This window comes from Lampetra fluviatilis, chromosome 31, assembly GCF_964198595.1.
Source record: "Lampetra fluviatilis chromosome 31, kcLamFluv1.1, whole genome shotgun sequence".
In the NCBI taxonomy this organism is placed as follows: Eukaryota; Metazoa; Chordata; class Hyperoartia; order Petromyzontiformes; family Petromyzontidae; genus Lampetra; species Lampetra fluviatilis.
In genome coordinates, this window is record NC_136305.1 from 3,724,851 (window position 1) to 3,980,962 (window position 256,112).

The 256,112-nt window shown below is 45.3% G+C and overlaps 5 protein-coding genes across 13 annotated transcripts; 3 read left to right on the plus strand and 2 right to left on the minus strand.

The window, feature by feature from the left end:
• The first annotated feature begins 1,290 nt into the window (after positions 1-1,290).
• LOC144943458 (double-stranded RNA-specific editase 1-like) lies at positions 1,291-110,726 on the plus strand. The gene is made up of 10 exons (XM_078870894.1): positions 1,291-1,386; positions 36,383-36,436; positions 42,377-43,311; positions 61,814-61,928; positions 69,160-69,328; positions 92,378-92,529; positions 95,551-95,722; positions 97,648-97,829; positions 104,033-104,211; positions 108,206-110,726. Exons 1-10 carry the CDS (start codon positions 1,335-1,337, stop codon positions 108,380-108,382), a joined length of 2,187 nt encoding a protein of 728 aa, XP_078727020.1. The 5' UTR covers positions 1,291-1,334; the 3' UTR covers positions 108,383-110,726.
• A 31-nt stretch (positions 110,727-110,757) lies between these two features.
• On the minus strand, positions 110,758-150,173 carry WDR37 (WD repeat domain 37). Of its 2 annotated transcripts, none has more exons than XM_078870896.1 (14): positions 150,120-150,173; positions 146,818-146,986; positions 138,788-138,884; positions 136,507-136,602; positions 134,499-134,563; positions 131,877-132,012; positions 130,564-130,635; positions 128,973-129,017; positions 127,643-127,719; positions 126,230-126,473; positions 124,295-124,436; positions 122,474-122,608; positions 118,527-118,641; positions 110,758-114,918 (listed from the first exon to the last, which is right to left on the minus strand). In XM_078870896.1, exons 2-14 carry the CDS (start codon positions 146,968-146,970, stop codon positions 114,778-114,780), a joined length of 1,518 nt encoding a protein of 505 aa, XP_078727022.1. In that variant the 5' UTR covers positions 146,971-146,986; positions 150,120-150,173; the 3' UTR covers positions 110,758-114,777. The 2 variants fall into 2 exon arrangements, with proteins under 2 accessions (XP_078727022.1, XP_078727021.1); XM_078870895.1 differs by having other exon boundaries at positions 149,958-150,173.
• A 5,445-nt stretch (positions 150,174-155,618) lies between these two features.
• INO80D (INO80 complex subunit D) lies at positions 155,619-173,997 on the plus strand. Of its 3 annotated transcripts, none has more exons than XM_078870899.1 (10): positions 155,619-155,809; positions 158,621-158,867; positions 159,543-160,399; positions 161,808-161,919; positions 163,982-164,272; positions 164,514-164,623; positions 165,260-165,423; positions 166,421-166,668; positions 168,004-168,137; positions 168,933-173,997. In XM_078870899.1, exons 2-10 carry the CDS (start codon positions 158,650-158,652, stop codon positions 170,465-170,467), a joined length of 3,669 nt encoding a protein of 1,222 aa, XP_078727025.1. In that variant the 5' UTR covers positions 155,619-155,809; positions 158,621-158,649; the 3' UTR covers positions 170,468-173,997. The 3 variants fall into 3 exon arrangements, with proteins under 3 accessions (XP_078727025.1, XP_078727024.1, XP_078727026.1); XM_078870898.1 differs by lacking the exon at positions 155,619-155,809 and adding an exon at positions 156,595-156,671; XM_078870900.1 differs by lacking the exon at positions 155,619-155,809 and adding an exon at positions 156,595-156,671 and having other exon boundaries at positions 165,260-165,393.
• A 333-nt stretch (positions 173,998-174,330) lies between these two features.
• Positions 174,331-189,352, minus strand: NDUFS1 (NADH:ubiquinone oxidoreductase core subunit S1). 3 transcript variants are annotated; one of them, XM_078870901.1, is made up of 19 exons: positions 189,269-189,352; positions 188,314-188,385; positions 187,376-187,464; positions 186,916-187,023; positions 186,582-186,658; positions 186,361-186,442; positions 186,006-186,136; positions 185,253-185,438; positions 184,172-184,306; positions 182,467-182,581; positions 181,396-181,541; positions 181,150-181,278; positions 180,583-180,712; positions 179,520-179,683; positions 178,564-178,718; positions 177,382-177,557; positions 175,893-176,027; positions 175,290-175,362; positions 174,331-174,818 (listed from the first exon to the last, which is right to left on the minus strand). In XM_078870901.1, the coding sequence occupies exons 2-19, from the start codon at positions 188,381-188,383 to the stop codon at positions 174,733-174,735; spliced, it is 2,187 nt and encodes a 728-aa protein (XP_078727027.1). In that variant the 5' UTR covers positions 188,384-188,385; positions 189,269-189,352; the 3' UTR covers positions 174,331-174,732. The 3 variants fall into 3 exon arrangements, with proteins under 3 accessions (XP_078727027.1, XP_078727029.1, XP_078727028.1); XM_078870903.1 differs by lacking the exon at positions 189,269-189,352 and adding an exon at positions 189,143-189,236; XM_078870902.1 differs by lacking the exon at positions 189,269-189,352 and adding an exon at positions 189,090-189,236.
• A 2,448-nt stretch (positions 189,353-191,800) lies between these two features.
• Positions 191,801-240,449, plus strand: LOC144943462 (integrin beta-1-like). Of its 4 annotated transcripts, none has more exons than XM_078870907.1 (17): positions 191,801-192,210; positions 217,382-217,457; positions 220,052-220,140; positions 222,281-222,491; positions 223,065-223,235; positions 224,277-224,371; positions 225,268-225,420; positions 226,070-226,228; positions 227,131-227,226; positions 228,270-228,359; positions 229,065-229,205; positions 229,431-229,633; positions 231,337-231,575; positions 232,125-232,347; positions 233,495-233,709; positions 236,129-236,295; positions 239,063-240,449. In XM_078870907.1, exons 2-17 carry the CDS (start codon positions 217,382-217,384, stop codon positions 239,126-239,128), a joined length of 2,394 nt encoding a protein of 797 aa, XP_078727033.1. In that variant the 5' UTR covers positions 191,801-192,210; the 3' UTR covers positions 239,129-240,449. The 4 variants fall into 4 exon arrangements, with proteins under 4 accessions (XP_078727033.1, XP_078727034.1, XP_078727031.1 ...); XM_078870908.1 differs by lacking the exon at positions 191,801-192,210 and adding an exon at positions 197,976-198,006; XM_078870905.1 differs by lacking the exon at positions 191,801-192,210 and adding an exon at positions 212,918-213,489.
• The last annotated feature ends 15,663 nt before the right edge of the window (positions 240,450-256,112 follow it).

A 256,112-nucleotide genomic window follows, 5' to 3' on the forward strand; every position in this document is an offset into this window, starting at 1 on the left:
TGATAAGCAAAGTGAGTAAGTGGATGGATAACACCACAGTAAGCGTGATTTAGAATAAGGATAGGGATGAAAATGAAATAACAAATATATAATGCAGTACGTGTACACCAAACTATGTAAAATCATGAGGAAAATAATGAGATACTGTCACTAATTCGTTACGAAAAAATATTTTAGATGTCATCGGTAATGGGAGCATAAAAGCAGTAACATTTTTAAAAATTGAGGATCGATAAATCTAAATTATCAGCCCTTATCAAGGAAAGATCGAATCATCATTGACGAGAGAAAAAAAGTATAAAACTAGGGGGAAAAAAGCACACAAAAAACAATAAACTCCAAGAATCAAGGTATTGTGCAGATGTGGATGTTCCAGATGTCATACTTGTGGAAAAATCTAGAATGATACTTGTGGAAGTTTGGACAATCGCCGGGGGGAGATTATGCGATGAGCTCTAGTGCAGGAATGACATGCAAAAGTGACATATATGGGGCATGGCCATGTCATGTGGGGAGGCCTTCACCTAGCAGTGGATTGCTCATGAGTGATGATAGCATCGCAGAATTGTAATGTGCATTTCCTGCATGCAATAACGATTTACCAAATAACATTAGATTTTTTTTTTACACTTGCATATATTTTATTCCTCAGAATAGTTTTCCTTTTGTGTGTTATACAGCCTAATGAAAGGTCCTTACTATAATGAAGTGTAAAAGCCTACACATAATAGCGTTCTCACGCTCTTCCCTGGTTTAATGATTATTGTTCAATCAAAACATTACGGCGCATGCCCCATCCCCACTCATCCCGTCAATCAAACTGGAAGCCACGCCCATCATCACGCCTCTATCCCCGCCTACCGCTCACACTCTCCCCCCCAACCCCCACCTTCATCTCCCCCACCCCGCCAACCAAAATCCAATCAGCATCTCGTCCTTCGCTGACGTCACCACCCAATCTCCGCCCCCTCATCACCCACGGCAACGCCGTCATTGTCCAATCGAAAGCGCGCGCTTCTCTTGCAACACTCCAGGGTTCCCCCTCCCTCCTTCCCGATTCCCGGGCGGGACGATGACGTAATCGCGCAGACTCCGCCTCTCTCTAGCTAAGCCCCGCCTTTGATAGGCCCCCTTTAAGAAGCCCCTCCCCCCTCAATTAAAATCTCCGCCCCCGACAGGGTTATGGCCCCGCCTCCCTGGATTATAGCCACGCCCCCCTGGATTATAGCCCCGCCCCCTGGATCATAGCTCCGCCCCCTAGATTGTAGCTCCGCCCCTTGGATTATAGCCCCACCCCCTCGCGTGAAGCACGCGCCTCGGTGTGCAGAGGCAACATGGCGGACGCGAGCTTCACGCTGTTGGACGAAGCGGCCACCACCACTGCAGGTCGGTTTCTTATCCCCATGCTGCTCCCCTCCCCTCCCACTTCCCTTTTCCTCTCTCTCGCTTCTTAAAAAAATACCTCGGCGCGATTGCTATCGTTGTTGTCAACAACAACAAGCAGGGCCGGGCACTCGTGATTATAAGTGTTGTTAACTTCGGCGCGTGGCGGTGTTTGGTGTCAGTGTATTTAATTGCCGATGGGTCCCTCAGCAGCCTCTGGTGCGCACACGTAGTAGCAGTAGTTGGTGGCGGTGGTGGTGGTGGCGGGCTTAGTGCGCCACGCCGCGCTGCGTCTGTCTGGTTGTGTGTGTGTGTGTTGCGTGTGATCTGGTTTGTGTGGGTTGCGTGCGATCTGGTTGCGTGTGTGTGTTGCGTGCGATCTGGTTGTGTGTGTGAGATCTAGTTTGTGTGGGTTGCGTGCGATCTGGTTGTGTGTTGCGTGCGACCTGGTTGCGTGTGTTGCGTGCAACCTAGTTTGTGTGGGTTGCGTGCGACCTGGTTGTGTGTGTTGCGTGCAACCTAGTTTGTGTAGGTTGCGTGCAACCTAGTTTGTGTGGGTTGCGTGCGACCTGGTTGTGTGTGTGTGTGTTGCGTGCGACCTGGTTGCGTGTGTGTGTTGCGTGCGACCTGGTTGTGTGTGTTGCGTGCAACCTAGTTTGCGTGTGTTGCGTGCGACCTGGTTGCGTGCGTGTGTTGCGTGCGACCTGGTTGCGTGCGTGTGTTGCGTGCGACCTGGTTGCGTGCGTGTGTTGCGTGCGACCTGGTTGCGTGTGTGTGGTTGCGTGCGACCTGGTTGCGTGTGTGTGTGGTTGCGCGCGTTTCGTTCAGCTCCGTCGTCTCCCCGGTCGTCTCACGCTGTCACACTGCTGCGCACATTTTGCTGGGGCTTCCCCCGTAAGTCTGTGTTACTCTTATTTTTTGCAACTCGTGTTTTTAATTGTCCGACGTAGCGCTATTTAAGCCGGCTTCCTACGGGCTCGATGATAACAACAACAACAATCAATTATTCTGTCGGCAATAACAGCGACGGATCACGTTTATGCGGTATAAGACAGCGCAAATTGTTTTCACTTCCTTAAAGCTTAATTGAAGCTTGCGCACTCGACGCAAGCTTTCGTTTTCGTGAAATTAAATTAACACAAAATTATTGTTGTCGCTACTAAATTTTTTAAATCAACACACCGCCGCCGCCTCACGCACGTACGGTACGTTTGTTGTATAATTTAATACGCAATTAGAGATGTCGTGCTTTTTGAGCCCTGTGCCGTGTTAGGTGTTTTAAATTACACCGAACTCTAGTTCGTCACATGATCCGCCGATGCACAATTCGATTGTTTAGATGGAATTAATTTGGTTATTTTTGTTTTGTACTGTTGTTGTTTTTGTTTTTTCTGTTTTGTACCGACGCTATTTATTCAGGCGCGCCAGTGTATGCGTGCATAAGAGAGTTTCTTGCATGCCTCACGTTGACCTAAATTTAATGGCTTAAAGAGAAGGTGTCTTCTTGAGTTTGGTGCGACAAGATGTAGGTTTTGACAACGTACAGCCCCTTGGCACCATCCTCGATCAAAGTATATGCACTTTGAATATTTATTGAAGACGCATTTTGCATCATCTCTGTGCACTTGATTGGGAGTCTTTTTATTTCTCAAAGCCAAAATAATCTTAACAGTCATGCCTCCGCTTTAATTGGCATTTCGGTGGAAAGGCGACACTGAAACGACACGCTTCTATGGCAGAGACAAGTCTAATAGAGAATAACACTGCTCCAGCAGCATCAATATGTGTAGCCGCACTAGGAGGTAGGTGCTCGTGTTGAAGCTTCTGAAGCTATGATGATCATCGTAATGCGTGTGAGTTGACTTGCGTGGGATTTAAACTCAAACTCTAATGAATGGGAGCCCTGCTGAGCTGTACACCAACCATGGTAAAAGCCCAAAAGCTGATGAGGGGACCGTGCCTGATTGATTATTTAGCCGTGCATTCTGACTAGGGACCAATTTTGGTCTGGTAAAGCAGTGCATGCAACGTGGGTTTGTTGACTAATTCGAATTTGCTGAAAGGACGTTCACAGGGCATATGGAGCGATGAAATCAACTGATGTGTAGGTGCAGGGCGGTGGGAGGTTATTATTCTTATAACTTGACTGGATCATGAGAGAAGACGATGGCTTTGGAACAGGCCTTCATCCGGCGGTAGATTGATCATGGTTGATTGACGTTCAAGTGTCGGTGATCATGTGTGGAAGCCATGGGGGTGTGGTGCTCCAACTCACCATTTCTGCCCTCACTTTGACAATGTCGGGGCCACGCTATCGTGCAAGTTATGATCGCAGCAATCACGGTCATCATTGGCAATACACTCGCGGTGTATAATCTGCCCAGGGCGCAGGTGGATTGCTGGCACAACGAATCCCAGTCACTCGGGAACTGACCATGGGGTTGGTTGTTCCTCCTGAGAGATGTATGCCTGTTGGCAGTGCAGACCCTACGATTCGGTGGAGCGGGCATCACAATGACACCTGAGGGCCGCTTCTCCATCGGCATGTAATTCACTCCTGCACTCTGTTAAGCATTGGACAAGGGAAGGTTGGTGGGATTGTACCCCCCCCCCTAGCCTGCCGTGACAGTTTTTAGTAATAAATCAAGTGGCACTGTAAATCACATAAGCGCCCTTCATTAAGTGCTGCGGTGTTGCAGTGTTTTACATTCGAAGCGGTTCTATTTCACTGCAGAGTAAGGTTTTGTGAAATTTCTTTCGATAGTGCTCTCCAGCAATAACATAATAATTAAGCAAAGTTAAACAAAAACCTGTTTGCATATGGGAAATTTCTCCAAAAGTATGTACGTGTGTGATTATAGTGAACATAAAACAAACGGGGCATGTGTGAAGATTCATCAGACTGCAGTTATTCATCGAATCTCCTGGGTGGGCCCCAACATCTCACGACGTTCCCCCACTCCCGTATCGGGAATTTCATCTCAGGGCTATCATCGCCATTCAATTATTCAAAACGATGCAGTGAACGCGTCCGTGACAGATGAACAATTTGTAGCTGTTGATGGTCGGGCCCTGCTGAGGGGTTTACGTGCGACCCCCCCCCCACACTCAGTTATTCGGGCGGTCTCTGCAGGAGGCGATGCTCGTCAATTCACTTGTGTTTGCACAAGCAGATGGACTTGGGTCATTAAACACTCTGGTGGCCGAGAGAACAACGAGACCAGCACTGTGTTTCAGTGGCACATCTATGCTCCCTAAATTATTTATGTAAGAGTTGGGTTTTTTCTTTCATTTTAAGTGTCGCTGCTTTTGTGCCACAATTTGAATGTCACTTTGCATGATGAAGACGGTTGCTGCTTTCCTTTGGTCAATTATCACAGCGTGTGCATTTTTGGGACTTGGGAATTTGCATATTATCTTATTTTGAGGTGGGGAGGTGGAGGGGAATCGCGCACCAATTTGCACAAGAACACTGAGACTTGGCACGAACGTGCATTGCATTTGCACCAACTTTGAAATTAAAATTCTAATAAGGCTGCATGGACATTTTTTTGTATTTTAATTTAGCAGGTAATCAGTATTAACCAATAAAGTGAATTGCATGTTGCTATGAGCGTTTAACATGTAAACTAAATAATACATTTGATTAAGGAATCAAAAGGAGAGCTTACATTGTGATGAATTGCTGAGCACCTTTTCGCAGTCTCACTTGCCCGTAGCTTATGCATTTGTTTCAGCCCAAGGTCATGACCTTACACTTCTGCTCACATGTAATGATGTGCCTTGCACATTTGCCATGTCAGGATATTTTTTCACTCTGTTATCAAGCTTGTCAACAACTCCAACAAAGGCTTTTAAATTATTCACATATTTAATGAGTGCATATGTTTTACTTTCTTTGCACATAATTGGTTTAAGAAATCGGTAAAACAAAAAAACCCAACTATAATTTAATGTTTATTACTCATATTCTCTAAATTGCACTTAACAATCTTGATTTGAAGCTCGTGACTGCAGGACTCCATACTCTTTGGTTATTTCGGTTAAGTCACGTAGGTTGAGCAATAATAGATCACGACGTTTCGATCGCAACACAAGCAATCGTCATCAGTTTTTTCTTGCTGTGGTTGTCCCACCTGATGACCATTGCTTGTGTTGCGATCGAAACGTCGTGATCTATTATTTTACACACTTAACAACTTCTAATTTTTTTTTATCGTATCAGGATGATTGTGCACCAAGTTTATTTAATTGTGCAAACTCTTCCAATATCAGCTTTTTGGACTGACTGCCCGTAGTGCAATTAATAATCTTAGCCTTTTCCATTTCATGCTGCTGTTACGTGACAGTTGATACACTTCATTGTGTATGCTTTTGTATTGCTATTTTTCTTATCATATTTGGGGATACCTCCATGGTCTAATCACACACTGAACTTGCAAACCAGAGGGTGCTGGCTTGATCTCCTAGCGCGACATTTGAAACACTGGGCAAATTTCTTAAATCCCCCCTCTGTGAACGCGTGATGTTGATTCTAAATGCGGAGGGGGGAAAAACTCTCAGGACCCAGAGAAAATTCCCACATCGACCACGGGGAGACGGAGAGACACGCAAACTCCCAAATATACAACAGCAGCGTCAGGGTCGGGATCGAACCCTGGACCTCCTGCATAGCAGGCGAGGGAGTTGACATCTCACAACCACGGGTCTATGGGTAGTGTTAGTCGATGGGCAGTATGTATGTTGAACTTCTTTTGCACCGTACGTAGCCAACCGTGCTACTCGGAAGTGGGGGGGAAAGGACAACAAACTTAAACACAAAAAGCAGATATAAAAAAACGAGTTTTAAATCTAGATATAAAAGTGCAAAGCTTCAGTTGTTTCTTAATATCGGAAGGAAGAGCGTTCCAGGTGACCGCAGAAGCGCTACCTGAGAGCGCTCGATGCAATGTCCACTGTCTTAGTTCGATGGCCAGCCAAGAGCTGCCTCTGTCTGCCCAGCAGCTATAAATTAGTACACTTGCAGTTAGTCGCATGACAGGTTGTGTGTGGTGGGGTAAAGTGTGAGTACTCCAACCTCTTCCAACACTTGTGACCAGCGTGGAAACAACTCGGCGAATATGCTCTCTTTGAGAGGCTCTCTAGAATTCCTTCTATTGGGGGGCTCTTCCACCAGCCACGACATAACCAAGATATTGCAGGGCTGCACTTTTACCTTTGAGTATAATATTTGACGGAAGCGTTGAACCAACACGGGGACTGTTGTTGATGCAGTTACATCCTCCAAAAATCGGTTGGGTTGGTTGATGAGAGGCAACGGCATTGCAATGTGGTGTTTACTAAAGACACTGCAATTAGGAAGCATTTGTATGCGTGCAATGCTCCTCTACCAAATGCCTTGCGTGCCCGTGACAAAAAATCGTGTAAAAACCTGCGTGCCTGTGTTTAGACACTGCTTTATATTTAGTGCAAGGGGTGAAGCTAAAAATGTCATGACGATAACATTCCATATGGCCCCCTGAATTTCAGGTGTTTTGGTTGATTAGCGAATTGCTCATGAGGCATAAATAATAGTGTGCTGTAGAAGTGTTACATGTTTTGCGTTGCATTTTCGTGGAAGAGTTGCGACGTGTTGATTGATGTGCCTCTTGGCTGTTTTGTATGCGTTTCATAATGAACCACTCATATGAGCCGAGTCATTCCTTTAAACTGTGTTAACGAAGCATTACCATATTTCTACTTACAGGTACAGTATGCTGTTTATAGTGCGATTGATGCTGTATGTTGTTTATAGTTACGTTTGTACGCTGAGCCTTCTTGTACATGTGCAGCCTTTTTGCAAATCCACTGCTGGATGATGCCTGTTGATGCCGTGTGGGCTGTGGGGTTTATTTGACCATACTTTAACGTGCTGGTCAGTGCAAATTGGTGAAGGTGATGAGCATTTGGAGCATAGCACAGTGCAATGAAATCTGTTGTTGCACTGCCCTCTGAAGCATTGCTCTGATGCACCCTCTAACACACGTTTTGTGCATTGTGGTTACCCATCTAACGACTATCCACACTCAACCCTGCTTAGCTTATGAGATATGAAGAGATTGGGCACATTCCAGGTGGGTTGGTCATAGGCTCAGCCTTCTTTAGATGCCCTTTATTAACCTGGCTGAAGACCCATCGGAATCAATTACTTCTTTCGTAAGGGAGATCTTATGAGAATGTAAATTGGGGGGTGTAACGATTATTCCCTCTTGAGATTCAATGAGTTATTGCAATCCAGGGCCATGGTTAAATTGAAGAATCGATTCCTTTTTTAACATTTAATTGAATGTGATAATAATAGCGACCTCTAGTGGCCCAGGGGTCACGTGTACCCCATTACGTACAACATATATGAATTAACAAAAACATTGATTCTTACACACGGGATTCGGTGCATGTATCATGATCTTGAAGAATTGGAATTAATTAATGGATATATACATTGTTATGACCGACGCAGAATGATATAACTGTTATCTGGGTGTCAACTGCCATAGAATAAACCAGGTTCTCAAGTGTTGTGAGTTGACAATCTCCGTCTGATCACCAATAACTGCACAAAAAATGTAATCATATTAAAGTTGTCTGAATTTGAATTTATTCTAAATTTGGAGTTTTCGTGACTGTAAGGATCCATAGTCTTTGGTTTTTTCGGTAAAGTCACGTAGGTAAAAAATATAAAATAAATATAAATGAAAACAAATAAATTAAATCACGACGTTTCGGAAGCAACACACACCTGATGACGGTTGCTTGTGTTGCTTCCGAAACATCGTGATTTAATTTATTTGTTTTCATTTTAATATATTTTATATTTTTTACCTACGTGACTTTACCGAAAAAAAAAATAATATGGATAAATTACATTTCTGACAATTAACAATGTTTTTTTTGCTATGCAAAGAATATTTCTCTGCACAATATTCCTTTGTTACTCACTCGGGATACGTTCCGGAGATGTTCAAGAATAGCAAATTCTGCGGATGATAATAATATTGCCTTTTTTAATGAATCACCTTAAATAAATATGTAAATGATTTGTTAAATACATAACAAATATAATAACACCTTTTTATCTCATCACTTTATTTCTCATCACGTTACCTCTCATCACTTTATCTCATCACTTTCTCGATGCAGTCGTGTAGAGTTCCAGATGCGATTTGCGGATAGGAAGTTTGTAAATAGCGAGGGAATACTCTATCAGTACATGTTGAAAAGTACATGCCCTAGTGTGCATAACAAAACACTTGGAAAATATTCAGTCGCTGTTCTATGATGATATTGCCTCTTGCAGTCCATTCTCTAACATGGAGTGATGCACTGCAGTGCAAGAGTTCCCAATGGAATCTTCGTGGTATGAGATGATGTTAATAGCACATCGATTCATCAGTTAATATATCTATATTATGTAGGCTCTCGATACATGCATTGAATTCATTCATGTTTAAGATTCGAATACGTCGAATGTAATGAGTTGGCATGACTTCTGCAGTCACTAGATGTCGTTACATTCAATGACAATTATAAAAAAAATGAGATCATTTATTGGTGGATAGAATCGATATCCCAAATCATGGGTTTCTGGGTGGACAATGTGTCTGTTTTTAGGGTAAGCATTGGGCAAGCATTTTTTCCATTTTTAGAAAACAAATTGTTGGCATTTAACATGTTGCATTGCACGTTACAACCCCCCCTTATGGACACCACAAAAAGTGTTGCCAGGGTTGGTCATTAGGTTGTTAAGAATGTGGCTCAGGGTGATGTTGAATGAATGTTGACCGTCCTTCCTTTGTTCTTTTGCGAAACGAGATGTAGGCTTTGATTGGTTTCATTGATGATCCTTTATTATAATAATTGATTTAAAGATGATGATTGTTGTTGCTGTGGTTACAAGACATCCGGCTCTTTATCGTTCTATAGAGGAATGCATGCGAGTGACAAGCATTGTATTCACGCTTTGGAGTCATTTAATGTTATTGAACGTTTGGCAACTTTAAAAAGACCTTGCGAAGGAGTTATTGAAATACTTAAATTAACATTGGCGAAACAAAGTAGCATTTTAGAAGGCTGTGCTGTAATCCATAAATGATTTCATTTCTGTTACCGCGTGTGCTTGAATAGCAATATTGAAATAAAATATAGCCAATTTGAAGTGTTTGATTCTCATCGGAAGGTGATTCCGACACATCCAACACTTTTGTCTTGCGGTGAAAAAGGATCGTAAAACAGTGGAACAGAAAACCTAATAGACTGCCTCACCTGAAGACATTCTCCACTCCACTGACAAGCAATTTGACAGCTGGATGAAGTAAATGTGTGATCATTTATACAGAATGTACCCAAGACATTGCATGTTTCTCAAGTCCAACTAAATGTTTTCCGAAGAGTCGCACTCATTAATACAAATACGGTTCATCTTTCGAAAAGGGATAAATATTTGATCAGCCACTCTAGTCAGCATAGCAATGTATTAATTGCACGTTACTTTTAATAATATTTAATCTTTAATTCCAGATTAAGAAATCATATAAAATGTTTAAGCATTTATAATTGGTGTTTAACTATAGATTTTGCCAATAATTCGCTTTGAGACTTAGAAGCTTGTGGATCTGTTTATCAAGAGAAATGTAAGCTGGTGGGCCCAGGTTGTTTAGTGTATTTGGAGTTTTTAGTATTTGGCTGCGATACATTTCCACATGATAAGCCACTTGGTTGAGGTATCATTTTTTAAAGGGCTGTATAGCTCAGTGGGCCTTACCTAGTAGCATAAGTAAGTTATTTTTAAATAGCTAAATAAAACTACATCAATGGTAATACTGTCAATGTTTATTCGTCTGGCCCCTGTAGTGAAGCTGTTATATTCATATAATAAACACCTACAGTTGAAGTTTTCGTGACTGCAATGATCCATACTCTTTGATTCTTTCGGTAAAGTCACATAGATGGAAAAAAAAGAATAATAAAAATAATAAAATGAAAATAACTAAATTAAATCACGACGTTTCGGAAGCAACACAAGCTTCCGTCATCAGGTGGAACATCCACAGGAAGATTACTGTAGTGATTTAATTTAGTTATTTTAATTTTATTATTTGTATTATTATTTTTCTTTTTCATCTACGTGACTTTACCGAAAGAACCAAAAAGTAATAAACACTTGTGCACATTGGGCGACTTTTAATTGCCCCAGTGATTGCACAGATAAAAATTGCATATTGGAATGCAGTCGGATTTTTTACTTTTTGATTAGCAATAGCTGGGTTGCTGAACATTGCAGAAATTAGTATGCCACTTGATAATGCTGGGAAGGCTTTTATAACGATTCACTTCCTTTGGCGTGATTCGGTGGCATTGTAACGATTTGGGGTTACGATTTAACTTCCAATATTCTGTATTTATTTTGTCTAGTTTTACTCTTTCCATTGTAAGTCTCTAGTTTGTACAGTCTTCGTTTGTAATGTCTTGTTTGCTGCATTAGCCGCAATCTAAAACATGCATGAACTCAACATATAATTAGCATGACATGTAAACAAATAATTCTTACACGCACAATTCAGTGCATGTATTGTGTGTATTTTCATTTCTGAATAATTGCGTGACTAAAGTCAACATTGTGGGTTTTATGCCTGGTTAGACGGATAGTATAGCCGTTTGTTAATGTACTGCTGTAGGAAAGCCTCCCCATGCAGTGTCGGTTATGGGTTTTATTTGTGTCTTACTTCCCCACACGAGTGAGTGCAAGTTGTTAAAGGGAGTGGTGGTCTGGGGGGGCACCAGGATTCGTTTGGATATCACGTGCCACTGATCTTATCTGTGGCCAGGAATCGAACTCAGCTCTCTGGCTGCATATCGCAGGATGTGAACTGTTGGGCAAAACTGCTGTACCCGTATTCCTGGTTAAATGCTTGGAACTGTTCTGACAAGTTTCTTTCAAACGGCTTTTGCTCACCCAATGGTGAAGTGGGGATGTGCGGCAATCAGGCGCATTTGCACATCGCTTGTTGTAGGCTGTCTTGTGGGTGTATAGCCCCCCCCCTACCCCCATACACTCATGGTGTGTCGATCCACCAGCACGACCAAGTAGAGAGGAATTGAAAGGAGAGATCTGATTTTTATTAGAAGGCCTGTCACTTGTATGGGGCATGTGGGACTGTGTGTGTTGGAGGATTGGTGGTGTAGCGGTTAGCACACTGCGCTACGAACCCGGCGACTCAAGTTCGATTCCCGCTTACAGCCAACACCAGTAATAGCGATTATCTGAACCGTACTCTTAGGTTTTTTCGGTGAAGTCACGTAGGTCAAAAATAAAATTAAAAGTTAATAAAAGTAATAATGGAAATAAAATAAAATAATAAATCACGACGTTTCGGAGGCAACACAAGTCTCCGTCATCAGGTGGGACCGTCACAGCTAAAATTACTGCATCAAGTGAGGAAAATTCCCCTAGGTTGACTCAGCCTTAAATTAATGTTTGGTGTGGTGTCTAAACTTCGCCACTGGGAAGACAAAGGCGGCCATGTGTGGTGCTGGCCATCCACCCGCTCGTGTGCCGTGCCAGCCTTCATAGGTGATGCTCGCTAATAGCACTTGTCTCAGCTGTCTGTTAAAGGCTATATGGGGGATTGGTTCATTATGCGATTGCATGAAGCATTTTCTTAAAAGTGTTTTAAGTTTATTATTCTATCCTATTGAATGAAAATGCATATTCAGCAGAGTACCTGATGTCTGGTGTTTATGCCTGCAACATATCCATAATTCATTAGAGTATGGTGTTGTAAAACCCACTTTTTACAACCATTCATACACAGGATGGCTGTGTTGCCATAGCATGTATAATACATTCGACCCCCGCTGTTGCAGACTAATTGAGATCAGGCCTATTTTGGATCCAAAATTTGGATGAGCAAAAAATGTTTGAAGGAAATTTGCAGTGTGGTGCCCAAGCAAAAGAGATACGCGGGCCAGCATACATGCTGTGCTATTTTACCACCACTTACGGGTTCACTAGTGTGTGCGCTGTACACACACACAAAAAAACTCAGCGGGAGCCCATTGGTTGTCGATCCCCATGCACTTGTGTGCCAGTTTTTGCGATGAGAGTGACACATCTCATGTAGAAGCCCTATGTCCAGTCGGTTAACAAGGGGGGTGAGGGGTGATTTTTGAGCACTATAAAGGGGCTGAAGATTTCATTAAGAGGTGTGAAAAAAAGGCTTATTGGGTATTTGACTTAGCAAAGGGTCCTTGTAGGATCTGCACGATAAGCACTCAATTTTAGTTTGGTTCAATACACCAATAAAGCGCCTGCAGTTGTGCAATTTGTCCACGCTGCACCATTCATCGTGAGTCTGTCTGAAAGGGACCATGGAGTCAAATTCATAGCAGAATCGCCTCGGCAGCGATACTCATTCGAAAGACATTTGAGAGGCACCGAGTTTGTTGCGTACGTAACTTGATAAGATTAGTCATTTTGCGGCAATGCAAGAGGTCTATTGCACGCACAGTTGAAGAAAATACAGAGCTGAGTTACTTTCTCTAAAACATTAGGCTTAGCATTTTCTGCATAGTTCAGAAATACAAAGGGCATTAAGCAGCATGTTGTGTAAAAAGTGGCCCTCCACTTATTACTTTAATCTTGGGAAAGAGTGCCGACAATCAATGTGCTCGCAAAGTTCCAGTGCCGCTGAGAGTTTGTGTTCAATCCAGGTGGACATCTGAAACGAACCATGTTCTCAATGTCTAGTTAGTTGGTGCTTTCAGCCAGGCCACCAACAATTGTTCAAATTGAGATTTCATTTACGAAAAAACATGAAAAGATTCAAACGGGACCCCCCCCCCCCCCCCTATGAATCAGTACAAAATTGAATGTGTAAAGCATCCGAGTTAAATTTTATCTGAAGAAACTCTGCAGCTGCCTGGGCACAGCATCAGCCTGGGGGGGATGCAAGAATGTATACAAATTGGTTACTTGTTTTGTACAAAACATAACATTTCAATGCTGTAAATATATATTTTACACTGCCACAAGTACCCTTTGGTTATTCTTATTTTTTTCACCTCCGTGACTTTACCGAAAGAACCCAAGAGTATGGATCCTTGCAGTCACGAAAACTTCAAATCTAGAACTGCCACAAGTGTCAGATTTAACACCTGTTCTCTTTACCAGTCTCCTATATGTATGAATGTCTGATTTAAAGTGGAAGAGTGTGTGTGTGTGCGTGGCAATTTACACCTTTTCTCTACGGTATCCATTTCGGGCACGTGTCTATGCAAACACAAAGGAAACACAGTTGAGTGTTAAAAATAGATATCTTCACATCACCAGGGCTTTTGTTAACATCGCTGTTTTTCCATTGTTAATAAGACCCTTACAATAAGACGAGACATTGATTAAATTTGGTTGTGAGTAAAAGTTGATGGCATTACCCAATTGAGAGTCAGAAAATATCCGTTAATTTCGATGGTACGCTAAATATATTTTGGCACTGTATAGCAGTTGTTAAGTGCAAATATGGTGACTATTTGCACTAACGACTCCAATCTTTTGTGCTTGAATTAAGACTTACAATCTGCATCATTGGTAAGCTCTCTGATTCAGAGGGCATGTTTGCACCATACAGTTCATGGGAAGTGAACCAAATGTCATACATAAGACTGATGAAATGTGATGCTCCAAACAATCACCCTCTAAATGTAATAAAGGGATGAAGATGTGCATTGGTATTAAATGAAAGGCCGGTCTTTAATTTGTATACAATTATGAGCACAAAAAATAACCGCTCTCTTCCGAGTGCCAGGTATGAAAACAGTCTTGTGCAAAATGTCTGCATGACTGGACCTGTTTAGCACTAAATGCAGCTTTGTTTCGGAATTTGCATTGCTGATATTTCATTACATTGGCACCAGTTTTTTTTCATGTTGTGTACTTTACATATATATGCGCATGGCCATATAATTGTATTGAAGCATTTGCAGACGTTTTTTCACGTTACTTCTCTGCTTGTAAAAATGGATTTCTCACTGTGCTATACAGCAGGTGCTCATTAAAAAAAAGTTGACATGCATTTCCTGCTTGTGATAGGAACACTTTTGACAGCCTGAAAGTTTTAATTATATAACATCCAGACGCCTCCACCATATGTGAAGCTTCGCCCGTGCTTAGCCACCAGAGAGAGACATTAATGGCTCAATCAAGAGAAACTCTACAAACTAAAATAATACAATTCTTTCATTTTAAACCCCCCGTCGAGGATGCCAAAGCCAACCGTGTTTTATCCCACGAGACCTCTGCGCCCCTTGACGGCCGCCCGAAATTGGCTGGCCATCGAACACAATCAGTCACTGCATAACGCGCTTTTCAGATGCCCTTCTGCAGCCGTCTGGAACGCTCTTCCTTCCGTGTAGCATCGGGCTTCCACCTACAGTAGAACTCCTCTTATCCACGATACTCTTACCCATCACTTCTATTATCCGCGGCAGCTGTAGGGTCCACAAACTCCTGTTTTCCGCAGTCCCATTTATTCCTATTATCTGCAGTTCTCTGCAATTTTACCCATGCTGCATAGCGAAACGGCTTCCAAATACTCGCGGGTTCTCTGGCAATAAGAGAAGTTGCGCGGTAATTTACTCCTTATACCACGAAACAACACAGACATGAATACCCTCACAGAGACACGTCGAACCAAAGGCAAATACGGAGACCCAGAGAGGCACAAAAACGCCATGAAGACAAACATACAAAACTACAAAAGAGGAAGGCAGATACACAAAGACACTGAGAAAGAAGACAGAGGCGTAGAGACAGGGAAGCACTCACCCTCGTCTCTAGGTGGGCTTGGGCGAACACAACACTAGCCATTAAAACCGACAGTACACGAATTGAGAAATCATGTACAGGATCACCTACACCTTTGAGTGTCTTTATCTCTTTCCACGTTAACTTGTGCATGTATCTCTCCGTGTGCATTTCTTTACCTCCGTGTCTGTTGCTTAAAAAGAGATACTAAGAGACACCTGTCTGGTTTGTGTCTCGGTCTTTGTATGTCTGTGTGTGTATTTCTTGTATTTCTCTGTGTATCTGTGTCTCCGTGTTATTGTGCGTTTGTGTGTAGCTGTGTGTCTACGTATCTGTCTGGGTTGCGTACACAGAGACAGACAATTTTGTTTCGACACACCACGTGTGTTTACACTCGTGTGCAAGCTGCGTGGCAAATTCATCCTATTACCTGCTGGGCTATCCACGAATGTTCATCCCGTGGATGAGAGGAGTTAAATTGCGGATAACCGTGAAAATATAAGGATCTGCAATATTGGTTGCCCATATCACCACAGATAAGAGGAGTTCTGTATAATTACACATACCTGGGCGAGCTGTTTCACTCCCTGCTCAAGCATTTCTATGTCCCTGTGTAGGCACTTTGTCCCAATCCTTTGTTGATCTCACAACACACTTTGTCTGCTGTGAGAACATTTGCATTGATGTCATAACCTACTTCAGCAAAGGTCATGGCAGAATGCGTGCCTACAGGAGGATCATATTGCCAGAGGGTGCCCTCTAAGCACTGAGAATTTTTCTCACTGGCTTTCCGGTCGGACAGGATTCCTTTTATCAGTCTTGAGGCAGTCGCCCAAGCCATGGTCATCGATGCAGAGATCGCCAAGGGGCCAAAGAAGGCTTTCTTCCGTGCCCCCCCTGTCCTTTTGAGGCAGGGCCCAATGGCTTTGTGGCTCCCCTATAGTGCCACGGTGGCGAGATTGTTACCTACCTCGCCTGGTATACAGGAGGTCGCGGGTTCGATCCCGACCCTTACGCCTGTATATTCGGAGTTCGCATGTTCTCCCTCGTGTTCGCGTGGATTTTTTTCCGGGTACTCCGGTTTTTCTCTCCACATTTAGAAACGTTCGTTTCAAGTGTTTGGCTGCTATACATTTCCACGTGATAAGCCGCTTTGTTGAGCTATCATTTGTGGCCAGGTTGCTTCTGAAAAAGAGCTATGTAGCTCAGTGGGCCTTATCTGGTAAATAAAAAAATAGTTTGGTGGTTTTTATCATGGCTGATGATGATATATGTGAGCACATAGCAATCTCTGTAGGAATGTATCGATTTTTAACCAACTGCAGCTTTGCTCTCGCGATTTAGTTATGCATTCGTGGAATGTATACACATGAAACGTGACCCGATTGTGACAACCCCACTGCCTGCAGCAGCTCAATTCCTGGCCGACTGCTTTCTCCTGTCCTCTAGAAATTAGCCAAACCAATCACGGGTGTTGTATTGGTAACAGAGGTGAGTATGGAAGCACACAATTGATTATTTGGTTGGGCAGGCAGAGGAAATTGAGTTTCAAGGTACGTTGAATGGGAATACATTATTGCCACTATGCTGCAGCTGGCAAGTCCTATGATTGCCAAGAAATCCCGTGGCTGTTTAGCATTGTGTGATACTACTACGTCAGCGTTTTACTGAGATGCCGTTGTACATATTCATTTATTTGATAATATATAAAGGGGGAGTGGCGGCGCAATGGTTTGCAAACTGTTCTACAAGCCCAGATAAGTTTCCCAGCCACGGCTATACGTTGCTGCCGAGTGATCATTCAACCAGTCCCCCTGAGTCTCTTCTTTCACCAACTCGTACCGACCAGCATTGCTGTTGACTTTCTGTCTGAATCTGAAGACTTTTCTTCAATTTATTTTCCCATGCCTCCGAATGTCCTTTTGAAGTTCAATTTGTGCACCTTATGAATTTAATTATGAATGAATGACTAAAATGTTGTCAAACCCCCATTGCTGACATAGTGTGGGAAGCCTTCATTCAGAAGTGGAAGAAAAGATCTGAACGTTTTTATTATTACCTTGTAATTAAAACTTATAACAGTTTCCCCATTTATTTTGCAGCAATGTTTGAAATTAAATTCCTCTTTTTTCCTTGCTGCTCACAAAGACATGTTTTTGTTACGCTAGAATGTCTTTCATTATGAGTTTAATATGTAGGCTTTCCCAACCAATATCCATAATATAGGTTTTTTGGGGTTTTATCGTGCAAAGATAAATGTGTCGTTAAACCCGCCACCACCACCCAGATTATAAATGTTGTGGATTTACTCTCCAACACACCGGTGTGCTGTACTCGTGTTGAGGATTAGTGAGTGACGTCATGTCACGCTCGCCTCCGGTACGGTGACAGGATGTCCCCCTGGGGTATTTAAGGGGGGACCCGTGACGTAAGGGGGGTCGTCGTGGGGGTCCGAGAAAGGTGAATGCTCGGTGTGGGACCCAGGATAGGGGAATCTAACAAGTGGACTAAGAGTGGCTCTGTTCCCGACTGACCAGGGTTGGATCATCCCTTGGCGAGTCTAGGAGAAGAGCCCGGATAGTTAAGGGAGTGTTAGGGATTCCCAGTACCCCTCCCTGGGGTGGGAGAATAGAATAGCCGGGAGTGTAGGTGGGAGCAATAACAAGTTAGGCGTAAGCCTCAAAATAAACCTTGGCGTCAGCCCCTCTGAAGATCCGTCTCCGCGTCATACTTTGCACCACAACACTAGTAACGAATTGGCCACGTTCTCTTTACGTGACAAAACCTCACTAATTGGCTGTGTCGGGTGGTGGCGAGGTTAACGACACATTTATATTTACACGATTTAACCCAAAAACCTATATTATGGTCTTTCATTGTGTAATAGTATTTCTAATCAATTTTTATCTTAATCTTTGTGTTGATGGCAGGTTTTTAACATAAGCTTTCACGACCAATATCCATAATAAAGGATTTTCTTTTACGTGATCTAACCGAAAAAAACTTTTATGATGAATGACAGCAGGTTGTGATGTGAGACGTTTTGACCAATTGTTTGGTATTTACTTTATTGTTTTGTGACCTTGGTCTCTCTGGGTCACAAATTTAGAGTAGTTGGCTGCTATACATCTGCACATGATAAGCCACGTCATTGATGGTCATTATTTTGTGGGGTTGTATAAAATGTCGCATCCCCGCTGCATCAATACACTCCTGCGAGTGTAATTTCTTTCGAGGGTAGGATTCCTATTCGTGATCAGAGCCAGTGTCACTGAGACTCGCGGTTCACGTCCATAGGCCACACAGGCATACACACAAATGATGTTAAGTGGTGAGTTTGTTCAGAGGTTATCCTCCCAATTACTGCTTGACTGCAGGAACGAATATTAATTTGAAAATAAAGTTTTAAAATTGTAAATCGCACACGGAGCCCAATGAGTGTAAACAGTGACCTTGGCTGGATACGATGTTTTTTTTTAAATAAATGAATTCGCTGATTCTCAGCGTGTTTGTACGTGGAATAATACCAGAGTGCCTGGAGAAAACCAACGTTGGTTTGACAAGTGCCACATTCTAGAAAGAATGTCTAAATCTGTAGTGGCTTGGGTAGGTTGGGGTCGGTAGATTGCAGCCCATTGGTAGAACAAGTCAGCTTTGGACGGAATATTTGGCTGCTATAAATTTTCACATGATAAACCACGTGGTTGAACTATCATTTGTGGCCAGGTCGCTTCTGAAAAGAGCTATATCGCTCAGTGGACATTACCTGGTAAAATAAAAACAGTTTAAAATGAACTCTCACTGTAAGGATAACTTGGAAGTGTGATTATAAGTTATCCTTACAGCTTGAAAACCATGCATACAATTCATCGGGAACATGTACATGTGTTAATGTAAAACCAGAGCCCTAAAATTAATTCCAACACACCATATGTACATTTAACACGTATTAGAAGTGCAGTTTTCCGAGTTTATCTACTTGTGAATGCACACTGCTGCTGACATCTTCAGGAGGTGAATTAGCTCAATTCCTGAAGATGGAAAGCCCTGCGTTACCCTCAATGTGACCAAAATCCTAGTCTTTACACAAGCGTGCACCCTATTACAGGCTCCAGAAATAGCACAAACCCTAGCCCTCACACACACCAGGATCCTCAAGGCCGTGCACGAAAGAAAAACCTAACGTAGTCCTTGTCCTTGGTTCTGCCGCAGTGTTATTGTGAGACATTGTCTTAGTTAATGAGTGTGCCACAGATATTAACGATTGTGCCATGAATGTTTTAAATATGTCACAGATGTTAAAGCATATGGCACCGACACCAAATGGTAAGGAATACGGCGCAAATGGGGCATTGTGCGTGCGTCCGTGCGTCGCTTTTATGGCTTCTCATTTCTCCACGTTACAGTGGAAAATTAATACACGGCCATTAGAATATTAATTAGTGGATGTGCGTGACCGACAGACTTCGCCATATATACGAAGGAAAAGTCCCAGTGCGTGGCTGCAGCTGTTGAAAATTGGAACCTTACCAAAAGCAAAGGCTGGGGTGGGTTGGCTTTGAATTTTTTTGGTCGCTGCTGTGTCATGTTGAGCGACAACAACACTGTAGAATATGCGGCTGGCTCCAAGGAAGAAAAGGGCAGGGTAATTTCTCTGATAAAGGGCACGAGGGGTCTCTTAAAAAGGGCAATGGTTAGAGGGATGGCGAGTTGAGTTGTGCAGCGTACCGGCTAATTGTGGGGGCTGCGGATTTGCATAAACAAATTAATAATTTGCGAGTTATAGTCCGGCCTCTGTGTGCACAATTCCAATGCCGTACGCATTGGGGAAAAGGCCTGCAGTTGTGTTTTTGGCTTATGCAGGTTAAGAGATGTACCACTTGACCGGCAGTACCTGTCTCAACATTGTGAACCTGAGGCTTTGGCTTTAAAAATGTCAGGCATAGAAATTACATAATGCCTTTGTGCCGATTCTGACATTTTCACGGATCTTGAGTCGGGTTAATTTTTCGTGAACAGGAACAGAATGGTTTTTTTTTACTCTTGCATATGTGACATGCTAATATTCCTGTAATTTGATCAAATCAAAAGCTAATATGCATCATTAAATAAATGCAGAGGAAATGGAAAGGAAGCATTCATAAACAAAGTGAAGACACTTTACTTGATACAGCTATCGTGCTGTGATGGTTCCACCTGAAGACGGAAGCTTGTGTTGCCTCCGAAACGTCGTGATTTTTATTTTATTTGTTATTAATTTTAATTTTTTATTTTCGTGACTTTACCGAAAAAAACTAAGAATATGAAGACACCTATTGAGAGCAGCGTAGGGCTTCATGATTCAGGAGGCCTGATGCTATGCTTGTGTTCTTGCACTGAGCCAGCTCCGCTGAGACCCCTCTCTTCATATCCCAGGCTTGCGCTTCAGATTAGGCCCGGCTTTTTCTTACAGCTGTCTTTGACACTTTCCTCTTCTTGTTGTAGAATAGTTAATTGCATTTCCATACCTGCACCCATCATCGTCGTCATGACCCAGCGATCTCGACTGGTGATGCGCACGAGCCACGCTGCTTCCTTAAAGCCCTGTCTCCAAAGAGTCGCAAGTGTGTCCTCGCCCCGCTCACCAGAGACACCTGCACCGAAGGGGGAACTTGCACTCTATGTAGGCATGTACGTTGAACTTCTTTCTCAACCGTGCTCATCGGAGGTGCAGTGTTGAGTTTATGGGCAGTGTTGAGTCTATGGGCAGTGTTGAGTCTATGAGCAGTATGTTGAACTTCTTTCGCACTGTATGTAGGCAACCGTGCTAATCAGGAGGTGTGGGGAAGGACACCAAATTAACACACAAAAAGCAGCTCCACACACACGTCAGTTTATAGGAATACGCTACACCGCTCTGCACCGAATTGCCTGTGTTTGGAGAGGCCTGTTTTGACGAAATGTCGGCTAAAATTCTTTGGTTTACATTTTCCAGGTTCATTCCCTGGTGAGACTTGACGTGAAACTGCGGTTGATCAGGCATTCTCAAAGTATACGCCCCATGTATTGACATGGGCTGCATAGCTGGGATAACAAACTGTGTGCCATTACACTTTTATTGCTCTATCATGAGCAAACCGGAATATTAATCAGCTAAATGTTTTTGTTGTGTGTGTGTAGATGCCTGATGTATGCCCAAAATGTGTTGTACTTGCAGGAGCAATAACAATAATTGCCTGTGTTTTAATTGCTAATGAAACTCTATGTTTTAATTACCTCGCCAAGGCAGCCCAATACACAAGTGCTAAAATTACATCGTATTTGGAATTACTTTGAGCCTAGGTTGGCACTGCTGGAACGCTTTTTACAGCATGTTTGTCTCGCATTCTCCCATTGGCTGAATCTCGGTTAAAATATATATAACGTAGATATGAACATTATTGTTGACTGCTACTTCTTGTGCACATTGACTGCAATATTTACCCAGACTTAGATTCACATGGGGGACACATGGAATGGCTTTTTCTCTAATAATCGATACTTCTCTTCGTAGGTGAGACCATGCCCTCTCATTGTTTTCCTTTGGCTCATTCAATAAATATAGTTATTTTATTAGCAACCAATAGAGAAACCCTTAGAGTAGAGGTGAGTATACGTGTAACGTACGAGGTGTAAACATACACGCAGCAACAACAAAACGCTATTTTCCACTGCAGTGATGGGAAACATTGCCACGGCATTTGTGCCGGGCGATGTGCACCTTTTATATACGTGCAATGTGTGCATCCATGCGCTGTACAGCATTCAGACCATTCTGGGCCTTTATATACAGTAAAACCTTGGATTGCGGGTAACTTGGTCTGCGAGTGTTTTGCAAGACGAGCAAAATTTTTAAATAAATATTAATTTGATAAACGAGCGAGGTCTTGCAATACGAGTAGTACGTGTATACGCTTTGTCTGCCGAGCGTCACGTGATCACAACTGATATACGAGTGCTTTGATTTACGAGTGCTTTGGATTACAAACACATTTCCGGAACGAATTATGCTCGCAATCCAAGGTTTTACTGTATATATTATATAAAAAATCAGCATTCACACTCCTGATGGATATGGATAATTCTGCAAAGCAAAAGTGTTTTAATATTTTATAAACTCTGCAGGTACAGTTTTTGCATATATCTTGTTTGTTGTATGTCTTATTTATTATAGTTTGCAGGGTATGTGTTCATGTGTCATATAATGCACAGTATGCTTACTTTGTAGCAGTCGGTTAGAAATATATTGCAGGTGTTTTGTTTGACTTTTGTTTTCCCACACGGTTCAGTGCTGAAGATTTGACATTTTTGTGGGCCGATAGAGAAAGTTTCAAATCAATGAATTTTGGTGTCCGTATGCAGACTTGTGCCGTGTCCTATAAACGGAGTGGTTGTGTCGTTCTCGTGTGCGATAAGTCTGAACTGTACAGCTCACAATCCTCTGCTTAATCTCCCATCTATATTCACAGTTTAATCTTTTATCCCACAAATGGGCTATATTATCAGTTCGGCTCGAAAATGTGTTAAAAAGCTTTCATTTGCTCCCCGAATTTTCTTTTCTCTTTCTCATTGTTATGCTGTAGGAGAGAGTATGGACTCTGCTATTCAAACCGTGCTGGTATTTTTTTTTGTACATTGCTACCATCAATTCCTGAGTAAGAGTTATATGTGAAAATGTCCGCTTACCCTTGAAGGTAACAGGTTACATAACTACCAAGTGAAAACAACGGAGAACGAAAGGTGCTACTTTCCTCAGCGCATTAACATTTTCTGATGCATTGAATGTCCACTGCCTTGCTCGTTTGAACCCCCTTTATATTGACACTTTAATTGTTTATAAAATCAAATTAGAATTAAAACCCTGACGTTTAAGCCCTCTTGAGCAGAGGATTGAAAGCACAATTTACCACCTGCCTACAGTGTCTAACATTTTGCACCTAATTGCTGATGTACTTAATGGATATGAATTAATAAGCAGACTGAAATCCAGAGATAGTGAAAGAAAATCACATTTTAATCCATAAATTATGGAACTTTTATCATTGTTTTGTTTTTAATTCGCACAGCTTAGTAATTGCAACTCTTAGCATTATCGTACGTGCGAAAGCAATCATAATTGAAGCTTAAAATAGACTGCACATGGCCCGCATGTAACACCTGCACTTATTTTTAGTTGCAAGTGGCAAATGCTAATTGTGGACAATTAAATGTCAATTAAAAGTAATTCATGAGTTTATAGTGGGCATTCGCTCATCCATAAAAAAGTCACCCATCTAAAGCTAGTGTCGGCTCAATTCAGTTTAATTCACAGTGTGTGTAGGTGCCACAATGGTTGGTGCACTGCACTACGACGAACCTTCTGAGCCGTGTTCCATTCCCAACCGTGGCTGACATCGGTGGTGAGTTAAGTTTGATCATGAGCCACCCATTCACTAACCCCTATTCACCAACGTGAGTGTGGCCTGCGAGTTTGGCCACAAATCCCAAACCATCCAGCACATTTTCTTGGTTCTTTCGGTAAAGTCACGTAGAAGGGAAATAATAAAATAATAAAAATTAAACATAATAAAATACAATTCCCACGACGTTTTGGCTCACAACGCAAGCAACACATTGTTGACACGCTGCTGTCTTCACTCCTATAAAGGAGGAATGGACGAGATCCACTCTGCTTCTGAACAAACAATTGAGTGGATAACAAATCTTAAATTACATCTTTAATCCGCTGTTATTGATCCATATGAAAGAAGACCAACGTGTTTGTGTACGCTTAAAAAAGATTCATCGCCACACGTTGTGGGGAGGCCTTTATCCAGAATTGCATTTCCGAAAAAACTCTTAACTTTTTACTTGGTGCAACTCACCAAGTGGCGACCCAATCAGTTGTGGATTCACGTTATTGCAGTGACAAGCACCTGAGCCAAGGATTTAACGTAATAAACCTGACTACTCGCAATAATAGAGCCCCCACACCACACTGGGGCCAGCTCCTACCTCCAAGCTTGATGTGAAACTTTCTTGATTAAGTTCAGTTAAAGATTTGATGGGAGGAAGGCCAAGGATTACATTGTTGAAGCCGGATAAGCGAGCATTGCTACTAATCTGGCAAGAGATGGGTTGGGGGAGACCCCTCGAGGAAAGTCAACAATTTGCCAGACACTGTACCGATACACCGCTGTTTCCCTGCACTGCCGGTGGCCTGCACGTTTGTGTAATAGTGAGGCTTCGCAAGCTGTTGTGCTGTGCTGCCTGCTTTGGAAACATTTCCATCGGGTTTGCTATGGTGAATATAAGTAAATAAACAAGGGACAAGCTGCTTAAGTTTTTTCCCCCGCTAATTTTGCACCTATATTAACACCTCCGCTCTCACTGTAATTGCACTGCGTGGAACGTTTGCCGCAATTCCATCATTGTTTTTTTATTATTATGAACCAGTGTGATGCGCTGAATGTACAATTGTATATTTATACTCTTTGGTTCTTTCGGTAAAGTCACTTGGGTATAAAATAAAATAAATCACGACGTTTCGGGCGCAACACAAGCGTCCGTCATCAGGTAGGAAAGCATGGCCTACTGCTGATGCAGACTATTTAAAAAAAAAATGTATACATTTAAAAAAAATAGTCTACATCAGCAGCAGGCCATGCTTTACCACCTGATGACGGACGTTTGTGTTGCGCCCGAAACGTCGTGATTTAATTTAGTTGTTTTCATTTATTTTATTTTTTACCTACGTGACTTTACCGAATAAACCAAAGAATATATTTGTCGAGTATTGGGAATGTACTGTTGTTAGCGAGCATCTATTCAGGCCCGCATGACTCATGAGCGAGCAGTGTCGTAGGATGAATCCTCGCTGCCTTTGTCTCACCGGTCCTAGTAAAGGCAAACTCCACCTTTGTGATTTGATGTACTTCAGATTTTTTTCTGGCCCGTGACATTTCCTTAATGTTCACAATCGAATTCCTTGCAGCATAAGAGTTGTTGAGATATCATATGTGTAGCAACTGAAGCAGTTGCCAAAGTGGCTAATGTCATGAATTGGCTAAACTTAAAAGCTTTTGCATGTACAAGAAAAAGAAGACAATTTTAACCATGTGCAAATTGCTTACAGGTACAACATTAAGATTTTTTTAAAGATGTAACGTGCCATGCAACAAAAGCTGTTATTGAGGCATTGTTAAATATATACATTTTTTCTTGCTTTAATTACCATAATGAAATGAGGTAATATTTCAAAAATAAATTGCCTCGATAAATGAAGCGTATGAACATGGTAATAAAAATCACATATGTAAGATTGTAATCGCAAAGTGTTTGAAATCACATTTTAACTACACACTTGTTTTGTGACCTTTGCGAATCAGCATTACTGCAAATGAAGGCCCGAGGAAATGTAAATCGGAGTGGGGTAGGCAAGATGTATGAATTGTGTTGCTTATTCAAAGAAAAGCTGCAAGCACGACAATCGATTTAGTTCGCTCGCCCCATCAGCAAGCGAAATGAGTTAATCCTGAGTTTCATCACTTACAGCAGTGATGCAAACAGACCTGTGTATACAAGCAGGACTGCAATTAGCAAATGGGCAAAAAGTAATCTGCATGACTGATGAACCTTCACGGAATGACAACTACCACTTTATGTTTTAAAAATGTGTCGCCTAAGTGCAATTTGCACGTTATTGTGCCAAAGCACATCCACATTAGTTCTAATTAGCATGTAAAAATTGTTAATTTGGCCAAAATTGAACTGCTCCAAAGCATGACTCATAACGGCTAATGTTTCAAGAAATGGCTGCCGAAAAAAATAAATGTGGTTCTTAAGATGGTTGCAAAAATGCATGAGACCAAGTTAATTAATTACACAAAATGAAATCGCTTTTGTTATTGGCTCAAGCTGTAATTTAAACCCCAGGAAGCAGCCAGGTTTAATTTTGTCATTGCTATCATCATCATCGTTTTAATGTATATGCCAAGTATTGCCTTAAAGTAATTTGGCCCACGAGAGCCTTTGGCCTTTACATGCATTCATGCAGGAACAATCTTGTAATTTACTGTTGGCTGGTATAAATTATCCAAAGTTGGCCGGGCAAGATCACACAATCGCCCGATCTCGAAAACAATGTCACGGGACAATTCACATCCAAACAAAGTGGCAGATGGTGCGTTGATTTGATGTTGCTCCCACTTCGCAATGGATTCAAACTGGGGGATCCTCAGCACAGAGGTCAGCTAGGAACACTAACTCGTTGAGCCTCTTGATCCAAGTGGCTGAAATCAGGCCATCTGTATTTTCGGGAAGACATTTCACGCATTGTTGTGTGTGATAAGTGCACTTAATTGGATGAGTGATATTGTTGTTATTTTTTAAAATACATTTGACGGCCAAGAGCAGTAGGGACCATTTTGAAGGTGGCTCTTTTGAGGTGGTCATCAAATTATTATCAGCTCAGGACATCAGAAAACACAGCTCATCGAGCTCCACTATAGAGAGAGAATTCTATATTGTTTTCACAAAGGAAGTGCGTCTCATTTAATATTCAACGATGTTATGTTTCTGTACGCAATGCATCATTATTTGCGTCCCCACGTATATTTTATTCAAAGGACAAAAAAGCTTTTTTTTTACATTGTAAAGGGTGAACGTACAGTATATATATTTAAACATTATGCTATGGTTCACAATTCCAGTGTCTCATTTTACATTAAATATTCCTTTGCTTTTGTACACAACGCATTGTGTTAATACGCCTGTGTATTTTTTTTAAAGGACAAAAAAGCAAATCTCTACGTTCGAGAATGGATATATTTTTAGTTTATAGCTATGGGTCACAATTCCAGTTTTGAGTACTTGTAGAAATCAGAGGGCATATGCTGCAGCCAGCATCAATTGCATTGCTCCAAACCGTGTGTTTAATATTCCTGAGTGCTTTGCATACACATTGCCGCTGGCCACCTCTCAGTATGGCCGTACGTGTGATACGTGTGTGTGCGCGCGCACGCGTGCACAGTGCATGCACGTACGCACACAGGCGGGCATATGCGTGCGTACGTTTGTGTGTGCACTGCATTCAGAGGCGTGCGTGCGTGTGAAAGTGCCAGGGATGATGGATGGGTGAGTAGATGGCTCCAAACTTTTCTCAATGTTGGCACATGCTCGGTTATTCATATTTAATAGGCTAAAAGCATGCACAGCCTGCTTACAACCAATAAACCTAGACTTAATTAACTAATGTGGCGGTGCCCAGCACAATATGCACCGTGTGCGTTTATCACTTATCCAAACGTTGAAATGTAGGCATCGCTTCCTCCCTCTAATTGGTGCCTGTGCAGCTCATTTTGCCTGATCAATGCATTATATTTTTAAACGAAGTGCTTTTTTAGATGTCTTTAATTTGCTGTGCCACTGCGCGTCACGCCCATGACATGACCACCGAAGTGTTTGCCTTGATGAATTCCAACGCCGAGATGAGACGCGCCTGCACTTTGCCAGTTTTATGTTTCTTGACACGTTTTGAGCCCTCGCTGAACCGTGCAGTGCTGGCCACAAGGTTTGAACCATTGCAGAGAAAGTTTGCGGGGTTACCCGTGCCACAAGTGAAGAGAGACCAGCGTTTACGGATTGAGTCGAGAAAAGAGACAAATTTGGCTCCGAGCAAGTCGTTGGTTAAAAAAATAATCCTGCATTTCATGAATACGACAGCTGTCCTTAATAGTTTTTTTCACGACATACTTACAACATACGCTCGGTGGATTAATTTTTTTCCTCCAACTCATCCGCGCTCAAACATTTTCAAAGGGCTGCAACTTACATTAACACTCAATTTGCAGGCTTCTTTAGGTTAATAATTTTAATAGACCTTTTGTAATGCATCTTAAACTGGTGAGTAATAACTTGCGATAGATGAACTCTGATGGGTTCCGGGCAGCCTTTTTAAAGTCGGCCAGTTGCGAATGTGTGGTGAGGCCAGAGGTGAAGGGTGGTAGAGAGTTACAAATACGAGGGTAAAGGGTAAATATCAATGTGTGTTGTGTCTGTCTTTCCATCTACGTGGTGCAGCATCTGGCATTGCCGCAGAACCAATGACGCCCGTGATATAATATTTTTTGCTTAATTCCAGAATTTGACGTCATCGCAGTGCATGCCCGAGCACTTCAAAGTAGCAGACGTTTTTGTTTCACTCGAACGCCGGCCATATACAAGCACGAACGCTTTGGTTAACATGGGACCTCCTTTGCCAGCACCAAAATATGATAATAGGTTTTCCCCTTTTATCTGCCAACAAAACGGGTGTAAAGATGTTAAAACACCACACTGAAACCTTTTACAAGGAATCATGTCTGCATTAACCACAATGCTTGTGGTCAGAATGCAAAAAAAACACTGATAATATATGCATTGTCTTTGAAACTGAGTGGTCCACACCAGACAGCTTTCTTTTGAGCCTAGTCTCAAACGATATTAGACCAGAGGACGCCAAAATGCGTACAGCCCAAAGACAATGCACTATCAGAATAATAAGAGCTCGGGGTGAGAATCTACATCATGGGACCTCCTTTGCCAGTACCAAAATATGATAATAGATTTTTCCCCCTTTTTTCTGATTGTGCATTGTCTTTGGGCTGTCTGCCTTTTGGCGTCCTCTGGTCTAACACCGTTTGAGACGAGGCTCAAAAGAAAGTTGTCTCTGGTGTGGACCAATAAGTTTCAAGGACAATACATATATTTTCAGAGTGTTTTTTTATTTGCATTCTGACCACAAACATTGTGGTGAATGCGGACATGATTCCTTGTAAAAGGTTTCAGTTTGGTGTTTTAACATGTTAACACCTGTTTTGTTGCCAGAATAATATTTTAAAAAACTTTTTAAAAACACGGTTTAATGAAATGTACCGTACGAGTAATGGCAGAACTCCAGGAAGTGGCCCCAAAGCTTGCCATAACGTAAGGGACTATGGTGATTTACAGCCAACGTCAGTTGAGCGTGGACAATTAGACCCAAGCCAAAACATAACATATAAAAAAGAATGTTGATTTTTATTTATTTTTTATGATCGAATATTGTCTTGTCATCAGTATGACATAAGTATACCAAGTTTGCAGTCGATACCACATTGGGAAGTGGGTTAAAATTGAGTTACAAGATTTGAGGATACAACAACAGACAGAGTGCGTTAATAAAAAGCATGTAAAAAAGGGGAAAACCTATCATCGTGCTTTGGTTAACGATCTACTCTGCTAATTTCACAAATGCAATGCTGCACACTCAGTGCATTATATGTTATAGTTTAAGAGATCTGCAATGCTTAAATGGACAGGCAAGTGGATTTTCATATTAAAAGTTCTTCAGTATTTTTCCACTATATCGCAGCATATTGATTACATTTTAAGGGCTTCTGGAATTCACTTAATCAGCCAAATTACCCAGACACATGGTCAGCTGTATTGCAATTGCATTGCCTTCGATTGTGGACCACAGTCACAATTCCATGGTGCTGCTGTTCCTTGAATAATGTGCTGGAGAGTGTGTGCTTTGAGATGGGGGGGGGGGTCTTCGCTTGGTGGATATTGGCTACATTTTAATTGGTCGGACGGGTTTTATTTAACCTCCCCGCAGGAGCTGCGAAACCAATAAAAATGAAAAACGCCAGGGTTTAATCTGTGGAATACTACCGGAAAGTTTAGTGTTGCCGATTATTCATTTGTCCTCCTGAGATGAATGTGACTTTTGTGAGATGAGGTTGTGCAATGACTCCCAGGCTTTTTTGCCCATGGGCACTCTTCAGCAATGTCTCATTTGGATACCCTGAGGTATTGCACTTCAGCTGAATTCTGATCTCATGTTTTTTCCCCATATAAAATACCGGAAATGCGATGCTAATCTTCACGTGTAGTTTTTCTCCTTTCGAATCAATGTAATTACAAGCGTGCGCTGAGAGATTGCGTCCTTGTATTTACATTGAACACTGTAAAGGCAACCCGTACCGTTTGAGATCGTGTGCAGGCTAGCGACATAATTTACACTGCTAAAAAAAAGTAAGTGGGCTTGGGCAGGACACGTCATGGGCCAATGATCGTGACGGAGTATGCAGCCAAGGAACAACGCTTCTGAGGGTAACATCCGCCCAGGAGATGGAGTGCTGAAATTGGCTCATGTGCAGTGCTTTGGTGTATTGTAGCATTGCAAAACCGTGAGAGATGGTGACAAGTTGGGGGGGGGGGGGCCTTCATCCCGCAGTGGATTTATCATGGCCGATGAAATGTGAGCGTCGTGTTTCCAAAGCTGAGGTTGCTGAAATTACATATTCACCAAGTGTGTTGTATGTTCCATATGTTATTTGCAACTTTACATTCTTTAAACATGAAAACTGGTTTGCCCAGTTAAGTATTCCCTCTGACAAAGCAGCAGGATTCCCAATTAGAAAAGAAACTATGAAATTAAATAAATTCAGTAAAAATAAATGTGTTACGAGAGATGTATTCGCTTGTATGAGATGCAAAAGAAAACATTTACCGAACCCCCTTCCTGCCTGACAACTTTAATCCTTTTATATTTCGAACATAAAGGTTTCTTTTGAAACTGAAAATAATGATGCAATGTCCAGGTGTATTCTATGCATTGTAGCTACTGCTGTCACAGGTACATTATTGAAATTTGCATTGTTATTTTTGGCTAAAAACATACAATGTAATTGGTAATGGACAAATATTTCATTGCAAGACCCACCTGACTTTCCTGGGTAAATAAGTCGTAACTATTATTATGTTAATTGCAACATTTGAACACGAGTGATTTTAACATTGGACTTCTTTCATGCGGAGGGGATTGAAAAGACGCAGCTTTTAAACATAGTTGAAGGTGAAGTATTTCCAACCATTTTTCGATTTAAAGCTTTCGTGACTGCAGGGATTCATCTTCTTAGTTCTTTCGGTAAAGTCACGTAGAAGGGAAATAATAAAATAAATCTCACGACGTTTCGGCCACAACGCAAGCAGCCGTCCTCAGGTGAAGAACAGGTCTGTCGGAAAGACAGCTGTCTTCACCTGAGGACGGCTGCTTGCGTTGTGGCCGAAACGTCGTGAGAATTATTTTATTATGTTTTATTTTTATTATTTTATTATTTCCCTTCTACGTGACTTTACCGAAAGAACCAAGAAGATAATTACAACCAATCCGAGGAGGCGATAGACGCTGTGCGGGTTGAGGTGGCGCGTTCGTCGGTGACGCGCTTGATGGTTTGGACTTCACCACCATCGTCGAAGTTCGGCGATTCTTTCATCGCCCATTTGCCACGTTACGTTCGAGCGCGGTTTAGCGAGGTCCTTGGTTCTCATGGGAGAGAGAAGCCCAGTGCTTCCATGGTCTGGGTCCTCAACGTGGTGTTTGTTTCCCACGTCCATAACCGCCCGCGATTCAGTCCAGCGAGTGCAGACGTGTTAATTTTCGGCCGCTAGAGTGAAGGCGCCCATCCAGAAAGGTTTCCTGGATTTGAAGCCTGTGGCTGTTGGATTCTTTTAGGTCTTGTTGGAGCAGCAGAGTAATGTTGTTCATGATACCATGGTAATATTGTGGTACTCGGATCATTGGACTGTTACCACATTCGGGGTGAAAGATTCCTCGGTGTGGTTTTTCTTCACAATCGCGTTACATTCTACACTAGCGTTAGCGGTCACGATTAATGAAGGCCTCCCATAGTCATTACCGTCTCTTATGGTTCTGCGATGTGACAATCGGTTTAGCTCCTGCCCAAGAGCTGATGCCCGTAGCTCCAGCTTCCGTGGAAGCTGGATGTACTCTGGGGTACATTTCCTTCATTGGCTGCCACTCTCAACTTTGACCACTGACTAGCTATCATCCCTGAGAGCAACGTGCCCTGCCCAAATCCGCTTACTTTTTTAAATACTGTAATCAATGTGATGGCTTATATTTGTATTTTCTTGAGTTCATGTGTCCATACTTTTGTTACTCGGTGTAATTGCAAGCATGCTTCCTGCAATGTTTCTCTATGCACTTTTCACCCTTGTGTTTTAACGTTATCTGACATCTAGTTCAGGTGTAAATACGAACGTGTAAGTGGATTTTTTTGTTTAAAACACTCAACATCTGTGAATGGAAGTCAAGTTACGACGAATCATTCCATCGATTATAATTGATTCTTACACTCTCGGTAGACGCAACTGATTGTGCGCGTGAAAATCAATTTAGACTTTTTCACACTATACTCTGTTTAGGCTATTGCGGTGGACAAAACTCTGAAAGCGAGGCGTAAAATTACCAACAAACTAAATCGATTCTTGAGCTGTATCGTGACCTCAAATCATGACAATTAATGGAATCGCAGGGATGGGGTGAATCATTGCACCCCGAGAGAACAGACACCATTTTTTTTCCCATTGAGGAAAAAAAAAACCCTGCCCTACTCGAGACTTACGTTCCATGCCCTGACAGGAATTGTTTTAAGCTGAGAATAACTTCTCCAAATGGACAAGCGTGGAGTTAGTAAAAATACATAACATAACCTATTGAGCCCCCAAACTTACCTTTTGTGAAGCGACCTCATAGTTGAATTGAGCCTATATTCGATGAGTAAAATGAGCCGAGTTTGTGTGCGCTTAGCACCGAGTGAGAATGAAAATAGGACAATTTTGACCATGACTCGAAGGGCCTCGAAAAGTTGAGATTATCAAACACCTGCCCGGAAGTGAAGCTGTCAATTTGTTATTGCCTCTCATTGTTTTACTGCATATTTTATGACATTTTGCCTTATTTATATGCAGCAATCCGTGTGTGCTAACAGGGGATGCATGAAATGGCATGTTCGTTTTATACGGTTCCTGTGGGACATAAATCTCCTGAATTCAGGAATTTCCGAAAACTTTCAGGCTAAATTATTCTGACTGGATGAGATTGTACTGTGTAAATGTGTACCGCATGAAGTGTTGAATTCATATACATTAATGCATACGTATGGGGCCACACTGTCCCAGTTACTTAAATTGCTGCGCTTGTATTAACGCAACGGGAGAAGAAGATTGGAATGCTCTGGAGATATTAGATATATGCCGTACATATCGTTGTATTGCTCTTAGATACGTTTTAGATTCCTATTGGCATTATTCCAGTGCATCGTGCTCAATAAACCATTTGTAAGCTTTTTTTTTACACTTGCTGCATATAAAATATCACTGCATTACAATCAGCAAGGCTACTTCAGTTCACCTTTTTACTCCCAAAAGCATTTGTGCGCTAGCTAGCTTTAATGTGTATATCGTAGCATTCCCGAAGCATTAGAGTGTTGTTTCTCAAACTTATGTTGGCCCGCGGACCACTCGGCCGATGCAAACATTTCTGCAGACCACCCAGCCTCCCTCCCCCCCCCCTGCTCCTGGTGTCAACGCATTCGCTTCTCTCTCCAAATATCAAAATACCAGTCATACAAAATGATTCATATTAACGGAACGTAAAAACGTATATTCTTTTAATGCCGCTATCAGGTTTCTTTTTTTATGGTGGGGTAGTGGCATTTAAATCTTGGGTTAGGATAGTTTAATCTAACTTTATTTTTAAATTAAATATCACATATCTGTCAACCCATACGGTTTACCCATATTCTTGTGCAGGGAAATTGAGTTTTCAGGTCCATGTGGCATTCAGCCGTTTCAATAAGGGCAAAAAATGTTTTTTTGTCTATTTGTTGGTGTTTTTCCCTTGTGATGGGACTTTGTAGGATGAACGTTGACATTTATAAGGGCACTGGGTGATCAATACGGTCTGAATTGGTCTGTAATAAGGTAGGGCACTGATAAGGGGGCGACAGGTATGATATCATCAGTAAAATATCAATTAATGTCCGAAACCGAAGGTAAAAACGTTGTCTTTATTTCCGGATCAATTTGCGTTTGCGTCACAGCCCTGTGGACCACCCTGTGGTACCGGGGACCGCACTTTGAGAACCGCTGCATTCGAGCCAACGAGCAGCCAGTGACTTGAACATTTAGAACAGACTAAATGTGTGCCTCAAATGTATCTGGCTTTGGTGTCTGTCTCCTGCATTAAATGCTACAAATGTATTTTTAAAATGTGTTTATAGCCAACATAATGTGCAGAGACTCATTCAATGCACAAACTATTTAACATTTTGTCCGATCATATTAATTAAATGAACCTGGGCATATATTTTACGAGAATTAATAGAGTGCACTTTGCTTGTTTTTACAAAGATTTTTTCAATATTTAATCGTACAGGTATATTATGTGTGTTTTTTATCGCCACTAAGCAGTACAATTTCAATGGCAGTGGGAATATATGAGGTCTGATTTGGGTGGTGATATCCTAGGGAGAGAGCTGCAGATTTTACATGTAAACACCATCCCTCTTACCATGCTGTCCTGACAGGGGCCAGATATCATCAGAAAACCCTTGACTATCATATTCAAAGTGGAATGGGCGTGCGTGTGTGACCTACGTGCAGAGAACTTCTCTCTTTTTAAGACGTGAACATCACCCTAAAAAAGCAGCATTTGCACGAAGTCGAACAGTTCCCGCATTGAAAATGCAGGTGACAAATCTGATTATATTTGATACTTCTTATTTACAGAGGCCACTTGCGTGTAATTATAGCGTATTGATGAATCACGCTTTAATGTAAGAATAGATGCGGTTACATTGTCTCAACAGTGTTCTTTTCAATTGGAATAGACAAACGGCGCAACCTAGCACTTGTCAACAAGACATATGTTCAATTGGTCATTCGCCTGCTTGAGCTCTTCAAAACCACACTCTTTGCACGATACGATCAACATGAACTAATAAAAACCATGCCACTGCTGCATAGCTTTTTTTCTTTCTTTTACGGGCTGTGCCGTATAACTCTCTCCAACGTGTTTTCGAGCTGGATCGATTTTCTTCGGCACTGTGCCCGACGACGATTGGAACGTCATTTGGCGTTTGCGCCAATCTGTGGTGCATTGCCCGCATTGAAAACGTAAACGACGAGAAGCTCTCGGCACGAAACGTCAGCTATTACACCGAAAAAACACGTGGCACAACCCAAAAGCACACACCTCCGAGTGCGCATGAAACACGCTTTGTGTCCTGGCTTGACTTGGGCCTTTAAAGAAGTTGCGCTCTCCTGGCTGACAATCCTTAAATTCACATTGTGCTATGAAGCAGGTGCCCTGGGATGGCACATTGGAGATTGACATTTCTCCCATCTCTTCACGCCAGTAGGTACCTTCTGTCATGCATTGGATCGCTAGATACGCACGTGCCGTTTGTGCTGTATTCCTAATCTGTAAATTCACGTGGCAGATGGTCAGCTTTCATTAAAATCCTTGGTTACTTTCCCCTGAAATTTACCGACAGCTTCAAAAAAAACATTATCGAGGCTGTGCATTAAATTTCACGTAATTTTTCGGTCGATGCGGTCGCCTTTTTTAATTTATATTGCCATGTGGTCGCACCACTAATATTTGGCAAGTTTTCTTGTGCCCAACCTTTAATTGTTGCTTTAAAGAAATACTTGGTATGCCTTTTCAGTGAATTAAAATAACGTCGTTGCATGTTGATTAAATACACATGCTGTACATGTGCAGCATATCAATAGTGATGTAACTGGACTTGAAAGTGAATGGTTTAATTGTAAATAGCATGGAGGCCAAACAATGGGTTTCTATAATGACCATTCCACAAAGAGGTTACGGCCTTAATAGTTCCGGACGCTGAATTAATTGACTGTTCAACGCAACAGCTTCTTTTGTCATCAGCATTTTTCATTCGACCATCAGCCTGTCCCCTGGAAACTAAGAAATTAACGAACGCACTCGATTGGTGCAGCCAGATAATCAGTGTGCTAAATGGGAAACCCTTTATTCTAAAACAGCATGTGGCATATTGAATGAGAATGCATTTAAACACTTCATTAGAAATTAATTCAGAGAACAAAGTGTGCGTACATTTGCCATTCAAAAGGGCCAGGTGCCGGTATTATTCTACCCCTTAATGACTGTGTTATCACCCTGGCGTTTCCAAAAGACATTGGTGTTCATTGTCCGGGCCCCATTTGCGCAGCTAATTGATCGTGCGTTGACTGATTGTGGATTTGTGATTAACAGACGCCTCTTGGGACTTGTGCTTTCGACAGGTGATGACCAGGAGGGGGCTATGAAGATGGAAGATGGGAGTGATGGTGATATGAGTAAGAAGAACATCTTAAACTAATTGGAAACGTCAAATCCTTCTTGTTACCTCACTTAATATGAAGTGATAACTTCAATGTCTTCCTTCGATGAGAGTAGTAGCCTGGCACGGGCGTTTCAAGATTTCTCAGACGTGCAGGCTAGTCTATATATCATGTGAAATCTGTTGCACAATTTGGACATTATCTGGCTTTTATTGGGAGTAGCAGAAAACACTGATCTTATGGGAGGGTGCACGACTTTTATCCTGAGATTTACCGGTGTTGTGCAGATTTCCACGTCTACCAGTGGACAGCGCTGTCCTACGTGTCAATAGCCATATCCCATGGCCGTCGTAGCGTTTATTTGTAACCAGGAGAGAAGCCAATTTACCTATCAATTAGTACACATGCTTTGTTGTGATGCCGCAAAAGGTGAAACTGACAACTTGCCCTTAGGCAAGTCTTTCTTGCTCTGAATCCCAACGATGAATTGTTGCACGTGGGAGCCAGCGTTCAGTACCATACAATAATCCACCTTGTTCCACTCTTAATAAACAATGTTCCCGTTCAGCTCCTCTTTTCGGCTTACCCCATTACACGGAGACAATTGAATACATAATTGTGCTGCTGGCATGGTATCAAAAAACAGGCCTCGTGTGCCCGCGTACATTAAAGACCCCTGCGGCACTTCGCAAGAGAGGGCCCGTTGTGCGTCTGCGTTGAGCCCAAATTAACCGCGCACGTTTAATAATTAATGATTTCCAAATAAAGCACAGGTTCGCTTGTAAACACGCAAATTGCACGTGGCCTAATGGAGTCACTTCGTGTAAATATTGCCCGAGCTTTGCCCGCAGAAGCCAACTTTGTTTTGCCACAGAATGCTCATTTAAATGATCACCTGTGCACGGTTATTCTGGTGGTTTTAGACATTGGCTATAACTGAGCTTCAATACAAGCAGTAGTTTCATATTTTAATGAACACTGGACATGCTCCAGAAATTACATACGAAAGAAAAGTATGCATAATATCCCTTGAAATATAGCCCAAAAGCATAGCACGTCTTTTAAGGTGAGTGTGTGAACCATGCCATTTGGCACTTTGCTCTATTTAATCAATAAGAAGTGATATTGGTCGTTTACCTATGACCAGTTCACCCAGAATGAAACCCAATCATATACAATCTTGGAAGATAAGTAAATTTGAGCCTAGACACTGCTTGGATGGGTGACCACCATGCACAAATTGTATGTTCTCGTCCATTGTATATGAACTCGTCTATGAATGCTCCCCGTGTTCACCAACCTGCTGAACTAACCATGCTGGTGAAGTATGTTCAAATAATGCTCATGACATGGTGAGGCCCCTTATCCAGCGATAGGTTGAGAAAAAACGACTCGCCGAGTCTCGAGACTCAATCAGGAGGGTCCTGCATTGGGATGCTTGGCTGTGACGCAGCAGCAGCAGCAGCTGCAGTAGGCAGCAGGAATCTCGTTTTGTGGGAGAAACTAATACCAGCTAGCGTTAGGGGCTGCATTGAATTTATCAGCGGTGTTGTAGTGGTTCCCCAGTCGACATTTCGCACTGCTCGTGGTAACGCAATAACCTTGTCGACAAAGTGGGACCATGATGATGCATCTTCGGGGCCCTTCATCTTTCATCTCCGGGATGGCAATATGTAATCCATAATATATACCCTGCTTTAAGCAATAACCACAACTAATGGCCCTTAATGTGTGCAAGTTGAATTTTATGCTCCCTGCACGTGATGTGTCCCTGTGCATGGGACGTGGCGAATGTATATATATATTTTATTTGCTTTATTTATCGTGCATTATTCAGGAGGTAAGTAGCAGATAAATAAAGCATGGGTGGACACGTTTCATTTAATTTAAGATGCATCTTTTTTCTTTTTCAATCACATCTCGGCTTTGAACACTTCTGAGCAGAGTCAAGTTTGCTCTCTTTTTCAGAAAAGTCACCAAACTTTTAAATGATGAATGGCGTATAAAAGTTTTAACTGAAGGCCGCCAAGAAAAGTAACGGAGCTTTTTGCTTTTTTTTTATAATTTACATTTGAAGAGTGTGGCTCATTTTTCATATGTCTAGGTAGTCGGAGCAACAAATCTTTTTATCATTCATATATTAAAGGGAATGTTTGGCTACTCTGCAGTGTGAATTGAGGAATGACATATAAATACAGACGATCAAAAATGTGGATGCGCACCTCTTTAATGGCATTGCAGCTCCTTAAACGTGTGTCATGGAAGCATTACAGTTGTTCCATCCTACCTTTTAGACATTATTGTGCTTGCATACTTGAGTTCTTTTTTTGTCGTCTATATTTTTGTTCCTGTACGAGAAAATTGATGCGTGTGCATCAGTATTGTGGTCCGGCATCTTTTGTGTGCTCCAAAGCCTAATGAAAATTCCTGTCACTCATGTGCGGTGGTTACACTCCCCCCTTCAATAAGCCTGTCCAGTTTTTTTCTAAGTGGAGCAGATGAATAGTTTACTGCATTTCCAGAAAGATTTGCATTCAAGGCCATCTTCAAATCCTCAAATTTACTGCCTAACGGATAGATGCATGAAATCCTGGTCCGATAAAAGTGTTTGGTGCCTTCACTGCTGATACATTCAGCATGGGATGGATGGATCGATTCCCACTCAAGATCAAGGTTTATGACAATGAGGTTGCTGGGTGGTTCAGAGGTCAGAGGGGGGAGAGCGCTGAGCTGCCATTAATGAGATCCTGGGTTTGAATCTCGACAGCTGCCTAATGGTTAAACTCAAGTATAGTGCACTAATGGTCTGAATCTGATCATGAATGACCACACACACACCAAAAAACATCACAAAATATGGTGCTGTACTTAATCTGGATACATTTCAGCTCTGAGAATCAAAAATTTTACTATTACTCTTCTTGGTTCTTTTGGTAAAGTCACGTAGAAGGGAAATAATAATATAATAAAAATAAAACATTAAAATACAATGCTCACGACGTTTCGGCCACAACACAAGCATCCGTCCTCAGGTGAAGAAACAGAGCTGTCGGAAAGACAGCGCTCCAATGAGCACTGCTCAGCTTGGCAGCGTATTTAAGCTGGGTGGGAGGAGCAGAGCACCTTGACAAAGACGTTTACATATGAACAGAGGAATTTGGCATAGAAGTAGCTATGATAATGTGAGAGATTAGCATGATGTTAAAGTGAGAAATTAGCATGTAACTGGAAGATTAGCATGATGTTAATGTGAGGAATTAGCATGTAACTGCAACTTGTGTTGTGGCCGAAACGTCGTGAGAATTTAATTTTATTATGTTTTTTTTGTTATTTTATTATTTCCCTTCTACGTGACTTTACCGAAAGAACCAAGAAGATGAATCCCTGCAGTCACGGAAGCTTTAAATCGAAAATTACTATTACTGTCACATGACGAGCATCATTCTCATACTGCTCCTTCCCGTGTGGATCAGAGGTCACTTAAAGGGATCTCGGACAGCTGTGTTATCCGCTTCCCAGGGTTGCAGTGCTATGCAAGAGATCCGAATGTTTTGTCTCATTGCATGACTCCAATAGCTCATTGGAAACACATTTCTGCGGAGGGAGCTGGTAGGAACGTTGGGTTGCTCGTTCAATGGCCAGGGTCAACTGTGGCGTGGTGTATTCCACAAATATGCCCGACTGTGAGGGTGGGCACAAGCCGGCGTGAGGAGGTTAAACGTTGTTTTATAAGGGCACCACGGGGTGACCAGCCCCTCCCCACCCAGCCCCTCCCCACCCAGCCCCTCCCTGCACGACGGACAGACACAATAATCTTCTGTGGGCTGGTGTAACCAGGAGGTTCCTACCAGTATTAACATTAAGGATAAATTGGCAAAAAATATATATTGTAATGCTCTCTCATATACTATTCCACCACCTGGCTTTTTAGATCTGACCTCTGGGTGCCACTCCAATGCCTGTCTTGGTGACGAGTCTTCCACCATTTTACACGCAATTTCTATACATAGTATTCTCTTACAATTTACAACAATTTATCATCTGCTTTTTTATTTGAAATTTCTGTGTAACCCACCATATCTTGCCATGAAAGGCTTCTAGTTAAATTCCCAGCTCGCAAATCCATAAAATGACACAATTATTCCTCCTGCCTCAAATACCCATCTTTCATTGCTTTCTATCGGAAGTGATTGTTACAGACTCTGTGGCATATTCACAAGAGTAGGCACCTGTTTGCCTGGCATCATGGCCTGACATCCAAACTTGAAAATGACGGAGCTAAATTATTAAATAACATCGTTATCATGGAATATATTTAATAACTTGTTACCTGGTGTCCCCTGTTAAATCATTAACTTCAATGGGCTTTCCTTTTAGAATATGAAATTCTAAAATTATGCTTTCTCTTTTAACTCCACTCTCATGACTGCACTCAAGGCTTGAAACAAGTGATCAGCAATACTTTGTTGTTGTGATCTATGAACGCTTTGGGGCACATTAACCATTAATACAAACAAAATTTGCTTTTTTTCTGGTTTTGGAAACAGTTGCTGCTTTATCGCATACTTAATTGGAGCTAGATCTTACTATAGTTTTTTTAAAGTTGCTTAATATCTGCTATTAATCAATGAAATTGTACTTTTTTTAGTGAGACGTGTGGTTTGCATTTGACACCGCTCGTATCTTTCTCAATGCATGTTCCATTTTAATATTGTATAATGGAATTGCTTCGTGTTTATTTATAACTATTCCCATGTGCATTGCCCCATGTGTTATTTCGTGAGCAACGTTTGCATCATTTGTCAAATGCGTGCAACTGACTGACCGATGCGCTGTTCTGCTGTTTTTTTCCTGAATGTAGTCATTTGTCCTGATTTTGGAGCAAGATTTCAAACATTTTTTGAGTGCCCTCTAAGAGTAACCTATTGCCCTTTTGCTGCAGGATGTTATAAATGAGTTGTTGCTATTGATGCTTTACAGTCTGGGTCTTCTACCTGTTATCGCTCTCAATGCCCGACACTTCTCTCTGCCTCTCATTCTCTCTCTCATCTTTCTCCTCTCTCACTATCTCGCTCTGAAACACCAGTTGCAATACGCCAGACTATAAAGTGTTAATAGGCTTAATAACTTTACTGCTGGAACCATGGGTGTGCTTTGCCACATTGTGTTTGCATGCGTTTTTGATTTCCTTACAATATGTATTTTATAATGGGTTTGTTTTCTCGTCCAAATCGGATTGCATGGATATACCAATTATTGTTAATTGGTGGCCATATGGAATAATTATGGTTTTCATTCCGATGTGCTCACCTACCTTGTCACTACATTCTCACTTCAGTTGAAATTTATCATTTGAACTCATTATTTTTTTAATTATGCCAATATAAGTTGATTAAATTGTGTATTCTTTCCTTTTTAATTCACAAGATTAACATTATACTTTATTACGTCTTGTCCATGTTTACAATATATCACTCATATATTACTCTTTATGCCTTCGAAAAACATCTGCAGTGCTTGAAATTTCAAACCCTTGTTTCCCAAATCTTAATTTCTTGGCATATATTCTCAATCAGTTTTCGGACCATATAACAGTTGGCGTCATGTAATTGAAACAATAAAATATTAAAGGTACGAATGCTCAGTGGCTAACGCGGTAGTGCTACCTTCTCGGAAACATTCATCCAAATTCCTGTCTTGTGGGCAAATCGGCCAGAAATCTGCGACAGTTCCGGGTTTGATCATCCACGCGATTTAAAAAATGTAGGACTGCAGACCACATTTTCATCCACCATTTGTCCTTGTTGCAATCTTTAAACTCCGTCGTGTTCATTGAAACAAAAAGTCATCCATTGTCCAGAGTAAAGTTAAAGTCCTCTGTCCTGTTTGATCTTGTCATTTACAAGATCCCACAACAAAAGTGTCATAAGTTGCTCCTTTTGGGCATCGTCGTAGGTTCAGTCGGCGCTGACGTCAAAGAAAACATGGCCACAACCGGCGGTCTATTTGGGGGTGTTGCGAATGGCAACAACCCGCGAAAGCGGCCCCTGGAAGACGGCGGCAACAATGGCGAGAGGGGCTTCTTGATGGGTAGGCGTCCCATCAAGAAGAGGAAGGTGCCGGGCCCGGCCCTACCCAAGAACGCGCTCATGCACCTCAATGAGATTCAGCCAGGCCTGCAGTTCACGCTCGTGTCGCAGACAGGGCCTGTGCACGCGCCGTGCTTCATCATGGCCGTGGAGGTGAACGGCCAGAAGTACGAGGGCTCTGGCCCCACCAAGAAGAAGGCCAAGCAGCAGGCGGCCGAGAAGGCGATGCGCTCGTTCGTGCAGTTCCACAACGAGTACGACGCCTGTCTCGCCCGCGGTGGCGTGCGCGTGCCCATCATGGCCGCCGACTTCACGTCCGACCTGGGCGAGTTGCCTGACGTGCTCTTTAACGGCTTTGAGCTGCCACCTCCAGAGCCCGAGGCATTGGCGGCCACGGCGGCTGCGGCGGCCGCAGCCGCGGCGGTGGCGGCAACGACCGGCACAAACGGCGGGGGCGGTCACTCCGTGGCTGATCAGAAGCCGCCGCCCGACAGCCCCTTCCCGCAGAACCTGGCGTCGCTCGTGACGGCGAGCGGAAAGAACCCCGTGATGATCCTCAACGAGCTGCGGCCGGGCCTCAAGTACGACTACGTGTCAGAGTCGGGCGAGAGCCACGCCAAGAACTTCGTCATGTCGGTGACGCTGGACGAGCAGACCTTTGAGGGCTCCGGGCGCAACAAGAAGCTGGCCAAGGCACGCGCGGCACAGGCCGCCTTGCAGAACATCTTCAACGTCCAGCTGGACGTAGCACCGAGCCGCCAGCCCATCCCCAGCGAGGGCCTACAGCTGCACCTGCCCCAGGTACGGTGAGAGAGGGGGAGAGAGATATGATGCCATGCATGAGTGAGTGTGCAAGAAGAGACGTGGGTTATTTTCCTGTGTCGGTTGTAATTTTCCAGATTCCTTGGTCGTGCGAAGGTAAGTAGGATTGACCTGTGCTCGCTGTCATACGTGAGTGAATGTTGTTATGGTTCACCCAAGGAAATCTGACAGCATCACGAAGCTCATGTTTGGGAGGGTAATGACCTTGTTGCCCGTTTTTGTGTAGATGTCGTTTCCTAAACATGATCTCTGCCTCAAAAGTAACCAGGTTTTATTTTTGCTTAAGCAAGGATTCACGATTTACTCCACCCCCATCTCATTTAAATAAAGAACACTACTGGAATTCGGGTGATACTGAAAATTATTTTAAAAGGTAATTCTTTTCAGCCCTTTATTAATCAACTGTTGGATAAAGGCGCCCGCACACCGTGTTTGACTCCTTTCAGTGTGGGTCACTGCCGGGATGATTCCTCAGCACTCTTGCAATACAGAACGGGAGTCGCCCGTGCTGTAGCTGGGATGGCAGGGCGGTAGGCTTTCTTTCGCCATGGGTTGAGGTGGCCGCATTACGAACTCTTCCGACGGGAGTGTCATGTATTGGCAAGGTCTGCCTCGCTTAACGGGCGAATGAACAACCTGTTGACCGTGCACCAGGATTTAAGAGACGAGAGCTCATCCTTCACTCCCTTCATAGGGATCCATGCCCAAGCAGCAAAAACTGCGACTTGAATGCCACTGCTCCATTGTTGTTTGGCTGCAGATGGATAGGGGATGCTTGGGGAGGTGGCTGGGCATCTGGCTTGGAGCTAAGTCCGAATGTGAATTACTGTGGAGGAGAACAGAAAGTGTGGGTACCGAAAGGGCATTTTATTTTCCGCTACATGATGAAGTTGTTAGTCCTTTCCAGATGTTAAGTGACACAAGCCCAAGGCTGGCCCGGACCCCCGATTGAGAATGCGTTGTTTGATTTGTTCGTTTTCTATTGCAGATCATATTGCACTCCTTGTGTCTCCATGGGAGGCTGAAACTGCCTGCTGGGAGATGTGTGTTTATTGCAGTCATGCAGCTGACTTGCTTTAAAGCATTGTAGCCAATCATATTGGCTCTCATACTCCCAACAGCTTAGCTCGTGTTGCTTATGGGTGCTGTGGTTAGGTGTGCTCAAACGTAAAATATAATATTGAACATGTTTAATTTAGCCATTTGTTTTACTTGATACTGGTGACAAATTGATACTCTTATTACAAGTGCTTTGCTTATTTATTCAAAGTTTGCTGTGAATTTAAGAAACTACCAACCGATTGGGAAATCATTTTTTGAAAATCCCATGTTCACATCGTTGATTTTTTTTGGAATCATTGCGGGTGATCCAGGCTTCTTGTGCCAACAGTTCTGCAGCAGAGAAAAATACAAAAAAGTGCTAAAGAAATCCTGGCAGAATTTATTTTCATATCCCCTCCCCAAAGAAAACGAATGCCGTTGCAAGAGAATAGTAAATAAATTGCCAGGGACGCGCAACTGAATGGCTGTCTTGCTTCATGACTTGCTGATTGGCAGTGGTGATAAATACGTTAAGAATGCCCTCTAACAGACCCTCATTTATTTTTGATGGTAAAAAAATCCATAACACGCTATCATTTACGCTATGACCATGTATATTTTATGTTCCGAATTAAGGACATTGCATTGTATGTGTGTTTTTTTATGCATTATGTTGTATGTACATTCTTGTCGCCTTGTCCTATATTTTCATATGTTTGGCCAGTTGGATTATCCTTTCGGTGGAAAGGTTGCAGCAAATCATAATCACGTGCTCTTTTGTTTTATTATCTAAGGCCTAGATTATTATAATTTTGTGGAATATTTGCAAGCTGGCATGCCACGCCGTGGAATATTTGGCTTGTAGAAACGACTGGATTTCCGCGCAAGTTGTTCCTACATTACCACGATAATGCCTATGTGCTCCCTGTGTTTAAATGAATACCACAGGAATAATACACAGTTGAGTATAAATGCCTAAAATCAGAAAAAATAACCCCGATCATTCTGCCGTGTCTCCAAAGCACTCGTCGCAGATTTGCAAAATCATCCTGAGCCCATCTCTCCCAGGAAAGTGCTAATATGTAAATGTGGTTAGGCCAAGTTTTTTTTAATTCAGTGTTTTGAGATTTGCACCGGGAGCAGAACTAACTTGTGACTCCTCTACTGTTTTTTTTAACATTGACACACACATTCCGTCTACATACTTTAAACGTATTCATGCATGAATGCTAATAACCAATAAATAGTTGCAAGGCTTCTTCCAATAAGTATTCTATCCCCAGCTGATGCCTGATCATTTATTTTCGCGTGTCTATATCACTACCTGTGTACAGTATGATCACACGGAAGCTTCTTATATTTTGTGCTACATTATTGTTGTTCTGCTTGTGGAATGCACCTGGCTAATTTGGCTATTTCCATTGACAGGCAGTAACCTACTACACAGCTTGTGGTCGGGTATCCATGCATTTGTTAGCACCTATGTTTATTACCAAAACCCGTCACCTTATAATAATGGGGGTGTCTAGCCTCGGATATAAAGGGCTTGATCTGTATGGGCATTAGTTTGGAGATGAGGACTTGAAAGTATAGGTTACTGCCTCTGGCTCTCTCGGTAACAACATTCACATGAACGTGACACCAATGCACTTCTGTATGTGTCACATCACCATTATTCATGATCAGTCCACTGCTTGATGAAAGCCTTTGCCATATCTCACAGTCCCGCATTGTTGTAGCACGTCGTAGTCAACACTTGCACAAAAGCTGATGGCATCGCTCCATCTCCACGGTGGATGGCCTCTCAGGCATGTTCCGTCATTTGGCAGCCACTCAATTGTCAGTCTTTGTGATGGGCCTCGTCCCTTCTCGCGACACATCCTTTCCAATCCCGATCATGTTTCTGCATTGCGTCTGAGATGGGAAATGCGGAAAGCCAGGGATGGAACAATCTGTGCTTTAGGTCGTAGGTTCTTCAACAACTGTGGCAACCCCCCCAACATTTTCCATGTCAACCAGGTGCATTCTATTGGTATGCAAAGCAGGTATTTCATTCATATGTAAATCTACTGATATGTGCTGCAATACATCTGTTCTGTTGACGAGCAGATGAACACCACCGAGCCCCTAGGCCGCAAACTGCCGCTTTATATTCCACCCCACTGTAGTGTAGCAGATGCCAAATACACCCCTCGTGTGAACTATGAAATGTAATGTGCGCTTTTATTTGACCAAGTCTGGAAGAAAAATTTATTGGGGTGACCTAAACCCGTAGCCCGTGAGCCACATGCTGCAGCCCTCCAGAGACACGGCTGATTTGTAACTCTTCAACGTAACTTTGTTGGAGGAAAATCTGCGTAAGTGGGAGCAAGCCCAAGGGCACTCGCCCCTGGCAGTGGGGTCCAGACATGAGTACTCCCAGGGTCCACCTGCAGATTTCTAAATTTGAAACTCAACGGCCAACAAGCATGAGCGAATTGGTCACGTGAACACCCCCATGTGACGTGTGCATCTTCTGACTGTCGGCCATATAAATATTTTGGTATTGTGAACTCGTAGTGTCAGGAAGATTGGCCACCCCTGTTGTATTGCTTTTAGACCTGGTACTGCAGGTGGTAAGGCAGTGGCACAGTGGTAAGCGCACTCTGCTATTAATTCACCTTCATTGCTATGAACTCCCCTTTCTGAGTTTGGTTCCTGGCTACGCTCATATATCGGTGGCACGTGTTATCAAAGCTAGTTCTGAGCCCACTGCTTCATCAGCATGCATTGACCAGCATGATGAAATATGCATAATACACGTTTTTGGGTTAGATCGCGTTATTTATAAATGTGTCGTAACCCTCCACCACCCGACACGGCCAATCAGCAAAAAAGTGTCACATTGACAAAAGACAAATAGTTCACTACTTTAGCCCACTGGTGTGTTGAGTGAATCCACAACATGTTAACATCTTAGCACCTGTTGCCAGAAAAAAGGGGAAAACCTATTGTCACAATGTGGGGAGACTTTCATCCAGTAGTGGATTTATATCGGGCTTCAACGTATTATAATTATTTGCGATGTTGTAGGTAACATCCATTCACACGAGTGCGTAACTCCCAACAAATTATCCTAACAATCCTGCCCACATGCTCGTTCCCCTCCAACCCACGTGTAAATCAGGACTCGGTATTGCACGCCTCCTGAGTGCTCCGCATACGCTTTTAGCCGATGTACACATACACTATTCAGTTGTGAGACGCAAACACGTCATAAATTATAACCTGAAATAAAATCCACATTTGAATAGGGGGGGGGGGTTCACTGCTGTTTTAACAACTCCCCAGTTGAGCTTTGTGGGCGCTTTGAATCGGGGAATAATTCCCTTTGTAGCGTTGGTGAGTGGGAAATGTATTTTCGCGCGGTCGGGCGTACGCAAAAACTGACCTCAATTAGTGGCATCAAATGCACGAGAGTTTGTTGCACTTTTTTTTTATGACAGCAGTGCCACAAGTGCCTCCCAAACATTTTGGGCGACACTGATTAATGGGCAACACATTTTTTTTGGCGACACTGATTAATGCAGATATTAAAATATATTAATGCAGATATTAAAACCGGTGACGGATTTTATTTTTTTATTACGAAACAACGCAGGTTCATGAATGATTAATTTGACGGTGTTATTAAACTCGCGACTGTCAATGAAATATATTTGTCATATGCGGAAAAAGGGATGCTGGCTGGCCCTGTGTGGTGGTGTAATGGTTAGCAAGCTGGACTAGCGTCCCAGAGTTTGCTCCCGGCCACGTTTCGGTTGAAACATTGGAGTAGGTTTCTTAAATCCCACCACCTCCGTCCACCGAAAAGTATAAATTGATACACCAGTCTGTTGGGCATGTATGTTGAAATTCTTTCGCACCGTACGTAGCACAAGCATGCTAATCAGAAGTGTGGGTGTAGTAGGGTAAAGTGTGGGGTGCTCCCACTCCTCTTCCAAAATGTCTTGACCAGCATGGAAGAGTAGGCCAAAAATACGCCCCTAGAGGGGCTTGCCCTTAGAGCTCTTAGTGGAGGGCCTAATCTATCAGCAGTGGGGTGAGCATGAAATATTGGGGCTGCAACTTTACTACTTTTGGTGTTTAATTTACAGATTGTAATTGTGTTGCAGAGCCATCACGAGTCGCTCTGTCCAGCGTCTTCAGTGGGGATATCTCGAGTGGCGCACGACACGCACGACGAGACGCGTGCGGCTGTGTCTAGGCAGGGCTTCGGCTGACGGCGCCGCGTAATTAGTGCGTTCCGTTAACCTGCTCGTGGTGGGGGGGGGTGGAGGCATTTTTAATTGCGAGATGCTCCCATGCGTGGGCAAGCATAAAAGCTACGCCGGTGCATTTTTCATTCCCCCGTATTGATTCTAGGCTGTGCAGCCAACTTAGCATAAAACCGGCCCCTGGTGTTCATCTGTCCAAAATAAGCCGCACCAAATTTTTCACTGTCATTATTTTAACAAATTTTTTGCTTTTACATTTCTTAATTCTCGGGCCAAAATGCGACTTCGGTTTTTGAATGTTCATTCTTCTGAGATCGTTGGTGCCGCAAATAGAAACAAAATTTCGGGTTTCTTAGTGAGTGCTGCGTTTAAATGGTCTGTAGTAGATATGGCCACATTCTCCAGTGGGATGAGCGTCTAGGTTTTAACAACGTGCGACTGGACGATAGAAGCGTTAACGTAAATGAGCAAAAGTAGAAAATTGCAGAGCCCTGCTGCTGATGCTTAGCAGCCCAGGGGCTTATGTTTGATGTATTCCGACTCAGACCTCCCTTGCATTCATCTGTTCTCTGCTCTGGTCGACACTATTCTATAGGAAAAAAATGCCTTTAATGAAGCCCAGTAGCTGTGACTTGCTAGTGAACCTGTTTTTAATCATCCTGGACAGATAAAAAGAGAAAATTGCTTCTGTTGCTCAACACATCGGCCTTTGTAGCAGTTGAGCCGTATAAGGTTTTTTAATTTTAATGTTTTGTCCAAAGGCAAGGTCATGTGCAGACATTACCATGTTGGGGGGGTCACCGTTTCTTTGTGCTCAGCGGAGATGTTCACGAGTTGGGGTGAAAAAATATCTGCAATCATATTTGCAAGTATTAGTTAGCATCAAGGGTACTGTTTTATTATTATTTTACTATGCTTGTTTACCAAGTGAGGCCTCACTGAGTCTCATGACTTGTTTTCAAGGAGCGTCCTGCCAGATTTTCGCCAGGGGGGGGAGGGCGATGATGGCAATGTATAATCCCAGTTGAGTCATTTGCAGGTAATTTTTTTAATTTGGACCATGACGCCAGTGGACAATGGCCTGGTATTGTGAATCGCATTGCGGGATGTCAGCATCAAATGTGAAGCAGGCGGCACCTATGTTTCACGGTTCGTGTACCTGCACGAATCGCCGGGGCGGACCGCTGCAGTCGAACCACGAACCTCTGCAGACGAGCAGAAAACTTGTCTCCACTCGGCCATGTGTCACCTCGTCATACAGATAATTATGATGCCATTTATTTATCTTGGTTAAGTTGCAGTGAGCCTCAAGAATCGATTTGGATATTCGGGCCAATTGCATTTATGATGTGTTTCCCATATGGGAGGAAGATTATATACCTGTAGAATGAAGCACGTAGTAGAGGGGGTAACCCTCAGAGGTTTGAATATATGGGTTCCTCAATCAACTTCTTGTACCGCCATCTCTTGGCTACTTTATTTTCAGTCCAGTGGCTTTTTTGAGTTGCACAGATATTACTGTGATCCACCAAAACTTGTGTTTGAATTTATGGATGTACATGTGTACACAGCCATACATGGTACAAATTGCTTGCGGAGTTCATGTCAGGTTTAAATCCTGGGCAGTTGGCTGTTTTTTTTTTATTGGGCAAAGCCCTTTTCTGTAGAAGCAAAAATGTGTTCGTATCTGACAATCTGACATTTGCTTAACCACTGGGCAGCATGGATGAATTGCATCCTACAATTATGTGGTGATGGAGGCCTTTTAGAAATATATATTTTGTTGACTGCCAAACAGAGGTTCCAGATGGACACATCCTCACGATATGTCTGCAACTTTCGAATAAAATAAGCTTGACTTATTCGAAGACGATTTAACTGAAGAGAAAAAAAGAAAACGTTTTAATGGAATAAATTCGCACAATATAATACGCTCCCATGGTGTACGGTGGATTAACGTCAGCATTTGTGTTGCCATTCCCATTGTATAATTTGTGTGCGTTGTGACCTCAAATTAACTGCATTAATATATATTTTTTAATGCCGTTGAGAATAAACCGAATCATTTTTAAATAGCAAGCAGTTGGCATAGCATTCCATGACGTGGGAGGAGCGAAGGGGGACAGTTTTTTTTTGGCATTCGTCTCTGGAAACTGAGCCACCTTTTGAAAACAGTATAAATCTGAAGCTCGGAGGACTTCAAACAGCGACGACAAATGGGAGTAAATTAATAACGGTGGTGTCCAATTAATTCTGGATTTGAAGCTTTCGTGACTGCAAGGGTTCATACTCTTAGGTTTTGTCGGTAAAGTCACGTAGGTAAAAAATAATAATAAAATAATGAATGAAAATAACTAAATTACATTTAGTTTTTTTCATTTATTATTATGTGACTTTACCGAAAAAACCTAAGAGTATGGTGTCCAATTAGTTTGGCCGGCCACTTATTCAACTGAAGTTTTCCCCATCCCAAAATAATATTGCGCAAGTTGTTTGCCCATGTGCCTGCCTGGAATTTCCAGCCAACAGAGGATCTAATAAAAATTTAATTTTCATTCATTCAGTAAGCCTCCCCAAGTCTCCCTGCATTAGAATGCTTGAACAAACTCCCACGTGGGTGGAAACCAGGAAAAAACACACCGCGTAGCTTCTTCCAGTCGTGCTGTACAGCTCTCCGATGTGTTTTTAGTATGATGGTCTCACATTCCTGAAGAATCTCTCCCAGCCACGTGGGTTTATTGTGCCGAACATCACACGGCACAGCCAGGAGAAAACCCACGCGTTAAGAGTTATAATCTAGGTCCGAGTGGAATGATTCACAACCCACTTGCTGTAACTGCCATTCCCCGGCCGCCTCGGCACGGCTGAGTTTTGGAAGTCTTTCCCCCAGGTGTGTGTGATTATTCAGCCCTTGTCTTTAAAGCCTATATTGGGTGACAGGGTGGGGCGGTGATAACATTCGTGCCTCACAGCAAGAAGGTTGTGGGTTTGATTTCCCACTCGTGTGGAGTTTATATGTTCTCTCTGTTCTGCATGGGTTTTCTTCAGATTCTCAGTTTTTCTCCCATAGCTAAAAAACATAATTTTTTACTGGTATTGACCAAACATCCCAATGCTGAAAATTTACCTACAAATTACTCTATTGGTTTTACACGTAACAGCATCTCCACCCATTGCGAAAATTTGGCAGGACCCTCCTGAAAATTAGGCTTGAGACTGAGACTTTCCTGGGTAAACGAGCGTAATACAATACAAAAGCGTATAGGCATAAGTGCAACATTCTACCCAGAGCCTGATTGTCTTAGCAAGAACAGGATTCATGCTTGCCATGTTTATTATGTATGGAGTTTTTTTTATCTGTAAACGCCGACAACAGATGCCAACGCTTGTGCACGGACAGCGTTTTCGTTTTCCTTATTAAGGCAGTGTGATGTCAAGCGGTAATGATGAGGATTGCAGCGGTTTGCACCGACTTGCCACACTCATGCCAAACATGTTTGAAAACAGCGCTCAATTAGTTGACGAGTACAGCTGGTGGAAGATGAGTCAGGAGGCTGTGAGTGTGCCTGTCGCCCAACGTGTGATTTTATCGGCGAGCTGTTGAGGCATGTTGCCTCGTGCAAACGGCATTGCCACCTCGGGGAGATGTGACTATATCTGCGTTCTTAAATTTCTGCGTTTTGTAGAAACTGTGCGGTTAATCTGCAACACTTTTTGATTGTGTTTTTTTTATTATTTTTGAGAAGGATTAGGGTTTTGTAGACACTGCAATAAATTTGTATTCTTATTATTATATTTTTTTAATTTCTGATTACGGTGGTTTACCCAGGAATGTATCACTGAGTCCCAATACTCCTTTTCAAGAGGGTTCTGCTAAGTTATTGCATTCGGGGGCAATGCTGCTATATGTAATTCCAATTGAGTAAGTGGCAGTTAATTTTTCTATTTAACAATTTTTGCCAATACCGGTCACATTGTATCATTTTTGAGCTTTTGGAGGAAAGCCATGCCAGAACAGGAGGACAACGTGTAAACTCCAGACGGAAAGGCACCCGAGTCAGGAATTTAGCACATGCCCATCTTGCTGTGAGACATGAGTTGTTACCACTGCATCACCCTGTCGCGCAAGCAGCTACACTCTGATATGGAGTTGCTTGATTTGCAGTAACTTATTTCGGTAATAACAGAGGCTGACTGTGACTCTCTCTCGATTCTACTCGTCTCATAAGTCGAGTGTGGTGTGCTTTTGCGTGACATTTCAGAAGCAATGGCGGAGCCAGGATTTTCAGGTAGGGGGGGCAACCCCTCCAGCAATGAAAAATGATAGAGGAGTTGTTAGTAAGTAAGGACTTGTCCCCCTTGCTTTTTATTCGACGCGTGTGCGGCGATGGCGCAGCCATCAATCGAGGCTAGAATTCGAACCGTGTGATCGGCATCACGCTCGCTGAAGGTGGATGCCTTCAGGGAAGTCGTGTACTGTATACGCAACTGCGCACAATTCTGTGAGTCACTTATAACTGCTTTGCCGTTACTTATTGCCAATTATGGACTCAGACGATTGTCCTATTATCTCATAGAGTCCCTGGCATGTAATAATATGCTACACAGTGGCAGTGGGAGTTGCAAAATGCCGATTTATTACGAATAAACCCCAATGATCCGATCGAAATTTGGAATTATGATCGGATCATTGGGGGGGCACGTGCCACCCACCCCCCCCTTCCATGGCTCCACCAGTGTTCAGAAGGTTGGTGAAAGTAACTAAAAGTGTGAATTACAGTTGTGGGCTTTCTCTCTTCACCATATTAAGTAAGATGTGTGTTTTTCTATTTCAGTTGTGCATTATTTTCTGGATTTAAAGAACGAATGAGAGTGCAAGGAGAAGTTGTGTAATGAAAATTAAGTGACAGAACAATTGGTTATAAGAGAGCAATTGAAATGGAAATAAGCTCCATATAGAGGTGTACATTTTAATGTAATTCCACGTGATACATTCAAATACGTTTGCAGCTTAATGGTGATCAGCTATGATTGACTGGAAAAATAATACAATGCGTGTTATTTATGGCCTCCCTGCATGCCCACCAAAACTGCTTAAAATGGTAATCCAGACCATTTTGGCAATTCACTCGTTTAATCTCGTACAAATTAAACTCCCACAATGTCATTTAAAATTATATTTTCGTGCAGAATAGCAAGGTTCATCATTTATACGCACGGTTTATAGTAATCAGTTTTTTATTTTTTCTTACTTTGCTATGCAGAGTTTGAATGCCCAGGGGATTACATACCCAAACATGGGATTTTTTTTTAGTTTCCTGGTTTTATTAAGAAAGTTTCGGCTTAATAGGGGATGTATCACTGTGCCAGCTTTAGTAGACTCCATTACACGGATTAATTTGTGTATTGCCGTCATCTGCGGCCCTGCCACTAACACTGACAAATCGGTCAGGGGCCAGCACAAAGCACGTAAAGTAGCGCCGCACACTGTTGTGCAGTGCTAATTCGATTTGTACTTATGTAGAACTAGTTTCCGTGGCATCTTCAATGCTGTCCTGCCACCACGGCCCTGTACACAAAAGGTGGGGCGGGGGGGGGTGCTTAATTGTCATATTCTTAGGTTTTTTCGGTAAAGTCACGTAGGTAAAAAATTTAAATTAATAAAAGTAAAATAAAATAAAAATCACGACGTTTCGGAGGCGCAACACAAGCTTCCGTCTTCAGGTGGAACCGTCACAGCACGCTTGCTGTATTTTTATTTTACTTTTTTAATTTTGATTTTAATTTTTTACTTGCGTGACTTTACCAAAAAAACCTAAGAATATGAATCCTTGCAGTCACGAAAGCTTCAAATCTGCTTCATTGTCGTCGGAGGTTCAAATTTGTACCGTTTTTGGTTCTGTGGTGGAAAGCAGACGAATGGACAAAGTCCAGCCATCAGTCAATAGCGGTCTGAAGCGAGCAATCGCAACCAACAAACAAATCTATTCAACATTTTTTTCTCACTCTGCAGGTTAGGGCGTGCCCTTGCCAAGAACGAATGTACAACTTGGAAAGGGATTTTTGTTTTGTTGTACTGCTCTTTGGTGTCTTACTCATGCTTGTGATACTTTCTTTTCTCAAGTTATATGTGGGATGACAAACGCATCAATAAATCAATAGTTTCGTGTTACAAGTTTGATACTTTGAGACACTGTAGAAATATAATTCCACGCGTCTGCGTTGTGATAAACAAAAGAGCAAGTTTATTGAAATAATGTATTCTGTTATAACAATAAAAAACCTTTTGTAAATCCACTTCTGGATGACGGCCTCCACACACCCGCGGAGACTGTTTGACCAGACCTATCCACGTGGGTTTGTGATGAAGCTTGGCCCAAGACTGCTTCTGAAATCACTCGCCACTGGTGCTCGCTGTAGCCAGACGGGTTAATTAGAACATTACACTCATAATCTCCTTGTGTGGGGGTGATATTAAAGTTCATATAAAACATTTTGAACCTCTAAACTAAATGTATTTATGCATCTTTAATCTACATTGACGGTCACTCGTATCGTTCCATCTCTCGCCTTGCGCTCCTTGATCAGTGAATGCTGAAACAGAGACGACTTGGTGGATTGAGCGTTAATGCATATTGCAGAGCATTGGATTAATTGTGGTAATCCCACCATTAATTAAATTAGTTATTCAAGTGTGGTGAGATAATAGTCTCAGTTACTGATGACGGAGTAAAAAATGTATGATATGTAAGTGTGCTGCTTCATTCATTCTCACCCAGTTATTATAATTGCAGACTTTTGTCAATCTACTGCTGAATGAAGCTCCCCCCCCCCACCCCGCCATGTGATATTGGTTATGGGGGTCATTTGCTCATACAGGGTGGGTATGCCCCAGGAGTTGTCGTTCAGATATCACTCGCTACCGTTGGCAGCCGTGGGTCGGGAATCCAGCTGGGGGTGACTGAAATCAAACCACAGCCAATCGTTGCGTCACAACTCTTCCCCTCACTGAGTTATGAGGTCCAAAAGCTGCAAATGCATTGAATGATTAACTTCAGTTTATCCACTCTGTAAAGAGTCTGAGGTTGGGTGTGAGGCCAGTTGAAGTTAATTTTATGGAAGCAGTTTTATGATATTTTTTCCGGACCTGTTGTTAACAGTTTGTTATGACGTTAGTGAGTGAAGGAGTTCTATAATAGGAAGCGTGTTTTTTTTGCCTTGACTGAGATGCACGCTTAGAATGATGTTGAATGAAAGAAGAAGTTATTGACATCATTCAAACTGTTAAGAAAACTTAAGTGGGTTCGGGCATGACACATCGCTCGAAGGAATTATGGCCGATGGTCAAGAATAATGAAGGGAGTGGCAGCCAAGAATACTGACCTGGCGCAGAGGAGAGGAGGCAAATAACATCGGTTCGTGTGCAGGGTGCTAGGTGGATCTTAAAAGTGTAAATGTCGTAGGCAAGTGGGAAATTGCCTTACCCATGGACCATTACTTTAGCGGTACTCGTCCGTAGCCGTTTGATTTCAAAACTTTTACACGTGCCTTTTCTTCGGGGATTTAAAAACAAAAAATACCAGCTGCCAGGCAGAAGGACCACGCTGATGGAAATGTGCAGGAGCCACTGATGGATCCAATAAACTTTGGCCCCCGTTGTTGGAGTAATTGCAGAACGAAAAGCCGAGCACGTTTGTATTATGTTGACGTCAGATTGACTCTCCTCTCGAGCTTTTCATGTTACCAGACGTTGAGTAGATGTTGGGAAAGGGGCCTGCTGCTTGTGCAGGTTTTTATTGGCCCTGTAAGCAGAGGTTTTTTTTTATCTTTTGTGTCCTGCCTAGAACAGCTATCATCCTAATGCAGTTCATGTTAACCTGAAGCGGCGGGGGCATATCTTGAGGTCTCAGAGGACAATGGGCTTCGTTTTCATCCTGAAGAGTGTTTTTCAGCCAGTGGGTTGTTGTGCGTACTTCCAAGCTGCATTTTGGTTCGTGGAAGCCGCTTTTATTTTACAAATCGAGGCTTAATTTCCAAAAAGGCAGCATACTCAATATTATCCGCTCATGGGATTCCGCACTTATTAGAATGGACTAATTTTGTTGATCGGATTTGAATAATGAACTCTCTGCTTAACGGCTCCGCGTCTCGTTTTTGATTGCAGCCCACCGCCCTGGCTGCTGTGCAGCTCCGTGTACGGCATCTCGCCAGTTTTGCTGCACTGCTGCATTAGGGCAGGAAAACGTGCATCCGGGTGCAAATGAGTCATTGAGGGTTGTGTTGCATTAAGGCCGCAACCAATGACAGTGAGTGGCCGATTGTTTTGTTCTCAACCTTTTCTGAAATTGGTTCCATGTGCAGATGCCAGGAGGATTCTTACATCACAGGATTGGCAGCTGAGAAAGTCCTTCTTGCAGCAGTTGATTGACTGCTGCTGATGATAATGATGATAATGATCTGATTGATTTATATTGTTGGCTGTTCTTTTTATCCATTCTTCATGGCTACCTTTTGCTTCCAAGATCCTCTTTCCCACCTTAAGAGGCTTTAGGGACCGCTCGCAATGGACAGCATCGTTAATCTGCGGCTCAAGTCCTCGGCAATGTGGAACGGGCCCAAAAAAAATATTTGCTCAAAGCATTGATCCCAGCCGAGGTTTAAAATAACTCAATTTCTGCGTGGCGTCGGCGTGAATTCATCATTGAACAATTGCTTAGAGCAGCCGGCAGTGTTTACACACGGCGAATTTGATGACACCCGGCGCAATTTACCAAGACAAAGAAAACACGCTTAATAAACTGGCGTTGTTTGCACGTCGAGGCACGCAGTCACAATTAATGTAATGCATCGCGTGCCACTTCTTAAAATAAGTTACGTTGTTACGTCTTTTGCAAAATAAAAATACGATTTTTTTTCCTTCTGTTTTATTTTGACCAGTAGCAGGTTACAAAAGGGTTGGGGGGGGGGGGGCTTAGTTGTGGTGATCTACGGTAGTGGGTTTGCTTGATGGCAGGGCATTGGTCCCTTTCTCCAAGAGCAATCAATACACACTCGCTTAAATGCATTAGAGCTTCAGCAGGCGAGAGACTGATGGTTTTGTTCCCGGCCCAGCGCCGAGTGGCTGAGCCGCAGCGTGGGCCGTATAGGGTATTAGTGTGCCGTTTTGGAACGATGTTGCACGCGATTGTTTGCGTGCGAGTGCCCGTTTTCTGTGTGTGTGTGCGCATGCGCGCGCTCTCCGGCCTGGGTTCGTGTGCTCGTCTTCGCACGCTTTTTGGGGAACGATGTGCCCCTGTTCCATCAGAGTGACGCCGTTCCCAAGCAGTTAATATGTGTATGTATATGCACATGTTGAAATGTACTCACGCGTGTGTGTGTGTGTGAGATCGGCGTTTCGCGGTTAGCGCGCTGCGCTATGAACCCAGCGACCCAAGTTTGATTCCTGCTCACGGCCACCAACAGCAGTGACGATTAACTGAACCGGCAATTGGCCTGGTGTTGGCCACCCACCCCCTCGTGTGCCGTGCCATCCTTCGTAGGTGCTCGCTAACAGCACTTGCCCCAACAGTCTGCTAAGGCTCTCCAGGGTGATCTTTGTCTTTTGTGCACACGCGTTCGATTCCTGGCCACGGCAAACAGAGGTGATTATCTAAACTGGTCCTTCCCGAGATCAACTCAACCTTACGTGCCTACTGGGTGTGGTGTGTCAACGATCAGAACTCGAGAGATAAAGGCAGCTGAGCACGATGCTGGCCACCCAATCCCCTTGCATGATGTGCCTGCCTCCGTAAATGATCGTGAACAACACTTTCCCCAGCAGCTTTGTGTAGGTTGAATGGGGGGATCTTTGTCTTTGTGTGTGTTTGTGACTATGTAAATGTGTATATCGGGCTACATCGGTGTTGCGAGGACTTTCTCAGCGGGAGATCATTCATACTGTTGGTGTACAACAATTTCTAATGCTTTCGCCTTTAGGTGATAATACAGATACACATTGTTGTTGTGTAGTGCCTGCAGTGGTTCATCTGCGTTCAATTCCTGGTGTTGTATATCAGTTATTATTCAGAATCGGAATATTTACGTATACTGGAGGAATCCAATGAGCTTTCAAGCTTTTTTTCACAGATTTCCAGTCGGGGCAGTTCAGAACGTTACAAACAACAAGCAATAAAAAACCACAATAGGAGTGCAAAGTATAGGAAAGGTACAAATAAAACTAAACCAGGTAAAGCCCAAATGAGCTGTTTGCTTCTTTTCAGAAGGGAGCTGGCTGCAAATGATAGCTCAATGAAGTGGCTTATCATGTGAAAATGTATATCGGCAAAAATATTCTCAATGCACGTTTCTAAATGTTGTCTGAACCATTCCTCCTAAGTCAACTCAACCAGACATTTTAATGCTGTGGGGTGAACCTTGACTCAGACGAGACAAGGTGGAGTGCAGATCCCACAATCCCCTTGTGTGCCACGGCAGCCTCCATAGAGCTTCATTAACAGAATTTGCCTCAACTGCCCGTAACACTGAATGGGGAGACATTCATCTTTTCCGTCCACGTTGCGTTGCCATAGTAGGTATCGCACCGCAATCGTAAATTCCTGCAGCGGGGGCCCCTCTTAAATTGCGTGATTATAAAAAAACACAAAAAAATGTACTCATTCTATTATATTTCAGATTTATATAGCGCCCATTCATCAATAACACTGCCTTAAAAGGAATTTATTTTATAAAATACAGGCGATCTTTCCGGCAATGACCCTTCTTCGAAGCAACAGCTGTGGAACGAGTTCTTTGTTGTGCTCGTGCACCACCGGCCAACGCGCACAGCATCACCAATTAATTCATTTGACTCTAGAATTGAGCAGCAAGCGCCGATTTCTGGCTCAAATGTGCGCAATCCGCTCGTCTGACAATGCTAGGCAGGTTATGATTCTGACACCCACTCAGCTTTGTTGTACCGTGGTGACTGTAATCGCAGCTGCAGCAGGAGGTGGCTGACCAGGCTGATGGGGATTTGTGTGTGTGTGTGTGCGTTACATCGTTATAGGTCTGCGATGTGTTTGTGTGTTGTACAGCATGTTGGGGAGGGGTAGTGTAGCTACCTGGCTCCCCAAGTTTGATTCCCACTCACGGCCAACATCAGTGACAATGATCTGAACCGGTCCTGGGCCTTCCCTTGGTCGAGTCGGCCTTAAGTGAGTACCTGGTGCGGTGCGTAAAAACATCGCCACTAGGGAGACAAAGGCGGCCGGGCATGGTGCTGGCCACACACCCCCTCGTGTGCCGTTCTGGCCTTCATAGGTGCTCGCTAACAGCACTTGCCCTGACAGTCTGTTAAGGCTACATGGGGGATCTTTGTCTTTGTACCATGTGTTGTATCACTTGTTGTTCGCCGTCTTTGTTGCTCCACATGCTTGAAGATTCATGCAGTGTCGTTTGGGAGCCATATTCCCCACATCGTCTTCATGCTTCTGGGGAGCTTAGTGTGGAGCTAAATCGTCGGACATCGTGCCGAACGGCACGCGATTTAACCCCTAAGCACAGGAGAGCTTTACGGTGCGACCATGAAAACCGACTCAATAGTAGCAACTCCTTCATCTTTATTGCCAAATGAAGCACGGTGATTGGGTGCAAACTGTTGACTGATTGACCTTTATTTAAGCAGGTGGATTTGGTTGAGTTTTGTTCTTGTTTTAACAATGGAAAATTGTGTAAATACGGTTACCAAAAAACCGTTAACGTGCGCGTTTTACTGTCGGCTTGCAGGTAAGACTTTGGACTTGGTTTAAAAAAAAAACTCAACACATCCGTCTGATTAGATAGTGGCCTATAGATAGTAACCTATTCTTACAAATGGTAATGATGTGAAAAGGTATTTTATATCCACTTCATAGCACAGGGTATATAATAGAGCTGTGTGTGGAGCAGTGACGCAGTGGTGAGTGTACAGCACTATGAACCTGGCTACTTGAGTTCCATTTCCAGCTACAGCTTACATGAGTGTATGTATGTATGTTGAACTTCTTTCGCACCGTACAAAGCCAACCGTGCTTGTTGGGGATCAAAGGGAAGGACAACAAACGAAACACCAAAAGCGGTTCTTGAGAAATGAGTTTGCAATCCAGATTTAAAAGTGCATAGCTCTATTGGCTTCCTAATATCGGAAGCAAGATCGATCCAGACGGCCGCAGAGGCGCATCTGAAAGCGCGCAATTCAGTGACTGTCTTTGTGCAATGGCTAGCCAAAAGTTGCCGCGAGGATGACCGGAGTTTGCGTGATGGTTTATGCTCCTTGATGAGATCAGCAAGGTACTGGGGTTCATTTGTGGCAACCACTTTGTGTCTAATGAGTGCGACCTTATAATGTATTTGTTTGTCAACTGGATGCCAATGCAGCTAGGTGAGCACTGGATGGATATGGTCAGAAAAGTAGCATCCTAATATTCGAAGGAAAATCATTCCAGACGGCCACAGAAGCGCATCTGAAAGCAAGCAATGCAGTGACTGTCTTTGTTCGTGTGGCGAGTGATATCTGAACCGATCCTGACTCCTCTCCCCTGCCTTTCACCAACCAGCACTGACATTGGACTGTAGATTACATATAACAGCACACGACATATAAATCGCCATAAAAAATTAAACTATCACGCGGAAGAAATGTAAACTGGGCCATTGTCAAGCACACCGACCACGGGTTGAAGGCGGTACCCTTGCAGACTGTTATGGTGGCGTTGTGCACACTCCTCCATTCATCCCATTGTCGCCGGTGCAGTGCACGTTTACTTACACGTGGAACGGTAATTGATTTCACGGGTAATTTTGGTCTCGTTAAACCTGACGTGACCGTATTTAAGAAGATGACAATCTGACAAAATAGTAATTTAAGACTCTATTTGAAAACTTTAAACTTTGCGCACTTAAATATTTAATTAATACATTTCGGTAATTAGATTTTTTTTTACTTTGGCTGCCATTGTTTGAGGACGGTTCATTTTGGCTGCACCGCATTTGCGAGAAATCGTTGGCATCGGCTCTTACCGCTTTTTTTAATGGCTGCGCCAGGCTGGCAATTCACTTGATATTCCAGGTTTCGGTGCGGTGCAGTACATCAATCATCTCGCGGTGTCGTGCTGCCAGCAGCAGCGCTGATTGCCATCTCTCTTTTTTCTTTCTTTCCCTCCCTCCAGGTACTGGCAGATGCGGTGGCTCGATTGATCCAGGACAAGTTTGGCGAGCTAACCGACAATTTCACGTCGCCCAACGCTCGCCGGAAAGTGCTGGCTGGCATCGTCATGACTGCAGGTGGCCGGGGCGTGTTCGCTTGGTGGGGGGGAGGGCTTTGGAGCAATAGAAAAGTGGAGTGAGAAGGCAGCAAAAAAAAACCCAGTAAAGCTTCTCCCGTATTCCCTCTAACTCATGAAAAGGCACTTATTACGTTGTCATCGCTGCAGCTGCTGAGTTTAATTATCGCCGTCTGCTTTTTGGATTGCGTCTCGGCTTTTTGGGCACGGCTCCGAAGTAGAAAGGCGCCGGGAAAGTTTGCGCACGAACATAACGTGCAAGTGCAGTCTTGCAAACGCAATCCCACAACACAGTTGTGTTTAGTCAGTGAGCGGGAGGGGGGGTGGTTGGTGGTGGGTTGGCGGCACATAGGTTTGAGAAATGCGGCTTGAACCCAGCAACCCGAGTTTGATTCCTAGCCATGCCTAAAATCAGTGGCGAGTGATATCTACAGCATTCTTGGATCCCTGCTGCACCAACGTACATTGTCCATCGTGATCAAACGTGGTAAAAAAAAAGCCCCTGACTGACACAATGTGGAGGGGACTTCATCCAGCAGTCGATTGACAGTAAATTATTCAAAATTTCTCTCTTATGAATAACTAGCTTTACTACCCGGCTTCACCCGGGACTTGGATTCACCACGCCCGGCCACCTTTGTCTCCCTAGTGGCGATGTTCACCCACCACACCATGTACTGATTTGAGGCTGAGTCGACCTAGGGGAGGCCCAGAGCCGGTTCAGATAATCGTCACCGGTGGTGGCCGTGAGCGGGAATCGAATTCGGGTCGCCGGGTTCGTAGCGCGGCTACAATGCGTTACGCTTCCACATGCGCGGGTCACGTGACAGATTTGACGTCACAGCTCACTTGCCGTGCAAAAAATCTCTGCATTATTCAGCTCCCCCCCGCCAAAAAAAACACAAGTGTATTTTAATTACTTTTGCATGGTGTACAGTCTGGAAAGTATCCACATGGCAAATTTTAAGTTTGTTGCATGTCGGGAAGTACGCTAAACATTTTGAACAGACACACATAATCACAACTTTGCCTTTTATATATATGGAGAAGTAAATTGCTATGTATGGAGATGGATAAAAACGCATTTTAAATGTAGTGTCATCTTGCATGCCATTGCTGGGTTCAACAGTAAGAATCATGAATTTGCTTAATAATTTTAATGCATTTAGAGACAGCCGAATGTTTTGTTTTATATAGGGTCGTTCATGCAAATTACGCGTCTTAATCGCTGAGGACCAGCTGGAAGGAGGCCAGGCAGTGAGCCGTCGATAACAATTGCCCAAGCTCTGCAGTCCTCTATATATTAAGATCCATTTAACACCTAGTAGGCTTTCGCGACCAATATTTTTGCATTAAAAAGTTTTTTTGGGTTACATCGCGTAAATATAAATGTGTCGTTAACAGGCCACCATCCGACACAGCCAAATAGTAAGATTTTGTCACGTCAACAAAACGTGCCAATTAGTTATTACTTCAGCACACATGTTGTGTTGAAGAGTAAACCCACAACATTTACAATTTGAGTACGACGTTTCACTAGATGATTACAACCAACTTTATCAGGCAATTTTGCAGAATTGTGAACAAATCTTACTGTTTTCGGTCTTAAATAGAGGGAAAGTAACGTCCTCACTGTTAGACTATCAGATTTTTTCAGAGGGAACACTGTCCTATACGGACGACAGATATTAGTTCGCACTTGGCTTGCCACATTCTCACGCTATGGCACCTTCATGCCCACGGGAAGAGAGTTGTGCGAATAGTCCACCAACCCTCGCCTCCACAGTGTGCCACGTGCATAGCCACCACCGCACGACAACATCCCACTTTAAATAGAATCTCATTTTGCAGGAAATGATTGGGTTCAAAAAAGCAAGGAGAGCAGGAATGTGCAAGTGACAACATATGAAGACAATCAAATATTGAAATAAAATGGTCGCAAATATATTTATAGCGTATAATAATGAAACATTATCACTCGAGGCTGAAAATCGACGTGGTGGTTTATTGTAGTAAGGAAAAATGGCGTACCGAAATATGAATGTTTAACCCCAGACTACCTTCTATGCCACTTACGGCAATGATCGCACAATTGTAATCTGTTAATTCTCACATTTTGTTTCTTTTCTACCCAAATGAACAAGAAACGTTTCAGTTGACATGCTTACGAGTGCCGTTGGCCTTTTTCTCAACCACAAATGATCAAACTTGTAAAATAGTCGACGATGTTTTACTTAAGAAGGTAAGGGCGCATTATGCGAGTCTTGCATATCTCCAGGTGTGGTCTTCCAGTTACGGCCCCAAGTTATGTGTTTCACCACTGCTCACATGGTGAAAACTTGACAGAAGTAATGCGTAGCAAAAGCTTGAGGGTAGAAATGCTCAAAACAAGGCCTAACGCTCGGTAACCACATTTGGATTACGAGTGACTGCGAAACACCTACACGATACATTTCTTTGTCGATGTTATAAAGGAGCACAGAATACAGATACTCTCCTCGCAGCACCAACGCTTGCTCGCCCTGAACACTCTAAATGTCGACGGGCTAACGGCAATCTCGGCAAGAACGGGTTACGTGCCGATTGGCCCCGCCGAACCGTTAACGTCGCGAGTAATCAGAGGGTCATTACTCCTGGGGCTCGGCTCCGAATAATTATTTATTTACGAACGTGCGCTCCGCTCGACTTATTTGCGCAGTCAGCGGCTGCCGGGCTTTTGCAAGCACCGCCGCCACCACCACCACCATGCGCATTGCCCTCCGGTGACGTCATTTTTGCGGAGGTAAATGCGGGGCAAGTGACGCTCAATCAAAGAGCGGCCATGGTAAGGCTGGTTTCACTTACGGCCGTCCCCCCGTAAAATGTAGGGGGAAATTGAATTATTGACGCTTGCTGTTCCACTCTTGCACGCAGGGCCTCTTGGTCAGGTGTAAAGAATTGACAACTGCGGCAGCTGTGAAACGATAGGTGGCGGTCGTAAAAAGCAAGTCTGTAATTTGGCCCTGTTTGTCTTTTATAGTGTTGGCGATGCATGTAGCTCATTCATTACAGTGAAATATCGCACTAAGCAGGACCTGTCACTTACAATACGTGGTTCTGCCTGCACCGACGTCCTCCATTTAATATTTTAAAATAAGTTTCAAGGGATATATTTCACGGTCTCTTTTTTTCCGTTTTATGAACAACGGATGAGGTCCAAAAATATAATAGTTGCGCATTTCGAACGCGATTTGCATTGTGGAAAAACAAAAATGTTGCTGCAGATGTTACGCAAGTCGGGGATCGGATGACTGTGCATCCGTAGCAACTCGATTCATCTTTCCGCATGAACAAATATTATCTCCTCCTTTTTAACATTCAACAAAGAGCTGCGCTTGTGTGTCTTGTTTGGTTGTCGAAGACAGAGACTTTGGCCATGAACGGCCTGCATTTTGTCTAGCATTCTAAATTTAATACGTTACAGGATTCTTTGTAATTGTGATAGAGATATAGATGTAAATGCGAGTGTATTTATACAGTTTCTTTGAAAACTAAAAGTCAAAGGGAATTGAATATAATGCTAGACTTAAATGTCATTATTTTTCATTCCGGTGGAATATATCAGACGCTAATCATAACAAGCTTTATTTTTTGCCTCATGACAAAAGATTAATCGGTCTTCATTATTTTATTTCCTTGTTGCAAAAGCCTTTTCATACACACAAAAACTACTGTAAATAGATGCAGGCTCTGCACACATACATATATGTGTGCCGTTGCTGAACAACGCCATGTAGGATATAAAATGTGACTCTGTCAGGTGACGCGCAAGGTTTTAAGTTGACTTTACGCTGCAGAAGCTGGACAGAAATTTTGCCCGCTTGGCGCGTCACGAAGACCAACGATAGGTTTCTGAACACCGCCTGACAGATTTGGCTAGAATGCAGTACTGGTAAACTTGCTGGTGTTAGGCAGATCCTCGGCATACCTTTTATCGAGACTTTTTCCGGAGTTATCGGCTGCCAGGCTTACCATGGAGGGTTTTGATCACGGCGCTCATCTTGAAGATTCACGACCTCTGCGTTAATAGACTTCACGTATGACTGTACTTCAGTCGGTGCATATTAACTGCCGTGACATATGGATCTGAAGTGTGAGCACTGACAAAATGGCGCAACGCTTTAAATGGGTACAAAGAAGCGTGGAGAAGTATGCGTGAGGAATTATGCTGAGAGAGAGAAAGATAAATGCGTGGATCGGAGAGAACATGCAGGTTAGAGACGTCATGTTGAAAATAGGAAGTGGTCTGGGGCCGGGCAAGAAGGGGTGAAACTATGAAAACTATAAACTAAACTTTTTATTTATACCAGGTAAGGCCCACCGAGCTATTTAGCTCTCTTTCAGAAGCGCCGTGGCCACAAATGATAGCTCAACGAAGTGGCTTGTCATTTGGAAATTTATAGCAGCCAAATACTTGAAATGCATGTTGATTCTAAATGTGGAGGGAAAAATCGGAGGACCCGGAGAAAAATCATGCGACCACAGGGAGAATATCCAAACTCCAAATATATAGGTGTCAGAATTGGGATCGAACCCACAACCTCCTGTATACCTGGCGAGGTATTTAAAATCTCGCCACCATGGTGGGCTTGTCTTACTCGCCAGTGGTCGAGACGAATAACCGAGTGGCAGCCAAAAGAGGAAAGATGCCTGACAGTGTGTGATAAGATATCCCATAGTGATAAATGCACTTCTGCAATGCTGGTGATCCAGGTTGAAATCACGATGCTCAACAGGAATAGGAGTTGGCCTCGGCCTCACCTGTGTAAATTTTTGTCAAACACGAGTACACTATTTACACTATGAGATCTCTTTTACCAGTGGCAAAATATAATAGTAGGTTTTTACCCTTTTAAATAAAGGTGTCAGTTTTGTACCAGTTAAAAGGGTAAAAACCTACTATTACGAGTACACTACCGATCCCGTACCTCTGAATCCGCGAATCTCCGATTAACATGGTTGCCTACGTACGGGGCGAAAGAAGTTCAACATACATACACTACCTGGTGTGGTTCTGTGAACATTAGCAATGGGGAGACAGGCGTGCATGGCCACATCCACCCCACCAGGCCCCAGTCTTCATTTTTGCTCACCTACAGGCACTTGTCTTTACGTGATCTTTAAGGGAGTGCATATCTATCCTCTTTGCTGTGATGCCCAGCAGCAATATAAAATATATATATACGATAAACACACACGTGATAGAGCAACAGCTAACACGTCGTGACATCGTGAGTGATGGATATAACATCTGTTGATGTCGTAGAAAGGCTAGAAAGCTGACATTTGACACAAATACTCATAAAGGCTATGCTGAAAGCTATATAAATTTGAGAACCCCCCCCCCCCCATCATATTTCAATGTGGACTCAATGTTTTAAAGGTCAACCTAAAGTTCTGCATTTAAGTTTTGTGAACACGTGCAAACATACCATCCCCATCATCAGTGAAATAATTATTCCGCCTAGCGCGGAGTGTGACACTGAAGCCGATGGAAAGCGAACAAAGCCGTTTAATCGTGTAACATATTGCTGTTGGTTGCTCTTGGGCGCGCCGTTGACGCGTTGTAACACGTTCCAAGACGAGCGCTCGGTGGTGGCCCCATGGACTACGAGCGGGCAAGGGTTAGTGGGGTTTAGGGCAGGGTGGTGAGGAAAACATTGACGAATTGCATGTGGGGGAGAAAACATCATAGCTTCGTGCCCCAGCAACGAAAGGAGTTGTCTCAGCGCACATCATGCTGTAAGTACCGCCGCGATGCAGACGGATTGATTCGAGCTTCCCTTACTCACCAGCTGGAAGGCGCGTCACTCTGAATGTGAAATGAAGCTCGCCCCTTGGTATGCCGGCGTACCGCCTGCGCATTCATCAATGATTAAAAGCCATCGCTGCTCGTCATTGATTGATGGTGATAGATGGCACCCTGGCGAGACCGGGGCTTATTGAGTGCGTTATGTATCGCTGCTTTGCTCGCTGTGGTTCAACGGAAATGCCAGACTTGAATTCAAGGGGGTCGTTGTGGGCGGTGCTGTTGAAAATACAACCAACGGCTCACCATCGCTTCCTTCCTTCTGCCAGATCCATTAGCCGTCGTACAGCAGACACACAACCTGGATTGTCTACATGAGCGTCACCCTGTCTTCCACCCTGTCCTCTTGATCCTGCACACGTCCCACCCATTGCATCCAGCCCCTACTTCCTCATTACATATTTCAACACTTTCATTCTGAATGTTGACATTGCTTTCCTTAGCCTCCCATGCAATGATATAGCGTGTTTTACATTACATACGCTTATGTTCCATGCCGGAGCCATATCAATATTCAAACATGTTTTCTTTTGCTTATGGTGCTTTCCCCGCAGCTTTGCAAAAATTGCAAGATAGTGCAATGTGAAATTGAGCAGACGTCGAGTTGACGTCTTGTTCTACAGGAATTCATTTGGGCACGATGCGCTCGCTGTGTGGCATATATGTGAGTGTTCATGAGTTTATTTGGACTTTTTTTCCCCCCCCAAACATCAAAACATTTGGTTTTCAAAAAGAGCAGGTCGCTGGTTAATTAATGGCATCTGGTCTCCATTGAATCTTTAAAGAAAGGGTGGAAAATCAAGGGTGTCATGCCGGTGGATCGTAATTACCTTTTAGAAGCAGTTCCCCGTGTGAAGGCCGTGTTAAGTGAACAGTGCGGTGCGTTTGTCGGATTGATAAAAACTGCTTGAAGACACAGCGTCTTTGGCACTTTAAAATTAATTTTGTCACGCCGCTACCGCTCCTCGTCGACTCTAATTCCATTGCAGTGGTGTAATGTGCGTTTTCCTCTTTGACGTTCAGTGACTACGTCTGTGTGTGTGTCTGTGTGTTTCTTGTCTGCACCTCTCCCTTCTCTTTTGCCCACCCGCAATGCGCACGAGGGGGATATGTTTGTATACCCTTGTATCTGTCTGTGTGCGCACACACACATGCACACATGTTTGTTTGTGTATGCCTGTATGTATGCGTGTGCGTTCCTGCGTGTGCTTGCTTCCATGTGTTTGTTTCCTCTCCTGTATGTGCGCGTGCGTGCGTGTTCGTGTATGCACGCGTATGTATGCATGCGTGCCTGTGCTTATATGTGTGCATATCCTCCCATGTGTGTGCGCGTGCATGTTGCTTGCATGTATGTGCGCGCGCGCTCGTCCGCTTGCGTGTGCAGGCCCGGATGTGAAGGACGCACGAGTGATCTCAGTTTCGACGGGCACCAAGTGCATCAACGGCGAGTACATGAGCGACCGCGGACTGGCCCTCAACGACTGCCACGCCGAGATCGTGTCGCGCCGCTGCCTTCTGCGCTTCCTCTACTCGCAGCTCGAGATGCTCGCCGGGTGAGGCGAGCGAGGCGGGGGTTGCTGTGCTGTGGGCGTGCGTGACGGGTGGGCTGGTTGTGGTGAAGGGGCCGGGCGCATGTGTGTGTTAGGCTGCTCTCGCTGGTTAAGAGCGCGTGTGGAAGAGTTTAGTTCGAGGTACGAGTTTGTGGACTGGTGGGTTGAGAACATGCCGAAGGGTGTGTTAATAGCTGTTGGCATGTGTGTGGGTTTGTTGGTAGTGTCAAAGTGTGTGTTAGATTACTCGGTTGGAATACACTCGGCAATCGTTGCCCACCTGCTTCGAAAACTTGGCAGGACCCTCCTGAAAGAGAGTCCTGAGCCTCAGGCTTTCCTAGGTAAAGAAGATTAATAATGAAAGTGATCATGTAGAATGGTATGTTCGTGGTGAGGAATATAGGCAAAAGGAGGTTGAATCTCTGGAAGAGAACAGTCAGAATACCCCTGGGTCCAAAATGTGTGATGCCTTATCTCCATTGGTTAGCCTAAGCCAAATGTGTAAATTCCACCTTCCTACGGTGGTGAGCACTTCTCCCTGGAAGGATAAATCAGCGCTTCTTCAGGTTGCGCAGCATGGCAGCAACTTATTAAAACGTTGTAGCCTCGTTGAGAGTTGCGTTCATCACTGATCCATACAACACAGAGTCAGCAGTTTCATTTGTGCCGTTTGAGTTATTTATGCAGGAAATGATCAAAGTCTTCCCACTGATATTGTGCAGAAGGCGGCATGTAACGAGTCACCCCCTCCTCCCCCATCCAACTTCAGGATTGGATGATTTGTTAATATTTTGTTTTTCTGGTTTCACCCGCCACGCTCGCAAATTAAAAAACCGAGCTCTTTTCCCGAGTTTCACTACTATCCAGGTCTCATCAAATAATTACTCTCACACATTAATGGGCTCCTGCAAATGGAGTGTGGGTGTCAGTGTCACCGTCTAGACAGCGCTGTTGCCCTATGACGACCTTCACTTGCTCGAGTGTTGTGCATGTGGAGGCCACTCATAGTTGGTGTGGGTCCACTGGTCACGATATTGTAAGTAGGTGGTTGTGTGTGAGTGTCACAGGTTACGTGACATACATTGTGCACGTGCAGCCTATTTGTCATTCCATTGCTCGATGAGAAGCCTCCCCATTCATTGCAGGCAGTGAGGGTTCTTTGACCATACTTCACCACGCTGGTCAGTGCGTGATTGTGTCAGTGAGGTTAGTACAGAACTGTGGGTTTTGCTGTACAACACCTGCGACGCCAGTTTTATGCATGCTGGTCACCCATCAAAGCACTATCCAGGTTCAACACTGCTTAGCTTCCAAGGTCTAATGGGACTGAGTGCATTCTGGGTGATATGGTCATATGCATGCATAATCATATCTAATATCTACTATAAAAGCTCCACATTTTATCCTGTGCAAATCTCAGTGGGCCTTACCTGGTTACATCAATGACATTCAAATCGAGTATACACGTCAGACAATTATTTGCAGACCCCTCTGAGTTTGCTGCGGCTCAGCGCATTAACAAGATATTTTTGCAAGGTTTGCATGTGGTTTCTCAGCAGAAGGCAGACAACTGCAGATAATCCGACATGAGCTGTTTTTAAAGTCTGCATTTGCACATGATATTTGCAAAGTGCATAATACATCATATCCCTCTGGCTTGTGACGTTTGACCATTTTATCTTGCATGCCGTACAGATCTTTTCAGGGATTGCCGCTTGATTAGTTTATTCATGTTTTAATGCTCATCTTCCTGGTCTCACAAACTCACACAATTATTTACCAATTGTGCGTATAATGGCATCATGTCCCAAGATGCAGATATGTCCATTTGGAACTCTGACAGAGGATTGCCTCCTTTACTATCGAGAGCTACTTCTGAGGTCCCTCCACATGTCCTTTTAACCTTTTGCCATTCCGATGATGTACCTGCACATTATCAGAATAAAAAAAACTAAAGAAATACTACAGTAAAATAATGATGACGGACGCTTGTGTTGCGCCCGAAACGTCGTGATTAAATTTATTTTATTTTTTATACCTACGTGACTTCACCGAAATAACCAAAGAATACTAAAGTAAAATAACTATCGGTACCGAGGCTCCCACAAGGCCACGCGGGAGGACGTGTGGGCGCCAGCTATGGTAGAGTGCGGTCGCGACGCTACTATTCTCTGTGGTGAGTGCAATGTCTTTAAACACGTTCCTTCGGAGTGGGCAGGTAGGAACTTGGTTGGACAGTGCATTCGTGCACGATAGACAGACAAATAATTCCTGGTGGGCAGTGTGGAACCTGTTGTTCCTACCTGTATAAGTGTAGTGTATCGTGTCGTGTATAGTGTAGTGTGTTGGTTAAACGTTGAGTTTTATAAGGGCACCACGGGGTGACCCGCCCCTTCCCACCCAGCCCCTCCCCACCCAGCCCCACCCCTCCCACCCCCCACTCAGCCAGCCCCTCCCCACCCAGCCCCACCCCTCCCACCCCACACCCAGCCCCACCCCTCCCACCCCACACCCAGCCCCACCCTCCCCACCCTCTCCGCCCCACCATCCCCACCCAGCCCCTCCCCACCCTCCCCTCCCCACCCAGCCCCTCCCTCCCCACCCAGCCCCTCCCCACCCTCCCCTCTCCACCCAGCCCCACCCCTCCCACCCCCCACCCTCCCCTTCCCATATGTACGACAGACAAATAATCCCTGGTGGGCAGTGTGGAACCTGTTGTTCCTACATGTAAAACAACGGCTCTACGCCTCTCTAGATTCAGAGATGAACTGGACACCCACCCTGCAACTTGCAGGTGTCTCGGAACGGGAAAGAATGGGTTAACTTCACAAGGAGCGCATCCTGCTTGTCAAGGAGTCCGTCGTGTGCCAGTCAAACCGGAATGATTATTTCTTTCTTTCTTAATTCTCAGAGCTGGAACTTGACAAAAATGTATGTCATTATGTTTATGTCACAATGCTGTGTGTTTTATACGTTTGGCAATGCTACTGCCACTTGTTTTAGGGTTTAGAAATGGTGTGCAGGCTACGACCTAGTTTACATTTTACGAGTGTCGTGCATTCAATATGTCCCCGATTAGAATCAAACCATCTATCTCTTTACTTGTTAGGATTGTTTTGAAACATATTTCAGTGCAAATTGCTGTCTAAAATTTTTTTTTTTTTATGAATATGTTTTTTATGGGTGATGTGGAGGGTGAGGTGGGTGTTGAGTGGAGTGTCATGCTGGGGAGAAGTTGAGAGAGGTGTGGGTTGTGTATTGATGGGAGGCGGGTGAGTGGTTGTGATGGTAAGGGGTTGGGTGGTAAGTATGCCGAGGTGCTTTCATTATGTACTTTACAAAGACAGTCACTACATCGCGTGCTTTCAGATGCCCTCGTGCGGTCGTGTGGAACACTCTTCCGATATTAGGAAGCCACTGGAGCTATTGACTTTAAATAATTTAGATTGAATACTCATTTATTTAGATTAACTTTTTGTGTTTAGGTGTCCTTCCCCCACACCTCCTATTAGCACGGTATTCTACATACACTGAAAAAAGTTCAACATGCAATATCTTACCTATAAATGACATTTTTTGTCTGTCTGTGTGTGTGTGTGGACACATCTTGTGACCCATTTAACTCACAAACTGCTGAGTTTACATTTCAACAAACTACACATGTATGACACAAAAAGCCCCCGACCGACAAATCGATATTTGTTTTTCCCATCAGTCAAATGTAAAGTAGTTAAATTAACAATTTATTACTATTATAAGCAGTTCCTTTTATAAGCAGAGGGTGGTGCCAAAGTACGCATATGCGCATGCGCGAGAACTCTGACTAGGTGGGGGGTGGGGGGGAAATTCTCATTCACGTTCAAAATCCAAATGTGTCTTGTCCTCTTCTCCCCCCCCCACCCGCAGTTACTACTATAGAGTCGGGAGATACTACTACTATAGTCCGTAGATACTACTACTGTAGTGCGGGGGGATGGTGGCCAAGGTACTAGCTCTGCCGGCTGGGCAAGCTTGGCAAGGCCGGGGGCTCTGCACGGGACTAGGCCTCACCACGGCACTCTGTTAAGTTAGTATTATAGAGTCGCTATATATGACTATAGAGTAGGTAGATACCACTGTAGAGTAGGTAGATACTACTGTAGAGTTTGTAGTTATTTGTAGTTACTGCTATTGTAGAGCGGAAGGTGGGTGGGGGGTGTAGCAGCCCAGCCCCAGCCTGCCAAGGTGCCACCTTGGCCAACTGGGCAATCTAGGGGAGACCGGGGGCTCTGCACGGGACTAGGCCTCACCACGGCACTCTCTTGAGTAAGCAGAAACTGCTATAGAGTAAACTGATACTGCTATAGAGTCCGCAGATACTACTGTAGCATTAGTAGTTATGACTATCGTCGGTAGATACTACTATAGAGTTAATAGATACTACTATAGATTCAGTCGATACTGCTTTAGTCAGTCGTTACTACTAAAGTCGGTAGATACTACTATAGTCGGTAGATACTGCTATAATCAGCAGATACTGCTATAGTCAGCAGACATTATAAAGTTAATATTTACTACTATGGTTAGTTGATACTACTTTAGAGTCAATATTTACTACTGTAGAGTTATTAGTTACTACTATAGAGTCAGTAGATACTACTGCGGTCAGTAAATACTGCTACAGTCAGTAGATACTACTGCAGTCAGTATATACCACTACAATCAGTAGATACCACTAGGTCAGTAGATACGACTATAGATTCCGTAGATACTACTATAGTCATTAGATACTACTGTAGCGTCAGTATTTCTACTATAGAGTTTTTTGATATTGTAATGTGAGGATATATCCGGCTCAATGACGTATCACAACTCGTCATGATGATTGGCTCTGCCGGTCCTGGTTTATAGCCAATGGGGGGAAGCCTAGGGGCGTGGCCCTGACGTAATGGAAAGGTGACAGCTGTAAGTAGGGGATTGGTTCTGCTGGCTTTGGCCACAACCAATGGGGAGATGAGTCAGGGGCGTGGTCCCGGCAGCTTAAGAGGGGGCCTGGAATATTCCATGGAGGCTAACCAGGATTGGGGGAAACGTACCACGTGACCCGGGTATTAAATAGGGGTGGAGACGAACGACACGTGGTCAGAACGGGAACGAACAGAGGAAGGGGGCCACGCGGGAGCGGGGCTCTGGGTTGCCACGTGGCAGTGTGTCTCTCTATCTGTCCCTCTCACGCTGCCTGTCAGCAGCGTGAAGGAAAAGCTGTATACAAGTTGAATAAAAGACGGATTCCAGAAGTCGCCTCAACGAGCTTTATTACAATATGTATAGAGTCGGCAGATACTACTATTGAGTCAGTCGATACTACTACAGTCTCTCCCCCCTTGCTCCTCCGGTCTACTCGCACTTTTTTCTGTTCCCTTTCCCCCGTGTCCACACTCAGTTTCCCACTTCTAGCCCCGCCCACTACCCCCCCCCCCTCTCTCTCTCTCCCCTTGCTCCTCCCCCCCCTCTTACCTATATAACCTCTTGCCATGGCAGCTCTCCCACCTACCTCAGCATTTTATTGCCGTGGGTGTTCCACCTGATGAGGATCGCTTGTGTTGCGATCGAAACGTCGTGATTTGTTTCATCTTATTTCTACCTACGTGACTTTACCGAAAGAACCAAAGAGTATAGATACTACTGTCGTCAGTAGATAATACGACAGTCGGTAGATTCTACTACAGTCAGTATATACTGCTGCAGAGTCGGTAGTAATGACTATAGAGTCAGTAGATACTGCTATAGAGTTAATAACTACTATAGTCAGCGGATACTACTATGGAGTTAGTAGTTACTACTATAGAGTTATTACTATAGAGTCGGTAGATACTACTACAGTCAGTAGCTACTACTGGGCTCAGTAGATACTACTGTACAGTCAGTAGATACAACTACAGAGTTAGCAGATACTACTATAGTCATTCGACAATACTATAGAGTCAATAGATACTACTGTAGAGTCAGATACTATTGTAGAGTCAGATACTACTATAAAGTCACTAGATAGTACTTTATTGTATGTAGGCCTACGCGGGGGTCGACAATTTTTGGAAACCTTTCAGATCAACTATTTACCCCACACTTTCTATAACTTTTTGGACTTCTACAAGCCTCTTATAATTTTGTTGACGGACAAATGTACAGACAATCAGTCCGCCGGGCTTTCACAATAGCTTGGTATTTGTGTATGTATATGTTATGTTTTTAAGAGAAGTTTTGAAAAATATTTTTCCCCTGGGCAACACCGGTTACTTCCCGCTAGTGTAAAATAAAATCTTCAAATGAGACAATGACGCTGTGAGTCAGGTGAGTGTGAAAAATTAATTGGTTGGCCATTTTTAAAACTGTCAGACTTGAAAATTAGTTACATTGTCAATCAGTAAAGGTTGCTTCAGACAGATACTGCCTTGCCTGTGGTGCATGCAGTAGTTTTACATAAGCATTGCTTTCCGAACTAAAAATATACCCTGCAGTAAATCATCTTTGAATGAAAATGTATTGGAGTAAAAAAAATATATATTGGCCATTTTAATTCAAGGACATTAGGAAGGCACAAGCAAGCTAAAAACAAATGGTATTGAAATTGTCACGTAATTTATGCATCGCTGTTATTGGACGAAGCAGCAGAATTTCGTTCGAGTTGAGAAAAGAAATGATCGTGACTTAATGGGCCTAAATTTATGGGTTGCATTACTGCCAAATGGATAGCTGCAGATTTATTGGCACGGGGGTTTGTGCATAATCAAATATTTTCACGTCCTTTCGCCCAACCGCACACAACGGAAACTTGAGGACGATTTTCATAAATTTCTAATTTTTCCACCGTAATGTACCTCCACAAAAATGTATTCGGCGTAAGTAGCAATTAAAAAATAAGTGAACAGGGGCGGGGGCGGGGGGGAGTAGATGATTGCACAGGAGATTAGATGCATAATTAGGCATCATGTCTGTTGAGTTCCTTCATTCTCCACGGGAGCCCAAAGGCTATATTTTGCTTATTTAATGTTGTCAACCCGTTCAGCTCAACTGGCCACAACATTTGAGTCTTGCTTTCAGCTGGGCAAGCCTCACCGACTCGCGCCCCCATTTTTTGGCAGCCTCGGATGGAAGCCGGCGGCCGAATTTTATTGCGTCATCGATAAACCTCGCAGTGAGGTTTTCTCTCCACGCCAGCGATTTGTCGCAAGTTTCAGTGTCGGCCTTCGTGGCACGTGCGGAGGCGCAGGGCGTGCCACGTCGAATCACAAGAGGCGGTGATCGATGGGGGCTGAGAAGGTGGAATTATTTTCATCGCAAGTGCGCGTTACTCTGCTACGGGCGCTGTCTTCATGGAGCGCTCACGGAGGGCCTGCCACACAATTACGTTCACTCTCAGGACTTGCGTAGCATCTTAATATGTGCGTAGGTCTTGACGCGTAAGAATAATGATAATAATTTACCGTCCTTTTGTCAGTGTCCTGCCGAATGAAAGCCTCTTCACGCCATTTAGCCGCGGGGGTTGTTTCGACCATACTTCACCATGCTGGTCAGTGCTGGTTCTAAATAAGGTGGGCGGTGCAGCACCGGTCCAGATGTCCCTCGCCACTGAGAATGAAGTTCGTATCGCCGGGCTCTTCGTAGAGTCTGCTAAGCAACGTGCACCGCACATGAAGCAAGATATGTATCACAAATGTAAGCAACTATTATCGAGATCAAAAATAATAAGCTCGTCACTAATTAATACAGCATCCCAGTGGGATTCCAAAGAGAGATGTATGTTTTTTTATATTCATTGGGAATAACCAGTATTGTAAGACTTCTCGAAGGTGGAAACCTTTAAGCTAGTATATGGGTAAACAAGAAGGATGGCATAAATAAATAACGACACAAGAGAAGGGAGAAGACTTTGTCATTGCAGAGGTTTGCGATGAGGCAGCGGTAGCAGCGATAGAGCAACACGGAGAGATAGCATCACAGAGGACGCATCACAGCGCTGGAAGCTTGCAACGTGTTCCTGCGATTGCACCGCCGTTTGTGTGCAAATTTGGCTCTCCGTGCAGACATGTCATTTGCAATGAGTTTGGGAGTGTAAGCCTGTTCACCCACAGTGGACCTCCCATCGCTTGCGAACGTGCCATCTAAGTCTGCCAATGTGCCCGCATCTCATTCAGCCGTCTGTCAGGCACGGATGATTGAGTCATCCGCTTTAATTTTTTTGGCAGGAACTTAAAAAAAAATCGTTTTTTCCGTCTGCTTTTTTCTTTCAGCAATTATATTCAAGTTGTTTTGCTGTTGGCGTCTAGGAGCAGAGAAGCATTGCGTTTTTCCTTTCAGAAACTTTCCAGTGACAGCTGAGCCACATGTCAAATTTGGGGCATCTCCCAGCATTGACTTAACAATTATTTTGATTGACACTCTTGACAGCCCTGTTACTGCATTCTCTCGGTTGTTTTCTCAATAGCAGTGCAGAGGTCAAGTTAAATAGGTCATCACGGCTAGAACCGTTCATACTATCACACCTCACCATTACTTCCTTCCCTTTGCCAGATCCCTCGTCTGTGACACAGTTGACGCCTGACCTCCAGGGTCTGCTATTACGATATCTCACAATCTGGCTTTAGATCTTTCTCTTGGTGTACATTTGGCATTTATTTCAAGGACCTCTCATGCAGTCTCATCACTGCTAATTCACTGTCTTGGTCACCTGCCCTTGCTGATGCTCCACACATCTCCCTTCTATCACAGCCTCTTCTACTTTCATAGCTTTATTCCTCTAAATGAGAATCTGGAGAAGAGCAAAGCTGAATTAAATTGAAAATAGATTTGTAAGAAAACCTATCGTCTTTGTACGTACTTATGCTAAACTTATTTCGCACCATACGTAGCCAACTGCTCATCGGAGGTGTGGGGGTTCAGAGGTACGGGATCGGTAGTGTACTCATGTTTTACAAAATTGACACGGAGGAAGAACAGGATGATTGTTGAATTATGGCTCGGCCGGTAGCGCATTCATGCTTGTTGCAGAGGTTCACAGTTTGAATCTAGTGGCCACCCTGGTTATTACTTTGGGTGTATTATTAACCAAACAAATACTCTTCGCCGTCTGCTCTGCAGCAGACATTACACATCCCCTGACGTCATTCGCAAGAGTAGGCCATTGTGTGCCAACGCCCAAGGTTCTGATTTGCCAAGTTTGTAAAATGACGCCCGAAAATTGCTCAGTTGAAACGTGCATAGCGATCGTTGTCCCCTCGTGCAAAAAGCCTGTCAGGACCCTCTTGAAAGAGAATCATGAGACTCAATGAGTGAAGTTTTCCTATGTAAAACAGGCATAGTAATCAAAAAAATTGTCTTGTGTGGAAAACGCATAAGCACGTATGCAAGCAGAGGGAGAAATTGATAAACTCTCAACCCGCTTACGGTGTATTTAATATTTATTACCAAATATAACATGCAATTGTAAAATACAAGGCAGCAAAATACTAATCTTTGAACAATGAACGTTTTATATTTTATTAAATCAATAACGTGCATGGTGAAACAGATTGTGAATGGGCTGAATTTGTGAATAGTTGATGTGAGAATTAGGAGAAATTTGCATATTTTATCTACAGTAATTAGTAATCAGACTGGGACCATAAACTCATTGCACAGGAGAACCAAATTGTATCTCTGGTGGATGTCCAGCATCTCAACGGCGATAACTCACGCGCTTCAACATGCTCATTAGCTCTCCGAGCAGCTTACCTCTTGCCAAGAATTTAAATTCCTGCAATGCTTGACTGTAAATAAACCATTTCATTATTCATTTGTATATTCTCCCCTTCTGCTTGCATGGGTTTCCTCCACGTTCTCCTCTCGTAGCTAAACACACACACACACAGTGTTACTTGTATTGGCCAGACATCCCAATGATGAAAAATTACCTGCAAATTATTCAGTTGGGATTACGCACTGCAGCAAGCAGCAGCTACGTCGCCCCGTGCTGCGAAAACTTGGCAGGACCCTCCTGAAAACGAGCCTGGAGACACGGCGAGGCTTTTGCGGCTAAACCAGCATAATAAGAATAGCAACGTAACGCAACATCTAAAGGGGGAAAAAAAATTGTCTCCGAAAATTTTCAGTGTCCAGGAGGGCCCCCCCCCCCCCCCCGGTGCACACCGTCGGAGAAAAAAAATGTTTCTGTGTGCGTGATTGCTCGGTGAAGGTGAACTTTGTGTAGTTTAGCGTGGGGGTTTATTACCCCAGCAAGTGGACAACAAAAGGATCGTTATGCGTGCGTGAAGACGAAAACATAATGCCGCTCTGTGCCCCCCTCGCAGGCATGAAATGTCGTAAATATCAACCCGGCATTGCGAGTTGCACAGCCCCTATGCTTTTTTTTGTCTCATTATGGCGCCTTAGTTTGACATTTAACTCCCAGGCTCTTCACTAAATAAATTTTTTTCGTGTATGGAAAGAAAAGGCCTTATCTCCCTACCTTGTGCCGCACCGGTGATATTTTAACTGCATGCCAGCATGAGCAGCCGCCTACAAACGCAGAATGTGAGATGATGCCAGCTCCTTCCTCCGAGCTGGAGAGGGATGAGTTTGAACAGCGAAGGATTAACCATGTCAACAAACTGATGAGCTAAGATAACAGCAGGAGTATTATTCATGCAATGTAATAACACTCCCAACTCCTCTTCCCCGAAGCACAGTTGCCGGTAAAAATTTCATGACAATACTTTGTGTTTTAGATTTTCGCGGAATTGCCAAAGCCGTTGTGTGTACATTTTATTTCAGTTCTATTTGTGAGCTCCCAGCGTTCGACGGTATCTTGGTGTTATTCAATGTCATTTGATCATAATGGGTGGCAGTTTGTAGGGGAAACTTGGTTTCAGGGATGCTGGGTCCTTTCGTTCAAGTGGCAGCTAAACTAAACTATAAAATTAAACTATATATTGTTTTTACCAGTTAAGGCCCACTGAGCAATATAGCTCTTTCTCAGAAACAACCTGGCTCTCACAAATGATTGCTCAACGAAGTGGCTTATGTAGAAATTGTCCTTAGGGCAGTACCCCGGGGTACCAAATAATACAAAATAGCCGAGGTAATTAAATATTTTATTTCTGGGACACTATTTTTTCCAGGGGTGTACTTCACTCCGCGACTGGAGAACCAATCAATCCGAAATCGGCGCTACTCGCAGCGAGGACGATTGCGCTGAAACCCTGAACGCTCGTACGCACCATAGTGGTGCATCATAGTGTAATGCGGGCGAAAGCGACCTCCCGGATGTGACGTCACGAGGAGGCGGAGCCAGGTGACGTGGGTGAAAGGTAGGGGGTCCTTAAGCGCGTAAACCGGAAGGGGAAGTCAGTCGGGGTGTGAATGGAAAGGTGTGGGGCCACGCGGGCGTACGAGCCGAGGGGGCACCGTCAGAAGCGGGAGCCAACCCTGGGAACAGTAGGGAGCTACTGGGAGGTGTAAAGCTGCAGATAGAGATAGGCAGTGAGGCTGTGTGTGAGGAGCAGCGGGGTGGCTGCCAGGAGTCGCAGGAGCGACGAGAAGGCGAGACAGCACGAGGCCGTGAGAGCTGCAGCAGGAACAGCCAAGGGAGCTGTGTGAGAGCACAGCAGCGGAGCTGCTGTGGGGCTGCAAGAGCGACAAGAACAGCAGCGGGGCTGCTGATGTGGACTGGAGTGACACCGGAACCAGCACAGAGAGAATAAGAGAGACAGCCGTGTGGGAACGCAGTACGGACCGAATAAAGGACACTGAGCCAGAGAACGTGGTCAAGTCTTTTATTACACTGGGGTCAGAAGTGAAACGGCATGTCTAAGCAAGTAAGGAAGAAAATTCCCCCGGCGCCAGCATCGGCTTCTTCGTCCGACGACGACGAATTCCCTCCGACCACGGATTTTGCTGGGGTGGTGGAGGAGAGCCCTGCTGAGGCGAGCACGGGGACGGGCGTGGAAGATGTCGGCGCGATGGCGGGTCCGTCAACAACATCGGACGCTGAGCAAAGATGGCAACAGGTGGCAGAACAACTGGAGACACTCAAGGACGTCCTGGCGCATCTGTGTCACCTCGTTACGCCAAGGACGACGATGGAACGAGAAGGTGCTCCACGGGCCGCCACGTTGCCTGCCCTGCCGCCGCCATTGGCCACGCGGCAAGAAGACGCCATCTTGCGCGCTCCGCGGCGCCAAACCGCCATCTTGGCCACGCCGCGGGCCGACGCCATTTTGAATTTACCTCCACAACAACCATCATTGGAAGACGGCGTGAAGAGGAGTCGGAGTCGCCACCTTACTACAGTTAAGGAATTCTCTATCGGGGGCGATTGGAGCGCTTTCGCCTGCCGATTTTTGGCGGCGGTTCGTTCAGCAAGATGGACCGATGCAGAGGCCTTGGAAGTGTTGCCGACTCTACTGGACGACGAATCTGTGCGATTTTTCCGTTCCATAACGGCCGATAAGAAGAAGACGTTATGTGGAGTTTTTGAGGAAATGGCCGACGCCTATGAGCCACCTGACGACGCGCATCGGCGATTCGCTCAACGACAACGAGCACCCGAAGAATCGCCCGTGGCGTTCAGGGGTGCGGTGTTGGAGCTGGCCATGGCAGCATATCCTGACACGCCACAGGATCTGCTCGAGCCCCTCATATTGGGAAAAATGCTGGAGCTGTCTCGGGATCTGGGGATCCCCATGCCTGTGTGTGGGCATGAGAAGCTCACGTCCCGGGCGGCAGCAAAGTGTCTGGACGCGCAGTTTAATCTCCGTCGCTGGAAGCAAGTGGCGGCATGGACGGGTGGGCCCGTCAAGGAAGGAGGCGCGATGGGGTGGGACCCCACAAGGGCGATCTATGTGCCGGATGAGCGGGGTCCACAGGAGCTGACGGCTGCCTCCTCTCCATGGCCGGGACGCGGAAGGCCGGGGCCGCGCGCTACGCCATCGGGACGGGGCCGCCGGGACGCAGGACCTGCGCTTCGGCGCAACGAGGCCGATTGCTTCCGCTGCGGTCGTAGGGGCCATTACGCCAAAGATTGCTGGGCCCGCTTCCCGGGTCCGCCGCAGCAGGAGCCCACAACACCGGACAAGCCGACCAAGGAACCTCCGAAACAGGCATGTCGGCACGCACCAGACACTCGGCAAGGCTTTACACCTCACCCACCACCTGTGTTGCGCGATCCTATTGTTGTTAAAGAACGGCCATCGACGGGGCCTTGTCATTCAGTTACGCAGTGGCGCAAATTGGCACGGAGAGTTGTCGCGGCCGCTACGGGTTCGTCCACTGTACCGGGGTCCATACAAGGTGTGGACGTGCGCATTTTGGTCGACTCGGGAGCGTCTGCGACTATTATATCGGATGTCATTTTCCATCTGTTGGGCATTCCGCCGGGGGCTGTGCGTCCGGTTTATGGGTCTTGCGTCGCTGCAAACGGGGGTAGTATGGGGATTGTGGGCCAGGTGGATGCTAAGATATCTATAGGGGATGTGTCGGCTTCGGGCGTTGTGTTAATATCGAGATCTTTGGCGGTTCCTTGCTTACTAGGCACGGATTTTTTGGCTAAGATGCCCATTTTGATTAAAATCAATGAGAATTGTATTGAATTACCGGGGGGCCGTCGAATCTCGTTTCTGCCGTCGCCCTGGGGGCGACCTGCTTCAGCCGTACAGGTGCAGGCGCTGTCCGTCGCATCTGTGGACATCCCACCTGGTTCACAGATGCTTATACCCTTGCGGTATCGGAAGCCCCTGCCCGATCGGCTAGGAGCATTAGGGGTCTTGTTGTCACCATCCGCCACGATAACAACGGGATTGGCGTTAGTTGGGGCACAGACCATCGTCCGGCCGGATCAATTACCGGTTTTACAGGTGCTTAATGCGGGGGTGGAAAACATCCGTGTTCCGGCCGGTACGGTTGTGGCACATGCCACTACGGCGTTTGCGACGCACGATTGTCCGCATCGCCGAGGAGTGGTCGCTGGTGTTTCCGAGCCAAGGGGTTCGGATAATCGTTGGATCGCTACCTTATGTGACGAAAATTCTTCCCTGTCCGTGGGGCAACGTGATGCGCTGCGTAAATTGTTGCTGACGTATTCGGATGTATTCAGCTCCGACGATTTGGATTTGGGACGCACATCGTTGCTTTCCCATCACATTGAGACGGGCGACGCTGCCCCTATTCGGTTAAATTCGCATCGGATGAGTCCAGCGGAGCGAGAACACGTTCGGGGGGCGGTGGAAGACATGTTGGCTGCGGACATTATATCGCCATCTAACAGCCCATGGGGCGCTCCTGTGGTCTTGGTTAAGAAAAAGGATGGCAACTTGAGATTTTGTGTCGATTTCCGGAAATTGAATAAGATATCAGTGGCAGATGCGTACCCCCTGCCGCGTATGGACGACTCCCTTGACGCATTGTCGGGGGCTAAGTTCTTTTCCACACTGGACCTCTCTTCGGGATTTTGGCAGCTTCCCCTTGACGAGTCCTCACGGGAGAAAACCGCATTCCGTACGCCGCAGGGGTTATTTCAATTCAACTGCCTCCCGATGGGATTGAATGCGGCCCCTGCTACGTTTCAAAGATTGATGGAGCTCGTTTTGACGGGGTTGCAGTGGGAGACGTGTCTTATATATTTGGACGATATTATTGTGTTCAGCCGCACATTTGAGGAACATTTAACGCGGCTGGAGACAGTGTTCACGAGGATGCGCTCTGCCAATTTGAAATTCAAACCAAAGAAATGCCACCTACTGCAACGGTCCGTCCGTTATTTGGGGCACATTGTGAGTGCCGAGGGGGTGTCCACAGATCCGGAAAAGACGGCGTGTGTCCGGGATTGGCCGACTCCGGCCTCTGTGGGGGATGTTCGACGGTTTTTGGGATTTGCCTCGTATTACCGAAGATTTGTGCCGGGGTTTGCGACGATTGCGAGGCCCTTGCATCTCCTTACGGGTAAAGGACGGAAATTTGTTTGGGGAGAGCCAGAAGAGGCGGCCTTTCGGAGTCTGCGCGATCTATTGGCTACGGCCCCGACATTGGATTATCCCGATTTTGATCGCCCTTTCATTCTCGATACGGACGCGAGTGACACAGGTATTGGGGCGGTATTATCACAGTCTAAAGGGGGCGTAGAGCGCGTCGTGGCGTATGGTAGCCGAGTCTTGTCGCCTGCGGAAACACGCTACTGTGTCACTCGTAGAGAACTTTTGGCGGTTGTTTTTTTCCTACGGCAATTTCGACCGTACCTTTACGGTCGTTCTTTTATTGTGCGTACGGATCATGCGGCCTTGCAATATGCACTTAAAATGGACCAGCCATCGGGACAGTGGGCACGTTGGTTGGACACGCTGCAGGAGTTTTCCTTCCAAATTCAACATCGGAAGGGAGTGCGCCATGCGAACGCTGACGCACTTTCCAGATTACCAGGGCGCGCCCCTTGTAAATGTGCGTCGGGGACGCATAGGTGTTCGCCGATTCTCAACCCCCCTCAGCCGCTCACGTTGGCCGTCGGGAAGTCGGATACTCCGATGGAACCGGGACCGACTGATGGGGTTTTGAATCTGCCGCGGTCTGTCTGGATTCGGGAACAGATGATGGACGAGTCGTTGTTGTCCATGCGGAAGCGGTCTATGAGGGACAAGGGGAGTCCGAGTTCGGCTGTGGGACCGCGAACCGCTCTCCGAGATGGTCTGCTTATGTGGCAAGAAAGGTTCCAGGAAAGCTGGCGTGTGGTGGTACCAACGTCCTTGCGATTTGAGTTGATTAGAACTCTCCATTGTGACACACTATTGCATTTAGGGGTGCAGAAGACCTTGTTGACGTTACAACGTCATTATTTTTGGCACGGCATGGCGACAGATGTCGTAGGGCACGTGCGCGCGTGCCCTGAATGCGCCCGGCGTAAGCCGCCTAAACATCCTTACGTGCCGCCTCTCCAGTCGATTCAGGTGTCTCGAGTCAATGAATTGGTGGCACTGGACATATTGGGACCCTTCCCACCATCGGCGAGGGGAAATAAATATTTGCTAGTAGGGGTCGAGTATCTCTCCCGTTGGCCGATGGCCTGGCCGTTGCCCGATCAGTCGGCCGCGGCCATCACCGACGCCTTTTTGTTTGGGTACATTATGGACAAGGGGGCGCCGGAGAGACTCCTCACGGACCAGGGCCGAAATTTCTCTTCTAAATTATTGGCTGAAGTGTGCGCAGGCCTTGGGACTAAGAAGATACGGACATCTCCATACCATCCGCAGACGGATGGTATGGTTGAGCGGCTGAACAGGACATTGTCTGCCATGCTTTGCCATACTGTGAGTGAACAGCAATCGGATTGGGATCTGCACATCCCCGGAGTGCTTTCGGCGTACAGGATGACGCCCCATGCGGCTACAGGGTATTCGCCGTTTTACCTTATGTATGGTCGGGAAAACGTGCCTCCGGTGGATGTGCAATTGGGTACTGGAGTGAAGGGACCTCGTAAACCACTCCCTGAATACATTCAGGACACGGTTCGCCGGGTTACGGAGGCGCGGGAAAACGCCCGCGTGGCTACGGCCAAAGCCCAGGCCCGGAACGAGCGGTATGCTCGGCGGTCTGAGGGGGAGTGCCCCTGGAAGGTGGGAGACCTGGCCTGGCTCCATTGCCCGCAGGTGCGGCCGGGGACCTCTCCTAAATTGCACAAACCTTGGCATGGTCCTGTGCGCCTCATTGAGGTTCCTAATCCACAGTCGGCGCGCGTTCAGTTTGGTTCTCGCCGTTGGTTTGTTCATACGTCGCGGTTGAAACCATATGTTGCTCCCCTACGTGATGCGTCATCTCCCAATGTTGCCTTGCCGGGGTCTGTTGCTGCTGACTCTGACTCTTCCCCGCCTGCGTCCATTGATCTTGCTAGAGCGCCTGTCGTACCTGTTCCAGACAGGCCGACCGTGACACCGCGGGGGAGGAGTGGGCCTGCTCGGAGGGCGCCTGCCAAGGCTGCGGGATCTTCAAGCCCGGCGACCCTTCCGACCCCGCTGCAGGCGCATTCGCCGAATATGACCAAAACTGATTCGTCAGGGACACGAGATGTCGGTGGACTTCCAATCGCAGCAGGGGAATTACCCCCTGTCATTTCTCGTGTTCCATCGCGTCCCCGTTCTACAAGTGGGCCGCCGACCGTCCGGGACGGGCCGGCGACCCGCACTCGTTCCAAATCGCTTACGTTTCGTTGATTGTATGTTGTTATTGTTCTTGTTCTTGCCGTCGTATTTATCGCATGCTTTCGTACGTTCGTCGATGTTACTTGTGTGTTGTTCTTGTTGTTATATTGCATGCTTAGTGTCCTTTAAGGGGGAAGGTCGGTTCACCGCATTATGCTTTGGTGTTGTTCAGCCGAGGTCGGCTGGGTTTTTTCTATGGGGGAGGGTGGTGTAATGCGGGCGAAAGCGACCTCCCGGATGTGACGTCACGAGGAGGCGGAGCCAGGTGACGTGGGTGAAAGGTAGGGGGTCCTTAAGCGCGTAAACCGGAAGGGGAAGTCAGTCGGGGTGTGAATGGAAAGGTGTGGGGCCACGCGGGCGTACGAGCCGAGGGGGCACCGTCAGAAGCGGGAGCCAACCCTGGGAACAGTAGGGAGCTACTGGGAGGTGTAAAGCTGCAGATAGAGATAGGCAGTGAGGCTGTGTGTGAGGAGCAGCGGGGTGGCTGCCAGGAGTCGCAGGAGCGACGAGAAGGCGAGACAGCACGAGGCCGTGAGAGCTGCAGCAGGAACAGCCAAGGGAGCTGTGTGAGAGCACAGCAGCGGAGCTGCTGTGGGGCTGCAAGAGCGACAAGAACAGCAGCGGGGCTGCTGATGTGGACTGGAGTGACACCGGAACCAGCACAGAGAGAATAAGAGAGACAGCCGTGTGGGAACGCAGTACGGACCGAATAAAGGACACTGAGCCAGAGAACGTGGTCAAGTCTTTTATTACAATAGTGTACAGCTCGTCTAGATGAGTCGATTACCGCATCGCCGACCATCGACAGACTGCATCACGGACATTAAGCGAGAGCCGAGGTATTATGGTATCCTGGGGTACCCCCATAAGGTTAAAATGTATAACAGGCAAATATTCTAAAAGCGTGTTTATAAATGTGGATGCAAAATCTGAATCAGAATGTGTATTTATACTGCAGGGATCCAATGAGCTATAAAGTTATTTTTCACACATGCCCAGTTGGGGCGGGTTAGAACATTACAACAACAAACAGTACAAAAACATGATAGTACAAGAAAGGTAAACAAATCACACAAATTTTGACTTAAAACTTCCGTGACTGCAGGAATTAATATTATTTGGTTCTTTTGGTAAAGTCACATAGATAGAAAAAAAAAGAAAGTCAATACAAAATAAAATAATAAAAAAACACTAATGTAGACTGTAGCCTGGTTCTAAGTCGTAGTGAGTGTACTGGCAGTCTATAATGTAGACTGTAGCCTGGTTCTAACCTGAATAAAATGAATATCAAATACAAACAAAAACCACGACGTTTCGATCGCAACACAAGCGGTCATCATCAGGAAGAAGGGGGGTTAGCCTCTAAAGGCAAACTGTTTATAAAGGTTTAGAGATGGGCGTAGCCCAAGTGTGTCAGCAGCATGGGCGGGGCAGCTGATGTTAATGTAGGAAACAACTCAGCAGTTAGTGGGTTTCCACTAAAAGGGCCTCCATGCAATCATTGCACCTCGCTCCACACACCCACACTGCTGACGGTGGAGGTTGACAAGAAAACACAAATCAAGTCATGACCCAAAGTGGTTGACATCTTTCCAATGATTGCTGAGTTTATAACCATCTTGTCGGTTGAAATTGTGTCTGTGTCTGTAGATATGGATGGCTTCATGAACGAATCTTTGTTGATAGCCAGTAGGCCAGTACGGTTGTAAAACAGTTTGCCTTTAGAGGCTAACCCCCCCTTTTTCCTGATGATGACCGCTTGTGTTGCGATCGAAACGTCAAGGTTTTTGTTTTTATTTTTATTTTATTCAGGTTAGAACCATGCTACAGTTTACATTACAGACTGCCAATACGATCACCATCTTAAACACCAGGCTACAGTCTAACAAATATTTATTGTGGTTTTCACACCTGATGATGATTGCTCGTGTTGCAATCGAAACGTCGTGAGAATTTTATTGTTTTATTTTTATTATTTTATTATTTCCCTTCTACGTGACTTTACCGAAAGAACCAAGAATATAAATATTGGTTTAAATCGTGAAGTCGTACAACAGCACTAGCTTTCAAAGTATTGCTGACTCGTAATCGGGATGCATGCGATGAGTCGCTCCTGACGCGTGTGTTCGCCATTCAGTTGAGTCGATGACTTGTTCTGTCTCATTTGTATTGTTTTGTTATTTCTAATGTGTGCTTTCTTAAGCACTCTATGAGCGTATATGTTTGACGTTAATTGGCACAAATTGTGAATAATGAATTCTTCTGATGGCAGATCAATGTGTGTATTGTAAACATAATAATCGATTGAATTTACGAATTGATAAACCATTACAAGCCTACTAAATAGCATAATTACAACCCGGTCGTAGGGGGGGGTTGGAGAAATGTACATAACAAACCATTTGTCTGCATGTCATTCATCTTCAACACCAGCCAGGCGAAGTATGGTCAGATAACTGGAGGCCCTCATAGCAGTGGATTCATAAAAGGGCTCTGCGTATATGTATACACAGTTCACGTGAAATGTAATTTCGTGCAAAAGAACAAAAACCCTCCAACAATTAATCGTGCAGTAGCTTGTTTAAAATTACAATCATTTAGGTGTGAACTCACGCTGTGCGCTAATCGACACCGGGTGCCTGAGCCAAATGGTTTCTCGTATTCGCTGTGGGGATTTCGACCATTAAATTGGCCCCTTGGCAACTGTGTTTTAATCCCCGAGTGTGCATGCTGACCCCCAACGCGGGAGTGTCGTTATTTTAATCTGCGGTGCCTGAGCCTGCAGCAAAAATTAAGAATGTAGCGCAGCAGTTTTCAACAAGGCGCGTGTTTGGGAAATTAGGCGACGGGTATAGAACATCTGCCAAAAGAGTCGGCGTTTTCACTGTTTCTGCAAAGAGCCCAGACTCGCACGGACTGCGCGTCGCAACAAGCTGGCACGTCTGCCCGTCAAGTGAGGTTCATATCTTTAATTGCGATGTCACCGCAAAGCCGAATGGAACAGCAGCGAGCGTTTATGTTGTGTCCCTGTTTGTTGCAGGAGGGAGGTTGACAGTTGAACGCGCTCAATTATGTTTCTTTTAATCTACGAATCTAAGTCTGTGTCTAAGTCATCATCGCTATCGACCGTAATCAATCCACAGCTGGATAATGACCCTCCCCAAGCCATCGCCATCTCTCACCGTCCTGCAGAGTATTAATCCATCGAAGTACCCCCCCCTCACCTTCTGCACACGAGCGAATTTCAGCGCTCCATCTGCGTTGTTCGACTGCCTCTCGGTGCACGTTCCCTCCCGTGACCGTCACCCCTTCATCGTTCTTGCATCACCGGCCATTATGCCTTCTAGAAGTGTCCTGTCCAAGTCCGCTTACCTTTCTTAACAGTCACAATGATATAGCTTGAACCTGCCCGTGTTCCCATGTATGAAAAAAATTGTCGAGTATTATTTGTATATTTTTAAGTGATTTATTTACATTTCCTATGCTATGCACACCTATCGTGTTTTTTATCGGTTGTTGTAATGTTCTGACCTGCCCCTACTGGACATCTACTAAAAAGAGCTTCATAGCTCATCGGATTCCTTCAGTTATAAAGATTCTGATAATATCACACATCTTTCCCCAAATGGTCGTACAGCTTGAAAGCCAGTCCTCAGTCCACGTCTTCGTAGCGATTTTAATATTTATGTTAATGAAGAATTAGTGCTGCTTCTCAACCTCTGGGTCTTGGCGAATACCCCATTCCAAATATCACGACTGCCAAACTCTGTGATCGTATTAATTTGATGACTCGCGTTGCTTAAGCCTGTCTAAGTGATCCTCATGCCCTCAAAGTTCAGCATCGAAATTAATCCCACAGAAACTATTGCGCATGTCTAGGCTGAAAAGTAAATACTTCAAAACAACTATAACTGCAATCTGTACTCTGCAATCTGGTGGTTGGGTCTTTGCTTTTTGAGATACTTAAAATACATTTATTGTGCTAAATGACCTTCAGGCAAACAAAAATACTTCACTTTTTATTTTTAAAAAAGTTACGACGAAAGGTCACCGCCAGCATCGGTAGACATCAGTGCGTTAGGTGTTTTTGAAATTATACTTTAAAAAAATAAAAAGCCAAATTGTAATCTGGTGGAAAGACGTGGGTGGGTAATGAGGTCCAGAGTTAAGATGTGAGATAGGAGGCGCTTGACGCTTGGCATGCACCAGGGTCGGCAAGGAAACGCAGCACACGCGGCGTTCAGCATGTGTGGGGTGACACGGGCAGACGGTGGAGTAATACTCCAGAAGGGACAGGTCAAAACGGTACAAGAATCTTGTATTTAAAGCTTTCGTGACTGCAGGGATTCATATTCTTGGTTCTTTTGGTAAAGTCACGTAGAAGGGAAATAATAAAATAATGCAAATATAAAACAATAACATTCTCACGACGTTTCGACTGCAACACAAGCAATCATCATCAGGTGTGAAATCCACAGCAAGAAAATTTGAAAAAAGTGGCGTTTTTTTCTTAACGTCGACACCACGGACAGCGATTTGGCAGTTGGTCAGATGGAAGAGTCCATCTTTAACTCCTGCCAAGTATTTAATATTTTGATGTTGTATCCTGATTTATGTGCAGTTGCAGAATTGTATTTGCGTGACTTAATTCAAGTTTGAATTTAAATTAATATCTGCAATACATATTTTGAAAGGGAACATAATGTGTGTGTACTTACCTTTAGATGATAATGCATCTTTACATCACAGTTATCTTTCTACTTCAAATTTGCAATATTTTCCAACATTGTTCCTCACAATACAATATTAATTACACACCAGAGGCCCAAATACTGGCTTCAAAGTAATGCTGTACAGTATAGGCAGGTCGTGTTGTGAAATTTGTAGTTACCAGGACACACATTTGAAGAACAATTGCGTGAAGTGTATGCAGGATTCATATTCTTGGTTCTGTCGGTAAAGTCACGTAGAAGGGAAATAATCAAATAATACAAATATTAAACAATAAAATTCTCACGACGTTTTGATTGCAACACAAGAAATCATCATCAGGTGTGAAAACAACAGCAAGAAATTTAGAAAAAAGCGTCGTGAGAATTGTATTATTTTATTTTTATTATTTCCCTTCTACGTGACTTTACCGAAAGAACCAAGAATATGAATCCCTGCAGTCACGAAAGCTTTAAATCGAAATTTGTATGCAGGATATTGTGTTGCGTTTCTGAATCTGAAGATGCAGCCCTGTCGCACTCTACATTGTTCAGTGGGCAGGTCAGGTAGACCCGTGCAAACAATGATTTGCTTTTACTCACAAAAAATGGCTTGATCCCTTCATGTAATGAGATGTTAACCCTTTCCCATTCCGATGACGTACGTGTACGTCGTCAGTTTAACTTCGCGTACGTCATCGGAGTGGAATCGGAAGTAAAAGACAGTGCGGGGAGGGCGTGTGGGACAGTTTGCCGCTAGCTATCATCGAGTGTGGTCGTGTCGCTGCAGTTCTCTGCGGTGAGTACAATGTCTTTAAAAACAGCGGCGCTACGCCTCTCGAAATTAAATTAACTAATAATGAAATCGCTTACCTTCAGGCACAGAGGCTACAGAACTATCGGTGACTCTTTAAACAATGGGGCCTTGCTGGGCCGCTCCTGGAATGTCCCAGCACGGCTTGCGTCTGCGTTTTCCAAATGGTCAGCGTGGAAACGCGGCACTTGTCGTGTCCTGTTCTCGGTCAGCCGAGTGTCCTTGGGGACGCAAGCCAAGAGGAGGGGGGCGGTGGAGGCAGAGGAGTAGGTTCGTCGATGATCATCGTCGGCGCGCGCGCTTTGTGCCCCGCGGCTGCCCGTGTCACTTGCAGCGAAGGCGACGCCGAGGACGGCTGCATTTTCTGCGAGCGGGAGGGAGGCGGCGGATACCAGCTGAAGCCGCACATCCAGTTTCACTTGTACATCAGCACGTCGCCGTGCGGGGACGCGCGCATCTTCTCTCCGCACGAGGCCAGCATGGAGGGTAAGCGGAAGCGCAGGGGGTCAAGGAGACGACGACGGTGTGAGCAACAAAGTTGAGAGGGGGTACAGGGGGTAATTGGGCACCGGGGATTGTAATGAGAGGACGCTAGCAAAGGAAACAGTTGGTGGTGGAGAAGCCACAAAGGGTGTGGAGACATTGAGCGTAGAATACTAAATTAAAATAAACTTTTAATTTTACCAGATAATGTCCGCTGAGCTACGTAGCTCTTTTTCACAAGCGACCTGGCCACAAATGATAGCTCAACGAAGTGGCTTATCACGTGGAAATTTGTAGCAGCCAAATATACTCTTAGACGCGTGTTTCTAAATATGGAGGATATGGAAAAAAAATCCACGCGACCACAGGGACAGCACGCAAACTCCAAATTTTCAGGCGGCAGGGTCGGGATCAAACCGACAACCTCCTTCATACCAGACGAGGAAGTTAACATCTCGCCACAAATGACATGGAAGGTAAGGAGACAGAGGTCGTGGGGTGGAGGGGTGATACGCAGAGGCTGGGGAGACCAAGTAGACATGGGGTAAGTAGACACAGATGGGGATTAGTGACACAGGAAACATGGGAGATAAGCCATGACTTCCTCCCTCTCCCTGCAAAAAGAATGGGCTCTTGTTTCATGAGGCCCAGGGTTACCCTTGCATTCACACAATGCGCGTACATGTGCACACTCAAGTCCCGTAATTTAGAAGCGTTTGACCTCCTCGCCCTGTCAACCTCATGGGTGCTGGATGGCCTGTGCCTTTCGAAAAGTACAATAGAAATTGAATTGATTTAGCTCAGTGAAAACGCAAAATGAGAACTCAAGACCATTTTATTGTGAGTGCGTTAGGGAGGTCGCTTAGACCATTTTTTTGGAAGCCGTTTAATGCAACCTTTGATTTGTTTGGAGTTTTTTTTTCAAACATTACACTAAATCATTTCCGATTGATCAATGAAATTAAATTGGCGTGGGTGACGTCTGACAAACTAAAAAAAAAACACTCAATAATTCTGTGGATTGTGCTCGAAAGAAAATTTCTTTCTGACTGTGGTGGAAGGTCAATTGCTTGACACAATAGCAGTTCTCATTGCCTCGAGAATGCCTTTAAAAACCGCTTAGCCGGCAGCGGCGGCTCCGAGGACCCCGGTCCCTTTGCCTGCGTCAGCATCGACGCAGCACCGCTGAGATGCTCGATACAAATCCCACACTTCCGCCTGAGATTAAACGCAGGTCCTCTTGTGAAATTAGTTTAATGATCGCTAAATGATTTTTAAATGGAATTTTAATTAAATTTTGCATAATAAAGTGGGTTTTTTGGGGTTAGATCGCGTTAATATGAATGTCATTAAACCTGCCACCTAGTGAGGTTTACCACGTAAACAAAACATGCCAATTGGTTACTACTGCAGCACACCGGTGTATTGGAGAGTAAACCCACAACATTTACAATTCGAGTACGACGTTTCGCTGGTGATTACAACAACCAGCTTCAGTGGAGCTCTGTGGGTCATCGTTTGTATGCGAAACTTCAGGGTCTTCAACTGCCGACCCGCTGGTCACATCCGGCCCCACTTATGCTCTTTGGAGCGGCCCGCGGAATTGCGGCTCACCCGGACGGAGAGAAATACAGATTAATGATTTGAAAGCGAGATGAAAAAAAAAAGAGAGATGAGAGACCCGGAGGCAAAAGATTAATATTTGCGAGATTAAAGTGAGATAAACCATGGGTGGAAATGAGAGCGCTTTAGACGCGTGATGAAGATGAGTGGGATGAAATTGAGATCTACAAGAGCTCGAGATGAGAGCCCTGGAGACGAGAGGTACAGATAAGCGGTCACATGTACAGACGTTATGACGCGACATCAGAGCGCTTGTGCACGTGACACCGCTTGACATCACGTGGCCCACCAGAAATATAATTGAGTGGCCCTGTTATAGGAGATGGACACATTGCAAAATGCTCTTCATGCAGCGTAAGCTAGCACCCAATCTTGTTGCAAAATGGGCCAGTGTAAAAGGCAGCAAAAGCAACGTTCATGGTAATTTTTGCTGGGTTATTCGCCAACCTGACATGGCACTGCTAATGCTATAATGGGCAGTATCTCGCCTTTCTTCCTTGAGTTTGGCACAACATCTAGAAGGGGGTCTGTGTTAAAATTTCCGTAACATATTCAGTACGTGTGTTTAGTAAATAAGCTGCCTCGGGTCTGCTAAGAAATGGGATAAATATTGAGCCCCACTTTGTCAAACTTTTCTACCGTGCACAGGCGACCGAGTGTGATCCACTTGCCCACCATGTGTTCTCCTGCGTATGTGTGGTTGTGTGCACGTGCGTCCATGTGTACGTACGCACGCGTGCCTAAGCGGAGAGGCGGCGGAGTGCTTTGAGCACTGCGCTGCGAACGTAACAACCAGTTTGATTCCTGGCCAAGGCTAACCTCGGTGCAGAGCGATATGTGAACCAATCTTGGTCATTGCTCGGTTGATTCGGTCTTAAAGTGTGAACCTGACGCGCTGTGTAAATGTCTACACTGGGGAGACAGCAGCGGCCGGGTGTGGTGATGGTAGTGGTGGCGACACCACACTGGCGTGCGAAGCTCCAGCCAGTGGTGAGCGGTGGTGTAGCGGTTAGCGTGCTGCGCTATGAACCCGGTGAACCGAGTTCAATTCCCGCTCACGACCAACACTAGTGACGATTATCTGAACCGGTCCTGGGCCTCCCCTAGGTAGACTCGGCCTCAAACGAGTACCTGGTGCAATGTGTAAACATCGTCACTGGGGAGACGAAGGCGGCCGCGCGTGGTACCGGCCACCCACCCCCTCTTGTGCCCGTGCCGGCCATCATAGGTCTCCACTAACAGCACTTGCCCCAACAGTCCGTTAGAGGCTACACGGGGGATCTTTTGGTGGGCACACAGCACTGGCGTGCGAAGCTCCAGCCACAATTGGCGCTCGTAAAGACAGGACTTGCTCCAACAGGCCATGTGGGGGGGCGTGGGGTGGTGTCTTTGTGCGCTCAGTGGAACGCGGCGACAAGCACCCGAACCGGAAAGCGCGGGGACAACTGCGGACGAAGATCGAGTCCGGGGAGGGTACCATCCCCGTGCGCTCGTGCAACGCCATCCAGACGTGGGACGGCGTGCTGCAGGGGGAACGCCTCCTCACCATGTCCTGCAGCGACAAGATCGCGAGGCAAGGGCACGCGGGCCTAGGGGGGCGGGGTGAGGGGGGGCAGGTGTCCCGGTGGGCTCGTGAATTGTTGTGCGTGCGGGCGGTTGTGTGCGCGATTGGGTGGGTGTACACATGGGGAGGAGTGTTACGATTGCATGTGTGTGCGTACGAGTGTGTGTCTGTGTGTCTCTGAGTGCGTACGAGTGTGTGTCTCTGTGTGCGTACGAGTGTGTGTCTGTGTCTCTGTGTGTGCGTACGAGTGTGTTTGCCTGTGTGTGTCTGTGTCTCTGTGTGTGTACCAGTGTGTCTGTGTCTCTGTGTGTGTACCAGTGTGTCTGTGTCTCTGTGTACGTACGAGTATGTGTCTGTGTGCGTACAAGTGTGTGTCTGTGTCTCTGTGTGCGTACGAGTGTGTGTCTCTGTGTGCGTACGAGTGTGTGTCTGTGTCTCTGTGTGTGCGTACGAGTGTGTGCCTGTGTGTGTCTGTGTCTCTGTGTGTGTACCAGTGTGTCTGTGTGTCTCTGTGTGCGTACGAGTATGTGTCTGTGTGCGTACGAGTGTGTGTCTGTGTCTCTGTGTGCGTACGAGTGTGTGTACCAGTGTCTCTGTGTGCGTACGAGTGTGTGTCTCTGTGTGCGTACCAGTGTGTCTCTGTGTGCGTACCAGTGTGTCTCTGTGTGCGTACCAGTGTGTCTTTGTGTGCGTACCAGTGTGTGTCTGTGTGTCTCTGTGTGCGTACGAGTGTGTGTCTGTGTGTCTCTGTGTGCGTACCAGTGTGTGTCTGTGTGTCTCTGTGTGCGTACCAGTGTGTGTCTGTGTGTCTCTGTGTGCGTACCAGTGTGTGTCTGTGTGTCTCTGTGTGCGTACCAGTGTGTGTCTGTGTGTCTCTGTGTGCGTACCAGTGTGTGTCTGTGTGTCTCTGTGTGCGTACCAGTGTGTGTCTGTGTGTCTCTGTGTGCGTACCAGTGTGTGTCTGTGTGTCTCTGTGTGCGTACCAGTGTGTGTCTGTGTGTCTCTGTGTGCGTACCAGTGTGTGTCTGTGTGTGCGTACCAGTGTGTGCGTGGAGCGGTAGTGTAGCGGTGAGAATTTTGTGCTCTACGAACCCGGCGGCCCCGAGTTTGATTCCTGCTCATGGCCATCAACACCAGAGACGATTATCTGAACCGTTCCTGGGCCTCTCCTAGGTCGACTCGGCCTCAAATGAGTACCTGGTGTGGTGTGTAAACATCGTCACTTGGAAGACAAATGCAGCCGGGTGTGGTGCTGGCTACCCACCCCCTCGTATGCCGCGCCAGCCTTCATAGGTGCTTGCTAAGAGCACTTGCCCCAACAATCTCTTAAGGCTACACGGGAGATCTTTGTTTTTGTGAGTGGGCAGGTGTCCACACGGGTGTGCTAGTTGGTTTTGGGGGGGGTTGGGGGAGTTGTTAGCAGACTCCCACGCTGTGCGAAGGTTGGGCTTCACGTCGTACGATGCGTTTGGGAAAAACGCATGCCGGGAATTAAGCACGCCACATTGTGAGCTGAACCACACAGTCCGACCGCGCGGGTCAGTGCTTAGCCACCTGGCAGTCTCAACTGATCGATTGACAGTGATGTGAGCAGCACTGTGCACGGGTGTGCGCACACAGTGTAGCGGTTAGCACCCCGTGCTACGAACCCCGGCAACCCGAGTTCGATTCACGCTCACGGCCAACACCGGTAACGATTATCTAAACTGGTCCTGGGCCTCACCTAGGTCGGCTGAGCTCCGATTGAGTACCTGGTGCGATGTGTAAACGTCGCCACTCGGGAGACAAAGGCGGCCGAGCGTGGTGCTGGCCACCCACCCCCTCGTGCGCTGTGCCGGCCTTCATAGACGCTACTCGCTTAACAGCACTTGCCCCAACAGTCTTGTCAGAGGCTATACAGGGGGGTGGATCTTTGCCTTTGTTCGTCTTTGCAGGTGGAACGTGGTGGGGATCCAGGGCTCACTGCTCAGCCACTACGTGGATCCCATCTACCTGGACAGCATCATCCTGGGCAGCTTGTACCACGGCGAGCACCTGTCACGCGCCGTCTGCCAGCGCATGGCCGACGTGGGGGAGCTTCCCCCGCTATTTAAGCTCAACCGGCCCCTGCTCAGCGGTGAGTGCCCCGTCTCCCCCTAACTAGAAGAGGGTTAAGGTGAACGTTAACCAGCACCGCACCGCGTCGTCTATCAAACTGGAGACGCCCTGTGCTGGGCAATGAACCGTAGTGGACGGGGAACTCTATGCACCGGTTAATGAGTCTCGCAAACGACTAATTTCACCGGTTAAATAACCGCAGCAGAACACTACGCATGGCAAAAACTTGTTGCACCGGTTGATTTAATACAGAGACTCCCTGTACTGGTTAATGAGCTGTAGTGGAACTTCCTGCCCTGGTTACAGAATAATAGCAGAACACAGCCTGCATAGTCATAATTTCTTGCACTGGTTAATGAGTCGTACAGATACTCCCAGTACTGGTCAGTTAGTCATATAGAGACTCCCTGTACTGGTTATCAAGGCGTTGTGGAACGCCGCTACTTGTTTTTCACAGCAAGACTCCCTACGCTGGGTCATGAATCGTAGGGACATTACAGAGGTTTCTCGTCCAACATGGGAATGTGGAATTTCCATATTTCAGGGCCGCCAACGAGGGTGAACGCCACCCGATTGCTTATTTTCGCAGGGAGATTGGACCTTGGGAGATGTATAACCCTGCTGGCGGTGCTCTTGCCATGGAATTGTCAGGATGCAAAGGTTAAATTCGACACCCATTCGGTAACTCGATTCCGTGTGGCACCTTCCGTGTACACAGGAAGGCGACGCTCTACACGGGGCGGGGGGGGCTTCATGCTTTGTCCTAACATTGTTGAGTTTAGAGTGAAGTGACAGACAAAACAAAAAAATTCCAACACATACAGTACTGGTTTGGTGTGGAGGATGATTTTCTTTCAATAAGCCGATCATCGGCAGGTTCGGCAGGTGTTTATTTTTTTACGAGCAATCGCAACCAGCCCATCACTCCGTTAAAAGTTGTTTTCTGCTCGTCGGATCAATCAATCAGTCTGCATTTCACGTGTCAATATCGCCCTCAATAAAGTCGTGCATCGGTGCCACATTACAACGGAGCAGGGACGGTGCGGGAGGGGGGGGGCATAGAGCAACAGGAATAATTAAAGAAACCCCGTCACGACCTCGGCGGCTAACACCGACTGCGCAAAGTAAATTACGACCGCGCGCAAAATAAAGTGCAACCGTGCGCAAAGAATAGCATGAGAAAGGTAAGTAGTAAAGAAAATAAATAATAAGTAAAGAGACAATTATTTTAGATTTTATGGGAAGGCAAGTATGAAAGGTCACCCCCTCTCAATAAGAAACAAAAATTGTTTGTTGCGAAGATGCTTTCATTGCTGAACTTTTTATTGCATTGCTCATCCATGTACAATGTTTTATTCTCGAGTTATAAGCAAAAATGGCAAACATCTTTCCAAAGTCAAATAGTTGTAGCATAAGTCTTGCGTGGTGGATGTTGAAAGTTGCGACGATTCCTCTGCCCATGTCGCTCGTTGGTGAGTGAATATTTTCTGCCCGATTTTTTTTTAATCTTCACGACAACGTCTCCATTACCAACGATTTGGCACTTTGCCAAGACGGGTGGAGATTATTGTGGGCCTCAGTTCTTCAGGAAGCTGATGTCGAGGCCCAAAGTTGGTATATGTTTTAGTTCCTTGAGGCATTTGGGCATACGGCTGATGGATACTTATTGATCAGCCTTCGTTCCATCATAGTCTCGTTATACTTTTGTTTAATTACACGAGGTTAAATATTATCGTTATCCTCCAGTGTAATCAATCAAAGGCTAAATGCTGTCGTTTAGAAAAAAAACGTGAAGTTTGAATGTAAGAAATTACATCTCAAAAGTGAATATTAATTTGCCTTTATACATTTTCGAATGCAAAAGTTGTGAAATTTAAAAGGGGGGAGAATTGTAGCTTTCATTAGGGTTACATTGCAGATACCCTATTCATATCCACAGCAAACTCCTTAATCAACTCCATGGCTGCACTGAACTCGCGCAAAAAGATTGAAAGTGCTCATTAGAATAATCACTACGAGTACTGTAATAGGATTCCATTCTCATAAGTTGGTGTTTATCAGTCTTGAGTGTTTCTGTGAGATGCAGCACAGCCCCATGGTCAGCGTTGACCACTGAGCCAGGTTTTACACAAAGGCAAACGGTGAGATTCCTCCTCCAGAGTCATTTCCGTGGGTAATTGCCAAAGCGTGTAGTGCCGTTGTAACGTGGAGTTTACACCATGCTACCACGGCGCTCAGAGTTTTACCAATTTAACGCCGTTCAGGTGCAAATAAAGTTGGTGCACATTATACACGCCTGATGATTCCTAAACAGAATCAGAATCTGTATTCATACCGGAGGAATCCGATGAGCTGTAAAGCTCTTTTTCAAAACGTCACAACAACAAACAAGACAAAAAAACACGATAGGTGAGCAAAGGTAAATAAATAACTTTCAAAATATACAAATAATACTAAACAGTTTTTTTTTCATGATATGGGAACACAGGCAGGTTCATGCTACAGTAAAACCTTGGATTGCGAGTAACTTGGTCTGCTAGTATTTTGTAAGTCGAGCTAAAATTTTAAGTAAATATTAATTGGATAAACGAGCGATGCCTTGCAATACGAGTAGTTCGTGTATACGCTTTGTCTGCCGAGCGTCACGTGATCACAACTGATGTACGAGTGCTTTCATATACGAGTGCTTTGGATTATGAACACGTTTCCGGAACGAATTATGCTCGCAATCCAAGGTTTTACTGTATATCATTTTGACTGTTAGGCAAGGTAAGTGGACTTGGACAGGACACACTTCTCGAAGGGATAATGGCTGGTGGTGCAAGAACGATGAAGGGGTGACGGGGAAGGAACGTGCACCGAGAGGCAGTCGAACAACGCAGATGGAGTGCTGAAATTCGCTCGTGTGCAGGGGGGGGGGAGTGCGAGGTATAGGAAAAGATAAAAATCTATTAAAAATAAATATCTAAATAACACTAAACATGTCCCGCGTCGCATTGTAAAGGACCCACTCAAATTATTCGGTGCAAAGATTCCACGCGGAGGGAAGCGGCAGCTTCGGAGCACGTTCCCTCGACCCCGACCTGCACACAGACCAGTGTGGTGAAGTATGCTCGCTCAGCCCCCGTCACCTGAAGAGTATGGGGAGACTATCTAGCAGTGGATTGATAAAAGGGCTTTGCGACATTTTACATTTACACGGTTTAACACGTAGGCCTTTCGTGACCAATATCCATAATAGAGGGATTTTATTTTTGGGGTTAGATCGCGTAAATATAAATGTGTCACGTGATGACGTAGGTTGTTATTAACGGCAAAACGTCGTACTCGAATTGTAAATCTTGTGGGTTTACTCTCCAACACACAAGCGGTGTGCTGTGCTCGTAAAACATTGCCACGTTCTGTTTACGTGACGAACCTTTTTTAATTGGCTGTGACGGGTGGTGGCGGGTTTAGCGACACTTTGGTATTTACGCGATCTAACCCCAAAAAAACCTCTCATGGATACATTTACACGCACGCGGTCTTTGTTTGAATCGGCATTCTCTACGCCGCCACTAGGGCTGTGTTTAGCAATCGTCGGACGCTTGCAGGAGATGTGAACGGATCGGGGTGAAGTACGTACCTTGGTGTGGCACGTGGAGATGTTGCCTCCGAAACGTCGTGATTTTTGTTTTTTATTTTATTTTATTTTCATTAATTTTGATGTTTTACCTACGTGACTTTACCGAAAAAACCTAAGAATGTGGAGAATGGAGTTTGGCAAAATGCTGCTTTAGCTCTCGTTTGCGAGAGTGGGCTGTTTTATTCTCGTGAAAATCTAGGTAGCAAATTTAGAACACTAACACGCAAAGTAAAATCGCAGAACTATACCCAACTATGGATTCCTGGGTCTTTTTGCAGCATGCCATGAATCTCAATGGACTTTGGCCTGCTTAAATAATTTACATTAGTCATACTCATCTTGTCATTATAGTCTCTATTAGCACACATTTGCACGAGATGTTTATTGGTTTTCATCCACGAACGGTCCTGGTTATTGCTTTATTTTCCATGCACAGCTGAAAAGAAAAAAACATTGCAATTGATCATGCCTATATGTGGTGTGTGTTCTTTTTTTCACCCTCATATATTTTATTTAACAAGCTAACAGCAATGAGTTCACAACAATTTTTTTGACTTTGACACTTCATTGAACAGTTCTGGGGCCTTGAAAATTGCGGTAATTTGTAATAATTAACAAGTGCCAATTACATTTATTTATAACAGTGAAGTCGGGATTGCCAATTACCTTTTGACATGTTTACCTTTTTAGCGAGCCACATTCCTTTGAATGTGTTCCCGTGCGGCAATTCATCAGATTTTTAACTCGAAATATGCTGAAAATAGACGTACATGGTCTGTGACGAAATACCTCCTCAGATCTTGGAAGCTAAGCAGGCTTTGGCCCTGTATAGCGCTTGGATTAGCGACCACCTCTCATGAACCAAGTGTTGTAGGCTGCAGTCGGGCTGCAATTGTTGTGTGTACTCGTATTCTCGCACATTTATGCTCTACACTTTCACCAACCCGCACTAACCAGTGTGGTGAGGTATGGTCATAACTTCAGTTTCATTTATTAGGTATAGCCCTGTGAGCCATTCGGCTCTTGAATCGGGTGCAACCGCAACAAACAAAAAACAAAAACACGAACAAGAAAACATCTTAAAGTGACTATGCACAAACAGAAAAATCCAGTAAAAAACTGCAAAGTCTTCCAGAAAAAAAGCACCGTACACCAACGCTGTGTGCAAAAATCCCAGTGGGATGCAAGTCAAACAACAACAACAACCACAAGACAACTTAGATTAAAGCCATCATTCTAACTCCGTACTACAACAAACAAAAATGCCAAACCTAAAAACTTTTTGAAATCACCAAAATAAAGCCATAAGCAATGTAACAGTGATCATAGGAACTGTGACCGAAATTTCACAATAACTGCCACCAATAACTGCCAGCGTGGGGAGGCCTTCATCCAGCAGTGGATTGACCAAGGCCTGTTCATGTACATATGCGAATAGAAACTATTTATATTCCAAATTCCTCCAATGTTAACTTATTATCTTATAATGCAGACTTTATATGTCAATTTAGAACTGTTCATATGACAGGTTCTTTCACATTTAACTTATCTGCTCATCTGCTAATGGAAAACTGTTCGTGACCATTCAAAAGTTTTATTGGCAAATGTTTTCACGTTTGCCAATATGTTGTGAGAGCCATCTACAACTATACATCAGATGTATATCTGCCTTCTCTGCTGAGGAAGACAAAATAATCTATAAATGAGCAGGAGCACACCACCAGACACGCGAACCTACAATATGCGTACTCCCATGAGGCTGTGTTAAATTATGAAGGTATCATCGTTTCGTCCTTTGCCCAATGTTTTGTCTTGAACTCAAACTTTCTCCATCCAGGCTGATCTTGAGCGTCTTCATGTCACCCTTTGGTGCCCCCCTCCCCCTTGCTTCTTTCGAGTCGTCAATTTTTTTCTTAAGCCGAGCATTTTTTTTTAGCGTCTCTCTTCAAACATCCTTCCAGAATTGACTTCGTCAAGCTCTCGCCTCTGGCGATGTGCCCCAGTTCACACACCCTTTCTCCTTCTCTGGATTGTTCTCCAACTTGCTCGTTACTCTTTCCCTACATCTGATTTTCTCCATTCGATGCCACACTCTGAAAGGAAGACGTGATTATTAGTGGACACGTATACAGCTTTCTTCAGTGTGTGCCACGTGCAACACTACATGCTGGGGTTCTCACAAATGTCAAGTCGAGTCGATAGAGATATTGTTTATACAGATTGATTTATCTTTTATTCTATCCTATTGCTCAAACGTGTCCTGCACTCTCTCCCTCTACATTCTGCTCATGTGGGCAGGAATCCTCTTGCCTCTCTTGGATTCGTGAATAGTAACCCAGAGATCTATATCTGGTTTTAGGTGAGGCTGAATTAATTACTGCTGCTGCTGCTGCTGCCTCCGTTGAATTTGCGAAGTTGGCAGCAGGTTCACATCGCACGCCCCTGCAGTTTGGCCAGGATCTCCCGTGGTCGCACTGCGGGGGGCCTCATTTGATTTTCCACTTGTGAAGGTGGTTGACCGGCTCCGGCGTGGGCGGCTGCGCATTCCGCCGGGCCGCGTTACCATCGCTCATTTGTGTGTTTGTTTTTGGGTGCAGGAATCAGCAACGCCGAGTCACGTCAGCCGGGCAAGGCGCCCAGCTTCAGCGTGAACTGGACGGTGGGCGACCACAGCCTGGAGGTGGTCAATGCCACCACGGGCAAGGACGACACGGGGCGACCCTCTCGCCTCGCCAAGAACGCCTTTTTCACCCGATGGGTGCGGCTTTATGGCAAGGTGGGCTCGTGTGCGTGCGCTTGTACACGTGGAGAGCGGTGGTGTCGCGGTTAGCGCTACGAATCCGGCTATGACCAGAGTTCTATTCCTGCCCACGGCCAACACTCGTGACGATTTATCTGAACCGGTCTTGGGCCTCTGCTAGGTCGACTCGGCTTCAAATGAGTACCCGATGCGGTGTTACCATCGCCACCGGGGAGACAAAGGCGGTCGGACGTGGTGCTGGCCACCCATCCCCTCCTGTACAGTGCCGGCCTTCATAGGTGCTCGCTAACAGCACTTGCCCCAACAGTTATATGGGTGGTCTTTGTCTTTTTGGGGATACGGGAGGCTGTTACATAGCCTGGCACAAGCGCCGAGGTGACATCAACCCCACTTAGTGGCAAACGGCAGCTGTTGTTTTTATTGGGGGGGGTGCGGCAGTGTGTTGGTGAGCGCACCGTGCCATGAACCCGGCGACCTGAGACTGATTTCTGGCCACGGCCAACGTTAATTGCTGGTAATGTCGAACCAATCCTGCCCCCCCCCCCATCCCCTAGGTTGACACGGACCTTAAATGAGTGTCTTGGGCAGTAAATAAACATTCACACTGGGGGAGACAAAGGCCGTTCCGGCCTTGACAGATGCTCGTAAAATTGGACTTGCCCCGGCAGCCTACACAGGCTGCACAGAGGAGAGCTCTGTGTTTACATGTCCCGGCAAATTGTTGGTTACTGCTGAACCACAAAGTCGGTGATGTGGGTCCGCTTGCTAGCCCGTGGTGCATACCACCAGTGACAATTTAAGTCAGAACCAACCTGGCCTCTGCCGCCCCTAGGTCAGCTTGACCTAAAATAAGTAGCTTTGGTGTACCAAAGTTCGCATTGATGATACGAATGTGGCTTGGCATGTTTCTCGCCATAACGCTCCCAGTGCACGTGTGTGCATGTTTGAAACCGCTAAACGGCTTATGCATGCGTGTGTGTTGTGTGTGTTTTCACTTTTTTTATTTTACATAGTTTGTTTTGCTTGTGCATTGCTGCATGTCTATCGATGTATTATATGCACGTCACTGTGTGCATTTGGTGGTGTGGTACAAGTTTTCATTCTTGTAATTCCTTTCACGCAAACTGAAGTGAGCAAAAACTAAACGTACACCCTGACTAAAACACACCCAGACTTCCAAAAATTAGGCTGCACTTTTCGACTTCCTTCGACTACAATTAAACCCGGACTGAATTGGCTTTGAGCTTCACTGCAATGAAAACCACAACTTAAAAACAAGTGCCACTGGGAAACTACACAGACCTCAACGCAGGTAGAATTTGATTTTAGCCCGGTTAACTCGGCTTATTACTAGTGTCGTTAGCCGCACCACATGCGCGTCGTACTTTTAAGTCCGCCCTGCGTCAGCGTTAATTAAACGCGGGCGTACGAAGCGATCCCAGCCATCGCGCTTAGTTCAGAAATACCCTTTACCGACTTTAAAAGTTGTGTGCCGCAGGATTGGTGTGTGCCACTCTGTGTTGCCTCGTCCCCTTTCTTTCTCCTTTGCTCCGGGATTGTGGGGCTAATTGTATGCGGATAGAGCCTTCTTCCTCTGGTGTACCCCCCCCCCCCCAGCCTCTTGTTTCGGAGGTTTAATACGTTTCCGGGAGATGAAATACGTAAAAGTGCGAATCGGTGTCGCTGTGACTTTGACACCCAAGGAAGGGGGCCTCATTCCTCGAAACCCAATTACTAAGAGGAGCCTTTTGTGCAGCACCAGGAAGTGCTTTTGATTCGGGTGCACCTCACTTCCCACACGCATTAATGAGCGGGCACGTACATCGGTGGCTGCTTTACCCCACAGCTCGATAAGATCGCAGGACTCTTGAAGTGCGCCGGTGCACAGGTATTCATCGCGTTTTAAACGCGAGCCTAATTAAGTGTTAATTATATTTTATTCCAGAGTTTGCTTATTAGCTGGGTTAGGTGGGATTGAAAAAAGGGCGTGCCTGGTTCTGCGTGTGGCTTTGAATTTTGATACTTTGTTTTAGCTTTGTGAAGCTTTGAAGCAGCTGCTTCTGGCCTGAATGGGAATGGCTAATGCACTGACACTCCACACATAAAACATTAACGGTTAAATCAATTAATTAATTCATACTTTAAATAATTTTATGTATTTTTCCACATCAGTGCCAGACCCGGTGTGTAAGTGTCGGAGTTATTTTAGAATGTTTCCTCCCAAACTTGAATCGCAGAGGATTGATGTTTATAAATAAACACTTGACATTCACTAAGGACCCTTTTTGTTCATTGAAGACACTTGTGTAAATTATCACTGAATAAAATTAGTGTGAATAGTTTAACCATTACCACATTGCTGATCCATGCATTACCACTTAAAAATAAATATGTTTAATGCATACAGTTTCATAAATTACTACCACTGTCGCATTCAATACGCAAACACCTAATCCTTTAACACTTGATATGAATTAACATTTGATGTGTAAACACTTGGTATGCCATTAATATATTTTCACTTAATACTCGTATATCATGAACACTTGATGCTTTAACAATTAAGGCATTTAACACATCAGCATTCATTACAAACATTTCAGAGCGCACGGATATATGTAAATATCTAATATATTAACACTCAATGCATCGTCTCTTAATGCCATTAACGGTAACATCATACATAACACCTGAGCACTTAATTTCACAGCCTTTTGTTTTAGGAGCCCGATGTTAAAATTGGTTTTCGGTCATGAACTCAATTTTTCCCCACCAACTTTCATTACCAATTCAATGGTCTTAGGGGCTTGCTCTGCATAGCAGGTATTCCATTTCATCACGCACTGCCAACAATAGCCGGGACTGTTCCATTAGTTCGAGCGGGGGGGGGGGCACCCGCACGCTGGCCCGTCCCTAACTCTTTAAAGAGGTCACCCTTCCTCGGGATAGTATCCCCCCCTCCCCTGCTCCGTGTGAGTGATGGTACACGCTCTGTCACTGATGATTGGTTGCCACAATGGCTGGGGGTGTGGCTACTCCTTCAAGGTTAGACTGACATTGACCACAGTAGTTTATCAACAGTGGGGGGGAGGGGGGGAGGTGTTTTTAAAGCCCGCTGCTCTATTTGTGTCGTTGTTACTACGCGTGGCACCCCGAGTGCAATTAGAGCCATAGAGGAAGGATTTCCCCCAAAAACCTCGCCGTGATCGCTGGGTATTTTGCAATCAGCGTCTCGTGAATGGCAGTGTGGATTGCTATTCCCATTTCCCTGGAGGTTATTAAATCCCCCCCCCCCCCAACGCCATGATGATTTATGTACATCTTTGAGCGCTGATATTTTTACACTTCAAAAACATGTTTTTTAATTGGCCGCTTAAAAGAGAAATGAATAAACATGTCCTTAGAGGAAATTCCTTTATTTTTTGGCCTTGGTAGAAGTCATAAAATATATAATGCCCATATTCTCCTTGCTTAACATTGAATATGCTTAAAATGTTACTTCTGCATTCATGTTAACCACGTTGTCGGCAGAATAGCTTCACGACTCGCAATATTTCCACTCGATACGGACTGAAAGTTTGTTCAAATTATTAAGTCGACCCAGTAATTTCGGCCAAGAGTTACTGGCCTTTTCGAGAGCAGTCGGTTGACAGCATCAATACTGCTCTTGCTGATAATGATTGTGCCATTGATATCATTCTGCTGATGTCAGTCGCTTAGTGTGGTTGGCATGGGCCCGAGTGCATGATTTGACATGCCCCCCCCCGCCCCTTTCCATCTGCCCTCCCCTTTCCATCTGTCCCCCCCGACACCTCACGAAGCTTGGTGCAGTTGCCCTGCCTGCATGCTCAAAAGCTACTCGACTGGCTGATGCTGCTGCTTTAATACTGAAGGAAGCAGATACATTCTGCTGCTTGAGTGGATATTCTTCTTGCTGATGATGATGATGATGCAGCCGGTGTAGCTGCTGCCAATTATTATTGTTTGTATTTACTTTTTACCTGTGCAGCTGAAAAGCCGCGTACCTCTGAAGCCGGAACGCCCCACGCTGTACAGCATGGCCAAGCTGGAAGTCGGCGATTATCAGCTTGCCAAGCAGCAGCTTGACCTCAGCTTCCAGGGAGCAGGACTGGGAGCCTGGATCAAAAAACCCATTGAGCAAGACCAGTTTACTGTCGCGGTGTGAGTCTGGCTGGTGGCACCTCCAGAATAAAGTGTATTGTCGAGGGAACAAAAGCAGAACCGGGGTGGGGGGGGGGGAAGTGAGGAGCCCTAGGTAGAGGGAGGTGAAGGATATGGGGCGGGCAAGAGAAAAGAGGGTGTTTAAATAATAATAAAAAAATTAAGAAAAAATCATTAAATTTTACAGCATTGCCACCAAAATGTTGCAATGCAGTTTTGTGGCATCTGTTCATACATTTTATAAGCTGTGTTTGATTTAATGTGGTAGAGATACCCTGCATAATTAGTAGGTGTGCAGAGATGTTGGAATGAATGTATATGTACGTTGGTGCATCTTCATTGGTGTCACTTCAACTTTTCGTTTAGCCCAATATGGAAATACTTTTTCACCTGTGCTCAATGTAGATTTTTAATAGTCACCTTTAAGTTTAGTCATTTGAACAGCTCCTGCTTTTTTAAAATGTACCTTTTTGTAAAAAAAAAAAGTGAGCGTGTGCTTTTTAGTATCTCCGTTGAACCGCATTCCTTTACCCCACTACCGTAATGTCCGTTTCTGCCCCAAAGACTGGCACTAACAAATCAAATGATCTTGTCCCGTCATTTTAAGGTGTGTAAAGAGAGCGCACGGGCGTACATTAAATCCCTATCGCTCACACTTTTTTAACGAGGAAAACCAAGTGGCCGATGTGCGAAGGAGCGCGCGCTTGTTTGCAAGCAGCGCGTGGCTCTTGGTCATGGTCAGTGGCTTCGTTACATGGCAGCCGATTGCTCCTTGGTGCTCCTGGTGGGGTGTTGGTTAGGGTTTGCCACCTCCGGGATACAACAAAAAATCGAGACCTATCACGGGTAGAATAATACCTCACCATTCCATAAGAGGGGGATAACTTATTTGAGTGGGTTTATTATCGTGCAATGGCAACAACAAAAACTGAAAGTGATAACTTTTAATTCCCTCGGAAAGACTTACAGATTTCCCTGAGCAACAACCTCAACAAGAGGGCAAAACTGGAGGGAAAAAAACAAGGTGGAACCTCTAGTCTGGGGTACAGCCCACACCCTCACCAGCGCCCGTTCACCAACTTGTCCCTCTCCTACGTTGTGCGAGTCCCAAGGCGAGCAACGTAGCCAAATTCCTCTGAAAATGTAACCTTTTGTTTTATCCTGTTTGTTCAGAACTCAAAAGCCATGAGGATGATAAGGGTTTGGGCCCAATGAAAAGGGCTGGAAGTTGTACCAGTTATGCGATATGTACGTAAGGGAGGAGATTGAATTGGAGAGAGGTGGTATTTAAATGTCTGATCTGTTAGCCCTGCTTGCTGCCCACTCGCGCTTGGCTGTGTCCAATGAGGCTCCAGGAGACAATCTCAGCTGCTTGAAATTTATTTCGATTCCACAGCAGTTCGTGGTTGGCATTAGTGGCCACTGGTCCTTCACTTGTCCATAAATAGAACTCACCGCCCAAATTAAAAGTTTTAATGTTGATGGCCGATTGTTTTTTAGTGCGTTGTGTGCAAACTTGGCAACAATAGCCCTCCTTTTATTCGTAATCACACTGAACCAATGAAAAATACCTGCTTTCGAAGTGTTAAACGCAAAAGGTGAAGTGAAACGTATCTGTACATGTGTGACATAGGTATATGAAATTGCACTCTGCCCATCATACTGTGGTTTTCTGAGCTCCGATCTTACTAAGGTACACTACGTTTGTGTATATATTGAATATTGGAAGATTTTAACGTTCCTTAAATTTTAACTGTGAACAAATTAACTGGAAATTTAAATGTTGACCGCATTCGTGAATATTAAGCGTTCAGAAAACTCTGCAGCACTGCCGGAGATTATAAATATTGTCCAAATCATTATTTACTCCCCAAAGCGAATGCTCTGCAAGATGGATCTTTTAAGTATTCCCTTTATCTTTCGAAAGCAAGGATGTTTTACACATGTACATATTTGATGTATATTGCTGCATAATGAGTCCTTGCTTTACAAAACATATGGAATCTCGTTTTGCTTTGAAAGGGACTAATAAATGCACCTGTGAAAAAGAATGCAAGTCGGTCAAATGCCCGCTGGATCTAACTTTTTCCACGTGTTTACTTTAACTGTAATCCATTAAATGCGTTATTTCGTTTAAGTTACTGCATTATATTTAAAGAGGAAATTTAAGAAAATACCCCTGAGCTAATTTCCTATATTACGGTACCTTTTGGTGCTGCTGTTTAATTAAATTGATAATAGCCAGTATGTTTGAAGACGTGAAACATGTTGTTGTATTGGAATCCTCCCACAGTAGTCGGCATGCTTTGGTAATTCAAAACCAATTTAAGTCCTCAATGTACAGGCAACCGTTAGGGCTTGCAGATCTGAACCATGGACAACTCATTCAATGTTTTATTGGTTTGGTAGAAATACAAGTCCTTTACAACCAAATGCAGCGTCCGTGCATTTTCGTTCCGTCTTTTCTTCAGTCCAACCAAAGCAGTCACATCAACACCACTAGGCTCTCGCACGCATAAAGTGCTCCACAATAAGCATGCATTGTACAATCACTTGTAGCTTCACAGCGAACGGCACGCGGGATAGATATACCGTATATTACGCGATCAATGCTGGCGCCCAACGCGTTCACACAAAACGCGTCGTCACTTTCCGTGGGGGGCGCGCGCGCAAAGGCAATTAGATTATCCTTTAATTGGCGAAGGTAGTGGGGGGACGCGGAGTGCCCTTAATCGGGAGAGGCACACAGCGCTTGCTCGCTTTGCCCATTAATGAACGGCAAACAGGATCCGCTGAAGACACTAAGTGGTTGGTGGTGGTGCTTTCTGGGCGGATGTGCATTCCGTGCTGGAGAAATGGGTGGCTCCATTAATCTTAATTTACATCGCCGTAAAAATAAACGTGTATAGTTAAGCTGCACACACGACAACTCCTACGCAATACGCACTTGCAAGGCAAAACACTATAGTGACAAAGGACCTTTACTCGTAATAATTTGACACACTTAAGCATGGTAGTAGCGAATGAGCAGCATTGGTTTTTGGACACGTGATGCAGCACCTTTTTCTTTCGGGAGTTGGAACGCAACCAAGCCGGGTAGTCTTGCCACCAACCTCATTCGGTTCAGTCCCGAGGATATTAGCATCGCAAAAACATCGACACCAACGCAGATTAATATTTACAGGATTAAGCCAAACACTTACCCAAGGCTGCCCTGCCCACAAGCTCATCTTCATCGGCAGCTACCCTCGAAAGGGTGCGGCTTGTCAGGTCGGCATGGATCAGTGTTTAAAGGTAAGCTCTATGTACATGTAACAGCTGTGGAGACATTGAGTACAAATGGAAGATTTTTCAATGTCCTTCCCTCTTCCCATTTTAAAGCGTATTGTGGATCAGGTTGGTTTTTTTCTTCCCATGTGTAAAAACGGTGCTGAACTGCCAACGAGGGGCGCTTAATCCTTCAAATCGGGGTGTGCAAGCGAAAATGCAGAGGGCCAGTGATGAATAAGAGGGACAGATGCAATCGCACATTCAAAGGGGACATCACATTGTTCACGCAACAGGTCACGGGATGCACAACCACCCCATGCATCCAAACTAGACTACTCCCAAACCCACGCACCTTGAATGCGGGCGCGTAAACACGAGCAGGGACAACCTTGGTGATATAGTTATATCTTATTCAACTATTGGCAAGCCGCCACACTTGCAAATAAATATTAATGCTTCTTTGTACATAAACTTTGCGTTGCGGTGTGTGCATGCGATAGCACGCGCCATTATATATATTCCGACTCGTTCACCAGCTTAAACAGCCACACAACTCCAGTCTTCCTGAAGTTGGTGTAATAGCCATGCTCAATGCATTCACTATATGGGATGTATAATAAAACTATCAAAACACCACAAAAATAATCAAACCTCAAGAAGTTTATATCTTGACTTAAAGCTTTCGTGACTGCAGGAATTCATATTCTTTGGGTCTTTCGGTAAAGCCACGTAGATAGAACAAATCATTAAAAAATCACGACGTTTCGATCGCAAAACAAGCAATCGTCATCAGACGTTTCAATTGCTTGTGTTGTGATCGAAACTTCGGGATATTTTTATTCTTTTTTCTACGTGGCTTTATCGAAAGACCCAAAGAATATGAACTCGAGAAGTCTATCGTTTAAACTGTTGCACTAAACTGGTTTATTTTATGTAATGAGCGACCGCAAACAGCAATGATGAATTCTTCAACAAGAAACTTTTTTTTTGTTAACCGAATACTACCTTCATTTGTTGACACTCTTCAATGAAGAGCATGGATAATGTTCATATTGCGCTGATATGTGGCTGTGATGTTCTCCGATAACTGCACTTAAAATAGAAACCCCACTTGAAAATAACAAATCCACGAAGAGCTGCAAGTGAATTTTACGACAGAACATTGGCCAATGCATTACCACACATCGAATGTAACGCTATTCTCACCGAGACAGGAAATGCTCCCGTTTCCACAATTGCAACACCATAGTAGCGAGTGTCTGTGCTTTAGAAAAATTAATTTCTCAAAGTTAAAGACCCATCTGCTATTCTGAAAAATGTAACACGGAAGGCAATTCCTTTCAGAATAGATTTGGAATTCAGCTTGTATCTGGATGGTAATATCTCACTTGACATTACTTTATTATATATTATTAAATACTTTATAATACATCATAAAGTATTTAAGACTGGAGAAAATAACAAATGTGATTGATGTTTTCAACCCATATTGAACAAGTGACTTAGGAGCTTGCCCACCTAATAACGTATGAAATCTCTGAATATATCAACACTATTGAGTAAATATTCCGCTTCTGCAAGACCTTCCGATGAGGGATTTGCCATGAAAGGTGGATTAAGCCGAGCGGGTGGAGATATCATCGGACTTCCCAAGAAACAAGTCCGTGTGTGTCTGTGAAGAGTTTGCACACACACCAAATATTAGATGGCCGATGATAATTGTTACATATTTTCAAACTATCAACAATTAAATCCACACCTTGCCCTGTCTCGTGCCCTCCCCCACCCCCCGAAAGCAATTCAATGAAAAGTCACAATTCAAAAATCCTATGCCTCATTTGCCCCTGTGGGTAAACAAGCATGATAATAACCTGAAGGTAACGTTCTCATATTAGCAGAAACGTTAACCGGCATTCCACGCCCATTTCTTTGCGTTTTATCGGGGGTGTTCAAAAATGACTGATGAATTGCTCCAAGCCGCACCCCTCACTTCACACAATCGAGTCTCTCGCACCGCAGCTTTCAAAATGTGCCGCACTTCACCGTGCTTTAAGTTCTGGCCCCGTGTGTGACCACCACCGTAGCGATGCCACATCGGGATGAGATAGATGCGGTTCAATCAATGCTCCCTCAGCCTGTGTGCCGTAGGTGCGCTTCCTGGGGTGGAGTGGGATGGGAGGAGGTTTGGTTGTTTGGTCGGATGCCCACGAGTGCGCGCAAGCGGCCCAACGGATCTCAGTGGAGTGACAATTAGTGAAGCCCGAGCTGCCGTGACGAAAATGTGAAGTGAAAGACATCCCACGTGGACTCGCGAGGAGATGAATTGCCAGCTTGGCGGTAAGGGCTCAACAACTTGCTTTTGAGTGAAAGAGAAACCATTGGGCTCATCCATTATTTGGCGAAGGTTGGATTTGCAGCCAGTTGGGCCAATAAAGCCGGTTAGGTTAGATTTTTTTTGACGATTGGGTGAACTGTACCTAATTCGATGCAACAGTTGTTGCTCTCTCCGCTTTAATTGCTGCAAGATGTTAATTAAAATTAGCAGGTCTTTTTTACTTAAATGTGTTAAAATGATACCACCACATTGCAATATGTACCGAATTAGTCAAATGAATTGTGGACTCGCGCATATGTGGTGTGTGGGTGTTCCGCCTTAAATATACGGCATCAATAAGAGGTTATGGAAATGTACTGGTAACTTCATGGGCGGTCTGGACACGCAGAACGTGGGCAAATTATCTGAGCAAGGAGCACTGCCTCATCAGTAATGCAGACGCCAGCTAGTAAGCCACACTGCTCTATATGCTAATTACAACTGCTTTAAAGTTAAGTTTGTATGCGGCTTAAATTAACGGCCCCTGACTTGTACACTTCTGTTAATTTTAATGCGACCCAGGTTCCGTGCGTGATTTTCATCCAAATTTCCCTACCACTTTGCAGAAATTATACTTTTCAAAACGGCGCTTTATGATGCGATTCAACACTCACCAGGACCCAAATTGAAAGACGATGGAAATGTGGAGCAAGCGCAAAAACAAAAAAAACCTCGTCTCCACAAATAAACGGGATGCCGTTGCAACAATCGGTAGTAAGACAGAAGAGGCTGCCTCTGTCGGTGTGCGGTTGATGCTACGGAGCCTTTTTCTCTTGAATCAGGGCAGTGGTGTTGATGTTCCAGCCCAGTGCTTGCCGGTCAAAGCCACAGGTGAACAGATTGCAGGTGCTGTTCTCCTCACTCCACACGGCGCTGCAAACCATTCGACGATGGCCCTGCACACGTGGGGGGGGGGGGGGGAATAAACTTTAACATTCAGGGCAAGAAACGGGCACAAAGACGCTACAAAGCTGCAGTGCTGACAAGCTACGACGCCGGAGGATTTCATTCGCATTAAAGCCAACCCTGCCATTCACTGGTGTGAGAACCAGTTTCATGCTCTGCCCAGTGTGTATACTTATGAAAAGTGTTCCGTGTCCACACCCATGCTGCCAAAGTTGTTTTTGTTGTTGTTGTTTACATTACATTTGGCTACCTAAAATGGCAGGTGGCTTAACTGCTGGCAACAAGTTTAGCACAAATGCATCTCGGTGGCTAGGAAATTGACCATGGTTCCACTCGTGAGAGATTTACAAAGAGCCTGCGCTTCAGCCAATTTTCATAAAGTCACGTGAAGCCTTATCATAATTGCAACTTCTTAGCCAGTCAACAGCTGGTTCACACACTCAATACTCATTGCCAGGGTAGGAGAAAAACGGTGGTAAAGCGATGCATCCTCACGCTTTAAACCATTGGGTGTGCAACCTTTTCCAAGCATGAACCACACTGGAATTGGGAATCTCCTACCTCCCACGGGCTGTCACGTTCATAAGCCGGACATCACGATATCCTGTTTGCGGTGAACAGCCCCAACAGACTTTGCTCAGCGATCATGTACCCGTGGTGCTCGCGGGTTATATAAAAACAACATGCCACACCCTGCAGGTTTGCACACCCCTTCTTTAAACCATCAATGGCAGTTACTTCCTTCATTGGTCAAGGGTCAACCCAGTCTGATTTTGGCCACTACACTTGCCATGGGGGATGAGGCATTAATTGAAGTGGGGAAAGATATGCAACCCTGTCTACGAAAGTTTTCATTTGCAGGCAAAGATGGGCTTTGAGCAGTGTGGGTTGCAAGTGAAACTGTGAAAGCTGTGCTGCCAAAATGTGACAATCGCGCAGCCGTTAATTGCCGGGTTTTGTTTTTCAAATAGTCGTTGTCGCACTCCCACGTGCAGGGTAATGCCGCTGTGTCCGTGTGACGGTGAACACGAATCCTGCCAGTCTGATGCCGTTCACTACTCTACAGCTTTATTCCACTATCCCCACCACCCCCCCCTCCACATATCCAACACCACTGCTGTAAGCACAAAGCACCAACGGTAACACGAGCAGCGTTTCCCAGAATTTTCATTTTGACAGAAGACACAAACGGAGTTCTTTTCAAGCGAGACGAGCAGACTAAATGCCTTCTCTCAGCACTTACTCTGGTTGGTGTCATTAACAGACCATCTATTGGTTACGCGCAGTCCAGGGCTGTGACCTGCCGCTTGTTAAAAGCATGCAGCTGCTCAATAATTAAGACGCGGCAAAATGTGAAGAGTACGGCTCTAATCGCGCCTAATCATAAATTCAGAAGCCACACGGTGGAAGTAGATGGTGCTTAAGAACACCTTGCATGTGCACAAGTCGAGGTCATTGCTTTACTTCGGGAGGAATTCTAAAATCTGCTAAATCTGTGGCTGTGAGAAATTCAGATTCTTTGACAGTTCAGAAAAAAACACTGCCAGTGATTATTATATCCTCTGCTGGCTACTCTGGGGATCGCACTCATAATGCTGTTTACCCAAACGATTTAGATTTAGAACATTGAAATTCATTACATCTTTCCACTTTTAAATCTTACACAACACTTTTCACTCAATAATAAATTACTTCGATTAGCCCCATGTTATCGGAATATTTTCCACACTTGTTTATGATTTGCAACATTTTCAATTTTGCAATCGTTATTTTAAATTTGCACTAACGAACCCTGTTCGTTCCTGTCTCTATTGCAAGAAAACTGGTCTCAACGGGCTCCAGAACTGAACATTAAATATTCATGATGATGATACAAATGTAAGACAAAACGCAAACTTGTTTGACGAGTTATTCCTTCACTTAAAACGCGTCGTACACATGGCAGAGCTTGCACGCACAAGCACACACATGCGCATCACATTCACTAGAAGTGCTATGGGCAGCACAAGTGAAAACGAAAAGGGCAATTAGGGGATGGGGGGGGGGTAAATTCACAAGAGGTGGATCACACTCGCCAAACAGAAACTATCCTCACTCATAACTCTTAACTATGCTTTGCATCCACAATAATAGTCCTACACCAAATCCTATGAACAGGTACCAAACCCCAGATATACTCGATGGGGCCATCCTTTTAAATACTCTTTAGGACGTATGCATGGAGGGGCGAGGGGGGGTTAACCCAAATGTGCACGTATGTCTACTGACAATGTACGTACGCATAGGAAGCGGGGGGGAGGTGAAGCCTCGATAATAATGTCTACATCGGCAAATTAGTTAGATAGTCCGGCGGTGGACTGTTTGCTTAAAACACGTTCATATTATGAATCCTTGATTGTTTCTGCGTGGATTAAATGGATGGCCCCTAATCCTACCCCGAACGCGAATGACACTATCCAGCCATACCATAGCCCTTACCCGACACGGGTCATACAGTTGTTACAATATGGTATCAGTCCCATCTGTACCTTTCACCAAACACTTCAAGTTCAAGTTCATTTATTAGGTATAGCCCTGTGAGCCATTCGGCTCTTGAAACGGGTGCAACCGCCACAAACAAAAAACAAAAACATGAACAAAAAACATCTTAAAGTGAATATGTGACTAAGTGCAAACAAAATCCAAGAAAAGACAGCAAAATATTGCAGAAAAAGCACCGTTACACACCAACACTGTGTGCAAAAATCCCAGTGGGATGCAAGTCAAACAACCAACAACAACAACCACAAGACAACTTAGATTAAGGCCATCAGTCTAACTCTGTACTACAACAAATAAACATGGCTAAACTAATACACTTAACCATAACCCCAAACTCTCATGAAACTACCCAACCAGATCCTATCCCTAACCGTACAAGCCAAACTACCACTAGAGCCGACACTATCCCAGCCCCTAACCATAACCAGAGCCACCATATCTGTCTCTAAACCCAGCCTGCTTTCACACTTTTCAATTACATTTTATTGTAGGTGATCACAGGGCATGGGAACCGTAAAGCAGTTGGCTCTGTGACGTGTCCAGGGGGAAAAGGTGAAAAGTTGAGACTATTCAGCTGTGACAGCAACGGGAAGAATTTAGTTTTGACGGCACCGTTGATAACCTACGTGCATTAACACTTCCACCATGCGTGTACTTACATGTGCCATGCGCATATTCCCAATAGCAGGGTTCTTCAACAAATCCGACTTAATGATGGATACAGCAAAGAGGTGACTGTGAAAATGGATGCAATGCAACCGACACACAGAAGATGGACGAGAAGGACCGAGGAGGACCAGATGGGGAGACCTGGCAGAATAAAATCTAACAATGCCAACAAGAGTTGGCCGCAAAAGATCCGAAGAGGTGAAGGAAACTCGTGCTGATTGCACATGTGAAAACACTTAATAATGATGATGATAATGATAATCATCACCAGAAGTGAAAAGTGAAAAAAAATAGTGAAAAGGGGCAATTAGGGGATGGGTCAAATCATAAAAGGTGAATCACACTTGCTCATGATCATCATCATCATCGTTATTGTTAATACTCTTACCTGCCGGTTGCTCCTTGGCAAACGAGCCAGACGAACGCCAGACATGTCAAACAGACGCACGTGCCTGTTGTCGTGAGGCAGTGCAATGATCTTGTGCGTGGGTGACACACTGAGCCTGAGAGGTGGGATCAGGTTAAACAGACCGCAGGAGAGACATCAACATTGTATAAATACGGATGCAAACAAAATAGGATCAGTATATGTACATCCCTTTGTCAATTCGCTGCTGGACAACGGCTGTGCTTGGGCCATGCAGAGGTCATGGGGGTTATTTGACCATACGTCATCACGTTGATCAGTGTCGGTTGGTGAAAGGGGAGCATAGATGTGGGAGCATAGTACAGTTGAACGTATTTTCTAGCAGCACGGCCCTCTGCTGCTGATCATGTAGCCCCGCAACATACCTGTTTGCACATGTAAACAGCTCATCCAGTTTCAACCCCACTTATCTTCTGAGAACTGATGCATTCTGGGTGATAAAATCGTTGTCTGTAATATATATAGCTTTCTAAAAATCTTGCTGAAATTCATAGCCATTCTGACACTCAATTCAAATAACCATAACGTAACACATTTTCAGCTACCCCACGATTCATGCCCATTCAATCAGTTTAAATAAAATTGTGATTGATTATATAATTGTCATGTGTGTTCACAATGTCCCTAGTCTAAAGATAACTCAAGACAACTAATCATCCCAGCGCCTCGGGCAACCATTAATTTTCGACACGACTTCAACGTGCTCTCAGCTCCTGCATACACAGGTATCGTCCCGAACAGCTCCTTACCACAGTTGCACTGGGACCCCATGACCCGGTTTGTAAGTGCCCGCCCCCCCTCTGTCCATGCATGTGTTTACCCAGTAAAGACTAAACAAATGCCAATTCATTGACGACCTTTCCAGGGGCCTGTGCACAGCTGTGTTTGGAAACGACGTATAAGCTACGGAAACTGAATAACGTCGGAAAAAAAGAGGCATGAAACGGCTGATCAAATCCTATAATGCATACAGCGGTCGTCTGCGGTAAACAATAATTGAGTTGTTATCATTCTGTAAGAGTCAACTATAACTGTGATCATTTTGAAATGCTGCACGGATGAAGTGCATTAACAAAAGATACCTGTGTGCATTTCATTTTTTTTTCTGCCTACTAAATTATTGACATTTCAATCGCTCCACAGCGGAAAGCAATCTGCAAATAATGTGTGGGTGTCTCTGTTTGCAGTCACCACAGTTTGTACAAGACCCTAATGTGCTGCCAATAACCAGTGTGCACAAGCTGCTTCAATTAATTTCAATGTCACTTCCACTTGACGACATGGTCTTCGATAAGTAAACAGCTTGTGTAAGAATAAATTTGGACAAATGTGTGGTTGGGTGAGATGCAATATGTATTTTTATATACATATCCTTTTGATTTAAATTCACGAGCGAACTATGATTGTTTCTTTGTAACTGATGTCCTTTATTTAAATAGAGATGCAATACGTTCCAGGCTATCTCAACGTGTTTTCATCTTGATTAATGGGAAAACAAGAACTTTAAATCATATTCTTTGGGTCTTTCGGTAAAGTCACGTAGATAGGCAACACAAGCGATCGAAACGTTGTAATTTTTCGTTATTTTCTCTGAACCTATCTACATGACTTTACCGAAAGACCCAAAGAATATGAATTCCTGCAGTCACGAAAGGTTTTAAGTAATGATATTACTTAAAATCAGTCAGGTGTGCTCTTGTCATATCTTATACAAAAGTATGGAAGCAGCGTTGCAGTGGCACGACTAGAGCATGCCTTGACTATGACGTTCAAGTATTTTATCTCATTAATGAAGATTCAAAATTAATTTGGACAGCACAAAACACACATTTTTTTGTGCATATCGACAAGAAATGTGCCTTTTGGGTTGCATCTTGCTTTACTGAGGATCTTTCCTGCTGAAAATATATTTTTATAGACGCCTGAAAAACATAAATAAGTAATCATTTTATTTTACAATTTTACGTCCGAGATGGAATTTTAAGATATACCACGAATATACACTGGCCCAATCGTGAAAATGACACCACCGGTTTTTTTTTACTCTAACATCCGTACATTCTCTGGCAGAAACTGAAGGAGTATTGATGTAGGAAATTAATATGTTAAATCAAATCCGTGAAATCTGATGCAGAGAAAAGGGCACATCCCATTAGGCTACTCAGCCACTCAAATGAGGGTTCTATTAATGTTATCAGAATGAGCATAGCTCATCTACGTATGTCCATCATATCCAAACATCTGCATGTGTGTGTATGTCGCACTTCCTTCGCACCGTACATAGCCAACCCCGCTAATCAGAGGTGCGGCAAATCTAAGCTCACGTGTCTTTCTATACTTTATGGCAATGTGTTATTTGTGTAGAACCATTCAAATACAAAACATAAAAGCAACATTAGTTATGTGCTTGGTTGTGTTAACAAATGCCATGTTATTGCAAATGAAAAACAAAAACACCCCGCACACTCGTGCAATGTTAGTGGTGTGTGAAGCTTTAATGGAACGTGGCTTTGACGTGCCCATATATTAGTGTGCGTGAAACCGGCAATTTTCAAACACAACAAAAGTTAACCTCTTTGCAAAAAGCGGGTAATCTCTGTTGTTCCAAAAAGGCACAACGGCATTAAGGACAAACAGATGAGGTTTACTTGTAATGTGACAATTGGAATGAACACGGTAGTTGTTATGCGCATTTAAGAACTTACCTGCTAAGCGATTTGATGAATTGCCACGATGCGATTCATGAATACATTAGTTATACTTCTATTTTTGCTCGTATTGTTTCCTGCTTTTCCTATTTCATTTGTACAGTTCTGTCTGCTACATTAGCCTAATTTTAACATTGGCCTATACTTTCCATATAATTTGCCTACAAAGTAAACCGTAGATTTAGATATGCGCAATTCAATGCATGCCTTGTGAGCGTGACAAATTAAATGGGTTCTATGAACTGAGAGATTGTTACATGTCTATTCAACTATGACACAAAACCCTCGCACAATGGCCAACTCGTGCACACAGTTCATTGTGGCATTGTTAACTCCGATAATCAACGGATCAGCAGGAGGCCAAATTAACATCCACACTCAGCAAGAGCTTATGAGTGGGCAATGATCACAGCACAGTGGTCGGCTGGAACGGGAGAAAAACAATTCTGGAAATTGAGACCCAAGGCCAAGCTGCTAATCCTGATCCTACCCTGCCACCCAGTGGACAAACTAAACTATTTTTTTTATTTTACTAGGTAAGGCCCACTCAGCTATGTAGCTCTTTTTCAGAAGCGATCTGGCCACAAATGATTGCTCAATTAAGTGTCTTATGTGGAATTTTATAGCAGCCAAATAATCTAAACGAACGTTTCTAAGATAACCCAGCACAGTTTAGGGATTTTGCATGTCGGAGCTGTTTTACAAATATTGCCGAATTCAAATATTTTGGGTGAGTCTTACGATTTCTGTTTTGGAATTGTGATCCCATTATGAAATTAATATATGAATGAGGAGGGACCAGTGGGGGGAGGGGGGTACCAGTAAGCTGCTGCTTGGTGTGGCATTCGTTAAGGAAAGAAGGAAAGGCTCTGCAGTCTGCCCGACCGAGCAGATTAAGCACTTGGTAGGCGTTGAAATATATGACCAACGCTTTGGCGAATATCTCTGTAATACTTTTAAATGTAGATTCTGGAGGCCTGTGCTGCACACTGTAGCCTCGCGTATACACAGAGGAACAACGCGTACATATCACATTCTCTCTCTCTCTGCTCGAACAACAAAAGAAACAGTTGGTAACGACAGGTGAATGCGAACCTGTGACTTTTTTTCTCAATGGGCTGCTCGATTTTAAAAAGAGCCACCGCAATCATGCCCGCGCCAAGCGGCGCCGCGGTCTGCCGGTGTGAAAGAAAGACTTGCCGGTTGACGGCGGAGTCGGTGCGGATGGTGGCGATGGGCGAGCGCATGTTCTTCAGGTCCCACACCTTGACGGTGCGGTCGTCGCTGCCGGACACCACGTTCTCACTCGATGCAAACACGGCCGACGTCACGGTGCTGCGCATGCACGCACGCACGCACACAGGCGAGGTGAGTGAAACACGATATACGGATGACGTAACCTTGCTACAACGCGTCTCTCCGTCAGCCACGTTATAATCAAAAACACTCTGGAGCTTCATTATTGACCATAAACATACAAATGTTTGAAAAACCAAGGTTGTGTTATCCACAATAGAGGTTTTGGGGTTAGATCGCGTGTGTATAAATGTGTCGTTATAGCCGCCCCCACCCGACACAGCCAATTAGTAATGTTTGTCATTTAAACAAAACATGATAATTAGTTACTAGTTCAGCACACTGGTGTGTTGGAGAGTAAACCCACAGCATTTACAATGAGAATACCACGTTTGGCCAGTAATTACAACAGGCATCATCAGGCGGACAGCCAGAGTCGCAAAAGCCTACGTGTTAAACTGAAGGTTGTGTTAGAAAGAAGCCAGTGATGTTTTCATATGTAAATGACCACTCATGGTGGGGGTTAGAGGTTGGGTAATCTCCAAGAGACATTTCACCCCACCATGGAGAAGCTGGTCTGAAAGCGCCAACAAAAATCGACAGGCGGCTACACATCTACTGACATGAGCAGCATGTTCTGGGGCTAAACCTTCACGTTCGACAAATTTGCGGGGATAACAACAGTGTCTCCCTTCCGAAGGTACGCCGATGACGAATCCGCGATAAACGCGACGCCATTATCCTGGCGACAGAGGCAGATGGATGACCCAGTTTAACAACTGCCGCAACTGCACCTGAGGCAGCACCGGGGCGCGCACGTGCACATCACGGAATACCGGCAAGTGTCAATACGTCTTACTTAATGAACCTGCACCGACAGCACACGCCATTAGTGCCGCCGTACCCAATCTAAGCACCGCATATAAGTGCTTGAGTGTAACATCTGCTATAATTAAAAGGCACAATTTTCCAAACCCAGGCAACCGTTTATTTATTTTTCTTTCCAAAAACTAAAAATTAAGTCATGTGCCAGCGCTATTTTGCAATGTGACTCCAAGGGTGCACATCATTAAAATACTCCCGCGTGTGCGTGTGTGTATAAGCGCGCACGTACATTATAGGGAGGGCCAGTATCACAAGCAAAGGCAGACCCAACAGATTAAGCTCGTGACTCGCACAGGTAGTGTGCTAGTTTGGGATGCAAGCCACAGAGTAGGAATCACCTTCAAATGGATCTGCATTGCTCAAACATGCGCTCCTTAGGGGCAATGAGTAATCTCCAAAATACATTCGGCGGCGCAATTCACTGCGCGCCAATGTTAGAGACAGGGGTGGCCGGGTGGCTCGTGAAGGCTGATGGGCCTTGTCAGAGCGCGCAGCCAAACAACACTTAGAATGTGGACTGTAAGAACAAGGTCCTGACATGCGATGCGTTTTATCGTCTCTGCGCAGTCAGCAGTGACTGCACAAAAGAAATCCATCGAAAACGATTGTGCTTCATTCAGGTTACGGCTCAGCACCAATACCTACGTTTTATAACAAAAGACCGCACGCTATTTACTGGGCTAATGACGAGATTGACTCAAGTGCAACAGACAAACATCTACAATAATTTGATAAGAGAGACCCGAACAATGCCACCGGATGATATCGTTACACAACAGCGCTTTTGAATGCCGCCTCTGGGAGAAACTACACAACGGAGAAGGGGAGGCAAATACTGACTCGGTGTGGCCCTGGAAGACGTTGACCGAGTGGATGGAGGGGTCACGGAAGTCCCACAGGCGGAAGGTGGTGTCGCGAGAGGACGTCACCACCAGGCGCTGGGCCGGGTGGGTGCTGCAGTGCGTCAGCTCCTGATCGTGCCCTGCGCACAAAAGAAACCAAAAACAGCCGCCGTTTATCCTTATGCCAGCAGCTGGAAAGCAGTGGTGTTAGCAAGCACCTATTAATGCTGGCTTGCCACATGGTAAGAGGTGTGCTGTAGCCAGCACCATGCACAGCCGGTTAACTTTAGCTCTTCAGTGCTTACGTTTAGTCGGCACACAAAGTACAGCACAACTGCAATAATCTATCATTTCTGTCATTCACAGATTATTGGCTGTTCGTGACTGCCCCCATAATCCATGCAAGATTGAAAATGCTTTGCTGACCACAAACTGTGAACTGTAGAAGTGGCAGTGCTGATGTGATTTCTTTGGTAAAAAAGAATGTTGCTTTTACTTATATTTGTCTATGAAGTCTAAAAAAAATTCCAAAAAATATTTTGACATAAACCCAGATGCAAGTTTTGCACCATTTGAATCTCAAAAAAAACCTCTAAACCTTATCACCCGCTATTTTTTTTTGCAGATTAATCCAGCCGCAAGTCCGCATTCTCCCAGCAATCAGCAAATTTTTGGAAGCATCGCTATTTTTGGAAGCGGGAATATTTCCTCCCATAATCCACGGCACAACACGTTGGCGCAAAAACATTTTCACAAATTAGTTTGTCTTCAGAAGGTGTGATTCCTATGGAGACGACCAAACGTTGAACCATAGGAAGAGGTTGGTTAAACATTTGGTCGTCTCGATATGAAGTTATAGACAAACACAAATTGAGACTGTTGGGGCAAGTGCTGTTTGCGAGCACCTATTTAGGCCAGCATGGCACACAAAGGGGTGGGGTTGTGTACACTGGCAGAGCCAGTGGGGGGGTGGGGTGGCACATGCCCCCCAAAGATCCGATCTAAATCCCTCATTTCGATCGGATCATTGGGGTTTATTAGTAATAAATCGGCATTTTGTGACCCCCACTGCCACTGTGTAGCATATTATTTATGTGCCAGGGACTCTACGAGATGATAGGACAATAGTAAATAATTGACAATAAGTAACAGCAAAGCAGTTATAAGCGACTCAGAATTGTGCGCAGTTGCGTATACAGTACACGACTTCCCTGAAGACATACCTTCAGCTAGCGCGATGCAGATCACGCGTGGTTCGAATTCGACCCCCGATCGATGGCTGCGCCATCGCCGCACACGCGTCGAATAAAAAGCAAGGGACAAGTCCTTTTCATTGCTGGAGGGGTTGCCGCCCCCCCCACCTGAAAATCCTGGCTCCGCCATTGGGTGTGTATGTCTCAATGGCACACACACATACACGCATTCTCACTCATTCTGTCTTTATGTATCCCCAGTTTAACACGTAGGCTTTCGCGACCAATATTATTCATAATAAACGTTTTTTGGGTTAGATCGCGTTATTTATAAATGTGTTAAATGATGACGTCACCCTGCTGCTGCTCTATTTAAGACCGGGAGCAAGAGCAGAGCCTCACCATTCTGGCGAATTGCCCGATGATGCTGGATGCAATTACCAGCGAAACAATGTACTCAAAAATTGTAAATGTTGTGGTTTCACTCTTCAACACACCGATGGGCTAAAGTAGTGAACTCTTTGTCTTTTGTCAACATGACACTTTTTTGCTGATTGGCCGTGTCGGGTGGTGGAGGGTTACGACACATTTATAAATAACGCGATCGAACCCAAAAAACGTTTATCTATCCCCATTACCATCCACCATTCTCTTCCCACGGGAAGTGTCATTTAGAGACCACAGGCAGGAGACATTGTGGACCACTCACAAGGGCCCCCCACCCCCGCAGCAGTAGCCACCTGTGAGCGAGTGCAGCAGCTCAGAAGTCTCTGCGTCATACACGTTGGCTGTGCGGTCCCACGATGCAGTGATGAGCTGCTTGCCCCCGACGAGCCAGTCGGCCGCGATGATGACGCCCTGGTGGCCCTTGAGCGCCGTGACGGGAGCGCGCACCGTCAGCGCCGCCTCGCTCGCCGCCTCCGCCGCGTCCAACGCCTCCGCCTCATCCTTGTCCGACGCGTCAACCTCGTCCTCTCCCGATGGCTGTGGAAACGAGGGACAGAGCAACGATTGGGCCGCGCAGCGCAGGGGAGTGGCCTCGTCGTCTTCTGGTCGTCATCAAGGCCGACAACCAAGCAGGGTGTTTTGGATTTCTATCAATGCTTTTCAAATGTTTTACCAGATAAGAGAGCGTTGGGGGATCAGTGGTAGCAAGGGGCATCACAGTGGTGAGATGTTAACTACCTCGCCTGGTATGGAGAACTTCGTGGGTTCGATCCCAACTCTTGACACCTGTATATTTGGAGTTTGCATGTCCCTCTCCCTATGGGGGTGTGCATTTTTCTCCGGGTCTTCCAGTTTTTCCCTCCACATTTAGAATCAACATGCGTTTAAAGTATTTGGCTGCTATAAATGTCCACGTGATGATAAGCCACTTTCGTTGGGCTATCATTTGTGATGGCCAGGTCGCTTATGAAAGAGAGCTAGATTGCTTTGTAGTCCCTCACCTAGTTTCAGTTTTAGTTAGTGCAATGTGCTACCAAACCAAGCGGCATGAGTTTGATTGCTAGCCATGGCTACCGTCAGTTGTGAGTGATATCTGAACCCGTTCTAGGACCCCTGCTTCATCAACCCGCATTATGAAATACGGGAAAACTACTGCCATTACCGATACAGTGTGGGAGGAGGTGTTCAATAAGCAGTGGACTGACAAAGGGCTGTACATTTAAGAGACCAGTTTGACCAAAAGTCTCCCTATCAATAAATAACTAATTTGAAATGGGTACAGCAAAACTGTAAAAAAGCAAGTAATAATGAAATTAAAATTCATTTTTTAAAAATTAGATTTTTATTATTAGATTTTTATTAATTTTTATTTCATTTTTACCTACGTGACTTTACCGAAAAAACTAAGAGTATGAATCCTTGCAGTCACGAAAGCTTCAAATCTAGAAGTAATAATGAATAAAAAGTCATTTGTTTTTTGTCACCAAGAGGTAAGAAAGATCTTGATATTTTATCTGGCTTACTTTTACTTATTTAAGTTTCTAAGATTCCATATAGCTGCCCAGCTCTACTAGGTATAAATGTGACACAAGTTAGACCTATGCCTGTTAATCAGTTACCACTGTAAACATAACCAAAACTCCGAGGTACTGGAAATTTGGCCAGATTGTGTATGTCACTTGGCGTCGAGCTGTGCAGGGACGTACATTTGAGTCGATGCTGGTCTGGGTCAACGGCAACTGCACCAGGTAACGCCACACATGCGCAGAGTGATCGCCCGATGCTGTTGACACAACAGGAGGCAGCGTCACCCACGCAAACTAAACAGGGCACAAGTTACTCTTTACTCATGATGCCACAGTGTGGTCTTCTTCACAAATTAATAACATGCGCCAGTCACAGAAACACACATCTAATTTTGGAAACACATATTGACAGAAGAGATAGTTTAATCTCAACGCAAACATTAAAGGGCTTCTCCAAACGTATGTCAAATATTTGCCAGGTTTTTTGGGTTAGCCGCATCACCTCTGCAATGTTCCAACAACCAATGAAGAGTGGGCTCGCTTGACCAGGAATGGTCATCGGCTCTTCTGGAATGGCTGAAATGCTGTCCCAATGCTTCACGAACTATAAGCTCAATGGGATTGAATCATACCACTCCCTAACATCCACGGCCAGAAGGAAGCCATTGTAAAAAATAATTAAAACAAAGTTTAATGCAGGCTTGGATTAGGTCGGGATACCCCAGGCAATCATCTTTTTTTGTTACAAAGACAAGGCCTCGAAATCGAGTCACGATACAAATGCTTCTTCTTGGTTCTTTCGGTAAAGTCACGTAACTTTACCGAAAGAACCAAGAAGATGAATCCCTGCAGTCACGAAAGCTTAAAACGAAAGATACAAATGCTATTGCCCGTGCGTTTCCCTTCCATGCTGGCCCCGTGACGTGACAATTGTGCTCTACGCTTCTGCACATGAGAAAGAGGGCCGCCAAGCACCCAGATTAGATAGGCCCGGTAAAGGCTGGCATTGGAATTCAAGGCGGCTCAGCTAACCAAGCTGGCCCACTTCCCAGTGGCCGTTGAAATGTGCCATAATTGCCACTTAGATAAGCTATCATCGGTGATGGCCTTAATAGGTACTCACCAACACCGAGGCATCACAACAATTCACGGCTCCACAATTCAATTAATTCAGGCTAAGCCCATTGGGCCAATGGATTCACAAATCGATGGGGTTTTTTGCCATTGCATAGCTTGTAAAATCCAGCGGTTACAGATTTTACATCAACTACTCGCATACTCTGTGTATATAAAACTAAAATAACCGATTCATACATCCATAATTACATTTTTTTATTGAGAGGGTAAGAAATCATTTTCATTGATGAATCATAGCAAGCTTATTAACAATGCTCACCTGTACAACCTAAAAGGCTAAAAAGAGGACCTTTTAGCTTCGAGCACATTCACGTATGCTTATGCCTTATTTCTGTATGTGTCTGTGCTGCACGTGTGCGTGTTTGTTCGTTACCTGTCAGAGCCAGCTGGTCCGTTGGATGGAATTTGATAGAATTAACTGTGAGGCAATAGGGACAAAAACAAAATATAATGAGAAAACCAGTCACTTTTATGAACCCAACACTGCTGTCAAAATAAACAACTGCACACAACACAAATTAAGAATATGTGCACCATTAACTTTAATTTCTGACATGGATCACTAATCAAATGTTGGCAAAAAATCACAAACTATACACATAAACAAACAACAGACCATTTTGTGAAATTCTAAATAAACCAAGACATACAATTATTCCAGCTCTGCAACTCCATTTAAAATGACAAGTTGAACATTAATTTTAGCAAGCTACCAGTTGGTGATTTCACCAAACAATACGCACTGTGAAAGCAAAGTAATCTAAAGTGAGTACACATGCGCTACTGTAGAGCAAAAATTCAGTTAATAAATCACCCCCTATTCTAGCCGGCAGTTCAATTCAAATGTCATTATTTGCAGCATTTTTTCCTTAAATTAGACATTTCTCGAAAACAAAATCCCACACTAAGCTTCTGGCGTTGATACAACTATACATTGAACGGTAGATTGTTATACGTGAAAAACACTGGCAATTGTAGCATAACTTTGCATGAACCATGCTGATGAAAACAATTCACTGTCCATGTTCGCTGCAGTCTTGCAAATTTTCCGTTGACACTGCGAAGCAGATCTTATATCCTACTCACTGTCATGTTGCATCACCAAGGGAAGTTAAGATATGCTCTACCCATTAACTACATTGTTTTAAAATTTTGCGTTTATAAAAATGTTATTCCTGATCAATAACACATGACGTTCAATAATAAATTACATTTACATGTTAAATGCATTGTCAAGTCACAAACATAATTACAGTGCTGCTCTTCTAAAAACAGCAGTTTGAGAACAGTACTTGGCTAAATAATCTGTAAGATTAACTAAAAAAAACTTGTTTATAGAGTCCCTACGCGCATGTGTGCGCAATTTTGGAGTGGTGATGCAGTTGTTTGCACAGTTGTTTGCACACATGTGCTACTGTGCTACAAACCCAGAGATCTGGGTTGAATTCTTGGCCAAGGATAATAGTGGCGTGTGGTAATGACCCTTTCCTTGGCCTCCACAAGGTCATACTTGTTTCAGAAGTACCTGGTGTGGTGTATAAACACCAGCAATGAGCAATTATTTCAAGGTGTGGTTCTTGCCAGACCACCTCCTTATGTTCTGTAGAAGTCTTAATGGCTTCTCGAAATAATTTGTCTCAACAGCTCTATGAGTTATTAGGATGATTATCTTTGTTTGTGCACGTGTGTATGTAGGTGATCATAACGCAACTCGCCTGGCACTCACGCGGTGACATCACCGTTACCTAGTGGAAAAAGGTGGCTCTTCTGTGTGTGTGCGCGTGCGCAGATGGATGTCACGCACAATCATCAAGGCTCTTGGTAAAACCCATGAATTCAGGCTCTCATCACTGAGTGATCCCAAAAAAGTAGCCAATTTAACAATCCATCACTGGTCGATAAACCAATGAGAATTGGGGTAATGTGTGCTGTTGCCAAAGGGTGTGTTGAACAGGGCATAGTACCTGAGCCTGCATGTCCAACATACTTTAAGATACATTTCCCAGTCTCTATGCTCCATAGCATGGCAGTGTGATCTGGGCACAGAAAAAAATGCAGATCAGAAAGAAGGTCGATACATTTACTTTCAAAGAGAAGTAACAACAAAAGTCATGGTTAATATCGTTTCCCATGTTCCATAAACTGCCCTGAATCATTGGTAAAAATGTCACGTTTCTATGGCAGGAGCAAGTCTATCCAGGCGACTGTTGTTCAAATAACACAGGGGGTTACCATGGTTCTCTAGTTCAGCTAGGCAGAGAAAACTACAAGTCACTCTTTCCCACTATAAGTCAATTTTCTATAAGTCTCATATGAAGAAAATTATCAGTGGTGACACATTAACATGTCCCAATTATGCTATTTAAGCCACCCTCCTCCACACAGTTATAAACGTGCTGAAATGTCTCTTTGAAAAGAGATGCCCGTCATCATCATAGAAATACAATATTAGGGGGCCTGCTTACTTGAAAGATGCTGAATCAAACAAAATAGCACTCAAAAACACGAAATTTGATTTCGTATTTACAAAATACATAATACAAAAACGTATGAGAGAGAAAAAATAAATCCACAACCATGTAGATTGCAGGCACACTGCTATAGCAATTCCATTTTGAAAAAAATATATTCAGTTAGGGCGGGTAAGAATGTTACAACAAAAAACAATACAAAAACATGACAGGAGTGTCAAGTGCAAGAAAGATAAATAAATCACCCAAACACATAAATCAAACTAACCCATCTCCATCCCACCAGGCAAAGCCCACCGAGGTATTAACTTATTGTTCAAAACCAACCCGGCCACAAATGATAGCTCAACAAAGTGGCTTATCATTTGGACATTTATAGCAGAAAAATAATCGAAATAGTGTAAACGCATGTTTCTAAATGGAGGGAAAAACGTAAAATGCGCGAAGCTATAAATCATACAACACCCATATTATGTAATGCTTTTCAACATGTATTTATTTAGCAGTACAGAAGTAGACAAGTAGCTGTGAAAGATAAATGCGTTTGCACATTTCTACACAGTAATATTTCGCTCTGGTTTGTTTCTTCAAGTTTAATCAAACCCTTTTATCAGTTTGACCGATATCCAATAGGGTCCCGAACAGCAACACAACCGAGTACTGCAGGTACATTATTTTTGTACCATATTTACAAGAGTTGTCGTACCTCACCGTTACCGATCGGTAGACGGACAGAGCTAACGCATAAATGCTTTCAACCTAAGTTGGAAAGCATTGGAAGAGCGATTGGAAATTATGGCACACACCGGCTGACGCAGTGCCGAGCACAACGGGGGCGATGCGAGTGGCGGCCACATCCCAGAGGCCATCACGGTGTCCGGCGTACTCCTTTTGCAGCTGGCATACGGCGCGTGTAGTCGTGGCCTTGAAACTGGACACGATCTGAACAGCAGACGAACGCGCACGCACACGGTACCGCACGCACACAAACACGCGGTCCGGCACACGCACACACGTTCGTTTTTCACGAAACAATCAGTCATTGTCTCCTACACATTCACGCATTCATGCCCCTGCATGTTATATCATTACAGTTTAACTGCATAAGTAACCGTAACTTCTGTGCTGTAAATCACACTGTAGCCATAAATTGCAGATGTGTAGCCTGCAGCAAATACTAAAAAAAACAGGCTCTTGTGCTTACCTGAATGCTAACTTTCAATCCAAACAGAGATACTGTAACTCAAAACATAAGCGCTGGCCATAAAATAAACTGTGAAAACACGCAAAGACTCAGGGCACCCTTTAGCCCTGCATATTATCCTCAACCTGAGAAAGCATGCATTGCCAATATTTACCATGACTAAAAACATCTGTATTACGCTACAAGTTGACATGCAGTGCGTAAAGGATTAGCCTTCACCTTGACCCTGTAAATTCACTGTCACCCAAAAATTCCTTAAGCCCATTCAATGACACCAGGACAGAGAAAACCTGTAAGTGTGTGACTATACACGATTTGTTCAAATAACCCACACCAGCTCCAGGCAATAAAGATAAACGGAGAGAATATGCACGCTACAGTAAACCACACGTGCGAAATTGTGAAATCTCACAAAATATTGCTGACAACCCCAGCTATGCTACTTCCATTCAAAACATAATTGCCAGGGATTTTTTTTCGCCAACACGGCAAGAGTTGAAATTAAATATTAACCACATTTCATCTAGAACACCTCCAGCTAGTCATGTACTTTGGTGGCAAAAAAATGCAGTGTCTTTACAATAGAAGCCAGCCTTTAGTAAGCTAAAATAAATATTTCATGCAAGCAAATTTCCACAATACAGCACGACTGTTTTTTGCCCAAACAGAAGTCATCATGAGATCTTGCAACCTCACAAACACTAACATTGTTCACCACTAACTCCTTTAAGCTGCTTTAAGCTGACCAAGCGAAACCTTTTTAAACAATTTACAGATAACCCACAGCCTGACTGTGCTCAAGATTCTAGATTTGAAGCTTTCGTGACTGCAAGGATTCATATTCTTAGGTTTTTTCGGTAAAGTCACATAGGTAAAAAATTTAAATTAATAAAAGTAAAATAAAAATAAAATAAAAATCACGACGTTTCGGAGGCAACACAAGCTTCCGTCTTCAGGTGGAATCGTCACAGCAAGTAAGATGCAGCAATCGTGCTGTGACGGTTCCACCTGAAGACGGAAGCTTGTGTTGCCTCCGAAACGCCGTGATTTTTATTTTATTTTAATTTTACTTTTATTAATTTAAATTTTTTACCTACGTGACTTTACCGAAAAAACCTAAGAATATGTGCTCAAGATGTTGGAAACCACAATCACAAACTCCACAGCACGGTGCTTTGGAATTCAGTAACATCGGTGCGGGTTAGGCAACAAACGGAACAGTCGGCGGTTGCAAAATTAATAGTCCCGTCGCAAACGATTGACAGAAAACGGCTCGTGGAGCGTGGAACGGCGTTCAATGGGGTCAACAGGCTCTTAGCAAAGACTCCCATCACACGGCTCGCATGCATAAAGCGAGGTTAGGGGCACTGGAGTGCGGGGAGGAGGGAAATATTTCAGGGGCATTCCGTGGGACAGCATTCCCATTACCCAGGAATCTCCTCCCCAGAGCTCCCAGCTCCCAACGTTGAAATTGAGGGCTCCACTCACATCTGTACGCTACAGCAGTGCCGGCGGGAGAGAAATACACGCGGCACATGGGCGCGCGTCCAAAAATGGTAAACTCGCACACACCCACGTACAAGCGCACTCACGGTTGCACAGACGCACGCCTGCGTTGCACATCCCACACGCAGACGCACACACGCACGCACACAGGCCACGTGGTGAGACAAATGTACGCCTGCTCCGAACCTCAAAAATGCAGTTAACTTGAGCAAACACAAACAAACGCCATAGTGCGATAGTGTCATCGGTAAGTGAAACAAATTTGAAGCACAACCTTACACCAAATTTGGGGAAAAAATGTAATGATTTTGAAAAACTATTATATTAAACTATGATAATTTACACCAACATAAACTAAAATATTTAATGAAGCTCAAAATTAATAACTTGATTAGTGCTGTCCCATGCATGCCCATGGCTACGTACACAAACACGTATGCACAGACGCACATACAAACACGCCGACATACACCCATGTTTTCCATCTCGTACACATGCGTGAATGAATTCAAATGAGCCTTTGGGGGTGACAGATTTTACAGATGGCAGGACGGCACAGCCCAGTGAATGCTGAAGGGAATGGCAAATGACGATAAAAGGATGACGGATGTGAATCGGACCCCTTTAATGGATACCACTGGATTAATGAGCCATCTTTACTGCAAACTGGCAAAATGCAGTGTCAGGGTGAGATGCAATTCCCAGGGCTTTGTTATACCTTGCTTGTTGACGCTTTGTAAGTTGTTTTCAGCTTCTGTGAAAGTTGACTCGTAGAATGCCCGGCTGTTGATACCACAGTACAGAAAACAAAACAAAGCTTAACCATTAGTATGCAGTGAAACATTAAAATACAAAATCGTTAGCGTAAATTAACTGCAACGAGTACATTAAGAGAACATGCGCAAGTTGGGGATGCAATACTGACACCGCTGTTAATAGGGGATGACGCTCAGTGGTCGGGACTAATGACAAGATTGGCAGCCAAAGGGGGAGACGCGCCTGAAAAGATATCCACCACGGAGATTGCGCGTCCAAATCAACTAATTTGCGGATGCTGCAATGATCTTTGCTTCGCAGGATCATGAGAGAAGGCGATGGCTTGGGAATATCTTCATCCAGGAGTGGAATGATCATTGCTGTTGATGATTACATTAGCTGCACTGCCCTTAGTTCTGTTAAGCGGGAAAATGCTATTGCGGTGCTCAGAATACAAATGTTGGGGTCACATTGGCATCATGTACAAACAAGAATGAAAATATTTTACTACCTTCACCGGGGTCAAGAGTTCACCACAGCCAATGCCAGATTACATTAAACCTAACCAGCACATCTTTAACCATTTACCAACATATATCTTCACAGATAGCTGTTCCCATAGAGTCCTGATTTATTTTTTGCTCAATAATTTCCAGGCAGGTCTTTAATTTTAAGTCTAAATCTTATGCATTAAAATTTTCTCTCCTGTGAAGCAGGGGTCACTACCAGAGACATTTCATGTCTTTTTCAGCGCTATCATTTTCAATTATAATGCTGTGGTAACGATGACAGTGGCTATGTATTTTCACATTGGATTATGCTGTTAAATGTAAGAAAACCATTCATAGTAAAAGCAACTATGCTGATAAAATCTTTGGAATATAGCATGGTTATGAGCGCATTGACCATGCTTGTAAAAACTGCAAGGACAGCAAAGATTATCTAAAGCAAGAGACATGGATTAATATTTTAAGAAGCGTAATCATTTACATTGCCGCTGAGAGCACTTAGGACGAATATATCTCAGGTGATTAAGGGGACTGCAAAAACATTAATTCGCAATTATCTTGAAACAACATTATTTACAATTACACAAATCAGATAGTGGTAGATGGTGTGGTGTCAATAGGCACACAAATTGAGGCAGAAAGAATTTTCATTAAACATATAGCTTGTCGTAATACCCTTTCTGCAAGCAGAAAATTAATTTGCTGTCATAAATACCCAACAAAAATCGCTCATGGATGAGTTCTTAGCATTAAATTATGAAGAAGAGTGACCGAGAGGACAAAAGTGCATAGTCATACCTCGGTATACGACCGCTTTGGAATACGTTGAATTTAGTATACGTCGTGTTTTGACGAGAGAAAAATGTCTTGGGATACGACGTCTTGCTTGGGATACGACGCGCTTGCTAGAACTTGTATGGGTCGGGATGAGTCACCGCGGACTCGCGTCTACCCCGTTCACGACTCCTCCCCTTCCTAACCACCATCCGCGTCGGCTATCAACTCCTCTCAGCAAGGTAAAGTAACGTTAAATTTTATTTTTATTTCAATTTATTCATATTTATTTATGCATTTTAGTAATAAGTAGTGTCTAAATTATTTTATACAACCCCATTAATGTATAATATGCGATATAAAATATAATTTCTTATACTCTGGAACGGATTATTTCCTTTCCCTTTATTTCTCATGGGAAAAATTCGTTTGGTATACGTCATTTTCGGTATAAGTCCTACCTTCTGGAACGAATTAACGACGTATACCGAGGTACCACTGTATACACATTCATGTAAGCAAGGGAATGTCGGGGTCGACCAGCTACAAAAAAAGTGGCCGAGCCACAAGGCTGAAGGTCAATGTCTCACTATGCAAGCTGATGCGGGCGCCCGTGGCCTGTATGCTATCTGCCAACGTAAACAAGGGCGGGGTAAGGTTTTGAAAGCGAGAGGGCTCGTTACTCACTCTTGGTTTTAAAGACTCCCTTGGAGAGTTCAGAGCCATCGGTGACGGCTCCTTCAGAGGCCAGCCGCTCGTTCAAGCTATCAATCTCCTTGCGTACTGGAGGCAGAAGAGGCAAGGGGAAAAGTCACTTGCGTGGATCTGCACAAGTCAAAGTGTGTCGGTTATTCTTGACCTCACCAGTTTATTAATGAGCCGCTGCCAATAACGGGGCAGAGTATTGTCACGGCCCAACGAAAATTAATACGACGTAACAGTAAATGTGCTAAAATGATACTCGTGCATGTGCAGTGCATGTGCAGTGCGCGTATGTGTGCACTCGCATAAATTCCTACGTGGGCATATGTGTCAGCTGATTAAAGCATTAAAAATACATACGAAATATTAGAATTGATGTCACGCTTTTTTTTTATGTAAGCTACACCATTTGCGACGTTAAGTTAAGCATCTCCACGTGTGTTTCAAAACGTATTTCAATTACCGTAAACTAATATTTACTAATTTTAATGTACGGCAAAAAAAGATCAGCTGTGAAAAGTCACCGCTTCAGTAATAATGCATTACACGCAATTACAATGTGGTAACAGTTCTCAGCAATCGTGAGAAATTACCCTTCTCATGTGGAGAACAAACGTCGGTGAAAAATGTACATGTTGGTTTTTAATGATTTATTCGCAAATATATCCTGCAATTAGATCACATTAAATTAATATTACTTAAAGCTTTCATCGTGTTTTTGTATAACTGAATAACATTAACGCACAACTGCATGTATTTTAAGTCTGCAACTTAAATACCCCGCTCATTGCAGGCTCCAATAATATTAACGATCGAGCAAAACCACGACACACGCCTGCAGCCACCTTGCCTTTGAATTTATAGAAGCGATTTGTGTTACAAAACACGGCTCATTAAAGTTGGAGACACCACTCTTCAGCTCAGAGCCATAAATAGTCATGAAATAAGGCTCATTCTGATGAACTTTTTTTTTACCCCCAAACAGTTTTGGCATGAGTCATAAATGACTGTACTGCATTCTACATTTCACAAAAATTGCAGTGGTGACAATCCAAGGTAAAACGTGTTATACATAACCGAAAATATTTTCACCAGGAATGTAAACACACGTGAATACACACCTGTATACGTCACAACAGGGAAACCTTTATCACGAGCATAATAACACAACTCGTTTAATTTTCTTGTATCAACAGGTATTTCTATATTAACTGTTCTACAGAGCATGTATATTCTTTGATAAACTAGATAAAAACTTAACTCCCAAATACAAACTCTTCAACACAACATTTATTTTATTTTTTCCATCTTTATCCCTTGTATAATACTAGCACTTGTCCCCTGCCTCGGGGGACCCCGAATCTCAAAACACACGGAAAGATCCCCCATTTAGCCTTACAAACTAAAAAGGCATGCATTGTCAGAGCCTATTAAGGCTATGTGGTGTAGTGCGGACCGTGTCTGGGCATCTTTGTCTCCCCAGTGCTGAAATGTACACATCGCAGCAGGTATCTCAATTAAGGCTGAATCGACCTGGGAAAGGCCAAGAATATGTTCTGATATGGACTTGCGATTGAAGTTTTCCATGACCGCACATTAAACTCCGTTTTACAGGTCTGTACTGAAGTTCACGAGAGGCAGCGATGCTAGTGGCTAGTGGACCACAATACAATCCAGGCGACATGGGTTCGATTCCTGATCACAGCTAACACCAGTGGCAAGTGGTAACTGAACCTTTCAAGGGCCTCCATAGGTCAACTCAGCCTTAAATTAGGTGCTGCTATTGTGTGTGAAAACCAGAACTTGGGGAGACAGAGGTTGCCCGGCAAATTGCTGGTCAGATTACCCCTTAGTGTGCTGTGCTGGCCTTAATAGGTGCTTGCTAAAAGAACTTTCCCCCACAGTCTATGTAAGGTATCAAGGGAGACCTTTGCCTTTGATGTAAGACAAAGTACCCTCATTTAAGATAAGGACCACAGCCATGTGTGCATGTGGAGGTGCTTTGTAACAGCACTTGCAAAAACAGTCCATTAAAGGCTACCCAGGGGATTTTTTGTCTGTGCTGATTTTTTGTCTGTGCTGTAAAAAATATATTCCCCCCCCTTATCCTTATAAGACTGTTGGGGCAATTGCTACTAGCAACCACCTACGCAACCAAGCACACACGCACAGTGAAGGCTCTTATCTCAGCGTGCCAGACAGCGGCCGCTCCGTAAACACTGAATGATGTTTGATAAAGCGGAGGCGATGCCCTGCTCAGACTCACGTTCCACGTTCTCCACGTATAGGACTTCAAACTCCTTCTCAATCTGCCCAAACAGCTCCAGCAATGTCTGCCTTATGGCTGGTGGCAGCCGCGAGTCCTGTACACACGCAAACACACACACATACGCATGCATGCATGAACACGGGCGTTTGTTTCGCAAACGTTTGTGACGTTTTATGTTGAGGATGCACAGTTAAAGGAAACGTCAAGTTGAACGAGATACCACAATTGAGTCTACATCATGTGCACATTCCTTACTCACGGTGAATTGTATTTTAGGCAGAGCAGCAGAGTTAAGTGTGTATCAATCGCACTGGTAAGCAATGTCAGGTTTGCGTGATGACAATGTTAATATAGCATGCACAGTTGACATAGCTTATGCAATGTTTAAGTTGTATTCTACTTAGTGTAAATGTCTCGTTTTTTCAGCACATTTTAAAGGAACTGAATAAACAAAAAATGGTCATTCACGATTGATGACGATGATACAGTATTTGTATAAATCAGGGGTTCTCAACTCGTCAGAACAAAACAATTGAGAAAAGTAAAAATTAGGACTTTAAGTGTAAGACTGTGCCTGATGATTGATAAACATGACAACCCACACCAGTGGGCTACACCGATTGAAGTTGTACAAACCATGGGAGAGAGAGATTATTGAATTCACCAGAAAATTGCTGTATTTTTACATAAAACGTACAAATGCCATTATAATATACCTTAAATGAAGCAACAATAACATAATGCTCATCTCAATGTCATAAGGCGTTCTACACAAGGCTCGCTGTACATACCACGTCCTCCAAAAGACTTTAGCCTCGCACCTTGCCCCCTGGCACTAAAAACGGTGACACGTTCGCAATCGGTACCTGGGTCTGCGAGGGCCTGCGATTGACACTCTCGCAATCTCGCTCCGCTTTGTTGTTATCAAGTTCCATCTTCTGCCGCCCAACACCAGGAGGAGGCCCGAATGAATGTCGGGACTTACGACGGCAGCGACCGCATTCGAAGTTGGGAGACCGCCCCCGGCTCGTATCTAACAAGTCTGCTGCCGCGTTGTTTGCTCAAGCGTCCACCCGGCCAAAACGAGAGGTTGCGATGCACAACACGCACGCCACAGCAGGCGTGCACGCACGCACGCTCGCTAAGCAAACACAGCGGCCTGGCAATCGCCACTGCCGCCCCTCTTTTAGAACCGCCCGGGGAGGCACTGTCAGGTCGGGTGCGAAGACATTGCTGTGCCGGGCGAACACAGCGATGTTGACGGCGAACTCTTGGAAGCGAAAAGGCGATCAACGGACCGAGTAAGTAAAAGAAAAGTATCAACTAAAAATGGAAAACAATAGGAAGAATCAAATAAAAGAGATAGATGAACGCTCGAGGGTCAAATGTAAATTTCGGATTAAGGTGAACAATTTGTTTCTGAGAATCAATGGAAGCGGTCGCGCGTGGATGACACTGCGGTAAAGTTGTGAAGTAAAAAAAGAAAAAACTGCAACGGCACAGCTCGCAAAAGTCAGTTGTCGTCAGCTTGGGGCGTCCGGTAGAATGAGCCTTGCGAAACTGGTGTTACCACTTGAGCACAGCTGCACACACGTGACAAGGTGAGACAGCTGACGTGTCTCGAACCTTTGTTTACATTTCTGGAAGGCGGGGCCCTTCTTGCCTTACAAAGGTCGCCATTCATGAGTTTTCCTAGACCCATGGTCACCAACAATTATTTACAGCCCAAGCCATCCCCGTTCCCGCGGGCAATGTTTATAAATGTTGCAGAAATACATCAATGAAATAAAAAAAATTGTATTCGTTTAAAACTTATACAGTCAGCCTCTCAACTTTAAAACTGTACTTGGTCACAGAGCAATATAACTGAACTGTAGTGTTAAGATAAAACTAGTGCATTGTATAGCGACTATAAATGTAAATCTTGGATTTATTCTAATACCTTTCTAGGATCAAATAAGCTTGCTTTTGTTCGAAAAAAAAATATATACACGCTGTGAACAAAATGTTCACCTTATGTTCACAGTATGTTAACGATACGTAAAAAAGTAGGCTGATCACTTTAAAACACAATTCAAAACACTACCTCACGAATGCGTGGAAACATAAGACAACCACAATTTCTGAAAACGGACTAAAAGTTAATTAGGTTTCCATGGCAACCATGCATTTTTTTGTTCACGGAAAAAAAGTCGGCACCATTATGGGTTTAAAAAGTCACAGAAGACTGTCCAGATTTTCCAACGCGCTCACATCCTCATCTCATTCCAATTCTAACAGCTGGTGTGGCTGCACACAGGTGTGTCAGCAGTGATTATGAGTCTTTTGCAATTTCCGCAGAGGACAGTTTTGTAGTTTTAAATAGATTCTATTCTTGACCCCCGAGGCAAAAACAGTGGGGAAAAAAGTAAAACTAAACTAAAACCAGATGGGTCTCCCCACGCAGGTAAAATGGCATCACGTAGGAATGTAACGTTTCACCACCTGTCACAATTCAATCAATTTTCAAGATACAGGATCACGATTCAATAAAATAAAATGTGTGGTGGCTGCAGTAGTCACGTACCAGGAGGCACCTAGCCACGAATCTGGCAGGATGATCCTCTCTAATCAAAGCCCTCAGAGGGACGTTGGAAAGGTGGATCCAAAGCAAAACATCAAGGTTAGAGCCTGGAACGTACGTTCAATGTACCAGACCTTCCAAGACGGCCCAAGTTGTCCATGAGATGAAACGCTACCAAATTGACATCTTAATAGTGAGCGAGTGTCGCTGGACTGAATCAGGTAGGATACAAACTTAATTTGGAGCTTTCGTGACTGCAGGAATTACTCTTTGGTTCTTTCGGTAAAGTCACGTATAAAGAGAAAATAATAAATTTAATACTAGCATACGACGTTTCGATTGCAACACAAGCAATCATCATCAGGTATAAATGAAATAGAAAAAAACCTAGTATACTTAGAAATATAATGCAATACAACACAGAGAATCGGCTAACATAACAGTCAACACCCTACCTGGTTGATTACGTTCTTCCAGAGAATGCTAAATTTGAGAGAGAGATAAAACATAGGACCGGAGACATACAGACAGACATATAAGCAGAGAGAGATAACACAGATGTACATAGAGAGAGAGACACATATATAGGCACACAGATAGGTAGGATAACTTCATCAGAGGGATACATCATCCTTCACACTGGTAGAATGGAACTCGAGTCCATAGAAAAAACTACCCTACGGTGGACAACACAAGAGAAAAAAACACAAGGCAGGCCGAAGACCACTTGGCGATGCACCATTCAAGACCAACTAGAGACCATGGGCCTATCTTGGGGTGAATCAGAGAAAGCCGCTAAAGACCGTCCGGCATGGCGTGGGCTTGTTGCGGCCTTATGCTCCACAGGGAGCCAAGAGGAGTAAGTAATTAAGCGGTGGTCACGTATAACAAACTACAAACAATGTATGAGAAAAGAAAATAGATTTTTACACGCACGAATCGATGCATTTATTGTGATTGTAAGACTTATTTTAATCCATGACGAGGTACATGAGTAGCAGTGGCTTAAATTGGTTGGTATGGACCCTCGTGCGAGGATGAAAATGGGGCCTCTGTCCATCATCTCCCCCTCTTTGTAGTCCCGCCACTGAGCCTCTCCAACCACATGAGACCCGGAGCAGTGAAACTACCTGCATGCTCAATTGGCTATGCCAATGGCGGCATAGCCAATTGTTGTTGCGAGGTTCAGTACAAAAAATTAATATCCAAAATGCGCCTTTTCACCTGAACCAGTTATGGGAAAGTATAAGTGCAGCCACTATCCACACTGCTGAAAATCACTATGAGGCTCTGTCCGTAAGCTGGGCCTATAGCCCAATGAAAAGGCATTCGGGGAATATTTTATAATATTTAGTTTTTGATTTGTACCAAGATAAATGATGGTCCACTGTGCACCAAAACATTAATTTGATGGATTTAACAAATTTATAAAAGTGTTGAAAGAGGTATTTATAACAGCGTAAACATATTGCACAAGGTTAAGTCTGGTCATTAGTAATTCAAAGGTAGCTCTCCACATCCTGGCCATGACTTTGGAACACAATGGCCATCTTTTGAAAACAGAGCCTTAGGATTTGTTGCATTCACACCCACTCTTGTGCTATATTTAGAAAAAAATGTTGTCCTGTAACATTTGTGAATACTAAATAAAGTGATAAATTCCATCAGCAAAAACAAACACATGCATGCCATCATTAGCGATGATGCAAGCGCTGTAGGTGCAGTTAATGGTGATGATGGTGGAAGTCAGGAGGATAATTTAGGATCTCTCAAGCTTTAACATCAACAATATTTGATATTTATACACACATCAAATTAAATGTTGAAAGTACATTCATTATATTTTACTGCACATAACAAAATATCAACTGATAGATTTAAACATTACGTCAAGGGCCACACTTCATAAATCCTAACCGCCCAACATTCTGAATTACTGCAGGACACAGATATGTAAGTGTTGGTTAGACTAAGGTTACGGCTAATGTGAGACCATTAGAATGAGATGTAATTTTAGAATGTTTTCATTTATACCTTGCTGATCTTTCAAACTCAATCAAAATGTTATTTGGCAACACAAGGGTTAAAGCAAAGCCGCTGTAATATTAATATCAGTGGTATTCATACGTTTAAACACGTTCATAGTGACACCAATGCTGCGAGCACAACACATCTTTCAATTCAATCATCCTAAAATAAAATATGGCACATCTGCTTGGCCGCCTGTTATTTAGTTTTATTTCTATATTTTGTTCAAGCGATTTGTTTTCCTGTCCTATACTTTGCACTCCAATCGTGTTTTCGTACCGTTTGTCGATGCGAGGTTCTGACGCGCACCCCTCCTGGACATGTGTGAAAAAGAGCTTTAATGCTCATCGGATTCCTCCAGTATAAATAAATATTCAGATTCTGATTAGTTACCACGGTCCCACTGAGACTGACTACTCGCATCTACAACTGTGTTAACCACTGCCACTTTTATTGCAATAAAGTAACAGGAAAGCCTTCTCCAGGTATTGTATACACAAGGGATGTGTTCTCGATGTATTGCTTTATCAGAAATATTATTAAAGCAGGGAATCATAACAATAGTTGTATTTTCTATAGCATCATTCATGCAAATTGCATAATAAAAGGCTGACCCATTGTGAAATTCTAACATAAAATAACTATATAAGACCACAGAGAAACAAAAAAAACATGATCAAGGGTACAGAGGTACATACTGGATATGTAGAAAACCATAACATGAACAGGACATAAGATAAGTGCATAGATAGATAATGTTAAAATTTATCTGAACATGTGATGTCACAGGAAGTGATGTCACTTTCACGCCTCACTTTTGTGTTTTTCCTGCCGATAATGGTGCAAGTTTGATGACGCATGGCATCAATTTTGCTTAAAATTCAAATATTGAAATACTTACATTAAATCACTGTTTTACCAATAAATGAACCTTATGGCGGGACCCCGGGGTCCCATAAGCCCCCGGCTCTCGCATAAACTGCGTTGCAACGTAATTTCATGTTTGTTGAAGGCGAACGATATGGCAATCTCTTCCTCTCGACGAGCTCTACACGATGCGCTAATCAAAGTTTCAAAGTTTTGTTTCTTCTGCGCATTCGTCCTCGCTGCGCTTGGACGACATGACAAGAGAATGATCCTCGCCAGGTGAGTCGCGTCATTTGTGTGCGCGGAGAGACGGAGTCGCCAAAAAATTTGAAATTAATTAATTGCGATTTTTACTTCCATTTATTCGGGACCCGCCATACATAAGGTTCAAATGTGCAGCCCTGCAATTCCTGACTCACACCACTGCTGGCAGCAGGATACAATTTAGGGAATACACATAATGTAATATAGATACACAAGTTTGCTTCCCTCTGGCCAAAGAAGCGGGGGCAGTAGGGTGTGGAAGGGGCAGATAGAGAAGGGGAGGGGGCTCTTCAAGAATTGTGACATGAAAAAAGCATTGCTTGGCCATTCCAGGAACGGCCCAGCATGACTCAGGCCTGATTTCCAATGGCCATGAAAACGTATCACGAGAATTAAAAACTGACAAAGGTGTCAGTTTTGTACCAGTTGAAAGGGTAAAAACCTATTACTATATTTTGCCACTGGTAAAGGAGGTCTCATAGTGTATCACGAGTGGTTTACCAACACGGCAATGTCACACCGCTAACAACTGTTTCTGGTGTTGCAGACACTTTATTGGAAGTCTATTCATACATTTGCAAAGTGTGAATTCCGTTGCAATCAATGAGGTATGTGCGATATTTGAATAATGTTGCTCAATAATAACACCTGGCAATAGCTGCTTTTTTCAATTTCAATGTATCATCAACTTCATCAAAAAACGTTCGCACTCATCGGTGTCCATAGCTAGACTTCTCCTAGTATTATAAAATAAGCATGTTGTTTCAAGTTATGCAATCGGTTCTTTTGCGTACGCATGTGTGCATGTTAGATGATGTAGTGGTTTGCATACTGTTACAATCCCAATATAATATGGGTTTAATTCTTGACCATCGTCAACGGTTAAGGGCGACGACAAATTTGTCAATGTTAAACGAATTAGGAACAAAACTAAATTCCAAGTTACATTTTAATTTTTCTGAACTGCTGACCAGGGAAAAATCCCATTAAATTCACTACACACAAGAAGCTGGATTGCATTTTTGGCGAGAACTCCATCTCAACAGTGCTAACGACTACTACTTAATAATTATTATTTTACTAGGTAAGGCCCACTGAGCTGTATAGCTCTTTTTCAGAAGCAACCTGGCCACAAATGATAGCTCAAAGAAGTGGCTTATTGTGTGGAAATTTATAGCAGCCAAATGCTCTAAACGCATGTTTCTGGAGGGAAAAACTGGAGGACCCGGAGAAAAATCCACGCGACCACAGGGAGAACATGCGAACTCCAAATATACAGCAGGCATCAGGGTCGGGATCGAACCAACGACCTGCATACCAGGCGAGGTAGTTTGCATCTCGCCACTGCAACACTCCAGCACAGATGTTAACCCTCTGAGCAACACAGTAACAACGTCAAGCATTAAACGTATATATTTTTTTACAAAAAAGGTAACAAAAACCTGCACTGTTGATACAGAGCTGCCACTTCTCAAGCTGTGAAGTGATTTGCACCATTAGGCCTCGGAACCAAACCATGCACCCTGTCCACTTTAGGTCATATGACAATTACACCCACACAGTCAGTTGAGGCAGCCATAGAGCTGGCAAAGTCAATTTATCAGAGCCAACACTGACATTTAATATGGAATTGTGCAGACAAGAACAAATAACGTGGATAATGGCGCAGAATGGAGTATATCATGTGTATCTTCTGCCGAAAGGCATCTACATGCTGCATGTGGTGGTCTCGCAATCATTTGTAAAACTACATGTTGACTTTAAAGAGCAGGTGGAAACTCATTCAGACGCAAGCTTACCTTTGCAAGAGGAGTGTGATAATGCACAGGAGGTACTATGTTACTGTTACCACTAACGTTCTTGCAAAATGTCTGTATTTTCATATCGTATACAACAGCAGATGTGCATTCAAATGTATTTCCCGCCATTATAAATCCTAGGGATGGGTTATGATAACCATGAGACCACAAATGATGACGATTATAATGACTGATTTTTTATAAAAATACACAATTTATTCTTGATGATTCTGCTAATTTGTAAATAATTATTACAATAATGACCCTGGTGATCCGTGAAGATAACGATAAGAATGACAATCCCAAATGATAATCCCAAGATAATTATAGTACTACAATATTTGACACTGAAGATGACAGCGATGCCACCGATGATCCTGCTGCCATGATAATGATGCTTTATGACAATACCGACACCAATGCCGGTAAATCCTTGTGCAGGCGTTGGTGGTGGAGGTAGCGGTGGTGGCAATGGGGACTGTTGTGACCATTCAGGGAGCCAGTACCTGTCCTTCCAGCATGTCGCGGTGCACTGCGTTCCGATCGGGCTCTCCGCTGTTGGTGCGACCGATAGAGAGGCTGTGGGCCTTGCGCTTCTGCTTCGTCGAGGGACGCGAGACGCCTCCTGCGGCGATGCCACCGCTGCCCTCTATCGGCATCCTGCCTCGGCCCTCCCTGCGCAAGACAAGAGAACAGCCCACCACCACCACCACCCCCCACAAATGCTTAAGAGTGGAAGCAGCACTCCCCTCGATCTAAGAATTCCTATCGGCCAGCTGACCGTGAAACTCGTGAACTGGCTGGCCCAGCGCCGCATACGATGTACAGTGTTTGTGAACGTTACTTAATTATTTTAAGACACGAGAGACATTTGTCGTGCCAAAAATTCATTTTTCTTCCGAAAACAATATCTGTATGTGTGTTGAACAATGTGAGCAATTCCACACCTCCGATTAGCACGGTTGGCTACGTACGGTCCGAAACTTCAACATACATACAATGGTGCACGTGTAACGTCGCATAAATTTAACTATATAAACATTTGAACCCAAATGGGTAACACAATTAAATAAAGCATACTACTCTACACTTGGAACAATCGGCAGCGTGTCTATTTTCACTCTGACACTTCTATTATTCTACAACTTCATGCACAGCTCTCATAATGCAACCACGCTCTTCCACCCATGTTTATCTGTCCTTCAATTCACTTAACTACCGTAACTGAATTTGAACTCCCTTAACCGACAGCCTCGTGTCTCTGTCCGCATATCATGCTAATGTCACACCCATGCACTGTAGGGGAGCGGCTCTATCCACTCTTCATTGGTGCCGTTAGCGTTACACATGTACAAGGGCCCATTGTAACTTAGCAGCATGGCTCTATGTACAATAGATAAAGGAAGGTAATGTTAAAAAAACACCTCGGTGTTATGACACGTCATGAAGACGCATGGAACAGTGTACTGAAAATGAACTGTTTTTTAATTATCATTGTACAATTTTCATAATAGCAATACTGTATGTTATGAAATTACTTAAAATGCAATGGTTTTCTGAATAAATACAGTAATGTTATACATGATATATATGTAACAGCTTATTGAAGCAAACACAAGTTATGCATTTATTAGGCGCCTAGGTAATTCAATGATTGACAAGAGCATTCAAACTTCCATCAAGGTGCCTTTGATTTGCCTGCAGGTGGCTCAATAATCAGCAATATATTGCACCAAATTGCTGTATATTTAAATAGATATCTTTGTAAGCACATTCTCCCCCTTATTACCTATTTATAAACGTAAGGGGCCCATGTTTGGCATCATTTGGCATCATTTGGCATGTACAGATGTATTTAATTTTGAAAACCTCGTGCAATTGCAATATAATAGCATAGCCCATTGTGTGCAGGTTTCACGGCCTAACTCCCGCATGTGAAAATTATCCTCAAAACATCACTTGCAAAAGATAAAACAAATGTGACATGCAGCAGCTCACCTGATTAGCCAAAGAACACTGCATTGCTACATCTGTTATAATGAAACTCTGGGTTGTTATCTGCTTAAATTGCAATTGTCTCCTATACTAAAGTAACTCGTTGAGAACCAATTGCAATTCAATGGAAAATAAGAGACAGCTTGTACATTTTCATACTCTGCTCACAATCCTATACTCTGTGCACTAAAAGTAATCAGTTTTTTTATGCAATAATATGGAAATGTTTTTTCCATATATATAATTGAAGAGTTAAAGCCATTTAAAATAAACCATGCCAGTCTTCTGTAATCATTACTCCCACCTCATCGGTGTCGCTATTGTCTTCTGAACTTCTTCCTCCGTTTCAATGCAATGTTTATTTGTAACATGGGAAATCTCGTTTAGCCAGTTACCCAGCTAGTTTCGGTGGCAAGGGCCCCACATAAACTCGAGTTTACAACATCTCACCACCTGGTGTTAGACCTTCCTCTTGGTTGCTGACATATGCCCTCTGGGTGCCAATCAAATGGCTGCCACCCTCCATCCTGCAGGTAACCCGCCTCCCTCCATCCTATAGATAACCTGCTCCCCCCCCCCCCTATCCATCCTATAGGTAACCTGCCCCCCCCCCTATCCATCCTAGAGGTAACCCCCCCCCACCTCCATCCAATAGGTAACCTCCATCCTGCAGGCGATCTGCCCCCCCCCCTCCATCCTGCACACATCCAACACATTTAAATATTCTCTTCCTGACTTTATATACACCTCCCTGCCACATTCTAGTCCAAAATTCCATATGAATTATACACTATCCTGCCGTGAAATTGTTACCCCCTCCCCCAAAGCGTGCACTTGTGTATAAAAGAGAAATCCGGAAGTTTATGTTATCGTTGAACTGTTAAAAGTCCAACATTCTGACCCGGATGGGAACTCATTAAGGTCCGTTTGAGGTCACGGCCTCATAAAGCACAGAGACATGTGCGGTTATCAGATCACCTAACCACCCTTGTGCCACATGCCCACCACCACCCTTGCCACATTCCTACCACCACCCTTGCCACATGCCCACCACATGCACAATCACACCGTAAATGACCAAATAATTCGAGATGCACCTAATCGCGTCAACTTCGTGACGGACCAAGCTTTGATTCCCCTGGTTAGTGTTTGGATGGATCACCACCTTGTACAAAACGTGGTGTTAGAGGCTGCTGTGTGGCTACGTTGTGGGCAGCAGAGGGCATCGTTGTATTTCACTGCACGTCAATTCTCCCCACCTCACAAACCTGCACTGACCAGCGTATATATAATAAAGCTCCACAACCAGTTACGAACCTCATCCACCAGTGGATTGACAAACAATGGTTGTATACGTGTACACAATTTGACTTTACTGTACACATTCCTGACTTAAATACGCTGCAGACCTAATTGCCCGCGAATGTTTATCCCCAACATGGCAATGTTGATTCTTACTGTGCCGGAGTGCATCATAATCATGTGTATATGGCCATGATGCAAATACTGATTTTAAAAAATACACACACAATGTAAAGTACTAGAAGCATGAGGATACAACAGTTATAAAAATAACAGTCTTTAATAACAATTATCTATAAAATATATTGAGGCCTTAGAGGGCCCAGGGCTTCGCGAATTCAGTCCCTACCTTGATAACTCAATGATACACTGATCGCTTGCAAGTCCGAAACTGCCTGTGGTCACAGGCGTTCCTTTCGGTTCGCTCTCGGAGGGGTCGTCTTGCGAATCATTAACGAGCAGGGAATACAATTTGCCGCGACAACAACAACACAACGATACCGATTATCACCCTGAATTTGAGGCGCGCCGAGATGGCGACACCTTCCAGCCAGTCGCGGGCACTGCACCCTGGACCGTACCACTATGAGAGGGGATGAGTGGTTGTACAAACTGCTACTAAAGACGATTATTTTTTTATTTCAATAATAATTTATTTTCAAATGGTAATTAAATTGAAATGCATTATTCGTGTCGTTGTGAGTAAAGTTTACTCGCACTGTAAGGTTTTTAGAAATTTTAATTAAAATGAACTCCCCTCCATGCTAAAGTGGTACATTCCAATTGTGTTGCTTAAGGGCTTCATATAAAATATGCTGTCAGGATGCAGAGGTTTTACCTCGGGATTTTTTCGAGTTTTTGTTTAGTATCGTAACACAAAGGTTTTTTACCTCTATAATTTTGACTTTATTTTCAATGTTGCTTCTCTCTACGGAGATGTTGAATTTGCATTCGGATAAATGCACACCTACGACCTATTTTTTAATATGGTTATATTATTGGCAGAGGTGTGGACTCGAGTCATGTGACTTGGACTCGAGTCAGACTCGAGTCATGAATTTGATGACTTGCGACTCGACTTGGACTTGCATAACAATGACTTTGTCCCACCTCTGTTATTTGGGTCTTTCGGTAAAAATAAAGGCAAGGAAAAAAATCCTGACTTTATTTTCCTCCTTTCCCGCTATATTTTTCACCTGATGATGATTGCTTGTGTTGCTATCGAAAGTCGTGATATTGTTTTTTTATTTTTCTATCTGCGTGGTTTTACAGAAAGACCCAAAGAATATGAATTCCTGGTTATAGTTTTGGAGTTCGTTTTATTGAGATGTTTTTCCTCCTTGTGCATATATAGTTTTAAACATCAATTAATGCAGCTGCCAATTTGACCATCCAAATATAATTAAAGCTCATGATTATATCACCGTTTATATTTTTTTAAAAATATGGAAATGTTGATGGGGAATATCTCTTATCTGTGGATACTAATTTCTTTGGAACTGCTTTTTGTGTTTAGTTTGTTGTCCTTCCCCCGAACCTCTGATTAGCACGCTGCGAAAGAAGTTCAAAATAAATATACTGTAACACTAAAATGTCATACTAATACTTAAAGCGTGTTTGCTGCCATATCTATATGTATAAAAGGGAAATTTGTGAATGTGTGTCTGTTCGAAATGTTTAGCATAGTTCCCAACATGCATCAAACTTGAAATTTGGCATGTGGGCAGCTTCCAGACTGTACACAATGCAAAAAGTATAAAAATAGACTTTTGTATTTGGGGGGGTGGGGGCGCAATAATGCGTATATTTTGCACGGCAAGTGAGCGGTGACGTCACAATTGTCATGTCACCCGCATGCGGAAGTGTCACGCAGTGTGCCTGCTGACGTCACGCACGCACCCCCCCCCCCGCCACCCTCCGCGTAGGCAGTGTATTAATCAAAGACAAGAATCCAAGTCTCGGGCGAAGCCGGATAGTAAAGCTAGTCTGTACATATATTGAAGAGTAACAGCATACCTGCTATATTGCAACTAACAGGCCACCTCGTAGCCCTGTAGGTTAGACATACCCAAATGATGATCTCTGCATTATCCACCAACTCCTCACCATGGAAGCACTGAATTACAGACATGCATAGCCACCACGGATTTTTATATTTTAGCTCTTGGACTTATGTGATGAAAGTTTAATTGCAATTTTGCTGCCCCCTACCTCCCCCATTGTCGAACGCACTACTTGTACCCCCCTCTCTCCCCCTATCTCTACCTTCTTCCTTCGCCCATTGTCTAACACACTTGGACTGCACCCTCGCCTTTCAGCTCCACCTCTATCTCTACTCCCTCCTCTCTCTCCCCCTGTCTCTGCCCTCTTCCTCCCTCCATTGTCTCCTAAATTTGCGCTGGCTGCCCCGCCCATTCACTTTTAAAGCCCTTATAAGCAGTTGCATTTGGAGGCTTGCACCCTCTTTTCTCTCCGCCTGATGAAGACCACTTGTGTTGCGATCTAAACGTCGTGGATTTTTGCTTTTATTATTTTCAATTTATAATTTTTATTTCGAATTTCTGTTTTAATTTCTATCTACGTGACTTTACCGAAAGAACCAAGAATATAAATTTCTGCAGTCACAAAAGTTTGAAGTCAAAACATAGCTGAATGGCTGGCTCACCGCCGCACGGGGTTAATCCACACAAGCCCGCGCACACCACCCCTAATGCTCACACGGCGGCGAGCACGCGCGCGCTCCCGCTGGTGATTATCCTCGACTATGTGCACGCCCCACTACAGCGGCGGCGTGAATACACGGCCGGTTATATCCTAATCCGTTCACGCACAAAGACTAGCGCTAAAGTGGCTGCACGAATATGCGTGCGCACCTCCGGGTGGTTAAACCCTAATCCGGTGCCACACAAAGACGATTAAATTCCCCAAATATTCACGCGGCCTTTTATTTACCTCGCAGCCGTTCTCACGGCGTCGCATGGACGCGGAGAGAGGCGGAGGGACGAAGACGGGAGAGACTTTTCCTATCGTGGCATTCGTTGGCGTCTCATGGATGCTGCGGGCGGCTCGAAGAGGCTGGAGATCAGAACTAACTTAGCCGTTTTCGGCTCCCCCTTTTTACGCCCTGGGATTTGGAAAATCCAGGGTTACGTGACATCATCCTGCACAGCCAATGGTGCGTGCCCGCATTCCTTACCCATAACTCAGCCGGTCTACCCTGAGTGGCGCCCGGCCGAATACACATCCGTCTGCGCTGCTCGAGGAATATTTCACCCTGGCCCCTCCCCAGTGCTGTGAGCGTCTCATTGCGGTTAGCCCGGTGAGCTTCGGTGCGCCCATACAATTTGAAGCCAATTTAGGGGGCCGCAATGTAATTTGTCCTGGGGGGGCCGGCCAATCTCCTGTCACCGGAAAACCATGGGACTTCCCCTCTAGGGGCCCTTCGGATGAAAATTCGTTGTGCCAGGCAATCCCCCGCCAGGACACTACGTGTGTTCGCTGCGTGTGGGTGTGTTTAGAGCGGGGGCCAGGAGGGAGTCGCAGCGCTTGCGGAGTTGGTCCGCGGTCGTGGCACCACAAGTGCGTCAAACATTGCGACGATATATAGTTTTGGTCGGTCAGAATCCATTACTCTTGGAAAACATTATGATACAAACGATCTGCCTTAATTTTGTCATGGTTAATCTAATGCAACATATTATGTTCACTGTTGCGTCTTGTTGAGTTCGCATGAGTGTTAAGCAAATGTTACTGCAATCAATGTTTGTATCCGAGTTCGCTATCAGTGTGAAGAACTGGAATGAAATGCCCTTCCTTTATCCATTGCGGGGTGACCAGCCCCTCCCCACCCAGCCCCTCCCCACCCAGCCCCACCCCTCCTACCCCCCACCCAGCCCCATCCTCCCCACCCAGCCCCTCCACACCCAGCCCTTCCCCACCCTCCCCACCCAGCCCCTCCCCACCCCACCCTCCCCACCCAGCCCCACCCTCCCCACCCAGCCACTCCCCACCCTCCCCACCCTCCCCACCCAGCCCCTCCCTCCCCACCCTCCCCCAGTTCCATTTTGTGAATGAAACATCGCCCGTTTCCTCATTGGCCCGAGTCGCGGCGGTGCCCCCCCCCCCCCACCACTAACCCCCCCCTACCAACCCCAACCCACCGCTCCCATTGGTCGGTGCCCCCGAGCCAATGGGATGGCTCTGGTGGGGCGGGGCCGTGCACGACAGACAAATAATCCCTGGTGGGCAGTGTGGAACTGTTGTTCCAACCTGTATCATATTCTGTCTCTAAAGCTAAGCAGCCTTGAGCTTTCAATTCCCATGACTTATACATCTATCAGCGGGTTAACAACGGGATTAAGATTACAGTCTTAAATATATTCCAGATTAATATTACAAAATATTAATATTCCAGTCATTATGCGGCCGTCTGGAACGCTATTCCTTCCGATGTTAAGAAGCCACTGGAGCCTATGCACTTTTAAATCTCGATTGAAAACTCTTTCCTTTGGAACTGCTTTTTGTGTTTTACTTTGTTAGCACAGTTGGCTACGTACGGTGTGAAAGAAGTTCAACATACATACGCCAACATTGTCTCTTTGAGTCCACCATGAGGGCCCCCACGAAATCCAATAACAAACCTGTCAACCCCTTATCAGTGCCATACCTTATTACAGACCAATTCAGACCTTGTTGGTCACCCCGTACCCTTATAAATCTCAAAGTTCATCTGACAAAGTCCCATCACAAGGGAGAAACACAAATAAATAGACAAAAAAATGTTCTAGATTTGAAGTTTTCGTGACTGCAAGGAACCATACTCTTTGTTTTTTCGGTAAAGTCACGTAGGTGAAAACGAAATAAAACAAAAATAAAACAACTAAATAAAATCACGACGTTTCGGAAGCAACACAAGCATCCGTCATCAGGTGTGACTGCTCCAGCAGAAAAAATGTTGCCCGTATTGAAACAGCTGTACGCCATATGGACCTGAAATCTCAATTTCCCTGTAAAGGAATACGGGGTAAACCGCGTGGGTTGACAGGTATGCAATAAAGAGTGCTGGAAAAGTCTTCGATTCCTGAAGCTACACGGGACCTCTTCTTAAATGAGAGTGGAACCCGTTTGGCGAACTACAACAGATGGTTGTTTTTGTATTGTCAAGCAGAGTTTGGTAGTACATGTTGTTTACGTCGTTTATTGTGAAAATTCGGTCACAGTTCCTATGATCACTGTTTCATTGCTTTTATGGCTTTATTTTGGTGATTTTTGAAAAGTTTTTAGGTTTGGCCATGTTTGTTTGTTGTAGTACAGTTAGACTGATGGCCTTAATCTAAGTTGTCTTGTGGTTGTTGTTGTTGTTTGACTTGCATCCCACTGGGATTTTTGCACACAGCGTTGGTGTACGGTGCTTTTTCTGCAATATTTTGCTGTTTTTCTTGGATTTTATGTTTGCACTTAGTCACTTTAAGATATTTTCTTGTTCATGTTTTTGGTTTTTGTTTATTGCGGTTGCACCCGATTCAAGAGCCGAATGGCTCACAGGGCTATATCAAATAAATGAAGCACCTCCGTGTGGATGGATGCACTTTCATTTTTTTTTCATCATTGTTATCTTTTCAATTACAGTGCTTTAATGAAAGTGTTGAGACAGTTTTACAAGACGAAAATACGGCATTTGGCCCATTGATGTAAAGGTGTATGAGTCTGTGCTAAAAAAAATATCACAAAGTTTATAAGTGGATTCTTTATAAACTAGTCCTAAGCGTTTTAATATTAGGGCTTCCCTCCCCAGCTTTAAAACAATGCTGTCAATTGCAATTAGTTCATTGACTCTTTGTACTTAAAAAAATTCCGCATTTACATACAAAATCTAAACAATTTCGGGCAAAATATTGCAAGTTTATATCACAAAATTACAAAACACACTCAGTTTGTGCCTCTTACTTTAGAGGTTTTTTTATCCCCTGGATCTGGCAACAGCAGAAGACGACGACAGCGGAGGCCGAGGCGGCGGAACCCGCAAGGAAGAGAATTCGTGATTTAAATATATAAATATATTACACAACAAACCCACGCATTCCGTCACGAACAAACACACAAAACCCACACGCCAAATCCTCGATGTTGCCCGCCTTGTCGGCCGTTCGCCGCTCTCACGGCTGAGGCGAGACCTCCCGAGGAGCCCGTCACGTCGAGGAGGTAACCACAACCACCACCAAGAACAGCGAACAAAAAACACAAACGGTCGAGGTAGATTTTTTTAAAGACAAAGCTTGCGAACTAAAGGTTTAAAAATAATAAATAATGCCTTTCACGTGCTCGTTTTAATGGGAATTTTTTTTGAGGGGGGGTTAAAATCGGGTGATAATTTACTAATGTAACAAACAAAAAACTGAATAGCGAAGAACGGCGGGGGGTGGCGACTAGGCCGCGACCTACGGTGTTGCCTAGCGATGTAGGCGGAGTTGGTCCGGCCGTGGATGCTAGGCAAGGCCGTAGGCTTCGCGCGGGAGAGGGGGGGGGCTACCATTCGGATCTGCGGCCTCGCTTCGAGTTTCCCCGGGGCCGCCGCGACGCTAAAACCGGGGGAGGATTTCGACTCCGAGCCCCAGGCTGCGGAAGCCCGCGGTTTAACGGCCGCGATTGAGGAGGTGGTGGGTCATGCGGGGGTTGTAGGTGACTCTTTAGGCCGAAGCCTTCGACATGTCCTAGCGAGCTTGCGCGGGACTGTCCCGGGTCGCAGCGCTAGGCAAGAACGCAGGCTTCTACACTGTGACCAGGCCCCTTGAGCCACACGGGCCGCGGGGGGGGGGTGAGGGGGGAGGCGATTTTTTTTGTCGTTTCGGAAATCGACAACGCTCTGAGGGCAAATTCTTTCTCTTTGCTCGCCCTTTAACATTAAGCGTGCGAGCGTTTTTGCTATCGCGAGACGCCCCTGGGGCGTTGCGTGGTTTGTAAAATTTTGTTCAACCTAGCAACTCGGGCCTAGCGCTTGTGGGGTTTGTAGTGGCTGCGTCTCCTCGGGGCTCGAGTGGTGATGGGACGGGAGCCCGCGCTTCTGGTGATGGTCTCATCTCTCTTTCTCGCCTCCTCGCCTTTGTTTTTCTCAACCTTGTTCCGTGTCCCCGGGGCTAACGAGTCGCTTGCACCACCCGACTCTGGTTGGATTCGAAGGCGCCTCTCGCTTAAAAATAGCCAAGGGCCCGCCTGCCTGATCACCTGTGCCTGCCTCGCCAAATATCTCATGGTTTACAAATGTCTCGTTGTGTTTCAACAATTGTATTTTACGTTGGGTTCGTGTAGTTGCAGCTCCGCCGATATGTTGGCGCGGTTCTGTGTGAGTTTACACGAGAGAGCGGTGCTGAATGAGAGTCGGGATGTTGTTGGGGGTTGTTGGGGATCTTAGCGTGTACGTTTATGTGTGTTTCAAGCCTTAATAGTTGCGTTGTTAATTGTCGGCTGTTTATACGATTAATAATACCGCACGCACTATTACATGCGGCCGTGCATGTTGTGGTCACTCGTTAAGAAAATGTGATAAATTGCTATTGAAATGTTGGGCCTTGACACACTTAATCACACATCCCTATGTTATTAATTACTATAATGACAAGGAGTGAGCCATAAGCTCTATGTATTTTGTGACTAAACCAAACTTGTATTAATTGGCTATTTAAAATTGTATACAAGTGTCAACCGGCGACTGTTTAGTTTATATAATTATTCTTTTACCCTCTTCGTCATTAAAAGGTAGCCTAAATTTTAAGGCTTCCAGATCCCATTTGCACCCACGTGTAATAAAGTAAATTAGAAATATAGAAGTAGATTTGAAATTGTGTTCATACAACACCGCACTAATTTATTCCTGACGTTTGTGTCAGTAATTCACGTAACATTGCTGTGTTTTCACATTTTACTCTTGTTTTTAAACAATAGAGCAGTGTCCAGGTACAGGATGTGAAATATAAATATTATGTGCACGTGTATATATCAGATAATATTGTCAACTTGAGAATGTTTTCCATTGTTTTAGACTTACTAAACATAACATATCCAACTTAATCGCTGCTGCGTATATTTTTATTTCATAAACGTCAAAATATGATAGTTTTGTGTGGTTGTACTGTACTTTGTAAATCAGTTTAGGGTTCATCAGTTTGAATTCATTCGAACTCGGATATTTCTTCCTATTTTAGAAAAACAAATCACTCTGCGATAATATACATATCCGTAATCCATTGGAATAGTTTCAAGTGTGTTTAATTGTGTATCAGTGTCCTTGACACATTGTAATAGTTACCAACATTTGGTGTCACTGAAAAGAATGTGGTAACCCGGGGGGGGGGGGGTGGACTTGATTGGTCGAAATTCCGTCTTCCTGTTGCTAGTTGGGGAACAGTTCCATCAATCCAAAATTCGAATTAAGGCAAAATGTAGCATACAACGCACAATGACAATTATTGCGGTAACAATGCATCGATAGAAATCAAATCTCTGAAGGTTATGATGCACATTTCAAGTTGTTTGTATAACAATGTATTATTATTATTTGTGAATGTTGTATGTGTGACCCCTGTAGGGGCTCGAGTATGCTACATGTTCACCTCTGCTTAAACAAGTTTGGAAAAACTCTTTGTCCCTGGACATATTGAAATAGCAGATGAATGCCAACAGCTACTAGTCAGTCCATGTTTAAGTCTCCAAGTTTTGGGGCACACACTTTGTTCGATTTTGTAGATTTTTTTAAATAGGTTAAGTCCCGAATAGTAATTCAACTTCATGCAGTTTCATTTATATTGACTCATCCTTTCGGAAGTTAGCGCTCTCCGGTTACAAAGGACAGCGATAATTCATAAAGACTTTCAACTTTAGTTGGACTCCGCAAAAGAATATGACCGTGAATCACAATTCAATTGCTGGGGAAGTGAATGATAGGTACAGACTGAATCGGTTATACCTCTATTAATGGTGGTGGTGATGATGGTGTTGATGGATGTGATGTCTTTGCAGCCGATGATCGTGGGAAGCCGGGACGCGTGATGTATGAGGGCAAACACATCCACTTCTCGGAGATTGACAACAAGCCGCTGTGCTCATACAGCCCCAAGCTCTGCAAGCAGCGCCGGCTGAATGGCTACGCTTTCTGCATCCGTCACGTCCTGGAGGACAAGACGGCCCCCTTTAAGCAGTGCCAATATGTGGCCAAGTACAACAACCAGCGCTGTACCAACCCCATCCCTAAAGCGGAGGATCGCGTGTGAGTCCCTGCATTTGAACTCTGCATTCACTTTGTGCTTTGCTGGAAATTCTGAATGTTGGTTTAGCGTAGAACGCTTTTATTTGTAGGTAGGTTTGTTGATGCGTAACACAGTTTGGGTGAAAACATAAATTTGTAAACACTGGCTTAATTTTCGCTGGTGCGATACTTTGAACATAATCTTGATGATGTACATGTTGGTCAAGGAAATTATCAGGCTTGGAGTTCTGTGCGTGTTTTGTAGGCGGGATGCACTGGCTTATAAAAGTAAAATGTTTTCATTCAATATATTTGAATTTTGAAACTGAATGCAAGTTAAAACAAATCTTGATTCAAATCCTTGTTAATTTTAACTAAGAAAATGTATCCAGGAGAGCTTGTAATGTTATTTCGGGCAGTCCTCTGTTGGGATGTTTGACTCGTTCAATACATCTGTTTGCTGTGTGGGGGGAAACTGGATTATCCAGAGGAAACCCAAGAATTCAAGGGGATAACACTCCAAGCTCCACACGGTTAGATTCAATTCATTGTTTTCTTATTTCCTCCCCAACTGGCAGCCCAAGCCTACAGCACGTGGTATTCTCTGGCATACTCTCATAACAGTACTATCCAGGCTCATACCTACTTGGCTTCATAAAAAAAGCTGCTATGTGCACGCAACTGTATTTCATTCAGGTACTGCAACAGTCACCTGCAGGTTCTGGGGCTGGTGCCTAAGAAGGAGCGGAAGAAAAAGTCTGAGCAGCTGGACGAGCCGAGGGAGCGGCAGCGCGAGCGTGTGGTGCAGCACATCGCCGAGCTCGAGGCCCCGCCGGTGCTCACGCGGGTGCCAAACGGCCTGCACGCGCTCACGCCGGCGTGGCAGACGCTTAGCCAATCCCCGCACCACCACCCTCATATGGCGCCAGCCACAGCTGGAGCCCCGACGGATGACCCCTTCGCCTTTCCCGAAGACGACGAGCATGGCCTCCGAAAGGTCGCCGTGAAGCGCAAGCTCCAGGGAAGGCCACCGATAGGCACTAGCGGCGGCGGGAGTCGCTCGAGACTTGTGGCCGAAAAAAACGGCGAGGTCAAGGACATTTGCGGCAGCGGTGCGATTATAAATACCTCGGCCTCTTCACCGGGCCACCTCAAGCCACACAAGGGGACGCCGCCTCCGGCGAAAGCTGAGGCTTATGGTGCCGCCGCGTCCCTGAGGTCGGCCCAGCCCCTGCCAATGGTACACCGGCACGGGGAGCGTTGCTTGTCGAGGACTCCTGTGGGCACCGCAACGGCGGCACAGAGGGGGCTTGTACCACCCACGCTCCCCGAGTCACGGGTGGCTGGTGGCAAAGCGTTGGGAGGAGCCACCACTGGTGCCGCTGCTAGCGCCTCGTCGTCATCGTCATCATCGTCGTCCTCGTCGCACACCTCCGCCAGGGCGGCCCAATGGCATACCCAACCGGATTGTGAGAGAAGCCGGGCACTGCGCCGGTTGCTGTACCGGAGCAGACAGCGGAAGCTGCTCGATCAAGACCTGTTCACACACTTAGGTATGGGGAGAAGGCGTTTGTTTGCACTACACCTTATTAATAAAATAATAATCTGCAGCCTTTGTCAATCTACTGCCAGATGAAAACCTCTCCACTTTCTGATATGTGTTCATTGTTTTGTTTCTACCAGACATCAAGCTGTTTAGCATGGGTTTATGGAATTGGAGCCCAGGACCAGTTCAGATATCACTAGATTATGGCTGGAAATTTAATTCTGGTCACTGAGTTAATCGTGCAGTGCTTGAACCACTGTGCCATCATTCTACCTCACCTGATATTAAATAAGAATAATATCCTTTATCCAGTCAAATATAAACGAGTCTTCAGGCATATTATACTTTTTTCCACCTCTTTATTGCAAAATAAATAATAGTGACTCATTGGGCTCAACTTAGAGTCAAGTAAAGCAAATTCCAGCACTTTTGAGTTTTTGGCCATGAGCTCAGCTCGAGTTTGGTGGTGTGGCAACCTCTGAGAACATGCCTTTTTAGAAGCAAATGATATCTGAAGGGCAGGAGACAGGCACACATATAGGTTGGCACCCTGTTCTGCCCATAGGCTCTGTCGCTATGGAAAACAGTCGAGGTGTGTCAGAATGTTTCATTGTCCCCCTCCACTCGGACTGTGGTCCAACTACAAGCGAGAACCCCGCAAAATTCATTCAAATTTGTGGTCAATTGCGGGAACAAAAGTGAGGCTACACGGTTTTCAATACCGGGGCAAATTCAGGGAAGTGGGATGCCCACGGTACTTTGTAGCAGTTTTCTAAACAAAACCCCATTAATTCCGTGAAGACTACTTTTATACTGTTTGCACCTTGTAATATTATGGTACTTTTTATTTATTTATAGAACACATATAAAAGCTAAGTAAAAATACTAACAAAGCATCACTGAAACCATCAAAAATCACAAACCGTGTCGGGAATGCACGATCCAGCGTTACAGGAGTTAATTAATTGCCAGGATGGGGACAGCGCTAACAGACGAGCATTGCTTCCCATGCTGTTCAATGTTTGCACTTCAGGAGTGGGTTTTTTTTTAGGGGGTACCCCCCCCTTCATGCTTGGACTGAGGCAGCATGGATCAATCATCATCATAATTGACCACTTTTAATTGATTGACGTTTATGCTTGAAAACTATACAATTACTTTGAAAAACGTCAATAATTTCCATTTACGGTTCAGCGTTGCCAATTTTATGCTGTGAATTAACTGTTTATGGATGCTTTCGTCATTGACTTAACAGCCTATGGGCGCTACTGAATCGCTTTAAAATCAGGTCAAAAGGATGATGATCATAGCCATTGTTAGCAAGGAGGAGCATGTGCTACTTGATAGATACACTGTACACTTTGTGTTCACACCTTTATGGGTTAACCCATTTTTTTTTACGAATTCCCATGCAGGCTGTGAATGGTCAGAGGATGAAAGCAGTGAAGATGAGGATAAGGTACTTCCTTGCCAATCAACTTGGCTATCCCACCAAGACCGGCTCAGTGAACATGGAGTCCTCTACAGGTAAACCAATGTCATTCGGCTTGCTCGCATTGCTGCAGACCACATACATACAAGTTCCATGTTCCTTGTATGTATGTATGTTGAACTTTCGCATCGTACATAGCCAACCGTGCTAATCGGAGGTGCGTAGGAAGGACAATAAACTAAACACGGAGAGAGCAATGTGTACACTACTACAGGCCAAGTGGTCATTGTGTGGCCTTTTAAACAAAGGCAACTTGCCACAAGCTTTTCAAGGTTCAATTAATCCTGACAGCGTACAAAGCCCAAGTCACACAGGTCAGAGTGCTGAGCTGGCACTGTTGGGATCCTGGGTTCAAATCCAGACAGCCATCTGTGTTTAAACTGTTGATGTCAACCCGAACATCAATAACCGCACAAACAACCCCTAACATCACTACTCTTTGGTTTTTTCGGTAAAGTCACGTAGATTGAAAATTAATAGATCACGACGTTTCAATCGCAACACAAACAACCGTCATCAGGTGAGAGAAACACAGTTCTTTCTCCTACGTCAGCAGTTCCCCTGCTGTGTTTGTCTCACCTGATGACGGTTGCTTGTGTTGCGATCTAAACGTCGTGAGCTATTAATGTTCTACCTACGTGACTTTACCGAAAGAACCAAAGAGTATGGCTTCCTGCAGTCACGAAAGCTTCAAATCAAGACCCTAACATCACGTTTGGTTCTGCACTTGATTTGGTTCAATTCCATCTCTGAGAAAAATGATCTGTTTGACAGTAATGCAATTGACATTGTGACAGGGCCAGTGTGAAAGTGCTGCCCCGTTTATGCAACAGAGATCACTTGGAAGTGATCTCAGAGATAGCTTTGTGATATCTGCTTCTTAGGGCAGATCTGTACGAAGAAGGGTTGCACTGCTCTGTGTGAGATCCAAATAGATGCTTTGTCTCATAACACTGACTAGACAATAAGGATAACATTCAGGACATTAAACAAAAACAAAATCTATAAATAATGAGAGCCCAATATTTCTAGAGACTACACACTTTGTTCAAGGAAGATGCAACACAAAACAAAACTAGTACATACCTAGACTCGCCCATTTTGTTCTGAAAAACGTCTAAATCACAGTTGCAATCACTTTAGTTATGCAACTGACATCACTAGATATATTGTGATGCTATCACTGCAGAAAACTCAGTTGTGTGACTCTGCGATTTTGAAGTCCTTTTTTAAATGAAGCTTCATGTTTGTGTTATACAACAGGAAACCCACTGCTTATGTGCATATATCCATAAAAGGACCTTTAGTTCTCGTGTTAATCTTTCAACTTGAAGTTTTGTTTTTTATCTGCTGCATTTGTGTTAATTGTGTTTTATACGGAGTGCTGCTTGACTGCAAGAGTGTTCAATAGTTGCAAGTTATAAGTTATCAGCCAAAACATTGTATATTGGTACTCGCAGTATACAGCGTAATAGATGCATGGCTGTTGATTAGGGGTGTCTTAAGCTTCTTCGCAACATTGTACAGCCTTATTTGTCAATCCACTGCTGGAGGAGGGCCTCTGCAGACTTAGACGTAGGGGTTATTTGCCCATATGCAGTGTGGTAAAGTGTGAGGAACATAGACATTGGAGCTTAATACAGTACAACAATGTTATTTTTCTGCTTTTGCCTCTGCTGACAATGAGGCTCAACAGCAACCTCCCAACACCTAATTAGACTTGTAATTAGCCATACGAGTATCATTCAGGTTCAATCCTTGCTTGGCCTCCAATGTGATGATCGGGCACGATCCAGATAATTCTAGATTTGAAGCTTTCGTGACTGCAAGGATTGATATTCTTAGGTTTTTTTCGGTAAAGTCATGTAGGTGAAAAATTAAAATTAATAAAAATAAAATAAAAATCACGACGTTTCGGAGGCAACACAAGCTTCCGTCTTCAGGTGGAACCGTCACAGCACGATGGCTGTATGACTTTACCGAAAAAACCTAAGAATACGATCCAGATAACTTCGTCGTAGAAACTTGGAAGGCGACGACGGTGTGACGTTATTTTTATAGTCCGCTCACTTGTTGGCTTGGCCGGCGTGGCGTCAGGTCGGAGTGCACAGGCTCGGACCGTGAGATGCGGATCGCGGCGCTCTACAGCTCGCTGCGGCATCGCTACTTGCAGCTGAGCCGCGTGGAGCGAGCAGCGGCGCGAAGGCAGAGGCACCTACGCGCTCACAGCCGTGCCTTGTTGCGCGGGGCAGCCGTGTGCCCGGACGGCGTAGCAGTGTTGCTGCGCCGGGACAAGCAGCCCGCCGCGACGCAGCAGCCCGTGACGTTGCACCCGCAGCCCGCGACGTCACACCAGCAGCCAGCGACGCATCCCGTTGCTTCGAAAGAGTGCGTGCGGAACCGTTTTGCGTTTGTTGACAATGTTCTCTTTCCTTACTATTTCACTGACCCGGTTCGGATAATCAAAATGACCACGAAGATAAGCTGAAAAGGAATTGGAATGCATTCGCACACAGGTGTTCAAGGAACCAAAGTGTACTCTATTAATACAATTCAAAAATGTTGACGTATGCAGTCCTGGCATAAAGATGTGAGTTTCAGGAGTTCTTCCCCTGCTAACTCTGCACAGGGCACCAGCGGCGTTGGCAGAGACCGTGCGAGCCGGGCAGTGCTGTGTGCAGGTCAAGGGCCAGCTGTGCAGGAGCCCGACGCTGCCGTACAGCCTGCACTGCTTCCAGCGTATCCTTGGCACCTTGAGCACGGCCTTAAGTACAAACTTGTCTCTGTCAGCATAGGGCCCTGTTAACACAACCGTCGTGCATCCAGCCTCTTGGCTCATAGCTACATGACATCTCTTTAGAAAGTCTATGTATACAGTCACTTAAAATAGTCACACTACCGCCTCTACTACACAGCCATACAGTCAGACTACAGCCTCTACACATACATATCGCTTCTTCACATATTATGTACAGTTGGTCACAATACAGCTGCTAAATTCACACTACAGCTAGAACCTCTTTATACACATTGCAGCTGCTTAAGAAGTCACAGTACATCCCCTTGACATAGGTGGTCACCAGACTGCTGCTTTAAGTCACAACCCTCCTAGCACCGGAGGGCTCCAGCCTCTTACCACAACCCTCCCGTCGCTTAACATTACCTCCACTACAGCATCTTAATGCACAGCAACACTGTATCGAGCGATTACATCGTCGCCCTTTTAACGCGCGGCCACACTGCAACCACTCGACGGGCGGGCAACTCTGAAGCCTCTTTAATTGAACTGGCGCACGCTCCGCCAGAACGTTCTAGCGCCGTCATCTCGGCAAGCGGGGCTGCCTCCTTGACGCTCAACCGCGTGGGGGGCCCCAGATATCCTGTGCAGCAACTCGCAGCGGCTCTTCTCCAGCTGCACAGCGCGCTTCGCCGACGGGCAGCAGTGCTCCGTGCCTGTGTTCGACATCGTGCACCAGACGCCGCTGTGCGAGGAGCACGCCAAGAAAATGGTGCGTGCGCGGCCCCGGCCCGCCAGCATGGTCAGCATTCTTCCGTCGCCGCCGCCGCCATCGTTGTTTTCGTCACCGCCTGTATGCATTTGTGTCATTCATCATCGTCGTCTCGAGCCATGGGCAGATAGCCCGTAGGTGTACACTCCACGTTTCCTCATTTGTTTCCACTTTACTCTCGTCTAAGTAGTGCCGCATCTTTCTGGCACCAATCTCTAATGTCATAAAGCCATTCTCTGTAAGGTCTTCCTCTCTTTCCGGTTCCTGTCATTTATAATTATAAATGTTCTTTATAAGAAATGTATATACATCGATGTGTATCATTGGTCGTAAAGAGGACTCAATGTAACGCCTTAAGTCGAGTCCTGTGCTGTACTACACGTCGGGCAACAGCTTTTGCCACAATGTGCAGTCTTCAGTCGACTTGGCCACATCATCCTCTCTTTAAATCTTTATTGAGCATATCTCTCCAAATCTCTCTGCTTCCAGTGTCCTATGTTCTCTTCTCCATGTTTCAGTTCACTGCCTTGCAATTTGTGGTACTCATCCGTACAATGCAGATGTTCGAACCATCCTTAATCGTCTATCTGATGATAACCTGCATGAAATGATAGTCCGGGTTGTCTACTCACCCTTTAATAAAGTTAATGCAAACACAACTAACTTATAGGAGTTTTACGTTTGGTGGATATTTTTAATGTCGCAACTTTTGTCTACTCACCGCACCGTATGTGTATCATGATTTCATTCTAATTTTCGTCAAACAAATTGATATTAGCAACTACCTTTTTTCACTGTAATATGCATGCCCTGTTTTTCTGTACGATATCTGGAGATCCATACGTAGCCAATCATGCTAATCGGAGGTGCGGAAATACAGTTAGATGCATTTATATGTTGGCCAGCATCGTTAATGTAATAATGTCAAACGACAAAGTGACGCATCTTCACACGCCTGATTGATCCTATTAAAACGTCAACAGCATAAATAAATCATGTAAAAAAAAACCTTTTCATCTTTCCCCAGGACAACTTCCTACGCGGAGATTGGAGCCGGAAGGCGCAACAACAGCAACAGCAGCAGCGTAAACCACGTAAGAAGTCAAAACCGCCGGCGCTCAGCAAGAAGCACAAGAAGAAGCGGCGGCGCCCAACCATGCGACCCCAGAAACCCATCCCTCCCGCCGAGCCGCAGGGCAACCTGTGCATCCCGGCGGCAACTCCGCCACCCTCCACACCCTTCGTCACCGAGCCGTCCTGTGTGGCACGCCTAAGGTACCCCTTTGCCCGAAGCACCCACATTAGTATTCCTTGTGTGGCATGCCTAAGGTACCCCTTTGCCCGAAGCACCCACATTAGTATTCCTTGTGTGGCATGCCTAAGGTACGCCTTGCCCGAAGCGTCAAAATGAGTGTGTTTTTATCGATTGCTACTTGTGGTTGCATGTTGAACTTGTTTCGCACCGTACGTAGCAAACCGGATTTATGTAGGAATGTTGAACTTTTTTCGCACCGTATATAGCCAATCTGATGTATGTATGTATGTTGAATTTCTTTCGCACTGTATGTAGCCAACCGTGCTAATCAAAGGTGTGGGGGAAGGACAACAAAATGAACACAAAAGCAGTTCTAAAGTAACGAGTTTTGAATCTAGATTAAAAGTGCATAACTCCAGTGGCTTCGTAATATCCTAAGGAAGAGCGTTCCAGACAGCCGCAGAAGTACATCTGAAAGTGTGTAAACCACGGAACTACCACTCCACCCCTGCAATGGAAAAGAATATTGCAATAAATATTAACACTAAACAGTGATGTATTAATATTTCCTGCTATGGTTCCCTTTGCGTTGTGTACGGCAAGCTTGCGATTAAAGCACATGGTAAATAGTTAGGCGTGAATCAACGCCCCCCCCCCTCCTCTTATCTATTTGCGTTTAAGATCTGCCACTGCCATGGTGTAATTATTAACACACTGGACTTGCAAGCCAGAGGGGGGAGCAGGTTCGATTTGATCTCCTGGAGTGGCAGTTGAAACCGTGGGCAAGTTTATTGAATCTCCCGGCCTTGTGTCAACCCTGCAGTATAAGTGGGTGCACCGCAGTCGATCGGCAGGTCGCGTATGGCGGGGTAAAGTGAGGGTACTTCCACCTTCAAAGACATCTGGCCAGCGTGGCCAGAGGGCTCCTGAGAGCACCCTCTGACGTGAGATCCTTCTGCCAACAGTGATATTTGCAGGGCTGCACCTTTACTGCAACTACTTCTCATAAACTGAAATACTCAACAATTTTTATTTTACCAGGTAAGGCCCACTTAGCTGTATAGCTCTTTTTCAGAAGTGACCTGGCCACGCATAATAGCTCAACAAAGCGGCTTGTGTGGAAATTAATAGTAGCAAAATACTCTCAACACATATTTATAAATGTGGAGGGAAAAACCGGAGAACGTGGAGAAAAATCCGCGCGACCACAGGGAGAGAGACACGCAAACTACAAATGTACAACAGGCGTCAGGGTTGGGTTCGAACCCACGACCTCCTGTATACCGGGCGAGGTGGTTAACATTTCGCCACCGCGGCACCATTCTCCCACACCCCACCCCCCGGATTCCCTACAGCCCGGTGAGCGGAGACGTGGAGGAGGATGACATCGCCCCGGAACTGTCGGACGAGCTGGAGCTGAACCAAGAGGACCTGGACGAGGTGCTGCCGAAGCTGCACGTGGACCTGCACGACTTCGACCTCTTCGAAGGTAGCGCTGAGCTGGAGGAGGCTCGTGAATGCAATGTAAATTCTCTCGGGTCTAGGTCAATATCTATCACGCCATTATAATAATATTAGATTGCAGCCTTTTATCTCACGTCGGGATCAAGGCCTCCCCGAACTATGACCACGGGGTGAATATACAAACTCCAAATATACAAGCATCTGGATCGGGATCGAAACCAGAAGCTCCTGTGTACGAGGCGAGGTAGTTAACATCTGACCACTGCGGCGCTGTATGTTTGTTTGAACATATTTCACCATGCTGGCCAGTGCAGTACGAAGGTGGTGAGCATAGGCATTTGAGCATAGTACAAACAGTACATTATTGGATTTTGCTACACTGCCTGTGGTCACCTGGCCAAGCACTATCCATGCTCCGCTCTGCTCTGCTGCTGAGATCTGATGGGCCGTAAATAGTTGATTCTTGCACACAATTCGATTTTTAAATACGGATTTTCAGTAAAGGTAAAAGTGCATCCCTGCTGGCACAAGGCCCTGCCTCCACTAGAGGGCATTGGTTCGACTCTTCTACTGCGGCGAGACCTGCCGATTGACTTACCGTGGTGTATCCATTTGGTAGGTAGACAGGCGGGGCGGGAGAGGGGGGGATCCGGGAAACTAGCCCAATGTTTTAATGCCGTGCCAGGAGATTAAATTGAAGTCCAGTTGCCAACCATTACACGACAGCAGCCCCCCTGTGTTACGAATATAACGATCTAGTTTGAGTGAAGATTCGGCGAATCTGTAAAACACCCGACACATTTCTCGTCCCTTGGCACAGGCAAGAATGGCGAGCTGCTCCCGACCAAGGAGGAGGCGGAGGCGCTGGAGCGGGCGCTGGTGGCGGCATCGCACGCCGTCACCTCCCTCGAGCACCTGGGCTCCATGGACGACGACGAGGAGCTCGTGCCCAGCGACGACCTCGGCTCCTTTAACCCCGACCTGCACGAGCTGCTGGGCGGCACCATCGCCGCCGACTCCTTTTCCGCCCTCGACCTCGAGCAGCACTTCGGCAGCGCCGGTGCCGTCGTGGCGGCGGCGGCGGCCGCGGCAACGCAGCTGAGCCTGGGTCTGGAGCACCACCACCACCACCACCATCAGCACCACCCCCACCAGCAGCTCCACCACCAACATCAGCAGGACTGTGGCGGTGTGTCTGTCATCACGCACTTTTCGCCACCAATGCCGTCCTTCCAGACGTTGCCGCTCCTGCCCGCAAGGCCGCTGCTTGTTAAGCCAGACGGTCAAGCATCGTCGTCGACACCTCCGCCGCTGATACCAGCCGGTTTTGTCGGTGACGGAAGCGGTGAGCGATCGGTGCAGTCGCCACTGCAGGATAGTTCCCTCTTCGGCAGCGAGCGAGTGCCGTCACCATTCCTTGGCATCGACAGTGGCGAGGAGCCGGCGTCGGTTAGCGGACTTACGGTCGCTGTCACGACCCAATTTACGGGGAGCGAGGAATCGCAGGCCATGCTGGGACACTCGCTGCCGCCCTCCATGTCGTTGTCCGTACCCCCCAGCACTGTGACCACCACCACCACCGCCGGGCTGGTAATGCAGAGGTCGCCCTCCTGGGGGTCGCTGGTGTTAACCGACGCTAGTGCGTTTGCCGCAGGGGCGGCGCAGGACGGGGCGGTGCCATGCACGGCGTCCACAATGCTCACGTTCTCCCCGGACGGCATCCCCGCACCCATCGGCACCAGCCTCGTTCAGACGCTAGCGTCAACCGGCGCGCACGGTCTCCCGCAGGCTCTTGATGTCACCACGCATTCCCCATTCTCCGCGAGCGGCACCACGGGGGCGGCAGCTCAGTCGCCCGCTCTGCTCACGGCAGAGCTGGCGGCATCGCCGCTGGGGCCACTCGCTCAGGCGCACGCAACCGGGCAGGTGCTGAGCTCCCCCGGCACGAGTGCTGGGCAGGACTTGGCGACTGTAGCGGCCGTGGCCAGCATGGGGACAGCGCCTCTTTCGAACTCTGCGCAACTGCAGACGCAAGCGCAGCTGCTGCAGCAGCAGCAGACAGGAAGTTGGAACTCGTCACTCGCGCAGCAGCATAAACTGCCACAGTTCAGCGCAGCATTTGGCTCGCAGCTGTCGAGTGGCCGAGGTGGGATTCCCAAAGATGTGCAGCCGCTATGCTCGGTGGTGCCACCGTTGGCTCACTCAACGACCGCCTCGACACTGTCGAACTCCGGCGGCAGTGGCGACGGCGGTGTCAGCAGCACCATCAACGCGATGCCTCCCACGGTACCTCCACAACCACCTTCCTCCACCTCTCCCCCACCTCCCACATCGCCATCGCAGAGCAAATCGTGACTCGTGGCTGCGAACGCTTGTGAAACGCAACGACTCTTACTTCTAGCACTGTGACGCTGACAGCCACTGGCAAAAAAAAAACAATAATATAGAAACGTACGCCGCTCGGGCATTGCTTGGGTTTGCGGGGAAAAAGCGGTGGTGGATCTTGGCGGACGGAGAATGCAGCTCTGGAGATTTGCAAATCGGTGATGAAATGCTCCGTAGGCGATTTGAAAAGTTGTGCAGCAGTCGTTGGCATTTGAGTGCAGAGTGAGGTGAGTCATGACAGGGAAAGCTGTGATGAACAGGTGTGTGCGAGGTGCGTGTGTGTGTGACTTTATAGTTACAAAAGTGTATAAGGATTATAGAATGTAACAATGTTTTGGGAGGGTTATTTTTTCCCCAAACTCTGTCTTGGCATAATATGCAAGCCTGGTAAAGGGAGTGGGTGTGGGAAGCGCATATAAGAGCGGTGTTGAAGTTCATCATGCAGTACGGTTCGATTTTGGGGATTTTACAATTAAGCCAGGAATCTTTCCCACCTCCTGCTATATAGTATTAATTGCCATCCAGTAATGCTTGGCCCACGTTGGCTCACTGACAGTCATTAATATGTTAGGACACCAAAGTGCTTATGTCACGTCCAGACATAGCCAGCTGTATGCCACAGTTACAAACAGCCGGAAATGCTGGTGGGTTATGGGTGTGAAGTTGGTCACTGAGAGAAGACCACCCTTTCGGTGCACCAGCTTGAGCGCATTGTACTATTTGGCATGTGGACATGCCGCCTGACAAACATATCGGAAGAGCACTTACAGAAATAATTTATCAGAAGCTCTTTGCTGTGCACGTGTATCTATGTAAAAAGTAATGTGTAAGGGAAATAATTGAAGCGCAGTGGTTATGTGACCCCGGCCACCTTATTTCGATTCTCAGCCACAGATTAAATTAGTGCCGAGTGGTAATCTGAAGCAATCCTGCCCCTCCCCCCCCACCTTTTACCAACCCACACGAGCTCGTTTGAAGTATGGTCAAACAACATCGTGGGTAGGTAAACTTGTAAATGGTCAACCATAATTCTCTCTCAATGAGCTTTGTGAACGATGGGATAAAGGTAACAACTGACAATGTTTAGTTTTCTCTCAACTAAAACTTCAGTATGGGCATTTAACGGGTTATAAGCAGTTGTGTGCGTATGACCACAAAGCAGCTGTACTGCTGGTGAGACCCAACAAGAGGCCAAGACACTTGTGTACGCAGTAGCTCTTCTGAGCCAAGTGTACTTTTTAAGTTGTGCGATTGTGCGTGCTTGTAAGTGTTTATCTCAGTAAAGTCGAAGCACTACAAATGAAAAATTAAGCCCACACTCGAAAGGGTGGAATCTCAAATAAAACCAAGCCCAAAAGTTGTGTTTGTTTATCCCATTAAATTATCATGTTGAACGGTGTGCAGTTGCGTTCTCCCGATTTCAACAAGAGGCAGAGAGCTTGGGGTTGGTTGTGCGTGCCACTCGTAATGCCCATGAGGAAAGTACCCGCGTCGAGTGCCCGGACTGCGTTCAGCAGGAAACTCGATCCTCACAAACGGAGGAGAACGCCTGAAGAGAGTGAGTCGTAATATGTATCACTAACTTCATTTGACGGTGGTTTCATTCGTGGTTGTACACCACTGTCAATGCGATGGCAAAAGACCGGTGGTACTTATGAACACTTGGGGCTCCCGCAAGGTGCACCATTTTTAAATCTTCGTGGTTGCTTGTCGATGGTGAAATACAAGTGTAAGGTATACAGATTTATTGGAATGCTCACCTGGTAAAGGTCGTGCTGTTAATATAATTATCCTGTAAAGCGACCTATTTTTTTATTCTACAAATTGTCCACTGCCCTCAAAAGACATTGCCACAGAGCTAAGGACGCACTGTGAAGGTGGCGTTTTGTGAATTGGCAAGGCCGGGTGACTTAGGAATATTAATTTGCGTCTTTTGTCAGTGAGATTGTATCGTATGCATTGTATTCTATTCTAAATGATCCCAGATTTAAAGGAGAAAAATAAAACACGAAAAATTGTCCGTTTAAATCATTGCTGTACACTTGTATATGAGGTGATTGTTGACTGTGTGCCGACATGTTTTTGAATAGAAGATAATCAGGAAAAAAATGTGTGCTAAGCTTTTTTTACATGTGACCTTTCTTTTTGGAAATAAGCAGTTAGTGGTAACTGGGCAGAAACTGAAGTTTGATTTAAAACGACCAATTGTTTTGTCTACTGTTACCAGCCAATTTATTTTTTTACTGCTCTATTTATTTGACACTTAACTAAATGTATATTTCTTGTGCGCGGTGTTAAAGTAAAAGATCTAAGCTTGCGACACTTCCTACAAATTGTGACATGGCGTGAAAAATGTCGGCAGGGGATTGAATACAGGGCAGAGGTAAATTGCTTCAAAGACACGCCAGCTGTGCTTTAGGTAAGAAACGGCCAATTTAACAATTGTGATGAGTTCCCATGACGTTTATAGTTTGAATTTATACCCTTTCCCCATAGCCCCACAAACGGAAATTGTGCTCTTAGATTCCAAGCCCACCGTGTATTTCAACGACAAGTGATACGTGTATATAGGTGGTGGTGGTATGTGCCACTTCAATTGCCCTGTTTCATGGCCCTAGCAAATGCATTGTTAGTCAAATAACCTCAGATGCTCATGTTTACTGCGACAAACCAATTACATGAAACTGAAAGCCATGAATGATCGCTTTTTTAATTTGTTCGATTTTTTTTTATTTCGGTTTTTTTGAAAAATGCACTTTGTCCTCTTTCCTACACTCAGAATCCAAAACCACACTTCGCGTTACAGATCTGTGATGGCAATCAGGTTTTCATAACTGATTCTACCTAATCGTCGGCGGTTTGGGAGGCGCGCACGCGGTTTGACTTCTGGGTGGAGGTGCCGCCACGTGGCGTCACTCGAAAACGAGCGTAGCCTCGCGGTGGGTTTCGCGTGGAGCGTTTCACTTCCTCTGGTAAAAGTTCACCGGTGCAGGGGGCAGGTCACACGTTGTGAGGCCTGTAACCTTTGCACCGGTTCGCAAGTGTTGTTTGGAAGGGTTTGTGGTGCTGAATTAAAACCAATGGAATGTTTAAAACTCAAATAAAGCAAATACCCCTTTTCCCCTGCCTCTCCCCACACATCTTCACTTAAGCATTCATGGAAAAAAAAGCTTTTCTTTCTTTCCCCGTTTATAATTTCACCTAACTCGCACGTAAAATTGAATGCACACTGTAATGGTCACGGTTACTTTTTGCAGCATACACCCCCTTCCTTAAAACACTTGCCTTTACAAATTGTGAGATTGCAGGCTGGTCGGGACAGTGACTAGTGTTTCTCGGTGTATTTTTGAATGTATATTAAACCGTTGCTGTAGCGTTTAGATTTTGTGTAATTTCACACTTTTTAAAAAGTCCTGTAAAGCTGTTGATGTTCATCCCCGAGTTTACGACTGTAAAGAATTTCCAGTGTACAAATGCTGTAACATCTGTATATAACGTGAATAAATATCACAGATAATATCCAGTGGTGTGAGGGTCATGTTTTTATGGTAAACGTTGTGATTCACCTCGAGATTCTGTCAATTCAAGCAAGGTCTGGCAATTTGGAAGTCTAATCTCTGATTTGCACTCTCATTCTCATCTTAATTCTGCACCTATTTGCTCAATATACATTGCCCGAAAATGTGCACGTTTTATGTTTATACCATGCACGATACAGTGTTAAAATGATATTTGAATTGCCCTTATCGAGTACTCTCTCAATGTGTCATGCGTTGTTTGGGTACACCGTTAACGTTTAAAAGAACTTGACAATGAATCGAATGTGTTTAGACAAGTAGGCTTTATTTATAACGGAGACAACCAAGCACTCTGCAACAGTGTAAAGGTACTTGTGCCATTATACACAGTCACAGCAAAAGCTCTTCATTTTAATTAACGCCATTTACAGACGTGGGTGAACATGCAAGAGACGTTGTTATTACCTTGGACTATGTGCGTGGTTGATATTTTTTAGAAGGGACCACACTTAATTTTACCAGTAGCGTCACAAGTGCTGTAAAATGGAGACTAGCCTAAACAATAAATCGGCTTGGTTTACGCTTATCAGCCCTAGCAAGAAGCTAAACATCCACCCACAATGGAGTAACAAGGGAGGCTCAGCCTCTATCTCCAAGTGACGCCATTGGTTAGTCCACCCAATGAGGTGGACAATTTTTATATTTTTTGCCGTTTGCTCAGAGGGGCTCCTTGACAGCCCTGACTCCCTCCGACACCGCCTTCACACACTTCGCCATGGTTTGGGAGGCCCGGCTGATGGAGTCTGCGAGAAAGAACACGCACGCACAGAAGTTCACGTGTGGTGAATGGGTGCATGTGTATACAGGCGAGTAGTGTGTTAAAAAATGTGATTGTGTGTGGAGGTGAGCAATGTGAATATCTGCTTGTGGATGAGTAATGTGCATGAATGTGGATTAGTGTGTTTAAGTAGGTGAGTGTGGAATGCAGTTTGCATGTGAGTAGTGTGAGTATGGGTGGAGCGTGTGAATGTGCTTGTGTGGTAATATGAATATCCATGGTGTGTTACGAGTGAGTTGTGTTTCAGCATGTGCATAAATTCACTTGTACTGCTCTGCACTACACAAACCACCTTATGTGTTTATGTATGCCCAACTTCTTTCACGCCATACGACAAACCTCTATAAAATACCTGCAATTTCATAACTCTACTTTTGATTTCAGTTGCACTATGGTTATTGTTCATAAGTGTACGACAACACATTGCAACAATGACCTGTCATGTAGAAGTCCTTCAATGTCAGCTGTGGAGGCTGCAGGGGCTCATTTAACAGCTCGTGGTTCACCAGCTGCAAGCAGACAATACAACATCAGCCCCCAGTGATACGAGGCAATGTACACATGGTTCAACACTTTCAATACACAATGCACGCGGGAAAAACGAAGGTTTGCATCTAACACCACATCAAACCATAGAAGATGGCAATGCACTGGGCATTTAGACTCTATAAACTGTAAATGGTATACATTTCACCAGTTTAATATTTTATAAGGTAGAACAAGGCATTGAGTTAAATGTCACACTTTGAAATAGGGGCACCAAGTCAGCCTTAAGTTGTCTCATGTCTAACTTGGGATTGTTTTACCATCTTATTTCTGACTTGTAACCTTTGTTGAACTTAGATCTTATAATTCAGTCGAGTTTCCGGGGACTCATAAAACAAACGCACGTCTTGTGGAATGACACACGGCAATTTTTAAAAAAAATACATAGCAATGTATTGTATTAATTGATGCTTTGCATTCAAGTGCAAAATACGTGCAAAATCCTTATTCTTGGGTGCATGAGGTGAACTATGGAATGCCAGAGGAGACAGACCTTGGCCATCTCGGTCGCCTGAGTGAAGTAGTTTGCCTCCTCCACATCGTTGTAGCGCACCAGGTTGGGGGACACCTCGGCCAGACGCTTTCGCACCTCTTTCAGCGAGTCGTACGGCAGGGTCATCTCAGCCACCTGCCACACGGCAATCCCAGGGGTGTCGAGGAAGCCGGCGTTATGCAAGGTTTAGAGGAACCACCGGTTTCGGCGGCTTGACGAGACCACACCAATTCCACCCGGCATCCAGACCCCACCGGCCCAACTAAAGCCACCAACCACATCAGCCACACCAGCTGTACCAGACACCAACCCTGCAACTATACCAGCTATAACAACCACAGAGTGCCCACCAACTGCACTAGTCACACCAAACCCACACACCATATAACGCATTCCTGCAGAGGGAGCTGGTAGGAACGTTGGGTTGCTCAGTCAATGGCCAGGGTCAACGGCGGCGTGGTGTATTCCGCAAATATGCCCGACGGTGAGGGCGGGCACAAGCCGGCGTGAGTAGGTTAAACGTTGAGTTTTATAAGGGCACCACGGGGTGACCAGCCCCTCCCCTCCCACCCAGCCCCACCCTCCCCCACCCAGTCCCTCCCTCCCCACCCAGTCCCTCCCTCCCCACCCAGCCCCTCCCCACCCTCCCCTCCCCACCCAGCCCCTCCCCACCCTCCCCACCCAGCCCCTCCCCACCCTCCCCACCCAGCCCCTCCCCACCCTCCCCTCTCCACCAAGCCCCATCCCTCATATTTTTGAATGCAGGACGGACGGACGGACACAATAATCCCCTGTGGGCTGGTGTAACCAGGAGGTTCCTACCAGTATAATGGCCCTAACAATACAGGGTGCTTCAAAGAAAATGTTAACACTTTCTGAGAATTTGCAACAATACCACAATAAATGTGCCTCTGGGCCCTGGAGACCACCTGGAGAAGATTCCAGGCATGTGTTGACAATGATGGCGATCAAGTGGAGACTCTTTGACTTTTTGAAGCTATTAGCATACATTTGTTATCATGTAACAGTGTATTATCTGTTCTTTTCCCATTAAAAACGATAGTCCCATATAAGTGTTAACATTTTTTAAGCACCCTGTATATGAACACCAACCCCCACCACAGCCAGACTGATTTAAAAAAAAAATCAAAGTCCCACTAACAAAGCCAATCCAAACCAAGCACACCAACTGCACAAGACACAGCTCTTGCACAAACCCCCACCATCCATATCAACTGCATGAGCTCCCACAAGCCACGCCAGGCACATTAATCCAAACAGCCCACCAATTTAGTCAACCTTCAGACCACACCTCTACTTCGCCAATCCCCACTACCCTCACCAACTCAACCAGCCTCGTCATCAATCCAAACAGCCCCACCAACCCTACTAGCTCCTCCAAGCTTCACCGATCCCACGAACCTCACCAAACCCCAGCAGCCTCACCAATCCAACCAGTCCCACGAGCCATCACCGACTAAGCCCCTACCTCCGAGAGTGCGCGGATGATCTTCCAGTCCTCGCGCGCCATGCCGGGTGGCGTGATGGCCAAGTGCGTCATCTGGGCACGTCCCTCTGTGTTGACGTACGTCGCCGTCTTCTCTGTGTAGGCCGCGCCGGGCAAGATTACGTCGGCCATGGGGGCACCCGTGTCCCCGTGGTGACCTGTGGCAACAGAGGGGGGGTGGGGGTGTTTACCACAGTCGATACAGGAAGGCGAGTGCGTTATGGGGTGCTGGAAATAACGCTCTGGGATTCCAAAGCCAATCGAGCATGTACAAGTACAGCCCTTGAATACATCCACTGCTGGACGTGCTGCTCGTAAGGATTGAGCATATGTCAGCACGCTGAGCAGTACGGGGTTGGTGAAGGCACGCTGGAGTATCCAACTGCAGTTCAATGATGAATGTTGCTGTACTGCACTTGCTCCGCAAGTCTTAGGACAATCTGTTTGTGTGATAGTTACACCCATCCAAATGCTCTCCAGGCTCAAATCTGCTTAGCTTCCGACATAGGATGAGTTTGGGAGCATTCAGGCTAATTTGGTGATTGGTCAATCACACATATGCAGAGCCAATCCTACCTCTCCCCACCAAACAGCATTCAATAAATCAACAGTAGCACAATACAAGGTACAGTCGACTCTCGATTATCCGTGCTAATGGGGAGGATTGCCACAGATATTTAAAAAATATCCTTTTTCCGCGGATCTCTATGCCAAAAAATAACGATCATCCGATCGATGCGCGTGCTCAGTTATAAAATTTTCCTGCTCGCGCGCAGAAGACTCGGCCTACTGAGTGGAAAGTGGCAGAGCCACGTCAATCAACATCAATCAAACTCCACCCACTATTGTAAAGATATGCGACTGGTGGACCTTACTGTAGAGGCCATCACGTGGATTTCGGATTAACCCGAGCACATATTTGTTCGGTTTAAGCACATGACTTGTAACAAATATTTCCAAGAATAACAGAATATTAATTTGGGCATCAGAGAAAATCCACGAGTCATTAATTTACGTCAAAATCTCAGGTGCGCAGTTAATCTGCAAATCGGGTAAACCGCACGCGGATAAATCGAGAGTCTACTGTATATCAAATCCTGGGACATTTGGTTTAAATGACCCCCAAGTCATTTTTGAAGGCATCACAGTTTGGGGCTCTCTCACCTTGGTAGATGATGAAGGAGCCCTTAGGCAGCTGTGCACGTGTCACAGTCTCCCCATCAGCCCCCAGCAGGTACAGCACCTTGGGAGGGCTCTTACGGACAGTGTCCACACCCGCCTTGTAGCCCAGGTCCAAGGCAGCCACCTGACTCGCCACTCTGAACAGACGGCAACAATCACTCTTCCAGAGCGTGCAACAACGAAAATTATTTTATCGCATACCAGGTTGAGAGTCAAAAATACGTTTTTGGGAATAATCACCTCTCTAGAAAATTGCATAACTCTTGAAACACTGTTGTGGATAATTATGGGTAATTAGAGAGACTTCAATTTGTCTCTCCAATTAAAATACATTTTAACCCAATAACATGGATTTCCAGGCCAATCTTATCCGATGGCATTTATTTAAGCTATCAAAACTCTACACCACCAGTTGTGACCTTGCAGGTTTCATCAATAGGGTTGAAACAATACTGCTGGAATGCCCTAATGTTATTGGCAAGAGCACTACTTCCTTATGATGGAACTCTGTTTAGCATAATAAGCAATCTCGTACATAGTCATTTAATACAATCTAGAAGATTACATCAATCGTGCGGCGCACCCTCACACCGACATGCAGTATTGTAGAGCACACCGAATGTCATGGTCTGTACATTCAGCTCACTAGACCAGGGCTCCCTCCTATTAGTCCAGCTAGCCAGGGTCTTATTCTAACGTAAAACCTAAATGATCAAGTAACGGTTATTTTTCTCCTATCTCAGGGGTCGGCAACCAAAATAACAGGAAGAGCCATTTTTTTTAATTCGATAAAAACTAAAAAACAAATATTTCAAGAGCCTCAATGCACGTGAATACGAGACGGTGGCCCCGAGTAGATAACGTCACGAAGCAGTCCTTGAAGAGCCGCACGCAGCTGCCGAACTCCACACAACTGGTCAGAAGCCACTGGGCATCACCTGTGCAGGACGTTGAGGACCTTCCACTCGGGGGAGGTGCCAGCGATGGCAAGGCGGGCACTCTGTGCGATGGCACTCACTGCTGCGTGGACTGCAGCGCCGTCGCCACGCTGCAGAACGGCACTGCCCACCACCACCATGGGCTTCTTGGCAGCCGCAAGAACCTGGATAACACATCACCGTCATCATCATCATCATGATCAGCAGGAGCACTACAATTGGCTCTCTTGCCATTGGTCCGATCAAAACAATTATACTGGTAGGAACCTCCTGGTTACACCCGCCCACAGGGGATTATTGTGTCCGTCCGTCGTGCAGGGAGGGGCTGGGTGGGGAGGGGTTGGTCACCCCGTGGTGCCCTTATAAAACTCAACGTTTAACCTACTCACGCCGGCTTGTGCCCGCCCTCACAGTCGGGCATATTTGGGAGGGGCTGGGTGGGGTGGGGCTGGGTGGGGAGGGGCTGGTCACCCCGTGGTGCCCTTATAAAACTCAACGTTTAACCTACTCACGCCGGCTTGTGCCCGCCCTCACAGTCGGGCATATTTACGGAATACACTACGCCGCCGTTGACCCTGGCCATTGACCGAGCAACCCAACGTTCCTACCAGCTCCCTCCGCAGAAATGTGTTAATCATAATTAACATCCAGATTTTGAACTCCGTATATGTTACACGGGTCGATGGTCAAATCACCCGGAATGCACGCGGTCTTGTCAGATCTCGGAAGCTAAGCAGCGTCGAGTCAGTATAATGCTTGGACAACCACGATGCGTAATTTGTCCAAGATAACCGCGACGCTGTGCTACGTGGTGGTCAGCAGAGGGAAGTAGAGCAAAATACATTTTTATCTTGCAGTTATATACATCCCTCAAGAATGCTCCTCACCTTTACCACCTCGTCTAACCACACAGGCACGACATTACAAGTACACTGACATTTAGCCTTTGTCTACAAAAGCGAGAATACATTTTAGCAGTCTGTTTATTGGATAAATAAATAGGATATCGATAGATTGCGTATTTTATTTGACTTATTCACGGTCGCACATTTGCTCCCTGTACCTTTGCGAAGGGATGCGTCCCAGAGGCCAGATCCTTCAAAACCTGTGGGGAGTCACCCAGATGGTCGTAGGTGTAGGTCAAGTCCACCTTGGTGCCCACGACAGCCACCTGCAGCTCGTTGTGCAGCCAGCTGCCAGGACACATACAGACAACCGAAATCTGCAACGCAGTTCAAGCTGTGAACAGGCAACCAGGTGAATGGGAAGGCTGGCAAGTGGTCCGGCAAGCGAGCCGTTGGACGTGTGAATGAGCAGGTAAACAAGCGAGTGCGCAGGTGAGCGGCGGTCAAGCGAGTGAAGAGGCAAGGGGGAGCAAACAAGGGAGCGAATGGGCGAATGAGAGCGTTGGAGTGAGGACATGAATGAGTGGGCAAAACCGTGTCTGAACGGACGAGACAGTGGATAGGAAATATGAGAAAATGACAGTGAGCAGGAGACGGAGCGAGTGAACTGGCGAGGGCGCAAGTGAGCTGGTGAGCGAGCGTGTAAAGAGTGTGAGGTGAGATGACATGCGCAAAGGGAGCGAGACAGCGGATATGAGAGTGAAAGGCGTTCGTGGACGGCTGACCTCTTGCGGATGCGCGTGTTGAAGAGCGGCGCTTCGTAGCGCGGGTTAGTCCCCACGAGCAGCAGCACATCCGCCTCCTCCACGCCCGCGATGCTCGTATTCAGCAGGTAGTTCGACCGCAAGTCAGTGCTGCGTATCCAATCCAACACACACGGTGTTTACGGTACACGAGCGGCTGACCAAACGCTGCCATCTAACACAAAAAATCCAAATCAATGCTGGCGTCTCTGCCGTGCCACAGCTTACCCAGCACCAGACATGGGAAAGATCTCCTCCGTGCAGAGGCTCTCGCTGTCCAGCTTGTTGAGCAGGTCTTTCAGGGCCACCAAGGACTCGGCGTCCGCCATTCCTCCCGCGATCGCCGCGATCTCACTCCCAGAGACTCCGTGCAACTGAATCCACAGAGATACAACACAGGATCATTAGCCAGTGCGTGGGCAGGCGGGTCACTAAGTGGGTAAGTAGGTGACTAGGTATCTGGGCAGGCAGGTGGATTGGTGAGTAAATGGGTAGGTGAATGTGTGTGTGGGTAGGGAGCGTTCAGGTAGCGGTTAGCTCGCAGTGTTACGAACCCAGGGTTCGATTCCGTCCCATGGCCAACACCAGTGACAATTATCTGAACTGGTCCTGGGCCTCCTCAAGGTCGACTCAGCCTAAAATGAGTACCTGGTGCAGGGTGTAAACATCGCCACTTGGGAGACAAAGGCGACTCACCCCCTCATGTACCGTTCCAGCCTTCATAGGTGCTCGCTAACAGCACTTGCCCAAAAAGTCTGGTCAGGCTATAAGGGGGATCTTTGTTTTTGTTTGGAATACAGGTTGGTAGATACGTAGCCTTATACCAAGGTGAGAATTCACTGAGACAATTAGGGTATTTTTTTTCATGGAATAAATACATAGAGGATAATTAAGAGGGGGCAGTTTCAACTGCATTGACATTGGCCTGATGAGATTAATGGCTCACAGAATCAGAGATACACTTTAATCAGATAAGAGAGAGACAAAGATACCAACACTGTATACATGTGATACACGCAAAGAATTAAGAGACCTGGAGACAGGGGGTATAGATTAGCTATCACATGATCTTCTTCATATGGGAGTTTGAAAAAAAGCAAAAGGCTACAATTGTTTTTTTTATTGTGAGCCATTCCATCGACGACACAACGCATCACCAAATAACGTCACTTGGCTGCCAGCACACGCCAATCTCACTTCGTGGCCCGCAGGAAAATACAGCTGAAGAACCCTGCCCTGAGTCGAGTCGGCCCGAGAAAGAGGATTCTGCGTTAAAAGTGAGGAAAAGGATAAACTCACCGCGCCCGCTGCTCGACCCAACGCCTCCTCCCATCCGCAGGGCACCAGGCGGCCCTGATCGTCTCTCACCATCGGCTGCGTGAGCCTCTGCCTCTTGAGCCCATCGTACGCAAACCTGCAAAGGGGGGCAGCTTGACATCGGTCACTTAAGCTGTCTCGGGTGTGGACCAATCAACTTCAAGGACAGTGCATACATTATCAGTTATGTTTTTTGTTTGCATTATGACTGCAGGTATTGTGGTCTATGCAAACATGACTCCTCGTAATAAAGGTGTCAGTTTTGTTGCCAGATAAAAGGGTAAAAACCCAATAATCATATTTTTTTCTGGCAAATGAGGTACCAATGGTGTAAATGCTTACCCCGAGCTCTCATACTCTGATGGTGCATTGTCTTTGAGTTGTGCGCCTTTTGGCGTCATCTGGTCCAACACCATGTGAGACTAGGCTCTAAGGAAAGCTGTCTCGGGTGTGGACCAATCAACTTCAAGGACAGTGCATACATTATCAGAGTTATGTTTTTTGTTTGCATTATGACTGCAGGTATTGTGGTCTATGCAAACATGACTCCTGGTAAAAAGGGTGTTTGTTTTGTTGCCAGATAAAAGGGTAAAAAAGCAATTATCATCGGTCACTTAGGTTTGTTGCCCTTCCCCCGCACCCCCGATTAACACAGTTGACTATGTACGGTGCGAAAGAAGTTCAATGTACATACGTACATACCCCCCTGCTGCGACAGCCTCTACGGCCGTACTTCCAGGGCCCTGTCACGCAGGATGTGGTGGCGTTAACACTCGTTTAGCTATCGCACTTTTCCAAGGAAAAAGTCGATCAGTAGGTGAATCATGAAATCCAGTACCCTTTACTCTTTTGAGGATGACTCAATTCGTAAAAGAGGTGTGAACTTGTTGGATAAGTCCTTAAGCGGTGTTCCCGGCTGTTCATGCCGAGTTAGATCGTTTGTTTGCGTGAAAAGAAATCGCAGAGTAAAAATTTGGTCAATCTCATCATGAAGTTGCTCTAGTGATGCTACATTCTTACGTGTTAAGACTTCATTGCAGCACACGATGGCGGTGCTATTATTTGCGACACTAAAAGTATTTTTTTCATGAATAAAGCGTCAAAGCAATATTATGCACGCATCTAAAAGGTGACAGAAATTTTTTTTTCTAACTTTTATAAGCAAGAGACCACCGTGATTCATGATCTCCTCAGTGAGTGAGATGTCCATAATACAGGTTTTTTTGGGATAGATCGCGTAAATATGTGTCGTTAAACCCACCACCACCTAACACAACCAATTAGTAAGGTTCGTCACGTAAACAGAACATGCCAATGACTAGTACAGCACACCGGTGTGTTGGAGAGCAAAGCCACAACATTTACAATCTTTTCTTGCTCACCAACACACCGGTGTGCTGTTCTATTAACGAATTGGCACGTTCTGTTTACGTGACAAACCTCACTAATTGGCTGTCAGGTGGTGAAGGGTTTAACGAAACATTTATATATTTACGAGATCTAACCCAAAAAAAAACCTGTATTATGGATAATATTGGTCGCGAAAGCCTACGTGTTAAACCGAGTGAGATGTTGTTATCCCATATTTCTCATGCAGCTTGATTTAATTTTTCACCTCGTCCTATATCATCCGATATTTGTCACCCACTAACAAATGAGGGTGGAACAGACCCCGGGTCCCCCCCACCTGGTCTTGTCGGATATCCACTCCTCGTTGATGTCCTCGTGCAGGCGTGGCAGGATGCGCATAACCTCGCCACCACGCGTGCTCACCACGATGTTACTGCCAACGGCGTCCAGCACGTCCACCGATTCGGTCTTCCTGCACACGGCAATGTGATGGTAAGTTGTCCGCGATGGTAAAACGGCAACCTCAACACACCCTCCCACCATACTGGACATCTTTGAAAAAGAGCTTCATAGCTCATCAGATTCCTGAAGTCTAAATAAAGATTCTGATTTGGATTCTGATACAGTGCTACAGCTGCCCAATTTGAAACTAACCTATGTTTTATTTACCAGGTAAAGCCCGCTCATCGAAGTGTGGGATTTATAATAGCCAAATAATCTAAATGCACGTTTCTAAATGTGGAGGGCAAAACTGGATAAAAATGAGAAAACATCCACGTGACCATGGAGAGAAAACATGCAAACTATAAACATGCAGGTGTCAGGTTTGGGATCGAACCCACGACCTACTGCAAACCAGGCGAGGGAGATAACATCTTTATAATGATCTGTGTTTGATATAGCACTCTCTATGCTGACATCTCAAGAGCACTTTACATCATCTCATCTCAAACAGTTGAAAAGGCACCACCAGCGGCAGCTGTCTGTGAGGGCACATGGGTGATTCAGCACCTGGCCTGCAAACGGGGAATTCGTCTGTCAGAAGGGGGTGATGATTTCTATGCATAATCCAAATTGTGTAATTTAAGAATTTGGTAAATTTGAACCGCCGACACCCGCACACAATGGCTTATTCTCGCGAATGACACCAGGGGATCTTTCACGTCCACTGTGAAACAGATGGCAGATAGTATCATGGTTTTTACACCCGCAATAATAACCATGGTGGCCAATAAATCTATCCGTGAAACTCTGCAACAAGCACGAGGCAGCGTCACCGCCCAAGGACTGGAGACTAGACTCACCAAGCACGCCTGAAACTTAAAAGAGACTTTTCACAAATTCCCCGGGGCACCCCAACCATCACAGCAAACTACAAAACATGCACAGCAAAGGCGAAATAATGAAGGCAGAGGGACCTTGTTTCCCACGGACGGGCGGTGAAGGCGTAGGGCTTTGAGGTGAGGGCCCCCACGGGGCACAGGTCAATGACGTTGCCCGAGAGCTCCGAGTGGAACATCTTCTCAATGTAGGTGCCGACCTGCATGTCGCTGCCACGGCCTGTCGTGCCTAGGTCGTCCACGCCGGCAACCTCGCTCCCGAACCTAGCGTGCACCAACGCCAGGACCAAGCACGGTCTTTGTGAATCACTAAGCTAATGGTTACGTTAGACTCCAAACGTGTACACAGAACCAACACCACATCCCAATGTGCTCTTTCATTAAAACGCTAATGCTACAGTCTATTAAACACCGCATTGTGTGCTTTCAGATATGCGTCTGCGACCAAATGGGATGCTCTTGTCTCCAATATTAAGAAGCCACTGGAGCCATGCATTATACCAAAGAATATGTTTTAAGTCATCCAGTAAAGAAATACAATGTTCGCCCATAGATATCACCACACCATGCAAAAACAGGCATGTAACACACATGAAACAGGCATGAATCCCACCTCTTTCTTCTTTGAGTCAATGAACTAAGACTTTTTTTGTGTTACACAACACCTTGCCAACAGAACACTTCAAAGTAGTGCTGCTAATGAGCTTACAATCTGCTATGTCAACGTGACTCAGCTTACCAACTCAATCTGGCTCACCTCTACCAAGTCAATGCGTCTCAATTGGCCCAAGGGTAACCAACACAGAGGTTTCACAACAATGGCAAATTGACCTGATGCATCGCGTGCAGTGGATGCAGCGCGTCATGATGGTCTTCACTAGCGGCCCGATGTTCTTGTCCTCGACGGCTCGCTTGCCCTCGGTGAAACGGCTCCGATCACTGCCGAACATCATCGACTGGTCCTGTGGTGCGCAGGTATCAATTCCACGTAAGGTATATGTGTATGTATGTATGTTGAACTTCTTTCGCACCGTACGTAGCCAACCATACTAATCGGAGGTACGAAAAAATATATGCCTGTGTGGTTCCGGGTGTTAATTATTATGTTGCTGTTCAAAAAATTGAGCCAACACAGGATTAAACCTTAGTTTAAACCTCATGTCTGGTTTTATGAATGCGCGCTTACCTGCAGATCACACTCGCCACCTTGGTCACAGATGGGGCAATCCAAAGGATGGTTTGCAAGCAGAAACTCCATCACGCCTTCCCTGCAATGAGACATTATTCAAACGTATAAAATTGCTCTTTGAAACAGATGGGATTTGTTTCTTGATAGCCAATCTACATGCATACACAAACAAACATTATATCACTCATCATGTTTTTATATAAAGCACATTGCTGTACCTGGCTTTTTTGGTCTTTTCAGAATTTGTTAAGATATTCCAGCCCTTCATAACTGGCATGGCACAGGCTGCAACCGGCTGAAAGACAAGATGTTACAAAGATATATTATTACTCTACCTAACAGCACTTGCTAGACTATGGTAAATATTGGTATAGTTACTGCAAGACCCTTAAACACACAATATTCCACTTAAATCTTCTTTACATGAGAGAAACATTGTAACAGAAAAGGTGCGCTATGATATAAACTTAGGAAAAATACATATTTCTTTACGTAACCAATAAAATGTACTGTCTGTATTGAGTAATAACACCGATGAATGTGCAGACCCACCTTGGGTGCCCGTTCTATCTCCACCAGGCACATCCTGCAGTTGCCAGCGACGGACAGACGATCATGGTAGCAGAACCGTGGGATCTGAACACCAACCTTCTCACATGCCTGCAGTCCACATGAGTCGTTAAGGGGGTTCAATAACATCTGGTTGTAGTGGCACTGAAGTGAAAAATACAATCCCTCTGAAAAACTATGCAGTAGCCAATCACATCCCTAAAAAAAAGTATCATCTCCTTTTTCCCCATGCGCGATTTTGATCACACACCCAGTAGCATGCCCATTACTACACTCTTTTATCTCCGAAACTAATTCTGATTGGCGGCAGTTTGTCTTTTTATAGCAGCCATTAATTTCACCACAACACATGCGTATGAATTAAGAAACATGGAGCCGAGGTTTGAAAAATGCAATGCCCAACACAAGGAAAGGTAGAGAGAACTGAAGGTACAATCATCACCTGTAGCACCGTGGTGCCCGGCTCAACCATCACCGACTGCCCGTCCACAAACACTTCAATCGCATTGCTCGCAGCAGCACTTGTGTGAACTGTGAGAGGCATCACACAGATTAAAATGATTTGGTGTAGGATATGCACGAGTATGCATATATTGCAATATGGTATCACGATGAACGTGAACGTCGCACGTTGTTCATCGCAATGCAGAACGAAACGGTGAATACAATTCCATGGCTGTCAACTTAATTGGCTTCAGATTTAACACTGAAAGATGTGTATTGCCTTTACAAAAGCTCTGTCCCTTATGCAGACCACCAGCATCTTTGTGTGTTGTTGAATCCATTTTTTTCCAGCCTGCACTCATCTTTCTAGCGTAATGTTTTCTCACCATTTACACAATTTTATGGCACCAGTGCAAAATATTATCATGCATTTCTATGACAATAATATAACATTATCCAAGGGTAGTACTGTATAATAAATGTCATAAAAATACTGAAAAAAACGACTAATCAAAAGACATTTAACACGTAAGTAATAAATGTTTGAGACAAGGCTCAAAAGAAAGCTGTCTCTGGTGTAGACCAACCAGTTTCAAGGACAATGCATATATTATCAGAGCATGTTTTTGCTTGCATTCTGATCACAAGCATTGTGGTTAATGCGACACGATTCCTTGTAAAAGGTTTCAGTTGGGTATTTTAACATCTTAACACCTGTTTTGTTGCCAGAAAAAAGGGGGGGAAACCTATTATCACATTTTGGTGCTGGCAAAGGAGGTCCCATGATGGAACCCAGTGTGTCGTCTAAAACATTTGCAATACGGGTGTGCTCTCTGACGAATCTCTGACAACATGTTAAAGCCAAGTATGCTTATGCTATACTGTCTACGACACAACAACACGAATAATTAATTTCCATGCGGGTAAGTCACTCACTCTGATGAGTAGCGGGCAAAGGTGTCTTCATGTTCTTGGCCAAAGTGGCCAGGGTCCGAATGCGCTGCATGACTGCAAAAGTCACACACAACGACAAACTTTTGTAAACGTTTCCTGTAATGCAAGTGATTGTATGAAACAACGGATTTAATAATACATTGCGGGACTGCGGGCTTAATGGCATAATTTCAATGGCATGTTGTACAGTACATGTACAACTTAAATATTGACAGAAAAAAATACCGCATTTTGGAGAAAAAGTAACTTCCATTAAAGACTCTGAGCGCTGTAAATATGTCCTTGTTTCGTTCCTAAAGTTGTGTTGTATTGAGAGCAAAATATAAGCCTTTAAACGTAAGACGAACACAGCAGTAAGGGTAAAGAGGTCATTAGAGTAGTACAAACAGCGCCCTCTACGCATTAACGTCTCCGTAATGTTGTTTACAAGTCCAGAGAATCACACAATGCTTATGTTTTCATACAAAGCGTAGAATAACAATACACTTACGGCTGATATAACCTATACTTAATTCAGCACAAGTGTATAGAAATGCTTTAAACCCAGTTACATTTAACTTAACGTCATCACATTACGAAGGGCCCCGTACGTGATCGTACGGGCGCTTCGTAACCGCCGCATCAATTTTGTTCAACGAGCGACTTAAACAACACCCGTATCCCTTCGCACAATTTACTTTAGCGATGACAAAAGCTGGTGATTATTACAATTAACGGTGGCGAAACAAACCCGACTTAAAACTCCGCACCGCCGTCACCTGTCAAGGGCAGACCTGGGGGGGCCTAAGGACAAAACCGCGTCGCGTCAAACCTTTAAAAGCACCTCCACTCCCTTCGCACGAACTTAAACCCGCACGCAACTCTACAGCCAGCTGCCTATCACGTAGAATTCGTTTATGAGGAGAATTTAAAATAAAAACGCGGCGAAGACGTTTACCCGAGTTACTGAGTGTGGGAGGTTTTGAGGGCGCAGGCTTTTGACTGAGCCCAGGCCTTGCCGCCCTCCGAATCCAAAACGTGGAACCGGATTCGGCCGGGGTCAGAGGTCATCCCCCGTGGGGGGGGGGGGGCATTACTTGTGTTCAGAATCTGAAATGTTTGAACTAGTTAGGAGGCTTTCGCGACCAATATCATCGATAATATCGGTGTTTTTTTGTTGGGTGAGATCGCGTAGATATATAACTGGAGGAACACCAAAGAAATGTTAATCTGAAATGTTTTAACACTGAAATGTTTCACACTGAAATGTTTTAACACTGTAATGTTTTAACATTTAAGTAGCAGGCTTTCGCGACCAATATCATCGATAATATCGGTGTTTTTTGGTTGGGTTAGATCGCGTAAATATATAACTGAAGGAAGACCAAAGAAATATTAATCTGAAATGTTTTAACACTTAAGTTAGCAGGCTTTCGCTACCAATATCATCGATAATATCGGTGTTTTGTTTTTGGGTGAGATCGCGTAAATATATAACTGAAGGAACACCAAAGAAATATTAAATAATTTCGAATGCAACTGTCAGCAGTAGCGGAACACGCGTGTCAACGAGGACACTCAATTGATTTTGATAGTTCTGTGCAAAACTAGTTACTACTGGCCAATTATCGAAATTCAGAGAAATAAAAAATCATTTTAACCGTTCGGATAGCTACAGACTTCGTGCTGCTTGGAAGCGAATAATCAAATAATAAATTGTTTCAATGCATGGCTATGCAGGTAACCTTACTTCAATAGGGATAACCGTTGGTACGGCGATTCTAGGACACACACTCGACATTTATTACCATATAAATAACCCAAGCGCAAATGGATACTCATAGTCGTTTGTATGTTTTCATTAACCCCCCAAGCAGAGCGCACACGTGTTGTCATCACATCTACGCCTCTATTTAAGGAACTAAACAGGAAGACTTCTCAACAAATCTGGCTGTGTCGCCTGATGAAGCTAGTTGTAATTACTGGCGAAACGTCGTACTCGGATTGTAAATGTTGTGGCTTGGCTCTCCAGCACACCGGTGTGCTGTACTAGTAACGAATTTGCATGTTCTGTTTACGTAACAAACCTTACTAATTGGCTGTGTTGGGTCGTGGCGGGTTTAAGGACATTTTTTATTTTTTTTTATTTTATTAATTCCCTTCTACGTGACTTTACCGAAAGAACCAAGAATATAAATAATAATAGGGTTTACCCTTTCTGGCAAAAACACAGAAGGTGTTAAGATGTTCAAATACCAAATAGAAACCTTCGGGGCCGTCCATAAATGACGTCACGCACCTAGGGGTGGGGGGGGGGGTCAGACATTTGTGACGATGTGTGACGAGGGGGGAGGGTGTTGAGAAATGTGACGTCACATCAAAATGCGCAAATTTAAATAAATATAGAATTGTTATAACAACACTAATTGTTATAACAACACTCCTACAACATCAGAGTGCAGCGCCACATTAAGTACGCACTACAATGACAATAGTTTAAAGCGATTTGAAGCATGTTTTATTTTCAAATAGAAATATGGTTTTGGGGGGGGGGCAGACCTTTGTGACGTCATATTTGAGGGGGGGGGGGTCTGACTTTTTGTGACGCCGTGTGACGAGGGGGGGGTCAAAACTCGTCCAAAATTGCGTGACGTCATTTATGGACGGCCCCTTTTGCAAGGAATCGATTACTACATTAACCACACGGTGCTTGTGGTGAACATGCAAACAAACATTCTCTGATTTTTTTTACGCATTGCCTTTGAAACCGATTAGTACTTTTGATTCTGGCAAAAAGGTCCCATTAAAAAAAATCGTGGTTATAGTACAAAACTAGATTTTAAGCTTTTTAAATCCTTTATATTAAGTTCACTTGCTTGCTTGCGCGCTTACGACCGTGCAAATCTTTCGGTCGTTTTTTAACCCACTTCCCGTGATCCAATCGAGCTGACATTTTCCACACAGACTCGTTGTGAGTGAAAATTTATTTTCGTGAAAATTTTTTTCAAAAATTTTACACTTTTTAGGACAAAAATATTATTTTTAATTACCAATTGCTTAATGCTGCCATGCAATCATCTGACCCATAGGTGGCAGCCATCTCAAGCCAGAGGACGAGAGGACTCTAGCCGCCACGCATATAAAGGATTTATAGTGAAAAACTTTGTTTTTTACGGATTATACTTGTTTACACCTGATGAAGGAAGCTTGTGTTGCCTCCGAAACGTCGTGATTTAATTTAGTTATTTTCATTTATTATTATTTTATCATTATTTTTTTACCTACGTGACTTTACCTAAAAAAGCGTTAAGCGATAACAAAAAAAATATGTGACTGTTATAAGGCGTTATACTCGTATTATTTCAGCCGCTTTAAAAAACAAACCTCACTTTCTCTCTTTTTATGGACAGGAATCCTACTTTTTTTTATCTTAATAATAATTATAATAAACGTGGGTTCTGTGTCGTGCCCTATAAATTCCACGTGGTGGCGTTGCTTCGGATGAAACGGAACGCACGCGCCTGGCCGGGTCCCACAAAGCAACAATCGAATTTTTGTTTCGTTAAATGCTTCTACAAGAGTGGCGAGGTTTAGTCACTCGAATAATAATAATAACGATGATGATTGTTATTATAACGACGACGATAAACTCGAGTTAGAAGTTCTAAAGCTTTTCGCAATAACTATTATCGAGTCTCGGGCGGTCCGTTCTTCCACGACGACTTCACTGCACCATCGCCATCGGACCCTTTTTATATTTAATTTTATTGATTAGTTATCTGTTTAAACAACTACAAAAAACGGTCTTAAACGTTGCATAGTTGATCGATTTTCGCCGTGCGAGTTGCCGATCGCTTCGACAAGAAAGTGGTAAAAGTCTTCGTCTTACACAACAATACGGTACAGTAAACGTCTTTGTTGATTCTTTTGTTGTTGTTGTTGATTATTGTTGTTGTTACACGCATACAACATGTACCGTCGTGTTGTTGAAGTTTACTGCACCACATACTTTAGTTAAATTAACTTGTTGTAACCAACACGCTGATTAAATATATTTAAAACAACCGGCTACTACACAGTACTGTATTGAGTACTGTATTGCATGTTTAAATGTATTTAAAACATTACACGGTACATATACACAATGCTTGCGTAAGTTACATCGTATAACAGTTTAATTAAACGTATTGTTGTTGTATAACACTGTACAGTTGTACCCCATTGTAGTTTTGTGAGTGGAGCGGTGGCGCAGTGGTTAGCGCACTGTGATATGAACCCGGCCGGCATTCTGAATTAAATCCCCAATCCCGGATAACATCAGTGGCAACACGGTGATCGATTGATCCCATTACTACCTCTCCCACACCGCCGACCCACATTTCACCAACCCGCATTGTCCAGCGTGGTGAAGTATGGTCAAACATGGTAATGGGGCCTTCATCCAGCAGTAAATTGTCCATATCAAGAGGCATAGCTTTGATTGCATTGTTCCTTTACACGTGTACGAAAATGCACGAGTATCGTACACTGAACTAGTGTACTCTACTTTAATTCAAGTTTCCTGGACGGTATAGCACGCAAACACGTGTACTGTTACTCAAGTGTTAGATGTGGTACAATCACTACACGTGTGCTGTGATTAAAATGTGATCTATGGTACAGTATACCATACACGTGTACTGTTATTCAAGTGTGCTCTATGGTACAGTACACATACACGTGTACTGTTATTCAAGTATGTTCTATGGTATAGTACATCATACACGTGTACTGTTATTTAAGTGTTAGATGTGGTATAGTACACAACACGTGTACTGTGATTCAAGTGTGTTCTGCTGTATAGTACACCATACATGTGTACTGATTCAAGTGTTAGATGTGGTACAGTACACCATACACGTACTGTTATTCAAGTGTGCTCTATGGTATAGTACACCACGTGTACTGCTACTCAAGTGTTAGATGTGGTACAGTACACTCACTACACGTGTACAACATCGGACTGCTGTGTTTGACCCAGATAACTGTAATTCTATAGAATTGGCCGATGACGAATACGGTGAAACAGCAGTTTACATAACTAGTCCATGTTGCTGTGAGTCGTCTCCGCTGAGTCGATCTTTGCTGTTGATAAGTGGGTGTCACACCACGTGTTATCACGACTGTACTTGGGCGCACGTGGGGATTTTTCGTGGTGTTCGGAGTGGTCATGCAACTCGGGCACTCTGCAGAGAGATCAGCCTCGTGCTTAAGATGACCTCCAGAAATGCAAATAATCAGACGGAACGAGTGATTGTGTAAGAAATCGTTTGTGGGTTTGTTTATTTACAGAGATGGACATTTGAAGATGACATTTCTGATTTGTATTCTCTCTTTGGAGTGCATGTGACTCATTGACACAGCAGTGGGTGACCTTAAGTCTACATGATTTACATATTTATATGTGGAACGTTGGAATAAGATTGGCACAACGTGGCCCAACGTTGGCCCAACGTTGGCCCAACGTTGGCATGCTCACTGTGTAGATTCCACTCAACAGGGTAAATTTTTCAGCATCGACCAATCCTCACCGATTTCCTAATTTTGTAAAACAACACGACGTATCAATGTACGTGTACAGACAGCCCTTTATAGATCCACTGCTGGATGAGGCCCCCCTACCACCACGTTGTGAAGATGATTTGACCTTTCTTCACCACGCTGGTCAGTGCGGGTTTGGTGAATGTGGGAGCATAGAGTTACGTTACCCTGAAGCCTGTAACAACATCATTGCTGTGCATGATGGGTCACCCACCCAAGCGTTATCCTAGCTCATCCTTGCTTAACTTCCTAGGATCTAAATAACAGTCACTGATATGTAGTTGATTTCAAGAATTGCAGACGTGATAAGGTGCATGGAGAGTGGGTTTGACCCGACTGCCATGGATTTCTTGGGTACAAATCTTAAATCAGCAGCTCGGCAGAAATGAAAAGGGAGATAAAAGCCGGATATGGAAGTTAAATATACAGCACAGACACAATCTACCTGTGGGTGTGCACCACCACTCCTTTTCCTGTGTTCCAGTGAACCGTAGAGTATTGTTAATGAAATCACGTGCAAACGAGTGGTCCTTTGGAGGGATGACCCTTAAATGTGTTTGCTATTGAACATCATTAATCCTCTTGCCTACCTTTGGTACTCCTCATCCATTTGTTTATGTGGACAAATAGCCTTAATTATAACCTTGGAGAGAAGAGTGGCTCTGTGGAACGCAACGGTGCTTTACACTTTGCAGAAGGTGCACGGTTGATGAATATAAACTTAAATTTCGATTTAAAGCTTTCGTGACTGCAGGGATTCATCTTCTTGGTTCTTTCGGTAAAGTCACTTAACTTTACCGAAAGAACCAAGAAGATGAATATAAACTTGTATTTTCTTGTCTTTGTGCAACGGGACATCTTCATGCGTAACTCTATTCCCTAATGTTGGTTAAAATTCGTTCTTCCAGACTGCACCATTACATACTAAGTGCACCGTTTGCAAATTTATCCAGCATATGTCCAAGCACATTACAATATTTCCTGAATAAAAATGCTCTTCACCCACAAAAGGGGGGGGCCTCACTGAGGCTCTAGGCTTTTTTTTCTTAAAGGCCCTGCTACACACTGGGATGTTTGATCAATTCCATTGGTGCGTTGTACCGTGTCCTTTCCCCGCACCTCCGATAAGCACAGTTGGCTATGTACGGCGCGAAAGAAGTTTAGCATACATACACGCGTAGATTAAAAAAAGTTATATTTCAGTACTGCCTTCCCCTGGCAACCTCGCAGCATCTTTTTTTTTCTCCAGGCAGGCTTTAATCAAGTACTAAGGTTCAACCCTGGTTAGCTACTGGGATCTAACTAGTTTGGGCACATTAAAGGTGATTTGGTTGTAGGCAAGACTTATTGAGAATACAGTGCAATGCTAATTATAATAAACAATTGGCAAAGTGCACATTTTGTCCCTCCAGCCAGCCAGGATCTTCCCCATCCTGTGTCAGTCATGCATGTTGTTTGACCATACTTCCCCTCACTGGTCCGTGAGGGGAGGAACCAGACCGGTTCTTATATCATTCGCCACTGATGTTCGTAGCAATTGCTGGGAAATTAACTCCGGTACCTGGGTTTATACCCCAATGCACTTACCCACGAAAAAAGTGGCGTATTTTACATTGTTAACCTCACCTGAAGCATTCCGCAAAATCTATCAGCGGTTCCCATGTGTCCATGCATGCATGTCCATTTGCTGCATGTGCATTATTCACACAACAGCTGTGGTTCCAGAATGGCGTATGCAGCTGTGGCATGTTAAACACTTGTGGCTTACAACAACTTGGCAGTTTCGCGTTGAGCGTACGCACATTTACACAACCACAAGCGGAGACGAACCTTCGCTTCAAACAAATCTAACCTCTATGCGCACTACAGGAAATGTTCCCATCGCCTGCCCACATGGGTGTTTACTTTTATTTACCTCGATTGTGCTATCAGCTTCAATTTAACACGGCGAATGATCCATCTGGATCTCTGGCAGAGCAGTGCAATGACCCCCAGAAGCGGATATCACAGAGTTACCTCTGAGATCCCTCCAAGTGACCTAGTCTGCACAGTAGAGGGCACCACTATCCCACCAGCTCTGCCGTATGAGTAATATTTGCCGTGTGACGGTAAAAACGATGTTTTAATCCTCAGAGCTGCAGGTTAAGCCAATTTAAGTGACGGATTACATTTAATGGTTTTTTTGTCCAGTCGTTGGTGACCAGACTTAGACCATCAACCCATTACACTTGAGAACCCAGGTTAATCGGAAGGAGCTGCCTGGATTTGAACTGAGGAATTGAGCTGTTTGATTCAATGTAAGAATTGCCAAAATTTAGCTTACTTTTCATTTGTGCATGGTGTTCACTCACGTTCTGTTAATTCTCACGAATCCAGCCTTTTCACATGCAGTAATGCGAATTATAATTACAGTATTTTCTTTGGTTTGGCCAAAGTTGTGTCGTTAAAACCCTACACCACCCGACATGGCCCAACATTAATTGGCACGTGTACAGGGTTAAGGGCATTTAAATGTAGTGAAGCATTATCTTGTTCCGATCTCTGACATGAATATTGTTTATCAGCTCCACACCCTCTGAGAGAGGAACTGTTACACTTTAGGGAGGCGCGTCACACAATAGCTTCCGCTGTCCGTTGTATTTCACACATCACAACGGCCAATATGTAAGGCAACATTGGGTCCCGATTTCCGCGCGTTCCGCCGCTCACACATTAAGGAGCAGTGTGGGTCTGTGTGGCGGCACGATCCGGATTCCGGCAAAAAGACCTATCGTGACATGTGGCGCACACATGAATGCTTGTGGCGCACAGCTGCAGCCACAGTCTGTCGACCGCAGAAAGAATGAACGAGACGAGAGCCATGCCACCATATCGGATAACGGCCAAAAATTGCACATTCTTGACAAAGGGACCTCAAAAGCCAAAATACGTTGAAGTATCTCGCGCGTACTTTGCAAATTGCGATGCGTGTTATTGGCGACCGTCGGTTTCACAGTTTTACGTTCATATTGTCTTGAAAGTACGTGGCGCACAATGACAACGCAACGATGATAACTTGCATTTGCAGTTTCTGTACCGTAGCGATAAAAACAACCTTGAAGAGTCTTCGTCACAGAGTCGTAGTCTTTGTTAACTCGGCGCATCGTCTCGAATAGAAATACTGGTGATGATTTTTTTTTTGAATTTACGTCTCTTGGTTAATTTACTGTTGGACGAAGGCCTCGTCATGCCCATCATGGGACATTGTTTTTTTAATTGTTTTTTATTATCATACATCACCTCGCTGCTCCAGTGCAGGTTGCTGGAGGGACAGCACCAGATGTCGCAACCGGGTACCCGATACCTGTACCCTACCCGATACCCGGCCGGGTACGGGTAGCCGGGTATCGGGTAGGGTACGGGTACCCGTTTGCGACCCTGGTGCGGTCGGGTACGGGTAAGGAATCAAAACCCGTTTGCGACCTCTGGACAGCACCCAGGAACCGGTTTCCATTTCACTCGTTGCAGACGTTAGCCCTGGCCAGAAATTGGATTCGGATCTCCCAAGTTCAAAGAGCAGTGCGCTAACCACTGCCACCGCTCCGCCCTCATCTCTTCAAGGGTAAGGGTTAAATGAGCACCACGTGGTGATGCTGCACCACCGAGAGGCAATTAAAAGTCATCGGTGCTTGTCATGTGTTCCTAAACTTCCCGTGCTCAATAGCTGTTTCCTTCATGACCGGCATAGAATATTCAACAAGATGACAAGCCCTCTGTTCGGCAGGATGCCCCGATGTTTCATTCCACGTGTTGGGAGCTTTCTTCGTGATCTAACCCAAACAAACGTCATCATGAATATCCGCATACATTTACACGATCAAACCCCAAAAAACTGTTTCATCAATATTCATGAACAAAATTGGTTACGAAAGCCTACCCGTTCAAGAGAAAAAATTCTTCTTGAATTAGGCAAGGTTACAAGAGCTTAAGGAAAGAGATTATGGAAGGGAAATTCCAAAGTTGAGCATTGCTCGGATAGAAGCACAAAGAAGAAGGGTTTTTATCTGCAGTGCACGATGGTTGAACACGGCCGTGGGTGAGACGACCAGAGCCAAGTCCGGTCGACCGAGTTTCAACGTAGGTGGAGGTAACGGCGCGTGAAGGTCATGGGAATAGTTAACCGTGGCAGTTTGTCTGTGGGTAGGGAGAGGCTGGCGTGCGTTAGCAGGCGCCCTAGTGTGTGTATGACACGCGGGTAACGCAAGAGACTTAACAGCCCTCGTATGCATATTTTTTGAGTGTACCACACTGGTACTTTCATTCCTTTATCATTCCACTGCCGGATAAAGGCTTCTCTTCCATGCCGTGCTGGTCATGGGTGTTGTGTGACCGTATTTCAGCACATTGGTGAAGGAGAGGCATCCCCCACAGGACCAATTCAGATAGATTATATGGCTGCTATAAATTCCCACGTGATAAGCCGCTTCGTTGAGCTCTCATTTGTGGCCAGGTCGCTTCTGAAAACGGAAGCTAATAGCCAAGCGGGCTTTACCTGGTAAAATATCTCCGTGACTTTACCGAAAGAGCCAAAGAGTATAAAATTGTTTATTTTCATTAAAATAAAATGTTTTTGTATTCTTTGTTGTAACGATCTTACCCGCCCTGGCTGGACCTCTGTGAAAAAGAGCATTATAGCTCATCGGATTCCTCCAGTATGAAATAAGGATTCTGATTCTAAATAACTCGCTGCTGATGCGAGATAAGGGTTTTCTTCTCACAGTGCGAAATAAGTTCAACATCGACACATACATGTGGCCAGGAATTGAACTCGGCTTGCTCGGTTCGTAGTGCAGCACGCTCCTTCCCTCTGGTACATAATGTACCGTTAGTTTCTCTGTGCTAATTTTGCCCAAAGGCTATACATTTCTCAACGCCGGAATCGGTAAGTTGAATGGTGAGTTCCCGTAGGCATTTGTTTGAGCATTTTATAGTTTTATTGAAGATATCTGAAGTGTGTTTGGATGAATGAACATGGGATATAATAATTTCCCTTGCAATAATAAGCCTGTTGGCCACCTCTATAAGATGTCTTGCAATGATACGTTCCTAACCATGAAATATTTAGGATGTTTCTTTTTGTCGTAAAACACAACTAACTCATGTTTGCACTTTACACGACAGGACTTGTAAACCCTTTATTAAGTAATATCTTTTCTCTCGCCGTTAATCTACGGAATGCCATCAATCCGGTCTCTGCGCGGGAGGCTCCGTGGGGTTGAGCTCGCTCGCTCGCCAGGACTTTCTTAAAGGATTAGCGAGAAGTAAAAACACGCCGGTCACCCGGCGTCGTCCCTTGGCGTTATCCGCGCCCACTTGCGAACTTCAAACTACAGTAATTCTGTTTTTTTTCTGTGGTTGTCCCATCTGATGGCGGAAGCTTGTGTTGCCTCCGAAACGTCGTGATTTAATTTAGTTATTTTTTTTCACCTACGTGACTTTACCAAAAGAACCAAAGAGTATAGATCCTTGCAGTCACTAAAACTTCAAATCTAGAATTCAACCTCATCGCACTGCGCGCCAACAGAACCGGCGGGCGCTCGGTGTGAGGTCCTTAGTTGCGCTCAGAGCAGTCACCAAATAAGGTTAGGCACGCCGCACGCCCCACTAAAACCAGCCCGAACGGCACGCACACAAATATAGCCAGCGCCACCCTGCCCCGGTGTTGGTGCTAGCCCATTGCGGGGGGGGGGGGTCAGCAGAAATTATCTTTTGTAGGCCCCCCGCATCCTGTATTCGATGTTTACAGTCCTATTGGGACGACAGAAGAGATGTGGACGAGAGTTATGAAAGTAGTGAGATAAGAGAAATGTAGACACAAATGTCGATGTGTGGTGAGATAAGAAGAAGAAGAGGGGACATTCGGGACAAGACAAATGAGAGAGATTAAATGGATTTTGTTTATGTTGCTGTGATTAGCTTGTGATGTGTCCGAGAGGACGTGCACCATTGAGATGGAGCGGTTAAATAATTTTGTGTGCAGCAGGATCATGAGAGGTGACGGTGGCTTGGGGGAGGTCTTCATCCAAAAGTAGATTGACCATGTCTGATGATAATGATCATGTTTATTAGAATTTGAGTTTGAGCTGATATTTGCTTCATCACAATTTTTGGTTTGATGGATCGTGGGCCCTAAGTTTCTTCTTGGTTTGCTCAAGCCTAGCGCCGCCACGGACTCTCCCTCCTATCGCTCTACAACACGCTGACAGCTGTGGCCAAACATTCCTCACCGAATCGTGGCAGGAATAGAGAAGAAAAAATTACAAGTAGAAAAACACGGACGTCTCTGTGAAAAATATTCAGTGACGTGAAACCTGGGTAATGATGGCCGTGTTTAGCGCGATAAAGGACAGCCCACTCCCCGGTGCCCGTGTAATGGGTATTTTTAGTTTTCTAAACATGTTTGTTTATCTGATCTGAAAGCGGATTTCATATTTGTAATCAGGATGTCGTGTTTTGACTGAAAGATGCAATTAAATTGTTTGTAAAGTAAAGCCGTTCACCCGGAAAGACTCCAGTCTCATCAGACCTCGAAAGTTAAGCAGGGTTTAGCCTGAATAGTGCTTGAATGGGTGGCCACCATGTATGTATTATGTTGAACTTCTTTCGCACCGTACATAGCCAACCGTGCTAACTGGAGGTGTGGGGGGAGGGACAACAAACTTCAAAAAAGCAGTAATAAAGAAATTGTTTCATGCACAGCTGTTCTGGGTTGGTTGCAAGGCTACGTGGCGAGCAGCAGACTTTATTATGCCCCCACATTTTACTGGTAGGAACCTCCTGGTTACACCAGCCCACAGGGGATTATTGTGTTCGTCCGTCGTGCATCCAAAAAGGAGAGGGGAGGGTGGGGAGGGGCTGGGTGGGGAGGGTGGGGCTGGATGGGGAGTGGGAGGGGTGTTGCTGGGTGGGGAGGGGCTGGTCACCCCGTGGTGCCCTTATAAAACTCAACGTTTAACCTACTCACGCCGGCTTGTGCCTGCTCTCACAGTTGGCCATATTTGCGGAATACACCACGCCGCCGTTGACCCTGGCCATTGACCGAGCAACCCAACGTTTCAACCAGCTCCCTCCGCAGGAATGTGTTGGCTCCCCACGTTCATTCACCAGCAATGGCCAACGTGGGGGAAGTGTGGGATCACATGACCTGCAACCACTTGTGGCTGCTCTACCCACCCCCCATGTAATATTAATTAATACAAAGTCTGATCGCAAATCATGACAATTCATGCCAGTGGCTTGGGTGCTGGTGAGGTATGGAATTGTTTCAGGTCTAGAACTTGGCATTCCTAGCAGACCTGGATGGCACTTTTTATATGGATAGCAAAAACGCAATTTCTTCCATCTCCAGGGCACTCCTGTTGTCCGAGCAGATTCTGAGATACTAGGAAGAATGGATGACAAATAAACGCAGGCCTGAATTTTTTTTGCCAGGTCGTTTTGGATCGGTGACCTGGAAAAAAGATTCTGCATCTGGCACACTCCATCTCTGGCTATGCCAGTGGCTAATAGTCACATGCCACCTACTACACAGTCCACTAGCAACCTGGGAGAATGTTCATTAAAAAACTAAGCTCTGGGTGTACGGAGAGGTTTTCCACCTGTTTTGGATTTCTCAGGGTCATCCTTTTTTTTGAGACATCTGTAAGTCTTCCCAGGACATTAAGAGTGCCAGTTGTTTTTGTCAGTCGTGTAATATTACACCACTGTAGACAATGCGTGTACATGAGGTTTTCCCCCCTCTTGTGATTATTGTGAGATATTTTTCTTCTCACTACATGTCCCAGATTGGTACACCTCCGAGGTGTCAACCCTGGTATACGGATCAAGCAGAGGTTCACTGCGTTCTCAACTCTTGCATATAAGGGAAAAGAAACGGTGGTTATTGCAATGCAGGTCTTTTTATTTTACAACAGCCCAACAGCAAAAGAAAGTGAATGCTGAGCCATCATTTGCAGAACCATGCCCACCTTTCTTTAGAAACTTGCATTTAGAGTAATTGGTTGCTGCTATAAATTTCCACGCGATAAGCCACTTTGTTGAGCTATCACTTGTGGCCAGGTCGCTTCTGAAAAAGAGCTACATAAATTTTGATTTAAAGAATTCGTGACTGCAGGGATTCATATTCTTGGTTCTTTCGGTAAAGTCACGTAGAAGGAAAATAATAAAATAATAAAAATATAAAACAATAAAAATTCTCACGACGCTTCGACTGCAACACAAGCAATCATCATCAGGTGTTAAATCCACAGCAATAAATTTTATTTTATTATTTCCCTTCTACGTGTCTTTACCGAAAGAACCAAGAATATAAGAGCTACATAGCTCAGTGGGCTTTACCCGGTAAAATAAAACAGTTAAAAAAAAATGAGTGAAAAAAAATCTTATGGTGATATTACCCCAAAAAACCAGTCTAATTTCACGAGACCTGGTTTCTAGCCTCTGACCGTGATGAATTGACCTCTTATTCCCAGGGTTTAAACCTCAAAGCACAGAGGTCACTCTCGCGAAATATTCTTGAGAGTCTGAGAACTGGGTGGAATGTCTGTGGTTAAGGTCCAGGACAAGTCACCATAACAGAAAAAAAACATCACCAGAGCGTGGCTACTCTTGAAATACATTACGCAATAACATTGCAACATTAAGCATACTTTGTTGTTGTAAGATGTGTCATTGAAAACGTTTCCATTGTTAATTTACATAGAACTTGTGAATTAAATGCGTATAAATGTTAATGTACAGCCTTTTTCGAAATCCACTGTTGGATGAGGGTCTGCCCACGCTGTGCGGAGCGTGGGGGTTTATTTGACCATACTTCATCACGCTGGTCAGTGGGGGTTGGTGAAGGTTGGGAACATAGAACAGTACAACATTGGCTCTAACTGCACTCCGCACTGTTGCCCAGAATTATTCCGTATGGACATATCCGTATCATTATAAACACTTGTTTCGTGAATTCTTAGCCTATTGAGTATTTAATACAGGGGAGGGGTTTTTTTTGCTGCTGTGCCGTACAGCTCTCTCATGTGTTTCTGGTTGCGCCTGGGTTTGTCTGGCGGGATGTCCGATGTTTCGCTGCAAACTCTGGCAGCTTCACTTCCTGTAAAAGCTCCCAGCGTGTGTTCTGCATTGCAATTCAGAAGTGACTCAAATTTTGCGTGTGCAAAGTGTGACTCGGTTTGTTATGCATCTAGAGCACACGGAAATGTACCACACAGCGCTACTGACTATCCACTATGTGCGTGGGTGACTACGTAGCCTGGCGGTCTGCTTACTTCCAGCCGATTCGGCATGTACGATTCATTGGTTCAACTCCTGTTACAGCTGCCTGGGACTTTCTGCAGGGCAATACCAACATGCGTTGCTGGGTTTCTGTTTGGAAGTTAATATAAAACGTGGTCTGGTGTCTCAGAGGTCAGAGTGCCGAGTTTACACTGCCGAGGTCCTGGGCTCAAATCTGGGGTTTCAGCCAGCTGTGCATGAACTTGGTTCTTAAGTGGAGTAAGTTGATGGTCTCAACTCAATCAGCAATGACCGCACACACAAACACAGAAGACATCGTATAAAATTAGGTTTTACACTTCATTGGGCTAAATTTCAATTCTGAGGTTTTAAAGTAACGATTTTGACCATCGTGCCGTTAACGTTACTCTCTGTGGCCGGGCTATTGGGAAGGTGTTGCCCCTGACTTTGTGAGCCAGAGGTCACTTGAATTTGATCTCAGATGTAGGTCTGTGATGTCTGCTTCCACGCGGCCGTTCTGCAACACAAACGGTTGCATGGCCCTGTCGAGGGATCTGAAGAAAGGGATCCTGTTTCTACTATTTTTATATTAATAGGTAAGGCCCACTGTGCTTTATAGCTGTTTTTCAGAAGTGACCTGGCCACAAATGATAGCCCAATGAAGTGGCTTATTACGTGGAAATTTATTGCTAATTTATTTGGAAATGTGGAGTGAAAAACCGGAGGATGGGGAGAAAAAAAATTTGCGGCCAAGGGGAGGGCATTCAAACTCCAAATATACGGTTGTTGTCACGGTCAGGATCTAACCGATGGCCTCCTGTATTCCAGGCGAGGTAGTTAACATCTTGGCAACCGTGGATCCAAACGTGCCGCCAAAAGCACAATCGGGATTAAATCAGGAGGAAAGTTTGTTTTTAATTAATACAAATAAGGAAGAGAAGTCACTGGCCGTTTTACAATCGTAATTATCAAGTGTTAAAATGAGTTGGGTAGCGGACCGTTTTCCCGAAAATAAATTGTTTATCTTGAACAGCCGTTCCTGGCGCCGTGTGCTGTGATGAATGTATTGTTTTTGCAGTTGCGACCTGATTGCGTCTTGTCTGTCATTGGATGATGGAATCCATTGCATGGAGCTTATGCGGACTTAAGACTTCATCCCAAATGTATTTTATTTTATTCGACAGTATATAAACCACATACAGTTCACACTTTTAAGGATGTGTTTTTTTGCAAGTACATAGAGTTTAAATATATATTTTTTATCCTATTTAAGAGGATAGAGGCTTTGGGAAGGTCTTGTACATTTTTATTCATCCCATAAATTTTACAATTAGCTTGCATTCAAGTAAATGGCACTTATGTACGAAAAAATACATTGTACATGCAGTATGCGTTGCTTTCCACAGATTGCATATCACATAGTGGCGGTTTTAATTTTGCATCGATTAATATCGATTCCTAAGCTCGCGATACATGCATCAAATCAGGTGTCAGAATTGGTTGTTTTTTGGGGGGTTTATTTATTCTACCCAATTTATTAACCTGACCCTGACCTTGACCTATGGCCGTTCGTGGCCACTGCGGTAATATTTACCCCAATGTAATAAGTAATATTAAAAAAAAAACTTTTAAAAAAACACGCTTTTATGAAATGTACTAGTAATGGAAGAACTCCACGACTCCAGGAAGTGGCCCCGAAGCTTGCCAGTACGTAAGCGACCGTGGTCAATTGCAGCCAACGTCAGTTTACCGTTGACATTTAGACCCAAGCCAAAACACAACATATAAAAAAGATTGTTTAATTTTGATTTAATGATAGAATATAGTATTGTCATCAGTATGACAAAAGTATACCAAGTTTGTAGTCGATACTACATTGGGAAGTGGGTTAAAATTGAGTTACAATATTTGGGAATACAACAACAACAGACAGAGTGAGTTAAATGAAAGCGTGTAAAAGAAGACGGGACAATTAATTATGGAATTAATTCGCGACCCTGAAGAGCGACAACAATTCATGTTATTGCCCGGACGTGTGAGTCGGTGCATCTCAACCACAACATAATAAAATACAGCACACACATATAGCGGTCAGGTGCTGGCCCTGTCACTGAAGTGTCTGTGATTGGTTGTGAATTCTCATTTATCCCTTGCAGGCACAATTCTGTATAACTGCGCTTGCGTTCGGTGAAAATGTGACTTTTAAAAAAATATGTTCACATGGTTCTTTGGGTCTTTCGGTAAAGTCATGGAGATAGGTCGTCATCATCCTGATGACGACGATCATCCTGATGACGACCGCTTGTGTTGCGGTCGAAACGCCGTAGTTGTTTGTTATTTTCTTTGAACCTATCTACGTGACTTTACCGAAAGACCCAAAGAATATGAATTCTTGCAGTCACGAAAGCTTGAAGTCAAGATTTGTTCACATGGTTGTTCCTTGTCTTTATTGCTGCTGTTACAATAGTTATATCTGGCTCCGTATTTGCAGTTTTGGAGTTGGCCTGAATTACACTTTAAACGAGTTATAGCATTTGTCCCTTTTGCGGTTGATGGTTATCGCACTTTGGTTTAAACCAGGTAACCCAAGTTCAGTTCCTGTCTGCGACTGACATCAGTGGCTTGTGGTATACCGACTGTTCCTGGGATCTCCATGTCTTCGCCAACCTGCACTGACCAGTGTGGTGAAGTATGGTCTTACACGCTCCCCCACCAATCACTGACATGGCGTGGGGAGGCTTTCATCCAGTGGTGGATTGGCAAACGGCTATAAGTCATCTAGGCCCCGTGTGCATTCCGTTATAGGCTTAATGTCGGCGCAGGCGTGCATGCAGGGATTCATGGGTCAGTGTCATTTATTTTATTATTTGCCACTGGGATAACAATGATCGGCTGTGTCCAGAGCAGCAATTTCGGGTGTGACTCACCCTTCCCTGCACAAAGACAAAGATCTCCCCTTTATAGCCTGAACAGACTTTTTGGGCAAGTGCTGTTAGTGGGTACCTATGAATGCCAGCACCATGCCCGGCCGCCTTTGTCTCCCCAGTGGTGATGTTTACACACTGCACCAGGTACTCATTTGAGGCTGAGTAAACTTAGGGGAGAGGCCCAGGACCGGTTCAGATAATCACTACTGGTGTCAGTGGCCGTGAGCGGTAGTTTAACTCTGGTCGCCGGGTTCATAGCACAGCGCGTTAACCGCTACATTACCGCTGCAACAACAACAACAACACCCACCATTTGCCACGGTGCCTGTGCCAGGCCAGGTGCACTTCAAGGCCATGTGAAGCATTGAAGGCTCGCTGACAGGATGTCACGGGACAGACCCAGGTGCCATGCATGGGTTGACCGACTGAGATGACTAGCAGATGCACCAGCTGTGCCCCTCTACCGTGCCAACTTGCTGAATTTTAACCGTCCGGTGCTCCGCTCGTTGTGGTGATCGTCGCTGCTCGGCCACCGCTGCGCCCGCACGCCATACGGCTGTTCGCAAAGCGGCCAGAGGCACAGACGACGCACGGGGTGTGCACTTATAAGGCGAGGACTATACGCTCGGCGACGGAGAGCGTACCGCTGGAAGAATGAATGTTTCCTCCGTTTGGCTCGCTCGAAGTAAATTTCTCGTGGAAAGTTTAAAAGCCAAAAAAAACCTAATCGGCAAGCTGTTTCCACCGCAAAAAAGACTCTTTGTGTGTAAACCGCGCGGTGACGAGTGGGCACGCTGAATGTAAACTGTCCCGCACTTGTCGGAGCGCGGGGAAAAGTCGCTGCTGTCGTCGCGGAAGGTCAGGCAGGATGCGTCCGCTGTCCTGAGAATACAGAGACGCACCCTGTAGAGCGGGCAAAGCAGCAGCAGCAACAACAACAACAGCAACAAAAAATAAAAGGTAAAAGTGCCATCCTGAAATCGCTTTGCTGGCTGAAAAGCCTCTGCTCGACCAAGTTGAAGAGCCCGCCCCTCTCGAGCCGGCGACCAAAATAACAAGAAGAACCATTTCTTTAGAATTCGGTAAAAAAATTAAAACTCAAGGGTCGCAACGCCATTGTGGTGAATACGGGACGGTGGTCCTGAATGAATGATATCCCACACTGTCTACACGTTTTGGGAAAGAGGTCGGAGTACGCACACTTCATCCCATTTTTCGTGACATGCCAGTCGACTAACTGTGTGGTGTTATCGTTTACACTGATATGTGTACAAAGACTTTGGGGGTGGTGGGTGGGGGAAGATTTCATAAATGTGCTCATTATTTCAACTGCATCGTAGGGACATGGAAACTAAGCAGAGAGCTCTGGATTGCAAGTCCAGTGTGCTAACCATTACACCGCACGGTATAGCATCCAGGCATCGTGTGACCACGTAACTATTCGGTTCACCCGCTCCACGACTCCATGAATTGTCACTATTCACGGTCACGGTCCCGATTAGATTTCAGAATCTATTTTAAATGTGTTGGCCTCCCCTGTGGTGGTTGTGGAGTTTCAGAGTGTGTGTGCACGGTTTTCATGCGTCGATTACGTGCAAAACTAGTAAACTGTCTTGGGCATTCTCTGCTATCTAGCGGCTTGATTGTCGCATTACAAGAGAAGGTGAATTACTTGGTTCACTGAGAATGGGAATTGTACGTATATAAGTATTGGTTGCGACGAGACTTTGCGATATCTATACATTTAGGCTGAACCTGCGCTCTCGGTGAAACTGCTCGCAATCCGGGCTGTCGTTTTTCGGGATGTCCATTTGAAAGTTTTTTTTCTGGAGTTTTCTGGTTGTAAGCTTAGACATGACCGTAATTGTGCCCCCAAATGATCATCTCTAGCCCTGTGAGAACACAAGTAGATTCTGGGTTACTTCGTGACGAACACGCGAATGATCCTGTCGACAATTCTTGCACGTGTCACTCAATGCGTGCATTTATGAGCTGCGCAATTTTTTTGGAAGTGGTCGACCGAGCAAAGCGTGCTGACCCATCGGAATAACCGGCGGGCAGTTGATACCTCTCTCCCAAGAGTACCGAGGAAGGGGGGGGGCAATTGTCATGCGACTTGAAAAGTGGGGCACACATGTTCCATTTTTCTCCTGTGGGTCCATTGTGTTCCACCATTTCACTCTCAAACGCAACGCTGCCCCCCCCAATCCGCACCACCCCCCGCCAAACGGTGACCATTGTGTCTGCTTTCGGTTCGTTTTGCGTGACGACAAACGGCGACCTCCAGGTCCCCACGAGTAAAATCGGCCACCGTCGCCTTCGTTGGGTTAACGTCCGAAGCCGCGCGCCTCCTCGTGGGGCGCATCTCTAGGCCACAAAAAGTGCGGCCGTTTACCGTGCTAACACTGTACCAAGACGGATTTTGAATCCGCTGCCAAAGCGTTCATCGCATTCGACCGCATGTGACCGCCGCCTCCTTTCAACTCGCAGGTTCTCCTGCCGAGATTTTTGAATAATTCCGCACGGACGCGTGTTACTAACGCGCCGTCTCCCCTGTTCTCGTATTGGCTTTGGCTGAAGTTAGGTAAACTACCATAACCCTGAAATCGAAATGCTCCCCCCCCTCCCGCCTCCTAAAAAAAAACCTTAAAGCTGCATGAAAAATATACCGGTAATGTGAATTATTTTGTGTTCCTGGTATTTGGAGAGAGAAGTGAATGTGTTTTGTCACCGGGGGCGGGCGGAGGGGGGGTACTGGGGGTGGTCCATGGAAATGTTTACATCGGCCGGGTGGTCCTCGAGTCAAACACGATTGAGAAACCACCGCCCTGGACCTACGTTCTTCTCTTGCAACTCCTCCTCTATGCCGTCAGCCCACCTCTTGCGTGGGCAGCCCTCGACTCCTTCCTGCTTGCTCCCAGCAATAAACTCATGGGAAGCAAGTGACGCAATGTACTGTGCCCTCAACCGGTCCGCCTGTTAGCTGCTATGTCGATTGTCCGCGAGCCCGAATCGATCCGCACATCTAGCACTTAGCCACGCAATGATTATTCCGAATATCGGCACTTTCTCCACGGGTAAGAGCGGTAAACCCCGCAAGCTGTGTAAACACTCGTCCCATAATGCGCGTGAAGGTGCAAATCCTGCACGGAACTTGTTGAGCGCAAAATATGGGCACCGGCGACGTGTCTGAAAAATGTTTGACGATGCTTTTCAGATACTACTGGCAAAAAATACTTAATTCCCACCATCCGCTCGTCTTCATGAAAAATAAGATCATTGAAATATGCAGATAGGCGGATAATACATCCACCCAACAATGCCCCTTTGTATCAGTGGAGGAAGTTCCACTTATCAGTGGAGGATAACTGGTGAATGCAGCGGCTACATTACTGGGCACGTACAACCAAGGAATTATGTACTGTATGTTTAACTTCTTTTGCACCATACGTAGCTAACCATGCTAATCAGAGGTGCGGGGGAAGGACAACAAATTAAACACAGTAAAGGAGTTTTGAAGAAGTGAGTTTTAAATCTAGATTTAAAAGTGAATAGCTCCAGTGTCTTACTAATAGCGAAAGAAAGAAAGAACGTTCCAGACTGCCGCAGACACGCATCTTAAAGCACGCGACGCAGTGACCGTCTGCGATGATGACCGGAGTTTGCGTGATGGTTTATGCTCCTTGACGAGATGAAAATGGAACGCGTCCGAGGAGGTGGAGAGATGACACCAGTTCTTGTGACGGTGCCAGGTTGATAATTGCATTGCAGGATCGTGAGAGATGATGGTGGCATGAGGGAAACCTTTATCCAGCAGTGGATAGACCACGGACGATGATGCGTCAATTAAATTCTGTACGAGGGCCTTCCTGCACTGTGCGGCTGGTGGGAGTTATTTGACCATACTTCGCCGCGCTGGTCAGCGAGCGTTGGTGAAGGACATGCAGATACGAGTATTAATGAGTGTTTCAGCTACAGTATAGCCTTAAACTTCGGCGAATGAGACCAGTGTTTTGGTAAAATTACAGTATAATTCAAATAAATAATTAGCTTCAGGAGCTTTGTTTAATCACCGGAAGGAAATCGCATTTAATCTGTGAACCTATGGGACCTAATTCCCAGTGGCGATTGCTTGAACACAACATCTCTGGATCTGCCTTGAAGGTCTCAAGGCCTATTGAGTTCCGTTTATTGCGACCTTTGTGTTCCTACAATTCACTTTGAGCAGAGCGAGTCAACCGAACAAAACTGCCCTCATGGTTGCTGAAGTTCCGAATGCTCGACTCTTGACCAAAAAATCAGCAAGTTCAATTCCCGATAGGGTGGTAAGTGGCTATGGGGGGCGGGCACCGGTGGTTAGTGCTGAGCCACAGCTGCTGCGACCGTAGGGTTTGACTCCGGGTCTCAGCCGCCAAACCGAGATTAGAACCGGATGCTCGAAGTGCACTGGGTTGATTGGTGCAGTCACCAATGACTGCGTACACATTCAAACGTATCACTTAAAAATTTGGTTCTAAACTTTATATATAAATTCTAGCCGTCGGGAGTAATACAGTTTAGTTTGGTTGTCGTGCCGTGAAGATTTGTTTGTAGCAGTGTGTTTGGATCAGATATTACTTGAAACTTAAGCTCAGAATTTATATTGATACGTAGGCTCTCACGACTAATTTTGCTATGGTTCATAATTACGGTTATTTCTTTAGGAATAGACCATCGCGTAGGTATCTTTTGTTACTGATGATAGCTCAACGAAGTGGCTTATTACGCTGAAATTATCACCCCGAAGACTAAACGCATAAATTTCTATTTAAAGCTTTCGTGACTGCCGGGATTCATCTTCTTGGTTCTTTCGGTAAAGTCACGTAGAAGGGAAGTAATAAAATAATAAAAATAAAACATAATTAAATAATTCTCACGACGTTTCGGCCACAACGCAAGCAGCCGTCCTCAGGTGAAGAATAAAAGGTTTCGATTTGGTGTTTGATTCTTCACCTGAGGACGGCTGCTTGCGTTGTGGCCGAAACGTCGTGAGAATTATTTTATTATGTTTAATTTTTATTATTTTATTACTTCCCTTCTACGTGACTTTACCGAAAGAACCAAGAAGACTAAACGCATGTTTATGAATGTAAAGGGACAAAGCGGAGGACTCGGATAAAAATCCACAGGACCACGGAGAGAAACATGGAAACCCCAAATATCAGGGTTGAACCCACGACATCCTGTATACCACGTGAAGTAGTTAACATCCCGCCACCACAGCACCCCTATAACCCTCCACCACCTAACAGAGCCAATGAAATCAAGTTGTCACGTTGGGCCATATGCCAATTTATTTTCGTTTTTTCAGAAAACCGGAGAAATGTTAAAAAGCAAGCAAAACTTTGACAGTTTTGTACGTTGTTTTGTGCGGAGCTCACAAAAGCTCAGCCCACCTCACAAGTGAATCTCTGAAATCCACCTGCTACTGTAAGCCGTACTTTTACACGGGAGTCGTGCGATGCTGTACTGCGGCAGTTCTGAATTGGAACTGTCCCCATCGCATGATAAGAAATAGCACAACCGGAATAGGAGTGCGGAAAATACGAATGTATCTTCGTCGTGTTTGTCCCACGCTCTCATCCCTCCCGGGTGGATTAACGGAGCTCACCCTTGGTGGGATGTCAACAATGCACATGCTAAATGAGGGCCTCTCCACCCCACGCGCGCCATGGTGGTTACTTCACCATACTTGGTCAGCGTAGGTTGTTGAAAGCAAGCAGCATTTAGACCTTGGAGCATCGTAGAGTCCAACAATTGTTCTTTTATCACGGGACCTTTTTGGCAGTATCCAAGTATGACAAATAAGAATAGGTTTTACCCTTTCTCGCATTGATAATAATGTATGCAGAAGGCTGTCTCTCTGGTGTCGGCCAATCAGTTTCGAAGACAATGCCCATATATTATGAGAGCATGTTTGTTGGCAAGTTCACCACAAGCACCTTGTGTGGTTAATGCAGTAACTGGATTCCTTGCGAAAGGTTTCTATTTGGTGTTTGAACATTTTAACACCTCCTGTTGTATTGCCAGAGAGGGTAAAAGCCTCTTCATATTTATCACACTTGTTCTTTTGATGCACGACCCCAATTGCAGCCTGCGACACCTATGTTATACATGATGGTTGCCCATCCAAGGACTATCCAGGCCCCACTCTGCTTAGCTTCGATTGGCCACCGATATCGGGCACGTTTGGGAGATTTGGTCGTGGGCAAGTCAACAGCGGTCATCGCATCTAGCGACTGTCGCACGCCCTGGGAATGTGGAGGTGACACCAATGACTCAGTGTGGACAGGGATAAATATTGCCCCCATTGCTGAGCAATGAGACACCTTGACCTAACTCGGCTGTGATGAGTCAAGAAAATGTATTAGCCAACTTTTAACCAACCACGTGTTTTGAGGATTTAGCTCTCCGATGCGTTTGTAGCTTGCGCCGTGCGTTGTTCTGCACGAGTTCCTGAAGAAGCTCCCCGGCAAATACAAGCAAGACGTCAAGACATCACTAGGAGACAACCCAAAAAACACATCGGAGGTCTGGTTCAAGATTGTCTCCGTCTCTTATTGCCGCGCAGATAGAGCGGCACACGGCTACCCGGCCAACACATTTAAAAAAAATACATTTTAAAACTTTTGTATTTTCGAACGCAGCATACCGGAACCACTGTTCAAGGCCTGCAACGGCAGTGCCGGCTATTTGTAACGATCCCTTAAATAGCCCGAGCCAGTCGGTTGCCCCCTCTTCACAAATACCACGTGCCCGTGAGTGAAGCAGTGGAGGCTGGCGTCCCGCATTCCTTTGTGATGCTGCCGCCCACCATCAGCTGTTGGGCCTCGCTGAAGGGTAGTTGCTCCGTAGTGCCCGTCTCTCGCGAGTCCAAGCCTCCCGGCCTGCCTCTCCCCCCCTCCCTTCTCTTCCTCTCTTCCTCTCCCCCAGGCACGCACACAGACACGCAACACACGTCCCTCGCGCACGACGTCCTCCCACTCACTGCAGGGTCATCGCACGCGCGCGCATTCTCCCGCTGCCAGAGCCGGCTCGCCTGGGCCGACTTCTTTAAACTTTGCGTTCCGTTGCGCGACTGGTGGGTGGCGGAGGCGGCGGCGGCACAGAAAAGGTCACCACCAACGTATCTGGAGCGAGCGCGCGCGCTTGATGCGGACGCCTTTCCGTTAGATTCGCGCTGCGTGCGTGAGCTGTGGCCCGCTCGCTCTCTCCGGGCTGTTCGGGACATTTGGCCGCGAGACTTTTGCCTTTGTGCCACGGATTACAGTGATTTAAAGCCAGAAAACCCGTGGATCTTTTTTTTTACGACTCCGTCTTGCAACTTTCCTTGGGACGAGGCGACAAACAAAAGGTGCGTGGCTGACCCCCCCCCACCACCCCCCACCACCGTCGGAAGGGGTTAGAGGGATGCGGAGGGTTGTGTGTGTGTATCTGCGCTCGCACGGGAAATTTGGTTTTATCGTTAGTTTCGGCTTGAAACGACCAATGCGCTCTATATGGAGAAGGAATGCGTGGTGCGCGGCGCGCGATGGCACTGCCCGGGTCACTGCCGAGGGATGCTCGCAACTCCGCTCTTCAAGGAGGTGCTCCAGCCGCTCCAGTCCGTGCCGGGCTGCGGGGCGTCGTCGTCCGTGGAGTTGTGTTGCCTGGCACGCAGGGGTCCTGGGTTCGATCCCGACCCTGACGTCTGCTGTATATTTGAAGTTGGCGTGTCTCTCTCCTCGTGGTGAGATGTTAACTACCTCGCCTGGTATACAGGAGGTCATGGGTTCGATCCAGACCCTGAAGTCTGCTGAATATTTGAAGTTTGTGTGTCTCTCTCTCCCCGTGGTGAGATGTTAACTACCTCGCCTGGTATACAGGAGGTCATGGGTTCGATCCAGACCCTGAAGTCTGCTGAATATTTGAAGTTTGTGTGTCTCTCTCTCCCCGTGGTGAGATGTTAACTACCTCGCCTGGTATACAGGAGGTCCTGGGTTCGATCCCGACCCTGACGTCTGCTGTATATTTGAATTTGGCGTGTTTTCTCTCCCCGTGGTCACGTGGTTTTTTTCTCTGGGTTCTCCAGTTTTTCCCCTCCATATTTAGAAACATGCGTTTACAATATTTGGTTGCGATCATTTTCCGCGTCACAAGCCACTTCGTCGAGCTATCATTTGTGGCCAGGTCGCTTCTTAAAAAAGAGCCGTATAGCTCAGTGGGCCTTACTTTCTGAATTCAAAATAGTTTAGTTTAGAGTTAATTTGGTTTTATACGCGGATTATTTGTGCCTTTTCGCCAGTTCGCCCTGCATTCTTTGGCGATAGGTCGCCTCGATTGCGAGCGAACGACATACAAACATTGCGGTTGGATCGCCGAGTGGTTCTCGAAATAGTTTCATTTCAAGAAAAACTCAACTCATCCGTCAATAGCACAAGAGAGGAGAATCAACTCTATCTAAAGGCAACATTTTGGGAAATGGTCATTCGCTGCTGTGAAGAAGGGCAGTTATCAGATGAGTGTTCTTATCTGACACTTGGGGCTGTGACTCGTTAGAATTGTTCCTCATCATGCGTTTTTCCTTCCCCCTTTGTCATGGCATCTGCACATCCTCCCCCCGCCACCGCCACCACAACTGTTCCCCCTTTCTTCAAGTCCCCGCTGGTCTCCCACATTGTGGTTGTTATTGTTCTCCGCTGATATCACCACACCCTCAACGGGAATGGTTTTGCATGCTCAGTTCCGCGGTGACGGCAGACCGTTGGTGGGCGACGCTGCGGCCACCGTGCGTGTGTGCGCGCGCTGCCGCATCCGGACTCTTTTGGCATTCGTGATGAAGTTCATTTTTTGTTGTTTTTGTGTTCCATTGCGTAAATGTAAATGCACGTGTGTATTTTTTACGTCCTTTGCACCCTACTTGGCGAACTTTGCTAATCGTAGGTGTGCTAGAAAGACAACAAACTAAACACAAAAAGCAATTCTTGAGTGATGAGTTTTCAATCTGGATTTAAAAGTGCATAGCTCCACTGGCTTCCTAATACACTGGTCAACAAAAAAATAAAAAAATTCTGGCCTGGACTTTTGCAGCTGTTTTAGACTAATTTCAGAGTGCTGATTCCAAATCTGATCTCAAATTTGCTATATCACATCTCATTTTTATGCTATCGGCATACCCCATTTTCATTGATTTTACCCGAAATTAACTCTGTAACTTATGATTGCAAGTTGTTGCGAGTCAGTGACTGCTTTAGTGTTAAAATATGGTGCTGTATTTTTAGGATAGTGTGTTTATAATATCATTTTATGTAGATATCCATATTGATTTAATATTTTTCTTCTGCAGTTTTTATTGAAAATGCAATATTTAATATCTCAAAAACTTGATGTGATAGACAAAAACTGATGCTAGATTTGGAATCGGCACCCCAAAATTACCTTAAACCCGTTGGAATACCTTATTCCAGAAAAAGTGTGACCAGTGATATCGAAAGGAAAAGCATTCCAAACGGCCGCAGAAGCACGCATCCTATTATTATGTCTTATTGTTGTTATTGTTTGACTTGCATCATATTTTTATTTTTGCACACAGCGTTGTAATACAGTGGGTTTTTTTTCTGGAAGATTTGCTGGTTTTTCCAGGATGTTTCTGTTGCGCGTCGTCGCTTTAAGATGTTCTCTGTTCATATTTTGTTTGTTGCGGTTGCACCCGACTCAAGAGCCGCATGGCTCACAGTGCTACACCTAATAAATGAAACTTGAAACTTGAAAACTTGATCTGAAAGAGTTCGATGCGGCGACCGCCGTATTTGTTCGACGGCCGGCCAAAAGCCGCCGCCGACGCTGCTGCTGCGTGGACGTCTAAGAGTCGGCGTGACGATGGTTTATGCTCCTTGACGAGATCAGCGAGGTGTTTGGTGGTTCATCTGTGGCGAGCGCTTTGTGTGTAACGAGTGCGCCCCCACAATGTGGCTCAACATGCACGCATGCGTACAATGCTTCGGCTCGCGTTGATGCTTCGGCCCGGCATTGTCGGTGGTCGCACGCCGTGCCTCCCTGCAGCCAACATCGCCGAGCAAAAGCCGTCGTCTGTTTGCGGTACTTTGGAGCGCCGTACTTTGTTACCGTCAATGTTTCGCGGAGTAAATAATTGTAGAAACCATATGCCAGGTCGTGCAAGCTGGCTTTGGGGGTTGGTGGGGGGGTGTTTCTCTTGACCACTCTGTAGAGTTCTTAATAGCAGCAGTCATTTTCAATTCCGCGTTGCCGTCAGATTGCCATTCCCATTTAAAGATCCGTCACTTGAATAGCTTTTGTAGCAGGTCAGCGAAGGCACGCTTGAGGTGTTTTTTCCCCCGAATTAACTTTGAGTTCTCAATATTTCCGGCAGTTGCGTACGGTGCGAAAGAATTTCAACATGCGTTATTGTTAAATAGTCGCAGCGTAAATAACCTTCAAAATGTTTTGTCTGTATGTTGAACTTCTGTCGCATCGTACGTAGCCAACCGTGCTAATTGGAGGTGCGGGGGAAGGACAACAAACTAAACACAAAAAGTAGTTTTAAAGAAATCAGTTTTCAATCTATATTTAAAAGTGCCACAGCTCCAGTGGCTTCCTAATATCGGAAGGAGGAAGAGCGTTCCAGACGGCCGCAGAAGCGCGTCTGAAAGTGCGGGATGCGGTGACCACCATCTTAGGGTTGTCATTAGACTTGTTTGATCAGACCTCCACACCACCCTGGTTATTGTGGGTTGGTGAGGCTTTAGCCCAGGACCGGTTCACATTATGAACCACCGCTTCATGTTTGCCATAGCCGGCAATCGCGGCCCTAGGGCAATGAGCTCTAACCACTGTTTTCTTCTTTCGTATGGCAGCAATATGTTCAGCAAGCGACGTGCCAATGTTGAGGCCTGCTGGCCACGATGAGAGGGCTTCATGAGAGAGTGCGTGTAGATTTGAAGCTTTCGTGACTGCAAGGATTCATACTCTCAGGTTTTTTCGGTAAAGTCATGACTTTAAGTCATATGACTTTACCGAAAAAACCTAAGAGTGAGAGTGCGTGTAGTTTTACTGTTCCTTCTCCGTTGAAGGAGCGCAGATCACAGTAGTTTGCTATAAGGCTCGTAGTTTGGATGTCGTGAATTGGAATCCAGCTAACCACTGAGCAATTGCTTAACAGATGTAATATATACAGGTGTATATATATTCTATGAATCACAGTGCATAGTGTTAAACAAAGTATAATTTATGTGTTTTATTTTTCACAGATGGGAGCCAAGAGAGATGTTGTGGCCGTGCTTTGCTGCATGTTAATGATCAACTCGGCGTGCTTTGCCCAACAAGGTGAGACAAATAATCTGGATGCCAAGTTGTGAATTTTAATTTCCAACCGCTTGAACATTCAACCCGGTGCGCATGGTTAATGCCATGCGGTGGAAGTGTTTATCTTCACTGAAAGTATTACGCCAGGAGTTTATTTCATTTTGTCGGGTTACGTAAAGTAATGTGGGCGGCTCCTCAACAGCACGGTGCCAACCAAAACAAACGGGGCCGTCGTTATTTATCGCGAGTTTTTTTATCGTTGCCCGCGAAGTGTTTACGAAGACGTTGGAGGATGTTGCTTGCGTTTGCTGCGTGACGCCCAGCGATTACGTGAGCGGCGTTTGCTTTGCCGGGGCTTTGCTCTCGGTCTGAACGACGCGTACGGTTTCTCTTTTATTAAAACCACTTTTTCGACAAAGGCTTTGAGAAAGAAAATCGGTGCACGACATTGGCCAGTTGAAAATACAACTTGAACTTTGGTAGCGGGGAACAATGACAAGCAGAGGGGTCACCCCCCCCCACCCCCCCGAGACCCCCCCCCCCCCATTCTGTGAATTGTCACGATTCATTAATCAATTACTCTTTAACAATTCCATCGACTAAAGTGGCCACTATATGTTTCCAGAGGTCACGTAACAAAAATGACATGCAACGTGTAAGAATAATTATCATAAATGCTAAGTTACAGACCTTTGTCAAGCCACTGCTGGATTCAGGCCTTCCCACACCTTTCTGGTCATGGGGATTGTTTGACCGTACTTCACCATGCCGGTCACAGCGTGTTGCTGATGGGGGGAGAGCAGGGCCAGTTTAGACATTTAACTCACCACTGATGATATAGCCTTGACTATTGCGCTAACCAATCAATGCACCACTGCTCCCCATACAACTTGTAAGAAAGAAAAACACGTTGATTCTTGCACACGTGATTGGATGTGTGTATTCTGAGCTCAATAATGTTACATTACTGGGTAAATTACTTTGTGCCTTTGTTATCACGCAAGTACACATTTATATGTATGTATGTTGAGCTGATTTCGCACCGTGCGTAGCCAAACGTGCTAATCGGAGGTGCGGAGGAAGGACAACAAATAAAAAACAAAAAGCAGTTCTAAAGAAATTAGTTTTCAATCTAAATTTAAAAGTGCATAGCTCCAGTGGCTTCCTAATATCGGAAGGAAGAGCGTTCCAGATGGCCTCAGAACTGCAACTAAAAGCGTGCGATGCGGTAACCGTCATTGTTCAATGGTTGGATTGGATGTGTGTAGTTTGAGTGAAATAATTCAACATTCCTGGGTAAATAACCTTGTGCCTTTGCTATCACGCCAGTGCACGTGTCGGAACGTGCCTGGATTTGAAGTGCATCTCAAGTCATTAAAATATATTTAGCAGCCTCGGAGGCCAAATCTTGCCCCACGGCTACTAATTTTACACTGGCCCTTCTGGAATGCATTCCAGTATTAAATGCCACTGTGGTGAGTCAGACTGTTACAAATCAAGCTTGGTGGCTTTTGCTTCCAGATCTATGGCTGTTATTCACGTATGTCAGGATGAATGTATTATTGTATTTGTGTCATAGTTTAGTCGAATGTATACTTCGAGATGCATTCATGCACTGTACGTAACATTTCCATTCATTAGGATGCATTCACGTTATATTAATTAATTTTGGTATTTGAACTAGGCTTGGACCTTCGTTAGGTTTACTTAGCCTAAAGTGGGTACCTGATGTGTTTTAGTTTTGTAAATCCGTACTGAGTATGCATTGTGCTGGCCACATCCATCTCGAGTGTGCTCTACCAGCCTTCATAAGCGCTCTCTAACAACGCTTTTACCATATATAGCATGCATTTTAAAATGTAAACAGGAATCTTTGTTGTCTTCTACCAAGACGAAGACTGCATGAGCGACATAAGACAAACGGCAGGGCGAGTTCTGTAAGCGAGTAGCACCTATAAAGGCAGGAACGGCACACGAGGGGGTGGGTGGCAAGCACCACGCCCAGGCCTCCATTGTCTCCCCATTGCCGATCTTTTCACATCGTGTGAGGTACTCATTTGAGGCTGAGTCGACTTAGGGGAGGCCCAGGACCAGTTCAGATAATCGTCACCGGTGTTGGCCGTGAGTGGGAATTGAACTCGGGCGGCCGGATTCGTAGCGCCTACACGACCGCTCCCCATACTCGCACATAATACAAAGACAAAAACAAAGACAAAGAACATCCGTATAGCCTTAACAGACTGTTTGGGCAAGTGTTGTTAGCGAGCACCTATGAAGGCCGGCACAGCATACGAGGGGGTGGGTGGCCAGCACCACGCCCAGCCGCCTTTGTCTCCCAAGTGGCGATTTTTACACACCGCACCAGGTACTCATTTGAGGCTGGGTCGACCTAGGGGAGGCCCAGGACCGGTTCAGATAATCGTCACTGGTGTTGGCCGTGAGTGGGAATCGAATTCGGGTCACCAGGTTTGCAATGCAGCGCGCGCTAACGCTACACCACTGCTCCCCACACACACAGAATACACACGCACACAGAATACACACACACACAGGCACTCACACTGTGCTGTGTTTATACACGTGTGTGTGTTTTGTGTGCTGCCTGTCGTTTGCAGAGACGACCAACGAGTGTTTGTCTGCTAATGCCAAGTCATGTGGAGAGTGCATTCAGGTTGGCGGCAAGTGTGCCTGGTGTACGAAGCCTGTGAGTTGCACAACAACGCTCTTCCCGGGTCGAAAATGATTCATGAAATCATTAACCTGGCCGCCTCGCCTGAATATCCAACACAGCAATTTAGACATTTTTCTCGGACACGGAAAGCTTTCGAGCTTGAGGTTATTCATGTGTCAGTCTTTTACTCTGCTCCATCGATACCCCAAGTACAAAACCTACGGGTGAAGTCACAGGTTCCAGGATTATTTCGTCTAAATGAGGCAAGAATGCAAGAGGGCCAGGATGGAGTCTTGTTTTCAAGAGTGACCATGGTCCCCAAAATGGCAAAAGCAATGAACATGAAAATCAAGTTGAGCAATGAAGCAAAAGGACATTTTAGAACGTCACGGGAGAAATAAAAAAAATCGCGAAAATTAACCAATATTGATTCAAATACATTTACAATTTGAAAAAGTTGGCTTTGACAAGTTATTTTGGGAAAAAAACTATTTTGCAGTCAAATTAAGTAACAGAAAAGTAAGCGTAGATTAATGGCGATAATTGCACCGGTGTGTGTGTGTAATCGGACTAAAGCAGTGTGAAACGTCGTGAGAATTATTTTATTATGTTTTATTTTTATTATTTTATTATTTCCATTCTACGTGACTTTACCGAAAGAACCAAGAAGATTAATCCCTGCAGTCACGAAAGCTTTAAATTGAAAAATAAAGCAGTGTTCTTCACTAATTTTCAGAGGGCCCACTTTCGCCCAGTAAGACATCATCAGCCTAAGAGCCCCCACACCGCCTGCAAGGGGTCGCACATCAGGGGCCGCACTAAAACCCATCGGGGGGGCCGCCAGTGGCCTCCTGCAGGCCTTGCAAGGAAGAACACCGGACTAAAATATGGGGCCACATAAGACGACAGGCCGTGTGGTTCGTCAAGCCCAGAGGAGGTGGGGGGTGGGGGGAGGTTCTGGAGAGTCAACGTGGGGTTGGATCTGTGACAGAGGTAGAGGAAACACATGGGAACCGCATTGGTAACTCTGTCGTGTGCCAATGACGAATGCCGATTTAGGCGTATCAAACGTATACCGACGTATGTGTATCAGCCAGTGGATTTTTTTTTCTTCGCGTCTTCCGGTTTTTTCACTGCACATGTAGCAACGTGCATTTCGATTATTTGGCTGCTTAAAATTTTCATGCGATAAGCTACTTCGTTAAGTTATCGTTTGTGGCCAGGTAGCTTCCCTCCGCATTTAGACACATGCGTTTACATTATTTACATTATTTTGCTGCTATAAATTTCCAACTAATAAGCCACTTTGTTGAGCTATCATTTGTGGCCTGGTTGCTCCTGAACAAGAAGCTAAATAGCTCGGTGGGCTTTACCTGGTAAAATTTTATTTCTTATTTTTTAAAAATACTTTATAAAAAAAAAAAATTGTGACTTTTTTACCTTTCCCATACTTAGCACTCCTATCGTGTTTTTAGATTGTTGTTTGTTGTAACTTTCTGACCGCCCCTACTGGACATCTGTGAAAAGAGCTTTATAGCACATCAGATTCCTCGAGTATAAATACTGATTTTGACTCACGTTTGTACGTGTGCTGTCCATATGTCTGCCTTTACAAAGGCACTATTTCAAAATTTTCGGCTCCAGCATTCCTGATATGAGTTCCGGAGGCCAAGAACATAACAACTAAAGGGCCTTGCATAATGAATCAACAGTTCCTGAACATATAAAGGTCCAATACCATGACAGGCCAAATAAGTAGTAAACAGAATCTTGAATTCAACAGAAAGCAAGTGCAGCGATTTAAGGGATTTCAGTAGCATGTTGTGAACAAAATTTGCAAGTAAGCACTTGGGCCTGCAGAATTTTAAACCACACCCGCACACAAAGATCCCCCATATAGCCTGACCAGATTGTTGGGGCAAGTGCTGTTAGCGAGCACCTATGAATGCCGGCACCGCATACGCGGTAGTGGGTGACCAGCACCATGTCCGGCCGCCTTTGTCTCCCCAGTGGCGATATTTACACACTGCACCAGCTACTCAATTAAGTCTTGAGCACACACACACGTGTGCATACACACACATGTAAAATACACACACACGCGAACAGCAACTGCTGTCACCCCCGCTCACCGCTTGTGTCGTTGTCTCCGCCCGTCGCTCGCCGATTTTAGGACTTCACCGGGCCGGGGGAGTCGAACTCGGCACGCTGCGACTACGCGGACAACCTGGAACGCCGCAAGTGTCCGCCCACGTCCATAGAGAGCCCCACGGGCAAGGTGAAGATCCTCAAGGACAAGAAACTCACCGACCGCAGCAGCAAGCTGCCGGCCAAGGACATCACGCAGATTGCTCCGCAGCTGATCGAACTCACGCTCCGCTCAGGTGCGCTTGCATGTGCGTGCGTGCGCGCGTGTATGTGCGCGTGTACGTGCGCGCAGGGTGACCGTGTGGAGTTCCCCTCCTACCTTCGCCGAGCACTGGCAGCTCGACAACGACGATATCACTGGTGGCTCCTCGGCAGAGTCGTGCCGCAGCGGTGCTCGTGAATCGTCGGTCTGGAGGCTCGTTTTGCTCTCCTCATTTTTGCTTGCCTGAGTATCACAGCACGGTTGGCTACGTTACGGTGAGAAAGAAGTTCGGCAAACGTACGTAGTGTCGTCCGGCGGTGGCTGCTGGCGGATGAATAAACGGGGCTTTTGGTACTTGCGTTAAGCTAGTTTTGCATAGGCGGCGATTGCCAGCCACCGCTCCCACCCTTCCTGCCTGTCAAAAACGATGGTGTGTATCTCGGTCATTGCAGCCTACTCGAATTAGTGGGTCAACCTTTACCCCCCTCATGGCAGTTGTTGCGAGTTATTTCTCGGTGCGGTTAAGTTGTGACCCCCACCCCCCCCCCCCAGTTCACTGCGTTGTAAAAAAAACTATTTGCTTTACTGTCGCCCACCGGACCTGCAGGTCAGCCGCAGAACATCGACCTGCGTTTCCGCCGCGCGGCCGACTACCCCATCGACCTGTACTACCTGATGGACCTCTCCTACTCCATGAAGGATGACCTGGAGAACGTCAAGAAGCTCGGCACGGAGCTGCAGCAGCGCATGAAGGACATCACCAGCGACTTCTTTATCGGTGAGCCGAGCCTGACTCGACGCAAAAGTTACCCCGGCGCGTAACGACAGCTGTGAGAACCCCGCGGCGTCCGAGTGGTCTCCACTCGGCCCCCGTGTCCAAGGGGAAGACCTTTAGAGCAGCAGGTGGTTGCTAGGAGACTGCAAGGGCACGTCGGTTGGCTACGGACGGTGCGAAATAATTTCGACGCACGTACGTAGTGCAGTTCTCCCTCGTTATTCGCGAGGGATATGTTCCGGAGATGTTGGCGAACAGCAAATTTCGCGGATAATGATTTTGGCCGACGGTAACCTATATTTTTAATGAATTGCTTTAAATACGTAAATAAGCAATTAAATATATGCAAATTATCACATCACTTTAACAAATCACTTTCTCGCATCACATTCTCTCTCATCACTTTATCTCATCACTTTTGACGCAGTCCTGTTCAGTTCCACATGCAATTCGCGGATAGCCACAATCGCGGGTAGCAAGTCTGTGAATAACGAGGGAATGCTGTACACGCATCTTGGAGGTCGTGTGTGGCAGAGGGATGGAAAGCGCTTACGAGGTGCGGTGGCATCAACGGCATTGGCCGCGATTACCTCTGGATCTGAACGACGAGGTATTGGGGAGTGTGCATAGCAGTATCCTGTGGGCAGCACACTATCCACTTGTGCAGTTTGCACAAATTTGCACCTCCGATGAGCGTGGTTGGCTACGTACGGTGCGAAAGAATTTAACATACGTACAAATTCATAAGCTCAATTCCCACTGGTTAAAATTACCGAAGTGCTGTGAAATTATAGAGAAGAGCGGTACATCAGTGTCCAACTTACAGATGGCCTTACTGTGGTGTGCCTCTGTATTCTGCCGGTTAGACAGAGGCGGAGGGATTTAAGAAACTCGCCCCTTGTTTCAGCTGCTGCACTCTGGGAGTTTTGAATAGAACCAGCAGCAGCATCAGCATCCCACTCCAACTCGTGTCGAAGTTTCACTCTGTGGGGCGTTGCTCGGCGAGTTCTTAACGTTGCCTCCGCGTCGAATTTCCGCGCGCAGGCTTTGGATCGTTTGTGGATAAGACGGTGATGCCCTACATCAGCACCACTCCCAAGAAGCTGCAGAACCCGTGCGGTAACAATGACGAAAAACAGGTACGTTTGTACGTAATCGTTTAAAAAATATTTATTTCCGTTACTTGTGTACGTTTTCGCGGAGAGTTTATTCCAGTAATACAAGTAAAATAAGTATGCGTGGATGTTGAACTTCTTTCGCACCGTACGTAGCCAGCCGTGCTAATCAGAGGTGCGGAAATGTAATATCGCTGTACCTTGGAAGTCTTTCCCGTACTCAACTGCACACTGGGAAACGGCTTATCCACAGCTATCCATCTACTGCCGCTCATATTGACAATCGGGGAAAGTGAATGGGGTTGAGCAGAGCACGCCACTAAGTGAGACGCCACAGTGGCGAGATGTTAACCACCTCGCCTGGTATGCAGGAGATCGTGGGTTCGATCCCGACCATGAAGCCTGTATATTTGGAGTTTGCACGTTCTCCCCGTGGCCGCGTGGATATTTCCCCCTTGTCCTTCGATTTATCCCTCCACATTTAGAAACATGCCTTCCGAGTATTTGGCTGCTCTAAATGCCCACATGATAAGCCATTTTGCTGAGCTATCATCTGTGGCCAGGTCACTTCTAAAAAAGAGCTACATAGCTCAGTGGGCCTTACCTTGTAAAATAAAAAAATTGTTTAGTTTAGATGATGGCCAATGGACAAGACTGGTGAGGGAATGAAAGCCACAGAAGGGAAGACCTCCAAGGGTACGACCGCCGTGGAGAGAGATTGAGTGTCACGATATCGGTTCTTATGCCGGAGTGAGATGACCAGAAAGATCGCTGGACAACAGTATGGGAAGGCCTACGTCCTGCAGCGTATAGACAATGGATGATCGTAACGATGACCCAAAGGTACCGTCGCCACTCAACAGCTCCCTGTCCCCCCCCCCCCCCTTTCCCTCCACCCCTGTCCCCACCGCCCATACCAGGTGTGCACCAGCCCGTTCAGCTACAAGAACGTGCTGTCTCTCACCTCGGAAGGAAATAAATTCAACTCGCTCGTGAGTCGCCAGAAGATCTCCGGGAACTTGGACTCTCCCGAAGGTGGCTTCGACGCAATGATGCAGGCAGCCGTGTGCGGGGTGAGTGTGCGAGTGTGCGAGTGTGCGAGCGTGCGTGCGCCTTTGGGGAGCGGCTAGCACACTGCTCATGAACAACACCAGTAACGTTTTTCCGAACTGGTCCTGGGCTTCCGCTAGGTCGACTCGGTCTCGAATGAGTACCTGGTGCGGTGTGTAAACATCGCCACGAGGGAGACACAGGCGTGGCGCTGGGAACCCACCCCTTCGTGTGCCGTGCCGACCTTCATAGGTGCTCTCTAACAGCACTTGCCCCAACAGTCTGTTAAAGGCTATACGGGGGGGACCTTTGCCTGTGGGGTGCCGGTAGCGCAGCGGTTCGCGTGCTGCTCTTCAAACCCGGCGACCCGAGTTAAATTCCCGCTCACGGTCACCAACACCAGTGACGATTATCTGAACCGGCCCTGGGCCTGAATATAATTTAGTTTCTCGTGAAGCTCCCAGCAAAGCCGGTCGGTGTGCGGAGCAAATTGCCGGACGCCGCTCGCCAACAACGCTCAGCGGCTCGACCCAGAAACGCGTCGGAGAGCTGCGTGGTGGCACCACCCAGGGTGGCGGTCGCTATCGATGCGCCAGCTCCCTTGTCGCCCCGACCCTCACCACCCCCCTCCCCTCACCGCCCCCCACCACTCGCCTCCCCCGTGTCCCCCAGAACAAGATCGGCTGGCGCAACAACACGCGTCTGCTCGTGTTCTCCACGGACGCCGGCTTCCACTTTGCGGGCGACGGGAAGCTGGGCGGCATCGTGCTGCCCAACGACGGGCGCTGCCACCTGGACGGGAAGGGGATGTACACGCAGAGCGACTTCTACGTGAGTCGCACGGCGCCTCGTAGCTTTGTCCACCCCCCTTCATCTACGAACAGGCCTATCCCCCCCTCCTTATCAATCTCCCGTGGTTCTGCGGTCATCAAAACTACACGACCACTTGCAATAACCCAATGCTTCATTCGAAATCGTTATCGTCCCGTGTACGATTTTATAATTGCTGTGAAGCGCCTCGGTAAAGGCTTTGTTAGGTGAGTCTTGACAAGATAAGGTCCCGCTCGTCCGTGTTCTCTTGTCTGGCACTTGTTCCTCGCGGCAAGGTTGATCTGCGGGGGGTTCAATTTGCGACGCGGGCACCGTTTCTGTGCGGCGTTCATGTGGTCTCCGCCTGTTCCGCATGGGTTTCCTCTGGGCTCTCCTGTTTCTTCCGATAGCTAAGAGAATCGTACAATGCAACTGGTAAGTATTGGCCAAACATCCACAATGCTGAGTTATTACATTGCAAACGACTCAATTGGGGTGACTCACGGCAGCTGCATCGCCCCCTACTGTGAAAACATTGGCAGGACGCTCCTGAAAAGGTCTTGAGACTCATTGAGGATTTACTGGGTAAATTTAGACTTAAAACTTTCGTGACTGCAGGAATTCATATTCTTTGGTTCACGTAGATAGAAAAATAATTCAAGTAAAGTGAATAAAAATTATAAAAATAAAATAAAAAGAATAAACAAAAAAACACTAATGTAGACTGTAGCCTGGTTCTTAATCGGAGTGAGTGTATTGGCAGTATATAATGTAGACTGTAGCAATGGTTATTAAGCTGGGTGAGTGTACTGGCAGTCTATAATGTAGACTGTAGCCTGGTAATTAGAGCACTGATGAGGAAATAGAGATGAAGCCGTGCGAATTATCCGTGACCTCTCGCGCGGACCCGTGTGTGCCTACAGGACTACCCGTCAGTCGCGCAGCTGGTGCAGAAACTCGGGGAGAACAGCATCCAGCCCATCTTCGCCGTCACGGAAGAGTTCTATAACGTCTACAAGGTAACGAATAATATTTTTCCCGTGTGACAGCACGAACGGATCTGGTTTATTAAAAATAAAGGTCTGGGTTTGGTCAGCTTAGTGACCAGTGCTGCATTATCGTAGTAGCAACAGTAGCATATGCTACGGGCCCCGCACTTTCGAGGGCCCCACGCTAAACGCTTTCAAGCTATCAATTCCGGTTCAGTGATTCTGCACTTGCTCTATTACTATAGTACTATACTGCCTTCAACTTTTATGAACAACTGGGTGTTGAAGGTTAGCGATTTGTCGTATTATCTGTGTCTGTATATCAAATTTAAAAAATAAAATTACTATACTGTGCAAGTTAAAAATGTATGTGGTTTAATATTTGCGTGTTTTTTATATTTAGGGCCCCTTTATAACATCTGCTACAGGCCCCGCTAGCTTAATCCGGCACTGTTAGTGACGTTACAGTTTGAATCATCATCGTCATCATCAGCCATGATCCGCTCCTGGATGATGGTTCCACGAAGCCATCGCTACTATTCCTCATGGCCTTGTGCTGCAACAATCCGTCTAGCACTCGCACATGGGCTGGTTTCATTGCTCCATGTCCACGGTGGAAGTCCTGTTGGGCATGTTTCCTCCTTTGGCTGCCACTCCTCTCATGAGTCTCGACCACCGCTTCATCATATTCCAGATCCAAGTCATGGCAGGTTTTGTTGTGCACTGATGGAAAACTTTTTTCTCCTTCAAGCACATTGCTTTGTTGATTTTCATGATTAAATTCAGTTTTCCGAAAGGGCTACAGACCCGCCATCGTTGGATTTATTCCTTTCATCGTCTTGACCCCCGAGTCACCATTCAGCAACGAGGGCCGTTAGTTATAATTGCAGTTTGCCAATTAAACAAAAATACTTTTTCTCATTTGATACCTCACAATTAGTGCACACCCTTGTGATGGCACAACGTGTCATCGTATCTGCCAAGGTTTATCTGCGAGTTATTGGTGTGGAGTAAAAAAAATTCAATTAACGTGTCCTTTTTTTTTATTTACCCTGCTGCGCGATTTGCTTCAGGAACTCAGCAACTTGATCCCAAAATCGGCCGTCGGAGTTCTCTCTTCGAATTCCAGCAACGTCATCCAGCTCATCATCGACGCCTACGATGTGAGTGAACCGCCCTCTCGTCTTTAAAACGTGTGAGCGGTCGATCCTGACGAGCGCGAGTCGACAAGCCGATGTTATACAGGCGGTGTGTTATGATTATGCTTGCGGAGAAAAACAAACTTTGAAAGAGCACGGAAAAAGAAAAACCGACAAACAGCGCAAGCTGGACATCTGTGAAAAAGAGGTTTATAGCTTGTCGGATGCCCCCAGTATAATTTGTGTAAGATTCAGGATGAGGGTTACGTTTCTAATCACTGCGGTTGGAATTAGGCCGGGGGTCAAACTACCATTGGGTGGTGGGAGTTTGAAATGATAATAATAATAGGATTCTATTCTGACCCGGGGTCACAATTTTGCACCGTACGTAGCCAACCGTGCTAATCGGAGGTGGGTGGGGGACAAGAAAATAAACACAAAAAAGAAGTTCTAAATAAATGAGTTTTCAATTTAGATTTAGAAGTGCACAAAGCTCCAGTGGCTTCCAAAAATCGATCCCCGCAGAATTCTGTGGCGATGATTCTAGGAATTAGAATTTACAGAGTATCCAGAAAGGTCACTGTTGGTCAACGGGGGGGTTAGAATTCTGTTGGTGATCAAGACGATAATCGCACACGGCTCGGGGCGGAAGTCTGCGTGCCCCGCGACGCTGGCGCACGTGCGTGGGTGGCGGCTCACGGGCAACGCGGTGGCGGCGCTGGCGTGCAGGCACTGTCGTCGGAGATTATCCTGGAGAACAGCAAGGTGCCCGAGGGCCTGCAGTTCCGCTACACCGCCGTCTGCAAGGACAACAAGGTGTTCCGCGGGGAGCAGGGCCGCAAGTGCTCCGACATCCAGATCGGCGACGAGGTAAGGGCGCGAGTGCCGCGCGCGGCCCACGGGACGCCGAGACGAGTTCCTTGATCGATCGACAAAAAAATAAAAAATCACGATGTTTACACGAAGGAAGTCGTCCGCCTCTCGTGATTTTTTTCATAAGGCAACGGCGCGCTCGCGATGTAACTCTGGAGAAATCGATTAATGTTTTTATTTTTTAAGTAAACGAGCACGCGCTTGCATCGAACGGGGGCGCAGGTCCAGTTCACGATCGAGGTGGTCGCCACAAAGTGCCCCAACAACGGCAAGGCGCACGAGGTGGAGATCCGGCCGCTGGGCTTCCAGGAGAAGGTGACGGTGCGGCTGCGCTTCGAGTGCGAGTGCCAGTGCCACACCTCCGGCGTCAGCAACTCCATGGAGTGCCACTTCGGCAACGGCACGATGGAGTGCGGCGCGTGCAGGTACCGGCGTCCCCCGCGTCGCCCGGGTTCCCTCGCCAACGCGCCGAGGTCGGCGGACGCCGGCGGTGGTGGCGGCGACGGCCGCCCCCCCCCCCCCCCCCCCCCCGCGGTGGCGGTGGCGGGGTGGCGCGTCGGTCACTCCGCGGCAAGAGGTTCGCGGTTTCCGAGCCCTGCAGGGCCGCCCTGGTTATAATTAGTCTCGTGGTGTGTCAAAATATTGGAATGCCCACGCTGCGTCTGCTTTGCGGTGGACATTAAAGACCCCCCCTCCCGTGACGTTATTTGCAAAAGGAGCAGGGCCATGTGTGCCGGCGTCACGGTCAAAAGTTGCTTCCAGTCTGTTCTAAAAAACGCGGTGGTTTCGTTCCTGAAGAACACCGCGTGATGATAAATAATATAAAATATGGGGGGTAAAGCACAGTCCGCGATAACACGTAAGATGCGTAGACTGTAGTTTGAAAATTACTCTCGACTTACATAATTTCCTAAAGCCACGCATCAACGTTGTCCCCTCCTGTAAACCTGCTGCAGCTTTTACTCATCCGTGAAAGAGCGCCCTTCATGATAGCCTTGCACTCTTAAGAATGGCGCGAACACCCATGTTAAAAAACATTAATTTGAAGGGGATAGATTTGACCCCTGGGCTCGGGGTCGGGTGTTGTAGTGCTCTGGCTGCGAGGTGGCCAAGAGATGGCAGCAGCACCGCAGTCGATTCGTTCATCGTTTCCAAGATATTTTAACTCCGCCTGCCAAAAAGTTTCCCTCTGGCCACCTGCCAATCCGCCTTGGCGCGACAGCGTGCGTTAGCATCACCGCAAACCGAACGCACGGCGCCGAGCGACGAGATGAATTTGCACAGTGTTCGTAGATGTTAACTCCCTCGCCAGGTATGCAGGAGGTCGTGAGTTCGATCCCAACCCCGACGGCTGTATATTTGGAGTTTGCGTGTTCTCTCTCTCTCTCCGTGGTAATACAGAATTTTCTCCGGGTCCTCCGGTTTTTCCCTCCACATTTAGAAGCATGCCCTTATATTACTTGGCTGCTATAAATGTTCACGTGATGATGAGCCAATTTGTAGAGCTATCATTTGTGATAGCCAGGTTTCTTTGGGGGTGGGCCTTACCTGGTAAAATAAAAAAAGATATTTGGGTTGTGAAGTGGGCAGCAGATGGCAGGGCAGTTAGCAATGAACTCTTTAATTTGTCCCCCCCCCCCCCCATCGCCCATTCAGCATCGCTGACGCCCTCGGTTTGAGCCCGAAGACAAGTGGGCTAATGAGATTCATAATGACCTAGTCAGAACAACTACACTGATAATGATGTTTTTTTGTGGCAATGACAACCACAATATCAACGATGACGACAACTACGGTGGCGGTCATAATGATGATGCCTACAAGTATGATGATGATTGCAGTGATGACGATGACGGTGCGAGTAGCAACCAGGATGACCATGACGATGGATAACGGTAATGTTGATGATGATGACGACGACGATGATGATGATGATGACGACGAGGACCACAATAATGATCGTATTGGCGTGACAACGGCGAAAACGTTGACGACGTTGACGATGTTGACGGCGACATGAACAACATTGACGTCGACCACGACGTTGATGACGAAAATGTTGACGACGTTGATGACGACGTTGACGACGACGCCGTTGACGCCCTCGCCCTACGTGCCCGTGGCGAAGGTGCAACGAGGGTCGGGTGGGGCGCCTGTGCGAGTGCGGCACCGACGAGGTCAACTCGGAGGACATCGAAGCGTCGTGCAAGCGCGACAACTCGTCGAGCGTCGTGTGCAGCGGGCGAGGCGACTGCGTGTGCGGCGAGTGCATCTGCTACAAGCGCGAGAGCCCCGAGCTCGTGTCCGGCAAGCACTGCGAGTGCGACAACTTCTCCTGCGACCGACACAACGGACTCATCTGTGGAGGTGGGAGAAAATAAACGATAAACTAATTTTACCAGTTAAGTAAGGATCCATTGAGCTTATATCGCCTAAGACCGACATTAGGCCCAAACTATTGGCCTGACCTTAACCCTAAACCTCCATACGAAGTTGTTCAGCCCCCCTGCCACTGCTCCTGTCCCTACCTCCCCCGCAGTGGCGAGATGTGAACTACTTCGCCTGGTATGCAGGAGGTCGTGGGTTCGATCCCGACCCTAAGGCCTGCTGCTGTATATTTGGAGTTTGCGTCTCTCTCCGTGGTCGTGTGGATTTTCTCCGGGTCCTGTCCGCATTTAGAATCAACATTTGTTGAGCTATCATTTGTGATAGCCAGGTTGCTTCTCAAAACTAGCTTCGTAGCTCAGTGGGCCTTACCTGGTAAAATAAAAAAAGGTTTTATAGTTTAGTTTTACATTCATGTCCCCTTTCGTACATCATCTCTCGCGTTATCATCCTGATCCCAACTTGCCCCCCCTCCGCCTCCCCCCTCCCCCACACCGCCCCACCGTTCCTCCGCTGGCCCCCCCTCCCAAGGTAACGGACGCTGCGAATGCGGCAAGTGCGAGTGCTTCAGCAACTTCACGGGCAGCAGCTGCGACTGCTCGTTGGACGCGCGCTCCTGCATCGGCCGCAACGGCGAGATGTGCTCGGGCCGCGGCAACTGCACCTGCGGCACGTGCACCTGCACCGATCCCAAGTACCAGGGGCCCAAGTGCGAGCACTGTCCCTCGTGCCCGGACGCGTGCGAGCTGCACAAGTAAGTGGGTCGCCTGTGTGCGACTGCGGCGACGAATGCCGACGCCGGAGAATATAACTTCATTCTAGATTTGAAGCTTTGGTGACTGCAAGTATTCATATTCTTAGGTTTTTTTCGGTAAAGTCACGTAGGTAAAAAAGTAAAATAAAAATAAAATAAAAATCACGACGTTTCGGAGGCAACACAAGCTTCCGTCTTCAGGTGGAACCGTCACAGCACGATAGCTGTATCAAGTAAATGAGAGATTCCAAGGGATACTACCCCGTATATATACTGGTTGAGGGGGGGGGGATGGGCCAGGGCAGGCCCACTTTTATTATTATGGTAAGGTGCGGCTTGACACTACGGCTAGTCTACATAACCTTTATTAATTTTGATTTTTTACCTACGTGACTTTACCTAAAAAACCTAATAATATGAATATAACTTCACACTTCCCCGAATGTAGATTTGAATCTTAATAATCATTTGAATGCATAATGCGCCGCGCAGTGTTCACATGCTCTTGTCAAGAGGGAACTACTCGAGAGGCGCGATGAGGAACTGCAGATGAGCGGCAATGCAGGCGCTAACGATTGCCTAAGTTCTATATGAGAGCCACGGTGGCAAGATGTTAACTACCTTACCTGGCATACAGAAGGTCGTGGGTTCAATCCCAACCCTGATGCCTGGATATTTGGAGTTTGCATGTTATCCTTGTGGTGGCGGGGATTTTTCTCCGTGTCCTCCAGTTTTTCCCCTCCACATTTAGAAACGTGCACTTAGAATATTTGGCTGCTTTAAATGTCCACGTAATAAGCCACTTTGTTGAGCTGTCATTTGCGACCCGGTTTCTTCTGAAAAAGCGCTCTATAGCTCAGTGGGTTTTACCATGTAAAGTAAATATTGTTTTAGTTTACTGCAGTGTTCACTGATTTCCATAGGTGGGCCACCTTTGCCGATAAGGGCCACCAAACTTTTTTTAACCATTGGGTTGGACAGCATGATGGGGGTGTTTTCACTTTTGTGTATTGTCGGGGGACCGCACGTTAGTGGGCCGCACTAAAGGCCAACGAGGGTCGCCAGCGACTCGCGGGCCTTGCAATGGAAGAACGCCGAGTTTAGAGGCTCGCGGTCCCAGCTCCTAAACTGCGACGCCGTTCCGCAGGGACTGCGCGGAGTGCAAGGCCTTCCAAACGGGGCCCAAAAAGGAGACGTGCGACAAGTGCGAGTTCGAGGTGAAGAAGGTGGAGGAGATGGAGAAGCGGGAGAGCACGGAGCACACGGCCTTCTGCAAGGTGAAGAACGAGGAGGACTGCTGGTTCTACTTCAACTTCACGTACGCCAAGAGCGACGCCGAGGTCTACGTGCAGACCAAAGTCGGTACGTTTCCCCGCCGCCGCGGTTGGCGGCCGCCTGCATTGTCCACGGCGTTGCGTTGTTACCACCGATGCCGTCGGTGTCAATTGTCATCGTTGTTATTATCGTCGTTTTTATCACCGTTGTTGTTTTTATCACCGTTGTTTTTGCCGTCATTGTCATCACCGTTTAAAAAAAAAAATTGTCGCAATTGTTGTGATTTATAATCGTCATTTTCATCGTTGTCGTCGTCATCACGGTGTGCAGCAAAGAGCAGCGCAGCAACATCTGTCGTTGTGTTCTACTTCCAAGCTCCCACGTCTATGTCCCCTGCCTTCAGCTCGCAATGACCAGCAAAATAACTCCCACGACCCTTGGGAGTTATTTGGGGCCTTTCATCCAGTTGTGACGTTGGCCCCCTTTTAGCTCAGTGTTTTAGTTTTCTAGGCTGGGCTCCTCGGTTAAATAGTTATTGCTTCGTTGGCCACTTCCGTAAATGAGCGTTGAGCATTTGGGAGGAAACTGAAACGCCCGGAGAGAAAGCCAATGCAGTTTAACACCTAGAAGACTTTCGCGACCAATATCCATTGTACAGATTTTTTTTCTGGGTTAGATCGCGTAAATAGTATTGTTGAGAAAGCCAATGCACGCGCGCGCGAGGAGATAACCCTCAAATGCACTTCGCTGATGGATTCAATGATCCATTGCCGCGGTGCCATCTCCCGGTCACATCACGGCCCAAATGTTACCGCTAAGGACGAGTGGCTGTTTCCGCTCGGTAACGTTTCTAGCGACCCTGGGCAGACGGCCCCGTCGCCCAGAGGTCGCAACCGGGTACCCGATACCCGTACCCTACCCGTACCCGGCCGGGTACGGGTACCCGTTTGCGACCCTGGTGCGGCCGGGTACGGGTAGGCCGTGAGTCACTGGTGAGTAACCGTTTGTCACTCATTTCCCAACGTCTTGTCTCTTCTCACAATTCAAGTTCCTAGAATCAACCCACCCGCGCCTGCAACATGACTTCATCCCAGAGGTCGCAATCGGGTACCCGTACCCTACCCGATACCCGGCCGGGTACGGGTAGCCGGGTATCGGGTAGGGTACGGGTACGGGTACCCGTTTGCGACCCTGGTGCGGCCGGGTACGGGTAAGGAATCAAAACCCGTTTGCGACCTCTGCCGTCGCCGCTGTGCGCCGTGCAGTTTGTGACGACGAAGCTGGCGCTCGCTGCACTCCACACTGAGCAGAACTGGCAGGTGCCCAGAGAGGGGGGGGGGGAAACATTTTCTAGGCGGCGTGAACGGATCGCTTGGATACAACGAAAATCAATCGGCTCGATCTACTTATGCGCGATGAAAATTAGCCGTTGCCCGAAATGTCACCTGCGTATATATATATATTTTTCCCCCTTCTTAAGGCCCCAGTATTGTTTGAAGAATGTGAGCGTTTTTTTTGGTTCATTGTGCTTGTGCACAATTGCCAATGCAGCGGCAGCGCCAAATGATTTGTTCACTTTTCCTGCAGTGATTTTGTTTCGCAAAAGTAATTTGCTGACCGTGGTGTGCACAGCAACGGGGTTGGGAAGCTGCTGGCATGAGTGGCTGGGCAGCGCGCTCTGCTATTTTGGTTAACTGGGTTCTATTCCAGATCCATGCCTGAGCAGTGTTCTTTGATTTTTGATTCTTGGGTTGGGAAGCTGCTGGCATGAGTGGCTGGGCAGCGCGCTCTGCTATTTCGGTTAACTGGGTTCTATTCCAGATCCATGCCTGAGCAGTGTTCTTTGATTTTTGATTCTAGCAACCCCTACAGCAGATTTTTTTTTAAAGCCTGCTGATGAGCCCCAGAAGGTCGAAACTGGTCCAAACCTGAGGACGACGGCTGCGTGCGTTGTGGCCGAAACGTCGTGAGAATTATTTTATTATGTTTTATTTTTATTATTTTATTATTTCCCTTCTATGTGACTTTACCGAAAGAACCAAGAAGACTGGTCCAGATCTTTCCTGCTTAAATAGAATGCTGCTGGGAAACGAGCATTGGCCCAACAGTACTTCTGTGTGCCACCCATTGCTTGTTTGAGGACAGAATCATTGCTCCATAATCATCATCAGCCGTGGCTAACACACAAATGAATAAAGGTCTCCCTAAACCGCCACCATCACTCACAATCCTGTGACATGTATTTGTTTATATGTTTGCTTATTCATTGAGACTATACGACACTGCAGAATGACAGTGGCAGCCAGAGGGAATGGGTGAGCTTCATTGCACGTCCACCGAGCAGATGGAGAGACGAGATAAACTATGAACTATTGTTTTCTTTTGCCAGGTAAGGCCCCACTGAGCTGCTATATCGCTCTTTTTAAATTTACATCTGCCACGTACTCGAAAGACAACATTTTGACGTGCCCACTCGTCATCGTGCACTACCCCATTCTCGTCGCAGAGTGCCCCGAGGAGCCCAACATCATCGCCATCATCGCGGGCGTGGTGGCGGGCATCGTGCTCATCGGCCTTGCGCTGCTGCTCATCTGGAAGCTGCTCATGATCATCCACGACCGGCGCGAGTTCGCCAAGTTCGAGAAGGACCGCATGAACGCCAAGTGGGACACGGTGAGACGCCCACGCGCGGGCACGGGGGGGTGGGGGGGGGGCTATTGGCCCCGTCCCACCGCCCGGCTTGGCAGGTTTAGGGGCCAGGTTCGGGTTGAGGTGAGGGTTCGGGACTTGAGGCAGCGCTGGTGTTCGGGTGAGGGTTACGGATAGAGTAAGAACTCGGGGTTAGGGTTAGATTTATCATACGGAGGAGAGTCAGGACTAGGGTTAGGGCACTCGCCGTACCCTTAATTGGCCGTGCCATTCTACGCGTCCTTTAATTCACCACTTTACTGTGGCAGCGTCACTTGGGCACACTGCCAGTGCATCTGAAAGTCGTTTGAAAGTATTTTTTTGTTTTCGTTAGCGAAGCTTCAAGCCCTTGTTAGACACAATGCCTTCACACTGGGCATGTAATGATTTGTATCTGGCGATTTAAAGCTTTCTTGACTGCAGGGATTCATCTTCTTGGTTCTTTCGGTAATGTCACGTAGAAGGGAAGTAATAAAATAATAAAAATATTATGTTTTATTTTTATTATTTTATTACTTCCCTTCTACGTGACATTACCGAAAGAACCAAGAAGTTGTATCTGGCGATTTGATGGAACTGTAATTATTCGGTAACATGATTCAGTTCCAGAATCAATATTTTTTTGTTCTTTTGTGGTGAATGTAGTGCCTCTAGTGGCTGCTGGGTTTACATGAACCATTTACAAACAACGTATGCAAATTGCAACTTAATCATTGCACCGTTACACGCTTAATTTAAACAGAAACGAACACATGCACCTATTCGCAGACATTTATGCGTGTGCATTTTTTTCCTGTGTTTAGTTTGTCCTTCTCCCCCGCACCACCGATTAGCACGTTTGGCTCCGTATGGTGCAAAAGAAGTTCAACGTACAAACACATTTACACGCACACATACACGTGTACACCTCCATGCACACTCTCTGTCTTGAGCTGTGTCCTCCTTTCACCAGAACCGCGTAACATTTCCATCGACTTGACTGTCTGCATTCGACCGAGTGTGGTTTCCATTCGACGTCGCGACTGCATAACGTTTCCTTGGCTCTTTCTCTCTTTTCTCCTAGCAGCAAGAAAACCCAATCTACCGCAGCCCCATAAATAATTTCAAGAACCCCAACTTTGGACGCAAAGGCGTCCCTCCCTGAACATCTTTGCTCGTAATCTTTTTTATTCTTTTCCGCTCCTTTTTCCCCGCCCGCTCCCCCCATCGCCTGCGTGATCGTGGAGCACATGTTGTGTGTGGTGCATGGCGTGCTGTGCTCACTGCCCCCCCCCACCCCCCTCGGCATGTCCTCCTGCCCACCTCTAACCCTCAACTCTGAAACCCTTTTTAAACTTTGCCGGACTCGACGCTCGCAAGTGCTGGATGTGGCACTACCCCTTCTGCGGTTTGGGACGTTAAAGATGTGACACTTTGCGTCCGGGGCAGTGGCCAACGATTAAACTGAGTTGATGGTATTAGCCCGGTCACTAATTACTGCACAAAAAAAACTGATCGCGTTACAATTGGTCCTGCACTCAATTTTCGCCAAATTCCAGCACCTGAGAATTCAAATGTCGGTTTTGACCATCACGCGACGAGCCTCGCTCTCATACGGCAGAGCAAGTGGGCAGCGCTGCCCTCTGCTGTGTGCGGAGCAGAGGTCACCCGAAGGCATTTCGGGAGGGGAGGGGTGTGGTTCTGCGATGTCCACTAACCGTGGGGCCGTTTGTAAAAGGCAAAGGTTTGCGGTGTGGGTTGCAGTGAGAAATCCACATGGATACTTTCTGTCTTGTGACGTGACACCAAAAGTGCGATCGCGATGAAATCGGGCTGAAAACGATGCGCGCGTGCTTTTGAAATGTCAAAGCGCGGGGCGAGCGTGTGCCGCTGCCTGGTAATGGTAATGCCCTGCAGTCCCACGCTGCCGAACGCCAACCGGCAACGTGCTGCCCATGGCGTCGCATTATCCATGGCCTGAAGCCGCAGCTGTGCGTTGGAGCGTTTGCGGCAGCGTCGTTTTTAAGGTTTCTCCACTGCTGGCCACACGGAGACCCAAGATCGGACTCTTGACACTTAACGAGCCTCCACCACTCAGCATCTGGGATGTTCTTTAGCTGCCGTAACTGGCTGTCATGTTTTGAAGGGGCCCATGACCTCTTGTTTTTTTTAATCTCGATCACCATTTTGCATCGCAGTTGTGTGTTCTTTGAGTCGAGGCACGAGGTGAACAAGTTTGCCATGACTTAGACTGATGCTCTGACTTGGCAAGAGTTGATTTGCACCGGTGTTAGTGTGGTTATGGGAACTTAAACTAGAATACGAAGCTATACGTTTCATTAACGGGCACATCAATTAAACTCGTAGGTTTACGTGATCCGTTTCTGAGTTAGATCGAGTGAGCATGAAGCCAAACTGTGTCGTTTAGCCTCCTCCACCCAACACAGCCAAACAGTCAAAAGTTCTCACACGAACAAAACATGCCAATTGATGTTGTATTTGGCAAACCGCTTTGATTGCAAGGCAATCCACACACAATCCGTACCGTTATATGTGAGACGTTTGGATACAAATTATACCCCCACATGATCCGAGCTACAACCAAGGAGAATACTCTGAGCATCACTAGTCATGGTGACTTCATCAGTCCAGCCAAGCAGGTGGAACGAATACATCATCACCACGGGACCAAAATAGCTCCGATCTTGCATGCGACGTTGTGTAGCCAGCGTGTTTGCGTTGTCGTTAATTGTTGTTCTCTTTTGCTTTCCAGGGCGAAAATCCGATCTACAAGAGCGCCGTCACGACCGTAGTCAACCCAAGATACGAAGGGAAATAACATCTCTGCGCAATCAAGCGTTTTTTTTTTTTAATCGACATGGAAAGAACTTTGATTGCTTGTTATATTTTGATAACAGAAAACGGTAAATAGTTTTGTAGTTTTTTCCTCCCAAGTATTAATGTGCCGCGTGGCAAGTCTCGATTTCTCGTCGGCAATATAACGGTTCCCGGTACACGCGCTGAATCGTGCGTCTAAGAACCAATTTTAACTCTTCTCTGTCGACGTCAACAATTTGGGCTTAGGGAGCCGTAGTGTAGGGAGAGCTTTTAAAAGAACCACCATTACCAAATTTCCATTCGCACATCCGAGCCGAGCCAGCACGAGGCCCTTGCGGTGCTGCTACTGGTGGTTTTCCACTGGCTAATTAGCGAGCCGAGCAGGCACCAAACCGTGATGCGGTGGCCCCACGCCCTCTAAATCTGGCCTGGTGCCAAAAACGGCCAGGGTGGTCGGTGTGCTCACGACGTGTCCATTGCGTTCGATGTCAGGCTTGACACAGAGGTGACCGCGTCACCGTGTCGGCTGCGTGCTGCATCTTCACTCGTTCGTTGCGCGCGACATCGGTCGGCGAGGCTGCGAGGACGTGAGGACGCAGCGTCGCCGTCGTCCTCTTTAACAGAGCGTCTCGACTCGAATCATCGGCGGCGGCGGTGGCGGCGGTGGCGGCACGGCTCGACTTCCGCAGTGGGGCTGGAAAAAAACAACCTGGCGCATCCTGAGCCAAGCGGGACCCAATCGCCGCGCAGTGGAAAATCGTCGCAAGTGCCCCAACCCTGCCACGCATGCCAGCGAGGATTCCCCGTAGCCGCGATGCTCGTAACGGTTAGCGCGCACGCGCGAGCGTCGCTTATTATTTTGTTGTTGTTGTTTTATGTGATCGCATCGTTGATTAGCACCCGAGGTGGGAACCCGACAGCCACTACAGATTCTAAATTGAAGGAAGGAATAAAATTGCGCTCCCGAATGCGTGACACTTGCGCGATTTGACACTTTGCGTGCCGAAAAGTAAATAGACGTTTTTAGGAACGGTAAACCACGGTTGTGTATGCCAAGTTTTGCGAGATTATCTCGCCATTACAAAAGCTGTGCTTTTTGTAAAGCATGATTTGTAATTAAGAGGTGTTTTAAACGTGTAACTTTTAATTAAAGAAAGCTATCTATTAAACGATTATATTTTTTGCAAGCAGTTGTTCCATGCAAGAACCATCGGTAAGCTATACAATGATACGGATTTTTTGTTTTTGATAATTTAATTTGTGCCGTCTGATGTAATAAAAACAGATATCTTGTACATTAAAAGCCAACGCCTTATAAACGATGTTCACCGTCATCGCTTAATTATATGGTATAGAAATTATACATTTATTTTATTGTGTTCAATTTGATGAACTATATATAAGGGGTGGTCCATTTATTGATATTCTACTAACATAGCGAGAGAATACAGAGTAAACATCTTAATTCAAAGCCTCTGCAAGTCTCCCCACCAATCTGAAAACACTGATTATAAATCGACTCGTACACCTTGCCCAACAATCAGAATCTTTATTTAGACTGGATGAATCCGATGACCTATGAAGCTTTTTTTCCACACATGTCCAGCAAGTCAGCAAATTACGACATAGCCAGTGTGATTTGTTCACAACGTTCACTGCTGTCTGTACGCTGATTTCATTGATGATCACTTAAGATAGTCATAAATCAGTGGGACATCTAGAAATAACATACCTGTCAACCCCTTATCAATGTCTACTCTATTACAGACCAATTCAGACCGTATTGGTCACCCCGTGCCCCCTTATAAATGTCAACGTTCATCCTACAAAGGCCCATCACAAGGGAGAAACGCAAACAAATAGGCAAAAATTATGTTGCTAAACAAAAACTGTTTTACGTATTAATTTTAATAATTGGTGTTAATGATGCTACTTATCATGCTACTGTCTGTGATATTGCATGCTGATGCTGCTGATTTTCTGATATGTGGGATGCACATACTCATGTTTTAAATGTACAACAATAAACAACAACATTCTGAAGGGTTAAACAATACACTATAATTTTATTTGACCATATGATTATTATTTTTTACCCGTATTGAAACGGATTTACGCCGTATCGACCTGTACACTCAATTTCCCCGTAGAAGAAAACGGGGTAAACCGTATGGGTTAACAGGTATAAAATAAGATCACCCCCCCCCCCCACCCTGTTAATTTTATACGGGAGGCTTTCACGACCAATATGACGATTAATAATTGCCTTTTTTTGCACGAAATCGTTTAAAAAAAAGTGTCATAAACCCTCCAATCAATGAAAGCGTCACGTGGACAAACGTTGCCGCTTTATGTTGCAGCTTGGGCAGCGTTAGCCACCGGTGTTGTTGTTTGAACGAGAATCAAAGATCACGCGGCGTTTTAATCGATAATGACGTTTCGCGGGATGTTTATCTGGCATCATCAGGTTAGCAGCTCGGATTCCGAGCTGTTTAATCTATTTTAGGGTATGCTCGTGTCAGAAATGAATACAAAACTTGAATGTTATCCATAACGAAATCAGAAAAATAAAAATTTAGAAAAATCATGCATAAGGCAGGGAATGTGTGGGTTTACTCTCCGACACACCGGTGTGCTGTACTAGTAACTAATTGGCATGTTCTGTTTACGTGACAAACCTTACTAATTGGCTGTGTCGGGTGGTGGCGAGTCTAACGACACGTGTTTATATTTATGCGATCTAACCCAAATTTTTTTAATTTACGGATGATATTAGTCGCGAAAGCGACTAATATCGGAGGCGTTTCATAAGAGAAGCCAAGAGGTAGCAGCTGTAGGGCAAAAATGCGTTTGCTTATTGCCAAATACTTCAGTTCTTTTAGTTTTGCTCTGGCTTTGGTCTCCCAAGTTTTGGGCAGTCCCTTTCATCAATTATAGGGAGCTCTTCTCTGGGCTGAGCCCCAAATATCAACGCAACATTGGATCCCAAGTTTCATTTTGGATCACCTTCGCGAGAGTTGTTGCGTGTCCCTGTTACAAAAGCGAATGCACAAATGCGTTTTTCAGCCTTAGTTTGAATGCAAAAAAAATATTCCCTCTTTTTCAACGGTTTTACTTGATTCCTCTGTTTGTCGTGGTCAAATCTTGTAATCAAAATTTCGTCCACTTCCCGTTGTCCAATCAATTCCACATTTTGCACACGTACTCACATCCGGTGACAATGCATGCCTGTATCAAAATCGGCATGAATTAATCAATTAATTCGCTACTTTAAAGCAATTTACATTTTGTACGGACGCCTTATTATTTACTAGGACCCTGGGAACCCGCGGACCCGACGTCCTTCTAAGGGCTGGGACCGAGTGGGCCAGTGGCCGGGACCCCCGAGGATCTTGGATGGGTCGTGTCAGCGAGCCCTCCCCTAGGTCCACCTAGCCGGAGGGCTGATATCGAGGAAGTAATCCCAGTGCTTAGGACACGCGAGCCCGGAGGCTATACCTCCCCAGGGTATCGAGTGGAAGGGGCCGATACCCCTTTGTGTCAGGGACCTTGTGTTACCGTTACAGTTATTATAAATAAACGTGTTGCCTCCAGAGAAGAATGGGTCTCCATCTTTACACGACACTTGTTTCATATTTCAATCGAGACAAAGAATCCGTGTGGAAATCTCACAATGCAATGCACTCCATTGTATCAGAAAGAGGCGACAGTGAGCGAGAAAAAAACCTGAATTGTCTCCATGGAATCCATCTTTTCTCAGCAACGTCCAAATCAACCAACACAACATGGCCAGCAGTTAAGTCTTGTGCTGCATGTTTGTGAATCGTGCATAGAAACTGACAGATTAATTGACACACAGGAAATACACCGCGTGAAATATCTCCAAAGTTATTTGACTGAACTTCAGGATCCACATCAAGATTAAATTATGCCTAAAGTCAACGTATTATAGATTGTCAAGCGATTTCCCAAGGCTTTTTTTTTTATTGCAAACTCAATGAAACAACGCCGTTGTTTCTGATGGTGCCATGCTGACCATGTGGAAAACATTTTTATAAGCGAATTCACAATTTCAACCCGTAAAAAATGTTGGAGATATAAAAAGGAGCATGACAGTTTTAACAAGAGTCAGTCAATTGAACCAGTTTAGAGTATTTGGCTGCTATAAATGTCCACGTGACGAACCACTTTGTTGAGCTGCCATTTGTGGCCAGGTCGCTTCTGACAAAGCGCTATAACGCTCAGTGGGCCTTGCCTGGTAACAGACAAAACACATGGCACTTCGCGTGTGGTGGGGTCGAGTGGCGGGTAACTCACGCCTCTTCAGCAGAGGTCGCAAACGGGTTTTGATTCCTTACCCGTACCCGGCCGCACCAGGGTCGCAAATGGGTACCCGTACCCGCCGAGTACGGGTAGCCGGGTATCAGGTAGGGTACGGGTATCGGGTACCCGGTTGCGACCTTTGTCACTCATTTCGGGTAGGGTACGTACCCGTACCCTACCCGAAATGAGTGACAAACGGTTACTCACCAGTGACTCACGGCCTACCCGTACCCGTACCCGGCCGCACCAGGGTCGCAAACGGCTACCCGTACCCGCCGGGTACGGGTAGCCGGGTATCAGGTAGGGTACGGGTATCGGGTACCCGGTTGCGACCTCTGCTCTTCAGTGATGTTGGGCTTGTGTAGACGAGTCCACTTAAACACCCCATACCGTGCCTGTCTGTAGCTCCTGGCGGAGAGGTTCCGTCTGCCAGCAGCGGCGTGAGCAGGCAATTGCAGGGTTGCGCCTTCACCTCTTTAACTTTACCATGTGAAAAATGTTTACTTTTTTCCGAAATGAAAATCAGTTGTTTTTTTAGCTCATTCACTCTTGATCGGCTGATCGTGTGTACAAGCGAAGTAAAATAGAGGCGCTGGTAATGTGTTGTGGCGGAGATGTTTTAGTTTACAAGATAAATGAACACCTACATATCGGTTCTGTGTCTCCACGTAACAATCGGGTATTTTACAAGTCCATCCACCAACTGGTGTATTTGCACACCTGTCCAGGATTTTCTTGACTAAATAAATACTGCGCGATGGTGCTTGGTCCGGGGCTTGAGCAGATGGTTAGCGTATCACGCAAAAAAAACAAAGCAAACTGAAAAAGAATGTAAGAATAGGTTTTACCTTTTATTTGCATCTCACCTTTTGCCCGTCCAATGACGGGTGTATTGCAGTAAATCTGAAACTTGCAAGCGAAAAGCAGACCGCGACGTGATATATTCATTGCATCAATTCGTGTGCAATTTTTAATTGCGCGGTGACACAGACTTATTTAATTTAAAGGTTATAATCCCTTGTTCATCATGACGTCCTTTTTACTTTGATGTGTCAACAGCGTTACGGAGACCACGTGACGTGAAGCTTCTGCCTTTGTAGTGAGGGTTGTGAGTTGACGCCGAGGAGTGGGGGGGGGGAGGCGCCTCGGCACCCCCCCCCCATGTGGAGTGACGTCACCCGCTAATTATTATGAATGGTTGAGGGGGGGGGGGTGTCCATGTGGAGGACGTCACCTTATAAGGATTATTAATGAGGGGGGCTGGCCGACGTGGAGTGACGTCACGCGCGGGACACACAGACATGTTTGGCTCATTATAGCAGTAAATTAAACAGGTGTTAAGATATTCTTTGGGTCTTTCGATAAAGTCAACCTTCCTACGTGACTTTACCGAAAGACCCAAAGCATATGAATTCCTGCAGTCACGAAAGCTTTCAGTCAAGGTGTTAAGATGTTAAAACACCAAACAGAAACTTTTTGCAAGGAATCCTGTCCGCATTAACCACACGGTACTTGTGGTGAACATGCAAACAAAAGACACGCTTTGACAGTATATGATGCATTGCCTTTTAAACTGATTGGTCCACACCAGAGATAGCTTTCTTTAGAACCTCGTCTCAAACAGTGTTAGACCAGAGGACGTCACAAGGCGAACGGTCAAGAAAGGTCCCTTATTATTAAAGCAAACTAAGTTTAGATTCCAGGCACGGATCAGCCTGGTGAAGTATGGTCAAACAGCCAAGCAAACCCCCATGGGCCAACACAGCACGCTTAGTTCACCTTCATCCAGCAGTGGATTGACATCGAGCGAAGCATCATGATTGTGATCACTTTTATCATTATTATTCACCTTCTACGTGGCTTTACCGAAAGAACCAAGAATATGAATCCCTGCAGTCACGAAAGCTTTAAATCAAAACTTTGATCATTATTGGTGTGGAAACCCATGCGCTGATGGACTCTGTAATACGTGGAGATAGAAGCGTAGATTTTTTTTTTATTACTAAATAATTGCTGTATGGTATAGAAAAAATTAATGTTACCCATAATTATACTCGGGCTTCGTTGTAAATTAGCGAGGGACTCGGATGTTTGTGAACATTGAAGTACCTAAATTACTTTGCTGCATATTTCATCACAGATACTGTAAGAGTGTGTTCATGCCCTTCCTGTACTCACGGCAACAAAACAGCTGGGCCACAGATTGTCATTGCACTCAGAGTGAGAGCGTCGTTAAAACGTGTGCAGGTTTGAATGAAGGTTGCGTCACAGGGGGAAAAGATAAATGTTCACATTGTATTTGAGCAGTATGCACAAGTTTACCTCCATACCTAATGAAGCACACGGCCCACGCCCACCCCGCCCCTGTGATTCAAAAATAGAGGCGCAACCCCTGCAATTGCTTGCACACACCACTACTGGCAGACGGGCCTCAACGAGAGGGGAGCTCTTGAGAACCCATCCAGACCTTCTTGGTTCTTTCGGTAAAGTCACGTAGAAGGGACTACGTGACTTTACCGAAAGAACCAAGAAGATGAATCCCTGCAGTCACGAAAGCTTTAAATCGAAATTTAACCCATCCAGAGTGCTTTGGCTCACTCATTGAAGCTGCCCAGACACCGTTGAAGAGGTGGAAGCACCCACGCGTCACTTCACCGACAAGCGGCACCACCCCCCATTGAATCAACTGGCACTCCGGGAGATAGAACCGGTGACCTGGATTGCAAGCCCGGTGTGCTAACCATTGAAACCATGGGAAACATTAAATCTCATTGGCTCGTATGCGGATGGATTCAATGCTATTTGTTTATTATTGCACGCGTTTTATTAACTCTTGTCTGTTGTTGTTGTCGTTGTTGTTTTCTCAAATCTTGTAACTCGGTTTGTACCCACTTCCCAATGTGCTATCGACTGCAAACTTGGTATACTTATGTCATACTGATGACAATACTATATTCTATCATAAAAAATAAAAAATAAACATATTTTAAAACATTATTTTTGTATGTTATGTTTCGGCTTGGGTCTAATTGTCCACGCTAAATTGACGTTGGCTGTAAATTGACCACAGCCCCCTACGTTATGGCAAGCCTCGGGGCCACTTCCTGGAGTCGTGGAGTTATTCCATTACTAGTACGGTACATTTCATTAAAGCGTGCTTTTAAAAAAGTGTTTAAATATGACTTATTTATTGCGGTGATGTAACCGACTTTATCAAATGCATTGCACTACAATCATTTTCCGAGACTGCCTATCCTTGGGATAATTTCTCTCCGAGTAACCCGGGTTGCCACTTGGCGATACCCCCATTACCTTACCCCACGCACCAATATTGACTCACCTGCACGTAATTGTTGGTAGGGCATTGAGATTTCTTTCCATTGCAACGGAGCATAGTGGGAAGGGGGGCGTTATACCTGCTCTGAAAGGTGTGGCTCTCCATTGTTAACGCCGCGGTTTTATTTAGTTTTCAGAAAATGTGATTGGCATGTGTGCATTTGCACCAACCAGTTCGCATGACGCAATCGTTTGCCCCCTGCTTGAGCCTTCCTTACAGCTTCACGTTGGTGAAACTTGCCGCTCTCGTTTCCATTGCGACTCATCGAATCGAATGCAAGTGTCAATTTTCCGCGTTTGGCCAACAATGAAAAGGCATTTCTTCTGATAATTGGTTTGTACCCTTCTATCTGGAAACAAAACTGACACCTTTTTTTTACAAGGAGTCATGTTTGCATAGACCACAATACTTGCAGCCATAATGCAAACAAAAAACATAACTCTGATAATATATGCACTGTCCTTGAAGTTGATTGGTCCACACCCGAGACAGCTTTCCTTAGAGCCTAGTCTCACATGTGTTGGACCAGATGACGCCAGTTTTGTTGCCAGATAGAAGGGTAAAAAAACAATTATCATATTTTTTACTGGCAAATGAGGTTCCAATGGTGGCATTTTTTCTGTCAAGCTTTCGCCATGCACTACTGCGGGGGGGAGGGGGGCGGAGAGGTGGCGAACAGCAGAGGACTGGGTAGGGCACTGCGGTGTGCCCGTAGGGGCGCCACGGTGGCTAGGAGATGTTAACTACCTCGCCTGGTATGCAGGAGGTTCATGGGTTCGATCCCGACCCTGACGCCTGCTGTATATTTGGAGTTTGCATGTGTTTCTCTCGTAGGGGCACCACGGTGGCTAGGAAATGTTAACTACCTCGCCTGGTATGCAGGAGGTTCATGGGTTCGATCCCGACCCTGACGCCTGCTGTATATTTGGAGTTTGCATGTGTTTCTCTCGTAGGGGCACCACGGTGGCTAGGAGATGTTAACTACCTCGCCTGGTATGCAGGAGGTTCATGGGTTCGATCCCGACCCTGACGCCTGCTGTATATTTGGAGTGTGCATGTGTTTCTCTCGTAGGGGCACCACGGTGGCTAGGAAATGTTAACTACCTCGCCTGGTATGCAGGAGGTTCATGGGTTCGATCCCGACCCTGACGCCTGCTGTATATTTGGAGTTTGCATGTGTTTCTCTCGTAGGGGCACCACGGTGGCTAGGAGATGTTAACTACCTCGCCTGGTATGCAGGAGGTTCATGGGTTCGATCCCGACCCTGACGCCTGCTGTATATTTGGAGTGTGCATGTGTCTCTCTCCCGGTGGTCGCGTGGATTTTTCTCCAGGTCCTCCGATTTTCCCCTTTACACATTTAGAATCAACATCACGCGTTTAGAGTATTTGGTTGATAAGCCACTTCGTTGAGCAATCCATTTGTGGCCAGGTCGCTTTTGAAAAAGAGAGCCTTGTGGAATAAAACAAGTTTAGTTTACTTTTATCTGAATTAAATTCCCGGCCACGGTTAACGTGAGTTGGTGGCGAGTTATTTGTGTCACCTGGTCGTAGGTGCTCCTTTGCTCAGCCTGCACCGGTCAGCGGTGAGTAAAGTATATGGTCAAGTAACCCGTGTGACCGCTGGCCGTAGTGTTTTCGAGTCGAGCACGTGGCGCGAAACGTCGGACATCGTGCCGAATGACAACGCGAGGCCACGCGTCGCAGAGCGAGCAACCCCCCCCCCCCCAGCAGTAGCTGAACAGAATCAGCATCTGGAGGAATCCGATGAGCTATGAAGCTCTTTCTTTCACAGATGCTCAGTGCGGGGCGAATTTAGTGAGTTATAACAGCAAACGATACAAAAACACGATAGTGTAAAATATACATAATGGAAAGCAAGCCGGTCGCTAGTTATAATAAATAAATAAAAATTATTTTATTATACAAGTCCCATTTATCAAGATTGGGCAAGGCAGCAAAAACAACAACAAAAAACGGCAACAAACCACACCAAGACAACACACGGGCAGCAGTTCCTCAATAAAATGGCACGTTAACATTGGGGGCTCAACGTTGTTATCAATAACAAAAAAAACTATTAAATGGCAGCGTTTAATAAACAGGGACGTGTGTGTTCAAGGATTGCTGCCTATTTGTTTCTTGGCAAGCTTGACAAAAAGGGAGGGTGGGGTTAGGGGGAAATACCGATTCCTGAAATATTTTCCACGCGAAAAAGAACTTTGATTCACAAAGAGAAATGCTTCCAAGTATTCGTTAAAAGGCTTACCTCCTTCTGTGTGCGTGGGAGAGAGAGAGAGAGAGGAGTTAGTGCGCGGCATGAAGTGTAAAGCTGCCTTTGTGCAAATCGCAACGCCAAATGCGAAAACGGGGGAAACTGGGTATCTGTGCCATTTAGTTGCACCTTGTTGAAGTCGGAAGACCACAGTGGTGTCTCTTGTTCCTTTAGTGCAAGCGTCGAGTTTTTTGCTTTAAATAACTAAATAAATCCACATAATGCATTTTGTTGAGAGCCATGCCCGCTGGCAGGGAAACCATTTAAACGGTCGCTCCAAATGTCCCGAACCCGCACCCCCCGCGCGCCCCTTTCATCTGCATACGTTTAGGTGGCGAGATGTTAACTACCTCGCCTGGTATGCAGGAGGTCGTGGGTTCGATACCTGACGACGCCTGTATACTGTTTTTTGGAGTTTGCATGTTCACTCTCCCCGTGGTCGCGGGGATTTTTCTTCGGGTCCTCCGAGGTCCCCCCCCCTCCACCATGTAGAAAGCACGCGTTTAGAGTATTTGGTGTGCTGCTATACATTTGCAACAGATAAGCCGCTTCCTTGAGCTATCATTTATAGCCAGGTCGATTCTAAAAAGAGGCTACTACATAGCTCAGCGAGGCATTTCCTGCTAAAGTAAAAAAAATGGCACCAATAAAAAGGCGCCTTGCTTTGACAGAGTGAAAGAAGGGCCCGGCTTATGGGAGATGTTGAGTGGGTGGGTTGGGTGTATTCAGTGTTACGATACATGGATGTGGACGGCTTTGAGCGAATAACGGCGTAGCACGATCGAAACGGGAATATTTTGTGAAGCGTCACAACTCTTGCGTGGTGCATTCCGTGCGTAAAGATTCGGCTCAGCGCATGTTCACCCGAGTGTTCTCTTTCTCCACCAAATCTCTCCGCTGCCACATTTTTTTGTAAAAATAAGTACTATTTAAAAAAACAAAAAAACACGCTTTATTGAAATGTACCGTACTAGTAATGGAAGAACTCCACGACTCCAGGAAGTGGCCCCGAAGCTTGCCACGACGTAAGTGACCGTAGTCATTTACAGCCATCGTCAGTTGAGCGTGGACAATTAGACCCAAACCGAAACATAACATATAAAAAAGATTGTTTAAAAATATATGTTTTTAACGATAGAATATAGTATTGTCATCAGTATGACATAAGTTTACCAAGTTTGCAGTCGATACCACATTGGGAAGTGGGTTAAAATTGAGTTACAAGATTTGAGGATACAACGACAACAGAGTGAGTTAATAGAAAGCGTGTAATAAAAAAAATCACACACAACAACACGAACAAATTCTCGCGCCTGCGTGGATTCTCTCGTTTTTGTGCCGTCACGCGCCAACGACCGCGTTGGGGGGAGATGAGAAGCAGGCAAATTGGTACGTGACACGGTCGCCTCTGGATAGCAAGGCGAGCACTTTTCGCGCTGGCTTTTTTTTTATCGGCCAAGTTTGTACATCTCTTCGATAAATGTGGCCGGTCTTCTCTCGGTGTAGTCCCTAACAGCAAAGCCAACTTTACAATCAAAATATTGTTTATATTGGGTCATATTCACGAGGGTTTTTAAGCGAGACGCTTGCTACAGACAGATAGACGGACAGATAATTAATTCGCGCTTGCAAAACTTTGTTGAAACATCAATCAATAATAATAATAACAAAAGCTCCACGCGATGAATTGGTTCGAACATTCCCAGCAAGGCCACGACTTGACTTAAACTCGGGGAGTAAGGGGGGGGGGCTTGCATTGGCAGCCAAATAAATGTCACATCAAGTGACTCACCGCAAACGCGATTTAACATCGGCTCAACAGTTGTGTAAGAATAGATTTGACACTTTCTGGCAATAAAACAGGAGGTATTAAGATGTTCCAACACCAAATAGAAACCTTCTTGCAAGGAATCAAGTTCGCATTAACCCCAGACGGTACTTGTGGTGAAGATGCAAACAAACATTCTCTGATAATAGATGGGCATTGTCTTTGAACCTGATTGGCCTACACCAGAGAGAGCTTTGTTCATTAGGGCCTCGTCACACCAGAGAACGACGCCAACAAGGCGAACAGCACAAGGACAATGCCACTATCAGAGCATTTATAGCTCGAGGTGAGCAGCTACAAAATACCTTTTGCCACTAACACATTATCCTGCTGCGGAGGGAGCTGGTAGGAACGTTGGGTTGCTCGGTCAATGGCCAGGGTCAACGGCGGCGTGGTGTATTCCGCAAATATGCCCGACTGTGAGGCCGGGCACAAGCCGGCGTGAGTAGGTTAAACGTTGAGTTTTATAAGGGCACCACAGGGTGACCAGCCCCTCCCCACCCAGCCCCACCCTCCCCACCCAGCCCCTACCCACCCACCCTCCCCACCCAGCCCCTCCCTACCCTCCCCTCCCCACCCAGCCCCACCCTCCCCACCCAGCCCCTCCTAAACCTCCCCACACAGCCCCTCCAGCACGACGGACGGACGGACACAATAATCTCCTGTGGGCTGGTGTAACCAGAGGTTCCTACCAGTATCAACAGTCGTGCGTTTGTGACTCCTTCTCGTCGGTGATGTTGTGGTGTCAAACCGAACTAGGTGGAGACTTCCTACAGCTACTTTATGGCTCTTGAGATGGAGAGGGGTGGCTTCAGAAATCACTGGGGCAGTGCTGCTGTCATTTTATTGGGTGCCCTCCACTCACTGGGTGGTGCAATAACAATATAACGGCGGGATTTTTTTTGGGTGTAATTCCCCGCATTCCTTTCGCGGTGTTGTTTCATGTTGACGCTTCCAGTTACGCGTTGGGCTGGATCAGTGCGGCAAAAAAAAGTAAAGTTGAATGTACTGTACTGGTCCGTTCGCTTTGGCGAAAGTTTACTCCGAATATGCTATAGGCTAAGAGTTTACGTGCTGGCCAGAGTCATTGTTATGTATGTTGAACTTCTTCCGCACCGTACGTAGCCATCCGTGATAATTGGGGGTGCTAATCGGATGTGTTAGATGCATGACGATTACCATGATTATCATGATGCAACTATTCACAAATTGTCATAATCGCTATCATCATCATACACACTCTATCATAATCCAGTCCTTTTAATCAATATATATCATCATCCATCTATGCATCCACATACTCATTTTGCTGTCCTTAGCTATCAATACATCTGCCCACATCATTATTCATCTATACACAATCCATCATCCTTATCATTTATCCATCATCAATACACAAGCCATCTGTACATAATACAGCATCATCCACGTCTCCATCCATCCAAGAGAATCATCATCATCTCACTGGTCGGTAATATGCAAAACTGTGCTTGGTTCAGGGCGATCAGCAGTGGGTCTACTGACTCTGCCATCGAAATGTGGAATTTCCACCGATGACTCAGAACCACCGAATGAAGATTGTCGCCGGTGTCCACTCCCTGCGCCTGTTTGCACCTCCGATTAGCACGGTTGGCTACGTACGGTGCGAAAGAAGTTCAACATACGTACGTTCAACCCCTGATTTAAGACCTGGATATGACTAACTGACTCTCTCTCTATAAAAAATTAACATTCACACTCTTTCTGTACTGGGTCTTGAGATGCGGCCGCCTTATTTCTAATTGCTGTGCAAATGCACATTATATTGTAACATCGTAACACTCGGCGGGAGAAGGTAGATATAGCCTGTTGTGCTTTCCCTATTTTAACAATACCCTTTTGTGCAAATCTATAGCCTACGTCCACCGCACCCCTCTCATTATCAGCACCGCGTGTGTTATCGTGCAGAGCTTTGACAAAGACACCCAGTGTCAAATGAATAAACAGCTCTTTGTGTACGAACCAGTTGACTGCCTTATGAGCTGCGTCGCGCGTGTCAGCAGTGGGCAAAGGGCTGCCTCCCTGGTGAAACGGTCAGCAGACTGGACATGGGGTCGCCGATTCGATTCGATCGAACCGGGTACGAGAGCTGCAACAAATGAGCGCGTTTTTTTTACACGCTTTTATTTAACTCACTCTGTCTGTTGTTGTCGTTGTTGTATCCTCAAATCTTGTAACTCAATTTTAACCCACTTCCCAATGTGGTATCGCTTGCAAACTTGGTATACTTATGTCATACTGATGACAATACTATATTCTATCATATATATATATATTTTTAAACATTATTTTTAATGTTATGTTTCGGCTTGGGTCTAATTGTCCACGGTCAACTGACGTTGGCTGTAATTGACTATTGTCCCTTACGTTATGGCAAGCTTCTGGGCCACTTCCAAAATAGTGAATAATATTGGTCGCGAAAGCCTACGCGTTAAACCAGAAATTTTACATTTTACACTGTGACGTCGAAGCGCCCCCCCCCCCAAAAAAAAATACGGGGCCCGGGTCGGTCGCCTCGATTCGTCATGCCCTCGGGACTGGGGGCACGGAATCGTCGGCTCGGCCGGATTGATTCTCGCCCCTCCCTCCCTCGTGCTGGGAAAATCGACGTTTGGCTCCTAGTTTGATGACGTACGTACGTTGAACTTCATTTGCACCGTACGTAGCCAGCCGTGTTAATCGAAGGTGCGTGGGTGGGGTGGGGTACTGCTTTTAAAGGACAGAATCGTGAGATGAGCGGTAATCTCAGCCAGCTATTCCGGCTTTACGTACCTGGGCGCTGTTGTATTTTCCTCTCGTTTGTGCCTTGATGCTTAATAATAATAGATAAGTCAAACTCAGCTTCCAGCTTCAAGACAACCACGGATAAAAGTATACATGCTGGCTTCCATCAGCACTACCCTCCCCCTACCCTCCACTGTCTCATAATCCCTACACCTCAGACCCCCCCCCCCCCCGTCCGACGAAGATGTAAAACTCCCTGCCGCCAAAATAACAGGGGCTCATCTTGAAAGCAGAGGCTCACGTCCCTTCCAGCCGCTCATTCCATCCCTACCCCCAACAAACTCAACATTACTTCCCTGAATGCGAACGGCCTCAATCACCCGGTCAAGAGACAGAGGGAGGAGGGACTGACTCTCTACAGGTTATTTCAGGTGACCCATCTCTCCCATCTGGAATCGGGACAAAACGTGGGTTTTCCACTCCATGCACAAAGCCTCCAACGGTGGAGGGGTGGCAATTATAGTGCACATGAAGGTCAGGTTCACGCGCCTCTCCCAACATTCAGATCTCATGGGCCGATGCATCCTGAATGTTCACAAACCCCACGATCAGGTCAACTCCCACTTGCTGACAACACATCACTAAACTGTTGCAACAGAATTACGGTTATTGCAGGCGGTGATTGGAATGTTGCAGAAAAAAGTACGGCTGGGTAAATCCCACCACAGCAAGACGGGCACCCTGAACTCCAAAAGAGACCTCACATGGAATTAAAATCCCAGCTTTCATCAACTGCAGCCTCAACTGCTGTACGTTATTGTCAGCACACAGCACTCGGAGGCAAGCAATACTTTCTTTAGTCACTAAAACATTTACTTTTCCACCGAACGGATAGGGCGACTAGTTAGCACTGTTTATTTTGCTGTCTTCTAGCAAATGAAATATATAATTGTCCTATCCACATATGTCCATCATTTTTGGGAATGGCATTTCCCCTAACTCTTAAAGAGGACTCCGTTGTCCGTTAATAAAGTCATTCAATACTCTTAGCTAAAGCCTCTTTTACAGCTGTATAAACCCAAGTGACCCACTTGCAACATTTCAATATTAAACCAATGGCTCTTAAGGATATATATAACGCTAAGTAAAATGTAGCATATTCAACCAGTAAAAAAAACCTTGAGTTAGCCTCGACGTTTGGGCATGAAATGTACATGCTAATTATTTGTTTAAAAATATAAACGATAATTTCTAACTTTGAAAGTACCTCTTTAAGAGCCAGTTTAAATAGTGTGCCACATTTGCCAATACAGTACACGAAATAGTTTCTCACCATATGGCGCTTACTTTTAAGGATGCTTCCTGCTCATAGTTGAATGTTCAATCAACAAAGTAAACAGGATGATAGATTATACCAGATTCTTTCTGAGTAAACCCCTTACACTCCATTGCAACAGTTTAAATGCTCTTATGAATTATTTTCTTATTGCATTCAATGAATTAGGTATAGAATCAATTATGTTTGTTGAACCGAATCCTCCTTAAGGCCTCGCCCTTCATCACAATTAGCTACGATCAACCCACTGCCGAACGCAGGCCAATGTAAAAAAAACCCTTAATAACCACTTCTGGCATAGAGCCCCTTTTGCAAGTATTGTGACCATATGGTGCTAACTCTTAAGGATGCTTTTCCCGTTTCATATTAAATCACTAAAGTGTACAACTTGATTAGAAATGATGAGCTTCTTTGGGATCCAGCCCAAGCTTTGTACACCGTTGCCAACATTTAAAAACTCTTGAGGCTGTGTTTAGCATTAAATGACGTGTATTTAATAAAAAAAAAATACATATACATAAGTTGAGACATTCCCATAATACAGCATCCCCCCACCCCACCCCTTGTATATGAAAACAAACATTGGGGTGCGTCATATAATTCGGTAGGTGTGTGAATGGAAGCGACGACCTCTGGGTTGTACGTCCAGTGGTGGTGTGCACATCAACAACACCTCACTACGTTAAGTTTCTGAGTTAAAAAGGAGAGACGCGTTACGTTCTTTTTACAAATGCAAAAATATGACGTCTGTCAAAAAAAGAGCTTCATAGCTCATCGGATTCCTCCAGTCTAAAATAAAGATTCTGTTCAAAAGATCTCTTAATTTATGAACCAGCTCCATTGCCAATATTTAAATATCGATTTAAAGCTTTCGTGACTGCAGGGATTCATCTAAAATAATACAATAACATTGTATTATGTTTATTTATTATTATTTTATTATTTCCCTTCTACGTGACTTTACCGAAAGAACCAAGAAGATGAATATTTAAATACTCTTAAGGATGCTTTGTGTTGCTGCTGCAAATGGTATCACTTTAACGTAAATCTGGCTGTCGCCTGATGAAGCTAGTTGTTATTACTGGCGAAACGTTAGACTCAAGATTGTAAATGTTGTGGCTTTG

Excerpts from the sequence above, each read along its gene's own strand:
- LOC144943462 (XM_078870904.1), top strand. The coding sequence starts at position 213,635 with ATGGAGAAGGAATGCGTGGTGCGCGGCGCGCGATGGCACTGCCCGGGT. Across the intron at positions 225,421-226,069 it reads TGCAGGCAGCCGTGTGCGGG|AACAAGATCGGCTGGCGCAA; the intron begins GTGAGTGTGCGA and ends CGTGTCCCCCAG. Across the intron at positions 227,227-228,269 it reads AGTTCTATAACGTCTACAAG|GAACTCAGCAACTTGATCCC; the intron begins GTAACGAATAAT and ends GATTTGCTTCAG.
- INO80D (XM_078870899.1), top strand. The coding sequence starts at position 158,650 with ATGTATGAGGGCAAACACATCCACTTCTCGGAGATTGACAACAAGCCG. Across the intron at positions 164,624-165,259 it reads CAGCCTGCACTGCTTCCAGC|ATATCCTGTGCAGCAACTCG; the intron begins GTATCCTTGGCA and ends GGGGGGCCCCAG. Across the intron at positions 165,424-166,420 it reads GGCCCCGGCCCGCCAGCATG|GACAACTTCCTACGCGGAGA; the intron begins GTCAGCATTCTT and ends ATCTTTCCCCAG.
- NDUFS1 (XM_078870901.1), bottom strand. The coding sequence starts at position 188,383 with ATGCAGCGCATTCGGACCCTGGCCACTTTGGCCAAGAACATGAAGACA. Across the intron at positions 184,307-185,252 it reads GCCCGTCCGTGGGAAACAAG|GAAGACCGAATCGGTGGACG; the intron begins GTCCCTCTGCCT and ends TGCCGTGTGCAG. Across the intron at positions 179,684-180,582 it reads GGACGCATCCCTTCGCAAAG|GTTCTTGCGGCTGCCAAGAA; the intron begins GTACAGGGAGCA and ends TGTGTTATCCAG.
- WDR37 (XM_078870896.1), bottom strand. The coding sequence starts at position 146,970 with ATGCCGATAGAGGGCAGCGGTGGCATCGCCGCAGGAGGCGTCTCGCGT. Across the intron at positions 124,437-126,229 it reads GCTGCTGCACTCGCTCACAG|GGCACGATCAGGAGCTGACG; the intron begins GTGGCTACTGCT and ends TTTTGTGCGCAG. Across the intron at positions 114,919-118,526 it reads TGCCAAGGAGCAACCGGCAG|GGCCATCGTCGAATGGTTTG; the intron begins GTAAGAGTATTA and ends CCACGTGTGCAG.
- LOC144943458 (XM_078870894.1), top strand. The coding sequence starts at position 1,335 with ATGGCGGACGCGAGCTTCACGCTGTTGGACGAAGCGGCCACCACCACT. Across the intron at positions 1,387-36,382 it reads AGCGGCCACCACCACTGCAG|GTGATGACCAGGAGGGGGCT; the intron begins GTCGGTTTCTTA and ends TGCTTTCGACAG. Across the intron at positions 104,212-108,205 it reads GGGTGCGGCTTTATGGCAAG|CTGAAAAGCCGCGTACCTCT; the intron begins GTGGGCTCGTGT and ends TTACCTGTGCAG.